This window comes from Paramormyrops kingsleyae, chromosome 6 (genome assembly GCF_048594095.1).
Source record: "Paramormyrops kingsleyae isolate MSU_618 chromosome 6, PKINGS_0.4, whole genome shotgun sequence".
NCBI classification, from domain to species: domain Eukaryota; kingdom Metazoa; phylum Chordata; class Actinopteri; order Osteoglossiformes; family Mormyridae; genus Paramormyrops; species Paramormyrops kingsleyae.
The window spans coordinates 21,153,795-21,396,265 of NC_132802.1; the positions used below are offsets into that span (position 1 = coordinate 21,153,795).

General features: G+C 41.3%; 5 protein-coding genes and 2 long non-coding RNA genes across 11 annotated transcripts; 2 read left to right on the plus strand and 5 right to left on the minus strand.

The window, feature by feature from the left end:
* The first annotated feature begins 52,279 nt into the window (after window positions 1-52,279).
* LOC111842300 (pleckstrin homology domain-containing family G member 4B) lies at window positions 52,280-82,084 on the plus strand. Of its 4 annotated transcripts, none has more exons than XM_023808778.2 (23): window positions 52,280-52,722; window positions 64,281-64,478; window positions 66,482-67,856; window positions 71,456-71,662; window positions 72,395-72,518; window positions 73,229-73,322; window positions 73,988-74,074; window positions 74,182-74,298; window positions 74,414-74,512; window positions 74,706-74,854; window positions 75,048-75,186; window positions 75,552-75,674; window positions 75,765-75,956; window positions 76,061-76,944; window positions 77,565-77,814; window positions 78,098-78,187; window positions 78,526-78,750; window positions 78,851-79,021; window positions 79,118-79,295; window positions 79,389-79,505; window positions 79,687-79,863; window positions 80,000-80,247; window positions 81,288-82,084. In XM_023808778.2, exons 1-23 carry the CDS (start codon window positions 52,720-52,722, stop codon window positions 81,327-81,329), a joined length of 5,289 nt encoding a protein of 1,762 aa, XP_023664546.2. In that variant the 5' UTR covers window positions 52,280-52,719; the 3' UTR covers window positions 81,330-82,084. The 4 variants fall into 4 exon arrangements, with proteins under 4 accessions (XP_023664546.2, XP_023664543.2, XP_023664544.2 ...); XM_023808775.2 differs by having other exon boundaries at window positions 52,281-52,722; window positions 79,633-79,863; XM_023808776.2 differs by having other exon boundaries at window positions 52,281-52,722; window positions 78,529-78,750; window positions 79,633-79,863.
* LOC140591639 (uncharacterized) lies at window positions 68,133-71,460 on the minus strand. Its single transcript, XR_011991904.1, has 2 exons — window positions 69,635-71,460; window positions 68,133-69,000 (listed from the first exon to the last, which is right to left on the minus strand). It is a non-coding gene; the product is annotated as an uncharacterized lncRNA (long non-coding RNA).
* A 4,568-nt stretch (window positions 82,085-86,652) lies between the features above and the next one.
* On the minus strand, window positions 86,653-93,843 carry LOC111842294 (regulation of nuclear pre-mRNA domain-containing protein 1B-like). The gene is made up of 7 exons (XM_023808756.2): window positions 92,897-93,843; window positions 92,561-92,690; window positions 92,195-92,334; window positions 91,368-91,486; window positions 90,947-91,073; window positions 90,479-90,654; window positions 86,653-88,994 (listed from the first exon to the last, which is right to left on the minus strand). Exons 1-7 carry the CDS (start codon window positions 93,045-93,047, stop codon window positions 88,845-88,847), a joined length of 993 nt encoding a protein of 330 aa, XP_023664524.1. The 5' UTR covers window positions 93,048-93,843; the 3' UTR covers window positions 86,653-88,844.
* Window positions 93,844-93,968: 125 nt separating this feature from the next.
* Window positions 93,969-102,878, plus strand: tti1 (TELO2 interacting protein 1). 2 transcript variants are annotated; one of them, XM_023808753.2, is made up of 8 exons: window positions 94,070-94,398; window positions 94,791-97,109; window positions 97,282-97,440; window positions 97,517-97,665; window positions 99,382-99,522; window positions 99,895-100,099; window positions 101,275-101,362; window positions 102,151-102,878. In XM_023808753.2, the coding sequence occupies exons 2-8, from the start codon at window positions 94,799-94,801 to the stop codon at window positions 102,335-102,337; spliced, it is 3,240 nt and encodes a 1,079-aa protein (XP_023664521.2). In that variant the 5' UTR covers window positions 94,070-94,398; window positions 94,791-94,798; the 3' UTR covers window positions 102,338-102,878. The 2 variants fall into 2 exon arrangements, with proteins under 2 accessions (XP_072568963.1, XP_023664521.2); XM_072712862.1 differs by lacking the exon at window positions 99,382-99,522 and having other exon boundaries at window positions 93,969-94,398.
* A 1,848-nt stretch (window positions 102,879-104,726) lies between these two features.
* LOC111842295 (V-set and transmembrane domain-containing protein 2-like protein) lies at window positions 104,727-143,717 on the minus strand. The gene is made up of 4 exons (XM_023808758.2): window positions 143,366-143,717; window positions 107,766-107,935; window positions 106,220-106,264; window positions 104,727-105,619 (listed from the first exon to the last, which is right to left on the minus strand). Exons 1-4 carry the CDS (start codon window positions 143,481-143,483, stop codon window positions 105,305-105,307), a joined length of 648 nt encoding a protein of 215 aa, XP_023664526.1. The 5' UTR covers window positions 143,484-143,717; the 3' UTR covers window positions 104,727-105,304.
* LOC111842296 (uncharacterized) lies at window positions 126,566-132,002 on the minus strand. Its single transcript, XR_002837879.2, has 2 exons — window positions 127,113-132,002; window positions 126,566-126,943 (listed from the first exon to the last, which is right to left on the minus strand). It is a non-coding gene; the product is annotated as an uncharacterized lncRNA (long non-coding RNA).
* A 4,721-nt stretch (window positions 143,718-148,438) lies between the features above and the next one.
* On the minus strand, window positions 148,439-214,296 carry ctnnbl1 (catenin, beta like 1). The gene is made up of 16 exons (XM_072712864.1): window positions 214,106-214,296; window positions 209,059-209,241; window positions 208,655-208,761; window positions 208,400-208,541; window positions 207,834-207,929; window positions 204,449-204,542; window positions 203,024-203,115; window positions 199,880-199,952; window positions 199,282-199,340; window positions 196,074-196,222; window positions 191,272-191,453; window positions 172,748-172,845; window positions 165,606-165,686; window positions 155,067-155,204; window positions 153,298-153,370; window positions 148,439-148,762 (listed from the first exon to the last, which is right to left on the minus strand). Exons 1-16 carry the CDS (start codon window positions 214,133-214,135, stop codon window positions 148,674-148,676), a joined length of 1,686 nt encoding a protein of 561 aa, XP_072568965.1. The 5' UTR covers window positions 214,136-214,296; the 3' UTR covers window positions 148,439-148,673.
* Between the last annotated feature and the right edge of the window lie 28,175 nt (window positions 214,297-242,471).

Consider the following 242,471-nt stretch of genomic DNA (forward strand, 5'->3'; position numbering starts at 1 on the left):
GACTTGTACAGTAGAGAGATGACTAATATAGCAGAGAGAGTACTCATATTGCACAGAGAGTACTCATATGAGTACTACATTAGTCCTCTGCTATATGAGTCATCTCTCTGCTGCAGAGACTGCTATGAGACTTTATGAGTGGAGAGAAGACTTGAACAGCAGAGAGAGGACTCATACAGCAGAGATAGGACTTGTACAGTAGAGAGATGACTAATATAGCAGTGAGTACTCATATTGCAGAGAGAGTACTCATTTAAGTACTATCTTAGTCCTCCCTCTGCTATATGAGTCATCTCTCTGCTGCAGAAACTGCAATGAGACTGTCTGAGCAGAGAGAAGACTTGTACAGCAGAGAGAGGACTCATATAGCAGAGATAGGACTTGTACAGTAGAGAGATGACTAATATAGCAGTGAGTACTCATATTGCAGAGAGAGTACTCATTTAAGTACTATCTTAGTCCTCCCTCTGCTATATGAGTCATCTCTCTGCTGCAGAAACTGCAATGAGACTGTCTGAGCAGAGAGAAGACTTGTACAGCAGAGAGAGGACTCATATAGCAAAGAAAGGACTTGTCCAGCAGAGAGAGGACTCATATAGCAGAGATAGTACTCATATTGCAGAGAGTACTCATATAAGTACTATGAGTCATCTCTCTGCTGTACAAGTCCAATATCTGCTGTACAAGTCCACTCTCTGCTGTTCAAGACAGCTGAGAGACTCTCTGAGCAGAGAGAGGACTTGTACAGCAGAGAGAGGACTCATATAGCAGAAATAGTACTCATATTGCAGAGAGTACTCATATGAGTACTATGTGTCATCTCTCTGCTGTACAAGTCCACTCTTTGCTGTTCAAGACAGCTGAGAGACTCTATGAGCAGAGAGAGGACTTGTACAGCAGAGAGATGACTAATATAGCATAGAGAGTACTCATTTTGCAGAGAGAGTACTGATATCAGTACTATATGAGTCCTCTCTCTGCTATATTAGTCATCTCCCTGCTGCAGAGACTGCTATGAGACTCTTTGAGCAGAGGGAAGACTTGAACTGCAGAGAGAGGACTCATTTAGCAGAGATAGGACTTGTACAGCAAAGAGATGACTAATAGAGCAGAGAGAGTACTCATATTGCACAGAGAGTACTCATATGAGGACTACATTAGTCCTCTGCTATATGTCATCTCTCTGCTGCAGAGACTGCTATGAGACTTTCTGAGTGGAGAGAAGACTTGAACAGCAGAGAGAGGACTCATACAGCAGAGATAGGACTTGTACAGTAGAGAGATGACTAATATAGCAGAGTGAGTACTCATATTGCAGAGAGAGTACTCATTTAAGTACTATCTTAGTCCTCCCTCTGCTATATGAGTCATCTCTCTGCTGCAGAAACTGCAATGAGACTCTCTGAGCAGTGAGAAGACTTGTACAGCAGAGAGAGGACTCATATAGCAGAGAAAGGACTTGTCCAGCAGAGAGAGGACTAATATAGCAGAAATAGTACTCATATTGCAGAGAGTACTCATATGAGTACTATGAGTCATCTCTCTGCTGTACAAGTCCAATAATCTGCTGTACAAGTCCACTCTCTGCTGTTCAAGACAGCTGAGAGACTCTCTGAGCAGAGAGAGGACTTGAACTGCAGAGAGAGGACTCATTTAGCAGAGAGAGGACTTGTACAGCAAAGAGATGACTAATAAAGCAGATATAGTACTCATATTGCACAGAGAGTACTCATATGAGTACTACATTAGTCCTCTGCTATATGAGTCATCTCTCTGCTGCAGAGACTGCTATGAGACTTTCTGAGTGGAGAGAAGACTTGAACAGCAGAGAGTGGACTCATACAGCAGAGATAGGACTTGTACAGTAGAGAGATGACTAATATAGCAGAGAGAGTACTCATATTGCACAGAAAGTACTCATATGAGTACTACATTAGTCCTCTGCTATATGAGTCATCTCTCTGCTGCAGAGACTGCTATGAGACTTTATGAGTGGAGAGAAGACTTGAACAGCAGAGAGAGGACTCATACAGCAGAGATAGGACTTGTACAGTAGAGAGATGACTAATATAGCAGAGTGAGTACTCATATTGCAGAGAGAGTACTCATTTAAGTACTATCTTAGTCCTGCCTCTGCTATATGAGTCATCTCTCTGCTGCAGAAACTGCAATGAGACTCTCTGAGCAGTGAGAAGACTTGTACAGCAGAGAGAGGACTCATATAGCAGAGAAAGGACTTGTCCAGCAGAGAGAGGACTCGTATAGCAGAAATAGTACTCATATTGCAGAGAGTACTCATTTCAGTACTATGTGTCATCTCTCTGCTGTACAAGTCCTATCTCTGCTGTACAAGTCCACTCTCTGTTGTTCAAGAGAGCAGAGAGACTCTCTGAGCAGAGAGAGGACTTGTACAGCAGAGAGATGACTAATATAGCATAGAGAGTACTCATTTTGCAGAGATAGTACTCATATGAGTACTATATTCGTTCTCTCTGCTATATCAGTCATCTCTCTGCTGCAGATACTGCTATGAGACTCTCTGATCAGAGAGAAGACTTCTTCAGCAGAGGACTCATATAGCAAAGAAAGGACTTGTCCAGCAGAGAGAGGACTCATATAGCAGAGATAGTACTCATATTGCAGAGAGTACTCATATGAGTACTATGAGTCATCTCTCTGCTGTACAAGTCCAATATCTGCTGTACAAGTCCACTCTCTGCTGTTCAAGACAGCTGAGAGACTCTCTGAGCAGAGAGAGGACTTGTACAGCAGAGAGAGGACTCATATAGCAGAAATAGTACTCATATTGCAGAGAGTACTCATATGAGTACTATGTGTCATCTCTCTGCTGTACAAGTCCAATATCTGCTGTACAAGTCCACTCTCTGCTGTTCAAGACAGCTGAGAGACTCTCTGAGCAGAGAGAGGACTTGTACAGCAGAGAGAGGACTTGTACAGCAGAGAGAGGACTCATATAGCAGAAATAGTACTCATATTGCAGAGAGTACTCATATGAGTACTATGAGTCATCTCTCTGCTGTACAAGTCCAATATCTGCTGTACAAGTCCACTCTCTGCTGTTCAAGACAGCTGAGAGACTCTCTGAGCAGAGAGAGGACTTGTACAGCAGAGAGAGGACTCATATAGCAGAAATAGTACTCATATTGCAGAGAGTACTCATATGAGTACTATGTGTCATCTCTCTGCTGTACAAGTACAATATCTGCTGTACAAGTCCACTCTCTGCTGTTCAAGACAGCTGAGAGACTCCCTGAGCAGAGAGAGGACTTGTACAGCAGAGAGATGACTAATATATCATAGAGAGTACTGATTTTGCAGAGACAGTACTGATATCAGTACTATATGAGTCCTCTCTCTGCTATATTAGTCATCTCCCTGCTGCAGAGACTGCTATGAGACTCTTTGAGCAGAGGGAAGACTTGAACGGCAGAGAGAGGACTCATTTAGCAGAGATAGGACTTGTACAGCAAAGAGATGACTAATAGAGCAGAGAGAGTACTCATATTGCACAGAGAGTACTCATATGAGTACTACATTAGTCCTCTGCTATATGAGTCATCTCTCTGCTGCAGAGACTGCTATGAGACTTTCTGAGTGGAGAGAAGACTTGAACAGCAGAGAGTGGACTCATACAGCAGAGATAGGACTTGTACAGTAGAGAGATGACTAATATAGCAGAGTGAGTACTCATATTGCAGAGAGAGTACTCATTTAAGTACTATCTTAGTCCTCCCTCTGCTATATGAGTCATCTCTCTGCTGCAGAAACTGCAATGAGACTGTCTGAGCAGTGAGAAGACTTGTACAGCAGAGAGAGGACTCATATAGCAGAGAAAGGACTTGTCCAGCAGAGAGAGGACTCATATAGCAGAAATAGTACTCATATTGCAGAGAGTACTCATATGAGTACTATGTGTCATCTCTCTGCTGTACAAGTCCTATCTCTGCTGTATAAGTCCACTCTGCTGTTCAAGAGAGCAGAGAGACTCTCTGAGCAGAGAGAGGACTTGTACAGCAGAGAGATGACTAATATAGCATAGAGAGTACTCATTTTGCAGAGATAGTACTCATATGAGTACTATATTAGTCCTCTCTGCTATATCAGTCATCTCTCTGCTGCAGATACTGCTATGAGACTCTCTGAGCAGAGAGAAGACTTCTTCAGCAGAGAGAGGACTCATATAGCAAAGAAAGGACTTGTCCAGCAGAGAGAGGACTCATATAGCAGAGATAGTACTCATATTGCAGAGAGTACTCATATGAGTACTATGAGTCATCTCTCTGCTGTACAAGTCCAATATCTGCTGTACAAGTCCACTCTCTGCTGTTCAAGACAGCTGAGAGACTCTCTGAGCAGAGAGGACTTGTACAGCAGAGAGAGGACTCATATAGCAGTATTAGTACTCATATTGCAGAGAGTACTCATATGAGTACTATGTGTCATCTCTCTGCTGTACAAGTCCAATATCTGCTGTACAAGTCCACTCTCTGCTGTTCAAGACAGCTGAGAGACTCCCTGAGCAGAGAGAGGACTTGTACAGCAGAGAGATGACTAATATATCATAGAGAGTACTGATTTTGCAGAGAGAGTACTGATATCAGTACTATATGAGTCCTCTCTCTGCTATATTAGTCATCTCCCTGCTGCAGAGACTGCTATGAGACTCTTTGAGCAGAGGGAAGACTTGAACTGCAGAGAGAGGACTCATTTAGCAGAGATAGGACTTGTACAGCAAAGAGATGACTAATAGAGCAGAGAGAGTACTCATATTGCACAGAGAGTACTCATATGAGTACTACATTAGTCCTCTGCTATATGAGTCATCTCTCTGCTGCAGAGACTGCTATGAGACTTTCTGAGTGGAGAGAAGACTTGAACAGCAGAGAGAGGACTCATACAGCAGAGATAGGACTTGTACAGCAGAGAGAGGACTAATATAGCAGAAATAGTACTCATATTGCAGAGAGTACTCATATGAGTACTATGAGTCATCTCTCTGCTGTACAAGTCCAATAATCTGCTGTACAAGTCCACTCTCTGCTGTTCAAGACAGCTGAGAGACTCTCTGAGCAGAGAGAGGACTTGAACTGCAGAGAGAGGACTCATTTAGCAGAGATAGGACTTGTACAGCAAAGAGATGACTAATAAAGCAGATATAGTACTCATATTGCACAGAGAGTACTCATATGAGTACTACATTAGTCCTCTGCTATATGAGTCATCTCTCTGCTGCAGAGACTGCTATGAGACTTTCTGAGTGGAGAGAAGACTTGAACAGCAGAGAGTGGACTCATACAGCAGAGATAGGACTTGTACAGTAGAGAGATGACTAATATAGCAGAGAGAGTACTCATATTGCACAGAAAGTACTCATATGAGTACTACATTAGTCCTCTGCTATATGAGTCATCTCTCTGCTGCAGAGACTGCTATGAGACTTTATGAGTGGAGAGAAGACTTGAACAGCAGAGAGAGGACTCATACAGCAGAGATAGGACTTGTACAGTAGAGAGATGACTAATATAGCAGAGTGAGTACTCATATTGCAGAGAGAGTACTCATTTAAGTACTATCTTAGTCCTGCCTCTGCTATATGAGTCATCTCTCTGCTGCAGAAACTGCAATGAGACTCTCTGAGCAGTGAGAAGACTTGTACAACAGAGAGTGGACTTGTACAGCAGAGAAAGGACTTGTCCAGCAGAGAGAGGACTCGTATAGCAGAAATAGTACTCATATTGCAGAGAGTACTCATTTCAGTACTATGTGTCATCTCTCTGCTGTACAAGTCCTATCTCTGCTGTACAAGTCCACTCTCTGTTGTTCAAGAGAGCAGAGAGACTCTCTGAGCAGAGAGAGGACTTGTACAGCAGAGAGATGACTAATATAGCATAGAGAGTACTCATTTTGCAGAGATAGTACTCATATGAGTACTATATTCGTTCTCTCTGCTATATCAGTCATCTCTCTGCTGCAGATACTGCTATGAGACTCTCTGAGCAGAGAGAAGACTTCTTCAGCAGAGAGAGGACTCATATAGCAAAGAAAGGACTTGTCCAGCAGAGAGAGGACTCATATAGCAGAGATAGTACTCATATTGCAGAGAGTACTCATATGAGTACTATGAGTCATCTCTCTGCTGTACAAGTCCAATATCTGCTGTACAAGTCCACTCTCTGCTGTTCAAGACAGCTGAGAGACTCTCTGAGCAGAGAGAGGACTTGTACAGCAGAGAGAGGACTCATATAGCAGAAATAGTACTCATATTGCAGAGAGTACTCATATGAGTACTATGTGTCATCTCTCTGCTGTACAAGTCCAATATCTGCTGTACAAGTCCACTCTCTGCTGTTCAAGACAGCTGAGAGACTCTCTGAGCAGAGAGAGGACTTGTACAGCAGAGAGAGGACTTGTACAGCAGAGAGAGGACTCATATAGCAGAAATAGTACTCATATTGCAGAGAGTACTCATATGAGTACTATGTGTCATCTCTCTGCTGTACAAGTCCAATATCTGCTGTACAAGTCCACTCTCTGCTGTTCAAGACAGCTGAGAGACTCCCTGAGCAGAGAGAGGACTTGTACAGCAGAGAGATGACTAATATATCATAGAGAGTACTGATTTTGCAGAGACAGTACTGATATCAGTACTATATGAGTCCTCTCTCTGCTATATTAGTCATCTCCCTGCTGCAGAGACTGCTATGAGACTCTTTGAGCAGAGGGAAGACTTGAACTGCAGAGAGAGGACTCATTTAGCAGAGATAGGACTTGTACAGCAAAGAGATGACTAATAGAGCAGAGAGAGTACTCATATTGCACAGAGAGTACTCATATGAGTACTACATTAGTCCTCTGCTATATGAGTCATCTCTCTGCTGCAGAGACTGCTATGAGACTTTCTGAGTGGAGAGAAGACTTGAACAGCAGAGAGAGGACTCATACAGCAGAGATAGGACTTGTACAGTAGAGAGATGACTAATATAGCAGAGTGAGTACTCATATTGCAGAGAGAGTACTCATTTAAGTACTATCTTAGTCCTCCCTCTGCTATATGAGTCATCTCTCTGCTGCAGAAACTGCAATGAGACTCTCTGAGCAGTGAGAAGACTTGTACAGCAGAGAGAGGACTCATATAGCAGAGAAAGGACTTGTCCAGCAGAGAGAGGACTAATATAGCAGAAATAGTACTCATATTGCAGAGAGTACTCATATGAGTACTATGAGTCATCTCTCTGCTGTACAAGTCCAATAATCTGCTGTACAAGTCCACTCTCTGCTGTTCAAGACAGCTGAGAGACTCTCTGAGCAGAGAGAGGACTTGAACTGCAGAGAGAGGACTCATTTAGCAGAGATAGGACTTGTACAGCAAAGAGATGACTAATAAAGCAGATAGAGTACTCATATTGCACAGAGAGTACTCATATGAGTACTACATTAGTCCTCTGCTATATGAGTCATCTCCCTGCTGCAGAGACTGCTATGAGACTCTTTGAGCAGAGGGAAGACTTGAACTGCAGAGAGAGGACTCATTTAGCAGAGATAGGACTTGTACAGCAAAGAGATGACTAATAGAGCAGAGAGAGTACTCATATTGCACAGAGAGTACTCATATGAGTACTACATTAGTCCTCTGCTATATGAGTCATCTCTCTGCTGCAGAGACTGCTATGAGACTTTCTGAGTGGAGAGAAGACTTGAACAGCAGAGAGAGGACTCATACAGCAGAGATAGGACTTGTACAGTAGAGAGATAACTAATATAGCAGAGTGAGTACTCATATTGCAGAGAGAGTACTCATTTAAGTACTATCTTAGTCCTCCCTCTGCTATATGAGTCATCTCTCTGCTGCAGAAACTGCAATGAGACTCTCTGAGCAGTGAGAAGACTTGTACAGCAGAGAGAGGACTCATATAGCAGAGAAAGGACTTGTCCAGCAGAGAGAGGACTAATATAGCAGAAATAGTACTCATATTGCAGAGAGTACTTATATGAGTACAATGAGTCATCTCTCTGCTGTACAAGTCCAATAATCTGCTGTACAAGTCCACTCTCTGCTGTTCAAGACAGCTGAGAGACTCTCTGAGCAGAGAGAGGACTTGAACTGCAGAGAGAGGACTCATTTAGCAGAGATAGGACTTGTACAGCAAAGAGATGACTAATAAAGCAGATAGAGTACTCATATTGCACAGAGAGTACTCATATGAGTACTACATTAGTCCTCTGCTATATGAGTCATCTCTCTGCTGCAGAGACTGCTATGAGACTTTCTGAGTGGAGAGAAGACTTGAACAGCAGAGAGAGGACTCATACAGCAGAGATAGGACTTGTACAGTAGAGAGATGACTAATATAGCAGAGTGAGTACTCATATTGCAGAGAGAGTACTCATTTAAGTACTATCTTAGTCCTCCCTCTGCTATATGAGTCATCTCTCTGCTGCAGAAACTGCAATGAGACTCTCTGAGCAGTGAGAAGACTTGTACAGCAGAGAGAGGACTCATATAGCAGAGAAAGGACTTGTCCAGCAGAGAGAGGACTAATATAGCAGAAATAGTACTCATATTGCAGAGAGTACTCATATGAGTACTATGAGTCATCTCCCTGCTGTACAAGTCCAATAATCTGCTGTACAAGTCCACTCTCTGCTGTTCAAGACAGCTGAGAGACTCTCTGAGCAGAGAGAGGACTTGAACTGCAGAGAGAGGACTCATTTAGCAGAGATAGGACTTGTACAGCAAAGAGATGACTAATAAAGCAGATAGAGTACTTATATTGCACAGAGAGTACTCATATGAGTAATACATTAGTCCTCTGCTATATGAGTCATCTCTCTGCTGCAGAGACTGCTATGAGACTTTCTGAGTGGAGAGAAGACTTGAACAGCAGAGAGTGGACTCATACAGCAGAGATAGGACTTGTACAGTAGAGAGATGACTAATATAGCAGAGAGAGTACTCATATTGCACAGAGAGTACTCATATGAGTACTACATTAGTCCTCTGCTATATGAGTCATCTCTCTGCTGCAGAGACTGCTATGAGACTTTCTGAGTGGAGAGAAGACTTGAACAGCAGAGAGAGGACTCATACAGCAGAGATAGGACTTGTACAGTAGAGAGATGACTAATATAGCAGAGTGAGTACTCATATTGCAGAGAGAGTACTCATTTAAGTACTATCTTAGTCCTCCCTCTGCTATATGAGTCATCTCTCTGCTGCAGAAACTGCAATGAGACTGTCTGAGCAGTGAGAAGACTTGTACAGCAGAGAGAGGACTCATATAGCAGAGAAAGGACTTGTCCAGCAGAGAGAGGACTCGTATAGCAGAAATAGTACTCATATTGCAGAGAGTACTCATATGAGTACTATGTGTCATCTCTCTGCTGTACAAGTCCTATCTCTGCTGTATAAGTCCACTCTCTGTTCAAGAGAGCAGAGAGACTCTCTGAGCAGAGAGAGGACTTGTACAGCAGAGAGATGACTAATATAGCATAGAGAGTACTCATTTTGCAGAGATAGTACTCATATGAGTACTATATTCGTTCTCTCTGCTATATCAGTCATCTCTCTGCTGCAGATACTGCTATGAGACTCTCTGAGCAGAGAGAAGACTTCTTCAGCAGAGAGAGGACTCATATAGCAAAGAAAGGACTTGTCCAGCAGAGAGAGGACTCATATAGCAGAGATAGTACTCATATTGCAGAGAGTACTCATATGAGTACTATGAGTCATCTCTCTGCTGTACAAGTCCAATATCTGCTGTACAAGTCCACTCTCTGCTGTTCAAGACAGCTGAGAGACTCTCTGAGCAGAGAGAGGACTTGTACAGCAGAGAGAGGACTCATATAGCAGAAATAGTACTCATATTGCAGAGAGTACTCATATGAGTACTATGTGTCATCTCTCTGCTGTACAAGTCCAATATCTGCTGTACAAGTCCACTCTCTGCTGTTCAAGACAGCTGAGAGACTCTCTGAGCAGAGAGAGGACTTGTACAGCAGAGAGATGACTAATATAGCATAGAGAGTACTCATTTTGCAGAGAGAGTACTGATATCAGTACTATATGAGTCCTCTCTCTGCTATATTAGTCATCTCCCTGCTGCAGAGACTGCTATGAGACTCTTTGAGCAGAGGGAAGACTTGAACTGCAGAGAGAGGACTCATTTAGCAGAGATAGGACTTGTACAGCAAAGAGATGACTAATAGAGCAGAGAGAGTACTCATATTGCACAGAGAGTACTCATATGAGTACTACATTAGTCCTCTGCTATATGAGTCATCTCTCTGCTGCAGAGACTGCTTTGAGACTTTCTGAGTGGAGAGAAGACTTGAACAGCAGAGAGAGGACTCATACAGCAGAGATAGGACTTGTACAGTAGAGAGATGACTAATATAGCAGAGTGAGTACTCATATTGCAGAGAGAGTACTCATTTAAGTACTATCTTAGTCCTCCCTCTGCTATATGAGTCATCTCTCTGCTGCAGAAACTGCAATGAGACTCTCTGAGCAGTGAGAAGACTTGTACAGCAGAGAGAGGACTCATATAGCAGAGAAAGGACTTGTCCAGCAGAGAGAGGACTAATATAGCAGAAATAGTACTCATATTGCAGAGAGTACTCATATGAGTACTATGAGTCATCTCTCTGCTGTACAAGTCCTATCTCTGCTGTACAAGTCCACTCTCTGCTGTTCAAGACAGCTGAGAGACTCTCTGAGCAGAGAGAGGACTTGAACTGCAGAGAGAGGACTCATTTAGCAGAGATAGGACTTGTACAGCAAAGAGATGACTAATAAAGCAGATAGAGTACTCATATTGCACAGAGAGTACTCATATGAGTACTACATTAGTCCTCTGCTATATTAGTCATCTCTCTGCTGCAGAGACTGCTATGAGACTTTATGAGTGGAGAGAAGAAGACTTGAACAGCAGAGAGAGGACTCATACAGCAGAGATAGGACTTGTACAGTAGAGAGATGACTAATATAGCAGAGTGAGTACTCATATTGCAGAGAGAGTACTCATTTAAGTACTATCTTAGTCCTCCCTCTGCTATATGAGTCATCTCTCTGCTGCAGAAACTGCAATGAGACTCTCTGAGCAGTGAGAAGACTTGTACAGCAGAGAGAGGACTCATATAGCAGAGAAAGGACTTGTCCAGCAGAGAGAGGACTCGTATAGCAGAAATAGTACTCATATTGCAGAGAGTACTCATATCAGTACTATGTGTCATCTCTCTGCTGTACAAGTCCTATCTCTGCTGTACAAGTCCACTCTCTGTTGTTCAAGAGAGCAGAGAGACTCTCTGAGCAGAGAGAGGACTTGTACAGCAGAGAGATGACTAATATAGCATAGAGAGTACTCATTTTGCAGAGATAGTACTCATATGAGTACTATATTCGTTCTCTCTGCTATATCAGTCATCTCTCTGCTGCAGATACTGCTATGAGACTCTCTGAGCAGAGAGAAGACTTCTTCAGCAGAGAGAGGACTCATATAGCAAAGAAAGGACTTGTCCAGCAGAGAGAGGACTCATATAGCAGAGATAGTACTCATATTGCAGAGAGTACTCATATGAGTACTATGAGTCATCTCTCTGCTGTACAAGTCCAATATCTGCTGTACAAGTCCACTCTCTGCTGTTCAAGACAGCTGAGAGACTCTCTGAGCAGAGAGAGGACTTGTACAGCAGAGAGAGGACTCATATAGCAGAAATAGTACTCATATTGCAGAGAGTACTCATATGAGTACTATGTGTCATCTCTCTGCTGTACAAGTCCAATATCTGCTGTACAAGTCCACTCTCTGCTGTTCAAGACAGCTGAGAGACTCTCTGAGCAGAGAGAGGACTTGTACAGCAGAGAGGACTTTTCCAGCAGAGAGAGGACTCATATAGCAGAAATAGTACTCATATTGCAGAGAGTACTCATATGAGTACTATGTGTCATCTCTCTGCTGTACAAGTCCAATATCTGCTGTACAAGTCCACTCTCTGCTGTTCAAGACAGCTGAGAGACTCCCTGAGCAGAGAGAGGACTTGTACAGCAGAGAGATGACTAATATATCATAGAGAGTACTGATTTTGCAGAGACAGTACTGATATCAGTACTATATGAGTCCTCTCTCTGCTATATTAGTCATCTCCCTGCTGCAGAGACTGCTATGAGACTCTTTGAGCAGAGGGAAGACTTGAACTGCAGAGAGAGGACTCATTTAGCAGAGATAGGACTTGTACAGCAAAGAGATGACTAATAGAGCAGAGAGAGTACTCATATTGCACAGAGAGTACTCATATGAGTACTACATTAGTCCTCTGCTATATGAGTCATCTCTCTGCTGCAGAGACTGCTATGAGACTTTCTGAGTGGAGAGAAGACTTGAACAGCAGAGAGAGGACTCATACAGCAGAGATAGGACTTGTACAGTAGAGAGATGACTAATATAGCAGAGTCAGTACTCATATTGCAGAGAGAGTACTCATTTAAGTACTATCTTAGTCCTCCCTCTGCTATATGAGTCATCTCTCTGCTGCAGAAACTGCAATGAGACTCTCTGAGCAGTGAGAAGACTTGTACAGCAGAGAGAGGACTCATATAGCAGAGAAAGGACTTGTCCAGCAGAGAGAGGACTAATATAGCAGAAATAGTACTCATATTGCAGAGAGTACTCATATGAGTACTATGAGTCATCTCTCTGCTGTACAAGTCCAATAATCTGCTGTACAAGTCCACTCTCTGCTGTTCAAGACAGCTGAGAGACTCTCTGAGCAGAGAGAGGACTTGAACTGCAGAGAGAGGACTCATTTAGCAGAGATAGGACTTGTACAGCAAAGAGATGACTAATAAAGCAGATAGAGTACTCATATTGCACAGAGAGTACTCATATGAGTACTACATTAGTCCTCTGCTATATGAGTCATCTCCCTGCTGCAGAGACTGCTATGAGACTCTTTGAGCAGAGGGAAGACTTGAACTGCAGAGAGAGGACTCATTTAGCAGAGATAGGACTTGTACAGCAAAGAGATGACTAATAGAGCAGAGAGAGTACTCATATTGCACAGAGAGTACTCATATGAGTACTACATTAGTCCTCTGCTATATGAGTCATCTCTCTGCTGCAGAGACTGCTATGAGACTTTCTGAGTGGAGGGAAGACTTGAACTGCAGAGAGAGGACTCATTTAGCAGAGATAGGACTTGTACAGTAGAGAGATGACTAATATAGCAGAGTGAGTACTCATATTGCAGAGAGAGTACTCATTTAAGTACTATCTTAGTCCTCCCTCTGCTATATGAGTCATCTCTCTGCTGCAGAAACTGCAATGAGACTCTCTGAGCAGTGAGAAGACTTGTACAGCAGAGAGAGGACTCATATAGCAGAGAAAGGACTTGTCCAGCAGAGAGAGGACTCGTATAGCAGAAATAGTACTCATATTGCAGAGAGTACTCATATCAGTACTATGTGTCATCTCTCTGCTGTACAAGTCCTATCTCTGCTGTACAAGTCCACTCTCTGTTGTTCAAGAGAGCAGAGAGACTCTCTGAGCAGAGAGAGGACTTGTACAGCAGAGAGATGACTAATATAGCATAGAGAGTACTCATTTTGCAGAGATAGTACTCATATGAGTACTATATTCGTTCTCTCTGCTATATCAGTCATCTCTCTGCTGCAGATACTGCTATGAGACTCTCTGAGCAGAGAGAAGACTTCTTCAGCAGAGAGAGGACTCATATAGCAAAGAAAGGACTTGTCCAGCAGAGAGAGGACTCATATAGCAGAGATAGTACTCATATTGCAGAGAGTACTCATATGAGTACTATGAGTCATCTCTCTGCTGTACAAGTCCAATATCTGCTGTACAAGTCCACTCTCTGCTGTTCAAGACAGCTGAGAGACTCTCTGAGCAGAGAGAGGACTTGTACAGCAGAGAGAGGACTCATATAGCAGAAATAGTACTCATATTGCAGAGAGTACTCATATGAGTACTATGTGTCATCTCTCTGCTGTACAAGTCCAATATCTGCTGTACAAGTCCACTCTCTGCTGTTCAAGACAGCTGAGAGACTCTCTGAGCAGAGAGAGGACTTGTACAGCAGAGAGGACTTTTCCAGCAGAGAGAGGACTCATATAGCAGAAATAGTACTCATATTGCAGAGAGTACTCATATGAGTACTATGTGTCATCTCTCTGCTGTACAAGTCCAATATCTGCTGTACAAGTCCACTCTCTGCTGTTCAAGACAGCTGAGAGACTCCCTGAGCAGAGAGAGGACTTGTACAGCAGAGAGATGACTAATATATCATAGAGAGTACTGATTTTGCAGAGACAGTACTGATATCAGTACTATATGAGTCCTCTCTCTGCTATATTAGTCATCTCCCTGCTGCAGAGACTGCTATGAGACTCTTTGAGCAGAGGGAAGACTTGAACTGCAGAGAGAGGACTCATTTAGCAGAGATAGGACTTGTACAGCAAAGAGATGACTAATAGAGCAGAGAGAGTACTCATATTGCACAGAGAGTACTCATATGAGTACTACATTAGTCCTCTGCTATATGAGTCATCTCTCTGCTGCAGAGACTGCTATGAGACTTTATGAGTGGAGAGAAGACTTGAACAGCAGAGAGAGGACTCATACAGCAGAGATAGGACTTGTACAGTAGAGAGATGACTAATATAGCAGAGTGAGTACTCATATTGCAGAGAGAGTACTCATTTAAGTACTATCTTAGTCCTCCCTCTGCTATATGAGTCATCTCTCTGCTGCAGAAACTGCAATGAGACTCTCTGAGCAGTGAGAAGACTTGTACAGCAGAGAGAGGACTCATATAGCAGAGAAAGGACTTGTCCAGCAGAGAGAGGACTAATATAGCAGAAATAGTACTCATATTGCAGAGAGTACTCATATGAGTACTATGAGTCATCTCTCTGCTGTACAAGTCCAATAATCTGCTGTACAAGTCCACTCTCTGCTGTTCAAGACAGCTGAGAGACTCTCTGAGCAGAGAGAGGACTTGAACTGCAGAGAGAGGACTCATTTAGCAGAGATAGGACTTGTACAGCAAAGAGATGACTAATAAAGCAGATAGAGTACTCATATTGCACAGAGAGTACTCATATGAGTACTACATTAGTCCTCTGCTATATGAGTCATCTCCCTGCTGCAGAGACTGCTATGAGACTCTTTGAGCAGAGGGAAGACTTGAACTGCAGAGAGAGGACTCATTTAGCAGAGATAGGACTTGTACAGCAAAGAGATGACTAATAGAGCAGAGAGAGTACTCATATTGCACAGAGAGTACTCATATGAGTACTACATTAGTCCTCTGCTATATGAGTCATCTCTCTGCTGCAGAGACTGCTATGAGACTTTCTGAGTGGAGGGAAGACTTGAACTGCAGAGAGAGGACTCATTTAGCAGAGATAGGACTTGTACAGTAGAGAGATGACTAATATAGCAGAGTGAGTACTCATATTGCAGAGAGAGTACTCATTTAAGTACTATCTTAGTCCTCCCTCTGCTATATGAGTCATCTCTCTGCTGCAGAAACTGCAATGAGACTCTCTGAGCAGTGAGAAGACTTGTACAGCAGAGAGAGGACTCATATAGCAGAGAAAGGACTTGTCCAGCAGAGAGAGGACTCGTATAGCAGAAATAGTACTCATATTGCAGAGAGTACTCATATCAGTACTATGTGTCATCTCTCTGCTGTACAAGTCCTATCTCTGCTGTACAAGTCCACTCTCTGTTGTTCAAGAGAGCAGAGAGACTCTCTGAGCAGAGAGAGGACTTGTACAGCAGAGAGATGACTAATATAGCATAGAGAGTACTCATTTTGCAGAGATAGTACTCATATGAGTACTATATTCGTTCTCTCTGCTATATCAGTCATCTCTCTGCTGCAGATACTGCTATGAGACTCTCTGAGCAGAGAGAAGACTTCTTCAGCAGAGAGAGGACTCATATAGCAAAGAAAGGACTTGTCCAGCAGAGAGAGGACTCATATAGCAGAGATAGTACTCATATTGCAGAGAGTACTCATATGAGTACTATGAGTCATCTCTCTGCTGTACAAGTCCAATATCTGCTGTACAAGTCCACTCTCTGCTGTTCAAGACAGCTGAGAGACTCTCTGAGCAGAGAGAGGACTTGTACAGCAGAGAGAGGACTCATATAGCAGAAATAGTACTCATATTGCAGAGAGTACTCATATGAGTACTATGTGTCATCTCTCTGCTGTACAAGTCCAATATCTGCTGTACAAGTCCACTCTCTGCTGTTCAAGACAGCTGAGAGACTCTCTGAGCAGAGAGAGGACTTGTACAGCAGAGAGAGGACTCATATAGCAGAAATAGTACTCATATTGCAGAGAGTACTCATATGAGTACTATGTGTCATCTCTCTGCTGTACAAGTCCAATATCTGCTGTACAAGTCCACTCTCTGCTGTTCAAGACAGCTGAGAGACTCCCTGAGCAGAGAGAGGACTTGTACAGCAGAGAGATGACTAATATATCATAGAGAGTACTGATTTTGCAGAGACAGTACTGATATCAGTACTATATGAGTCCTCTCTCTGCTATATTAGTCATCTCCCTGCTGCAGAGACTGCTATGAGACTCTTTGAGCAGAGGGAAGACTTGAACTGCAGAGAGAGGACTCATTTAGCAGAGATAGGACTTGTACAGTAGAGAGATGACTAATAGAGCAGAGAGAGTACTCATATTGCACAGAGAGTACTCATATGAGTACTACATTAGTCCTCTGCTATATGAGTCATCTCTCTGCTGCAGAGACTGCTATGAGACTTTCTGAGTGGAGAGAAGACTTGAACAGCAGAGAGAGGACTCATACAGCAGAGATAGGACTTGTACAGTAGAGAGATGACTAATATAGCAGAGTGAGTACTCATATTGCAGAGAGAGTACTCATTTAAGTACTATCTTAGTCCTCCCTCTGCTATATGAGTCATCTCTCTGCTGCAGAAACTGCAATGAGACTCTCTGAGCAGTGAGAAGACTTGTACAGCAGAGAGAGGACTCATATAGCAGAGAAAGGACTTGTCCAGCAGAGAGAGGACTCGTATAGCAGAAATAGTACTCATATTGCAGAGAGTACTCATATCAGTACTATGTGTCATCTCTCTGCTGTACAAGTCCTATCTCTGCTGTACAAGTCCACTCTCTGTTGTTCAAGAGAGCAGAGAGACTCTCTGAGCAGAGAGAGGACTTGTACAGCAGAGAGATGACTAATATAGCATAGAGAGTACTCATTTTGCAGAGATAGTACTCATATGAGTACTATATTAGTTCTCTCTGCTATATCAGTCATCTCTCTGCTGCAGATACTGCTATGAGACTCTCTGAGCAGAGAGAAGACTTCTTCAGCAGAGAGAGGACTCATATAGCAAAGAAAGGACTTGTCCAGCAGAGAGAGGACTCATATAGCAGAGATAGTACTCATATTGCAGAGAGTACTCATATGAGTACTATGAGTCATCTCTCTGCTGTACAAGTCCAATATCTGCTGTACAAGTTCACTCTCTGCTGTTCAAGACAGCTGAGAGACTCTCTGAGCAGAGAGAGGACTTGTACAGCAAAGAGAGGACTCATATAGCAGAAATAGTACTCATATTGCAGAGAGTACTAATATGAGTACTATGTGTCATCTCTCTGCTGTACAAGTCCAATATCTGCTGTACAAGTCCACTATCTGCTGTTCAAGACAGCTGAGAGACTCTCTGAGCAGAGAGAGGACTTGTACAGCAGAGAGAGGACTTGTACAGCAGAGAGAGGACTCATATAGCAGAAATAGTACTCATATTGCAGAGAGTACTCATATGAGTACTATGTGTCATCTCTCTGCTGTACAAGTCCAATATCTGCTGTACAAGTCCACTCTCTGCTGTTCAAGACAGCTGAGAGACTCCCTGAGCAGAGAGAGGACTTGTACAGCAGAGAGATGACTAATATATCATAGAGAGTACTGATTTTGCAGAGACAGTACTGATATCAGTACTATATGAGTCCTCTCTCTGCTATATTAGTCATCTCCCTGCTGCAGAGACTGCTATGAGACTCTTTGAGCAGAGGGAAGACTTGAACTGCAGAGAGAGGACTCATTTAGCAGAGATAGGACTTGTACAGCAAAGAGATGACTAATAGAGCAGAGAGAGTACTCATATTGCACAGAGAGTACTCATATGAGTACTACATTAGTCCTCTGCTATATGAGTCATCTCTCTGCTGCAGAGACTGCTATGAGACTTTCTGAGTGGAGAGAAGACTTGAACAGCAGAGAGAGGACTCATACAGCAGAGATAGGACTTGTACAGTAGAGAGATGACTAATATAGCAGAGTGAGTACTCATATTGCAGAGAGAGTACTCATTTAAGTACTATCTTAGTCCTCCCTCTGCTATATGAGTCATCTCTCTGCTGCAGAAACTGCAATGAGACTCTCTGAGCAGTGAGAAGACTTGTACAGCAGAGAGAGGACTCATATAGCAGAGAAAGGACTTGTCCAGCAGAGAGAGGACTAATATAGCAGAAATAGTACTCATATTGCAGAGAGTACTCATATGAGTACTATGAGTCATCTCTCTGCTGTACAAGTCCAATAATCTGCTGTACAAGTCCACTCTCTGCTGTTCAAGACAGCTGAGAGACTCTCTGAGCAGAGAGAGGACTTGAACTGCAGAGAGAGGACTCATTTAGCAGAGATAGGACTTGTACAGCAAAGAGATGACTAATAAAGCAGATAGAGTACTCATATTGCACAGAGAGTACTCATATGAGTACTACATTAGTCCTCTGCTATATGAGTCATCTCTCTGCTGCAGAGACTGCTATGAGACTTTATGAGTGGAGAGAAGACTTGAACAGCAGAGAGAGGACTCATACAGCAGAGATAGGACTTGTACAGTAGAGAGATGACTAATATAGCAGAGTGAGTACTCATATTGCAGAGAGAGTACTCATTTAAGTACTATCTTAGTCCTCCCTCTGCTATATGAGTCATCTCTCTGCTGCAGAAACTGCAATGAGACTCTCTGAGCAGTGAGAAGACTTGTACAGCAGAGAGAGGACTCATATAGCAGAGAAAGGACTTGTCCAGCAGAGAGAGGACTCGTATAGCAGAAATAGTACTCATATTGCAGAGAGTACTCATATCAGTACTATGTGTCATCTCTCTGCTGTACAAGTCCTATCTCTGCTGTACAAGTCCACTCTCTGTTGTTCAAGAGAGCAGAGAGACTCTCTGAGCAGAGAGAGGACTTGTACAGCAGAGAGATGACTAATATAGCATAGAGAGTACTCATTTTGCAGAGATAGTACTCATATGAGTACTATATTCGTTCTCTCTGCTATATCAGTCATCTCTCTGCTGCAGATACTGCTATGAGACTCTCTGAGCAGAGAGAAGACTTCTTCAGCAGAGAGAGGACTCATATAGCAAAGAAAGGACTTGTCCAGCAGAGAGAGGACTCATATAGCAGAGATAGTACTCATATTGCAGAGAGTACTCATATAAGTACTATGAGTCATCTCTCTGCTGTACAAGTCCAATATCTGCTGTACAAGTCCACTCTCTGCTGTTCAAGACAGCTGAGAGACTCTCTGAGCAGAGAGAGGACTTGTACAGCAGAGAGAGGACTCATATAGCAGAAATAGTACTCATATTGCAGAGAGTACTCATATGAGTACTATGTGTCATCTCTCTGCTGTACAAGTCCAATATCTGCTGTACAAGTCCACTCTCTGCTGTTCAAGACAGCTGAGAGACTCTCTGAGCAGAGAGAGGACTTGTACAGCAGAGAGATGACTAATATAGCATAGAGAGTACTCATTTTGCAGAGAGAGTACTGATATCAGTACTATATGAGTCCTCTCTCTGCTATATTAGTCATCTCCCTGCTGCAGAGACTGCTATGAGACTCTTTGAGCAGAGGGAAGACTTGAACTGCAGAGAGAGGACTCATTTAGCAGAGAAAGGACTTGTCCAGCAGAGAGAGGACTAATATAGCAGAAATAGTACTCATATTGCAGAGAGTACTCATATGAGTACTATGAGTCATCTCTCTGCTGTACAAGTCCAATAATCTGCTGTACAAGTCCACTCTCTGCTGTTCAAGACAGCTGAGAGACTCTCTGAGCAGAGAGAGGACTTGAACTGCAGAGAGAGGACTCATTTAGCAGAGATAGGACTTGTACAGCAAAGAGAGGACTAATAAAGCAGATAGAGTACTCATATTGCACAGAGAGTACTCATATGAGTACTACATTAGTCCTCTGCTATATGAGTCATCTCTCTGCTGCAGAGACTGCTATGAGACTTTCTGAGTGGAGAGAAGACTTGAACAGCAGAGAGAGGACTCATACAGCAGAGATAGGACTTGTACAGTAGAGAGATGACTAATATACAGATCTGGCCATTCAAATTGCGCGCCGGAAGGAAAGTGATCTCGCGTGACACCGCAGTATTTCCCGTGAACACGGAAAATGCATTGACACAGGAAAGACATGATCAGTAGGGGGCAGTCATGTAACGCACTGAACTGAAGCGGCAGCGAACATCACCGCGAGCTGCCTGAGGACACAGTTGTTCAAACAATTGTAATGTTGCATTCTCTTCTAAAATGTTTTATTTTTTAATCTAATATCATGTCTTGTGTATCGTATTTATTTCCATATAAAAGCAACAGAACTGAAACTATATCTTGTTTATCAGCAACACAGCACGTGAGCGTGAATAACGCGATACTGTATCCGCATTTGATCTCGTAGGTATCTGTTCCGCTTCCAGAGCTCTGTTCCACTTTTTTAACTTGACATAGCAACCTGTTCATTATCAAAAATCGAATATAGTTAAAGGAACAACAAACGGTTGCACTGCTCAATTTAAATAGTCCATACAGTCTGTGCTTTAAGCCTGTAAGTGAAGATGGTGGCGCAGGGGGTAGTGCTATCGTTTGGTAACTGGAAGGTTGCAGGTTCGAGCCCTGGTTCCTCCTGTCGGATTTAAGGTCTACACTGTGATTAGGTCTGTAAGTACTCTTTTACCAGCAGTAATTTAAAATAATACATTTGTCTATGCTAAATATATTTATTTACATCTGCATATTTATGCTGGGTTCATTCGCGAAAGAGCGGTGACTGACAGTGATATCGAAGCAATTGACGGGACAAAAATATTTTCCCCGTTAGTTCAATTTTGTATGTATTGGCAAAGTGATTATATTTAGTCTAATTTAGTTTATTTTTTTTAGTTAATTTAGAAAAACGTTTTGAGCATTTTTTTATCGTTAAATATAAGGGGTATGTTGGGGTGTATTATTTCCTGTTAGAAAACATACATTTTAAAAGCTGAAAACCCGTTAAAACATTCGCTATAAGATGGAGCTTAACCATCAAACATTGTTTATTTTTTTCTGTATATGAAAAAAAAAACACGGGTTAATAAACAAACATAACATAAAGCAAGCCTTTATGGATTCTTTTAATTCCTATATAGCCTATTTCAAGGACAATGTAAGCATTATTTTACAACGAATCAATCAATGAAATGGTATAAAACAGAAAAAAATATATTTCGCGAAATATTTTACAGTTTTGAATTATGTTTAGCTTCTGTCTGTATGACCATAAATTACAGAGTAACCGTCTCTTCTCATAGAAGGCTAAAAAATGCAGTGATCACGCAGGCTCCGGTACACGCAATATATTTTGCTAACTTGACAACCTGTTCATTATCAAAATCAAATATAGTTAAAGGAACACTGCTCAATTTAAATAGTCCATACAGTCTGTGCCATTCAGCATGAGCACCACCTCATTGTGATTAGGCCTGTAAGTAGTATTTTTAACCAGCAGTAATTTAAAATATCTTGAATTACATTTTAACCCCCCCAGAGCCAATGGCGATTTCCATTTGCCTCGGGATCCGATTTTCGGAATCCGAGATTAATACTTCACATCCGGTAAAAACTCGGAAAAACCGAGTCGGATGCGTTCCATTTGCCCCAGAAGTAGCAATACCATGGATCCATATGGAAAAAGCAAGATTTTTTGCTTAGCCGGACAACTTGTCGGATTTAAGGTACCTCAGTTTAAATGGCCTTTATCTTCGTTCACTTACAATTAGCCCGAACTACCTTAAATCCGACAAATAATCCGACTAATCATGAAATCCAATTCTAGAACGGTTAATTTGGTAGCCATTGTTAGCAATATCACTTGATAACACATTACTCGCGGTGCTTCACGTATAAAACTCCGTAGCAACACGTCCACAGATAAATTGGACGATATAGTGTGTGCGACCGATTTAATGAGCCACAAATGAGAAGTAGTGCTTAAACAGGATAAAGCTACAACTTTCCCTTCTATTGAGAAAGAGCGCAGCCATCTTCGATTCTGAACTCGGGATCCTCTGTGTTATCCGAGATCTCCGAGAAACGGGAGCGCGCATGTCATCACTTCCGGCTTCGAAACTCGGAATCCGAGTTCCCAGGGCAAATGGAACGCACCACGAGCCTGCTCTTCTCACCTTTATTCATAGGGTGGGGGAAGGTGAATTGGCACGTTTAAAAGTGACACGAACGACCCCCTCTCATTAACATTTCTGAGGTTAGATCTTGTAATTTGAAGGGTTGTGAAAGCCATAAGGTATTGCTAGGGTGCAAAGTCCAAGAAGCAAGGAATATCTGCGCTGTGTTACTCGTTAGTTGCGCAGTAATAGTTTATGAATCACAAGAATAGGCCAACATGCACTTAGGAAATACAATGCTCTGCAGTTTTTAATTTAACTTCTGAAGGCCATTTTGCGATCTCAATCGTCATACACCAGCATAGACCACCGTTTTGGGGGTCCAGTGCATCGTCGTCGAGTTTTCGCGTCTATTTCAGTTTATATCTCGCTGAAATCTTACATCTGTACAATCATGAAAAAAACGCTGGCTAAATCCGTAATCTGTCTCCTTTTCAAAACGTCCATTGTCGGAAGTATTACAGTTTTTAAAATTGGGTTAAATCGGCATCGGGGGCGTGTAGTACCGCTCTCACCCGAAGATCGCTATTCACATTCTAAATAGCCGCATTAGTGCGTATTCAGATCGTATTCGCATGGTAATTTGATTAACAGCGCAGCGGTGAAACGCGATCCAGATACAGTACGTCCCCATCAGCGCCATAAAAGGGGGGTAGGGACGTGGCCAGGTGACAATGGCTCATTCATACACATGAAAGTTGCTACATATTCAATGAAAGGAGCCAGAAATAGTTACGAGTTAGCTTTTTCTTATTTATTTATCCAAATGAATGTTGTGTCGCAGCGCTGGGCTCAGAGTTTGGGGGAACCACCCCTTAAGACACCAATTACGCCACCCTGGGAATTGCGCCCAGGGAAATAGTTCCTAGGCTAAGTAAAACTCCAAAAAGGCACTCAGGTCCGTTATACAAGGCAGCAAGAGACGTGACTCCACTTACAGTCTTTTATTAACAATCACAATAAAACACCATCCACACGGCAAATTAAAACCTCTGGGCTGGTCCACACAGGGTAGAAGGTTAAGCAGTCAGGCAGAAGATGGCAGCCTGGAACAAAAACACTACAACTCCCCAGTCAGCACAAGTACGTCGGCGCCACGTCGCTGATACGCCGTTCCATAATGCAGACTCTAAAAAACAGAACGGACACAACGGTCACTTACATTGACATTAACCATTTAATAAGGTCTAATCATAAACAGGTTATCCCTTTAGAATTTGATGGTTCAATTTTTACCTGCAGTCTGACAGAAAAGCAACTTTGGGCATTAAAATCAATGAAAACCATGGGAAACGTGCATGGGGAGGTTAAACCCATATTGTGTTCAAACAATAAGGATAAAAATCCCAAAAGGTCGATTTTTAATTTTGGTTAAACATTGGTTTTACTTACGAATAATCACATTGACGATTTTTGTATTTTTCATTGGTGTTTTATCCCCTCTGCCACACCAGTTAAGATGCACAGCCAACTGGGGATCAAACACCTTCCCACAGATCATCCAGACTGTTTTCTTCAGTGTTTGTCCCCCAGCCAGTGACAGTTTGGATACCTGGAGGTGACAACAGATGTTTGGTTATACAAAATTTCACATACTTTTGGGTAGTGTATGTATGTGTATGTATATAAGTATATATTATATTTTAGTATCCATGTATTATCTATGTACAAGGTAGTTTTCTTAAACCATAATCATACCAGTTTGTTCTTAAATTCAACATTTTCCAACTGCATTTCAACGTTGTTCAGTGTCTTGCAGTGGAAATCTCCCATCCTCTGCACACTAAAAAAAATAATAGATTCTTATAGAAAGACCTGGGTAACAGTGTGCACAAAGATCAGTAAATCTAGTAAGCTACATCGCAAAGTATTTAAAAAATCTCTGTAATTGAGTTAATAGTAATTCACTCAAATGTTATTGATATGAAATATAAACTTATACACCTTGAAACTATTATTTATACTAGGAAAAAAAATAAACATTTCCAAAATCAATCTAAAATAATTTGATTAAAATAGATCATAAAGCAATTTGTACAGTGCACTTGCCATTGTTAATGGTGCATTTCCAGGACTGTAACCCAACAAGGTAGGTATCTGGGTGACAATTTCAGTCATGTGTTGGACCTGGCTCTGCAACTCCCCCAACATCTGCAGGAGGATCCTCTCGGTCGCTGTAAGGACAATAGAGAATACAGCATTAAATATTTAGACATACATCGAGACAGATGTGGATGTAGATTTGTTTACAACTTACGTGTGCATTGACTCGGTACAAGCTGCCCCGTGGGTAGCTGAGTCCTCGAAGGACTATCTGTAAGAATAAGACAGTAAAAAATTACTCTAAAACCCTAAGTGATCATAATTACTATCTTGTATCGTATTCTGATTCTTTATGATTGAGTGCAATACTGCACTCTCTAAGTTACCTCTCATTCACACAAATAGCAATTCCATAAAAACAAACAAACACGATTGTTCTGGAATCTTACTTTGTTCTCCTGACAGGTGCAGAGGGTGTGGGACAGCCGGAGAGGATGTTCTTTCTGTAGGCGTATAATTCAGTGTTTAATTCCTGTGCAAGCGCACACATGAAACAGATTACCATATCATTGCACGCATCTTACGTGCACATTTTCTACTGTGTTAATAATAAAAAAAAAAAACTTATAAGTTATGCAGTTTATGTTACTAACTTTGTTCCCTGAATGTTTGCATGTTGGTGTATTCCAGTGATTCTCCCTCAGTCTCTGGGTGACTATTCAGTGTGTTGGATGGTCCCGGAGAAACTAGATCTGCTTTTGTTGAGGATAAAACAGAAACAAAACAGTGGTAAGCATTTGGATTATGTAACCGAGTAATTCAGTAAAATGATGTTCGTCTTTGTACCTTGGAAGTGGTGTGTGAGACAAGGTCGAGGTGGAGGTGTCGGTGGTGGTGGCAGGAACGATAATTTCCTCTTTCTGTTAAAAGTATTCCCGCTCTGAGAGTAAGCCGAGGGACGTTTCCTCAGTGGAGAACTGTCCAACAAGGCAAATTGCCTTTTAGGTCTGGAAGTACATCAACAAAACACAAAAAATTAGTTCTGCAAATTAACCCAATACATCAAAATTGTCATGTGTGACAAACTTCTTTATCCCCATCCTGGCAAATATTTCAATATTAGATGCCCCTTATTCATAAGTAAATGTTTTCAATATTTGAAAAACACACTGCTAAACTGAATTTTCAGTATGCACATGTATTTTGAGAGTGATCTCACGCCATAGTAATACAACTCAAATTAATAGTAACATACAAACGCATCAAACAAAAGGTCGAGTATGGTAACCTTAGCATAGCCATATACATTAAAATGGTTAAAGTGCGATAAAAAGTTTGTAACAATAAATAATCAAAACACGATTGTTAACATTAATTTGTATCATCAAAAAGAAAAAGAAAAAAGATCATTCTGAAACTATTTATTTAAGAAAGAAATGATTTTCAGCCAACCTTTCCAACTAATCGTACGAGACGAAATAGACTTTTTTTTCTGTTTCTCTTTTAAAACAAAATATGTTTTAAAACACGATCCGTTTTCTTCCACACACACACACACACACACACACACACACACACACACACACACACACACACACACACGAAATTAAGAACAATGGTAAAAACTTACCTCACTTATCGGCGACTGGGACAAAGGAAGACTCCGAGCGGGAAAAAACGAAGTCTCCGGCTACAAACACCCACTGAGAGTTTCAGCCACTTACAGGCAGGAAGTCTACTGTGGGCCCGGAAATGACGCTCTCGGAACTCGGACATTCGGATTTGGTGATAATTAAGGACACACATCAGATATCAGAGACACAGCAGCACATTGCCAAGTCTTCACTCACAGTGGGACATCTCTCAATAGATCCTCATGCACACATGCAAGTGCGCACTCTTATTTAAAATACAGTCATATAAACAGGATATCTTTAAACATAATTATCGATAATAAGAAACATTTAATGTCCAGTATATAAAATAGCTATGTAAATCATACCATGCCCTATATGACAAGTAATATTACTACATTAAATAATTTTATTACAGTAATATTACTACTTCCAGGGTCAAACAAACCCTTTTCTAAAAAAGATCCGACGTGATGCGTAGTTTTCCCTACCAAAAAGCGACCTTCGACTTAAAAGCGACGATCCGACGTTTAAGCAAGCAACGCTTTTCAACACCGCGACGATCCGACGTTTTCGCGAGTAAAACGCGATGCTTCGTGATGGAACGCGATCTAATTGCGACCATCCGCCGTTTATGCGACGTATTAATAATAATAATAATAACAGATACTTCATTGATCCCCGTGGGGAAATTGTTTTTACGCCTCCCTCAACTTGCTCTTTGCAGAGTAAGTTGTCTGCGAAGGGCAGCCACCCGTAGCAGCGCCCAGGGAGCTGGGGGTTAAGAGCCTTGCTCAAGGAGCCACTGACGTGCTAAGGCTGGGTTTGAACCGGCGACCTTGTGATTACAGGCACACAGCCTTAGCCCACTGAGCCACATGCTGCCGACGTACTTGTGCTGACAGGGTTCCAGGCACACATACCAGCGCCCTGCTGCTGCACACAATACAAAATGCCACCACAAAGTTCCCTTCCTCCCTAATGGCGTCCCAACCCAAAAACAGTCTTAAAACACACAGAAATAATAAAACCCCTCGCTCTATACAATTAATCCTGGCAGTGAAACAGGGAATGACAATCCACCGATCCCCACATTCATAGTAGAGAGAAAGAGGCAAAGCAGCAGAATCCGTGTATCATTCGTTCATCCGTTTTTAATGTGAAACCAAAACAAGAAAAACGGAAAACCACTCGTATTTATCAGTTTTTGTTTCCAAAACCAAAACGACAAAACGGATAATGGCTCGTTTTCCGATTTCCCATTTTGTTCTTTTGATCAGATTGATCAAAATTTTATTAAAAAATTTAAATTGATCAGAGCTGCTTCGAGACGCAGACGCTTAAGTCAGTCACTCTTGTTCTTTCTATTCGTATCACGAAGCTGTAAAAATATATTTAGTTTCTACCTATATATATTTGGAAAGTAGAAGGTTTCTGAGGGTGTTTTTTTAATGTGTATATGACAAAAACTTGCGGAGTTATTTAAATGGTCTCGCGAGAATTCTGTCAGATCCCGCGCTGGCGCCCCCTAGAGCTGGCCATGGTGTTTGGCTAGAGAATGTTGTTCCTTGCGCCACCTGGTGGATATTATATGAAGCGCAACAACGTTTTAAAAAAATCTGAAAAAGCGCCTGCAGGGTGCCGCGTGATCACGCGTGCCGAATTGCAGGATGCCGCGTGAAAATAGACGCATTTCTAATGGCCAGATCTGTAGCAGAGTGAGTACTCATATTGCAGAGAGAGTACTCATTTAAGTACTATCTTAGTCCTCCCTCTGCTATATGAGTCATCTCTCTGCTGCAGAAACTGCAATGAGACTCTCTGAGCAGTGAGAAGACTTGTACAGCAGAGAGAGGACTCATATAGCAGAGAAAGGACTTGTCCAGCAGAGAGAGGACTCGTATAGCAGAAATAGTACTCATATTGCAGAGAGTACTCATATCAGTACTATGTGTCATCTCTCTGCTGTACAAGTCCTATCTCTGCTGTACAAGTCCACTCTCTGTTGTTCAAGAGAGCAGAGAGACTCTCTGAGCAGAGAGAGGACTTGTACAGCAGAGAGATGACTAATATAGCATAGAGAGTACTCATTTTGCAGAGATAGTACTCATATGAGTACTATATTAGTTCTCTCTGCTATATCAGTCATCTCTCTGCTGCAGATACTGCTATGAGACTCTCTGAGCAGAGAGAAGACTTCTTCAGCAGAGAGAGGACTCATATAGCAAAGAAAGGACTTGTCCAGCAGAGAGAGGACTCATATAGCAGAGATAGTACTCATATTGCAGAGAGTACTCATATGAGTACTATGAGTCATCTCTCTGCTGTACAAGTCCAATATCTGCTGTACAAGTTCACTCTCTGCTGTTCAAGACAGCTGAGAGACTCTCTGAGCAGAGAGAGGACTTGTACAGCAAAGAGAGGACTCATATAGCAGAAATAGTACTCATATTGCAGAGAGTACTAATATGAGTACTATGTGTCATCTCTCTGCTGTACAAGTCCAATATCTGCTGTACAAGTCCACTATCTGCTGTTCAAGACAGCTGAGAGACTCTCTGAGCAGAGAGAGGACTTGTACAGCAGAGAGAGGACTTGTACAGCAGAGAGAGGACTCATATAGCAGAAATAGTACTCATATTGCAGAGAGTACTCATATGAGTACTATGTGTCATCTCTCTGCTGTACAAGTCCAATATCTGCTGTACAAGTCCACTCTCTGCTGTTCAAGACAGCTGAGAGACTCCCTGAGCAGAGAGAGGACTTGTACAGCAGAGAGATGACTAATATATCATAGAGAGTACTGATTTTGCAGAGACAGTACTGATATCAGTACTATATGAGTCCTCTCTCTGCTATATTAGTCATCTCCCTGCTGCAGAGACTGCTATGAGACTCTTTGAGCAGAGGGAAGACTTGAACTGCAGAGAGAGGACTCATTTAGCAGAGATAGGACTTGTACAGCAAAGAGATGACTAATAGAGCAGAGAGAGTACTCATATTGCACAGAGAGTACTCATATGAGTACTACATTAGTCCTCTGCTATATGAGTCATCTCTCTGCTGCAGAGACTGCTATGAGACTTTCTGAGTGGAGAGAAGACTTGAACAGCAGAGAGAGGACTCATACAGCAGAGATAGGACTTGTACAGTAGAGAGATGACTAATATAGCAGAGTGAGTACTCATATTGCAGAGAGAGTACTCATTTAAGTACTATCTTAGTCCTCCCTCTGCTATATGAGTCATCTCTCTGCTGCAGAAACTGCAATGAGACTCTCTGAGCAGTGAGAAGACTTGTACAGCAGAGAGAGGACTCATATAGCAGAGAAAGGACTTGTCCAGCAGAGAGAGGACTAATATAGCAGAAATAGTACTCATATTGCAGAGAGTACTCATATGAGTACTATGAGTCATCTCTCTGCTGTACAAGTCCAATAATCTGCTGTACAAGTCCACTCTCTGCTGTTCAAGACAGCTGAGAGACTCTCTGAGCAGAGAGAGGACTTGAACTGCAGAGAGAGGACTCATTTAGCAGAGATAGGACTTGTACAGCAAAGAGATGACTAATAAAGCAGATAGAGTACTCATATTGCACAGAGAGTACTCATATGAGTACTACATTAGTCCTCTGCTATATGAGTCATCTCTCTGCTGCAGAGACTGCTATGAGACTTTCTGAGTGGAGAGAAGACTTGAACAGCAGAGAGTGGACTCATACAGCAGAGATAGGACTTGTACAGTAGAGAGATGACTAATATAGCAGAGAGAGTACTCATATTGCACAGAGAGTACTCATATGAGTACTACATTAGTCCTCTGCTATATGAGTCATCTCTCTGCTGCAGAGACTGCTATGAGACTTTATGAGTGGAGAGAAGACTTGAACAGCAGAGAGAGGACTCATACAGCAGAGATAGGACTTGTACAGTAGAGAGATGACTAATATAGCAGAGTGAGTACTCATATTGCAGAGAGAGTACTCATTTAAGTACTATCTTAGTCCTCCCTCTGCTATATGAGTCATCTCTCTGCTGCAGAAACTGCAATGAGACTCTCTGAGCAGTGAGAAGACTTGTACAGCAGAGAGAGGACTCATATAGCAGAGAAAGGACTTGTCCAGCAGAGAGAGGACTCGTATAGCAGAAATAGTACTCATATTGCAGAGAGTACTCATATCAGTACTATGTGTCATCTCTCTGCTGTACAAGTCCTATCTCTGCTGTACAAGTCCACTCTCTGTTGTTCAAGAGAGCAGAGAGACTCTCTGAGCAGAGAGAGGACTTGTACAGCAGAGAGATGACTAATATAGCATAGAGAGTACTCATTTTGCAGAGATAGTACTCATATGAGTACTATATTCGTTCTCTCTGCTATATCAGTCATCTCTCTGCTGCAGATACTGCTATGAGACTCTCTGAGCAGAGAGAAGACTTCTTCAGCAGAGAGAGGACTCATATAGCAAAGAAAGGACTTGTCCAGCAGAGAGAGGACTCATATAGCAGAGATAGTACTCATATTGCAGAGAGTACTCATATAAGTACTATGAGTCATCTCTCTGCTGTACAAGTCCAATATCTGCTGTACAAGTCCACTCTCTGCTGTTCAAGACAGCTGAGAGACTCTCTGAGCAGAGAGAGGACTCATATAGCAGAAATAGTACTCATATTGCAGAGAGTACTCATATGAGTACTATGTGTCATCTCTCTGCTGTACAAGTCCAATATCTGCTGTACAAGTCCACTCTCTGCTGTTCAAGACAGCTGAGAGACTCTCTGAGCAGAGAGAGGACTTGTACAGCAGAGAGATGACTAATATAGCATAGAGAGTACTCATTTTGCAGAGAGAGTACTGATATCAGTACTATATGAGTCCTCTCTCTGCTATATTAGTCATCTCCCTGCTGCAGAGACTGCTATGAGACTCTTTGAGCAGAGGGAAGACTTGAACTGCAGAGAGAGGACTCATTTAGCAGAGAAAGGACTTGTCCAGCAGAGAGAGGACTAATATAGCAGAAATAGTACTCATATTGCAGAGAGTACTCATATGAGTACTATGAGTCATCTCCCTGCTGTACAAGTCCAATAATCTGCTGTACAAGTCCACTCTCTGCTGTTCAAGACAGCTGAGAGACTCTCTGAGCAGAGAGAGGACTTGAACTGCAGAGAGAGGACTCATTTAGCAGAGATAGGACTTGTACAGCAAAGAGATGACTAATAAAGCAGATAGAGTACTCATATTGCACAGAGAGTACTCATATGAGTACTACATTAGTCCTCTGCTATATGAGTCATCTCTCTGCTGCAGAGACTGCTATGAGACTTTCTGAGTGGAGAGAAGACTTGAACAGCAGAGAGTGGACTCATACAGCAGAGATAGGACTTGTACAGTAGAGAGATGACTAATATAGCAGAGAGAGTACTCATATTGCACAGAGAGTACTCATATGAGTACTACATTAGTCCTCTGCTATATGAGTCATCTCTCTGCTGCAGAGACTGCTATGAGACTTTATGAGTGGAGAGAAGACTTGAACAGCAGAGAGAGGACTCATACAGCAGAGATAGGACTTGTACAGTAGAGAGATGACTAATATAGCAGAGTGAGTACTCATATTGCAGAGAGAGTACTCATTTAAGTACTATCTTAGTCCTCCCTCTGCTATATGAGTCATCTCTCTGCTGCAGAAACTGCAATGAGACTCTCTGAGCAGTGAGAAGACTTGTACAGCAGAGAGAGGACTCATATAGCAGAGAAAGGACTTGTCCAGCAGAGAGAGGACTCGTATAGCAGAGATAGTACTCATATTGCAGAGAGTACTCATATCAGTACTATGTGTCATCTCTCTGCTGTACAAGTCCTATCTCTGCTGTACAAGTCCACTCTCTGCTGTTCAAGAGAGCAGAGAGACTCTCTGAGCAGAGAGAGGACTTGTACAGCAGAGAGAGGACTCGTATAGCAGAAATAGTACTCATATTGCAGAGAGTACTCATATGAGTACTATGTGTCATCTCTCTGCTGTACAAGTCCAATATCTGCTGTACAAGTCCACTCTCTGCTGTTCAAGACAGCTGAGAGACTCCCTGAGCAGAGAGAGGACTTGTACAGCAGAGAGATGACTAATATATCATAGAGAGTACTGATTTTGCAGAGACAGTACTGATATCAGTACTATATGAGTCCTCTCTCTGCTATATTAGTCATCTCCCTGCTGCAGAGACTGCTATGAGACTCTTTGAGCAGAGGGAAGACTTGAACTGCAGAGAGAGGACTCATTTAGCAGAGATAGGACTTGTACAGCAAAGAGATGACTAATAGAGCAGAGAGAGTACTCATATTGCACAGAGAGTACTCATATGAGTACTACATTAGTCCTCTGCTATATGAGTCATCTCTCTGCTGCAGAGACTGCTATGAGACTTTCTGAGTGGAGAGAAGACTTGAACAGCAGAGAGAGGACTCATACAGCAGAGATAGGACTTGTACAGTAGAGAGATGACTAATATAGCAGAGTGAGTACTCATATTGCAGAGAGAGTACTCATTTAAGTACTATCTTAGTCCTCCCTCTGCTATATGAGTCATCTCTCTGCTGCAGAAACTGCAATGAGACTCTCTGAGCAGTGAGAAGACTTGTACAGCAGAGAGAGGACTCATATAGCAGAGAAAGGACTTGTCCAGCAGAGAGAGGACTAATATAGCAGAAATAGTACTCATATTGCAGAGAGTACTCATATGAGTACTATGAGTCATCTCTCTGCTGTACAAGTCCAATAATCTGCTGTACAAGTCCACTCTCTGCTGTTCAAGACAGCTGAGAGACTCTCTGAGCAGAGAGAGGACTTGAACTGCAGAGAGAGGACTCATTTAGCAGAGATAGGACTTGTACAGCAAAGAGATGACTAATAAAGCAGATAGAGTACTCATATTGCACAGAGAGTACTCATATGAGTACTACATTAGTCCTCTGCTATATGAGTCATCTCTCTGCTGCAGAGACTGCTATGAGACTTTCTGAGTGGAGAGAAGACTTGAACAGCAGAGAGTGGACTCATACAGCAGAGATAGGACTTGTACAGTAGAGAGATGACTAATATAGCAGAGAGAGTACTCATATTGCACAGAGAGTACTCATATGAGTACTACATTAGTCCTCTGCTATATGAGTCATCTCTCTGCTGCAGAGACTGCTATGAGACTTTATGAGTGGAGAGAAGACTTGAACAGCAGAGAGAGGACTCATACAGCAGAGATAGGACTTGTACAGTAGAGAGATGACTAATATAGCAGAGTGAGTACTCATATTGCAGAGAGAGTACTCATTTAAGTACTATCTTAGTCCTCCCTCTGCTATATGAGTCATCTCTCTGCTGCAGAAACTGCAATGAGACTCTCTGAGCAGTGAGAAGACTTGTACAGCAGAGAGAGGACTCATATAGCAGAGAAAGGACTTGTCCAGCAGAGAGAGGACTCGTATAGCAGAAATAGTACTCATATTGCAGAGAGTACTCATATCAGTACTATGTGTCATCTCTCTGCTGTACAAGTCCTATCTCTGCTGTACAAGTCCACTCTCTGTTGTTCAAGAGAGCAGAGAGACTCTCTGAGCAGAGAGAGGACTTGTACAGCAGAGAGATGACTAATATAGCATAGAGAGTACTCATTTTGCAGAGATAGTACTCATATGAGTACTATATTCGTTCTCTCTGCTATATCAGTCATCTCTCTGCTGCAGATACTGCTATGAGACTCTCTGAGCAGAGAGAAGACTTCTTCAGCAGAGAGAGGACTCATATAGCAAAGAAAGGACTTGTCCAGCAGAGAGAGGACTCATATAGCAGAGATAGTACTCATATTGCAGAGAGTACTCATATAAGTACTATGAGTCATCTCTCTGCTGTACAAGTCCAATATCTGCTGTACAAGTCCACTCTCTGCTGTTCAAGACAGCTGAGAGACTCTCTGAGCAGAGAGAGGACTCATATAGCAGAAATAGTACTCATATTGCAGAGAGTACTCATATGAGTACTATGTGTCATCTCTCTGCTGTACAAGTCCAATATCTGCTGTACAAGTCCACTCTCTGCTGTTCAAGACAGCTGAGAGACTCTCTGAGCAGAGAGAGGACTTGTACAGCAGAGAGATGACTAATATAGCATAGAGAGTACTCATTTTGCAGAGAGAGTACTGATATCAGTACTATATGAGTCCTCTCTCTGCTATATTAGTCATCTCCCTGCTGCAGAGACTGCTATGAGACTCTTTGAGCAGAGGGAAGACTTGAACTGCAGAGAGAGGACTCATTTAGCAGAGAAAGGACTTGTCCAGCAGAGAGAGGACTAATATAGCAGAAATAGTACTCATATTGCAGAGAGTACTCATATGAGTACTATGAGTCATCTCCCTGCTGTACAAGTCCAATAATCTGCTGTACAAGTCCACTCTCTGCTGTTCAAGACAGCTGAGAGACTCTCTGAGCAGAGAGAGGACTTGAACTGCAGAGAGAGGACTCATTTAGCAGAGATAGGACTTGTACAGCAAAGAGATGACTAATAAAGCAGATAGAGTACTCATATTGCACAGAGAGTACTCATATGAGTACTACATTAGTCCTCTGCTATATGAGTCATCTCTCTGCTGCAGAGACTGCTATGAGACTTTCTGAGTGGAGAGAAGACTTGAACAGCAGAGAGTGGACTCATACAGCAGAGATAGGACTTGTACAGTAGAGAGATGACTAATATAGCAGAGAGAGTACTCATATTGCACAGAGAGTACTCATATGAGTACTACATTAGTCCTCTGCTATATGAGTCATCTCTCTGCTGCAGAGACTGCTATGAGACTTTATGAGTGGAGAGAAGACTTGAACAGCAGAGAGAGGACTCATACAGCAGAGATAGGACTTGTACAGTAGAGAGATGACTAATATAGCAGAGTGAGTACTCATATTGCAGAGAGAGTACTCATTTAAGTACTATCTTAGTCCTCCCTCTGCTATATGAGTCATCTCTCTGCTGCAGAAACTGCAATGAGACTCTCTGAGCAGTGAGAAGACTTGTACAGCAGAGAGAGGACTCATATAGCAGAGAAAGGACTTGTCCAGCAGAGAGAGGACTCGTATAGCAGAGATAGTACTCATATTGCAGAGAGTACTCATATCAGTACTATGTGTCATCTCTCTGCTGTACAAGTCCTATCTCTGCTGTACAAGTCCACTCTCTGCTGTTCAAGAGAGCAGAGAGACTCTCTGAGCAGAGAGAGGACTTGTACAGCAGAGAGAGGACTCGTATAGCAGAAATAGTACTCATATTGCAGAGAGTACTCATATGAGTACTATGTGTCATCTCTCTGCTGTACAAGTCCAATATCTGCTGTACAAGTCCACTCTCTGCTGTTCAAGACAGCTGAGAGACTCCCTGAGCAGAGAGAGGACTTGTACAGCAGAGAGATGACTAATATATCATAGAGAGTACTGATTTTGCAGAGACAGTACTGATATCAGTACTATATGAGTCCTCTCTCTGCTATATTAGTCATCTCCCTGCTGCAGAGACTGCTATGAGACTCTTTGAGCAGAGGGAAGACTTGAACTGCAGAGAGAGGACTCATTTAGCAGAGATAGGACTTGTACAGCAAAGAGATGACTAATAGAGCAGAGAGAGTACTCATATTGCACAGAGAGTACTCATATGAGTACTACATTAGTCCTCTGCTATATGAGTCATCTCTCTGCTGCAGAGACTGCTATGAGACTTTCTGAGTGGAGAGAAGACTTGAACAGCAGAGAGAGGACTCATACAGCAGAGATAGGACTTGTACAGTAGAGAGATGACTAATATAGCAGAGTGAGTACTCATATTGCAGAGAGAGTACTCATTTAAGTACTATCTTAGTCCTCCCTCTGCTATATGAGTCATCTCTCTGCTGCAGAAACTGCAATGAGACTCTCTGAGCAGTGAGAAGACTTGTACAGCAGAGAGAGGACTCATATAGCAGAGAAAGGACTTGTCCAGCAGAGAGAGGACTAATATAGCAGAAATAGTACTCATATTGCAGAGAGTACTCATATGAGTACTATGAGTCATCTCTCTGCTGTACAAGTCCAATAATCTGCTGTACAAGTCCACTCTCTGCTGTTCAAGACAGCTGAGAGACTCTCTGAGCAGAGAGAGGACTTGAACTGCAGAGAGAGGACTCATTTAGCAGAGATAGGACTTGTACAGCAAAGAGATGACTAATAAAGCAGATAGAGTACTCATATTGCACAGAGAGTACTCATATGAGTACTACATTAGTCCTCTGCTATATGAGCCATCTCTCTGCTGCAGAGACTGCTATGAGACTTTCTGAGTGGAGAGAAGACTTGAACAGCAGAGAGTGGACTCATACAGCAGAGATAGGACTTGTACAGTAGAGAGATGACTAATATAGCAGAGAGAGTACTCATATTGCACAGAGAGTACTCATATGAGTACTACATTAGTCCTCTGCTATATGAGTCATCTCTCTGCTGCAGAGACTGCTATGAGACTTTATGAGTGGAGAGAAGACTTGAACAGCAGAGAGAGGACTCATACAGCAGAGATAGGACTTGTACAGTAGAGAGATGACTAATATAGCAGAGTGAGTACTCATATTGCAGAGAGAGTACTCATTTAAGTACTATCTTAGTCCTCCCTCTGCTATATGAGTCATCTCTCTGCTGCAGAAACTGCAATGAGACTCTCTGAGCATTGAGAAGACTTGTACAGCAGAGAGAGGACTCATATAGCAGAGAAAGGACTTGTCCAGCAGAGAGAGGACTCGTATAGCAGAAATAGTACTCATATTGCAGAGAGTACTCATATCAGTACTATGTGTCATCTCTCTGCTGTACAAGTCCTATCTCTGCTGTACAAGTCCACTCTCTGTTGTTCAAGAGAGCAGAGAGACTCTCTGAGCAGAGAGAGGACTTGTACAGCAGAGAGATGACTAATATAGCATAGAGAGTACTCATTTTGCAGAGATAGTACTCATATGAGTACTATATTAGTTCTCTCTGCTATATCAGTCATCTCTCTGCTGCAGATACTGCTATGAGACTCTCTGAGCAGAGAGAAGACTTCTTCAGCAGAGAGAGGACTCATATAGCAAAGAAAGGACTTGTCCAGCAGAGAGAGGACTCATATAGCAGAGATAGTACTCATATTGCAGAGAGTACTCATATGAGTACTATGAGTCATCTCTCTGCTGTACAAGTCCAATATCTGCTGTACAAGTCCACTCTCTGCTGTTCAAGACAGCTGAGAGACTCTCTGAGCAGAGAGAGGACTTGTACAGCAAAGAGAGGACTCATATAGCAGAAATAGTACTCATATTGCAGAGAGTACTAATATGAGTACTATGTGTCATCTCTCTGCTGTACAAGTCCAATATCTGCTGTACAAGTCCACTATCTGCTGTTCAAGACAGCTGAGAGACTCTCTGAGCAGAGAGAGGACTTGTACAGCAGAGAGATGACTAATATAGCATAGAGAGTACTCATTTTGCAGAGAGTGTACTGATATCAGTACTATATGAGTCCTCTCTCTGCTATATTAGTCATCTCCCTGCTGCAGAGACTGCTATGAGACTCTTTGAGCAGAGGGAAGACTTGAACTGCAGAGAGAGGACTCATTTAGCAGAGATAGGACTTGTACAGCAAAGAGATGACTAATAGAGCAGAGAGAGTACTCATATTGCACAGAGAGTACTCATATGAGTACTACATTAGTCCTCTGCTATATGAGTCATCTCTCTGCTGCAGAGACTGCTATGAGACTTTCTGAGTGGAGAGAAGACTTGAACAGCAGAGAGAGGACTCATACAGCAGAGATAGGACTTGTACAGTAGAGAGATGACTAATATAGCAGAGTGAGTACTCATATTGCAGAGAGAGTACTCATTTAAGTACTATCTTAGTCCTCCCTCTGCTATATGAGTCATCTCTCTGCTGCAGAAACTGCAATGAGACTCTCGGAGCAGTGAGAAGACTTGTACAGCAGAGAGAGGACTCATATAGCAGAGAAAGGACTTGTCCAGCAGAGAGAGAACTAATATAGCAGAAATAGTACTCATATTGCAGAGAGTACTCATATGAGTACTATGAGTCATCTCTCTGCTGTACAAGTCCAATAATCTGCTGTAAAAGTCCACTCTCTGCTGTTCAAGACAGCTGAGAGACTCTCTGAGCAGAGAGAGGACTTGAACTGCAGAGAGAGGACTCATTTAGCAGAGATAGGACTTGTACAGCAAAGAGATGACTAATAAAGCAGATAGAGTACTCATATTGCACAGAGAGTACTCATATGAGTACTACATTAGTCCTCTGCTATATGAGTCATCTCTCTGCTGCAGAGACTGCTATGAGACTTTCTGAGTGGAGAGAAGACTTGAACAGCAGAGAGTGGACTCATACAGCAGAGATAGGACTTGTACAGTAGAGAGATGACTAATATAGCAGAGAGAGTACTCATATTGCACAGAGAGTACTCATATGAGTACTACATTAGTCCTCTGCTATATGAGTCATCTCTCTGCTGCAGAGACTGCTATGAGACTTTCTGAGTGGAGAGAAGACTTGAACAGCAGAGAGAGGACTCATACAGCAGAGATAGGACTTGTACAGTAGAGAGATGACTAATATAGCAGAGTGAGTACTCATATTGCAGAGAGAGTACTCATTTAAGTACTATCTTAGTCCTCCCTCTGCTATATGAGTCATCTCTCTGCTGTAGAAACTGCAATGAGACTGTCTGAGCAGTGAGAAGACTTGTACAGCAGAGAGAGGACTCATATAGCAGAGAAAGGACTTGTCCAGCAGAGAGAGGACTCGTATAGCAGAAATAGTACTCATATTGCAGAGAGTACTCATATGAGTACTATGTGTCATCTCTCTGCTGTACAAGTCCTATCTCTGCTGTATAAGTCCACTCTCTGTTGTTCAAGAGAGCAGAGAGACTTTCTGAGCAGAGAGAGGACTTGTACAGCAGAGAGATGACTAATATAGCATAGAGAGTACTCATTTTGCAGAGATAGTACTCATATGAGTACTATATTCGTTCTCTCTGCTATATCAGTCATCTCTCTGCTGCAGATACTGCTATGAGACTCTCTGAGCAGAGAGAAGACTTCTTCAGCAGAGAGAGGACTCATATAGCAAAGAAAGGACTTGTCCAGCAGAGAGAGGACTTATATAGCAGAGATAGTACTCATATTGCAGAGAGTACTCATATAAGTACTATGAGTCGTCTCTCTGCTGTACAAGTCCAATATCTGCTGTACAAGTCCACTCTCTGCTGTTCAAGACAGCTGAGAGACGAGAGACTCTCTGAGCAGAGAGAGGACTTGTACAGCAGAGAGAGGACTCATATAGCAGAAATAGTACTCATATTGCAGAGAGTACTCATATGAGTACTATGTGTCATCTCTCTGCTGTACAAGTCCAATATCTGCTGTACAAGTCCACTCTCTGCTGTTCAAGACAGCTGAGAGACTCTCTGAGCAGAGAGAGGACTTGTACAGCAGAGAGATGACTAATATAGCATAGAGAGTACTCATTTTGCAGAGAGAGTACTGATATCAGTACTATATGAGTCCTCTCTCTGCTATATTAGTCATCTCCCTGCTGCAGAGACTGCTATGAGACTCTTTGAGCAGAGGGAAGACTTGAACTGCAGAGAGAGGACTCATTTAGCAGAGATAGGACTTGTACAGCAAAGAGATGACTAATAGAGCAGAGAGAGTACTCATATTGCACAGAGAGTACTCATATGAGTACTACATTAGTCCTCTGCTATATGAGTCATCTCTCTGCTGCAGAGACTGCTATGAGACTTTCTGAGTGGAGAGAAGACTTGAACAGCAGAGAGAGGACTCATACAGCAGAGATAGGACTTGTACAGTAGAGAGATGACTAATATAGCAGAGTGAGTACTCATATTGCAGAGAGAGTACTCATTTAAGTACTATCTTAGTCCTCCCTCTGCTATATGAGTCATCTCTCTGCTGCAGAGACTGCTATGAGACTTTATGAGTGGAGAGAAGACTTGAACAGCAGAGAGAGGACTCATACAGCAGAGATAGGACTTGTACAGCAGAGAGATGACTAATATAGCATAGAGAGTACTCATTTTGCAGAGATAGTACTCATATGTACTATATTAGTTCTCTCTGCTATATCAGTCATCTCTCTGCTGCAGATACTGCTATGAGATTCTCTGAGCAGAGAGAAGACTTCTTCAGCAGAGAGAGGACTCATATAGCAAAGAAAGGACTTGTCCAGCAGAGAGAGGACTCATATAGCAGAGATAGTACTCATATTGCAGAGAGTACTCATATGAGTACTATGAGTCATCTCTCTGCTGTACAAGTCCAATATCTGCTGTACAAGTCCACTCTCTGCTGTTCAAGACAGCTGAGAGACTCTCTGAGCAGAGAGAGGACTTGTACAGCAGAGAGAGGACTCATATAGCAGAGAGAGTACTCATATTGTAGAGAGAGTACTCATATTAGTACTATATGAGTCATCTCTCTGCTGCAGATACTGCTATGAGACTCTCTGAGCAGAGAGAAGACTTGTTCAGCAGAGAGAGGACTCATTTAGCAGAGAAAGGACTTGTCCAGCAGAGAGAGGACTCATATAGCAGAGATAGTACTCATATTGCAGATAGAACTCATATTAGTATTATTAGTCATCTCTCTGCTGTACAAGTCCACTGTCTGCTGTTCAAGAGAGCAGACTCTCTGAGCAGAGAGAGGACTTGTACAGCAGAGAGATGACTAATATAGCATAGAGAGTACTCATTTTGCAGAGAGAGTACTGATATCAGTACTATATGAGTCCTCTCTCTGGTATATTAGTCATCTCTCTGCTGCAAAGGCTGCAATGAGACTCTCTGAGCAGAGAGAAGACTTGTTCAGCAGAGAGAGGACTCATTTAGCAGAGATAGGACTTGTACAGCAAAGAGATGACTAATAGAGCAGAGAGAGTACTCAAATTGCACAGAGAGTACTCATATGAGTACTACATTAGTCCTCTGCTATATGAGTCATCTCTCTGCTGCAGAGACTGCTATGAGACTTTCTGAGTGGAGAGAAGACTTGAACAGCAGAGATAGGACTTGTACCGTAGAGAGATGACTAATACAGCAGAGTGAGTACTCATATTGCAGAGAGAGTACTCATTTAAGTACTATCTTAGTCCTCCCTCTGCTATATGAGTCATCTCTCTGCTGCAGAAACTGCAATGAGACTCTCTGAGCAGTGAGAAGACTTGTACAGCAGAGAGAGGACTCATATAGCAGAGAAAGGACTTGTCCAGCAGAGAGAGGACTCATATAGCAGAAATAGTACTCATATTGCAGAGAGTACTCATATCAGTACTTTGTGTCATCTCTCTGCTGTACAAGTCCTATCTCTGCTGTACAAGTCCACTCTCTGTTGTTCAAGAGAGCAGAGAGACTCTGAGCAGAGAGAGGACTTGTACAGCAGAGAGATGACTAATATAGCATAGAGAGTACTCATTTTGCAGAGATAGTACTGATATGAGTACTATATTAGTCCTCTCTGCTATATCAGTCATCTCTCTGCTGCAGATACTGCTATGAGACTCTCTGAGCAGAGAGAAGACTTCTTCAGCAGAGAGAGGACTCATATAGCAAAGAAAGGACTTGTCCAGCAGAGAGAGGACTCATATAGCAGAGATAGTACTCATATTGCAGAGAGTACTCATATGAGTACTATGAGTCATCTCTCTGCTGTACAAGTCCAATATCTGCTGTACAAGTCCACTCTCTGCTGTTCAAGACAGCTGAGAGACTCTCTGAGCAGAGAGAGGACTTGTACAGCAGAGAGAGGACTCATATAGCAGAGAGAGTACTCATATTGTAGTGAGAGTACTCATATTAGTACTATATGAGTCATCTCTCTGCTGCAGATACTGCTATGAGACTCTCTGAGCAGAGAGAAGACTTGTTTAGCAGAGAGAGGACTCATATAGCAGAGAAAGGACTTGTCCAGCAGAGAGAGGACTCATATAGCAGAGATAGTACTCATATTGCAGATAGAACTCATATAAGTACTATTAGTCATCTCTCTGCTGTACAAGTCCTATCTCTGCTGTACAAGTCCACTGTCTGCTGTTCAAGAGAGCAGAGAGACTCTCTGAGCAGAGAGAGGACTTGTACAGCAGAGAGATGACTAATATAGCATAGAGAGTACTCATTTTGCAGATACAGTACTCATATCAGTACTATATTAGTCCTCTGCTATATGAGTCATCTCTCTGCTGCAGAGACTGCAATGAGACTCTCTGAGCAGAGCGAAGATTTGTTCAGCAGAGAGAGGACTCATTTAGCAGAGATAGGACTTGTACAGCAGAGAGATGACTAATATAGCAGAGAGAGTAATAATATTGCACAGAGAGTACTCATATTAGTACTATATGAGTCATCTCTCTGCTGTATGAGTCATCTCTCTGCTGCAGAGACTGCAATGAGACTCTCTGAGCAGAGAGAAGGCTTGATCAGCAAAGAGAGGACTCATGGCAGAGATAGGACTTGTCCAGCAGAGTGAGGACTCATATAGCAGAGATAATACTCATTTTGCAGAGAGAGTACTTATATCAGTACTATATGAGTCATCTCTCTGCTGTACAAGTCCTATCTCTGCTGTACAAGTCCACTCTCTGCTGTTCAAGAGAGCAGAGAGACTCTCTGAGCAGAGAGAGGACTTGTACAGCATAGAGATGACTAATATAGCAGAGACAGTACTCATATTGCAGAGATAGTACTAATATGAGTACTATATAAGTCATCTCTCTGCTGCAGATACTGCTGTGAGACTCTCTGAGCAGATGCAAGACTTGATCAGCAAAGAGAGGACTCATATAGCAGAGATAGGACTTGTCCAGCAGAGAGAGGACTGATATAGCAGAGATAGTACTCATTTTGCAGAGAGAGTACTCATATAAGTACTATATTAGTCATCTCTCTGCTGCAGATACTGCTGTGAGACTCTCTGAGCAGAGAGATGACTTGTTCAGCAGAGAGAGGACTCATATAGCAGAGAAAGGACTTGTCCAGCAGAGAGAGGACTTATATAGCAGAGATAGTACTGAAATTGCAGAGAGTACTGATATGAGTACTATGAGTCATCTCTCTGCTGTACAAGTCCTATCTCTGCTGTACAAGTCCACTCTGCTGTTCAAGAAAGCAGAGAGACTCTCTGAGCAGAGAGAGGACTTGTACAGCAGAGAGATGGCTAATATAGCAGAGAGAGGACTCATATAGTACTCATATGAGTACTCTCTCTGCAATATGAGTACTCTCTCTGCTATATGAGTCATGTCTCTGCTGTTAAAGTCCTATCTCTGCTATATAAGTCCTCACTCTGCTGTACAAGTCTTCTCGTTGCTCAGAGTCTCATAGCAGTATCTGCAGCAAATAACTTATATAGCAGAGAGAGGTCTCATATAGTACTAATATGAGTACTGTCTCTGCAATATGAGTCATCTCTCTGCTGTACAAGTCCTATCTCTGCTATATGGGTCCTCTCTCTGCTGTACAAGTCCTCTCTCTGCTCAGAGAGTCTCTCTGCTCTCTTGAACAGCAGAGAGAGGACTTGTACAGCAGAGCGAGGACTTGTACAGCAGAGATAGGACTTGTACAGCAGAGAGAGGGCTCATACAGCAGAGAGAGGACTTGTACAGCAGAGAGAGTACTTGTACAGCAGAGAGAGGGCTCATATAGCAGAGAGAGTACTCATACAGCAGAGAAAGTACTCATATAGCAGAGAGAAGACTGATATTGTACTCATATGAGTACTCTCTCTGCAATATCAGTACTCTCTCTGCTATATGAGTCATCTCTCTGCTGTAAAAGTCCTATATCTGCTATTTCAGTCTTCTCTCTGCTGTACAAGTCCTCTCTCTGCTGTACAAGAGAGTCTCTCTGCTCTCTTGTACAGCAGAGAGAGGACTTGTACAGCAGAGAGATGGCTCATATAGTACTGATATGAGTACTCTCTGCAATATGAGTACTGTCTGCTATATTAGTCATCTCTCTGCTGTACAAGTCCTATCTCTGCTATATGAGTCCTCTCTCTGCTGGACAATTCCTCTCTCTGCTCAGAAAGTCTATCTGCTCTCTTGTACAGCAGAGAGGACTCCTACAGCAGAGAGTGGACTCGTACAGCAGAGATAGGACTTGTACAGCAGAGAGATGACTCATATAGTACTCATATGAGTACTCTCTCTGCAATTTGAGTACTCTCTCTGCTATATCAGTCATCTCTCTGCTGTACAAGTCGTATCTCTGCTATATTAGTCCTCTCTCTGCTGTACAAGTCTTCTCTCTGCTCACAGTCTCATAGCAGTATCTGCAGCAGAGAGATGACTCATTTTGTACTCATATTAGTACTCTCTCTGCAAAATTAGTACTCTTTCTGCTATATGAGTCATCTCTCTGCTATACAAGTCCTATCTCTGCTATATGAGTCCTCTCTCTGCTCTGAGAGTATCTCTGCTCTCTTGTACAGCAGAGATAGGACTTGTACAGCCGAGAGAGGACTCATATAGCAGAGAGAGGACTCATATAGCAGAGAGAGGACTCACACAGCAGAAAGAGGACTTGTACAGCAGAAAGAGGACTCACACAGCAGAGAAAGTAGTCATACAGCAGAGAGAGGACTTGCACAGCAGAGAGAGGACTCATTTAGCATAGAGAGGACTTGTATAGCAGAGAGAGGACTCATATAGTACTCATATTAGTACTCGCTTTCTTCAATATGAGTACTCTCTCTGCTATATGAGTCATCTCTCTGCTGTACAAGTCTTCTCTCTGCTCAGATAGTCTCATAGCAGTCTCTGCAGCAGAGATGACTCATATAGCAGAGAGAGGACTTGTATAGCAGAGATATGATTGATATAGTACTAATTTAAGTTCTCTCTGCATTATAAGTACTATCTCTGCTATATGAGTCATCTCACTGCTGTACAAGTCCTATCTCTGCTATATGAGTCCTCTCTCTGCTGTACAAGTCCTATCTCTGCTATATGAGTCCTCTCTCTGCTGTACAAGTCCTCTTTCTGCTCAGAGAGTCTCTCTGCTCTCTTGTACAGCAGAGAGAGGACTTGAACAGTTGAGAGAGGACTCATATAGCATAGCGAGGACTCATATAGCAGAGATAGGACTTGTACAGCAGAGAGATGACTCATATTGTACTCATTTTAGTACTGTCTCTGCAATATGAGTAATCTCTCTGCTATTTGAGTAATCTCTCTGCTGTACGAGTCTTCTCTCTGCTCAGAGAGTCACATAGCAGTCTCTGCAGCAGAGAGATGACTCATATAGCAGAGAGGACTCATGTAGTACTCATATGAGTACTATCTCTGCAAAATGAGTACTGTCTCTGCTATATTAGTCATCTCTCTGCTGTACAAGTCCTATCTCTGCTATATGGGTCCTCTCTCTGCTGTACAAGTCCTCTCTCTGCTCAGAGAGTCTCTCTGCTCTCTTGAACAGCAGAGAGAGGACTTGTACAGCAGAGCGAGGACTTGTACAGCAGAGATAGGACTTGTACAGCAGAGAGAGGGCTCATACAGCAGAGAGAGGACTTGTACAGCAGAGAGAGTACTTGTACAGCAGAGAGAGGGCTCATATAGCAGAGAGAGTACTCATACAGCAGAGAGAGGACTCACACAGCAGAAAGAGGACTCACACAGCATAGAGAGGACTCACATGGGAGGCGAGACACTGCCTCACTCACTAAAACCCTACGCTCTGCTTGTACAGCAGAGAGTGGACTCATGCAGCAGAGAGATGACTCATAAAGCAGAGAGAGGACTCATATATCAGAGAGAGGACTTGTGTAGCAGAGAGTGGACTCACACTTCAGAGAGAGGGCTCATATAGCAGAGAGAGGACTCACACAGCAGGGAGAGGACTCATATAGCAGAAAGAGGACTTGTACAGCAGAAAGAGGTCTTGTACAGTAGAAAGAGGACTCTCACAGCAGAGAGAGGACTCATATTGCAGAGAGAGGACTCGAATAGCAGAGAGAGGACTTATACAGCAGAGAGAGGACTCATATAGCAGAGAGAGGACTTGTATAGCAGAGAGAGGACTCATATAGCAGACAGAGGACTCACACAGCAGAGAGAGGGCTCATATAGCAGAGAGAGGACTCACACAGCAGAAAGAGGACTTGTACAGCAGACAGAGGACTCACACAGCAGAAAGAGGACTTCTACAGCAGAAAGAGGACTCACACAGCAGAGAAAGGAGTCATACAGCAGAGAGAGGACTTGTACAGCAGAGAGAGGACTCATACAGCAGAGAGAGGACTCATATAGCAGAGAGAGGACTTGTACAGCAGAGAGAGGACTCATATAGCAGAGAGAGGACTCATCCAGCAGAGAGAGGACTCACACAGCAGAAAGAGGACTTGTACAGCAGAAAGAGGACTCACACAGCAGAAAGAGGACTCACACAGCAGAAAGAGAACTTGTACAGCAGAAAAAGGACTCACACAGCAGAGAAAGGAGTCATACAGCAGAGAGAGGACTCACACAGCAGAAAGAGGACTCATACAGCAGAGAGAGGAGTCACATGGGAGGCGAGACACTGCCTCACTCACTAATACCCAGCGCTCCTGCAGCCCCCTCATTCCACCCCGCAACCGGCTTCCAGGTCTATTTATCTAAATAGGTCTGACCTGCATCTGGGCTGCTTATTCAGCCAAGAGTAGCCAGCGTGCATCTGACCTCCAGCCTAGCTTCTTGTTGACTCTCAGCAGAGGCTGAGTTAACCATGAGATTACCATAAGAGAGACTCAAATGCAGTTTTTCTGCAAAGCTTCAGATTCTTTCATGACAAAAGTGTTTTGACGATTTGTAGTTAAATTTAAGTTTCATCTACTAATTACACTACTTAGATGTGTTTGTGTGGGGTGGCATGGTGGTGCAGTGGTTAGCACCTCTGGGACCAGGGTTTCATGTGATGAGTTTGCATGTTCTTCCTGTGTCATTGAGAGACTTCCTCTGGATGCTCTGCTGCCCCCCCCCACAGTCCAAAGACATCCTGGTGCTTTGTGCCCATCGAGTCTGGACGCCCATGACCCTCAATAGGATAAGTGGTTACAGAAAATGGATGGATAGATGCTTTTTACAATCACAAGACAACACTTGATTTTTCTGAGGAACAATAAAGCCCATCAAGTTTTTTTTTATCTTTAACTCAGGCTTCCATCTGAGATCAGGCTTTTTGTTCAACACTGTCACTATCATTTGCCAATATTGTTAAGCTGTTACATTCAAGCATTTTAATTTTAAAAAGCACAGATGCATTTCAACTGCTTTTTTTTTGCTAAGCTTTTTCCCTATGAGAGCAGCTTTTCATATTGTGTCTTGTAGCTGATTCCAGATCAGTTGACTTCAGACACAGAGGTCCCAGCTTAGCGATTTTTGTTTAGAATAAGCGCAGTTTGATGAGCGGTCTGTTATGCAGCTACATGCTTGATGTGTGTAGGGTGGAAGAAAATTTTACACTTCTGGCTGTCTCCAGTCCTTAGATGGGAAGTAGCCATTCCCTTCCCAAAAATTAGGGTGTGTCTCAAAACGCACTGCTGATGCCTCAGTTTGCTGTGGGCCCAGCATGACCTGCCAAAGCCAGAATTAGTTTTACAGCTTTTTAAACAAACAAGCAGACTGCTGAGCTTCAAGATTTCCACACTGGCAGTTCTGTTATGTATTATTCTCCTCCAGCACAATAGTTTTCACATTTTCTGAACTATGACTGCGACAACTAAGCAATAACATCAATAATAATCGGCAATAAAAATTAACAATGAATTTTGTCATCAAGTGGTCGAATTTTTGTGGTTTGCTGCGCAAATGATGTATAATGACATCAGTACCTAGCAACATTAATGTTAGTGTGTTACGCCTAGTTCATACTTCACTTCTGTGTGCCGTTACGGTCTGTGTCTTCTGTTACGAAATACATTTGTCCGTGGATGAGGATAGTCATGGTTTGCACAAGCTTAGTAAGGCAGAGACAGTACATCTTTGGTTCTATGCCATTTTATCACTTTAAATGGAGATTTTCTACACTGTTATTACAATAGCTTTTATTATAATTACGCAATTACAATTGTGACGTAAAAAATACAGTTTTTTAAAGCATATGTACCTTTCTTTAAACCCTGTTTAGTGTTCAACTAATTCATTAGCTAATCAATCACACAATACACATTTTTTTTCAGCCCTAGTCCGAACAAACATGCTTTAAAAGATGGATACTCAAACTTAATATTATCCACAGATTGAATTTTTTATTTGTCATAATAAATAAAACCACTTTCCTTAACACAGAAGCAGACTTGTGTTTTTGTCTATGGCTGGAGACACTGAGAAAGTTCCTCCTGTAATGGCAAGTCAGCTGTTACGCTTGGGGACAGGATTTGTAAGTGGGGGGTGGGACATTGTACTTTGAATGAGTGCAATATGATAAATAAATAATGCCAAAGCTGAATGTTAAAGCCCCGCTGACCTCCAACCATGTTGAGCAAAAGCCACAAAACGTCGGGGGCCACTGATGTTCAAACAGCCCTGGCCCTGCTTTCCCTGTCGAGGAGCCAGTCTCATGTTTGAAGAAAAGGTTCCTGCCTGTCAGTCAGGCCAGCAAAAATGCAGCCCATGTGGTGTTTCTCAGTAGGAGAGCCACATGCTGTGTGTTGTTGGGGGTGCCAGGGGTGATCAGCACGGCTTGGGGGGGGGGCACTCTTTCATCTTCCAAAGCTCCCTTTACTCATGAGCCAAAAGCACTTTGCGGCACTGTCAACAGTGGAGTTTTCAAAGCGTAAGACTGCATTTCTGGCAGTAAAAGGTAAGACTTTCAATCAGAGCAGTCTTATACGTTTCATATACACTGTTATTTTTATGACGAATTTGTAGATTTTCTGTAGATGTGAAGGATCATAGCGGATAACAGATCAGCCAGCAAAAACATTTCATTATTCCCACTAAATATTAAATAGCATGTTTAATTTCATCACCTGGAGGGCTTTTTGGTTTCCTTCACTTTTCTGGAAAAATAAATACCTTAAGTGATTATTTTCAGTGATTATGTGTCTAAGTGAGGCACTCAAAGTTGATAGCTAGAAGTAACTAATTCATGCGATCTCTCTGCATTTCAGGCTCGCCCCCTTACAGAGAACAATAACCTTTACTGTAAACCAGCTGGCTGCTTTTTCATTTATCAATGAATTGTAATGATTTTATCATCTGAGTATTTAGGACCTTATAAATGCTGTGGGTCTCTGTTGGTCCCTTGTATGAAATATTGCATGATAGGGCTGCACAAAAAGAAACTACATTGTGATGTTTGAAATGCTCACTATTAATATTGCAGTATTTATAAAACAAACGTTGAAACTTACCTGAAATAAAGTTTATTTACCTGAAATAAAGTTTAGCTAAATCAAACGTATCATGTACAAACAGGGTTGGTCAGACTAGTCTGTAGTGTTGCTGTGGGTTGTGTCAACAGACAGAAAGCAGTGCCAACACGCTGATTGGTTTTGTTCAATATCGTCTCTACGGGATACAAAATATTTCCATACAGCAGAAGGTGAATTTCTATTAATGACCAATTGTTCATTTTTCTCCTCACGCATTTTTGTTAAATATCTCACAAATGCGCCAAACTATCTATGAGTGAGTCCAACAGCAAGGATGGAAATGATTACGATTGGCTTAGAGAGTGCTTGCAGAGCTCATGCAAAAGCAGCGGCAGTAGAGTGTTTTGTTAACATATACTCCATAATGGTGAAAAGAAACATAATTAAAAATACATGACTTGTAAAAAAACTCAAATTATTGAGTTAACCCGGCTGCCTATTGCACTTCTTGCTATATGAGAACTGCATGTGTATATCATGCAATGTCCATATTAATAACAGACATTGTGCGGCTCTGTTGTATGTGTAGCAGTTACAGAAAAACAAAAAAGTGATGAAGTAATCCAGCTGCAGTCCTAATAGGTCTGACTGGGGTGACTTCCTGTCTGGGACCTATATTTGCATATTGTGACTGATTCTGCAAATGACCCACCAGATAACTCAGCCAGCAGACTAAACAGGTTGTATCAGAGCAATAGGGGCCCCACGGAATGTCTCATGGAGAGGGCAAGGACCCATAAATGAAAATGGAGAGCTTTGTTACACGTAATTTCCAGAGAATGCGTTATCTCTGCACTTCCTGGGGGGTGTGGGGGGTATTATGTCTTTCTTTTCTTCTAATATGCCGCAAGTGACTGTGTATGATTTACAGACACAATGTCATAAACTGAGGTTATTTGGCCAGGCCAGCATGGAAAATGCTTCATGTTTGTTCAGTAGGACTCATTGTGTAATAGCTAGGAGGGGGACAATGGAAGACAGGTGTCATTTGTCACTCATTTTTGTTTTTCACTTAGCTTTCTGGCACAGGGCTGACTGTCACAAAATTTCCTGTTTTTGGAGTTTTCCAAAGGCAGATTTTACTGTCCTGCATTTTCTTCCACTTGCCTCTCAATAATCTGATGGGACTGATTTTCGTGTTTGCCATCTTAATTCTCACATAACATAGAATTAATTAGGTTAAAAATGGGTGGCCACTTCTCCAGTCAGTTTGGCCAGTGCATGTAGTTGAGCTCCCTCCTGCAGATCCGTCCCATTACTGGGGGCATCACACTGGTGGCCACCCACAGCTATCCCAGAATTCAGTGTTCTTGGAAATCCAGTGACCTCCCTCTGGTCACACAAGCCCCCATCGCCTTATGCAGCTGAGCACTGCTGTAGCTTCTTGTGCTTGCAGAGAGCCAAGATCTATAGCATCTGCCTCTTGTTTTCACTTTGTGGGGGAGAAGGAACATCTGCCTTATGATGCGTAAACTAAAGGCTACATCTGGACACCATGGAGGACACAGGCTGTCCTTTCTGACCAAGTCTCGTGATCAAACTGCAGCAATCGTGTGGTGGGTCAAGAATTGGATAGCACCCCAGTACTGATTTTACAAAACTAGGAAGAAATGGGTACATTAATCTAAGTCTCTCCATCAACCCTGTTTCAATATTCTTGATTTAGGTGACTACTGAGTGAATCTGAGTGGCTTGTTTGGTTGAATAAAAATGATACACAATGCAAAAATAGAAATGTATGAACCATACGGACACCTGAAAACTGAAAGTATTAATATCTTACTGCAAAAGAAGTTGACTGGGAATGGTTGTACTGTAGACCTCTTTTCTATGGTGCTGTGTGTATCTAAAGTCAACATACAGCCTGAAAGAGAGCGGATTCAGCACACAGTTTACATGAATAGCTAAAGAGACAGCGATATAGTCACCAGCCTGAAGCAGATGTATGTATGCGTGTGTGTGTTTTTTTAACTATATTTTAACCATTAATGTTACCGTGCTCCAGTCATCTCTACACTGTCACAACTTTCACCCTTACATGCCACAGCGAATTCCTATATATTTCTTTTAGGGGGGGTCACAAGGGATTAAACGCAGTCAGAACCCTTCCTCACACATTTCTCATCACCACATGCCTCGTAACTAGTGTCTAAATTGTAAACCCCCCCCCCCCCCCCCCCCCGGAGCTCCAAACTTATTTCTCACGAATTTGATGGTCTGGGAAAGAATTGTCTCATTACTCCCTCACACACTCAGAAGTACTGAAGGGCCCTGAGCATGTTTCGATGGACACTGGAGTCACGCACGAAGCTTGTTACTGTGTAGCCAAAGTGGCGTAGGGGCAAGGTGGTGAATGAGCCCCTGGAATGGCGGAGGGCTCCTGTGAGACAGACGCTCCCCACAAAGGAATGGCTGGAGTGGGGGCTGCTGGATGTGGGCGTGGCAGATGGTTTCAGATTTCGCTTCGGCGTCGACACAGTTGGGAATTGGGGAGTGTGTGTGAGAGTGGGAGAGAGCAAGGGAAAGTAGTGAGAGAGAGAGCAAGGGAAAGAGAGAGAGGTCTCGAGTTGCTGCTTGGAAAAGACTAAAAAGGGTTAAGGGGATTTCCTCTGAAAGCCCCCCCTCCGTCTCTCGCTCTCCCCCTCTCTTTCTCTCACTCCCTTCCTCTCCCCCTGTCTCACCCTTCAATATGCACTTGCAGACATGCTCTACTGCTGCTCATTGGCTGAATAACATGGTGTGTAGTAAGAGTGGCGATACAAGTGGTGACCACGCAGTGCTGGTCTGCTCTAAACACAACGGAGTGCTGTAATACCATGGGGGCTCGCCTGGGGAGGGTGTGACACCTCCCTGCTCTACCCTGGAGTTTTCATTATAGTTAAATATGTCTTTGGTCTTGCACAAGATGGACACTGGACTAATAAATCCCCAAGGAACATAACTAAGACAGAGAAGGATGACCACTTTGGACAAGACGGCAGCAACAATTTAGCAAAATGGTAATTTCATTTTTGGTACTATATATGTTTACTATACAAGTTTGTTTGGAACTTTTCTGTGTTTAACAGAATCCTGTGCACATTTTTTTCTATGTTTAACAGGTTCAACACAACGTACTGTAATCATACTGCAGCTACTAGTAAACATTTTGCTTTCAGGTTACACATTTCGGTTGCCATTCCTGCAAGAGTAAACTTTAGTGTATCAGTCACTGCAGGATGTGGAATTGTATTGTCAGATAAAGATCATAGTATCCCTCTAACACCTTAAATATCTATTAGAAATTCCAGTCATTATCAATAAACTGCAGAAAATCTTCATCTTGTACAGAAAATCAATTTCTTCAGCAAAGTTTGACCACATAGTAAAAATATGTAGCCACTATGTATTTATATGTAATTAGCATAATTTCAGTCCTCTGTCATAGTTGGAGGATGATGTGATTGAGGGAGGCTAGTACTCATTTAGGTCACTAAATGCACAGGTTAATTTAGTGAGGTGATGTCTTATCCTGCCTTTTCACTGACGTTGCAGAACAGACCAGTTTGTAACACTCTGTGTCTAAGTTTGTTTTCAGGTGAACACACATAAGTACACAGGTGAGGCAAACTAGTAAGACTGAACACACTGTTTTTAGAGGCTTAACACTGGAACTATATACCTTAATTCAAATTTTATTCAAGCAAACATGGATAAAAGCATATCCCCTTGTAAACGCAGAATTAATTCTGCAAATACAGACCTTTCAATCTTGAAAGTTTATCTCTGTGTTTTTGTATGTACTGTATGGCTGTAGTCGGTTCATTGATGTAACCTCTTTGCCGTTTGTCCAAATAGACTGAAATTGGACATGGAGATCATTGTAATTTTGCACAACGAAGACCCTGACATAAGCTGTTTTACAATGAAAAGCTGTAAATCATGCACTTCACTGGATCTACTCAAACCCAGCAATCTTTTCTTGTTAAACGCAATTTTGATGTACACATCTGCTACCACATCTATTGTCAGATGTCTTTCTGCACTCTTTATTCCATCTCCACATCTTTGCTCTTTGCCGGTTCTTCTTTGTTTTTTTCCATGATGAGACAGATATAATGTTCATTATGTAGCTGGAACACACCCTCTAGTCCCTCCTTTTTAAGTAGAAGCTACCACTGATGTTAAACAGTCTACAGACACTTTACCCACCATTTATGCAGCACTGAAATGCATGTCAGCCATTTCAACCTATTAACATTCAGTGCGTTCAAAAACCCCAAATGGATTTTATCGACTCCTATAGCCTTTTCCCCACCTGGTCCTATGACCGCCATGGCGACTTCAGGTGCAGTGATAGTCTCTTATCCAGCAGAGCTTCAAACACTGCCTCCTGCTGAGGGAGCATATCAAAGCATCTTCTTGACAAGATCACCAGAATTGGATCAAAAGACTAAAACTTCCCACATATCTTTTTAATGCCCAATGCTGGGTGGATGTAACCAATCCCTTTTGCACATTAGACAAATCTGCGTAGAGACAAAACTTCGGCTTTATGTAAATTTGGCTTACGAAAGTCTGTACTTATGTAAAAAAAAAAAATCCCCACCATGGACATTGTTTACGGATCATGCTGATGCCAAGCATCTGAAGTATATGAAGTGCATGCAGGCATAAAAAGACAAGGCAGGTCGCCACATCTTCCCAGTTCTAGTGTGTATTGGGCCAAGAATGCATCTATTCTAATTAGTGTAGTGCTTCATACAGATGTAAAGAATTCATTTCATTTAACCTGTTCTATGTCTTATTACGGTATTTAATATGTGTGACATTTGCTAGAGAATTATAGTAATTGAGTTTTATTTTTAGATTTTTTTTTATACCTGTGTTTGCAAGAATTGCCCAGGCTAGGAACTCTCCATGTCCACCAAGGTCATCTTCAACCAGGTGCCACTTGTGGTGGAGCACATGCATGATGGAGCTCTGACTGAATCCACATTCCTGCGCTTATCGACATGCGTTTCCTTACCATGTTATGCCAGTTCAGCAAGTGCCATGGATGCTCAGTGGGGATTTGAGTCCCATCTCCGCTCTGTAGGTGGAGTTTGCCTGTTCTCTCTGTGTTATGTGGGTTCTTCAGCTTGCCTTGGATAGCTTTGGTCCCTGTGCTGTCTGGGATAGGCTCCAGACCCCTTCATGACCTTGACCAGGATCGGCAATTAGAAGATGTTTATAAGTATCAGATGTTGCACGAACATCTGAAAAGATGTTAGGAGGGTGCAGTTACCTTCAGCAAATTCCTAAGATTACTCTTGGCCTCATATATGGAAGTAAGCCCAACCACTACTTCCTTACTGACATATAAAAATTTCAGCAGCTGTTTCTGGGCAATTTGCCAAGAGAACTTTGAATTTTGTTTAGGTTACATCTCTGTCTATGTCTGAATGTACTTTTAAGGTGAAGCTATATGGGATTTATTGGCAAATTGTCTAAACTTGCTTCAGTGATCTTAAACTTATACGCCAAACAATAAAATGTTACACATTTTATTTGTTTATATCTGGAAGAAGACACTGCAGCCTCAGCATTGAAACACCAATAAATCTGTCCTGATGTCTGCCAGTTCAGCCATCAGGGTCTCCTTTTAGTTAGACCACATTGTTTTTGTTGTGCTAGACATCCACTCCAGAGATAACACCCTAAGTCCGAGATGCATGCATGCGGACCATAATGCAGCCTGACAGACATGCTGAAGTTGACGCATTTCTCTTAAATTCAATTATGGGAAATCTTGTGATCCAGCTCATTATTTGTAATTACAGAATATGATGGAAATTTACAGGTTAAAAGACAATATCTCTCTTGACCTAGACACTTGGCAAAAACTTCTCTGTATTTATCAATGGGAATGACACGTTGCAACTGTTTACTGTATGAGTTGGTTATCAAGCCTTTAATGAAGGTTTCAGCTACTTTTCTTTCACTGTCTGCTTGGAAAACATAATAAATGTTTGCAACAATGCCGTAAATATATGTTGCTTGGGGGTTGGGGCGCACCTGCAGATCTGTTTGGCTGGGGGGAGAAGGGTCGAGTTCAGCAGGAAATAAACAGGGTTTGCATGGTGCCAACAGCAGGTTTGGCATGCAAACTCTCACCATGGAATCTGTCTGGCGTTCCCAATGAAAAACCCCCTTCACACAGACCTGCTGGGTATGCACAGTCCTGAAAGGAGGCACTGTGTCCCTCTGCGACCCGCCCTGGCCCAAGCAGAAAGTGCACCCAGAAGAAATAGTGTGTGCTTTGTGTGTAAGAATACATCACTGTAAGAATGCAGAGGTTACACTTAAAACTACGTCAGTGCTACGGCAGTGGTCCTGTTGAACTTGCATGCAAATGTAAGTGAAAACACAAACCTCTCTGCTCTTGTCTTGGATGCAAAGAAGTGCAGGTTGTACTCTCTGTGCCACTCTTCCATTTGGTGCTCTGCTTTAACGATGCCAGTACAAGTCAGGGTCTACCATCCAATGACTTTTGTATCCAACACTGTTACAGAGTTACACAGTGTTATGTAAATGTTTTTGCATTACATAATAAAAAATTTCATTTGTTTTTTAGTAGTTAGTTGTCTTTTCACAAACTTGAGAAAAAATTTCTTCCATGATTTCAAACTGAGTTTTATAATGGGAAAGGAATGCCCTTCAAATGAGTGCATGGCTTTTGTGTTTAGGAATCTTGTGACATATTTCATCTTAAGCACATGCAGTTTTTTTTTCTTCTGGTTTGTTTGCACAGTTAATATTGCAACTTCCTCTTGCTGTTTTGAATGAGGCTCATCAGTATAATGTGATTATTTCTAAAAAAGATGATTTAAAAAGTTATTTACTGAAAAAGTCAGTGAATGATGCATATATTTGCTCTGTCATATTAGTAGTCTAACAGGCAGATGCCAGGACTGAATAAGTATTGGTAACGACAGATTCAAGACGCCTCCTGTATGGAGAAACTAGACACATGCATTACTCAGGTGTGATTTTGGCCCATTGTTCCACACAAACTATCTTCAAATTTTGAATGTTCCGGTTCAGTTCTTTCCATAAGTTTTTCAATTGGATTCAAATCAGGTGATTGGCTGGGCCATTCTAACAGCTTATTCTCTTTCTCTGAAACCAATTGAGTTTCCTTGACTGTGTGTTTGAGATCATTGTCTTACTGACAATGATTATATTCCAGACTCTATTCTCCCAGTATTCCATTGGCTTGTCCAGCGAACTTTAAACGTGCTTCAACATGTTTTTTCTTCAGCAATGGAGTCTTGCATGGTGAGCATGCATAGAGGCCATGGTGGTCGAGTGCATTAGTTAATGTTTTCTTTGACACTATACCTGCTAATTCCAGGTCTTTCTGAAGCTGCCCGAGAGTGGTCCTTGGCTCCGGAACAGCTCTTCTGATTATTTTGAAATCTCGTGAGGAGCACCTGGTTGTGGCTGGTTTATGGTGAAATGATGTTCTTTCCACTTCTGGATTATAGCTCCAATGGTGCTCACTGGAACATTTAGAAGTTTAGAAATACACCTGTAACCTATGCCATCAGTATGTTTTGCAACAATCATGTTGCGAAGGTCTTGAGTGAGCTCTTTGCTTTTATCCATCACGAGATGCTTCTTGTGTGACACCTTTATAGTGAGAAACCTTTTATAGACTATCAATTGTGACTAAACCAGCTGATATTAATTTGTACTGATGGGGGCAGAATTGCTTTCTAAATACTGACATATTTCTGCTGCTTTCTTGCCTTTTTGCAGCCCCTTTTCTTCATGTGTTTAATACTTCTTCCCTTTGTCATTTCACTATATTACACATAACTTAATTCATGGACTTATTTGTTTTGATTTCTTTGTACATGTGGATTACTTGTGGTAGTTACCGACATCTGGCGTAAATTTCATGTCAATAGCCCCATTAGAAAAATATTTACTGAGAAAAATATTCACATGTTCAATACTTATTTTCCCCACTGTAAGTTAAACATTAGGTTTGAAATTGACCAAAGGAGTTTGTTCCATAACCAGTAAACCTATGTTTATGTTTCATTTATAACCTATAGCTGCTTCCAATAAATAACAAAAAGCTTGAATTTGAGCATGCTGGTATGAAATGTGGAAAAAATTTTAATTAAAATGTTAAGGGTTGAATCTGCACATAATGTTTGTTTTGGTCGGGATGGTATGTGACGGGGGATGGAAGAATGTAACATGGACTTTGTTGGTGTTTTGAGACTTAAAAATCAAGGAGTGAAGTGATCACAAAAGATGGTCATTTTTGCTTTAGCGGCAGATGAGAATTACAGGGATGGAGAGTTTTCGGAAGTGTGATGAAGTCTGGCTGGCAGGACGAGAGACAGACAAAGTGTTTTACAGCATTACTAATGAGCAAGAGTTGAATGATGGGCTTGTTACCTGACTTCAACTCAAGTACTTTCATGGCTTTATACTGCATACAATTATATTGGTTATATTGGTTTCTTAAATTTTAATGGAACTTTTTGGGCTGCTCAGTGGTTACAGTTAGAATGATGGAGAGCATTCCACCAACCCTGAGAACACTCAGCTCTGCAACAAATCAAAAGGAGAATGGCAACTGACAGTAACAGTGGTACTGCAGTATTGTTACTGTTAGCTACAGTAACTGTACAACACTCACTGACTTGCTACAACAGCAAAACTTGAGTACCAGGACCCATGCTGGCCATTTATAACATTCTATAACATAACAGGAGCAGAATGGACTTTACAGTAGGCAGCTATAAGCTTAAAAATGGTCTTTAGGTGCATGTACACGCAATGTTTAGGACAAATCTAGGGATTTCCTTTTTAAATTAAGCGACAGCAAATCTAAAGACAACTTGAGTTTGGTTCACTTGAATTTGGATAGATTTGCCAAGGACTTGAGCTGAGCTTAAAAAACTCTGCAAGACAAAGGCAGCACTGTCCTTCTGACAAACACTTAGCCACCCCCCCCCCCCCCAAGCACGTGTATACACACACACACACACACACACACACACACAAAATCACTCTCTCACCCAAAAAAAAAGAGGGCAAGCATGCTGAGAACATGGGGAAGAGGTGCTACATTTCACCAGCTGCAAACACAGGCTCATCCCCTTATTTGTTTTTAATTATTTAGCTGCAGTGTTGTGATGTGGAATGGTGCATTCATTTGCTTGCCCTTTCTGTTCTCTTGTTGGACACCTACCATTGGCAATTTATAATAGTGAAATTACCAAAATGGCAATAATTTCACCACAGTCCAAAGGTCTTGGTGAAAGTTTCACAGCTACTTAACAAAAGAAATAAACCCGAAAAAAAACACAGGCATTTATAGCAGAGAAATACTCGTATCTGTTTAACAGTTTCTTAGCTTTGTCATCAACAGTTTCTTAGCTTTGTCATTGGAACAGTCTTGGTTTTTTGTGTCTGAGGTCAAGATTAAACCTGCCTCATAAACATGAGTCACTGTCACTCACCTTCTGCTCCAACTTTCACTTTGGATTTGAACCAGTCATTGATGCCAGGGTCAGCCAGATATGCCTACGGAGTGACACCATTTTAATAGCAAGTCACTGACTCTGATGGGAAGGGAATGCTTGGAGTGGAGACAATTTTTTTAAAAGTTGTATCTTTGCTAAGGAACAGAACACATTTTATTTACCGATAATAAATTTGTTTATGAACATAGATTGCCTGTGGTATTTAAGCACATTTGTATCACTGGCTGTTTGTTTCACCACCCAGTTATTATACTCACTACCAAATATACATATGGGAATGAGCATGTCAGTAATTCAGAAAGCAGTCTGTAAGGCTGTCTGTTCTGAGCCGGTTTCCACTGAGAAGCCTCGTGGTTGTTTAAGAGTGACAGGGAGAAAGATTTGTAACTTCAATAGTCAGTTAATTTCATACAAATCTCGAACAAAGCCCCGTGCTCCAGAATCATACAAGCAGCACATGTGCGAATTTTTTTCACAGATCATTATAAAATTCATTTCCGCTTGTGGGGACCCAATAATGTTCAAATTTTTAATCACATTGTCAAGACATTTGGTCCCCACAATAATATATACACATGACGCACATAGACAGAATATGCAAATTTAATAGGGCCTATTTAAGAGCTTTCCTTGCCATCTAGAGCTTCCTGCATTTTCCCAGCAGAATTAGCATTAATAACTTAACAAAACAAAAAAAAAATGCAACTAGGGAACTAAGCAAAAACACAGGGAATAGAACTCGAAAAGAGCCCCAAACACACAGTACAATGGCAGACTGAGGAGCAGGACAAAGGCAGGCACATAAATACACAGATGAGGACTAACAAAAGGCAGGTGTGAATCAAGACAATTAACCAATGAGCACAGTGCAGGGAAACAGGCCACAGGTGGAGAAACTAAACAATTAACAAGCACAGAAAACTAGGGAACTTAATGCCAGAAACTAATAACTACATACCAGGAAATAAACACTAGGAATATTGACACCACTGAGGGCAACACTAGGAGAGACTAGGCTGGCCTCAAACCCATGACTCAGGATTACAGCCTTGGCACCATGTATTCAACCCACTGAGCTATGCAGTGGCCCAGGTAACAGGGAAGACATGCTACGGCCTAGTACAATGACAGAGGGAACAGGCTGACCAGCAACACCAGCTGTCCAAACTGGGACTGAACACATAGGACAGGGTTGGACGGGCCCCCACCTTGACGCTTCAAATCGTTAGAGAACAAGTTAAAATTAAAAAAAAATATATATAAGCCTTGAGTACAGCAAAGGTTGACCTCCATTGTGTCTGCCACGGTGCCCTTTGCTTCCCAGGATGTGCTCCTGACTCCAATATCATCCATCTGCAGAGCTGCAGAACTATGACCTCACCACACTCTTAGGCCAAGAAGTTTACGCCCAGTTTCAGGACGGACCTTGTGTGATCAGGGGGTTGGGGTTAGGGTTAGGGTCGGGGTCAGGGTTAGGGTCACGCTAACAAGATGTAAAGATGGCGGATGGCATGATGAGTATTGTTGTTTAGACCAAGGTTTCTCAACCCAGTCCTCGGGGACCACCAGACGGTCCACGTTTTTGCTCTCTCCCAATTGGCAGGGAATTGGGAGAGAGCAAAAACATGGACCGTCTGGTGGTCCCCGAGGACCGGGTTGAGAAACCCTGGTTTAGACTGTTTAATGTTTTAAATACTTCCTCATAATTTCAGAAACATTAATGTGTTTGTTTTCTTTTATTCTCATGTCAGTGAATTGGGAAAAATAAGGTTTATGTGCTTTTACACAATGAGTTCTGCTTATAAACTCTTAAAGGTACACACAGTGTTTGTAGACATTCTGTTAGACTAGTAAAAACCAAGTTCCTTCAGCTCGATTGCCGTGACGCGACAGTCTAAACAATAACAAACACTCACACCGCTTTATGCCCCATCTTTACACCTTGCAACTCCCCCTGATCACGTAAGTTTCGTTTGTTGTAAAATCCGGTCCCCCCCAATGTCCTTCCGACACCACTGACCACACAACTTATATAACTAATATATCCCGTTTATACCATGACCAATGGACAAAAAAATTAAATTAAATAAAAATATTATTATATAGAATAAACTTCACGGTTAATTTTTCTGAAGAAAATTATTTCACTCAGCACTTACTGATGTTCCAATGTGCTCTTAAAAATATAGTCCCTGTAAGAACAGAATGTTTGGTCTGGCTACTCACTGGAAGTGGCAAGTATTGAAATAAGTATTGAAAGTTACGAAAGAAACTGTTGTGATCAACAGGCATGGAGCTGGGAAAAAGGAGCAGGAGTCCGGGTAATGTAGGATTTATTTGGGTAGAATGCATCCGAGAACACAAAGAACCATGAAAGACTGACGTTAATGGCTTTAACGCGGACTTAAATACACAAGGCTAATTAACAACAACTAGAAACAGCTGATAACACGGGGATTCCACATGAGGTAAATGAGGGGGCATGACAGAAACCAAGGAAAAATATGCATATACAGTAAGAATAACTGCTGATTTATGAGTAAACAGTCACACAGATTTCTGTATTAACATGTTAAATAAAACATTACAACTTTTAATATAAAAGTGTTACTAGGCTGCCAGAACTGCCTGCTATTATTTGAGAATAATCAACACCAACCTGACATTTCTGGACTAATAAGGAAATAGTATTTATTAAAGCTGTGGTATAAATTGACATAATGTTGTTTTTGCTCATATGATTTGTAAAAATTTCCTGCACACGCACTGTAGTAGTCAAGATACTTACACCTACTATGCATTATTATGACAATGTGGCAAAACATGCCTAATCAAATGGTCGAAATTAGCATCAAGGTTTAATCTGACTCCTGCTGCACAGTCTATTGTAAGGGAAACCTCATCTCAAAGTAATGTCTATGGCTGTTGCAACAGGGTTGCTAGGATTTCCAATTTATTAATGCAAACACAGACATGAAAACACAAACACAAAGGGAAACACAAAGCTTTCATAACCATCCTGAGCAGAGCCCTTGCTGACACAAGCACCCATGGCTAAGGGACCAAGAGCTTGCTGGCAAGGAATGAAGTGCAGCCGGATAAAGACAACATTACCCCCCCCCCCCCCATGAACTTCACTTGGAGTACATGGGGCCTGGAGGAGACTGATTCATGCAAGAGGGATATGTGATGTTTATCAAGAGGGTCACCTATGCTGAGAAAGGGCAACCATCCCAGAAGACGTCCGAAATCCCACGACTTCTGCCGGGCCAAGGCTAAATTTCATATGCCCCCCCCCCCCCACACACACACAGCACCCCCAGGGGAGTAGAAAGCAGCGTGACTTAGAGTCCAAGGTACTCCCTCAGACTAGGGTCTCCAGAAGGACAGCAGACAACTTCTCCGCACGCGTACAGCTGGAATACATTAAGGCTTATGGGAAAATCATGGTGGTATTTCTCTATTCAAATAAACTGATTGTACTTTGAAAAGCATGTAGAGTTGCAGTAGAGTAGAAAGGAAGCATACTTTTCCATTGAAACATTTAAACTCTAACACATACATTGGATTTGGGGTTTTTTTGGCACTAAATATGACAGCTATTGTTGGTTCTTCCAACATGAGTGTGTGGCATAGCTTAGTGTAGTGTTACACAATATGGACAACTTAGAGATAACACTTCACCTAGTTGAAGAAAGTACCTCACAGAGAAAATTTATATTTTGGGGTCAGCGAGGATGAGGGGATTTGTGCAGTAGAACTATACATACATTTCCATTCGCCAAAGGAAATTCCATGCATCTGAGAACCATGGTATATATCTGTCTTTGCTGCCCAGTGTTCCCTCAAACAGATCCTGAGCACTGTGCTTTAGATGTCTACTTCTGGACCTCCTTCAGACGAATGCAGAAGTAAGACCAGAAATCAAAGCTCAGTGCTCAATTGCTTGCATGTGTTGTTCCACCTGTCTAGTCCATTGAGCACTGAAATGTGCTGTGATTGGATTTTAAAGGTGCCTCTAGAATTCATGCAAGTTTCTCATTGCAATGCAGTAAAAGAAATAAAGAAAGCAAGCTATGTCCCTATCATCAGGTTCATGGGTTCACGAGACAATCATGTCAATGTGTCCTTCTTCATTCAGTCTCATTCAGTCTCTATACTCCCATGTTCCCTCCCAAGTTCATGGTCATTGAACTGTGACATTGTACCCTCTTGCTTTTATATATCATACTTAACACAATAACACACAATTTTTTATGCATTCACTTCATTTTCAAGCAGTATTCCAGTCAAACTGTGATGTCTTGTTTGTATAATATTGGATTAAAATTTATTTTTAATCTCTCAATACAAATGCTGCATTTGAAGATGAAAATATACTATATTCAACACAAGTACCGTGATAGCTTGCAAATGACTAGCATATATATTACCTTATAGTCTGTATGGTTTGCAAACTACCCCAACACTTTTGATTTAGCTAATTTTAGGTTTATAATGGAATAATATGGACTTGCCATATGATTTATTGCAGAAGCATCAGTGTCACGCCAGATGCATGAGAGTTGGCAACCCTACAGTATTTTTTGTTTTGTTGTAAAATGTATGTGTATATACTCATACTCAAGCCCTTTGGCTGTATAACACTACTGTACTCTAATCAGTCAGGAAGACAGGAAGCTGTTAATCACAGATTTCTGAATGTAAACAAGGACAGTGAGCAAACTGTTTATTCACTTTATAAAAATCACACAAATATGGGATGGATTAGACGGGCATAACACCATACCATTCTCCATGTTATGTCCATACACGTTCTTAAAAAGAAAATATCTCTCCCTTAAAGCTTTACCCTAATTACTTACAGAATTGAAATGATTTCCCTACAATCATTCAGGCATTTGTGGTTATTTTCAAACTGTTTATGACTGGCAAACTCTGGGTTATTCTGGTTACTTAACAGCTTATTAGACTACTTTCCCTACAAGATGTTTTTCTGCTCTTATGGATGATACTTTCTTCCACAGAATCCTGAATCTCTGGAGTCATCTATCCAAGGGGCCCTCTCGGCTCTCTACCCACCCTTTGAGGCGACAGCACCCACAGTCCTCAGCCAGCTCTTCCGGGTCATTGAAGAACGTTACCGCGGTGACTCTCTTCAGTGCCTGCTGGACTTCCTAATCCCCGCAAAGCACATCCTGGAGAGTGTGCAGCAGGCTGCTTGTGTGAGTCCCTTTGCCAGAAGATTTGCCTGAAAAATTAGCATTCTAAGAACTTCTTTTATGTGCTACATTCACAAGAAGAATAGCAAAACTATTAAAATATTGTCTGATTTAATTATTATTGTGGCGTTCTTGAGAGCATTTATTTTACAGGATATCCTTGCTTTCCTGCATTTCAGACAAGTTAAGCCTCGACACCAGAGGCCTTACAAACAAATGCTGAGGTGCAATTAAAACCTTGCATTTCTATGTGAAAATATGCATGCATAATGGCATATATCATATCTCATGTACAAATTTTCAGGTGTCTCTTTAAAGCAGGTCTCAGTGAAATGTGTGAGTCATATTTCATTTCAGTTTGTTGGGAGTTTTGTTAAAACAACATTTCATCAGTTAGAACATTTCCTTCTTTTCCCAGTTTTTCAGTTGCTACAGAATAAAGCACATCCTTTGGTATAAGAAACTTAATTAAATAAAGCAGTCATTGATTTCCTCATATTGGAGCCATGGTTTTCTCTTGAAATTAGGTCTGCCTGATCCAAGACTTGCACTTGAACATAAAACTAAAGTATTTTGCCAAGAAGTAGCTGATTTTGCACAGAAGATGTTTCTGTGCTGTAAATATGAAATGTCTCACATTTCAGTCCCACATAGCATGGAAAGGCGAAGCTGCACAAACATTCATTGTGTCAGTCAGATTATAACTAAAATGATATTCAATAATGTAGACGAACAAAGGGTTTTGTTTATCGCTCATAGAAGAAGAAATAGTCCATTGTGTTTGATCAAAAGGCTCCAATGATGTTACTGTGTCTGTTAGCCGTTCATAGCCAGTGCGAGCTCTGGGCTCACAGCCTAAGTTTGCCCTGAAACACTTAGTTTTATTTTATCTCCTGACAGAGAAAATAGCACATTGCTCGAACATTCCAGGCATTTTTTCAGCATCAGGTTGCCCCTGGGGCATTCTTGTGGCTTGAATTGCAAAGCTTGATTGGAATAGTTTTTAGCACTATTGCTTTCCCATTTAAGCCACATTTTTTTAGTGGTAGTGTAAGAGGATGCCCTTACATTAGTCTGTTTTGGTTACCTGATTTCATTCCAGCTAAGGCAGGCTGTTATATTCTGAGGTATTCGACAGTACTCCCTCCCTGTCAGAAGATTCCAAATGACTTTGGCACTTTGGCAAGTTCAGAATTTTAGCTTTTTCTTCCTGATCTTTACATATAGATGTGTTATGCAACATAGAACATAGCACCTTTTATATAACACCACCCAGTTTTTAGGCAAGCAGTAGTATAGGAACAGGTAGTCTTAAAGACGATGTAAATACCAGGAAGTTAAAGCTAAAATTCTGAACTCTCATATCATACTCATCTTTTGATCTCAAACCCAAATGTCGTCAGTGTTTAGCAAAAACAAATAAACCAGCCATGCCATTCCGAAAGATTTGCTGGGTACTGCATGCACACATACTGTTAGACACAATGGAAGAAAGCTTTCCAGAAAGTAAGTAAAGTAAGAGTCCAGAATTTCAGATTTTACTTCTTACTTTATTTTACTTTATTTACATCTAGATGGAAAAGTATCACAAAAGAAGAAACCAACAACTTAGTGATATCAGGCGAGTTGCAGGTTCATTGTTCACCTAAAAATTGGGTTGTCTGGTATAGAAAAGGCACTATTATCTGTTATTTAACACATCTAGATGCAAATACCAGGAAACAGCTGAAATTCTGAACTCTTGTCTCATATTCATGTTTTGATCTCAAACCCAAAAGTCTTGGATGTTTAGCAAAAGCAAATTAATTGATGTTGCTGTTCCAGTGTTTTCAGAGGGGGGTGTAGAACCATTCAGCTGGGATCTGAAACTGAATCATTGTATTTTCATCTATCAGTCTCTGGGATTATACAGTCTGCTTCTGGGCCTAACAGTGTGTTGCTAAGAAGCCCACAAGTCTAACTGAGTGTGGAGATTCTCTTTTCATGGATGGAATGTCTGCCCCCAGGCGGTGTACTCCGATGTGCTGTTTCGCTGTGAAGGCTGGCCCCTGTGTCTCCGGGAGAAGGTGGTGATCCAGCTGGCAGATCCAAACCCCTTGCTGCTGCGACCGGGTGACTTCTACCTGCAGGTGGAACCTTTTGCTGACCAGGCTGCTCGCATTGTCCTCAAGAGCCTTCTGGAGGACCACCGGCAGGTTGAAGAGACTCCCATCCCGGAGACCTCCTACCCCTGCATCTTCACTGAGGAGTGGCTTAGAGACATTAATGACGGTCGTCATGGCACCCCACTGCGCCACTGCCTCCTGTCCACTGACCAAGGCATTGTGAAAGTACCTTGGGAGCAGGTGGCCAACCCAGAGTTTATAGACAAGCCCAAAGCCATGGCTGCCATTCCTCTCTCTCCAGATGGCCACCCGGAGTCGCCAGGTGGCTCCTCAGCTTTCTCTTTAGAGACCAGGATCCTGCCAGCTAAGGATGACATTGTTATTTCTCTATGCCACATGGATGATGGCAGCCCCCAGCTCATGAAAGTGGACCAAGTTCGGTCGAATGGGAAGCCTGTTGGCTGGGTGTCCCCCAACACCTGGGACAACCACAGCAACCGTGAACTGGAGGGAGATTACGTGGATCTAGTGGAGTTCACTAAAGAAAAGAACGCTCAAGTTCTCAAAAGAGACCAGGTGACACCAGAGCTCCTTGCACTGCAACCTGTACGCCGAGCCCCTCCTATCCCATTTTGTGATCCTATATACCCAGCTCCACCCACCCACCCTCGTGACCCGTCAACTCTACCCAACCCATGCTTGGATGCCATGGTCTGCACCCACACCCGCAAGTTTATGGATGAACCTCGTATGCCATGCATAAGAAGAGTACTGGCTGAGGCTGAAGTGAAAGAGCTTCGTGGTCGGTATCGGGAGTCCTACCTGGAAGCTCAACAGAACCCAGTCAATTTTGAGGGCAGTACTCTGGAAGCTCTTGAAGAGTGTGTAACTACCATGGGTGTAGGAGAGGCAGAGGGAAAAGACGTGGCTCTAGGCATCAAGAAGATAGGAGCAGACTCAGAACAGGCCTTGCCTTGCTGTCATTCCAACCACCACTGCCCACCTACTGCCCAGAGTGAAGATGAATTCCAGTATCAGCAGACCATACAGGACTTACAAAACAGTAGTAGCCATCCAGGTAAAGTCCTCTCCCTCTCCTCTTCATTTTTGTCGGAAACACCCAAAAAATGCCTTGAAGTACCACGGAAAGTCAGCAGGAGCATCAGTGACATTCGCCCTGATATGATTCCAAATATGCATAGACGACAATTTAAAAAGATAAACGCTTTTGGACTCGTGTCCCCAAAAACAGACAAACGAAGAAGCATCAAACAAGGTAAGAGAGCTCCTTTAATCTACATTTTATCTGCCATAAAGGTAGGATTCTGTCTTTCCTTATGTCAAATGTGCCATTTAACAAATAATTAATTGTGATGCTTGCCAGTTTATTGTGACTTTTGCTTGGTGGTTGATTATCTTGACACTGCACATTGATTACATTCCCTCAAGTCTATAAAAATGATTATTTAAAATTTGAATTGAGGTTAACAACAGGTTAAGCAGAGCAGAACATAACATTCATATTACTTAAACTACCATTTTAATGCCAATATTTAATGACAATGATCTTTATTTAAATAACATTTTCAGCAAATACAATCCATACTATTTTAAGATATTTTACAACATGTATTTTGAGAAACTTAATAAGTTAAATAAAATGAATGCTTTGTAGTCTTATACAGTACTTGCAAAAAAGTCTCATAAAGGTAGTGCAAAATTCTAAAAGAATAACCTAGTTGGCAACAGTTTGCATATATTTATGAAGTTTTTACAGTAGCAATCAACAAGTGACATTTGTAATTTATAAAGTGACTACGTATATGAATTTGCAGTTATCCATGAACTGAAGTTGTAATTTTTCCTGAGATGTATTTTTACAGTATTTCCTCAGTGAAAACTCTCTCACATCACATCACTGACTCCAGAGGGTTACGCTTAAGTCATGGTTTTTAGGTACATCTGTAAAGCGGAGTGATACATCTGATGTGAAATGTCCGATTGCAGTTACACTCTGATAACTGCACTCACAGAACACCGTCTGTCCAATCAGATTTCTTGGTCAGATCTGTGAACAAAGGCGGCATGGCGACGCAGTGATTAGCACTGTTGCTTCACACCTCTGGGAACTGGGCCTGAGTCTTTGCCGTGGTCCATGTCTGTGGAGTTTGCATGTTCTCCCCAGTCGTCGTGGGGTTTCCTCCGGGTACTCCGGTTTCCCCGCACAGACAAAAAACACGCTGAGGTTAACTGGAGGGTAATTTACCAAATTGCCTGTAGGTGTGCATGTGTGAATGGAGTGTGAGTGTGAGTGTGAACGGAGTGTGAGTGTGAGTGTGAGTGTGCCCTGCAGTGGGTCAGCACCCCATCCTGGATTGTTCCCTTCCTTGCACCTATAGGCTCCGGATCCCCCCACAGCCCTGAATAGGATACGCAGTTACAGAAAATGGATGGATGGATGGATTTCCATATGCTACACATATTTACATTTATATTAAAACATATATGTGCCATACGAGTACACAATTAAAAGGAATATATTACATATAACTACCATATATTACCACAGACTAATCAAGAAAAATAAAATTATTTTTTTCTGTTTTGAAAAATACAAAATGATTTTCCGTCTATGTCTAATGGTTATGAAATATAGTAACTCAAAACCACGCTATCAAACTTATTTCTTATTTGGCCTTATTTGGTCATTGAACTTTAATCATGAGCTTGAGGTTCAACAAAACAAATAAATGGGTCAAAAGAACAGTCTTGTTTCTTAACTCATTTGTCATCATTGCAAAATCTTGTTATTTATATGTATCAATATATTACTATACAAGGTCTATACATATATTGCAGTACATTGGAAAATATAAGTTATGCCATGGTCTCTTAATTTTTACCATGGCTGTATTATTTAATATGCTGCATTATGTTTTCCAATATATTGCCATATTTTTTTGTTTGATAAGAGATACCCTGGGGGTTCAGTCTGTAGTTTGCTTCACTAAAATGAAACATTTTGGTCAGTAGCCATCACTGGCTGTTTCTTACCTTATAGGAAGTCTTCCATTACAGCAGTCTGCTCAGAATGCTATATATTCCTCCCCTGTCATTATACGGGAAAGGAAAGGGAAAATATTGCTGGTCGTTTAAAGTCGGAGTTCAAAGTTATAAACATCGCCGTGATTCCTCAGCTAAAAAGAATCCCTTGTGATTGAAGACTGAAGTCTGACATCCTTCAACTGTCTACTCTCCCGGTAAAAAGAGTGCATTCAGTTACGCTAAATGGTTTGAATGGACCCTGGGTTTCCCTTTGTAGATTATCCAGACAGAGCTGCCACATTCCATCTCAAGGCAAGATATGTGGTGATCACACAGAAGGCAATGGGCATGACCCCCCGCCCTGAGCAGGGTGTGCTGCATGTCTGAGACATTGGACTGAGGGTGAGCCTAGGGGAGGGAGAGAACGTGGGTGGTACAGTGGCCTCTTTGCTGGGATGGGAGCCAAGGTCTGCATTGAGCCCAAGCAGCCAAGCAGCCACAGTCAGGATGTTACTCATAGGTGGCGGGGCAGTGCTCACATTTGCTTTGACCAAGAGAGAGAAGCTATTAAACTTTACAATGCTGTGAGATAACTGGAAGGCTAAAGTCTTTTGGCACTGAAAGCATCCACAACCTCTATAGATGTACCTGAGGGAAAACTGAAACATTTTACGGGGTGCAAAGAGTGCCTTTAAACTGGGCTCAAGTAGATACAACTATTGAATTTCTCCTGTGGAATTTATTGCAATATTCACGACAAAATAAGTTTCTTCACCTTTTCATCACTTGTGAAAACAGTCATGGTAGAAAGATGGTTTGCTCATCTTATAGAATTCAGTAAGTGTGGTTTAACAGAAGTCCGTGTAGTTGCTGCTGTCCTGATAATGCCATAGTAAATTGAAGCGAGATTTTTAAGGTTTGGAGTGGAACCATTAAATTCAACTAAATTCATTGCCATACAGTGCCTTCCACAACAGAGTCGCCCCAAGGTGGTGTATTGAGATACATTCCTGCATCACGGAAAGAGAAAGAAAGAAAGAAAGAAACTGGCTGCCCCCCGGCATCCTCGCATTATTGAAAAAGAAAGAGTGGACTAGCCTGCTAAAAACAAGGTGTTAACTGTGGTCAAGGGCAAAGCCAAAGTCCACCGATGAGCCTGTTCTCTGTGCTGGCCTGTGCAGGGTGGCAGACTGAAGGCTGCACCCGCGATGTCACGCTTCATAAGTCACACCCACAATGTCACCCCTCCATGGGACTGAAACAGCACTCCATCGCCACCCCAGGCACCCATAAATGACAAATAATAAATAATATAATCATATATTAAATCTAAATGAAATTCTGAATTCCCAGTGACACTGTATTGAATAAGAGGCTGGAAGTTGGTTTCAGTTTCAGACTCTCCAGTTTCCTGTGTGCAATACACTGCCATTGTAGATTGGAACTGGCTATAAGAACACAAAATTCACAATTTGGTACAAACCTTGATTTTGGGTTCACGGTTTGGTGCAATTTAGGTACAGCGGGGAACTACTTTTATCTAGTACTGTCTCTCCAAAATGTTCTTAACCTGCCTATTACGTCTCAGATGTTTTAGCTAGTGTTTTCATTCTTTAAAATCATAATATCGTGACATATAATCACAACTAGACAGAGATTTTTCCATTTTTTTCAATTCTGAAATAGTATAACTTCTAATGAGTAATTACACATCATTACTTATTTTTAAAAACTAATCTCAACTATGAAGTGAAAACCAAATTTCATAAAGTGGACACTACAGAGCATGCTATACGAGAGGATTTTCATGATGTTGACGATTTACCCCAGGTCCTCCCTTATCTGAAGATGCTGTCCAGGCTGGTGTAGCTGAAACAGCATCCTTACATGCTGTGAATGAACACCAAAAGAAGGTCCAGGCTCCTCAGGTTGACAGGACCCAAGAAGTGCTTGCTGATGTCCCATATCTGCTAGCCAGGCCATCTCCAGCAGACACTAGCAATTACCTCCTCCATTTGGGAATTGCATGCCTTCCAGGTAAAGGTCCCCTTTTGTATGAATAGTCAATAAGTTACACATCCCAGGATCTTGTCTTGAATATCTTAAATGAGGGATCAACCTTTCTTTTGCAGTGCTTGAGATTAAAGAGCTAGAAAATTTCCAAACACTGAAGCCAAAGAAGCTTACTGTATGAATGCAGATTGCATTACAGGTTGTTCTGTCCCCAGGCAAATTCAGATTCAAGATTCAAAACTTTATTGTCATTGTACATGTATAACGACATTCTTACTTGCTTTCCTCCCTGCAGAGTTAGGCAGCATCTAACATAGGGCACAATCAATGATAAATGCAATACAATAAATACAATATATATACAATAGGTATAATTGTAGGTACAATGCAATACCCCATGGCTGAGTTGTATATACTCCAGCTTCGCTCTGTGATCCTGTGAAGTATGCAAACTACCCTTGCAAGCACAGTAATTGCAATCATACACAGACAATGTTCCAGATTTTTCCATGTACTTCTTTCTTTTCTTTTGCCGGCTAAAGCATGGAAATCCAGTGCTGGATATTTTCAGCTGAAGGTGTGTGGGGGCAGGTTTGCTACATGATGTCATCCCACTCTGCCCCTGTTAAAAGAGAAAGGGGTCATTCTAGGAAAGTCCCTCATAAAGTTAAAGATGTTCTGTATCTGTGTGTGCGTGTTTGGGTGGAGGGGGGGTTCTGTCTGCCATGGTAACGATACATGAAAATTTTCCTTCAGGCAGCCGAGACCGGACTGGTAGAGCAGTTGTGGAGGTTTATGGGGATCACCAGGGCTGGAAGTCCCAGTCTGCCTCCAGTCAGGAGCTGTGCAAGTTGCTACTCCACTTCTACTTCATCCCAAGGTGGGACACAACTAATCTCTGTCCCTGTTGGTTTTTACAACTCCCTTCTTTTCCCATAGCCAAGGGAATGGTCTACTGGTGTAAAAAGGTTAAGGTGAAATAAATGAGACTGATATTGATAACGACATACCAGGATTGTAGTGGCCCACCAGTTGCATCAAGGAGAATGCTATGTAAAGACTATAGTTGATGCCTGATAGCTGTGAGCAGCACTGAATGAGTGACTCCTGTACTAAAAATATCTGGCAGGCTATACTTCTACTATTGTTTACTCTAAAATTGAATTGTAATGAAATTATATTTTAATAGATTATTAGTTATTGTAAAAAAGCATTTTATCAATTACATGATTGTAATAAGCTCATAAACCATTGTTAACAATACTAACTTTTTATTTATGCCATTCAAAACCTGATATCCGTTGCAATGTTTTCTACTTTAGTGACATATATATATTAAACACACAGTTATTTAGAAATTTAAAGCAGTACTACATGTAATTACTGCTCCTCTGTTTGCTATGCATGATATTTCTTTGCAGCTTATTTACTACATTTGCTATTGGGAAAATCTAGCAATAAATGACTTGTTACATTCTGTAACACACTGACAAAGTGATGTTATAGTGTTGTGGGGTGACATGACTAAGAGGTGGAGAAAACCAAAAGTACTGTTGAACATATGAGACAGTCTCCGGCATGGTTTTCCAGGAAAGAAGTTGCAGACCTGGGAATGACCCTTGTAGTCGATGCAAGAAAGGCCCTCCCACCCCCAGGATTCTATAAGGCCTTGCTAATGGTACAAGTAAGTTGGCTTCCATCTAGTATCTACCGCAGTAAAACTCTATTCACTCCACATTTGCTTTTGAAATGCGAGTATATCAGCAATCGTTTTGTATGTTTTGTCACAATAAACCACATAATACATTTTTCGTTAGTTTTTTCCTATAAGCATCATTACACTTTGTCGATAAGGCAGTTAAGGTAATTGGTGAAGTCCGGTGTGTCATGTTCAGAGAGAGAAACAACCCAAGTGCAGCCATATAAGAGGGATAAAGGGGTTTTTAAGACAAACGAGACAGAATCAGGAACAAAACAGGACCTAACAGGGAACTGGGGGCAGAGGAAGACATGGACCAAACACAAGGAGTTAAATAAGCAGGGATCAAACAGGCACTGATGCATGCAACAACATGGGTAACGACACTGACCAGGCTGGGGCTACCAAGACAGACAGGCACTATACATTAGGGTCACATCTGGGGGGAGATGGGAGGGTCAGGCAGATGGACACAGTGGAACAATTATCATAGCACTATGATGCTTTTGGAAAAGGAAGCATAAATTATATAAAATAAAATATATTTCACAAACAGAAGTTCGGACACTGACTTGTCAAGTATCAAATGATTTTCAGCGTGTCGTTTAATTGTAATACCTTCATGTCCATGCCAATAACTTTTGGCTCAGGAGCAAGCCCTCAATGCTGTGCATTGTATTGTCATGATGGTGGACAAAGACACAAACCCTCGTCCTGAAAAGCACCCTGGACTGCAGGTCAGATATAACTCTAGTCTATGAGAGGGCACTTTCTCAAAGATGTGTATAGTCCGTTGCCTTTGCAGTGTCAGTATTAGGTCTTAATGTTGGATTGGTTAAACCAGATGGAAGTTGCAACATCACTGAAAGCACTACACAAGGTTGTGGATGGACACCAGCTAACAGCCAGCTTGGAAGGCACTTTCCCTTACAGCCATTCTGATTGGCTGAAGCTGAACCAGGTATGAAGGATAATGCAGCAACATCTAAGAAATGCTCTCATGCCAAGATGGTTGAATCAGACAGAGTTTCGACGCAGACTAAACATGTATCTCATTCAAAAACTTCATGTTCCAGAAACTGGATCCCTTTGTGTCTGACCTTCAGGAGGCTTCCAAATTGCTTCAGAGAGCTATTGGGAAATTTGAGGGCAACAAAAAGATCGACACATTGCAGGTACACTTTACGTTACAAGAGAAGTGGTTATATGTGGTATATAGACATGCATATCTACACACGTTCGTTCATTAGTAGCAGATCTGAAATCGTGTCTCAAAATTGTTCATGTTGAGACTGTGGAAATCTAATCTGGGCCATCAACAGTTTGCTATGGATATAAAGTAATGAGTGCTATGTCTGTGTGTGGCAGGATGTGGAGCAGTGTATCCATGAAGAGAAAACACTGATGAAGGAAGTGCTTGAGGACACAAGGCTGGTCACATTACAAAGGGAAGGTGGGGCCATCTTAGCAAGATTGAGGAGGGAGGAGTCTCGATTTCCACATTCCGAAGACTACCGGTCAGTGGCTGTTCCTGGTGGGATTCTCGAAAACCATTTTGTGCTGATAATGACTTTAGAGAAGACAGGACACCACGGCAGTTTAAATCTGTTACATTTCATCCCAACTCCAGTTACCTAAACTACTACCCAGACCATCTGCTGTGGCCTTCCTCTGCTGAAACAGATACTTGTAATCACCCTGTCCCAACAGTGACACCATGGAGCTGGTAACCAGCCTGTACAACCATGTGGAGGAGCAGGTGCACACACTAGTGATGAAGTCCAACTACTCTCTACAACACCTTGACTTTCTGCTCAAACTCAGGGAGCTAGAAAGTAGATTTACCAAGGTAAGCCCATGAACCATAAATTAAAGTGGAAAACTGTAGTAAATAAATATTTGTGTATGTAAAGCCCATTTATTCAAGTAAGGTTACAGAACGGAACAGCATTATTTAGTATGTGTTACCTAAAATGTTTATTTTATTTATATATCCCAACAATCATTTCTCCCATGAATCCCTTACTTTTCAGGTCAGGTCAAATTCTATTCTCTAGGTTTCCAAAGTAAGTCTGGATCTGAACCTGCTAGCTATTATGTCCTAAGTCTTAGTCTACTGCTGACACAGTAATTGTATCAACGGTCATTACTTTCTAAACTTACAAATTTTTTTCATAACAGTGCATGTCTGTTCTGTGCCTGTATTGCATGCAGATCAGGGAGTGGTTCAGTGCTGAGGGTGAACAGCAACTATTGAAGGCAGAGACTGTGGAGGATTCTCTGGAGCAAGTGAAGCAGACAATGCAGAACTTTGATTCCTTCCTGGCTCAGGCCGCTGTAAGGAAGTGCAAACCATGTTAAAAATTCAGTAAGGCGACCCATTGAAAAATTCACAGAATGCCTAATGTCCCTCTTGCTTAATTCTAGGAGCGACAACACCAGGCCGCAACTCTAGTGACAGAGGTTGAGACAATCCTGGAGTCTTCCTATACTGAAGCAGAGATTTTCCAGACAATGCTTTATACTTTCAAGTCTAGTCTTGCCGATTTCAAATCACGGGCAGAACTATGTCATACCGAACTGAAGACTTTGGTAGGTTTGTTTCACTTTTGTGAAAAGGTGAGTCTGAGCCAGGGCTGTAATTTTTTTGTATCTTGAGTTTCGATTTTGGGAACAAGCTTATCACATAAAGTATTTCAAGCCCATTTCAATTTTTTTTCCAGGCCATTGAAGTTTCAAAAGACTGTGCGGAATATCTTGAGCAGATAAAGCCCAGCTGTTGCCTAGCTAAGAACAGTCTTGGAACACTGAAAAAGTACCAGGAAAGGTTTGATGAATTTTCAGTGGAGCGCTTCCAGGATGTTAAAACTCAAGCCTGTGCTCTGAAAGGCTCCCGGGGAATGAAAGTGTGGAATGTTGCCTGGCTCAGATGTCAAGAGGTTCGCAAGCAGCTGGAAGAGAAACTGCAGGATCCTGTTAAAGTCCAACGGCCAGTGGATATAAGTAGAGGGGATGGGGTAAACGAGGAATCTGCTTTGTCAGTACCATTGGCCAATTTAAACCCATCCCTCACCAAACCACTTGGAGTGCCAACATATATAGACTACGGGGCTAATGCAGTCTTAAGCTGCAATGCAACCCTCAAGCTGGATAATGAGGCACGCACAGAACCAAAAACAAGAGCCGCTAACAAAAACGCGACAGGGGAATGTATAATTACAAAAGAGGAAAGAAACCATACAAAAAGTTTGAAAGAGTGCTCTGCAAAATGTGCAGTTGAGATGAATGTGCCATCCATAGACTCCTTGAGTTGCCAATGGTTCGCATGGCATAGAAACCTAGGCAGATCTCTGAGTGAGGGTTCCACTGCCAGGTCAATCTCTCATGGGTTAGAAGCCCCAGACACCTATCCGGGTCATGGCCAGCCATCGCATCACATACTACAGGCTGCACAAAGCTTCCAAATCTCTCGGCATGGCAGCTTCTGCTCTGAGGACTCAAGCTGCCAGTCAGCCACCGCCAGTCTGCAGACTGAGATCCCATGTTCATTCACAACTCAGGCCACCCAAGCATGTGATGGAGAAAAGGACAAAGCCAGCAGAGTTCTGTGAGTCACATCTCTTCATCCCACTTTCAGAATACATAATGAAATACACTAGGGTGGCCCATTTTGATCGGTAAAGTTTTTATACATTTCCTAGTTGATAAAGTCAGATGAGCAAAAAAAAATATATATGTATTCCATTATAGATGGAGACGAACTTGTTTCATGTATGTTGTTTATCTATATTGCAAGAAATGATGATTAACAATCCATATTCCATTAATTAATCCATATTAGCAAATATATTCATAAATTCCAATTAATTAAATAAATAACATTGTAAATTTACTCCATATATCTATCCAATATTGCTAAGCCACTTATTCAGTACAGGTTCGGAGTGTGTCCTAGAATATGATCAGGCAGGCTGTACCTGGATGGTATGCTAATCCCTCAAAACGCGTATAAAATTTAAACAAACATATTGCAGGCATTTTTTAGAAACTTGCGTTTCATAATGAGTATTTTTCTTCAAATTTTTACTGCATGTGTCCTTTACTGAACAAATTGTGAATCTCTTCTGATTGTTGAAGGAAAGCATTTTAGGCCAATTAATCGTTTTGAGGGGACTTGCCATTGAGGACTTTTGGTAGATGTGGTAACCATGAAATCTTTTCTGTCAGGAGGTTCCGGCGGATAATAGAGGAGCTACTACTGACAGAGAGGGAATATGTGCGCTCACTGAGCTATGTTATGACCCATTACTACCCCCTGCTGGAGAGGCCAGATGTGCCTCAGGACCTTCGAGGCCAACGCGGACGCATCTTCAGCAATCTGGAGAAGCTGCATGACTTCCACTGCCACTTTTTTCTCAAGGAACTGGAAAGCTGCCTCCAGGAGCCCCTTCGAGTGGGGCGTTGTTTTCTGAGACATGTGAGCATGCCTACATCCATGACCCAGATTCATGTGTCCCTTGCCCTATAACACTAAACAAGACCTTGTTGCAGATGCTAAGAAATCATAAATTAATACCAATTAATGGTGCATTATAAATGGAAATGGCAAAAATATAATTACAAAAAGTAATGTAGGGCTGGGTATTGCCAAGTAGCCCGTGATACAATACTCACGATACGTATCATTCGTGCTGTATGTTTAATTGTGGTCCCCTCTGCTTAAACAGATTAATTAATTATGTCTTTCTTTCCTAACTCAGAGAGAGAGTTTCAGCCTGTATGCACTCTACAGCAAGAATAAACCTCAATCTGATGCCCTGCTCATTCACCATGCCCATGGCTTCTTTCAGGCAAGCAACCATTGCACCCCCCTGGTCGGCAAATTTAACGAAGGGGGCACACCACCACCCCCTGGTTAGCAGACAGAGACCCTGAGTGATAAGCTGAGTGAGACAATTGTACCTTTTCATTACTGTTAATTCTCTGCACTCTTGAATAAACCTCAAACATTTTGCAGAGGTGGAAATTTCAGGTCTAGAAAGTAAAAACCCTAACCAAGATTTTGTTTCAACCAACCAGAGTACTCTGTGACTGTGCCTCTTTATACTTAACTGGTTGGTTGAAACTAAATCATGGATTTTTACTTTCTGTACCTGAAATTTTCACCTCTGTATTTTTGAAATGATAGCAGAAACAGCAGGAGCTTGGAGACAAGATGGATCTGTCATCTTACCTGCTGAAGCCAGTACAGCGGATCAGCAAGTACAATCTGCTGCTGCAGGACCTGCTGAGGGAGTGTGATGCACTGCCATGCAGTGAGAGAGCTGAAATTCAAGCAGCTCTAGAAGTCGTCTGCTTCCAGTTGCGCCATGGGAATGACCTTCTCACTATGGAAGATATCCAAGGCTGTGATGTGAGTGCCTGTGATTAGGGTGTGAGGGAGCAGACACAAGGCAAGTGAAGCTCCACTTCATTAAATCAATAAGCTTCCGTGGTTCTCTTTCCTGTTCCAGGTAAATTTGAAGGAACAAGGGCCTCTGATCCGTCAGAATGAATTCTTGGTGTCCTTCAAGAAAAAGAAACACTTTCGCCATGTGTTCCTCTTCCAAGAACTCATCCTTTTCAGCAAGACTAAGAGGACAACTATAGGAAATGACATTTATGTTTATAAACAATCTTTCAAGGTAAGTAGCCATAATGAAAGAAATTTTGCTTGAATTTAGTGTAAATTCTGACAGAAGTCATGTGTATGATTCTGATTTTGTGCTTATTTTGACCAGACTTCTGATATTGGGATGACACACAACTCCGGCAACAGTGGACTGTGCTTTGAGATCTGGTTCCGACGTAGGAACTCGCAGGATACCTACATCCTGCAGGCTGAGAAAAAGGAGGTGAAGGAGGGTTGGGCCAATGACTTGGAACAGATCCTTTGGGAGCAGGCAGTGCGCAGCAGGGGTTAGTTAGAGCTCCAGCTCTCCTTCTCCGTTAAATCTGCCCTTGCTGTCAAGCTAACCTCTGTTGTTTAATTGTTATTATGACATGTTGCAGAGCTTAGGATACAGGAGAGGGTATTCATGGGAATGGGGAGCAAACCTTTCATGGATATCCAGCCCAGTGATGAAGCGATCTGTGACAGGGCAATCAAGTGTGTCCCGACTGGAAGAGGTGCACTTACACACGTTCTTTAGAAACCTCTCAGCTATTAAACCTGCTTCCTTCAAGTAAAATATTGAAATGTATTGAAATATGTTTTGTTAACCATGAAGAAAAACTTATTTTCTTCTCATTTCAGACTCTAAGATGTTACCCCATGGACGTGTTCTGTTATCCCATGCTAATTCTACAGGTTCTGGGAGCACTTGTTCAACAACTGGAAGCACCTCATCCTCATCCTCTGGCCGGGGTTCTCTATCTCCTGCCAGCTACCTCTGTGGCCATTCCCAGAGAAGAGAGTCAAGCCAAGAGATTTCTGAAGGAGTTATGGAGGAGGATGACCTAGACAATGAGAGCATACACCTCCTGGGTCAGTCTTTATTATTAATTGCAGAACACAATTGCAGAACTGGCTATGTAGCATTAAATGTTTATGATCCGGTATTATGCACTGTTTGATGGGTGGGGGTTGTTTGACATCTGGGTCTATTTTTGTTATTTTCCAGGGAACAGTTCTGAGTCCTCTGGTGGAAGCACCAGTGGTTTCAGTGGGTCTGACCACAGCTGCCAATCTGCAATTGGTGGAGACACACAGAACACATCCTCATCCTCATTTTCCGTATGCTCCAAGGTGGGGGGACCACATGGAATACCCCCCCTTTTCTGTGACCAGGGTTTTCCTGTGGATTCCAGAAAGCACCCCCCCACTGTGTCAAAACCACTAGCCCTGCCATCTCAGCAAGTACCTGGAAAGGTTGTTTATGATTGACATATATGATTGATACTCTTCACCAGGGGTGTCAGACTCCAGGCCTGGGGGGCCAGAGCCCTACTCATTTTTGCACTATGCATTTTAGACTACAGTCTACTCTGATTCAACTCCTTGCACCTCCTTGTGCTAATTACCATACAGCTCTTGAGATGAATCATTTGTGGTGGAACAGGGAAAGAACTAAGCTACACAGGGCTCCGGCCCCCCAGGACTGGAGTTTGATACCCCTGGTTTACACTGATACTTACACATGTTTAAAACAGATTTTAAAATAACATTTAAGATATTTTAGATCAGTAAAGACTGTAAAATAACTAAAACAAACCTTCATCACGAAGAATTGATATGACATCATATACCCTTGGATATACCGAACTGTGAAAAGTTTTGAGCCATCAGAAAATGTTTAATGCAGTTTATCTGGGTAGTAAGTGAATATTTGCTCAGGAAAAAAAATACACGATTTAACATCGGAACATATGCAAATTAAAAGTGACACAATAACAACTAACAAGAATTTCTTCTGTTCTCCAAAAAGCTACTGATGCCTGGATGACTAGATGAACACCGCTTTGGTTCCCAAACCTCTGTTCAGGGGCACCTCAGCCATTCCATGCATTTATTACATTTCACCAATCTTATTCATCTAATTTATTTATTCAATTAGACAACAAAAGTCAATGAGGTTTTTTATTCGCCATAGGAGGTGTGTTAGTGGTCAAGTCAAAAAATACGTGGGTGTATTGGAGGTTTGCTGCAAATACTATGGTGACTTTATCAGAGGTTTTGAAATGACTAAGCTGGCAGACATAATATTAGACATAATATTAGAGTTCTATAGCAACAAGAAGATCATCTGAACATCATTTTCTTTGATGGCCCAAGACTTTAGTGCAGTACTGCATGTCAGTCAAAAATGCTATTAGACTAGTTAATAAATGCACATGTTCCAACAGGTCTTGCTTTTTAGTAATGCATCATCATAATTAGATGGATGTTCATAATTCTTTTTTTTCCTGCAGGTTAAAGCAGTGGCTGTTTGCAGAAAGTCCACAGAAGTTTAAGTTAACTATATGTGATTTGTTAATTCTCTGAAATGATTTTGGCATTTTAGTGCACTCTGAATTTGGCACTCTCTAAATTTCACTAATAAGTGGTTGTCCTGGCTGGGGGATTTTTATCTTCCAGACTTTATGAAAGAGATGTAATACAGAAAAATAGCTTAAAAAGAACATTGAAAAGGAATTATTTTAAGCAAAGCACCTTAAAATAAAATTTACCTCCAAAGGAGGTTGTAAAATTTTTGTGTAGTTCACATTTAGCACAATTTTTATAACTAGCACTGCAACCAGTCAGTAAACTTTGAATGGTTCAGTGCCTCATATCAGGTTACATACCACAAATGGTTTAACTGTATTCCACTGAGGCTATGGACTGGATGCCCAACTGCAACACAAAATTGTATTAAAGTCATGCAGCGTTGTAACCCAGTGTACATTTAGCACTATCCCCTAAATAGGGGCCTGCTTCTGATACAATTATATCCAAACATGACAGTATACCTTTAAAAGTATTACACTACAAGTATTTACTTTTATTTTTCATCATGTCTGAGTTCAGTAATGCAGTACATAGGAAGTTTTCTTATTTTATAACCTTCTGGCAAATCAGGCATTCCTAAGCATTGTTTGACGTGTTTTTATACAATGACAACATATATTCATGGACCACAGAGACAAACATATGGTGTTTAATTTTGGACAAAATCTTGCTGTGTTGGTAATGAGTTGGAAACACAAATAAAGTCAACTGTGTTCAACTAGGACCTACAGTGTACTCTTTTAAGTTTTCTAGCCATAAATAGTGATCGGTTTTACTCTTTGGGTGGATATAGGATGTCCATCCATCTATCCCTCCATTTTCCATACCCACTTGTTTTATGCATTGTCACAGGGATCCAGTGCTGATCCCTGAAGCTATGGGTGCAAGGCAGGGATGGGGTGCCACCCGGGTCTAAGATGTCTTAGAGAATCCATGGAGAGAGATTATTAGGTAGCTCTAGAGAAGTTTTGGGAAGCTGTTTGATTCTTCAGGAGGGTGAGTTTGTGTTCAGCTGACATGTAGATATTGTCAGGTAGTGGAAAATCGCTTTGAGGAGCTCCTCAACCTAGTGGACACAGTGTTGGAAACTGAAGTTAGTGTAGCTGAAGTTACTACAGAGATAACAGACCTCCATGGCAGAAAGGCTGCAGGGACAGATTAAATCTACTGAGATGTTTAAAGGACTAGATGTTGACGTTGCATGGAAGGCAGGTAAAGTACCTCAGGACTGGAAAACATGGGTGGTCTGTATTTAAAAAAAATGGACCAATGTGTGTGTTCCAGCTATGGGGGGGATTATCCTGCTTCACCTTCCTGGGAAAGCCCATGCCAACGTCCTAAGAAGGAGACTCTTTGATGGTCGAATCTACAATTCCAGAGGAACAATGTGGAAATACTCTTCTTCCTCATCCAGCTGTAAGAAGGTGCAAAGAAATATGCAAAAATGTTGTACATATGCTTTATGGATTTGGAAAAGTCATATGAACACTTGCCATTGCACATACTGTGGCTTTTGTGACAGAATATGGAGCACCAGGGCTACTACTGAATGTTATTCCATTTCCGTAAGACTGTGTCCACATCCATGGCATGTCATTGCCATGCTAAGTAGAGCGTGTGATGGCTTCTAACACAGATGTGTCTTCTCACCACTTTTTGAGGTTTTCATGAATAGGATACGAAGGCACAACTTTAGCTAGGAGGGCATCTAGTAAAGGGTCCAGAAGTGACATTCCTGCTATTTGCAGATGATGTTGATCTTTGTAGGACTTACATGTGCTCTCCTAAATTTGAATTTATATTGGCAAGTCAGAGAAGTCAATATCCCACACCATCTCACCTGCCTTGTCCTTCACTACAATTTGTAAATGGGTACTCTGTCCAGCAGTGACATCCTGATTTTCCTGAGTTCAGTGCGTTATGGGCTCGCATTTCACTTAATTAACCAATCTTCATGGTACAGCATCACCACATGGGGGTAACTCAGCAGGGCTCCATACCTGTGGAGGAAAGGTTGCTGGTTTTAGTCCAGCCTCAGCAGAATAACATAATGGGTACTTAAGGAATCTGTGCACTTTGCCACTTAACACCAAGACGTTCCATGATAGACTGGCTGTGAAAAAGCCAATTTAGGCACGGTAGCCCATTTTTATTTTATTTGGTGAAAATTTCTCTGCTCACCTAAAATAATAGTTTGATAAAATAACAAAAAAACCTATTTGAGCAATATTTAGTTTTCCCCACTGCCGCAAACATATCAGCCAGTCAGCTGATTCCTGCCCGCTCCTGAATTCAGAACTGAAAATTTGTCTCATGCTGCACTCAGTTACCATAGGACATGCAGTGGAAATGCAAACCTCTACTTTGGTGGAATCCTGTTGTTGCTGTACATGGTCTGCTCATGCACTTTCACTTCACGCACAAGCGGATCCATTTCCTCTGCACTGAAGTGTTCTTTTCTACTACCTGGCAAACCCGCTATTATAATAGCAATCCACCAAGGTGCAAGGACACCTGGCTCTTGAATGGAATGGGAGATAACACTTCATAGTGGTTTATAGCATGTTACGTCCCAAACATACCCATGAATAATTATGAGACTTAGTATAACCCTTTTGGACTACGCGCCTGTCACAGCCACTATTTTGCCCCAGTTAAACTAGCAAAAGTGGGTTGGCCACTCCCTAAAAGAACCTGCATGGTGTGCTTCAGATGGTTAAAATATATGCTTCAGACCGTGTGCTTCAGATGGTTAAAATATGTGCTTCAGACCATGTGCTTCAGATGGTTAAAATATGTGCTTCAGACCGTGTGCTTCAGATGGTTAAAATATGTGCTTCAGACCGTGTGCTTCAGATGGTTAAAATATGTGCTTCAGACCGTGTGCTTCAGATGGTTAAAATATGTGCTTCAGACCGTGTGCTTCAGATGGTTAAAATATGTGCTTCAGACCGTGTGCTTCAGATGGTTAAAATATGGCACTAAGTGTTTGGAATGGCCTTCCCAACGTCCTGACCTCAACCCCATCGAAAATATTTGTAGACTATGCCTAAAGGTCCTGTCTGTGCCACGCACCCAACGAATCTGGTTGTAGTCTGTCAATTCTGCCAAGAAGAGTGGTCAAATATCCAACCAGAAGCTTCTGCCAGAAGCTTGTTGATGACTACCAAAGGAATCTGATGGAGGTGAAACATGCTGAGTGACATTAACCCAATATTAGGTGTGATGTACAGGTATGTACATTTTTGACCCTCTATGTATAATTTTGACCTTGTGTTGGTTTCAGAAAACTGACAACAAATTACACCTTGTGCATGAAATTTATGATTTTTTTAAGTTGTGTGTTGTATAATCATTCTGCCACAGAAAAAGAACAATTGTAGAAATCATTGTAACCCCAAAACTGCCATAACCAACATATTTCTGATAAGTATATGTAAACTTTTGTCCACAACTGAACGTGATTAAGAATTTCATTGTCCATTGTGCACATGACAATAAAACACTGAAATCTGAAACTTGTAAACACACGATAATGACAAGACACAAAAGGTGTGGTGAGCGGAGAACCCAAGGAAAGAGCTATAAACACAACGGCAGGAAGCCTGACAAGGAAAAACCACTGCAAAATTATTCAAAACCACACTGAAATGTTTTCAAATATAATATTTTAATATTAAATAATGAAAATAAAAATATTCACTATTAAATATTGAAATATCATCATCGATAGCATATAATTAAATATGCTAAGTATTGTTTCAACTTCTCTATTTTGCTAGTTTACCTGAGGGTGGCAAATGTTCAGTGGGATATAAAAACTAAAATGTTAAGGATTGCAAAACACGACAGACAGTCAACTGATCATTATAAACTGCAGATATGGATCAAGGTATGAGAATAACAGTGGGCCTACAGAACATTCCAGTATAATAAAATGGCACGCAGTAATAGTGACTAATAGTGTGTATGATTACTGAAGTTCGTAAACTATTCTGGTTTGCGTAAGTATGGCATCTCAGATTTTGATGTGTTTGCAGTTGTTACCAATAGAACCCCCACATCCAGCATGTGCAAAATCAGGTTTTATGCCCGGACTGTGTCCTACAATGGCAACTTAGCTGGTATTGTTGGAAAAACTGAGGCCCTCAATTTTTTTTTTGTTCTAGTGAAGGTCAGTAAGTCTTGTGCACAGGCTCAAAGCAAAACATGCAAGCCTTCTGTTAACTTCTATAGTCTTTTTCTGCAATCTTAGAGAAGTGGATTCACCTCAAGCCAAACTGCAACCAATATTGTAAAGCTGTAAGTCAGGATAACCTAATCCAACTGGTTGGCATCATCACTGATATAAAGACTGGGGAGTTTGATGGATCATCAAGGACCATCGTTGTGGAGAACCCAGAGATCATCATAAGGGTATGATCAATGCAGATTGAATATTGCAGATACTGCAAATGGGCCTGTAGAACAAACAGCCTCATTACAGATCTATTGAATTAAAATAGTATTTAATACAAACATTTGGTCATGGTTACTCTCAACATGCTCTGTAATCAACCAAAAATAGAGTGATTATGGCAAAATTAACATATTTTTCATTTTGTTGGGTGGCCCCAATATAATTTTGTTTTAAATTGAGTCCCCTGACTGATGTAAAAAAAAAAAAATCACAAATGATTAGTTTGACTGGTTTGTCCTCCTGCAGAATAAGAGGATCCCCAACAACTAACCAGCCAATGGCTGCAGAGATCATCTTGCAAAACCCACTTCCTGAACCCTTTGAGAACTGCTCCTTCTGCGTGGACGGAACCAACCTCACACACATGCAGATCATTGCTAAGTATGACAGAAAAGAAACAATACAGGAACATAACTAGATTTCTTTGATGAATGCTAATTACTTTATGAATTTGATAGGAAAATGCTCTCCTTAAAGTGACTAATATAACTTACACCTAGGAATGAACCATTCATGTAAAACACATGACCACGTGTAAGGTTTTATAATGTAGTGTAACAAGCCACCTGTAACCCTGTATTGGATAAATGTTTGGAAGTTGTATAACTACATGAGCGTCAAAATGCCTAGACAATCAAAATGTCAGTGTATACTCTTGATCTGATTCTGAATGAGAGTAGTTTCCCATTTTCTCTGTTACTGACTGATCATTTTTTTTGTTAAAAAAAAAAACTGATTTTTATTCATGTCAATGACACCAGTTTCAAAACTGCAAGGCTCCTCATTACAGTATGTAAAGTTCAATGGCAAAAGATACCACTCATGTGTACGAGTAACATCCTCAGATCTTTAGTGAATTGGTCTGAAGATACAGTACAATATCAAACAAGTGACACACAGCACTGTAAAACACAAAAAACAGCAGAATAACAAATCACTGTGGGAACCAAAAATGTAGCAATGCAGTACCACTGCAATTTATGGAATATATTCTTGAATAATTCTGAATGATTCGTGACTTGCTTTGCATCTGGTGGCATACATGATGAATACTTACCTATAGGTGCCAGAGCAACAGAAAAACTAGTATACCTATCTGCTGTCGCCATGTTTTACATTTGAATAACGATGTTACACACATGTGAACAGATATACATGTCCTAAAAGGGACGTAACTGTTCTCTGCTTCAGAGAGGAAAAAAAACTATTTTCAAAGAGAACAGGGAACCTTCAACATAAATACAAAAACATCAACAAAAAAAACTTGCAGAAACCTCCCTGTGTTACAAAATAAACAGCATTAGCCAACAGCCTGCAGGGTATCACAAGAAACCGGTTACGTTTCTTCATCAAGAAACCATAGCAGGTACAGTTCTGTGCCACTGGCACAAAAGATGAAGCAAAAGATGAAGGAAAGTTTGTGGTCCCTTAAGATACTGACCAGAATGAGCTAAGTCTACAGAAAGCAACAAAATGATAATCTGAGGTGATTATCATCAATACTTTTGACCATGAAAATGTTAGACTAGCATTTTTTGATGTTAAAAAAAGTAAAAATGTCTCAAAATATATCAGCGTGTGTAGAGTATGGAATAGTCTTCCTGCTAGTGTAGCGGAAGCTAAAACCCTGGGTTCCTTTAAATCAGAGCTAGATAAGATTTTAACAACTCTGAGCTATTATTTAAGTTCTCCCCAAACGAGTTTGATGGGCCGAATGGCCCCCTCTCGTTTGTAAATTTCTTATGTTCTTATGGCAACATTTCCAAAACTACGTAATCTGTCGTATTTTGGTCCCCCTCCCTCTCTCCAACGGATTTTCTGACACCTACACCAAGCTACATTTTTCCAGCTCATTACAAGGTCTGGGAGCAATGACTTCTAGGACCTGATTATGCACCAGTGGTCACCATTCACCAACACTAAATCATAACAAGGATAAAAGCAGTAGGAGTATTAGGAACAAAAAAATACATACTTTCTAGCTTGTTTGTATAATCCTACATGGTTTATTTCTGACATTTTCCCTTCGTAGTACATCATGTTTTGGATTCCATTGTGCTATTAGCTATTGTTATTTTCACAGCATATGCCATGCACTTAGTGAACCAATGTTTCACACCACCACTCCCTAAACACAAAGAACATTCTCTTTCCTACTCTTTATAAAGCTGGCCATTGGAAAACAGCAGATCAATCAACATTACACAATGCTTCGACCTAATTAAAGAGGGCAACAGGACTATTTCCTGTTTCGCTAATTACTCCGAAAGAAGGCCATTTCAGAATATAGTGAGAAAACATACTAGGACAACTTAAAATATTGGCAAACCTCATCTATTGTACCATGACAACTGAAACTCGTAAGAGTCTGAACAAACTACAACCTCAATCATTACAAAGATCTGAAAGGAAATCTGAAACATTACTTGGTTCTTAACTTAATTTTCGTACATTAAAATAAACTATACAGAGTGCTTAGATTATCTGGGACCTGGAAGATATCAAATGCCATTTTGTAACAAAGTATAGATAGTTGGCCTTATTTGAGTTTCTAGAAGCATGTTTTTGTACTGATGCACAGGAAAGGGGGGGGGAGCAGGAATAGGCCCTTGTAGGTCATGCCCGAAGGTATAAATATACCTGCTAAATTCAAAGAGTGTCTTTTAGTAGCAGCAGTAGAAAATAATTTTTCACATGGGTCTTTTAACACACCCAACATGGTTAGATTAATCACTAAACCCAACACAGGTGCTATTTAGTGAACATCACCACTAAGAATTCTTTACAGAATTAATAATTTACTAGTTGAAACCAACTGCCTCTACATTTTTCACAAGTAAGATGATTTCATGTTCATATCATAAAAATGTATTTTAAAAAATCACCACCACAAAATGCACATGTGGTTTTGGTTGTGGAGCTGGAGAAGGCTGGAGTTCTGATCCCACGCTGCCCTCTATGCAAAGCCTTGATCTGCTCTCTCCAGGAGTCCCTTCAGCAGGTCAGGGTACTGGGCTGCTTAGTCAGTAGAGAACAGGTCCCCAGCAGAGGGCAATGGTGCGAGACCCCCGGTTACATTAGGCAGCAGGGAGAGGTCCGGCAGGCTCTGGATGTGGGACTTCAGTTCCTTGCGCACTTGGGTCACCTGGGCCAGCTTCTGCTTGTACTCCTACCAAAAAGTGCCTCGTAAGCATAAAAACAGTCCACTGTCTTGGGGTGATCAATTATCAGGGGGATTCTTAGGAGGGTATTTTGCTTGCTACAAATGTTTTAATTTAATTCACTGCCAACCACCGCTGTTCCACTAAACTTTATAAAAGGTGGAACCTGAAGCAGATTGTCAGCATAAAATAAGACACCAAGATTCCCACCACGCAACACTTTAACCCTCTGGGGACTAGGGATGGGGAACACACTGTCACTGACTGGGGCATGGTCACACATTTTTCATTCAATGTCATAAACTTAATTCATAGCAAATAAATTATTTCATATATTTGTTTTGGCATTACACTCATCTTAATTTTAATGTATATTGCAAATATATCAGATTTATGTTTACTTTGATGTCAAATTACAAACTTTAGACATTGCAAAATGTAGCTTGGAACACTAGCAGAAATATTATATAAGTACATAGCAAGCAATGGTGGAAGCTTGTTTTGATCCCAGACATCTGATCACCAAAGTCTTGGCTACATGAAGATGACTAAATGGTGTAGTTGCAACATTTAGTTGGATAAAATAAATAAGAAAAACCTAACTCATGTCACTATTTCTGGTCTTCTTCCATTGAATATGTAGGAGCTCTCATGTGTATGAATAAGCCATTCACACCTGGCCACAACCCCCCCCCCCCGCTTTAATGGCGCTGATGGGGGTGTATCTGGATCGCGTTTCACTGTTGCGTTGTCTATCAAATTACCATGCGAATGCGATTTGAATACGTGGTAATGCAGCTATTTAGAATATGAATAACGATCTTCACGTGAGAGCGGTACTACACGCCCCCGATGCAGGTAAAACAAAGTAAGATGACATGGTTTACTTTTTTGCCTATTTAACCTAATTTTAAAAATTTTAATACTTCCAACAATAGACATTTTGAAAAGAAGACAGATTACAGATTTAGTCAGCGTTTTTCTTATGACTCTACATAAAGATTTCAGCGAGATATAAACTGAAACACACGAGAAAGATACACGTTATCGCCAACAATGCCCTTGTCCCCAGAGGGTTAAAGCCATAGCTGAATCACCCATCGCAACATTGACTATCAAAAGATTAAAGAATCACTGTTCATTTTTCAAAAGAACTTTCCACTGTAATTCAGCTGTTTGGTTTTTGGATTCCTTACTCCCCAAGAGGTAACATGCTCCCTTTCTTACGTGGACAGACATGGGCTCGAAATCATTCAGCTACTGCAGATCGTGGCAAATTTGATCTGCTTTTCCCCCCCTTGTTTACCCAATAAATCATTTTGTTATTCTACAATGGCACTTGCACAGATGAAAACCAACCCATTAATCAGCCAGCATCGTCACTTGATTCACAGCAGCAGTGATTTATTTCAAAATGAACACAGGACCCATGCGAGAGTTGTGAAAACAGATGGACAGAAAAACACAAAAGCTAGGAAACCCGGAGACTTGCCTCCAGCTTCTTCTCCCTCTCTGTGAGCGCTTCCTTTTGGCTATGGATGTACTCTGTTAGCATGCGGGCTAGCTGCCTTCGGTCCTCCAGCTCTGCAGCAAGGCGCCCGTTATACTCTGCCAAGAGTAAGCAGGCCTCATCCACTGTCTTGGACAGTTTCTCTGCAGCTTCTTTGTCTGGGAAGGGAAGAAGTGGAGATTCAGAAATGGATGTGCTACTTAAAAATGCCTAAGATACAAAAGAACCTGTGGAAATCAGTGGTGGATTGATACTGATCTTTCAAGGACAAGTGTTGATGTTTAGAGGGTAGGGCCGATATTGTATTGTACTTAAATACAAGCCATCATGAAATGAAAACATTACGGAACTTCACAACACTGGTAAACACTGTATTAAACAAAACTGCTGTATATTTCATCTTTTAATTACGTGAAGTGCATTTCATTAACGCACTGAAGACAACCTCACCTACAATCTTCTCCAGCAAGGACACATCCTGCACTTCTTGGGGCAGTGAGGCTATTTTCTGGCGGACAGCAGCATCCCCAGACGCAGCATTCTCTAGGTCCTGCAGGGCCTTGACCAGCTCTTCAGTCTACAACAGGCAAGGAGGGCAAGATCCAAAACCCCCAACAGCAATTAACATGGTGACTCAGACACACTGGCTCCTCAATTCTGTTCAGACAGTCGTTTCTGTTCCAATTGAAAGAACTATTTCAGGCCCAGATTTTACTCAAAGCTTAAATATCACTCTTCTAGGTCTTTGCATGGATAGAGGTCATAACCAAACCAGAAAGCACAAGTTGGTGCCACAGTTTTGCTAACATGCAACACTGGACTTATGCTGACACCTACTGCTGAAAGAGAGCACTATAAAATGTGGCAGTACCAGCTGTGGACCTGTGGAATCACAGGTGTGTGGTGAGAAGTGAGCTCTGTAGTCATCATCCTCTTCCTCCTCCTCCTCTTCCTGGACCTTCCTGTAAGGGCGCTTGGTGGCTTTCTTTTCTGCAAGGGGGAAAAACCAACATAATGGAATTCCAAGTGCTATTTGTATTTACCATAAGGTCCCATAATAAACTGCCAATGATTTACGATTGAATTACTATAATTTATTTGCTTAACGTCCCATTTATTCAAAGCTAATGTTTCTACTCACGCTTACTTTGGGACATTTTAACTGAGTAAATAAAGTCTAAAGCAAAAAATCCAAGGGACATAAAATGGTAAATGAGTAATGCCGCAAATGTTTAGTGTGTTTCAGCATCCTGAAACAGACAACTGTTTAAATAATTCATGCACTTAACTGCTGCCACCATTCCTTAAATGTATAATATAATAATGAAAAATTGCCAATATTTCTAGATCTGAAATGGCTAAAACAGTAAGGGCTTAATGTGGGCAAAATTCCCACAACTGTATGCTCCTGCTATCTAACATGCCACTCTATATTCATCGTCCATGAGTAGAACAGCAACCACTTACAATCAAAACGGAAAATGGAAATGCGCCAGTTCAGCATTTTCAGCAGCCAACTAGGGATGGACTCAGAAGATGATTTTTGTAAAAGATTTCCCCCCCACCCAACATAATTGGTGACACAAATTTCAAATCCAAAGTAGTTACACCTTTATTTGCTCCTAAATGAAGAAACACAATTGTACAGCCTATACAATAAGGAAGATGGTTGGCCTCAGGTGATTCCTGCTTTCTTACCCAGAACCTTGTGTTTGGGGCTATTGGAGTCTTCAATTGCCAGTCTCAGTTGCTGGATGAAGTCTGGACGGTACAGACTGCGTTCCTGCCAGATGTTCAATAACCTCTCCAGGTGCTTCTTACAGCTGTCATCTACCTCCCTGCAGGGAAAGAGGGGTCAAGCACTCAAAACAAGGCAAGCACAGATCAAACTATGCAAAATAAATAATAAAAAAGGCACTGGGCAGCAAACAACAAACCATTAAAGTAGGCATGTGAGATAAATAAACGTGTTTAAACGTGGCATGATACAACATTCATTCATACTCTATGTACAAAGCTAGAAACTTTTAGGTATTAATTTCATGCAAGTGATGAAGCATGTACCTCGCCACGTGAGAGCAGGCATCAAGGAGGACAGTCTCAAAATCTCGCGTAAATTCGGGTCCTTTTTTCTTGCTGTTTTGGATTACGTCATTGGCAAGATACAGGAAAGTCAATTTTCTGCTGATTTTTGCTGAAAGAATAAAAAAGCACAAAAAAGTATTGTAGCATTACAAGTGCCTACATCTTATTTCCCCTTACCACTATTATTTATTTTAAAAACTATTTATATTAAGTTAAATATTACATCAAACACGCGTCACTATAATTTTCTTAAATAATTGTTTACACATATTCTCATATAAAATAAGAAAAGGTTCCAATAGTTTGGAGCTTTACCTTTCTTCATCTCTCTATGCCATACGCGCACGATGAATGGTGAATGTTTTCTGTGATGTATGATCCATAAGGATAATGTCTGAACGCTCTGCTGGGAATTACTAAGCTCAGACAATTTTTTCTCCAGCGCAGATTCAGAGAAAGACGACATGTTTCCCCAGCCACACCAAACTGACCTCTTAATCGATATTTAACACTAATAATCTTCGTGCACCTGCAGGCACCGTCACTACCAGTGATACCTGGCAACTTAACGAACGAATGGTTCAGTTAGTCCTGTAACCAAACGACTAACTTAAGCAAGTTTCAGGTATGAGCACAAAATACATATTTGGAAGTAAACCTATAAACATATTTTAATTCAGGAAGCAACAGTGTCAGATTATACTTGAGCAAAACAACTTGACTCTTAAGTACAACAGAAACTCGGCGAAGAGAAAAAAACAGCTCAGGACTCACATCTAGTTCAAAATGCACAAGCCACCAAATATAATAATAATAAGCAAAATATAGTTATTCGGATAGAAGACGAGCCTCACAACCCTGAATAAATTATTTTCTGTTACTTAACATGCCTACCAAACCCCGGAACACAGTACAGATTCGCTGAAATCCCGCACGAGTACCAGAAGCCGCTAACATGCTAACGCGGCTACAGTATATGCTGTGACCTGTTAGCCTAAACTATCCGGCCAGCCTCGGTGAAACTAGTTGACATTAATGTACTTCAGTCGCTACCGAGACTAACTAAATGGTTTGCCATTTTATTAATACTATAGGACAGGACTCCGGTGCTAAGCAGCTAGCTGGTAAAAACAATCATGTCTAGTATTGCAAGCAAGATGGCAGAGTGACGTTTTAGTCAAAGGTCAAGAAGCAAGAGTCACGTGATCCATCCGCGTGCACGTATATCATCTTAAATTACCAAATTTACTAGAAATTAAAGTAGGCATATTCAGTTGAAAACGTTCATGCTTATTCTTTAACACAAAATAACCGTTTCAAAACAAATTGCACGATTCTTTTAATGGCTGCCGTAAACTGAAATGTCAGCATGGTAGAAATAAGATAGTATGTTGCTTTGCTAACAATTTTTGACTGCAGCTTTATTTTAGAAGTGCGTGCAGGTCATGCCTGCCTGTTACCCAGTTTGCAGTCCCTGTCCGATTTGCAGCTCGCGTGTTAATGGATTCTCAGTATGTGTTGTATTTGTGTTCTGTAGTGTAATTGTGATTTGTATTTGTTCTGTGACAGTTGTGAATGTAAACTGTGTCGTAAGAATGTTAATAACAAAAAACGTCGTACTACTACTACTGAACAGCATGTGTACACCATCCTGCACTGCCAGATCTGCAGCTCTTGGACGTCACAGGCCGCGCGCGCACACTGTCGCTCCACGATTTGCTGCTCCTCATTTTCGGCGCAGCTTGATGACGTGTATCCAGGATCGGTATGTACGAAGTCCACGCTACGACACGCATCGTAAATATGACAGAAAAAAGGTAAAGCTAGTAGACGTTTTCCGTTTTGAGTATGGTTTTGGTTTAAAGTTTTGGTTTAAAAGCATTGTCTTTGGGTTTGTATTATGTGAACAGCGTACAAACTCCCATTGTAGTTACGTGAATGTGTTAACTGTGGCTCCTTATAAATTGTCACTGGAACGTTTAAAGGAGGTGAGCTGTACAGTAGAAAAAATATTAATTGTAATTATTAATTGCCAGTATGCAAGTTTGCACACTGAACCATGAGATCAAGATGAAATGTACATTGAGGTTGCTATGTGACATTTAGTTTTTTGTATAGATTCTTTTCTCAAAATATTTTTAGATCTGTATTTAATGTTGATAAATGACAATCTGTAGTAAAAGTCATATATGTGTCTTCTGCTCAACAGAAAATTGTATGTCTTCTGCTGACTGTTGCAACTCCAGAATGCGGCAGATCGATGAACCCAGTTTGGCATTTGCCTTTCTGCGGCCAACATGTGTGAAGTTGACCAAAGAGCAAACTGTACGGAATGTGCAGCAGCTCAATTTACAGCTCAAGGAAGTCAGCGACACTGCGCTGCAGCAGCTTCAGGAATACGTTCTCTTCCCTTTGCGCTTTGTGCTCAAGACGCCTAGTATCAAGAAGGAGAGCCTCATCCAGGTGGTGGTGGAGGGTATTGGATACGTCTTAGGCACCACCTGTGTGCTGAGCTGGGAGCTGTTACGAGAGCTCTTCTCGGAGTTGTGCCTCTGCCTCAGCTCCCCTCTGGATCCTGGGAAGCCGGCACTCATTTCGGAAGAGCTAAAAGCAGCAGTGCTCTGTGGTTTAGATGCACTTCTGCATGCAGCCAGTGGAGACATTATTTTTGAGCTGTATAAGCCAGCAATGTTGCCGGGCTTGGGTGCTGCTGTGTCCTTGCTTTTGGCTTTGGGTGAGCAGGAGAAATCCCGGAAGATCCAGGCAGCTGCCTTGAAGGTTCTGCTCATGATGCTCTTTAAGTGTGACTGCCCAGAGTTACATCTCACAACAGACCAGGAGAAGAGCCGCACTCTTGGAAGTACTTTTGCTTGTTTCTTACCAGGAATTGCTCGTGCTGTGACTCGGGTGATCACCGGCGATGTCAGACAGGGGCATGTTGTCACCATTAGAGCCATAAGGGTCTGGTACCAGACTGTAGGACTGGTCATGGCTGATGAGCAGCTGTCCAACAGCAAGGCCGTAGAGCAACCAGAAACGGATCTGGGGAAGGCTGGGGAGTTGCTGGTGAAGAGGACACTGACCTGGAAAAAGGATACTTCAGAGAAGTTAGCTATTCTTTTAAAGAAGATTATTTCCTGCACCTCAGCTCACCAGCACTGGAAAGTAAGGCTAGAAATGGTCATCCTTTCGGAACACCTCCTGTCTACCTGTAAAGAATCCCTTGGGGATTGTGTTAGCCCCCTTTTGGAGGCCCTAGTTGGCATGGTGAATGACGAGACCCCCACTGTCCGTGATAAGTGCTGTGCTGTTTTGGAAAATATGGCCCTGAACAGACAGGAAGACGGCAACCAGACTTTTACTAATGTCCTCTCAGAGAACCTGCACTCCCTTGCCACATCCCTACCACGCCTCATGAGGACTTCTGATGACCAGCACAAGCTGTTCATTCTCAGTGTTTTTCATGGTTATCTGAAGATCCTTGGACTGCAGGTGTCTGTGGTGCTGAACTCTGCTACCCACTTACAGCGCATAAGTAAAGCCTTGGTGCAAGTGTTGGAGCTTGATGTTACCGATGTGCACATTGTAGAAGAGAGAAGCTCCTCCTCTCTCGCAGACACTGAGGCTGTCCCTCATGAGACGCACACCCAAAGGAAGCACTTCCTGTACTTTACGGATGCGAAAATATTTTTGTCACTGCAGCAAATCTGCAGATTGTTGGGCTACTACGGTAATCTCTATCTGTTAGTGGATCACTTCATGGATCTCTACAGAGAATCCTTAGCATACAGAAAGCAGTGTGCTATGATCCTTAATGAGATTATCTGTGGTGCAGCTGGGGTTGGTGTTGCGGTGACCCTGGAGCGTGACCCTGTAAGTCGTGATGATCTGAAATCAGCAGTAATGTCCATCATTGAAGAGTACATTAGCTTGAACAACTGGCATCTGACAACCAACAGTGAGGGGGTGGACCGAGATGAAGATAGACATTTTGAGCAGTCAAGAGTTCTCCCTATAGCAAACAATGCCCAAAGCACCAATATTCATTTCCTCCAAGTAACTAAACACTCCACCATTTCCCAACTGAACAGCAATATCTGGCAGATTTGCATACAGTTGGAAGGAATAGGATCCTTTGCATTGGCCCTGGGAAGAGATTTTCAGTTGTTCCTGATGACAGTATTGTACCCCATACTGGAGAAAGTTGGTGATAAAACAATGCTTATTAGCCAGTCAGCCCTCTGCTCCATGTGGGACGTTTGCCATGCTTGTGGCTACAGCTCCTTGAAGGAGCTCATCAATTTTAACTCGGATTACCTGCTGAATGATATCTCCTTGAATCTGCAGAGACTGAGCCTGCATCCCCATGCTCCTCAAGTACTTGCTGTAATGTTCTGCTACTCTGACTCCAGTCTCCTGCCCCTGGTGGATGATGTTGTCCAAGATGTGCTTGCATCCTTGGATCAGAGCTATGATGAGAGGGCACCAGTGTTCTGTGCAGTGTTACATTCCCTAATGAAGGCTTTAGGTGTGCATTTCCTGATCTTACCTTATAAACCTATGGTTCCCATTGAATTCACCAGTAGTCTCATAGTTACAGTACTGTTTATAATTGACGCATTCAGAATTTGCACCTAAGAATCCGCAGTTCTCACGCCTCACATTTCTTAGTTTTGAGATTTTTTTTTTCTACTCTGCAGTGCGATGGTTCCCTGCAAAGATAAAGGAACCCTCAAGTCTAACAGGGGCCAAGTCACAGAACAGTCTTGATATAAGGCAGTTTCTCCTGGACTACTACAGGCTGAAGAAGCAAGCTGAGGGCTGCCTGGAAGAAGAAGAAGATGAAAAACTGGACACAGGTAGGAGCATCTGCCATATTCAGTATTCATGACAGGGCTAAGTTCAATATGACGTCATGTGCTCTCTCTGTTGTAGAAGTGCCCTCTTTTGCTCCAGAGTGTGACATGGATGAAGAGGATGTCAACATGAAGCCTGCACTCCCTGTTAATATTTCCATGGCTAAAGCAGTGATGGAGCGATGCATCCACCTACTTTCTCACCCCAGCCTGCTCCTTAGACTGAAGGTAGAGTTTTCAGTGGAACACATGAAACCATAAGACTGAAAAGTCATCAGGCGCTTTCCTGCTGAAGTTCAGGAACCAAGTTCATGGTTCCAAGTTCCTGGACCGTCTCAACCGGGAGCTCTTCTAGTTCCTGGTCACTTTTGCTTTCGCACTGCACAACAAGAACTGTGTTTTTTATGCTAAATAAGAATGGGAGACTCACATGTGTTTTCAGGCGAAACTTCACCGTCATTCCAAAACTATGGCGGATGATTTAATCATTTTGTTAGTTATTGGGGGGACTGATCCCATGTTTTTATTTATATGGCCTGCAGCATGTTTTTAAATCTGGCCAGCAGATTGATCTTTCATTTTCCACAGAATAAAAAATGATGCAGCGTTACTCCACTGATAAGTGCTGGAAAGTTTCACTGAGAGCACCGGCAATATTAGACAAGTTTGTTGGTTATCAGTCAAATTTTCCAATGCAGAACTATGGAGACACAAACAAAAAGGTATTCATTAATATTCATTTAATATAAAGAGACTTCCATGTAACTTCCAAGTTATCGCTGGTGCTTGTAGTCAACCAATCAGTGAAGTTTATTGCTCTAAGCCCCACCCAGTAGTTCTTGTTGAGCGAAAAGTACCTAGTCTGGGAACTACCTCTGAGGAACTACAGTTTTGGCCCATCAAGCTCGTTTAGGGAGAATAATAGCTAATAGCTATTAGCTCAGAGTTCTTATCTAGCTCTGATTTAAAGGAACCCAGGGTTTTAGCTTGCACTACACTAACAGGAAAATTATTCCATACTCTAACCACACGCTGTGTAAAGAAGTGCTTTCTCAAATTCATTTTAAAATGTTCCCCCGCTAATTTCCACTTATGGCCACGAGACTAATACTGAAATATCCATTTGGCTGAACCAGCATCCAGACCTGTTAGAATCTTATATACCTGGATCATGTCCCCCCTTAGTCTCCTTTGCTCGAGGCTAAACAGATTCAGCTCAGCTAACCTCTCCTCATAAGACATTCCTCTAAGACCAGGAATCATCGTCGTAGCCCTCCGTTGCACCTTTTTCTAAGGCAGCAATGTCCTTTTTAAGGTTTGGTGACCAAACCTGCACACAATATTCTAGGTGGGGTCTTACCAAGGAATTGTATAATCGTAGCATCACCTCCCTTGACTTAAACTCCACACACCTAGAGAAGTAACCCAATATCCTATTGACCTTTTTTATTGCTTCCCCACACTGGCGAGAGTGGGACATGGAAGCATCAACATACACACCGAGGTCTTTCTCATAATCAGCTACCTTTATTTCAGTCAAACCCATTAAATATCTGTACTTTATGTTTCTGCTCCCTGCATGGATTACCTTACATTTATCTATATTAAATTTCATCTGCCAAGTATCAGCCCAGTCGCTAATTAAATCAAGATCCCGTTGTAGCCTCTGTGCTGCTAGATCAGTATCTACTACACCACCACCCTTGGTGTCGTCTGCAAATGTAACCAGTTTACTGTATGTATTGGTGTCAATATCATTAATGTAAATTTTCACTTTTTGCAAAACAACATTAACATGACTTCTAATCTTGTAGTAGTAAAGGATGTGTTTGTGTATTATATGTTAGTTGTCTTTCAAAACTTATCTCAGGTAACAGAGTGGTTTGTGTTTGCCTAACCAGAAAGGGTGACCGTGCATGACCTGTGTGTGTTCTGAGATGGCAGGTCCTGGACGTGCTGGAGTTGTGTGTGTGTGTGCTGACTGCTGATGAGGACGTGCTGCTTCCACTGTCCCACCGATGCTGGCCCGCTCTACTGAACCGGCTCACCAATGACGACCCACTGGCTGTGCTGCGTGCCTTCCGGGTACGCCCTCACCTCGGAAATGGCTTAAGTGTGTTTTTATGTATTGAAGTGGCTCTGCAGTTTGCGACTGCCTGTCTGCGGAAGGTGGCCGGTTCAAACCCCACGGTCAACACCGTAATCATCTCTGTTAGTCCCTAGAACAAGGACCTTAAGCCTGAAAACTGTTTCAGGTTGCCAGAAAATGGCTGGCCCTGCACTCTGGCCCTAAACTTCAGTCTCAGATGTGTCTGTGTGTCTCATAGGCTCGTAAAATGGGTTATGTGGAACTAAAGAATTGCTGTGTAGCTGTACTCGTACAAATACAGTTTCATTAACAGTAAGGAACAGATGCTTAATGTTGTGACGCTTGGGGTCTTGTCATGTGTTCTGTAGGTGCTGTGTACTTTGGGAGAGACCTGCGGAGATTTCCTCAGGAGGAGAGTCTCCAAAGATGTGCTGCCAAGGCTCACGGCCATGCTGCTGAAACAGGCGCCAGTGAGCGCCAGATCCGGGCCCGTCTACAGCCACACGTTGGCCTACAAACTGCAGCTGGCAGTGCTGCAGGGCCTGGGCTCTCTCAGCCTCAGGCTGGACCTCGGTAAGCCTCTTCTGGTCCAGTGCAACGGCTTCCATGGCCTTGTCACTGCAGGTGGCATCAGTGACAAGAAGTTATGAAATTACCATTAATTGTGTGTCATGTTTAATTTTTAGATATTAAATAATATAATAACATATATTGGACGGCTTGCTTTTTTGTGTATTGTTATATTTGCATTGCATATATTGAATAATTTGAGTCATAGATTTTTTTTCTTGTTAGAAAGCGTATTGTTTAAGCCGTTCTTTTCTTTGACAAGCTGTCTTTATCTATAATATGTTAATTTATCTTACTTCTTCCCAGTGACAGATGAAACCTTCAACCTCAATATACCTGTTTGTTATGAATAGACCCAAGCATCTATTTAATCCAAATTAATTATACCACTAGATGTCAGGCTTGAGGCACTGGAAAAGTGAGAAGCTTGAGGCACTGGAAAAATGAGAAGCTTAATAAGGGCAATTTTAACTGCATTGAACAGTGTTTGTGCATTTCAAGTCTCAGACCAGCCTAACCTTGAATAGATACATCACAGCTAGGGCAATCAAGTCACCAGGCAGGAAGTATTATTAAACCCATTTTTCACATTTTCGGTACTGGGTTGTGTCACATGCACTGTGCAATTGAGCAAAGAAATTGATTGCTACTACTGTAAGACCCCAATGGATTGTAGGGGGATAGGATGTAGGGAAGAGGAACACGGCAGGATGAATTTAATAACTCATGGATTTAGTTAGCGAAAGGTAGCACAGAACCTCTTTGTTGGTTTCAATCAGTTTGTTGTTCAAATGACACAGGATGCACATGATAGGCAGATAATATAAGCAGAACATTGTTACTGTGTTGCCTAAATGTCAGCAGAATGAAAAGTCTTTGAAACCTTTTGAAATTAATGTTCAAATTGGCTTACAGTCCAGGGCTGTGGGGATGCATTTATCTCTGGAAAGAAAACAGAGTGAAGGAGTTACCATGGCTATAAATGGCTCTGTGACAGAGGGGCTGAGTGTGAAATCCAGGGATGGAAAGAGGCCATTTCGGCAGTTTGACTCCGTCTCCCTTTAGGGCCACATGATTCTCACCTAATCTGTAACACAGACTGCCATCTCTCCATGCTTAAGCCAATTGCTTAAGCCGTTGCTGTCCCCACTCAACCCATCCTCTTTCCGTCTCTGCAGTCGATGGTGATCTTGACTTGGTGTCGGAGGCCTGCCTGCCCTACCTCAGCTGCAGACAGCCGCTCCAGCTTCAGGAGGCCTGCCTAAGGTAGCTTCAGTTTGTCTGAATAATCTGCAATCTTCTTAATTATTCACTATCATTCGTAAGGACAATTCAAATGGTTAGTGGTTTCCATTCTGGCTACAACTATTAACCACATGGCACTTTTCCACTGCCACCAAGAACCGAGCTGTAGCCAAGCCAAACCGCGAAGAGACACATTTTCATTGTAAATTATATGAGCCGTACCCGAGCCATACCCAAGCCGTACCTGCGCTGACACGGCCCTGCATACTAACAGGGCTGAAAGCATGACTAAGCTGAGCTGGTTGCGACAGCACTATCGGATTGGTTGAAATGCACAGAGAAAAGAACCAGTTATCCGTGTCGAAATGCATGGAGCACTCATGCATCCATCCATCCATCCATTTTCTGTAACCTTCATGGATTATCTGAAGGAAAAAAAGAATATATTCTATATATTATTCATTATTAGTAGTATCACACACATATTGATGCCTTAGTTATAACTTAGAACTTGAACATTTCCAACCTACTGCTTGAAAAAGTACTACAGAACCAAGCTTGAACCACACTATAGCTAGTCTCCCTTTGCAGTAGGGGTTGGATACAGCCTGGTTCCCATTTGCCAATGGAAAAGCTCCATTAGTCAGAATAGGCTGTACTGTGGAAGGTTCTGTTATTTTGGGTTCTGAAATGTAATTATTATTATTCATTAAATACTAATGAGCTAGTTAATACACGATAAACCTAAAATCTTTATTGATGTTTGCCTATGATTGTCATTGATTTCCTGTACGTTCTGTGCACTGCAGTGTTTTTCGTCACCTTGTCCAAGTGGATCCTGACCGGGTCTGGTTCTTGCTGAATGAGGTCTATTGCCCCCACTCGTACCAGCCCCCGCATGAGGACCTGCCCAAAGTGTGGCTGAGCGGAATGGGCCAGGAGAAAAATGAGCACACACACAACGTGCTGAAGCTCCTGGAAGCGATCGCTGACTGAAAGGCAGCCGGGAGCTGTGCCAGCGACGGTGAAAGCAGTATACAAAGGGATGCCAGCGGGACACCAGCGGGATGCCAGCGGGACGCCAGTGGGATGCCGTTTTGGCCCAGTCACATCGAGTGTCCCATGTGTACTGTCCCTCTGTTGTGCCTCAAACCTTTTACCTGTTATCGTATAGCAATACATGGAGTTAAAGTACTGTTTCAGTTAAGAATGGGGGGGGGGGCATCCCGGCAGAGCTGAAATTAGATTTTTCGAATGTTTAAATGCATAAATGCCCACAATGACTGGTGACACGACTCCACTGTGCAGCCACCGGGGGAGATGCTGTCTGGCCTCAAAACAGCAATTAATAGGTTTTAAGGCAGAGAGGCTGCTCACAGTTGCACCTAGAGGGGAACTTAAAACAGCTTTGAAGGGCTGTTAAGTTCGTGTATCTACTGTCCTGTATGTTAACTTTTGTGAGTTAATGTGGCCTATCTTCCTGTAAAAGCTTAGTGCTGGTGTCTTTCATAGTGCAAAAACATACACTTAATCAGTACATGGTGGGCCTCGAGTTTATTTCATTTTTTATTTCAAAGCATTGGGGAAAATGCAGAGATCATTTTATACAGTAAACCCATCCATCAAAGGGCACCCACTCACACATTCTGGGACATTTACAGTCTGGATCATTCCTTTTTAATTCAACAAATGGCCTTTGCATTGCCGTTTGTGATTTTGATTAAATGTGGCGTGTGAACGTGTGAATTCCACATATCTTCCTGAGCTTAAAGAAAAAAACAAACAAACTATTTTTTGTGGTAACTCAAGTGGGTAACTTCAGTCGGGCATAAAATTTTTTAACAGCTATGATAGGACCAGTCAGATTTGTTGAATGATTAGCCACTCTGATGGTCTTGTGCATGCAAGCTATATATAATAACCCTGCAACCATTTTAAATTGTATTTATTTTGTAATGTAATATATTTGTATTTGAATCCTACAGCTTTCTGTAGTTAGGTGGCAGAACATTGTACCTTCATAAAATAAGTGAAATATATAGGCACATATATGTGCCTATATATTTCAGTGTGCCTGTATGTTAAGAAAATCAACATTTGAAAATACTGCCTAAATACTGCATACTGCGTTATAGTGTAAAAGGCACACGGGAGAAAAAGTAAGAACGTGAACCATGGAAAGTACATGAGCTGTCTAAGTAGGCTTGGCTGGTGTCTAATTTCGCTACCATAATGGTGCCCAAGCCTACGTCTAACCAAGAGATTTTAAAAATGCAGATAACATAATGCATGACAGAAAACGCGAAGAAGCACTGAAGACAGACATGGATATTGGTCAATAATTATCGAATGGTAGTCGACTATGGAAAGAACTTATTCATGTTGAATTCTCGTTTCTACCAGATAGTCCACTCACCCCCAGTTTTACATTTCTCCCGGTAACTGTTTCTGGCTCCTCCTAGTGGACAGATAGCATGATGCATTATTTCATCTCGATGTAGTACAGAAAATCCTCTACATATGAACCGTCAAGATGCAAACTTTCAAAGATGTGAACGTACATGTCCAGTAAATTAAAAATTGTTCCAGAATTTCAAATTTAGCAACAGCGGGCAAGTTAGGCTGACGCTTGTTTTCAATGGGGGTTGGGGTTGTTGGGAGGAGAGAGAGGTGGGTGTGCAGAGTAGGCTGAGTAGTAACAGTAAGGTAGGCTCACTGGCTAGCATTCTTCCTTTAGTGGGATTGGGAGGCCCTCTTTCTGGAGCACTAGTTAGCCAAGTCCAAAAATTTAGGGCAGTACTGTAAGTGTTTTTGGGCCAACTCTGTTATTTATTCTGCCGTGAGGCCCAACGACAGTGCCACTACCTCAGAGTCAAGGATCCATGAGGGTATTCCCACTTTATGATTAAATTACAATTTGCATGTATTTAAGCCCCATAGTAATGCAGGTGCAGTGGTTTGAGGTCGTTAGCATGACACTGCACCTTCCATCCATTATAACGAGCAGAGGGTGTGAAAGCATCTGTCTGCCCTGTTGCAGAGCTGTACTCAGTGATATGGAGCTCAGGGGTGCCCATGCCATACAGTCGCTTGTCAACAGTGAGGAAACTGACTGCTCTCAAAATACCTCAATTACCAAGGATCATGCTGTTTTTTTCCCAAAACATAGGATGATACCTGTACCCTTTGGCACTGCTAGAATTTTAATAGTGAAATCTAATGTTTATGTGCTTTAAAATTTCAAACAAAATCCTTTTCATGCTTTTGAGTTGTACTCAAAGACTCACTCAACAGCCGCATATTACACTTTGATATTTCATGCAAATTTAAATACAAAGACAGGATTCTACAGTTTCATGGAAATAAGTCAAATTATTACTTTGGGTTCATTTACAATTTATTTAATTTGATAAAGGCATACAACATCCTAGAGATCAACATCCTAGAATAAGTTGTAAAATATACCATATTTTTTATTCATATCTTACAAAACATCAAAGCAAAACGTAAGAATGGAAATAAACCCTTCAAACAATCATTCACAAAGCTTCATAAATAATAGCCGAGTCCATAAAAAGTCAACATGAAAATACCATTTTTTAAAATCCACGTCTACTTTTAGTTCAGTACTAATGAGAAACACAGCACTTAGAAAACAGAATGTCTGCACTAACAGGCCTTCCTTGATGCACTGTACAGAATTATCAGGCCTGTCTGGATACAGTCAGCGCACAACACGGTGAGGGTCACCTGACCTCTTTACACGCATCCAAACCAGAAAAGATAAATGTGAAACAACCAAAAAGCGCTAAGAGAGCAACGCTGACCAGGGTAAGCTGGTCAACTATACCTCATAGACTAAAGAACTTACAAACTTATTAGACATGCACTCCTAGTTTTTTTCTCATTATGTTACACAATGTACACAAAACGGTCTTTGCTTTGTCATGGGGGGTCAGCCCCCTACAGGACGCAGCCATCACTGCAGCGAGTGAGATTCTCTTCAGAGTGCTTCTTCAGTTGCCGGGCCCCTTTGTGGGCAGTGTGCGCTGGCTGGGTGTCCAGTGTTTCCTGGATGCCGGAGTGGACCACGGGCTGATGGCGGTGCAGAACAGCAGCGTGATCCGACTCCACCTGCAGATAGGCACGCACCCGGTGGTGACTGGACGAACCGTCACTGAAGTCGATGACCCGGCACTCATAGGTACCTTCATCAGCAGGTCTCACGTTGGACAGCCGCAGCTTGTGGGAGATGTTGCTCCCAGCTACCTTCACCACCTGCATCCAGGGGAGAGAGTGCCATGTTGCACGATACTAACGATTTCTCCATAAAGGCAGATCTTGGAGGTATTTTAATGGTTGACGATATAATTTCATGAACTCAAACGCCACTAGTCTAAAGCACACTTTCTGGTCATACTTTTCCAAGAATTGGTGTAGAACTAGAGCCAGAGTTCAGACTTAAACCAGGACTATAACTCAGTTGTAAAGAAGCACATACACAAATGGGAAATAATCATCCTAAATTCCTTGAGCTAATCTTTACACCATGCAAACTCAATTCCGATGGCAGAAGGTTTTGACTCTAGTTTTGGTTGTTCCAGTGTGGGTACTATTACAGGTGGGTAGTATTAGTACATTATCTCTGGGTCAGAACCCACTAATGCGAATCACTCCAGGCGGACAGGGAAAGGTTCTCGATCTCACATTAGGAGAACAAGGGTGGAGAACAGAGGTGGAGGTAGGAAGCAGTAACTTTGATGCTGGAGTGAAATGGATGTTGACCTTAAAGCTCTCCAGTTGGCACCTACAGTGGTCTACAAGCTGCCCTCCCAACTCTTACACATAATTATAACAATAATATTTTTAATAACTCACACTTATTTTGGTAGCATCCTTTGAGAACTGTTCCTGGGGTACCACCTGCATTGAGGAAAATACTGAAGTCAGCAAGACTAAAAAAGTCAGTCACTGCAAAATAGCGAACATGTGATTATAATTATAATTATACACCTTGACAACATGCTGAAATTGCCCCTCTTCAGTGAGTCCCTCTTTCAGAATTCCGGGGGTGAACAACATATTTTATTTCTTGCACAGGTATGTTAAATGTCAGTAGATGAGTATTGTTAGCCTAATGCTGTTTTTGTCATTGATCCTGGGAGGCCTATTCATTAAAAACACATTTTCATTTTTACTGTGTGTTTTAAACGTTATAGACTGTAGCTTTTAAATATAAAGTGCAGCAAATAATTTTTCCTGTATTATATCAAACATGTAGATCCACAGATTGATTGATCTGAAGGGGTACCTCTCACTGTTGGAAACCCCTGCTTTATGTCATTGGTGGAAATAACTTTTTCCCTCTGTTTTCCTCGTAATATGCAATTACACTAGCCCAGGCAGAAATTTGATTTTGACCAGATACATCTGTGGAATGCTGACATCATATCTATATGTAAACATTTAAATGTTTTCATAATATCCATGGTTAAAAATGACATTGATCCTGTATGTCTTTCGGGTCATTTTAAAGAAGGCTGAGACCTCAGTTTTCAGATAATAATGGCTTTCTTTGTGAACCAATTTGTAAAAGCAGGGGAGGTTAAGGGTGTCCTCTGCTTGACGTTAATTAATACTGCTTAACTCAAATGAAGGGCCCCGTAATGGGTTTTGCTATGGAGTAAAAAAAAAATAAAGCTAGCTACTACAATGAAAAACAGACAAGGTCATGAATAATACAAGACAGAAGTGAGTGGATTTCGATTGACATTTTCCCCTTCCTTCAAAGTGCCGCAAAACACAGTGTGGGGTTGAAACTTTAACTGGAAATATACCCCATATTGTTGCTATCAGCAATGAGATCATACATTGTTAATATGCTTTTTCTGTACTTTCCAAGAAATAGCATCTGCTGTATACCAGCTATGCATTATTCATTTTAAGACTGCACTCCCAGAGCACCGACATAAGAAAATGTATCAACAGTACAATATGATCTAGTACAACTATAGGTTATGCTTGCAAGCTATACTTTTTTTTACTTATAATTTTCCAACTTTATATACTAAGTAAAACATTCATTAGTAGCAGTTTGGAAATGCTAGTCAATACTTCTGCATTATAAAATCTTACGTCTACATTATAATGTCATTTTGTTTGTACATTAGGGAATTTTGAGGGGTTGGTGTTACATTAATTTAGCCACTACTTTTAGAGGCTGCATATTCTCATAATTTGTGTGTATAATTGCAAGTGCAATGCAATGCAATATTTAAAGAGACAGCTGCATTGCACTAGAGGAGGTCCAGAAATTCAAGATATGTGTGCCTGTCTGACATAACAGGTCCAATTGTAGAGCACGCAACCAGCAGTTACAACTAGATTTTCAACCAATCGATCCTACATCCCAGTTTGGCCATACCTGATTGGTATTCCAGGCCTGGTTGTCTGTCCAGTCTCTGTAGTTCCTGATGTACCACCACTGGATTTCCAGGGAGTATGAGGGTGAGCCTGCTCCCCGGAAGGAGCAGGCCATCTCCACGTCCTGTCCACTCTGTGCTGTGATGTCATGGGGCACCTCCGTGAAAAATGCTAACCGAGAAGAAGGGCACAAAGCATGTGAGACCATGAATTAGCATTTTGACTTGACTGCTAGAGGAGGTGATTTAACCTTAGAGAATCATGCATATGTCTTTGAGGGAAATTTAGTAGTTTCAGAAATTGTGTGCTTGAACTTTGGATATTGTCAGTTAACAGGGTTTACTCTGACCACTATACTACCAAAGCAGACTATCCTGACCTGAGGCTCTATGCAAGGTTTGCATGAAGAAGGCAACTGTTACCAAATGCAAAATTACGGCAGGACAACACAAGAAAGTGCAACAAACAAACCAGGATGCTTAAATAGCCTTTAGACTAGTTCATATTTCACTTTTCCATGTGTACTTTCAGGTTGCAGACAGTTCAACACACAGGAGCTTGTGTCCATACTACATTTGGCCGCGGAAGCAAACGGTTGCAGTCAGCACCTGCATACAGCAGTGATGTTCCAGTAGACCAGGAGAGGGGTGTATTGCAAAAAACACAACTGTGGAATATTGTCTGGACATCAAAAATTAGACATGTGGATATCTTGGTACCTCCTGCAACAATTCTTCTTCTACTAAATCGTGGGTGACCTCTGCTCTGTGAAAGTCACTGTTGCCACCTTCAGCAAACACAATTTCCTTCCACATACACAGATGACGTACACAGACGTGTAAGATCTCAGCCGGACAACAAAATCTTGGCTACACACAGTCTGCAGCTGTCCGGTGCAGACCCCTGATGATAAAAAAAGTGAAAAATGAAGAATGAATTGGCCTTCAGGTGACTAACTCATATTTAACTGAATGTGATTAGCAATAAGATACAGCTGAATGTGTTTAATTCTCTAGGGAGCAAGAGTGCCAGTCTGTGAGGCTCTGGTGCCCCTCTATGGCCAGACATGACAATTTCACAATTTTTCATATTTCATACTGAAACTAATACTGAAATGCAGAGCCGTTGTTAGGGTGGTGCAACCAGCGCAAATGGACAGGCCCCGCCCTCTAGGGGCTCCCACTCAAACGGGAAACTTGTCAAGATAATGATAGGCTAAATAATAATGTTATTAAATCTTTTTTTTTCATTGCTTGTATGCAACCACATTTCACCTGAACACACGATTTTGGCTAAATATGTAATGGTCAAGTTTTACCAGGGACACAAATTTCTATATGTTTCGCAAACATTGCTGCTTTAGCATTTTTAAATTATTTTTTACATGTTTCTAGGGTATACTGAAAAACAATTATAAATACTTTTCAAAGGATTTGGATAAGAATGCTAAAAGAGTTAGCATTTACAGTGTTGACCCTTCTTCTTCATAACTTCTGCTGGATTTTAGCTTCTTATCCAAATCCTGACTACTGGCCATCTACGAATCCTGGCGATCATGAGAGTTTGAGGCTTGTTAGTGCTCGGAGCTGGTCACAGTTTGTGGGCTTCTGCTTGTTCACCTGCTTTTTGAGAAGTGACCACAGGTTTTCATTGGGATTAAAATTTGGGGAATTTCCTGGCCAGGGATCCAATTTTCAGTGTTATCTCTGAGCCACTACGGTCTCACTTTTGCCTTGTGACATGGTGCTCCATCATCCTGGAAAATACACAGATCATCACCAAATTGCACCTGGATCGTTTCAATCTGAAGAAATGTGGGATGCCACGCCCCTCCCCCTCCCTGTCACATAAAAAAAACGGCAACAGTCAGCTGGGTTAAGGCACCATAAACCATAGCAAGCTCTACAATTTTAATAATGATTCCTTGACATTATCTAAACAATAATCAGTCTAAAGTTTACTGCTACTGCTTTTCTATGATCTCTGCATGAGCTCTCCAATCCAATTATAATCATTTTTGTCCTTGATGCCCCTGGCATGGCTTAACAAGCCTGAGGCTCATTTACCTTCCCTCTTGTTCCTTCCTTCTTCCTGGCCCTCTTCTTCCTGCCCTCTTGTTACGCGGTCCCAGCTGCCTCCTGTTTGCTGCCTCGTTAGTCTTGTATTTAAGTCCTTCCCAGTACTGTGCTCCCCAGATCTGTCATTAATCTTACATTCTCATGTCACCTGTGCTTTACCTCTCTCTGTTTGGATCCCTTGTGATTCTGTTCACTTGCTATTTCTCCTTTTTTTTTTAAAGTCCCTTTCATTTGCAATTCAAGTGTGTTCCTGCATCCTTCTTCCCGCCCCACACAACATATGGCACCTTTAATAAGGAACCCCCTTTAATAAATGTTCTGAAGGGAGGCTTCAAGAACTCTTCCTTCTCTTATAAAGCAGATCCTATTACTCTGAGATACTGACAGTTTAGAATAATCTCTCAGCTCTGTCTTCTGTTGTGTATGCTCGTAACACTGTCTTTAATTTTTAGCTCCACCATCCTCTTTTCTGATATAATTGCCATATTACATCTGTACACCAATAATGCATCAGACATGTGAGTGTAAAGCATGCTCCACCAAGTCATCCATTGTTAGGAACTGATTGGATACCATTTTATTTCTCATTTGTAGAGCATAAAATGCACTTTTGATTTGACATTACATGGTGGTTTGTGATCATGAGTAATATAGTTACTAGGAGGAAAAATTTTATTTTTGATTCAAGAAGGAATAAAATAAGCTGCTAACATTTTAAGTGAAGATTAAGATAGTTCTCATACTTAATTTTACTGCCATTCAATATAATAAGTAAATACAGTCCTTCTCATGCTGAGATTTGTATTTGGCAACAAAATAACGTAGCTGTGTCATCACAACAGATGTACCCATGCAGTCACGCTTTTGCTAGAAGAAGCACAATGGCAAAAGACATTGTCGAACTGAAAAGCTTGGCAGGTACTGTCCCCAAGGAAGTAATTCTTGGATGTTTGTGGAGATGTGAAAATGTTGTAAAAATTAACAAAGTTTCTTTTAGCTATATGGTTAAAAGGTAAACTGAGAGGAAATAAATCCTTTTTTAGTTGATCCTTTGGTAAGATTTCCATTAGGGTAATATAGGTAATATACTATGATTAGACAAGTTAGATTTACAGCTCATGATTCCAGTCACCTAGAATGAGACTCAGTCAGTTAGGCTCTTTTCAGTGAAACTTTTTTCAATCCACACATCGTTCAGGTAAAAGTCTTGGATTTTAAGATATCAGATCTCAGATCTAAATTTATTTTTCAAACTAACATAAAAACACACAGCAACCTTTAAATTCATTTACATATGCTTTTCGTAGATGGCCAGTAGTCATGTTGCCTTCAGTCCAATAATACCTTGTATTTCTGCTGTGTGCATCCCCGGCCACACGGTGGCGTGTCTCACTAACTCCCTGCCAGCTCATACTGACTCCATTGGTCACTGACTCTCTGTAGGAGTAGTTCTGCAATTGGTAAGTTGCCAATTTTGGCACATTCGGTTCAAAAGGTTAGACTTACTTCCTTAAAGGAAGTTCTTTTTTCCAGAACCAAAATTCACTGAGTGATTCCACACAATTCTGACTGTGCTGAAAGTCTACTCAAGAATTAAGTGCTAAAATGATAAGTAAATGTGTCGATTACAAGAGACCTTGCCAACACGTTTAATAAGAATTTCAAACTATATACTGAAGGCAACATATTCTATGTTAATTAATGAACGATACACTATATGGTCATGGCTTTAGTATTTTTTAAATCCCTTTATTAAAGCATATTTAGGCCAGGAGTTCTTAAGATACTTTAGCATTTTATCTGGCTATTGGAGAGTGACTGTTCATTTATATTTAAAAGCTAAAGCCTGCCTATGTGATTATTTTGCATTTTAATTAGACCTGAAGTGCATTGTGATCAATATGCATTTGCAAGACTCTGAAATTAGTGAACAATATTTTAATAAAAACAAGAAAGCAACATACAGTTCCAGTTAAAGTAACTGAACAAAGTGTAGCAACATACCTGTATTAACAAATTAAGGAAACTAGAGATGTAAATAAATGAAATCTTCATGGCATCTTTTAGTCCCTCTTGTATCATTGCCATACTTTCCACCAGACCATTGGATTCTTAGATCCTGGGATAAAGTGTTCTGCCAAAAAGCCCTTCATTTCTGCCACTGCATTAGCTGTCGGGTTCATCACATTCACTACTTCAGCCACTTTCTCATCAAAGTCTTCCCAGAATGACGCTTGTTTAGATGGAAGGGATGGGCTGCCATCACTCTCAGAAGCATGAAATGGCTCTGCTTGGCTGTTAAACCTGACTCTCGCAACTGCAGCCTCATCTGCCGTAGCTGCACCATGAAAAGCATAATGCTTAAACCTGGGCTCTAAGAGGGTTGCCTCTGCCAAAAGCTGAAGTATTCCTCTGGGAGGAAATGGCTTTGCATATCAGCAGCCAGTGACCTCATCATTGCTGTAACTGGGCCATGACCAGACAGGCCGTGCTGTCAATGAAGGACTCTTCGCAGTTCCCTCACCATCAAAATGACTTTTGATGTCATCACATATCTGTTAAGCAGGACACTGCAGATTATTATTTAAAAATCATATTCATATTCAAAAGTCCAACTAATAATTTTCACTGTTGTCTAAGAAACAAGTCAATAAACAGATCTCATTTCTTATGTTTTCAACTACACCTTATCAATAGCATTACCTTTTATGACAGAACAAATTAATAACAATGATAACCAAATTATATGCTGAAAATATAGCAGCAACATTTCCACTTTTTCAAAGTGATGGGATCAACCTGTGCATGCCTGGCAATTTATGGCATCTTTCTCCTGCAGAAATTGTTGGAACAAAAGAAATTTGTTGCTGTGTTGCTCTCAGTCATCTTGTTGCAACAGTGCTCCGGTGTGTGTACTCAACAATGTTTTTCACCTGAGTCATACTTTGTTGAATGTGCTTCAAGCTTTCCCTTATAACATCGCTAGCATTATCTGGGACACAAGCCCCCACATTCCCTGTGAAATTCTTAGCAATTCAGCTACTAAGCTGTGTACCTGTCCATGAATAAGAAGCAGTCCAGTACAGAGGATGAGAGTTTGAAATTTTCATCAGTGGAACGGTGAGTTACAGGCATAAAACTAGTTGTTATCATAGAGGTCCAGCAGTCTGTGGTCAGTAGAGGCACTGCCTACTTTCATCATCAGGTCTGCTCTGATTTTATTGAACACCTGTGGCAGCAGTGTTCCTGAAAGTGCCTCTCTGTTAGGTACATAGGTCAAAAGCCTTTGTGAAAGCTCAAAATCCTCCAGTAACTAATTGTCAACTACGCCACTCCCAACCATGAGGGTGGGACATCCCTATGATAGCATATCCTGTGTAAGTCCTCCAGCAGATTTGGTATACACAAGACACATACAGCTGATGTACTATACAAGTGATTTTATTCCACAAATATTAAAAACAAATGCACTTTTAATGGTTAAGGTTAAATCACACTATGAAAAATATGCCGCACATCAGTACACATCATAGGGTTGTACACTTATACCACAGCATCATCAACGCACACGGAGAGTGCAATCAACGCAAATATTAAAAACAAAAACAAACCACCCCATCCAAAAAAGAAAATTTATAAACCCAATGAAATGGTGTATGCAGTCACTCTTTCAATGTACAACACTACACTCAAGCTGAACTAACCCCGCAGTAGGCACACAGGGTAGACCTTACACCCACTGTAAACCTAACATATGTGTGAAAGTTTAAAAAAACCCCACCAATTATCACTTACCATTAAATATTGCACATACATGCAGAACAATCCACATCAGAGCTCCCTTTAACAATACAAATAATCCTCAACTAGGAAAAACAGTGGCACCCTGACCGCCCTTCCAGGACATTGCCATTGAAATCAAGTGACACTGTCACAGCCTACAATAGAGTAAACATGAATCAATCATACCTACAATAATCATAGACTGATTAAACACACAGTAAATATAATACTTGCAACATATCATCCAGTACTGCTCTTCTCCAGCATAGCTCTTGATTTCTGGGTACATGCTCTTGCCCCTTAGTCCTAGCTGCTTAAGCCTGATGCTAAAGGTAGATGCCGACTTGTATACTCAGTTACCACTAGTGCGTCCAGTTACCCAGAGCATCTTCTGCCAACAACACTGGGACCGAAGAGAGCAACAAGGAGAGAGCAATTCAATTCATGGTCCCAGGTTGATACTTGATCTCAGAATCAAACAGCACAAGCTGAGATGTCCAATGCTGCTCCACTGCCCCCAATTTTGCTGTCAACAGATAGCTGGGGGGTCACTATCTATGTATATGGTAAATTTGACCCCCAACAGATACTCCCGTAATTATTCCATTACCACCCATTGAAACTCAAGTTTCATCAAACTATAGTTTGACAGATTGTGCTCTGATGAAAGCAGCTCTCGACTAGCAAACACCGCAGACCTTCTCATCCCCTAATGGTCCTTGGAGACCACCATCCAGTCTGACAATCAGTTTCACGAAAAAAATATCTGCATATGTCAGTATTAGCATGCTCACCATTCTTGCTGTTCAAGCTCTAAAAAGGAGTCTCACAGGCCTCATCCCAAAGTCAAACCCATAACCTCCTCCAAGAGCTCTGCAATACTCCCATCAGCTTCTGCAAAGGCACAGGACACTAGGAAAAAATGGCAGTAAGTAGTAGAAGGCAAAGCCCAAAATGGACTATAGTTCGGTTAACATCTGTGGATATTTACAGTCTGCTACTACTTTAATCTTGTCTGGGTCCATTGCCACCTGTCGAGAATACATGGCCTAAATACTCAAAGTCAGATTGAAAGAAATTACACTTTGAGTTTCAGTTTAAGATAATTCTGCATTAATCATCTGAACTCCAAATGCTGTGAATGTGTTTCAAAGCTATTAGAAAATATCACAATGTCATTCAAATGAAGCAACAATGAACAGAATGGCTCATCCCCAAAAATCAAGTGTTAAAAGGTTCCGGGAACATTACATAACCCAAACAGCATCTGCCTGAACTTGAACAGGCTAAATGGCGTACAAAAGGCAGTCTTGGTATTATCTTTCTCTGCTACAGGACCTGATTATAACCACTGGCAGGATCAAGCATGGAAAATAAAGTCACAACAGTCAAAGCCATCTAGAGACTCCTCTATAAAGAGGGAAAATGTCCTTGCGAGTACACGCATTTAACTGCCGATAGTCAACACATAACCGTATAGGGGCTACAGCTGACCCTGATGAAGACACGGGGAGAACATGCAAACATACATGGAGCCACAGCAGAGGCTTGAACCCTAGCCACAGAGCTGTGAAGCAACAGTATACTGTATACTAACCACTGCTATGTTCCTTGCTTGGTGTTTTCAAATTGGTAATATAATATAAATGTTGACATTTCAGGGCTTTATCCTGATCGTCCAATATAGAGGACAGTATAATTAGGGTCACCACCTAATCCATGCCAGGGGGGAAACTATTAGCTACTTTACAAGCTACTTTAAATTGAAAGGCTCCTGTGCTCAGCTAAATTGTTTGGTTTGTCTTGTACATTTACTGTTATTTTTCCTTAATTGAAAGATTCATCTAGCTGTTTCACACTAACATTAGTCACACATGCATCATTGTAGGAGACCGACCAACCAGCACACAGCAAAACTCAGTGCTAAAATGGAATCCGGGTCCTTTTAATTGAGATGGGTTGAAATGGTAGTTTACAAACCCTGTCCTAGCTCATATTGTCATCCTAAGTATAAAGGAAGGAGCCATTAAACAAAATTGTGCTGTTTTATACATAAGGTTCACACAATACTCAGTTTCTTTGTCTTTTACGAGATGTGGCTCATGTGCACCGTTACTGCAGGCCCACTTACGGTGGCTGCCATGACTAATGGCTCCCAGCAAATCGTCAAATGAGTACTTATGCGGAAGATTGCTCTTTGAAGTTGCTTGGGTGGTTTGACAAAAAAATGAAAAGGAAATAGCATTAAATCAAATGCAATAACTGTTCAGTTAGGCCAAACCATTTCGTTTTCATATCTTCTGCACAAATGCAGAGTTTGTGATTTACGAACAAATTAATGAATACAGAGTAATAATAAAAATAAACAATGGACCGCATGGCATAATCTAGTGTTGGGGCATGGCTTGGGGTAGTGTTGGGGTACATTCTTCATCATTTTGGAAGCCATTAAGAAAAAAATGTTACGCACGGCGTACAGTGTTGGCACAATGTTCGTGAGAAATTGCGAAAATGTGTTTAGTATATGCTCTTTTTCATTTATCCTGTTCATCTTGTGTTTAAAAGCTAGAAAAACATATTTAGGTGTAATTTTTTATGGCCGGGAACCAATTAATTGGTTTTCCATTATTTCCTTTGGGGAAAATTCGATCAGAACTCAAACTTTTTAGGATTCAAACCCGAGTTCTGAACGGATTAAGTTAGAGTTCTGAAGTACCACTGTACTAATTTGTTCCTAACTCTCTTTGTAGTTTGAGGGTTTGCCGTAGCCTTTGTTGCAGTGGTGAGTATCCTACAAATACCCATTTTTATATAGTATACATATTCAGTTAGTATGTTTTAGCACAGTTTTTCTTTTTCTCTGCAGTAAATGTGGCAGTGTTAAGGGGTGTTCAGCATCTGTTTCAAGCAAGTTTGAACTTCTAAATCATTATAAACTAAAACATCCTCACTTTAGACATACCACCCATTACCCCTGTATGTATCTGAACTGCCACTAGAGAATCTGAAAAGCCTGGATAAGGTCAGTGAATAACTTGTCTCAGATGTCAAGAGAAAGAATAGCAGAGAGGTGGTAAAGATGAAAAAAGAGAAAACATTTGCATATGGAAGACAAGAAGTGGTTTCCAAGGCTCCCATAGTAGAGGCAATCAGGCAATCCCCCAGTTACAAAGGAGATGAATAATAATTCATAATAATAATAATAATAATAATAATAATAATAATAAAAGTAACTACATAGAGAACTGTACTGTACCTCAAACGGACAAACCACTAAAGCAACACAATGCTTTCGCAAGTGTTATAAAGTAGTGCTTGCATTGTTATTTTGAACCATAATATTTAACCTGGATTTTTAATACAATAACTTCATAGGTACAACTGGTCCATAAATCAGATGTTTATAAACCAGGGACTACCTGTATTGTATTGCCTTGTCATGTATGGTAGCTGTACAATATACTGTAACTGACTTTGTGCTTTCAGATAAATGCAAAGATTAACCAGATTACAACAATGCCTCTCCAATCAGGATTCCTGTCCCGGCTTGACATATACACTTTTTGACTTTTTAAGCTGTTTGAAAAAGAGAAGTGATAATGAATAGACTGAAGACCAACCTGGAAACCACTTATGATGTAAGAATTGGAAGGATGTGAGACTGCAGGCCTGCTGGGTGAGGGAGTTCCAGGCATACTTATCCCAGGGCAGATTGTTGGCCCAATCTGTTGGACTGGTGGTGCACAGCAGCTGTAGGATCTTTATGCCCACCTGGTTGACTCACTCCGGGAGACCATTGGTCTGCAGATGGTAACTAGAACAGAGGCTCAGAGAGATGGCAGGTGCAGAAGGCTTGGAAGACCCTCATGGCGAGCTGTTGGCCCCTTAGGTATCCCATATTACAGGAACACCCAGTTCATGAGGAGGTCTGCTAGATACTTGGCTGACGGGAACCTGGGGAGTGGCACAAGCCAGCACATCCGCAAGAACTGATCAATGATAGTGAGAATCATAGTGCGGCCTTGACATGGGGGAAGGTCAGTGATGAAATCCAGAACCAAGTGTGACCAAGGATGGTTAGGTGTGGGGAGCAAATGGAGCAGACCTTCGGATTTCTGGTAGAATCCATTTTCTGAGCACAGACTGGACAGATGGCCACAAATTCCTCCACCTCCAATCTCCAACTGGGCCAGCAGTTTCGTCTGGTGAGCAGGCGCATGGTAGTGGTGACTCTTGAGTAGCTGGAGCTGAGGGACGTGTGGACCTACTACAGCACGTTGGACTGAAGAGAAGAGGACACACATAGCTTCCCTGGAGGGAAATTAGCTGGAGAGTGTTCCTGCTGATGGGTGTCGCAGTGGGCTCCTTCCAGGTCCCAAGTCACCAGGCCTACAAAACACGATTCTGACAAGTTGAGAAGGGGTTCCTCTCGCACCTCAGGTGGATTGGTATGACAGGGCATCTGCCTGCACATTCTTCACTCTCAGCACATGGGAAACCCTGAAATCAAAGTGGGTAAAGAGCATCCACCAGGCTTGACAAGAGTTGAGTTGTTTGTTGACCTGAGGTATTCCAGGTTCCAGTGATCTTTCTGAACATACAATAGTAGATGTGTGTGGCTCCTTCCAGATAATACTACCAGTCCTCCAGATAATACTGCCAGCAGCTTTTGGATACCGATGTCATAATTTTTCTCAAACGGTGTCAACTTTTCCAAGAAGAAGGCATACAAGTGCATCTTCCGGGAGTTCCCCTGGTGCTGGGAAGGATAGCCTTCAGCCCAAGCTTCAAGACATCCACCTCCACAATGAAGGGTATCAACAGGTTGGACTGTTAGAAAAAGGGGTGCCAAACAGAAGAGGCCCTTGAGGTGCTGGAGGGTTTCTTCGACTTTGTGGGTCTAGCTGAGATTGGTTCACCAGGTGGCCAGCAGGGTGTTAAGGAGGGCCGCGATGTAGCTGAACCCTCAGATGAAGCATGATGTCAATGTACATAATGACTAAGAGATACAGTATGTTGGCCAGCAGATCAGTCATGAATGCCTGGAAGATGGATGGGTTGTTGGCTAAACCATATGGCATCATGAGGTACTGATACTGACCAGTCATTGTGATGAAGGCCGTCTTCTACTAGTCCCTGGCTCAGATGCCACAGAGTTTGTAAGAGCTGTGTTTCATGAGTTTCATGAAGATGCAGGCAGACTGAAGCTGATCCAAAGCCAAGGGGATGCAGGGCAGTGGTGGCGTTCAGGGCTCAATAATTGATGCAGGCTCCCATTCTTCTTCACGAAGAAGAAGCCTGGGATGAGGGGGTAGGTCGATGGCCAGATGATGCCTGGGCTAGCACCTCCTAAACATAGGTTTCCATTGCCTCCTCCTCCAGCCTGTACAGGGAGAACTGGCACCACCACCAGAGAGAGAGCATTCCTACCAGGGATGAAGCTGGGGGATCTCAGAAGGGTCAGATCAGGCAATTTTCAAATTAGCAAATATATGTCAGACCTTTTTGCACCATTTATCTCACCCCATTACCTACCCTGAATAACTTTTTTTGACCACAATCTGACACTAACACTACACTTTCAGCTCTTTACTCTCCATACAAACACTGAGAACTGAGGATGCATTATTTTACGGTGAAAATAGCTGTGTCATGAAGGAAATGTACCTACTTGTCCTAAAGAGATCCAAATTTAACATTAAAAACACAATTATTTTCAAATGGCATATTTTTGGTGCTCAAAAAAACTGCTTCCACTGTGGGTGTTTGGGGTCAAATATGACCCCCACATTCATTTGAATAGGATTTCTCTGCATTTAGGGAAGTGTTCGTTCATAATCAATAAAAATACCTTAAATTTTAAGCTGTCAAGCAGAAAATGTGCTGAATTGTCCTAAAAAGAATTTGATTTTAGAAAAAGATGCAGCATGCTTTTGTACCTTTCATTGCCTTTGGAGTCAGATTTGACTACACATTTGCTGCAACTAATCTTGGCCAGCTGTGAAGCAAATTTTAGTATAATTCTGCCTATTCTCACGGGAACTCAGACAGATTTTAGATCTCTGACCAATTAGGGCATGGCTGTCTTACTTAGGCCACCTCTAATCGAAATGTTTACATAACATGGTATGCATTAAATAACAAATGGTAGACCACACAGTCCAAACCCATCTAAGTCTCAGGTGAGTTTGACTTTAAGACAAGGAATGACACATTGCTGCTGTAGAAGCTGACCTGCTGACCACTGACACCATGGAGTCAGCAAGTGAAGAAGAAGAGGTGATATACATAGAAAGAAAAGAATTTGAGGATGATAAAGAGGAATGCACTTTTTTATCAAAAAATTGACAAATCACTTGGTCCTCAAGACCAGTGCGGGTGCTGGTTGTCTGCAGAGTGTATCCTGAGGAGCACTCCTGGAACCACAAAGAGAAGTAGGGCTCACACTAGACATTTTATCAGTTTTTCCAACATTTATACCGACCTCTATAAAGAACATCTTAATAAGTATGATGAACCTGTAGGGGAGAGTAGGTATGGCAGGAACTGGAAGGAGCTTTTGGTCTCCTTCTTCTGGCAGAAGTTTCTAAGTACAAGGGAGAAGCCACACACAGTACTTCAGACTCAGATACTGGCAGACCTGTTTCTCTTCACACTGATTTCGCAACTTACATATACTCTCTGTTTTGACAATCACAAAACAAGTATTGCTAAAAGGAAGACGAACAAGCTGGCACCAATCAGGGAGGTGTGGGACATCTGGACTGACAGAATTCTGTGAATGTACAATCTCGGTTATGATGAAGTCAATCATTCTTTTCAAAGGTAAGTAATGTATGTTCACTATTACTGCTCTGGATATACACTGTTATAACAGTTTACAATTTTTTTATTACAGGAAAACAAATTATAAATAATTTTGGACTTATATATTGATATCATGTTTATCATAACGGATAATTTATTTCAGTCAGTTACTGTATTTGTTACTGTATCTTTAAATTTTAGAAACCTTTTTGAACTACTGAAGGAACAAATGACAAATAACATAAAACAGTGAAATACTGATAGGAGGGTGAACCCAGATCTTTTGCAGCAACCCCCCGTTTCCTCCCGTGTACCCCCTAGCACGCCTCCTCTAATTCAGACAGCAGCTTCATTTTAGTCCTGATTGCTGATACTATAAGAGTGGGTGAACCGGTTTAGTCAGCGAAAGGTTTCGTCCGATTATGCTCAAATGCCGAGCGTTACATTGCCCCTTTTCCCTGGTTGCATGTTTTCTCCCGTGTGCTTCCGTGTGCCTGCTCCCCCAGACCCTGCCACCCGAACGATTATTGATTCCGACCCCCGTCTGGGTGTGCCTGAGCGTCCTGCTTTCCCTGCATAATCACAAGTGTTTGCCCGTTCCCTCTTACCTCTGGCTAGATTACTCGGTTTTATGATCTCTGCTAACTACCTTGACTTTAATTCACGTCCTGTGATTTTGCTTCTTGATTGTTACATGTTTTGGTCCCCTGTTCCAGTTCTGCCCTGTGACAACTTATCTCATGTTTGCTCATCATAAATGAAATATAGTGCAACCTTTCTCTCAATTAGCTACTATATTTGTTTATAATTTTTACTTAAGTAGTAATTTAAGTAACTTAAGTTTCTAAGAAACCATATTGTAAAGTCTTAGCAAAAATGTTTATTTGTCTAAAATATGTAGCTGATTGATTTACGTGACAACAAATAAGTATTCTCATTATGTGTTCTTGCAGGTCGATGTCAATTTCGACAATACATGCCAAAAAAACGCAGTAAATATGGAATCAAATTGTGGGTGGCACGTGACGCTTCTTTAAGCTATGCTTGGGAGATTCAAGTTTACCTGGGGAAGCCCCAAAGAAAAAAGCTGGCCACAAGGGTCATGCTTGACCTTACTAAGGGGCTCAGGGGTTACTACATGCGATAATATTTACACATTGTGTGAGCTAGGGCAGGAGCTCCTCACTAGAAAACTGGACACAGTGAGGCAGACCAGACCAGAGATGCCATTTGCCTTTGTGCCATAAAAGGACTACACTCCTCTAAATTTGCATTTACTGCAAATACAGTGGTGTTGCCCTATATGGCAAGAAAAAAAATGTGCTCCTCGTGAGCACATCACACAAGAGCACTGCAATCAGTGCCCAGCCTGATAGAAAGCCACAAATGGTATTAAACTACAACAAAACAAAATCAGGGGTTGGCAACCTTGATAAGATAACTGCCACCTAATGGTGCAAGACAAATGCATGTCGCTGGCCCCTTGCCCTGTTCTTTAATGTTCTGGACATTTCTGTGTACAGTGCTTTTTCTTGTCAGGAAAGAGCTGTTCCCCGCATGAAACGAGGGCAAAAAAGAGGAGGCTATTCTTAGTGAAACTTGGAAAAGTCCTGGTGGCTCCTCTCATTGAACAGATTCCCAGGTTCCCTGAGCACCCACTTTGGCCACCATTGTGAGGGCTGATAAGGGACTTGCTACTTGAGCAGTTTCCTCACAGTCAACACTTAGACCTAGGGTTACCATACGTCAAGGCTTCCCCGGACAGGTCCTCTTTTTGGGCCCCTTTCCAGCCATCTGGGCGGTGTTTCAAAAATCAGCAGTTTTGCTGGGTTTAGCGCTGTGACCCGTATGACCCAATACTGAAAGTTACAGTGCAGTACCAAGTGAAAGAAAACGAACCAATTCTCAATATTCAGCAGCCACTCAGTATCATCACACAGCGTTTGCAAGGCTTGTCCACATGTTTAAAAATTAAATAATATGCACATCCTTATGTGTCACGCTGCATAGTATTATGAGAAATAACGGTTAAACAGCGAATTATGAAACAACACTCTTCACTTAAGGACATATGTTGTCCACCACCCCACATCAAATGTATGACTGAAAAAATGGCGGCTTACAGTCAAAACTTGTTGACATTCACAGCACTCCCAGTGAAATTGCAGTTACGATTTTGAGATGTGTTAAGGACAGTTTGGACAAGCCATCAGTTATTTCATAAATTCATGTCTTTGCAGGAGATAACTGCAATATTAATTTTGGTGGTGTCCAGCATGGTGTTGATGGTAATAATGTCTTTGCTAATTTAAAGAAGATGAAAAGCAGTGGAACGCTAGTTGGCATTGGCTGTCCAGCACACATGCTAAGTAATTGCGTTTCATCATAGTTGACATAGTTCATCTTAACATTAAGTTGATACCTTTGAAAATGTACAGGTACTTCTTGATTTACACCATTCGAACTGAACAACTAAAAGACTATTGTGACTTTGTTGAGGTTGAATACCATCAGCTGCTTTTTTCACAGCAAACCTTGATGGTTGTCATTATTTCCAGGCATTCACCGGCTGTCGCAGATGTTTCCAGCTTTTTCTTCTATCAAGAAAGTAATTTTTATGCACGTGCATTCACTGGTGAATGTGCTACATTTGCAGACTGCAGTAATAGAACATGAAAACAACTCATTGTTGGAGGTTATAAGCTTTTCAGACTGTTCTCAGATGTCATGCACAAGATGGTTTCATGTCACTGAATGTGTAGGAAATGCTAACGAAGTTGCATCAAGATGGACTGGATGACAGTTGTGATGCTTTCTGTTCACAAGTGGCCACACTGTAGTATGTGTCTGGAATATCTGGACGCTGGAGGAGTTCAGCAGATTTGTGTGAATCGTGAATTAATCAAAGGAATTCTATTTGTTCAGCATAATTTCAAGCATATGTCATACAGAGACTTTCACGCATACCTCTGCACACATTCATTCTTAAGAAAAATACACCTGGGCTCAGCCCACATGCTCACAGTGTCGTGTTTAATTGTTTCAGAGAACTCACTGCTAATTAAGTATTTATGCTTACTTTATTCTTCACCCCAAATGGTTGTTTGTGTAGTTAAATTTTTGCTGTTTGTATGTTGTTAAAAACAATGATTTCGTATTTTATTTTTTCAAGAAATGCTTTTTTATGTATTACCTTTAGAAAAATACAATTGTATTTTTTTGTTTAAAAGCCATTGGTGACTACAGGGAAACCCCAATTTACAAATGAGTTCCATTCTTGACTTTTGTTCGTTAATTTGTGCCTTATACTGTATGTTTTCTATCCATCACCATAACCGCTTAATCCCAAATGGGGTTGCGGGGGGGACCAAAGCCTATCCTGGGAACAAGGGGCACAGGTGGGAACCAACCCTGTGCAGTCGCCAACACAGCGCAGGCTGCACACATTCACAGGGCCAATTTAGACTCACCAATCAACCTATCCTGCACGCTTTTGGACCGTGGGAGAAAACCGGAGCCCCAGCAGAAACCCACACGAACATGGGGAGAGCGTGCAAACTCCACACAGAGAGGACCCGGGACCGAACCCAGGACCAACTTGCTGTGAGGCAGCAGCGCTAACCACTGCGCCACCATGCCACCCTATATGTTTTCCATTGTTTACATATTTTTATTATGAACTACTATAATTAATTGAAGGCTTAATTCAATCAAAAAACCTAGTACTTTATTGAACAGATTTTGTATTTATATTTGTTGTTTCACATTATGTATATCACAGTGGACGGTCGTGAAAAGGAGGCCCCTGGTGCGGGTCAGTTACTGTAAGTTAAACAATTTATTTCCTTCTTTTAAATTTGTGACATTTTGTGAATGACAGAGTGCCCTGTTTTTCTTACCAAATTTGCTAACCCTACTAAATCGACAGTTGACTGTAAGATTGCCATATATCTAGGTTTCTCTGAATGCAAATTTTGGTTTTATAGGGTGGTTAGGGAAAACTCATTAAAATTAAATTACAGTCTATGCGATTTTTAAAATTCTGTTGGCGTGGACAATGTCTCAATTCATAGCTCTTCAGAAATTTTTACTCCCAAGTGTTTTCTTCAGACCTCTCTAATATAATTAATGAAATAATTAACAAATCAAGTAATTCATTTATTAGAATCTGGGAAATTTGGGAGAAAAAAAAAAACGGAATATGGATGTGATTATGAGACCATATGTTTTTTTTTCCACATAATTAGGTATTTCACTGTTACAGTTAAGATGTCCTGCAACAATGTCCTTAGGTGTACACTTGTGTGTATGTTGATTGGTTGTTTGCAGTCAGGGACGGGCCCCCATTGGGCCATACCCCCCAAATTGCCTACTGTTAAGTACTCTTCATATCTGTAAAATGTAATAATGTAAGTCATGTAATTATAAGCAGTTAAGATTCTTCTCAAAATGATAATGGCAGTGAAACTGCCGATTAACATTCTTCTGAAAATAAAATCTATATGAGTATCCATGTGGGGGCATTTTCCCCCTCAAGATGCTAAGTGTGCCCTGGAGGCCATAGTATCTACAAACCTTTGGGCTATGCTGGACTTCAACACTGGAGAGAGAGACCACCAAGAAGCCTTGCTCCCCTCACACCTGCCAGTTTGCTCTAAGGCAGGATACAAATTGAGTGATACCTTTTCAAACTCCATCACATTTGTGAAAATAAATGCTAAATAAATATACATGTACAGTACCAGTCCAAAATCTGGGCATACCTGATTTTAAAGTATTTTTCTCTATTTCAGCTATGTGTATTCACCTTATAGTAAAAGATCACGAGACAATGAGGTAATACATATCATATACTGTAATGACTGAGAGAAGTGTTCAAGTGAAAATTTTCTCAGATTTTAGACTCTTCAAAATAGCCCCCTTTCGCTTTGATGACAATTGGCATTCTCTCAACCAGCTCCCAGATGTAGCCACTTGGAATGCTTCTTCAACGATCCTGAAGAAATTTACACATGTTCTGGCCACAAGTTGACCCAATTCATCCCAAACCAGCTGTACAGGGTATAGCTGGGGGCAGGTCATAGGTCATAGCATTCCATCTGTTTCCTTGTTCACAAGGTAATTGTATGTTGAAAAACAAATGATTTTCAGTGTCCAGACTTTTCACTGAAACTGTGAACGAATATATAAGTTGAAATACATCTGTTCTACCCTTTAATACTGCATATACATGATGACACATGCCTGAGAGGAAAAAGGGTTTATAATACTGAGTTCTGAATATAAAAATGCATCACAGAGATTCAGATAAGGCAGGTGCCTCAGGAAACATCACACACTTTTTGCCCTTGGCCAATTCGACCTCCCTGCCAAGACTCATGCATCAAAGCAGTAAACGTGCTTCCCTGACAGCATGGTAATCAGCAGTGTGATGGCAGTGACACGCTATATTAAAAAGAACAGCAGCAATCAAAAGTGTCACATCTAATAAGTGGCGGCACCATCAGAAAGTCACTGAACTGTCTCTGGCGACCTTGGCTATTACAATGCAATGTATGTCTCTAGCAAATGTTGCTCCAAGGGACGGGACCCAGGAATCAGCAGAACATAACGGCTCACCAAATTTACCTCTGGTGCTATACACCGTCAAACGGGAAAATCAGAAATTGTGTTCAACCTACGTGAAAGATGGAAGGATTTCCCAAAAAAACTTCAACAATAAATACGTCCATGCAGCCATCAGCTTATCCTGCGTAGGGTCACATGAAATGATACATTGTTTCAGCATCGTCATCACAATACACAATAATCACATTGCATGTGTCGGCACTGCTTTGTGTCTGTCCACACAACTCACAACTCCAGCAACTTATTTCACACACTCTACCAGTAGATTGTAAGTTTTATTTGGCTATCATTTGTTTTGGGTAATTTCATCTCCTCTCCTCCTGTTTTATAAGAATCACAATATTACTTGCGGGTATTTCACATATCAGAATGTGATATCATGCAGCCCTACTTGAAACCTACCCCGGACAGGCCAGAAGGGGGAAGTACAATCTCAGTGGGACTCCAGTCCATCAGAAAACACACAAATGCACATACTGCAGCAAGGCAACACAAACACAGGAGCTTAACCAAAGAAATAAAGCTTTATTGACCCCCAAAATACAAACAGTAACAAGCTCAAGATCTTAATAACTGGGCCCATGAAAGAGGTCAACAGAAATGAACAAAACTTAACATTACAAAGCAAAGTATTAACTGAAACAAACTGACCTTTCAATAAGGAGACATGAAGGAACATATATAGTGGTTTGGCCAAACCAATTAACACACAAAAGGGGTAAACCAAATAAACACTACATATAATTAAACAGAGCAAAACACAACTAAACCCCAACTCCCCCCTCTTGCCATGGCAGCACATGGTTCACTCCTGCTCCAGGGGTTGTCCTCAGCCACACCTTTATAGCGACTAAGAAAAGACCATCCCCCACAACCGAAGTAACTGCAAAACCAAGAGATTAATTAGGCAAACACTGCACATAACCCTAAGATATCAATACATGTCCACTACACACAAGCACATCAACTAAGAACTATAAATTGTGACTGTAAATGAAGCAAAAAGCATACAAAGTAATCAACTAAGCATGTAAGAATGTTTAAGGTCTTACTGTGTGGCTGTAGCCATCACAACCCCTGATGCTACAGATGTGACACAACAGTAACCCACGCTGAGCAAACATGCCTCCCTGTGTTAAACAACATTAAAACAAGACGCCATTACATAGATACTTATGTTGAGGTAAATAAACCAGCAATAAAAAAAAATATGCCACCAATTCATGTGACATAATTTTCAGTATTATTGGACCAGTACTGAATATAGCAAAACAAACCTGGTTCTATAAATAGATTATTATTTACTAATTTCCTCCACATACACCTAGTTGCTAGACAGAACAAAAGCACTCTGCATATTCTAAATCAATAATAAACGATAGTTTAAGAAATAACACTGACTGAGACTTCATCACTGTGGAATGAGAGACAGCATCCTAAGTTTGCACAAGAGTTACATTTTGGCTGTATCCACGCCTGCGCTCATCATTGTGAAAGGATTCCAACAAAGGCCATCGGCTTCACAGTCTGGCTGAAAGACCTTGGAACCCATTTGTGGCAGGCAGCAGGAGGCATGCATGGATGAAACAACCAAAAATCTGTAAAATTGCTATAGTCATTTCAGATCTCAGACAGGCACTGGAGCCCCTGGGAAATACCCAGGAGGCCTGGAGGGTCCTGGAAGACTGATTTGAAGCAGAAAAACAAAAGAGAGAGATTATTCAGGATGTTACAACCTAGACAGAGGCATAAAGCAGGGTCTTGAAATGGCATCTGCTACCATGTGTCACTTTGCAAAAGAGTTTTAAGCCTTGATACCAGACCACACAGCACTGCCCACTCATGGCTGTCCAGCCCGAGAAATATGCCAGCAGGCTTGCAAGAAATTCCAGGTGTTAAAAAAAATACCACATTAAAAATAAAGGTGGTGGAGTTGGTGGGGGAGGCAAAGCAAAATTAATCTGAGGAAGCATGGACTGATAAAATGACCCCTACTGATGGACACCCCTAATTACTTCTCTGAATTCCTGCTGCCTCTGATTTCCAGGGGTGGGGGGGGAGTTTTATAAGTGATACCATGGCAACGCATATTCAGTATCACTCGAAGCCCATGTGGCGCCTCTAGGGCAGCTTCACTGCTGCCACCCCCCCTCCAAGACAAGAAATCGGCTTCCTGAGTCGGTGCCCAGTCAGAAGATGGCACCTAATGAGTTGACCAACACTGCCCATCTCGACAGAGCACTCTCACCCTAGTGTATGTGACTGGGATGAAGCAGGGGGTGCTGAGGATTGTTGCTGGTTTGTATGGTCTCCCTGCACTGGCCGGGCTGCCTGCTTCTGAGCAGGTGGCTTTAAACATGTCCGCCTATTTTTATCCTTGCCACTGCCTTCCTCTCACACATCCTCTCTGTGTTCATCAGAATCGACTCCACACTGGGCATCCCACCAGTTCTAGCTGTTCCGTGTGTCTATATCCAGAAACCTGGACAGCTAAAATGCGCTGTCAGAACTTCTTTTTTTCTCAGTGTGTCACCCTGGTGCTTCATTGCCTTAAAAATAACTAATAATAACTATAACTAATCCATGCTAATAAGGATAATAATAGTTTTAACAGCTGCCTCAGAAAGGGAATCATTTTGAATGAACATTTAAATGTCATTTCCTCCATTTTTGCACGTTTCTTTCTCAGTGATGAATCTACGCAGGCTCATCATGATAAATCAGAATATAAGACGCATCCAACAAGTCACTGGCTGCCGCAGCACTAGCGTGTGCTAGCGTACCTCGCCATAATTGAGTCATATGCTGTCAGAAAAGAGGTCAACGAACCGCATGTGCTTTGCTGCATTTTAATCAGGCCCTTACAACACAGAGTGGTGTGATTACACTTATTCAGGCCAAACCATCATTTCCAGCTAAGCTAAAGCCTTTCTTCTCGATCAAAAGTGTCTGATCACAGCAGAAAGTAATGATACAAAAACACCACTGGGGAAGGAGAAAACAGCTTAGATGAAGTTTCTGGCAATCCATGTTCAACAACCAACAGACTCTCAACAATTAGACCCCCTCTGAAATGCTTTCTTCTCCCCTACAGTAAACCATCACAGGATTTTTACTCATATTCCCACACATCGTCCACTGATGAGCTGATAATATTTGTTCACAAGGGCCAAAGGTCACTGATGTCATTCTTATTCATTTTTAAAGGAGATTTTGTTTTTAAATGGAATCAAGAGAGGCATATTCATTTCAAAAGATCGGTAGTCCTTGACCTTTATTATTTCTATCCATCCATCCGTCTATCCATCTGCCACTTATCTGGGGCTCATTCTCAGGGACAGAACGCTAAGCAGGGATGCCCAGACCTCCCTCTCCCCAGCCACCTCCTCCAGCTCCTCCGGGGGAATACCATGGCGTTCCCTGGCCAGCAGAGAGATATAATCTCTCTAGAGTGTCCTGGGTCTGCCCTGGGGTCTCCTCCAAGTTGGATACGGTTCTCTGTTTTTCTTTTGGATAAAATGTACCTGCTGTCATAATGCCTTAAGCATCGAAGACATTGGGAGGATATTCACTGAGGAGTCAGTGCTTAGTCATGATTTCAGACTATTGGCAACATGGAAGACCAAAGGACAGTGAGGACAGACAATTTCTCAACAGCCAGTGATAAAGGAAGCTGCCCCCCCCCCCAACACACACACACACAGACACTAATTGACTTTGGGTAATGTCAATCACAGAATGCAGGACACAGTTTTCACAAACATTTGAGGTGAGTTTTTAAATGGCTTGAATATGCATAAATCCAAACGTTTTCAAGTGTCTAGACTTGGTGGATCCATAAATATAAATATAGGTAGATATAGGCTTAGTGCCTTGCAAAAGTATGGAACCCCCTTAAGTAATCAGATTCGTCTGAATTACAAAAGACACATACATATTCTTCCTGTATTTATTTATTGCTTGCTTTTCAAAATGTCTGTGCTATTCCACTGGTAGTTATATCTCAGTAATATTTTCATTATTCTGATAATGTCAGAATTTGAACTTTTCAATTAAATGATTGCTTTGAAGAAAACCTAAATGTGCTGTAAGCTTTGCACAATCACAGTGACTCTTGTCATTTCTATTCTGTGGAAAAGAGAAAGATAAATATGACGTGACATGGAGTGCCTCACATATGAAGGAGTTCAATAGGCTACTTAGTAGCTGATACAGAAACTATAGAATGGTGATTATTGGGATTTACACACAATAACAGAACAGTACAGTGTATTTGAAATTTGTAATAAAATGAAGAGGTCATAACCGTCCGATTTGCATTTAGTGAAAAATTAGAAGAAACAAGAAGAATATATTTTCCTTTTCTGCATAAACACAACAATATACATAAAATCATAACTACTGGGGGTGGTGTGTGGTTCAGCAGTTAAGGATACTATCCCTCTGACTGGAAGGTTGCCAGTTTGAATCCCGTGGGTAACAGAGTAATGTCACCACTGGGCCCCTGAGCGAGGCCCTTAACCCCCAATTGTTGCTTTGGATAAAAAGAATTTGCTAAGTAAATATAGCAATAACTATTCATATTATGTCTCTCTATTGCGTGCACCAGTGACAGTCTTAGATTTTCCTCTTTTGATCCCACCACCCCCATTTTACTGTTGCCCCTTCCTGCCCCTCCCCTGAAAATAATCTAGAGCTTCCACTGAAATAATTAGCTCAATTTTACTTCACTGTGCCCCATGGGCAACAAAAAATGCCACTAAGGGTGTACCTTCTATTTTTTAAGATCTTCTAATCAATACTGCCACCAAACTTCCACTTCAGGAAGCTGGGAGGCGGGGGGTGTAGTAAACACATCTCGGCAAATATCACCTCTCCCCATTTACTGTTTTTTGGCATCCGTAATCTTTATTTATCTGTATATCAATAAGACAGTCGGACTGCCTTTTGTTATTATACAGACATTATAAGACAAACTCAATTCACAACATGTAATTAATCAGCATCCAATGGCGATTAATTGCGACTGCAATTTTTTGCTATACCACTCTTGCGTGAAGAGCTATATAAAAAGAAGGCTGTATTCTTCAGATGGCAGCAATCATTGGATAGTTGTTTACCATGTCATACAAACAACTCAAAAGCCAATTGTCAATCACCACCAGGGTTTTGTGAATGGGGGGCTTGCAAGAGTGTCCATGTCTGAAAAGTGCCTAATAAGAAAAAGCTCATATTGGCAAAGGGATCTCATGTGATCTTGTACTGATCACACTCAGGATGGGAACAAGTCATTACTTGGCAAGTCTGAGTCAAGTCTCAAGTCATTTGCCCTCAAGTCCAAATCGAGTCCAAGTCTTTCCATCATTTTTGCTGTTAAGCCACAAGTCTTCAAATTTGGACCATTTCGAGGTGTGAGTCATGTAACTTGAAACCCTACCTGTCAGTTTTTTACCTTTATTGATTTAAGCTTACGGCAGCAAAAACCAGTCACAGTTTGTCATAGGATACATTCCTTATAGGCAGAGATAGGTTGAAATGAGAATGTCCACTCACGGTTGTCCTCATACAGATTTTATGTCCGTGTATATGAATAGAGTGATGCATCTTTCCATTAAATTCTCTCTGGAGACTTTGCATTCAGCCAACCAAAAATGCAGGCAGCAGAGAATTAATATACATAGAAATGATAAAATTAAAGTTATGGTATCTAGAGGGGAACTATAATCTCAAGTCTTCTCAAATCACAGGGTCCAAGACAGGTCCAAGTCTGGAGTATATGCCATCAAGTCCAAGTCTTTCTATCAGTTTTGCTGAGTCGAGTCACAAGTGTTCTAATTCGTGACTTGAGTCTGTGTCGAGTCACGAATCAATGACTCAAGTCCCTCCTTCTTGATCACAGTCTATAGACCAGGGGTCTCCAACTCCGGTCCTGGAGAGCTACTATCCAGTAGGTTTTCTATCCTACCTGGCTTCTGATGAGTCACACCTGCTCCTTGTATTTACCTGAGAACAGGTGTGGCTTATCAGAAGTCGGGTAGGATAGAAAACCTACTGGACGGTAGCTCTCCAGGACCAGAGTTGGAGACCCCTGCTATAGACTCTTAGCAACACCAATACATCAGTTACATTGACTCTACAGTACCCTATATTGACTTCTTCATTTAGCTTCCAGTTTTCACCTGATTGGAATGTGACAGCAGACATTACAAAACTTGCTCATCCATTCTATTCCCCTTTCTCTGTAATTCTGCATTAAAGATTGAAAAAAACGTGTTGAACCGAGCAGCTTTAAATGTGTTTTCTTTTATTTTTTTTTATTTTATATTTTATAAAATATATTTTATATTTTATACTTTAAGACACATTTCAGCAGATCTTCGGCTTAGATGTGTCCTGCCAGAGGAGAGATTAGGCAAGTGGACTCCTTAAGTTAATGTGCTCCAAATCTCAGGACCCCAGTGGAATGTGCTATGGATTGGCTATCATCTCTGGCCAAAATGGGTCGGCGTGCATCACCCATAATTACCCATGGCTCACAGGATAGCTGCTACACTTCACTACAAAGACCTGCTGACACATCTCATCCACAGCATGAAAAACTATGGTTGTTAAGAGAGCATCTTGTGAACATATTAAAGTAACAACATTTATGAATCAACATTAGGCATAGTGTGATTTGATCAATAACACAATTAATGCAAGTGACATAGTATAAGAGAAAAAAACTATTTAAATAAACACAGTGAGAGAATGTTATGGAAGAAATCTAATACAATCCAAGAATCACCTTTTCAAATAAATGTTTACAGACCACAATGCATGCCAAATTCATGAAAAAAATGTTACTATCTTGAACTAGATGTTATTGCTAAAATAAAATCTTGCGAGGAGTGTAATAAAAACCAAGATTTTGCAGTCACTGTAAAGTTCATTTAAAAAGGTAAGTCGTCAACTGATTTGAAAAAATACAAGCAAGGTGTCATTGTTTAACCTCTGTGTTTGTGTCTACTTCTATTTATTTATTTATTTTTAATTTACTGCCTTTTACTACTGTGATGTTTAACTGTCATATATGGTGACGGTCAGGCTCAGTGACTGAAGCATCTAGCCTAGAAGCTTCCAGTACGGCCCCTGCTTTGTATATAGACAGGGTGTCCTTTAAGAGAGCCTGGATTCCTCCCTCAGCATGTAAGCACAGTCATATTCGCTGAGGATTCATTCCAAGATCTACCGCGGATAATAGTGAACAATCCACTCATCCCATATATAACATGATTTTTGTGTACATACGTATGGTAAAGGTTAATTGATCAATTATGTACAATAAGACATTACCAACATCATATACAGTAATAATATAGTACATTGTACATAATTTTACAGTACTGTACAGTAATATATTGTCTTTCTCGAATGAAAGGGATTTTGACATGTTAGCCTAATTCTCATGAGGCAATAGAGCAATTAAAAATATATATATCAAGGGATGATGGAGCAATGAAAATCATGCTTTTGTAGATTTTATAACACATACACTGTGATAATGTGGCAAGAAATACAATCAGCAACAATGCTAGAGGCTAGAGGCAGTTCTGCAGGGAAGCGCGGGTATGGGGACAAGAGAAGAATCAAGTACTGAGCGTAATTGGGCCGATGGGTTTCACCGTATTACGGTCTGTACTTGCTTGGTGCCCAATTTGAAAGTTATGAACCGTTTATTTCTGGAATTACCAAATTTTATTTTCAGACCACGGTAAGCCGCGGATCACTGCAACAGCGGATACGGTGTTCCCACTGTACTCCAAGATATGGTTCTGATCATCGTAATCTTAATAAAAAATGCTGTACACAGATACAAGAATATTAACAAAAGCAGGCCCTCAAGCATTTGATGTAAGTAAATCAGGCATCCAACCCCGGATATTGAGTAACTGAGAGCCTCACCATCCATCGCAAATCCACCTGCATCATCAGCACCGCTGCCAAGGTTGCCAGGCCCAATCCACCCACTATCTCAGCATGGTCTCATGTCTCAGCTGTTGCCAGATGTTGACAAGCCACAGATGGCCATGCTGGCCACCTAAGCAACTCCCCTATACACTTTTTACTGTTCCTGATGGTTGCCCCACCACTGGCAACCCACACGGCAAATTTCTCATCTCAAAAAATAGCTCCAGTGGCCTGCTCGGAGGGCTGCAGAAACTCATAATGTAAAAGATATGCATCATGTAATAAAAACTCATTATGAAGTGGCAACGGGACATGGTAGGTCCCATCCTACATGGGGGTGCTTTGTCATTTCAAGAAACCAGAACCTGTTAATACACGAGCCTTGAAGACACACTTAAAAACAGGGAATACTATTTAAATATTTTACTCCCTCCTGTTTATTAAAATTCCTAAATTCTGTTTCTTGTTTTCATTTTCTTGTTATTGTATTTTTGCTTTCATCATTTCCTCGGGCAGAAAGGGCACATACTAGAATGAGTGCTAAGTGGAAAATCATCATTTTAATTAACTTCTTCTCATCCCTATAGGGATTATCTGCTAATTGATTATATTCACACAGGAAAGTCAATTTATATTATCACTTCAGCTTATGTACACCATATCTACCAGGTTTTAGTTGGCAACAACCACAAATACCTACTGCATCATCACCAATAACAAATGCAGGACGTGATGTCCCAATCAGTTTCTCATTCCTATTCTTGGCATGGACAATCTGGGAGCTTTTACACTGAACAAACAAAAAAAAAAAAAACGCAATAGATTTTTAAAACATACATGGATTTGCAGTATCAGAAAAATCCTTTCACTCAGCCTACATTTACCATGTGCTAGCTGGCAATTTATTGTACATGAGAAATAACCAATAACAATAACCCAATGTTGTTAACACACAACTCCCATAAATGAAACAGCACTCAGCTGCTTGCCTCAGGTATTTCAATCATTATCTCTGCAGTTGGTTAATGTATCCGCTTCATTCAAAGCTTTCCAGAAAGTTGTAACCTTCATCATGTCTGCATCATAAACTGTTTCATCGGTTCATTATTAGTCTTCATCCTATACCAAATGAAGCACTTAAAGCAGTTCTTTACTGTATCCAAAATCACAAAGCAGGAATTTCAGGTGTCCTCTGATTATTTAATCTGTGGGCGCTCCCTGTGGTTCTATGTGACTCATGCTAGTTGTGGTTCTATGTGACACATGATGAGGAAAAAGAGTCAGTAAGATTTTTACTGTCTAAATAAAAAAAACATCTTCGTGACAGTTCAAAATCATAAGTAAAGCATATGAACAACATCTACTATCAAACTATGTATGGCTCAGTATCATTTTAAGGATACTAAGTATCATTTTAAAAAGCTCCTAAACATTAATTTTATTATTCTGATTCAATCTCCTGATAAAACAATACTCCAATCCAGGTAAGCTTAATGCCCCTAAGGTTGCATTACCATTTTTAATTATTGAATTATAACCATTCCGCAGATGGAATGGGGGCTCAGTGATTAGCACTGGTGTCTCATACCTGCTGGTTTTGTGATGTGGAGTTTCCATGTCCTCTGTGTGTTGTACAGGTATAATGCAGTTGAAAGACTTGGGGTTAGGCTAAAGTTGCTCATTATGTGTGTGTGTGCCTTGCAGTGGACTGGCACCCCATCTAGGGTGGTGGCCTACCCCAGACTTCTACACTGTGCTGTCTGAGAAAGGCTCAACCCCCCATGACTCTGACCAGGATAAGTGGTAGGAAGAGGGATGAATAATTATTCAATACATACTATATGGGCAAAAGTATTGGGACACCTGGCCATTATATCTACAGGAACTTTTATGACATCCTATTCTAAATCCATAGGCATCAATACAGAGTTGGTCCTCCCTTTGCAGCTATAACAGGTGACATTCTTCTGGGAAAGCTTTCCATAAGATTTTGGAGCATGTCTGTGTGAATTTTTGCCCATTTATCCAGAAGAGCATTTGTGAGGTCAGCAACTAATGTTAGACGTGAAGACCTGGTTCGCAATCTGAGGTCAGGGCTCTGTGCAGGCCAGTCAAGTTCTTCCACACCAAACTCACCCAACCATATCTTTATGGACCTTGCTTTGTGCACTGGGGCACAAAAGGGCCTTCCCCAAACTGTTCCCGCAACACTGGAAGCCTAAAATTGCCCAAAATGTCTTGGTATGCTGAAGCATTAAGATTTACCTTCACTGGACCTAAGGGGCCTAGACCAACCCCTGAAAAACAACCCCATAACATTATCCCTCCTCCACCACGCTTTACAGTTGGCACAATGCAGTCAGGCAGGTAACGTTCTCCTGGCATCCACCAAAGCCAGACACACCCATCAGACTGAAGCATGATTTGTCACTCCACAGAACACGTTTCCACTGCGCCAGAGTCTAGTGGCAGTGTGCATTACACCACTCCATCTGACACTAAACATTGGATTTAGTGATGTAAGGCTTACTTGCAGCTGCTCGACCAACTAAGCCCATTCCATGAAGCTCCCAGCACACAGTTTTATGCTGGGGTTAATGCCAGAGGAAGTTTGGAACTCTACAGTTATTGAGTCAACAGAGCGTTGGTGATTTTGACACACTATGCACCTCAACATTCGGCAACCCCGCTCTGTTATTTTAAGTGGTCTGTCAATTCATGGCTGAGTTTCTGTTGTACCTAAATACTTCCACTTTGCAATCTCAAAGCATTGCCAATGATCAGATACATTAAAGATACATATGTAGCAACTATTGTGATACGATACGATGCATCGCTGAACATGCCTCCAACTTGCGAGAGACTTGCAGAGAATCCTCTTGTGCCTCTAGTGGTCTGGAAGCAAAATGAAATAACACCAGTTGTGAGCTAAATAGAAAACACAAAATTAATAAAGCAAAATGATTTAACTCACTATTTTGCATCAATAAATCAGATTTTACCGATGCAAAGATGTTAGAAACAAAGTATCCTAAGTTCATCCCAAATTGTATCCAGTGCACACTTTTTTTAATCGGGGCAGTTGTATCGTGAACTTCTACATCAGGGCACCGATGCGAATTGGTGAAATGAGTATTACTCTGCGATAATACCACTTACAGTTGAGTATGGAACATCTAGCAGGGAAGAAATTTCACAAACCTAATGCAATGGTGGCATCCTATGACAGTGCCACACTTGAATTCACTGAGCTCTTCAGAACGACCCATTTTTTCGCAAATGTTTGTAAGCCTGACTGCATGGCTAGGTGCTTGATATTATGCACCTGTGGCAATGGGTCTGAATGAATGAGTTTCACAGGTAAAGAACTCAGCACAGAAGCTGTGTATGTCACGAGACAGTAATAGCCAATAGAAGATCTTCCTGGCATGTTACTGCATACGTTTGGCAGGTAAATGTCCACTAAACTCATTACCAGGCTGGGCTTTCAATGCTATACAGTGTTTCCCCTAGGTTTACAGCTTGGGCTGGGGGGGTAACTATCCACAAAGTGTGCAGCTTTTGCTACTGCAATGTATCTTTCTGGGCTTCTGGAAGAACATTTCTAGAGCCTCTTGATATGGGAAGTCAAAAACGTCTGGCCCATTTATTGGGATCCGCATGCAGGCTGCTATAGATGGTCCCCTTGCAGCCTATTGCGGATGTTTGTCTTGACCTGCAAATACATTAACTGTTAGGTTTAAAAGTGATGCTTGATAGCTTAAAATAGTGACAGTTTAAAGCAGAAAATCCCATTGTGAAATGTATTTATTACCGTGTTCATGGTTGAGAAGCCCCTCTCACAGTTTACACTGCAGACCGGGTGGTTGACACGACATATTTTCCGACGCGCGCTCTCTGTCCGCTGGTGGGTGTGCGCTCACCTGTGTATGTGCGCACGTGTCTGTGCGCGCACATTGGGGTGGAACAGAGAGCAGAAGAGAATTGTATACGCACGACCGTGTCAAAAATGACAAGCTGTTGTGTGAATAAGATACATAACATAAGGCTATTTAGTTTGTTTAACAAAAGGACAATGTATACACCTGTTCTTTAAGAAAGGTAACCTTAAATGACTTCTGTTGTGATCTGGCGCAATATAGAAAATAAAATTAACTTGACCTTCAAGGGGAGGCGGGAGGTGCCGTTGGGGGGGGGCGTTGTGGTGTCCCCCTAATATAATGGTAGGGGAAACACTGCTATAGGTATAACATCCTCAGGGAGAACAACTTGGTTGTGTGAGATGAGTGCTTAAAAGTTCTGCAGAGTATTCCAATTTGAATATTCAGCCTGAGGAATACATGCTGGTGTATTCTCACTGGTGCTGATGAATTTTTTTCCTAGGGGTGGCCTGTATTTACTGTCCTTTATCCAATCGTGACCATGCAGAGGGCACTGTTGCATTTGCTGTGATGCAGTGAGTACATGACTTGCATAAGCTATAACTCACTCATTCTGCTCTTGAATTTGGTGAAGTGTAGACCACATGTGTTACCAAATTGTGCATAGGTGTGCATGTGTGAATGAATGTTGTGTTGTAGGGCTGCAAAATTTTAGGAATTTTCAAAGTTGGAAACATTCCATGGAAATTAATAGTAATATATGGGAATTAATGGGAATACAGTGGTACCTTGGAACATTAACTTGATTCATTCCATAAGACTAGACGAATTACATTTTGGTCGAAGGTCTAAGGTGAAATTACCCATAAGCAATAATATAAATGAATTTGATCCGTTCCAGGCACCCAAATGATTGCCTATTTAAACCTATCAACCTACCTAACTAATGATACAAAGCATTAAAAATCTATATAAATCTACTATACATGAAAAAGCACATGTACAAAAGCAGTAAACATGAAATAAATGACAATTTATGAGCACTTTACCTGTATCGAGGTGAGCTGATGGCATAATGGAAGAGGCAGGTGGAGAGGAGGAGGAATGGAGGCATTTAAGTTTGGCAGGGGATACGTGTCTCGATCAGAGCATGTGAGCAGAGCGGCGTGATGACAATTTCCGCTCATCACTCATGGAGCAGTATGCTCCCCCCGCTTCCCTGCTCAGAGCAGCTCCAGTCAATTTTAACCCCGCTCCAATGAAATCACTTACTGCTCACTCTACAAAAGAAACAATCTGAATTGTATTTTAATTTTAGTTTAAACTGTAGCCTTGCTAACGGAGCAGCCAAATCCATATTCAAGCAGAAATGATTTCAAGATGTGAGCTGGTGATGCTCAAGTTTATTTTTCCAAACATGATGCTCCACGCTTGTTCCCGCTCTGGCCGAAAACCTTCCTCTCCCACTCCACTCACATGCTTTGGTCTTGATCCGTACAAGTTTTAGTAGGTCTGCTTTGTTTTGTCGTGTTCCAAGATTTCGGTTGAGTTGTGGCTAGATTTTTTTCTACCAAATTGGTAGAGTTTAATGTGTTTTGACCAATACAAGTTTAATCAAGAACAATTGACTTCCAAGATTTTGGTCAAGGTACAAGTAACAGACTCCATTGATGTCCGAGTTGGTCGAGTTAAGAAAAAAAACATCTTGATGGCACTAATAGTGATATCACTGTGTAACCAAGTGCTTGTGAGTATGTATGCGTAGAAACACCCCAAAATAATAATCTGCATCAAAATGCACTGCTTATAAGCCATATTCTATATTGTATTATTTATACAGTTGCATTTCTTTGCTGTACCTAACAGCTTTTGCGGAGTTCCACAGAATTCAATATTTCCAAAGTTCCCCAGCTTAACTTCCCATGGAAAGTTTCTGTAAATTTTCCACCACTTTGCAACCTTACTTCCCATGGAAAGTCTCTGAAAAGTTTGCAGAAATATACCGGAAATTTTCCAGCTCTTTGCAACCCTGCTTTCCATGGAAAGTGTCTGGAAATTTTCCATCCCTTTGCAACTGTAGTGTGAGTGTGACCTGCAATGAGTTGGCACCCCATTCTAGGTAGTTTCCTGCCTTGATCCCATAGCCTCTGGGACAGGCCCCAGACCCCTTGTGACCCTAAATGGGACTAGCAAGAACAGAAAATGGACTGATGAATGGATAGCCCTTATGCAATTTTGTGAGGGCTCCAAATATAGCAAAAGAGGCTGTGAAAAGATGGGGTGTGCTACAACAGGAAGAATGGTGAAGGTAGGCTTTAATGACTGAAAGCATCCTCACATTCAGCGGTCCAGAGAAACAGGACACCCTGTTGTGTGAAGGCATGAAGGAGGCCTCACTTATGCAGTGTATCCCAGGGTAGGCTAATCACAGACCTAGGTACTACAAATTCTTTGCATTGGGTTGGTACCCTTGGCTGGAAACATCATGTCCCAAAAGGATTACCTGTCTACAAGCAAAATGGCTTTGAGCTTGAAGCCAGTGGAACATAAATGATTGAAGAACTCTTTAAGGCTTTCCAAATGATTAGAAAAAGTCTAAATACAAGCACATTATCAAGGTAAATTAAGCCATTCCAATGGAGGCCATGGAGAACCAGCTCCATCAATCTCTGAAAGGTTGGTGGAGCATTTGTTAGCCCCATTGGTAAGACTTTAAAGTAGCATAAGACAGACTCAATCATAAAAGCAATCTTTGCTTTGTCCTAGATGGATCTAGCTCAACCTTCCAATACCAGCTTGATAGATCCATGGGTCTGAACCAGCAACGGTCATTTGTAGGGTTCATCACATGCACACATGCTACACCTTTCTTGACAAGAGTCAAGGTGCATGCTACCAAGGGACCCAATATCCGATATATTGTGAGTCTTAGGCTCTATGACACAAGTGCAATTAGAGGTATGATCTGGCTCACCTACAGCCACTGGATTTTGACTAATAAAGAAACAATCACTAGAGTCACAGCAATGCAATTCAAAGGGCCGGTCTGTGAGCTGAACAGCATCAGAACTGTCCATTTTCAAAGTTTCAAGTGCTTTTCTCCTAGGTCAATAACTGTTTGATGTTTCAAAAGTCCAGGAGACTGGTCTGTGGGAGAAGTATGGTGCATCGTAGATACCATGGCAGAAACTGCCTCCTGAGTACCTTCCCATGGACAATAGGGTGGGACCCTGTTCATGGAACTTAGTTTGAAAGACAGGATCCAAACCAGGAATGAATCACCAAAAACATTCCATGGCAAAAACAGGTTCACCATAACTTGGAAAAGCTTCTAGCACCAGTCGCATGATCTCAGCAACAAAAATTTCTAATGGCTCTTTAGGCATACACAATCTTGCATTAACAGAAATTTGAAAATGCATCAAAAACGGTTTCCTCCCAAAAACATCATTGAATTTGTTATACTCAGCTCATATTTCTGTTGTACAGCTGGTGGTAAAAACAACTAATATGCCAGAGTATCCATGCTTAGACTTGTGGGAAGAATAGTGGCTACATTTTCAGGCTGAGTACCCTTACAGGGCCTTAACATCAAGTTCCAATCTAGCTTTCCACAATGAAAAACTTTCTTCATCTTTTCCATCGTCATGAAAGCTAAGGTAGTTTTACTTTGTTATGAATCACTCTCAGAGCATTAGTATGGTCAGTGGAGGTTTCTGCACCGACTGACAATGGGAAACTGGGAGGGAGGATGGTCTTATCGAATTCAAATGGGGGGGGGGGGGGGGGGGGAATCACCACCTGACACAGAGTCCAACATATTTGTTAACTTGCTAACACCATTCCATGTGGAAATAGCAACAGAAATGGTACCAGTTGTTTCAGTTAATCAGTCCAGCGGTGACAAAAATATTTTACACCAGTCAACTCACCATGTTACCTTCTTCATGAGGCACTGGGACAACTGCTATTGTAGTGAGACATTAGCTGTTTGAAACTTCAAGAAACTTGGTAAAAAATAAATGCCAGGAAAAATTTAACTTGCTACCACCCCTCTGTAACCCTAAGTTTTAGGTCTTATTATTAGGTTTTACAAGGCTTGGCCCAGTTTCCAGAGCTATGGATGAAGACGATGAGCTACGGTCATAGCTGTGGATGAAGAAGAGGAGCTACAGTCATAGTAAATAATCTTTATTTAGTTTCCAACTAAAAAGTGGCTTTGGACATTTATCTCCACTCCAGTCAAACTCACTCCCAACTCAGCCCAATCTCCCCTGTCTCTATACCTTTGCAAATGCAAACGCAAATGCTCATTGTATAGCAAAATATATAACTAAAATTAAAACAACAGCATTACAGATATGACCGCATGCATTACAATACAAAACAGCATTTAACACGAAAACAGTATATGGCAACTGATAACTTTTTAATGAAATGTATGATGCGTAGCAATAAAATAAAATGCAATCGGGGAGTTTAATTATTGATTTCCGATTTTCAATTATTTCTGTATTAGCATGCCAAACATACCATTCCGAATTAATATTCTCTGGTGTGTCGTTACGAGAACAATCTCACGATGATTAACTCGTAATAAGCAATTAATCCCAAGTTTATATACGTTCTTCATTCAGCCCTATGCCAGCTGGATTCGACTTTACATGAACGCCTGCGGCTTTTAAAGAAAGTTTGAGATCCTCATAGAACAAGCCTTTTAAACGTTATACACTGCATTGTCAAAACACCAGTGTCTACTCCGTCATCAGTGTGCCGGCTGCATCCGTTCACAGAAACTAAGAAGTGATGTCACGTCATTTCACGAGTTTTACCGTCTGGGCGACTGCAGACAACGGAGTAGCTTACTGAAAACCCAAATTATCTTAACGAGATAAAGTTTAAATAGTTTATCATGATCTACTGCATTTTGGAAGACATTCATAGCCGAAAAAAAGCAAAGACTTATACAAGTTAAAACAATGGGACACCGATACTGAAACCAACTTTGCATTATGTTTCAGGGGTTATGTCGGAAAATAAAATTAAAGTCAATAACCGTCTTTAGTACATTAAAAGTAATATATCGTTTTAAAAGTGCCACTATATCACAATTGTACAATTTATTTAAATGTGGTACTAACAAAAAGGTAACGCTTTATCGCAGTTTTTAATTGCCATATAAAACTGGAGTCAATATTATAAGGTAACGAACTTATTGGTGAGGGACATACTAAAAATAATCAGCATCTGGACTGAGCTTCATTAGGATGCTGGGCAACCGTGTTCTCTTTCCATTGCTGCTAATTTCCAGGTGAGGATGCAGCATACGCACCCCGCACCTTTGCAATACAAATAATAACGGAGCAGCCAGCCTCTGCGCCTCTCTTCGCAGTTTCTATCACTCCACCACCCTCTGCGCAACTACATATATATTTTGTTCGTGTTAATTTGGAGGGAAACAGCATCCAACCTACCGTTTCCAGAGACACGGTTCTCTATCTCGCCGCGTCCACCTTGTCTCGAGGAAGCACTAAATTGGACGTAGAGTCCCATATAATGTAAAATTCCTATTATCACCCCAAAGGATCCCATGGTTTCTGTTTAAAATTCCAGTATTCTTTGCCACTCTCTCACATGGGGCGGAGGAGGTATTTAAAAATCCAGTTGACTTCCTCGGTACTTTCCTTTTCCCCTCAGATTTACAGCAGAATCACTCCAGACGCAGGTTATACATAAGAAGCGCCTGGTTGGAGGCAGCGCGCTGCGGCCGCTTTGGGCTTCCTAACTGCGGCGGAAGGAGATCCCTTCTGAAAGAGGAAAAGGGGGAGCGCCCCGGCTGGCGAATGGGAATATCAATTAGGCGGAGGGATCTAAGCGACTGATTTATTCATTAAAGTTTTACAAGGCAGTAATTCTTAAAGCTGTAACTGTATATTTAAACAAGGATTATTAAGAACGATCATCGTTAAATGACTGGAAACATCAGATAAAGCAGGAGACAACATTAACCCTTGAAACACCTGAAATACTTGATTTACATGTGTAAATATAGCCTGTATTCATTCTCAATAGTGCCTGTTCTGCTGTTGTGATTGCCCTCCGTCGCGAATTATAACTGATAACTGATAAACTAGAAGCACATTAGTTGCTCCGTATTGTTTGTCTGTTGAAAAAAAAAATCCTTAAAATAATTTTGAAAGTACTACCAGATCATTTCAGAACACCGAATAATTTCACATTCGGATTATATTAGATTTACTAACATAGAACATACTTAAGTGACCAACTGTGTATTCAACTTTACACTCCAGTAACGATCCTGTATATTTGAAATAGGTGAAGAAAAAAATGCAATTAATCAAAATAACTGTTAATAATAGGCAGTCTTAAGAACAATGTCTTGATAGCCTCCGTATTCTGGTATTCTGAAAGTGTTCAGTGGTTGACCTGAGAAATATTTTCAAAGCACCGAAAAATTAACAGATTATACATCGCTTGTCAACTAATAAGTATGCCAAAGCGCATACAGAGACATCATGCATAGTTAATGCAGACGCCAGAATGAGTTGTACTATTAAGGCAGAGAAGGAAAGAGAGGGCAAATAAAAGAAATGCGAGGATGCTTCCAACCGAATGCACCATAAAACGATGCGTATTGTGAGGGGTTAAAGATTGAGTGTGCTTGTATAACTACTAATACCTAATAAAAGACATATGTGCAGACATGCAGCCAATAATATCTAACCGAAGCTTATCTATCATTAATCATAATAGAAAAAGAGGAATTGATACTGGCCCTGCAATATGGAAAGAGCTTACCGATGCAGGTGCAGGCCAGTAGGAACAGAATGTGCATAAAAACAGGAACTTAACATTTGACTAATGTTTATATTAATCAGGTGCCAGACAAGAGACGCGGACAGGCACCTACTGGCTCAAGGGTTTGCGGGGAGATCATACCATAACGTCAGAACATTATATTAAGATAGATTATCTATCGAAAGCTTGCTGGCCAATCAGACTATAATGTCAGAACAATTATTTTTGGAGATGTACCAGACAGGGTTGAAGAAAGGTTGGAATGTGTTGTTGTCATGAGCAGGGGAAAGTACCGAAGAGAAGAAGGGGGGTTGTCACCCAAAAGGCCTATAAAGGGGCAGACTCGATACCTGTGGATCGAGCTCACTCCTCTTGCTGTACATTCCGTACGTGTGTGAGATGTGTGCTCCCTGATTGCAATCAGATTTTAAGATAATAAACTGGTAACTTGCAACGACTCCTCTGGTGTGTAGTGAGTCTCTTCTCATCAACGGACCCGGCGGGGTTTTGACTCCAACAATTGCTTCAAGAAAAATAAAACCAGCTACAGAATAACCGATCGCACTAAAGGTATAACATTTTCTTTATGCGACACAAACTCAGTTTCACTACAAAAGACGCGTTTGGGAAACTTCTCAGGCAAATATTAACTGAGGGGCTACGAGACGATTTGTACTTTCAGCTGCACGGTACTGAACAGCTGTCGGATAATCGGCCTGATTTAATCGATAGTGATAAATTATAGCGGTTTGACAGATTGTGGTTGCACTTCATTGGGGGTGGGGGGTAGGAACTGTTGTCTTAGGTTATGAATAGAACATTAGTTGAAAAGAACGTTATAGATCGACAGCATATTCGTTCTGTAAGCTAAAATTTTATAAAACAATATAAAAAACAATCCCACAAATGACTCAAGAAAAACTCATTCATTTGTAGCAAGATCCATTATTGTTTTTTTTCCATCATTACATAGCAATTAGACAAACAACCGCAGAACAACTCTGACCAGGATGAGTGGTTAGATGGTGGATGGATGAAGATAAACAAAACTAAAGGTACTGTGTCCAATTCATTCATGTGGAAAGAAAATTATTCCGTGACCTTTCAGCTGTTTAATTGCTGTACAAGCACCACTAATATGCAGGTGCCATGATCAGTGATTACAGTTGTGTACTGCGCCCTCCAGAACGGCGCCAACTGGGCTGGCAAATCGGGCCACACATTCCTAGAATTAAGACAAAGGAGCTCAGGGGTTCCTTGCAGCAGATGTTAGACTGCAGGTGGCTATGGGCCACCAGGCCGTGAGCACGCTGAAGTGACCAACAACCATGATTACCGCTTGGATAACTCGAGCACTCTTGACAGGGTCGCTATGGAGAAGTTGTCCTTGAACCTACGTATTCACCCTCCATGTAGAAGTATGACAGTACGCCAGAGTGTCCACATCACGACAGCAATTTCACAGCTGTTACAATCACAATAGGAACTCTTAAAACCGTTAGAATAAATTCAGCTCTGATTTAATCAGTATTTTGGTAGAATCTGGTCTCCTTGGTAACTAGAATAAAAGCATACCTGTTAAGATCCCAGAAATCAATGGTCTGTTGTACTTGAAGAGTATTACTATAGAATAACTGTTAAGGTCCAAGCATTATAAGCAATCTCTCTAAAAATGAATTAACATATAGTCAAAATCTGCAATATAAAAAAATAACAGCATCAGTTCATAGAGATTTGTGCTGAATGACACTACAAAGGCAGCTGGAATGCTGTCTTTTCATACCCATCATGCATTGCAAGACAGTCATTATCAAGGTTTTATCTGTGGTAATGGGGTGTATATTATTTTTACAATTTGATGCAAGTTATTTCATAAGTGAGAACAATTCTGTATGGGTAGTGAGTGGCAGGCACCACAGTTCAGAGTCCTTGTCATGTGTTCTGTCTCTTTGCCTTGCAGTGTACAACTACTACTGAGGAACTGTCAAATTAATGGGGGGGTGAACTTAGGAACATAATACCAAGCTGATTTCCAGCTGTGATATAAACACACAGCAGATATCTGAAGGATTCCTTTAAAAATGATTCATAATGTTCCTTACGCAGGTCTGAGGATACATTACTGCACAAACAAAAACCAGTTCATGACAATTTGCATCAGGGGTGTCAAACTCGGTCACTGAAATGGCCACATTAAAAACAACCAATGAATCTGAAGACTGAAGTGTCCTGTACACCTTCTCAAAAAACATCTAAAAACTTCTAAAAACATCCATGACGAATTTGTATTGTTCAGTGACTTGTGTTTTTTAGATGTTAGCCTATGCTACTTTGGGTTTAATCAGAAGACCAATATGGCAGCATGTTTAGACAGGAGACCACAAAAACTGACTCTATGTAATGAATTGTGCTATGTTAGCAAGGCAGCATGTTTTGAAATGTTTTTATATATAACCCCGTTGCCCGCCAGCATATATAGATGGCAAGAAGTCATATACAAGCCAAAAATTCCAACTAACAGCAAGTGAAGTCATTTGTCTGTGTAAATTTGTTGAGACAGCAGCTAGGCAAAAGCGCAGGTCTCCTTGGAGTGCATAATTTTCCTGGGTACCGCATTTCTCATAATCTTACCACAACAGAACACATTAGTGAGGGAGCTCAACCCTCAGACTCATTTGCCTTGTATCAGTATTCAATTAAAGGTGATTAAAAAGGAGAGGAGCTGTGTCTTCAGAAATCCACTTAGAGAGGGTGCCTGACACCAAGCTGGTAGAACTTAATCTTGCACTTATACAGTGATCCAGCGGAAATGCTTAACAGAGTGAAGCCAGCTATTACAGGAACTAACCGATGCTGGCCCATATTGATGACTGTGCAAAAAACTACCCACAATACATTTCCAATATTGCGATTATGTAACAGGCCTAGGCCAACAGAGGCATACGAAATCTACTAAAGCCCGAATTTCCCCACTGTGGTTGGTGCAGCCGTCTCCCTAGTCTTCTATGCAAAAACTTGGACCAGCGGAAAACTAAATACTCCTTTCATTTTCAGAAGTCTTCACTTTCTCCCAGGTATCAGCTCTGGGCCTCGGGAGCTACCAAGAGGGTCAGCCCAAATTGAATCTGATGTGCTGATGCCCACGTGGAGAGGGCGGGGTTATGAGAAGTCTGGCAATCCACCTTTCATGAGGTAAGTGTCTGAGACAGCCTGTTCGAGAAAGAAACCCAGTGATCTCAACTTGCAGACTTGGCTAATGGAGGAGGTGCTGACAGCACTTGAGCGTTCTAATAGTAACAGCTGAACCTGAGGGGAATTCAAAAGCAGGACCCAGTCATTTTGCAGCATAGGGAGATGGATGTGTTAGAGTTCACGGATAGCAACAGACAACTGTACCTTCTCAACTTTTCCATTCTAAGACATTTCCATGACTGTCAATTATGAAATAGTGAAAAATAATGAAAAACATCACTTGACTAGTTTGTTTTGCTAAATCCGGACAATACATTGTAGTAAGACGTTGCTTTACCACTGAAAATGAGAACCTTTAATGTAACTTAATAACAGCATTCCAATATTGCCTTTCACTTGGGAAAAACAAACTAAAGATAAATCTGGTCCTACTTAGTTATTGAAAATTCTCAGATTTAAACTCAGGTTAAAAACAACTGGCTCATTGTGGTGCAGATTTTGAGTGAAGTTGGCACAATGCAATACAAATAAAGAAGTTATTTTAAATGTTCTTTAATTCTGAAATTGAAAAAAAAAACTGATCATTTCAACTGTGAACAAATCTTAAAACAAAAGAGGAAGAAAAAAATGTCATGGGTTCTTTCGAGCTGGATGTAGTTATTTTTCAATAACTAACCAACTGTGCTTGCCTCCCATAGGTCCCCAGCCCCACAGTCTTGTATGTGCATTAGCTCCTGCAACTTGTGGGCACAGACGAAAGCCTGGGAACGGTTAGAAGTTCTCCAGTAGAGCCATGATCCTCTTCTGCTCGCTCTCCTTGAACTCCTCAGTCTTCCCATCACCAAGGTTCTCCACATATTCTACAATGGAGGAGACAGGGTTACAGCAGACTTTAATCAGATATTTCTGATAGTTGGGGACTGCATGGGGTAGCGGGGTAACTTTTCTAATCTACAAAAAAGAGGTGGAATTCACCAGAATCCTTTCCTAAATGTCGATGATGCATATGAGACTATTTTGTGTGCATCTTTCTGCAGGGATCTCAGCTTTGCAGTAACCAACCCACAAAGAATGAGGACAGTATAAAAAATGCAAGGGGGAAGAAATAAATTATAGAGGGTAAAAAGCTCTGCTCTGTAAGCACAAATCCGATGTACGGTCGTAGTGATACAATTTCCCTCTTTGATAAATTACAAATTCACTGTGAAAAAAAGGAAAAAAAAAAAGTACACGCAGTAACACCTCCTAGAGTTTTCGGTGAATTTTTTTTGAAATGTTACAAATTTCAGGGACTACATATTTTTAAGAGAAGTACAGGAAAGCAGATAACCATCTTAAAACAGTAAATGTTTTAAAGGGCACCCATCAGGATCTGTTTTGGCTGTGTATCCAAGCTCACAGAAATCCTCGTTCCTGTGATGGTTATAAAAACACAGGCCACACATTTGCTTGCAAGTCCAGCACTAAGGAACCATTTGTTAAGACAATTCAAGTCACAGGTCTCAGATCTGAAAGCAGCCTGTTTGTATGTAAAATGCAAGGTGGTACACAGGAGTCAGACCCAGGTAACAATTACCAGAGATGACATTTGCATAGCAGGCAAGGTGTGACAGAAAATAAATGCATACAATCAGATAAAACAGAAATAAACAGGCGAGAACTGGAAAACCTGCAGGCTGCATCTATTTAAAAAAAAGACTAGACTTGGATACTGTTAACTTGACACTTGACTTAGACTTATTATAAATAACTTGTTAAGCTGCACATTCTGGAGACCTCCTTTACTTCCAAGTGCGGGGGCAGCCAGGCTTTGCAATCTTCCTGGTGGACAGTCAGGACTGCTCCTCCTGTAATCCGGCTGACTTCACTGAAAGGAACTGCAATAAAAGTGTGCCACAGCGCTTCATTTCTATAGCCATCTCACAGGCCCCAGGGTGTTCCAGCCCTCCTGCACCAACAGGAAGGTAGCTTCCACAAAGCACCATGCTTCCTACAAGTTTGCTCTTATTCACCCTATTCTTATTCATCGTCTGATAGTTATTACAAAGAGCAGTGCATACCTCTGTGGAGGCAGCTGCAAGCTGACACTATGATATCGCGCTAAAAGCGTCTCTTGAAAAAAACTCAGTACCTAAAAACATGGGTTTTCACCCACCAATGCTAAGCTTTGTTACAATGCTGCTGTAACAACTTTAGTGTAGACCCAACGTGCAAAAAAAAAAAAATAATCCCTGATCCTCTGAAGGGAACAGAACACTCCTTCAAGAAAATAAATGTGCACAGGTGCATATGTTACAGGTCACAAACACAACTATGAATTAAATATGGGTGCCTTTTGACAGTGGATGATAAATATGGAACTATCATTAGAGCGCTTGGTTCAAAGATCCAGCGTAAAAAAAAAAAAAGAGAGAGAGAATCAGATTTCCCCCAACTGAGCCTATTTGGCTAGTAAGACATTTGTTTTAATTATGCATGTTCTACTTGCAAACCTTAGCACCCGTAAGCTCACAGGAGGGGTTGGGGGCTGTGTGCCCACTGCTTCCATTAGGCTGATGACAGTGAGAAACTGATGGACTCTGGGATGAAAAGCAGACCCCCTTAATATGGTTTCTTGAGAAATTCAGCCCACCTGTAGCGGTGCCCTATGGCATAGCTGCATGGGCGCAGCAGTCAAACTCCGCTTTTCTACCCTGAGGCTTCACCCGACTCACCCGGCATGCGACAGGCACCAGCTGCTCAAGAAAGAGCTTTTAATTTACTTCTAATTTCCATGAAGTCCCTCCTGAATTCTGCCAAATTCAACCACCCTCCAACCACCCGCCTCCCCTCCCCCGCACTATGGCTGCCCTCCCCCTCATGAGACACCATCTGCTGGGTGCACAAGGGCGGACGTGTGGTGTTGCCTGTTTGCTCTGCGGTACAACATACCCCTTGCCCTGAGGGACAAAACAGCGGCGTCCACAGGCCATTTAACATTGTGGCGGTTTCTCAGTTCCGTTCTTATACTCCAGCCCAGACTTAGTAACACATCAAACTAACCAGCTAGAGCCCCCCCCCCCCCCCGGTCACTGAGGAACGGCAACTATTGCTAAGGGTTGTTTTTTTCACCTTGGGGCAGTGCTCAATAAATAAGTAATCAATAATGCAATTAAGTATACGGCACTCATGTAGACTAACTATGAAGACCCCATAATTTTGATGTGATATTAATAAATCTGCTAGAGCCTTGCTGATAATATACAACCTCAAAGCCCCAGGAAATAAACCCACAGTTGAAGCTAGACTAAGTTTTTTTGGTTTTTTTTTATAACACTACATTGATGTCTTTGAACTCCTGTTGGTGTTTGATCCTGCAAGCTGCTAAAAGCCTCAGCCATTAGTGCCCAACATTTGCTTCACCCCGGTGCTTTGAGCAAAGGGGGGGGCTGCACTAAAACACATCAGAGATGTGCCACATGTAGAACAGACAAAGGCAAGACACTTCTGGCTTAGCCTAAGTACTCTTCTTGACAGTATTTATCAACAGAGTGTGAAAATCACTGTCTAATAAATTCAATGTTTCCTACTTTAAAAAAAGGTGAAAATTCCCAAGGGATATCAGGAAAATGAGGAAGCTGGGGGGGATGGGGGATTAGACAGCCTTCTGTCTGCTGATAAAGACGTTACAGGCCTGAGGAAGGATGAAGTGTTTTCAGAGCATGAGCGTGATCGAGGGTTTGTCTCTGAGAGGGAAGGTGCAGACGGCGCGCAGGAGGTACCCCTACCGCTGCTTCTGACAGACCTCCCCAGGAGGGGGGAGGGGGGGCAGAGTGAATGTCTGCCACCTCCAACAAGGTACAAAGGAGGCTCCTGCCCCTTTTCTATAAAAGGGCCAGAAATGGGAACAGCAACTTTAAAGGAGCTGGCAAAAAAGGCTGCATTTTTAGTCTTTGGGTGTGATTCAGGCCAAAGGAGCCATGGAACAGGCATGCTGGACATGTTACCAAGGTGACCTTCATTCCCACAGTGCATAGATTAATGTAAAAAATGAAATGAAACAAAATCACAAGCCGGTTTTGGGTTCACAATACTATGCGTGAATAAATGCAGGGCACAAGTCCTAAAATCCCCTAACGTCGATTTTATGCAGTTTCATTCTCCAGCAAAAGCATTTCTGTTTTTTTCCTAATCCCAAAAACTCATTTATGTGAAAGTGGGTGGTACCATATGAGAAGGTATAGGTGTAGAAAAATAGGTGGAGGAAGCAGAACTCCCACAGCCTGCAAATCACATTATCTTAGCTGATTTCCCTGCTCCTTCCTCGGTGAAAATGACACTGAATCACAGGAGACATACACCACAAATGCAAAATAAGTTTGGCGTGACGGAGACGCTCTACAGGAGTCGGAGACCAATGCAAGCAAGGCCTTTAAAAGGGTTAACCCTTGAAAAACCGCCAAACCCCGACAGCATCTCATCATGCATCCTGAAGGCATGTGCTATGTGGTTGTCTTGAGTGAACGCCGACATCTTCAGCCAGTCCCCATCTTTATGCACAGTGCCTTTGTGCTTTAAGAAAACCACAATCATGACTGTGAAAGAAAGCTAGTGTTTCCAGCCTAAATGACTACCGTTCCCTTTAACCTCCATAGTCATGAAGTGTATGGGAACCTTGGTTATGTGGCACATCAACCACAACTCAACCATGGACTACCTCCAGTTTGGACTCTGTCTAACAGATCTGTGGACAATGCCATCTCCCTCGCCCTGCAGACTGCTCTGGGACATTTAGAAAAGAAGAATATGTGCATCAAGATGCTGTTCAGCAACTTCAGCTCTGCTTTAATACCATCATAACATGCAAACTGGTGTTAAAGCTGAGAGAGCGGCCATGAAACTGGGTGTCTGGCATTAATTAATAGACCACAGACTGTGAGAAATGGCAGCAGAAGATGATCCACACTGACAGTCAGGACAGCTTCAAAGATTGGCACGGACTTTTCACATCCCAAATCGATCTACCTCTCTCTCTGCCAGAAGAAGGCTGAGTCTAACATTATGGATGCCAGTCACCCAGCTCACACCCTCTGGCAAGCGCTACTGGTGCATCACCTCCCAGTTCACAGACAATTTCTTTCCAGATGCCATAGGGTCTCTTACAAACCTATGACGAGTATCTGTCCATCCCACAACCACTGTATTGCAGTTTTATTTTTGTCATTGTACTTCCTACACCTTCCAGCACTCCATATTTTATTTATCTCAATTAGCACAGCTCACAGAACAACCTCATCCTCAACATTCCACTACCGATTATTATATTATTTATTGTTACCCGCTTTCATTCTTATATTTCACTGTCCTGTCCAGTTTTTCACTGCAGTTTTTTGGCACTGAATGTATGAATACTTACCTCTCATGATGTGTCGCACCACTTTGATGGAGCCTCCTCTTAGGTTGAGGATCTGATGAACTCTCTGCTGCAGCTGAGAGTAAGAGAGATGATGGGGGGAGTCACACCATGCAACAGACGATGACCAGCTGTCCACATTTTCACTGGACAAAAGGCGTGTTGCCATGACACATATTGGACTTTGATACACTAATAACATATTGCTGAAATACTTCTGTGTTTTTATTTAAAAAAAAAAAATCGGTAGCAGATGGTAGCATAACTACACGATATGTTGACAGCAATGTATTCCCCAGACAGCCCCATCAAATCCTTACTCCTCCTGCACAATTTAGTTTCAAGTTCCCACAAAATACCTATTTGAGCTCACAAAATCCCTAAAATGTGAACACGATTTACTTTTTTGCTCTCAATTTACTACTGATTTTTTAAAATTAAATTTTTAATTTCAATTATGATTAAATGTAACATTTTGGTGGTCTGCATTTTTTCCTAAAGAAACACAACTGCAAAGTCAGAAGCTAGAGTGCAGTGAGTGAATAGTATGGATTTTATGATAGTAATTTTTTTTTTGCTTAGTTCTTTATAAAATGCATAATATACCTCCCGATTTAACATAATCTTATTATGCTAGACCAGGCACAAAAATTCAACCAATGCCATAGCGGAAATTAGGCATTACGTTCATCTAATTCTTAATACTATGTAGTTAATAAACACTCTATGAATACATCTCTCAGCCCATATCTTCCTAATAATGCATAATATCTCTCTCATTTCAAACTGATTCTCCTGTCCTTTTTTTAAATGGACAAAAACTTCCATTTACATATCTATGAATCAGGTTTTTTTTTTTTTAAATGAATTTGCCATTTATTTTAACAAGTAGGCTACACAGCTTTACATTACTGTTTTGCTCTACATTATATTGTAACGCAAACATACCAACAAGACAGAACATCACTGTAGAGCAAAAACACATCTACAGTGCCCTTTGCTGTCAGAGTGTTCACTCTCATTGTGTCCCCTAAATGGCAGCTCCTACTAACTCAAGCATTAAACCACACCAATCAGCCTTGCCCTCACCGCATTGCTGCGTTTACCTAACTGGCGACGCACACCTTCGTCGATCAAACTATCAATCCTCAATAGGGATGCCATTTTCTTAATAAAAAAGGAAGGCCAGCCCCCCATCAACCAAAATTACAGGTATTCAACAGGTATTCAGTCATAAAAGTGAAAATATAAATGTCTAAGTCCCAGAAATGACTAGGGCTTTTTCCTCTCCCTGTAACTGCAGTCGTGCATCTCATTTGCTGTTGGCCAGAAGCATGTGACCAGAAGCTGAAGTCCAGTTAGATTAATAAAAAAAACTGTGCCTAGATAGTTCAGATTGGTGGCAAGTAGCCACCGTGATTTTAGCAATTCATAAGAAATTATCCCCCCCCCCCCCCCCCCCCAACTTTTGCCAACAAATATAATTAACCGAAATAGAATTGAAAAATACCAATTGAGGACCAGAGACCTACTTTGAGAGACAGCTCCAGGTCTGACATGCCTTAATTTCATATACAATCCCATGTGATTTTGAAGCTCCATTCTGCCTTTAACATGCTACTCAGTCAGCACTATGCTGTGCCCCCTCCCTGCACAGGCCTGGAGATGCTGCAGCTCAGCACAGGTACGCGCCCACAATCGGCTAAGAGCTGAGCTGCACCCCTCCCACAGCCAATATCGCAGGCGTGCTGCAGCGCCGCCGACCCCTTCACCTGGGGAATGCCAGCGTTACTGATCTCCACCATGATGTAGCAGATCAGCTGCAGGACAAAGAGGCCGGCATCCAGCCGTCGCAGGTAGAACTCGTCTTCCGTGGCGTCGTCGATAATCTCCCCACGTCGCACCATGTCCTGAAAGAGGAGGGGGAAGAAAAAAAAAATAAATAAAATAAAGCCTGTTAACATTATTCTGCCCCACCGCTTCAGGTATTCAAACTTCTATCTGAATTAGAAGCCATTACGTCATACAATCATCAAATTATTAACTCCATTTTATTGAGGGTTTTGTTCTACTCCAGAGATCCTGTAGACAAATCTATCAAGCTGCTACAAACTGTTTAGCATTTTCCCTTATAAGGTTAGTATCTACACTACTTTTTAGTCTTGTAAGTGAAATCGGCGCTGCCATCCACATGCGGGGAGTGTGTTACAGGCCTGTAGCTATGATGCCTAGGATGAGTTATTTAATGCTCGATATAAATAGCGCTCCATTAGATTCAATCAGCGGTATAAGTACACATGGGATGTACGCTTTCTTCACCATATAGAATAAACCATTAAAAAAAACTGATGCTAACAAGTGGACCAAATGCAGCTGTTGTGGTCTGCATCACTACGGCGTGTGGTTTAATTTCTGTGGAGGCGCGTGTCAGACGGTGGCATAGGCAGTGCTATAAGGTACATGGGTATAGGGTACATGGGTATGTCGTACCTATGCCGTCGATTCTACGCACAACTGTACATTAGGCTTAACCCCTACTCCTCCGAGATCCCCCAACCTGTATCTAGCCCTTCTCCCCCTGGGTCCATATACGGGTACAACAGCTTCGTTACTGCAGGAGACGACTGGGAAACACACATACTTTCAAGAGAAGGTTCAAGATATTTAAGACTCCTAACACTGGGTAGGGAGGAGGTGAGCGGATGGATGGATGCTTGTTTCTGGGTTCTGGTGATCGGCGTTTAAAATATGGCAGCAGCAACTGGCTGTTTTCCTCTAGTTGGATGTGGAGAAGCTTAATTAATTTGGCTTTTTGTCCCATGTTGTTCAGTATGTTCCAATCCATCTATGGGAGGACCAAAAAATTCTCATTATAGGCTATAACTAGTGCTGTCACGATTACTCCTGTAAACTTGATTAAGGAAAAACTTTGGCTTCTCGCTTACTCAGCAATTTGGTGGATGAGGTCCATATAAAGAGCAAAAGTCAAACTTGTGTAGCAAATTGTGCTGATGGACAGAGCTGAAAAATCACTTGTTTTTACTCAGTATCATTTCTATGGAATCCAAAATATTATGGCTACCAGTTACTTTTCTCCCCCTCACTCATTTTTGTTAATCACTCACAAACACACAACACTGTGTATGAGTGGGTCGATAACCCTTCCTTTTACAGTCCCCTAATTACTTAGTAATTACCTGGTATTTAAATGGTAAATCCAAATATATTATTGGTTAATTATCACAAGTAATAAGTAAGAAAACACAGAGAAACTACAGCAAAAAATACTAAGAAACATCCCATAATAATTTAATGCCCCAAAAAGGCCCGGACACTCAAAAAGGTTAAGAGCCCTGATTTAACAGTTCAAATACAGATGGACTGAATTATTCAGAGAAAACAAAAATGTCCCCAAACACAGATTTGAAACTACCTCACAAGGTGAGCAAAATCCCAACTCAATTTAAAAAAAATAAGTAAAAAATCTAAAGCTTCCATACATTTTTATTCAGAATGCCTTCATCGTACGAATACAAAAATAAATTACTTTGGCTACTAAGCTTGGAATGCCTGATAACAACTCAGTCATCCTGCAAAGCTATTTTAAAAAAAAAACCATGATAAAGAAAGGCTTTCTGAACAGTCTTTCATAAACACACGTCCCACTGTGTGACTGGTGCACACAGCAGGCCAGCCAGGCTGAAGCGTAACAGGGAAGTGAGAGAGGGATGCTGTGGAAAGACTGAAGAGGTTCCAGGTCTGATCCATACACACTACCTATCAATCCCTCAGCATACAGAGGGGAAAACCCTTCTGCACACACGACTCAAGCTGTTAGAGAGGAGTCTGATGTAGGCAAGATGTGAGCACTGCTGCAGAGTGGGGGGGGGGGAGGAGAAAAGCCCAAAAGGGAAAAGCAAACATCACACATATGTCAAAATGCTAGGAAGAAGTGTCTTATCACCTGAGAAAGGAAAACATATCCAATCATTTACAAACAGTTTAAATGAAAGTTGTTCTGGTGTGTTGATGGATTCAAAAGCATGGGAGCAGAAACCGGCTTGAGGCATCCTTGCAAAGGCAAGCGACTCAGAGAAAGCCTCTTGAAAACGTCATTTCACAGAGCCTCACATAAGATCCCTTTATGTGACGATCTGCACTCAAGTCCCCACATTCAAGGATGTACGGTGATTCTGGATTTATGGCCAAGCCACAAAACCCTCAGAATTATGGATACCTCCTTCCCATTGTTCGCATTCAGAATGGCCCAGCGCCAGTGAAAGCGCCATACCCATGCCAATGCTATTAGAAAACGGCCGCTACACAAACTGCCAATTGTGCTTAGCCTATGCCTGCATATTACTGGAACCCAGATGAGCCTGACAAGGCTGCAGCTGGTAATTACTCATCAGTGAGGGGTTGGTGAAGGGGGAGCTAATCAATTTCATGGCCAACTCCACACTCTTAGAGATCTTTTCTTATCCCTATGTGTGTGTGTGTTTTTTTTTTTTTTTTTTAAATGCCACTGCAAACAATCCTACCCAGTCAGTTTATATTCACCTACATTTACTCTACAGCCAGTGTTTGCCTAACATTCAATAACTGTAGTTCCACAAAGTGCAAGAAGAATAAATAACAAAAGTAAAGAAATAAAGGTTCATAGTCTGTAAAACAGCTGTAGATTGTGCTTGCCAAAGGCGTAGATTTAGGGGGGGGGGGGACAGTTTTTACTTGCAGAAGCCCTATTTTATGTGTGTTTTTTTCTGGAAAGTAGGGTGGTTTCGAGAGGGTGCAGGAGAGTGACAGGGGCATCATAGTGGACCCAGAAGGGAGGTGATTTTTCCCACAATAAATGGCCTAACATTTGTGGTGGAATCTCGCAAATTGTGCATAATTTTTATAATTCAGCATACACGATGCAGGACTTAACGCACTTAAACTACAATATTAGTGAAGATGAATAACAGCAAAATGAAAAGAAATTTCACTTTATATATTGTGACTATATCAGCAATAGTTTAAGAAAAAAAACAAACTGTATACAGTTCAACTACAGAATCACCTTATTAGGCAACGTGATGTCACAAGTCTGACCCTGATATAACCGTCCCCTCCATGGTTAATATGAAACCGACACCCCTGGAGCTTACATACCTACAAATGCTACTTCCATGATAGTGAAGAGCCAATTTAATGTTCCACTGAGGGATCTTGTTTAAATCCATAATGATTGCAGCTGAAATGTCTTCCCACTGGATATCAGGACCAGTTGTTCTCACCTTGAGCTGGTGAAAATCTTATTCTTCACTGACCAGCACAGTTGCACCAGGTCCAAAATACATCACTTAGTTTCCACTACACGGCAAATGACTGTGAGAGACACCGCCTTACCTTAAGAAGAGGAATAAGCTACATTCCGAAAATGTAGCAAAATTATCATCAAGTGTTCTCTGCCCAAAAATTGTAAATGCAGAGCGTGGGGTGTGACAGCACCCCCCACACACACACTCCTGTCAGCCAACGTAGCCAGTTGTGTGTGAGAGCCTGAGCGCCTTCGGAGGCACTCGGAAGTCAGGCATCATTAGGGAACTGCAATTCAGGTACTGGTCATAATGTGGCCGACTGCACACACAAAAAGAAGTTTTACTATACCTACTACCCTTCATCGGAATGAGCAGAGTCTGCTGCTGTATTACTGTAGTTAACTATAGTTAACTTTCAGACACATTCATAAACTGCAGTGACTGTTGTACAATTATTAATTCCTAAAATAATGCAGAATTACCATGTCCTTTAAATATTTAATTTCGAGCACATTAAATGACTAGAGTGAACTTTTAAAATAAGGAAAGGTTTCTGCATTTTTTTGGGCCAAGAAAAGAACACTGTATTGCACATTACCTCGCTGACAGCAAACAGACAATAAAAATATTAACCTTATGTGCTACTAATCCTCCCAGACTGGAGGAGTAAGCATACGTTGAAATGCTAGTCAGTTCAGTTTCTTGGTCCTTTATTGAATGACCAAAGTCCCTCATGCTGATCACTGTCTCAATAAGACCATTGGCCTCATTTACCATACTCTTCAATCACAACCCAGGGGATCCTTTATGAAATTATTCCTCCATTATGTCTGTCACCTTTTTTTTTTCCTGCCCTGCCATTTCAGTACAGGCCATTATCACAGTCCTTCAATCTGCCAGATAGAAAATATTCAGCATTTAAGCCATTCCACACGGGCATGGTATACATAATGTTTAAAGTCTGTGTCTGAAATGAATTTAATGGCATGTTTATTCATCCAGATATTTTTATTTTTATTTATATATATATATAAATACCTGGATGAATAAACATGCCATTAAATTCATATATATATATATATATATATATATATATATATATATATATATATATATATATATATAATAAATAAAAATAAAAAAAAGCCTGGGCTCCCCCCCAGGCTTTCAGTTTCGTCCACAGAGGGTTACATACACCATGGAGGCCACGACCAGACACGGCTTCAAAGGTCAGAAATTGTGACCCCACATTGTACACAATCCCAGAGGGACCCAGGCCCCCACCACATCGGCCCAGCCGCTTATCTTTGGTTGTCTGAAAATATTACACCATTTTCTGTTTAACGTCCAGTCATACACAGCTCTGGAAAAAATTAAGACACCACATCACAATTTTGTGTCTATGAATAATGTATTTTTTTTTTTTTGCAAACTGCAGCCTGGCTCTTCCCTGCTTCTCATTGATGAAGGGCTTCTTCTTTGCTTTATGGGTCTTCAGTCCTGCTTCTAGAAGCATGTTATGAACTCTCCCAGCAGTGCACTTCACACCTGCACTGAAAGATTCCCATTCTTTTTGAAGGTCACTTGATGTCATCCTCACATTCACAAGAAAATGTCAGATAAGGTAATGTTTATCTCTAGCATTAGAAAGACTTTTCTGCCCTCTACCTAGTCATTCCCAGTGTCTCCTGTTCCACACTGTTCTTTTGTTCTGCAGTATTAGAAAGGTTGAGCCTGGAAGCATCCTGCTGCTCAGTGTAGCTTCTGCCAGCAGAAACAAGATTAAACCAGGATTTAACAATGCAGTTTCTTAAAAAAATATGTAGTGGTCTCAACTTTTTCCAGAGCTGTATATTCTTATTCTGTTGAGATCTAGCAGGGTTGCCACACAGGAACTAAGTGGACAATGACATTGCACTGTGACCTCCCGCTCAACCATATGCTCTCCTGGAAGTCAAAGCGACCACCCTGGCCATGATGAGCTCAACTGGGTCAGTCCGCTACATCCACAATGGATATTTGTTTTGGCACCAAACCTGAGGTTTTAGCCATGATAAAATTCCATAAAAATCTCAGCTGATGCTAAAGGTAGCAGGTAGCACAGAGACTAGAGACCGAAATGTCGCAGGTTCATTTCCAAGACAGGGTTCTGCATTCAAACTGCTACATCTGGATCTGAAGCCGCTCCGTTATTAGAAGTCATTTCTTACACAAGTGTTTTCCAAACAATATACTTAAAGATAAAAAAAAAAAAACATGAGGTCTTACACAGTAAGCTTACTGAGCAAATTAAGCATTGTGTAGCTTGTGAAGTGCAAACCTTTCAGCGGCCTTTAAAACTAGTTTTCCAGATAAATGCTGCTGCATTACCAATTACACTCTGGATCTGCAAAGACAGACAGATCACTGGAAACAACAGAACAGGGTCGGCTTGTTATATAGACTCCATTGTCATTTTCTTCTAAGATAAAATGTTACTGCTTCATAGACTGTTTTTGACTGTACACACGCAATCTTCAGTTAGCTGGCAAAAACTGCCCGACAGGCATAGTGGGTGTATAGAAAATCTGCACAATGTACCAGATCTGAAACCTTTGAAAAGTAAGCACTAGCAAACAAATATACAATTGTTATATTAGCATTTTAACTATGGAAATCGCAGCAAGCATCGGAGTCATGTTCAAGAAATGGGTAATACCGCTTTAAAAAAGGAAGTTCTGCTTTCATTGACAGCTCACTGCCAGGGAAAACTAGCTGTGGCACAGACAATGGAGTCAACAATTTATGTGTGACTCACATTCAGGGTTAGATGCGAATGAACACACACACTCCACATAAAAATATTGCATAGGTATAACACTCTTTAAAACACACAGAGCTGAATACATGCATTATGCATCAGATGGACCAACGGTGCCTCATAGGGTAGTCCAAATAAGTCCTTGACAGGCAGCCCTGCAGCATCACAGCATATTCATTATAAAGCTATAGTAATTAAGATGAGCATGCATACATCGCTGTCATTTTTTGTATTCCCTGGATGACCCTGTCACCCCCTTTCCCTCCTCTAATCACTACTCCTTCTCCCTCTCCAGCCCCACTGTAATAGACTTGGGCAGTATCTATTTTTTCATACCGTAGTCCCATCCAAACTTGTATGACTCATCTTAATGTAATGAGCTTCACCAGATCACCCAAGACACATTTTGAACTAAAACACCACAGTATAACAAAAATACATCCATGGTACTGCTCAAACCTACCCTACGCACACTCTTACTAAAAGCCCAAATTCAGTTTTGGGGCTCAGGACTCAGGTCTGTCAGGTACAGATTTTCATCCATGTGTTTTTGTTAAGTGGTAAAACGATCTATCAAAGATCAAGTAGAGTAAACAGAGCAATAATATCATATAGAGTTACACTTCTCTTTGCTGCCACCAGTGGCGTGCACAGACATTTTGGGGGGCAAGTGCTCCAGGGGGAAAAAAGGGCACTTTTTGCATATGTGGAAAACCTTTTCTTTTTATAATAAAAAAAACGCACAGGTTAAATGCAATTTGACATTTATTTCAAAACATTCTCTAAAAATCAAAAATCACACCTACTAAAGACAGTCAAAGACATTAATTTCAATCTTACCAAAGTAGGACAGTAGTTGACGTTAGTTATGGAAAGGCTAATCCACAAAAACGGAGAAACGTCCATAATTCTATTATTCATAATCATGTCAAGGTTTTAGGTTTTTCTGCAGTTCCATCTCTAAAAAGTGTGATGTCTTCCCGTCACTGACTTCAGTTTGAAAACTTTGTATTTATTCACAGATTTCCGTGAGATCATCCTAAAATTTGTAACGAAAAATGGGCTCAAAAGAGCCCTCTGCCTAACGGCATGTAGCCTATAGCATAACGTGATATTTTCAATAGTGTATGCAGAAAGGTCGGAATTGATGGAGAGTGGGGTTGCCTAAATGGTTTAGGTTACATTTTAAATGTGTCGTTTTTTTGTTTATCCATATGGATGGATGGAGGGGGCAAGCTGGCAAAGTTTGTCATGTGCAGTTTCTGACAGGCTACTTCACAACAAAACAATTGCAGGTTGGTCTTAGAGGGCAAACAGAATAATTTCACTCGATTCATGGGTTACCTGACTGGTTGGGAAGGGAAAGAGCTGCCGTGTTGTCCGCCGTGGCTCCCAGTCGCTATAGTTAGCCTACTATGCCTACTCCAAGTAGTCCTATGTCATGCCGCTGCTACACGCCTCACAACAAATGAACTGCAAGCGTGTTCACGTGACACGGTGACAGTGAAAAAGCGACAGGGTTCGGGTGTCTTTGAAGAAGGGGCACAAATCAAGCCATTATTTTCACACCTTTTTAAATCGCGCAGCTTTAAAAAAAAAAATAAAAATCACGTCTTTCAAAAGGGCACTTTTTTGGACTGAGGGCAAAAGGGCAAGTGCTTCAGCACCACCTCGTCTCTATCTGTGCACGCCAGTGGCTGCCACTATTCCCTTTTGCTTCAGTTTTGGTGATTTGTCTACAAAATTGATCAGATCTTCACCCACACAAATGTGCCTGCAAATTTTAGAACAGATTTTGAGTTCTGCTGGCAAGATCAAGTGTCTGAAGCTGCTCTTCTCTCTGCTATCATCATGGGGTGCTGTACCAATTTTGGTGCAATTTGACTCTAAATTTGATCAGGTGCAGATTTCCAGCCTTACAATATGTCTGCAAAGCTTGAAAAAGATCTGTCAAATATTTTTTGAGTTATCATACTAACGAAAAAGTGTCTGCAGCAACGATAGGTAGGTCGCAAATCATATGAGCTCCCCGTCCAGGGAATACAAGAACTAGAAAATTCCTGGTCATTCCTTAATAATTACACAAAACTAAGACGCAAAGCAAAGTTTAGAGAATTTTCATTCAGCAATGAATTTATATGGAGGTCAATTTAAATGTGTGGTAGAGGTAACACTCCAGTCACAGCGTGCAGTACTGATGGGGACGAGACCACCTATATTGAATCCGACTCAAGACCCTTTAAGGGTAGAATCCAAGTCAAGACCAAGACTTTGAGGGGGCTGAGATCGAGGCAAGACAAGAGACCAGAACAAATAAAGTCCATTTTCAAGACCATGGTTTTATTACACTTCTTTACTATTATCATAACCCATACTAATATTTAAAAGGAGAATTGTATTATTTAAACATGTCAGTCCCTTGATCTCAAACATTAGTTTTTAATTACAAATATCCAACATTACACCACTGCTAACCTGATCAAATTTTTATGTGAGCCACTCATCAGGGTGAGAGATATGCAAAAAGCTGTATGCAAGAGTTCTAGTTAAAAATAAATCAAAGTGAGTATTCATTGGTTGTACTGGGTGTTTATTTGAAAGATAAAACACCACATCTAGCACACACTAACTGAGGTTCCATGGTGCTTAAGCATGCACACGCTCAGTTGCTGCAGCAGATATCTGAATAGAAATTTAAGTGCAATGCAGTTTGCCATTTTTCAAAAATCAAATCAAATTAATACATTTTATTTTATTAGTTGTATTCTATTTTATTAACATGTATTGTTATTTCAAGAGGACTGGAGAAATGAGAAAGTTTATCACTGTGGTAGGGCTAGATGATATGGTGATATTTTTATTGCAATTTTTCCACATGATAATTATCATATAATTCAAGTAATTATTTCTTTACTTCAAGGCTTCATTATTGCTTTAAATTCCATTGGGATTCACCTTAAACAGATTCAGAACATGAAAAAGACAGATTGGACTGCAAAGTGAAATCCAATTTTAATAAATCATACAAAAAATATTTTTGTCATAAGGCATAACACTAGTAATACGCCGAGGGTCTGACATTGCTGGTGTAGTTTCCACCCATCCTGTATTGAAGGATAGGGCGCTGTGTCCTGTTTTGATCCACTGTGGCACGCGATTTATCCTGCGTCTTCAGATTGAAAGTGGAAACACTAATTGATGGTGCTTGTAGCTGTAAGTGCCGACATTCTCTATGTTCTACTCAATGGCATGCTTTGAGTGGTGAATAAATTCTTGGTATTTCCAGTATTAGCTGCTGCAAGGTTTCAGTAGCGTTTCAGCACAAGTTTGTTGCGTGTCATACTTTAAACTGCTGAAGTACTGCCACACCTCCGATATCTTTTTTTTTTCTTGTTTATTCACAATAACTCCTTTTTAAAAAGGTGTTGTGGCTGCTGAGCTTTTCTCCAGCGACAGCGGTGCCCGGAGGGAGCAGTTATTTCTCCCAGGACTCATGTGTGTTACACAAACAGCAGAATGTGATGTGCATCTCTAACTCAATCACTCTTACTGTTTGTTTGTTGTGCCTATATTGTCCATACTAAAGATTACCATATGTTTGGCTGGGCTCGTGTTATTTTCTACGGTGTGATAGGCTAATGTGTGCTATCAAACAAATGTTCCCCACTGACAGTTTATCGAAATATTTCATCTTCGTATTGTTTAATTTTTGTATACTCATCACTGTGGTATAAAAAATAAGATTAAGAAAATTCTTCTTACGTGTCTCACTCTAAAGAGTTTTTTCTTATGCTTTGGTGAACATTTGCAAGTCAGAAACACAGACGCTACCGATTCAAGACCAAGTAGAATTTGCTTTCAATTCTGAGACAAGACCAAGTAACTGAAAAGGAGGCATCGAGACCAAGACCAGACTTGAGTACTATGACACTTGTGTGCAGCATTGAGTGTGAGGTGGAAGCTCAGGCTGTAACCTAATGAACCCAGACGGCATCACCATGCTCCAAGAACAGCTGACAGGCCACATTCATGTCCAGGATTGGGCTTTTTAACAGGCCAGCAGATAAGACGACTATATTATTTCTATTGCTGGGCCCCACTTCTGTTGATGGTCCAATAAAACCATATTATAGTGATCCTGACAGTCAAGGTTAGAGCACAGTTTGTACTGAGAGGCAGAGAGCGGAGGGAGGAGGGGAGTCTCTTACGTGCTTTTCTCCTTCGATCCTCTTGTCAGCCTGCTGTACCGCTTCCAGGTACTTAAAATGCAGCTCCATCAGTCTGTCGACCTGCAAGGAAGACGGAATGGGCATGAGGCACAGGCACAGTGAGAAAGAGCTAGAGGGGAGAGAGGGAGAGACACAAACGGAGCAAGAAGTCGAAACGAACCAAATCCCCAATCGCAGGCAAACGGCACACGCAAAGAAAACTCCTTCTCACAGATGGGCAAAACCCTAAGACACAGTCACTGCACCGAGCTCAGAGGCAGACGTGTGTCAGTACCTGCACCGCAGTCTCTGTGACAGTGAGTGAGATGAACATGGCCGTTGCATCAGTCAGGCATGTATTATGCACAGACCTAACCGGAGACAGCGAGATAGTGGACAAAATGTTTCACAGAAAAAAAGAAGCACCAACCAGCTGGAGGGGAAACTGGAGGCGCTGATGTTCTCAGCTGCAGTAGTAAGATGCAGCCCCCCCCCCCCTCCCCCGGGTAAATTTTATCCCTGGCTGTCATTTGGAATAACCTGCATTGGTGAAAAGAGGTAAGGTCCCCTGGACATTCCACCCACCCACTTGTGCGAGAGAGGAATCACACCTTGGGGTAAACAGTAAATGAGACTTCCCCGTGGGATCAATAAAAAACCCATTACTTCATGATCGATGCATGTGCTGATATGCTCTATAGAGACTTCAGCAGGGGCCTCAGCAAACCAGATTTCCAAAGGGCAAACTGGGGGATGCATGCAAGGTCCCTGGGTGTATCAGACTGTTCAAAACAAGTGGGCGGGATCTGGTCAAAACATGTGCCAAATGAAAGAATTTCTAGAAGTACTGGATGGATCAACTGGAAATGTGCAACACAATAAATGTGATTTTACCTGAAGGTTTTTTGCCATAGTTGTGACATGTATGCCTGAAACTACACCTATTCATTTATTGCACCTTTCTTTTACATGCCAAATTGCACAATTCCTGTGTTTCCTACTAATTGGTTACTTGTGTTTTTACGTATTAATGTCCAAGTTTTAAAATGTCATTTACATTCTACTTATTTGTCTTTTGCACCATGACCAACATTTTCTGTGACATAACAGTAATAACTGTAAGAGGTAATCTAACGTTATAGACACAGTGCCCTGGAAGACCCACGGACAGGGACACATTGTATCAAATCGTGTGCACAAAATCCCTAAAACGTGGCACGCAATGAATTTGTTTTGTGCTCTCAATTGGCTATTACAAGCTCTCAAATTTTTTAATCCAATAAAGTTTTATGTTTTGATTTGTTGTGTTCTTGTTTAAAGAAAACATAACCACAAAGCCAGAATTTGGAGTTAAGTCCACAAATACTGTGTTTTACTGTAGTTAATTTATTCACTCAAATCCTTATAATAATGCACGTCTCCGAAATACAACTTGGTCTTCTTCTTCCTCTGCTATACAGTCAATCTTGCATGTTATCACACCGCGAATTTGTGCAATACAAAGCGGAATTGCATTTGTATTTGTGTAATTTTCAGTCAGAGAGAAAAATACTACATGAACTACAACGCGACATGCTCTTAGAGAGAAACACTACTTGCACGCAAAAACAGCTTTCCAAGTGAACGATTCATTCTTTCAAACTGGTTCTTTTCAGCGAAATGCTTAAACTGGTTTTCAAATATAAAAGTATCGAATTTTTTGTACATCCGTGCATTGGATAGGTCAAAGTATTAGATTCTAAAACTGTAAAAATATTTCACTAAATCATCATATAAAAATCCTTGCAACTGTAGCCTCCACGATAAAAAGGACAATGGATGGATCATATAAAAACACAGCAACATTTTTTTAACCTACATTTGCTTTTCGTAGATTGTAGAATGACATGTTATCCCGTCCCCATACTGTAATCCATTGTGTTTGTGCTGTGCGCATGCCCGGCCGCATGGTGCCCCCCCCCGCATACTGTAATCCATTGTGTTTGTGCTGTGTGCATGCCCGGCCGCATGGTGCCCCCCCTCCGCATACTGTAATCCATTGTGTTTGTGCTGTGTGCATGCCCGGCCGCATGGTGCCCCCCCCCGCATACTGTAATCCATTGTGTTTGTGCTGTCTGCATGCCCGGCCGCATGGTGCCCCCCCCCGCATACTGTAATCCATTGTGTTTGTGCTGTGTGCATGCCCGGCCGCATGGTGCCCCCCCCGCATACTGTAATCCAGTGTGTTTGTGCTGTGTGCATGCCTGGCCGCATGGTGCCCCCCCCGCATACTGTAATCCACTGTGTTTGTGCTGTGTGCATGCCCGGCTGCATGGTACCCCCCCGCATACTGTAATCCATTGTGTTTGTGCTGTGTGCATGCCCGGCCGCAAGGTGCCCCCCCCCGCATACTGTAATCCATTGTGTTTGTGGTGTGTGCATGCCCGGCCGCATGGTGCCCCCCCCCCCCGCATACTGTAATCCATTGTGTTTGTGGTGTGTGCATGCCCGGCCGCATGGTGCCCCCCCCCCCCCGCATACTGTAATCCATTGTGTTTGTGGTATGTGCATGCCCGGCTGCATGGTGCCCCCCCCGCACACTGTAATCCATTGTGTTTGTGGTGTGTGCATGCCTGGCCGCATGGTGCCCCCCCCCCCCCCGCATACTGTAATCCATTGTGTTTGTGCTGTGTGCATGCCCGGCCGCATGGTGCCCACTCCGCATACTGTAATCCATTGTGTTTGTGGTGTGTGCATGCCCGGCCGCATGGTGCCCCCCCCCCCCGCATACTGTAATCCATTGTGTTTGTGCTGTGTGCATGCCCGGCCGCATGGTGCCCCCCCCCCCGCACACTGTAATCCATTGTGTTTGTGCTGTGTGCATGCCCGGCCGCATGGTGCCCCCCCCCCGCACACTGTAATCCATTGTGTTTGTGGTGTGTGCATGCCTGGCCGCATGGTGCCCCCCCCACATACTGTAATCCATTGTGTTTGTGCTGTGTGCATGCCCGGCCGCATGGTGCCCACTCCGCATACTGTAATCCATTGTGTTTGTGGTGTGTGCATGCCCGGCCGCATGGTGCCCCCCCCCCCCCCCCCCGCATACTGTAATCCATTGTGTTTGTGCTGTGTGCATGCCCGGCTGCATGGTACCCCCCCGCATACTGTAATCCATTGTGTTTGTGCTGTGTGCATGCCCGGCCGCATGGTGCCCCCCCCGCATACTGTAATCCATTGTGTTTGTGCTGTGTGCATGCCTGGCCGCATGGTGCCCCCCCCGCATACTGTAATCCACTGTGTTTGTGCTGTGTGCATGCCCGGCTGCATGGTACCCCCCCGCATACTGTAATCCATTGTGTTTGTGCTGTGTGCATGCCCGGCCGCATGGTGCCCCCCCCCGCATACTGTAATCCATTGTGTTTGTGCTGTGTGCATGCCCGGCAGCATGGTGCCCCCCCCCGCATACTGGAATCCATTGTGTTTGTGGTGTGTGCATGCCTGGCCGCATGGTGCCCCCCCCCCGCATACTGTAATCCATTGTGTTTGTGGTGTGTGCATGCCCGGCCGCATGGTGCCCCCCCCCCCCGCACACTGTAATCCATTGTGTTTGTGCTGTGTGCATGCCCGGCCGCATGGTGCCCCCCCCCCGCATACTGTAATCCATTGTGTTTGTGCTGTGTGCATGCCCGGCCGCATGGTGCCCCCCCCCCCCCCCCGCATACTGTAATCCATTGTGTTTGTGCTGTGTGCATGCCCGGCCGCATGGTGCCCCCCCCCACATACTGTAATCCACTGTGTTTGTGCTGTGTGCATGCCTGGCTGCATGGTGCCCCCCCCCACATACTGTAATCCATTGTGTTTGTGCTGTGTGCATGCCCGGCCGCATGGTGCCCCCCCTCGCATACTGTAATCCATTGTGTTTGTGCTGTGTGCATGCCCGGCCGCATGTGCTGTGTGCATGACCCCACCACATAATGGTCTCTTTTCAAAGAAGGGCTCAAAGCATGTCCCAAAGCAAAGCAAGAGCACCATCTAATGGGCTCAGGAAATACAGCAAATGGTTCAAGAAGTGTCATTTGGGCCCTTACTACTCCTGACTGTCGGCAATCCACAAGTTAGCGAGATCGGCACATTGAGTTGAAAGTGTTCACCTGGCAAATCTCATGAGACTCATAGGACCTACAGGAGATGTTTATGATATAATTTATTAATGTACCATTATTATTTCTGATTTAAATTGCATATAATTATATTAATGGAAACTGGTATCACTGTTTTTATTTATTTATTTATTTCATTTGATTCTCTGGTGTTTGGGTTATTGGTAATGGTCCTCACATGCCCCTCGTCGAGACCTCGTTCTCTGTGTATATGTGTATGCCCATGCCCTGTTCCTCTGTCAACTATTGTATATGTTGAATGTGTTACCGCTTAAATGTTTCCTGTGAAAACCCTGGTCCAAATCACTATGTACTTTGCATTTCCTTGTGTTTCCTTTAAGTCTTCGGTAGTTCTAGGATCATTTGCCTGCCTATGTTTAACTCATTTTGGTCCCTTTTGTTTCTTGTTCTTTCAAGTTCTACAGCTATTATTTCCGTCCTTTGCTGCCACACAGCGCTGCCGCTTCATTTTTGAGTCAGTTTGTCTGATATCAAAACCAGGGGTAGATTTTCATCCACATAATGTTTTTCTGAAGCAGTAATAAGATCCATCCTTGTCACATTCACAAGGTCAAATGTCTGCTTTGACCCATGCCTTTGCTGCCACTAAGTGGTATTGTTTTGGTTTTGGGGTGATGCGTCTCAAAATTTTATCAGCTCCAATTCAGCACACACACATTTCCCTGAAAAGTTTTTAAATGATCAGTCAAAAACTTTTGAGTTATAGACTTAACAGGATCAAGTGTCAAAACCTTGCTATCAGCTTAGCAACCTTGGCTTAGACACTTCACTTAGATGATGAATTTTCGATTTCCTCACCAGCAGACCACAAAATGTCAGAAGGGGAAATCATACCTAGTCAGTCCTCAAACAAAAATCAGTATTCGGCGAGCGATGAAAAAAAGACTTAATTTTTTAGGCTTAAAAGTTTGTGTTCTATGTTGAGAAGGGATACTTCATAAGACATCTGACAAGGCAGCTGCAATTTTGTTTTATATTTGTTTTGTTTCATATTCGTATTTGTATGCATATTTGTGTGACTAATTCGTAGGTGGGAAATGCACAAAACAGCAGTGATCATTGTTCTGCTTCCATTATTTCCAAACATAGACAGTCCCATAAAAAGTGTGCCTTAATAATGTAATATAAATTGCTTTGTGACTGAACTTTATGTTAAGATTAGGTTTGATTAGCTGCTAAACCGGCATAATGGAACACTAAATTGGCATTTCAAAGACTGTTTTATAACATTAATATCTTTGAAGGCAGTGTTCTGTAACATAACATTTTTTAAGCAGCTATGGGTTATTTCTTTATGCAGTGATTTTGTGTACTTGTTTCTTGTTCCTAGTTTAATTCCTGTTCTGCATTTGAAAGGTTTTTTTCCCCCCACACTTGCTGTCCAGTCATGTTTTTTTTTTGTGTGTGAAATATTATTTTCCAGAACGGACATTTACGTGATGTTGTTAATATGACACTAGACTAAATTGGTTTTATTTTATTATTGGTTATTTATTTTTAAGCATAGTTAAAATTATTTGAGAACGCAAACTAGAAAAATCAATTGTAATGAATTGTCATAGGGTTGTCATTTCAAAATAAAAACAGCCAGGTATGAATTTTCACATATAAATAAATTTCAGTATTTTACTGTAAAATTCATTTTGACTGGGATTTTTTTTGTTTACAGTATTGTACTGTATCTTAGATAGTATAATCGGTATACTCACAGTAAGTTACTGTGCATGCTATTCTGCATATTTGCATGTTGTCTATGAAAATAGAACAAACAGTAGGTAGAGTTGCATGATATAATCGATTACCATACCGACACTGCCCACCAATATTTAAATTTTATTGTTATTAAGTGTTAGAAGCACCAGAGCTAGCTACAGTACTACAGAAATAATGGAGAGGGAAATATCCACTTTGTGATGCACTGTAACTTACAATGCTACACAGGCAGTCCCCAGATTATAAACGAGATCCGTTCCCTATGTCAGTCTTTAAGTCAAATTTGTAGGTGTCGGAACAGGTACAAGTGGTTCTTTATTAGCGTCAGTTATTCAGTGTGTGTGTGTGTGTGTGTGTGTGTGTGTGTGTGATGTCCATTTAGTAAGAGTGACATAATAACAGAGCTCCCATTAAATACTTCACGGAGTCCTCACTACTATAACGGGGCCCACAAACTGCTGAAGCCAGGCAACGTTTACACGAGTGACACAAATTCCATACATATTATGAACATTGTATTTAATTCAATTTTTTTATAAAATAGATTTCATGGCATTATGGTTTGCAAGTACAAGTTATCCGTACGTCGGATGTTCTTTACTAGGGCACTGCCTGTATTCAAACCTGCCCTAAGTGAATTTAAAAGGATAGGTTGCTTTTTGCAAGATCAATAAATTTGAATGCATAGTACATTTTGCTTTTGATACTTAAGTACTTTTAAAACCATGTTTTATCTGAGTAGTATTTTATTGGATGACTTGGATTTGAGTAACGTTTAGGTGTGGTATCTGGAATTGTACTTTTTCCACCACTGTGATTAATGAAATGCTTCAGTATTCATTAATGATAATAATCTTGGCCAAATGGAGTGCCGAATCCTTTTGGTGTTTTAGTATACGAGAAGCTGTAACAATCAAGATCACTGGATCCGCTTCTAATATATTACAAATTACATTTTTTTCTTTTTTTTTATATTTTTAATAAAGAGCGGCATAATGTTGGTTAAGGATATGAACTTTCCCCCCCCAAAGAAGAGAACATATTTTTTCAGCTGCATTGCTGCACTTAACCAAAATTCTGCAACAAAACAACCAGCTGTATTAATGAATAAAGCTGTAACTCTTAATGACCAAAAACATAAAAGTAAAAACACACCGTCTCACCCTGTCCGAGAACCCCACCGCAGCTAAATCAAGACTAATCATTTTGTTTTTGTCTCAGACAAAGAGGCTCAAAACTGGAAACTGCAGTGTCAACTGGAGGACTCACCTTCTCGCAGTCGTTCTCCGTGAATTTGCTGAGGAGCCGAGATCTCTGTGGTGCTTTCAGATTCCGCAGCATTGAAGCAATTATGGAGCATACGTGCTCTGTTAAAAAGAAGGAGGCATAATTAACAATGTTGGTGCTAATGGCAACATGGCAGGTCACACAAACTTGGACCGGACAGAGATGGGGGAAAAAAATACTGACCCAGACTGAAAATTTGGAAGTTTATTTACTGGACAGTCACAGTGGATGCTGATGGTGTTTTTCTTAAAATCAATGAAATAGTCATTCATCTCCAGAAATATAAATGTTACCCCAAAATAGAAAAGACTATCAGAAAACACAGGCCCCCCATGCTATAAACTCTAAAGACAGGACAGCTCAATCAGGCTTTCACAGGCAGCAACCTATGCTGATGAGCCTGTGAAAATGAGCTCAATATAATTCATAACCACTTAATTAAAATTTGATTTATTTTAAAGGCAGTGTATATTTAGCACATCTGTCATGTAAAGGACAACGAGTTATAAAGCTTTCAATTAAGACAGAAAGATTACAAGAGCTGCTGTATGGGGTCAGATTGATACACTGACACATTACCCTCCTCCCCAGTTTCTGAGGGCTTGAGGAGTATGAGACACAAAAAACAGCAAATTGTTATGGTCACATGGGTGTCTAAAAGGATGAGTGAAGGCTAGTGGTGTACGCCAGGGAGCACATACCACTTAAGCTTCAACTGAACTTTACACATGATGCCAAGGGTCACAACAAAGGGAGTTTGAGGTTACACATTACCATTCTGATTGATCACAATCAATTCTGAAATCTGGGGGGAGGGAACCTGTATCCTGACTCCCGTGGGTATACCAGTATACCCTGCCTGCATCTCTCAGAATGACCATATACCAGTATACCCTGCCTGCATCTCTCAGAATGACCATATACCAGTATACCCTGCCTGCATCTCTCAGAATGACCATATACCAGTATACTCTGATTGCATCTCTCAGAATGACCATGGATGCTGTTGAAATAACAACGTACCCCGTGAACAGCCTGACACCCCCCCCCCCCAATTCTTACTCTTCCCACAGCCCCCAAACTCTACAATCTCTAGCGCCTACACATTCTCTTTACCTTAACAAAAAAATCTTTATTAAAAGACCAACTTATCTCAATGAAATCAGGTTCATCAGATCTGTGTCCGTGGCTGTCCATATAACATTTTTGTTCCGTGAGAATAAGATCCATTTAAAAAAAATAAAAAAAAGAACTTTTTGAGTTATCACATTCACAAGGTCATGTCTTCTGCATTCACCCATCCTTGCTGTCCCTGAAGCGTTACTTCAATTCAATTTATTTCTATGTAGCGCCGTTCACAACAGTGTTGCCCAAAGGTGCTTTACATAGAGGTCTTGTGATACACTGCAACATCATTAAGACAGAATAATACAAAACTTTGGTGCAATCGGTCTCAAAATTTTTAAATCTTCACCCATACAGCGTGTATCTGCAAATTTTCAAAAAGATCCATCAAATACTTTTTGAATTATTGCACTAAAGATATAATTGTTTGAGGCAGTGACATACTGGTGTGACAACCATATGCATATATAGTTAGATTTAGCCAATAATAATAGTTAAGGGAATTTTTAGCTCCTTAAAATCTGTATTGGAAACAAGGTTTTTGGGAGAGATATTACTGCTAAAGAACATCAAAGTCTTCAAATTTCATAAAACAAAGCACACTGAAGAAACAACAGGTAGAGAAAATAAAACATATGTAACTTGAAAAAAGGTGTTACAGGTTTATTTACTGCATACCAACTGACAACCTTTTAGGCATAGCCAGACATGTGCCACGTGATCAGAAAAAGGGCTGAAAATATAGTGTTTGAAATATATGTAAAAATATCCTGTTTTAGAAGGAACCACAAGCCACTGAGTAACACCAGCAGTTATTTGTCTCTTCTGTTTAATAAGCTTTAAATTCTAATGCTAGTGAACTGATACTGCTGCTCATGCGGTACTAGTAGCTATTTATTCAATTCTTTGATGGCAAAAGCCTAAAGACCATCTGTCATTTTGACAAAGGGAAACTTCATAAACAATTTCATATGCCAGGTGTAAAACAGATGCAGGTCGCAAACTTCCTAGAACAGAACCGAACAGACAATTAATCTTACCCACATACTAAGAGTGTTTTTCACCTGAAGCATTCACTTTTAAAGAAATGGATAATTAGCTGCCAGCCAGTGAATATTATATAAACTAAACGCAAGAAAGAAGTGATTTTATTTAATTCATACCATGGTTCATAATTCTTTTCTGAACTTTTAATGGTTTATACTATTGAGAGAGACTTTCAACGAATAAAATCATTTTCACATTCAACTTCTAAAATATGATTAAAAAAGAAAATGAGCTATGATCCATTACAGGTGTACACTCAAATTCAGCTTCATTTAACATTTCAATTAGCATTTCAAACAATTCAATGAGGGGGGAAAAACATTTAACTAAAACATTGATCAATATGAAATGCATGCAAATGGTAACTTCGGTTGTATGAATTGTATAGGTACGTTCACACCGCGGGCAGCGAGAGCGTCAAAGTGAACGGAAGTCATTCATTCTCTATGACGGCGATTCGCTTAGCGATTTGGCCAGCGAGAGCGTCAAAATGAAGTTGAAGCTTGTCAGCCTTATGGTAATGAGCTATGATGCAGGTCAGCAGCAACCAATCGGATGCTCTGCTAAAGAAAGTTCCACAGAACACAAGCGTGTAAACTTCTGTTCTTACCAAATGGTTTCCAGGCACTGCCGGGGTATCACCTGTGAGACTGAACACGTCTCCACATGGTATTTTTAAGCACCTCCCAAAGCAAACAAACTTGTAGCTTATATTTCTGTCGACTGACGATAGGAGATAATTACATGTGCTTCGACAAATTATGTTAAGACAAACAATACTGCCATAATAAGATCAGAAATTCAGTCCCACTCCGGTCATGATTATGCTCCTTTTACTTCTCCTGCTCCAAGTCAGACATATTCAGCGTATCAGACAAAACAATGAACCTCTTACTTGAAATTTTCACTAAATTTTATTTCAGTGGTTATGATTAAAAGTCCAAATATTATCTTACAGCAAGCAATATAATACATTACAGACTGAAACCTTTGCTCTTGAATAGATAAGTATTAACCTAGGTATATCTCAGCACTGAAAGATCTTTTTAACACGTACATTTATATCGTGTTGATGCGGTATAAAAATGTATGTCTTCATGGGTTTTTTAAACACGTAGTTTTATGCCACGGTAATTTTTACTGTGTTTAGAGGGTTAATAAGTTTGCGAGACCTAGCATTGTGAACAACCTTGTCCCCCTTACTCCATCTATGTCAGAGAGCATCCGCAACATTCACTAGTGTCGCAGACAGGGAGGTCAGAGCGATCGCTGACGCTCTCACCGCCCACGGTGTGTACGTACGGTTAGAAGATGAGCTCATCTGGGACTCCTCTGAATGACACCGCAGGCCGGTTTAGGAGCGCAGAATCATAAACCACAAAACAAACAAAAGATCCCATTCCCCGCAAGATTTCGTTAACTGGCTCAGGCAAAAAAGGCCTTAGAGCCTTATCCTGACATATCAACTGTTTTTTTTTCTTGTCTCAAATGCTGTGTAAAGAAAGTAGGCAGATTAGATCTGTATATTTCTGGCTTTCATCTCTTAGAAGATACCTAAAAGGCATCACATTTTTTAACCTACACATATGTATAATGCTGAACTGGTATAACTAATGATGAATCACCATGAGCACAATCACAGCTGTTTCGCTATTTCCTAACAGCCTGGGAACAGTAAGAATGTGACGTATCTCTGAGAATACAGAGAAATGCATAGGTTTCTATATACGCATAATGTGACAAAACACAGAGCTCTCGCAGGACATGCATTGCACCTTTGTAATATTTCAAACATGGACAGCACTTTAAGAGCTTTCAAATATGAGTTTAAATGAATCAAAGTTGAGTATTCTGCTCTGCTTACTAAATTCCAAAATGTTGCATTTAATACATTTGTGAATGTGAAATTCTGTGTGGGAGAAGTATGAACGGAATTCAGACGAGCATCACAAACACATCTCCAGAATGACCATCAGTGGAAATAAAAATGCGGCATGACCGCCACTTCACACCCCAATCTCTCTCTCCTGCATTATGACGTCCAGTCTCAGTCTGATTAAGATTTCACGAATGATGCACACTTGACTGGAATCATATTTATTTAACACAAAACACTAAAATTGACATGAGAGGTCTACTGACTGAAGCCCTTACACTGGAAACCTTAATAAACAATGAAAATTATATCATTAAAACTTCCAATGATTTCTGAGGTTACTAAGTAACCAGAGGAGTGTTTTCTGTTTTTCTTTTTTATCATATAAAAAGGTGGTTTTTGCATTGTTTTATGCTTACATGAGGAAATTGAAAAGAGATGCACTGTAAAGACAGTTAAGCACACTGATATTAACTATGACAACCATGATAAGAAATGAATCACACACTGATAAGAGAATAAAATCAGTAACGAGTACCTGAATTATGAATGTACTTCTCAGACAGAATTACTAGTCGATTTTTACCAGTCATTATGTGATTAAGATTTGATTAATCATACCACCACCCCACACATAGCAAAATGTATGTGGAGTATGGATTAAAATATTTTTTTCCGATACAAAATGGGATATTACTTGATGCTAGTAAAATATAATGTAAAACTTTAAAAAGTAGCTTGAATGAATTAAGATTACAAATTAAGAGGAGACAGCTAGACAGTGCAGTAGCATACAATAACGCCCATGATAAATTTTGTCGAATTAAAATATTGCAGCAAATCGAAGACATTACCAAAATATCTCCCAAGCCTACCCTACACACTATCCCCACCTCTACAAAGCTTAAAAGCTCAACCTTGTGAGGATTGTCTCAATGTATACAGGTTTGACAGATCTGCACCTTCCCTCATGTGCCACCACTGACTAGGACTTCAGTTAAATGAGACGATTCATTTCCCATCAAAACTTTAAAGTTCACGGTTCCATTTAATTAAAGCACCTTACAAATTAACTGTATTCTACAGCAGTGTATTGCTGCCACTCTAATAAAACAGTATTTGAACAGTTTCTTGTTATAACGAGATACGTATCTCGTAATAACGAGAAGTGTCAGATTATAATGAGAAAAATGTCTCAGGGCGGCTTAGTGGTATATACATGTATTTGCCATTACAGTATACAGGTTTGAATGACCAGAAGATTCGACTTTATTGTCAGTGTGCTGAGGACAGGTACAAAGCCAGGGAAATGCAGTTAGCAAATTAAAATACTATAAATAGAATAAATGATTACAAATTAGAGATATTAATACCAGTGTATTATGTATGGTTTTGTGCAAAATATATGAGGTAGTTCATGGCTTAAGGTACAGACCGGAAGTACAGTGAGAATGATTGTGCTGGGAAATAAGATGCAATGATACAAGTGCAAACAGGAGATATGCAATGTGCAAAAGGAGCAGCTGGTGCAAACAAATGAGCAGATAAAATTTGATGCAAACAAAAATAGTGTTCAGTCGAGATACCAAGGGAGAGGGGATGGCGAATCAAAGCTGTAAGGTACTTCTGAGAACATTGACAGTTGTGGGGAAGAAACTGTTCCTCAGCTTAACCCCTATATTCCACCACAAAATTGGACTTAGCTTTGTGTGGCTACTTGTTGGATATAGAAAAATATTCTGAAGTTGGAATGGGAGACATATTATGCGTTACTACAAAGATTTGAGCAAATAAATGTACTATTGCAAAACTTAGAGTATTTACGCACGTACACACTATGTGTGGTGGCTTGACCACGGTCTCGTCCCCAGCATGAAGTAAAATATCATCAAATAATGTTAATGAATTAACATAACATACCCATTACATTATATAGAAAGCCATTTCTCATTTTAACCAGATAAATTGGTATTATAATGCTGCCTTTCATGTTTTGACAAGATAATTTCGTATCTCGTCATAATGAGATGTGAAAATATCACGTTATAATGAGATAATCTCATGTGTCATATTAACAAGATAATTTTGAATCTCATTATAACGAGTAACATATCTCGTTATGACCAGGTAGTTTTCACGTTTTTTTTTAAATATATTTACTATATATTTCATTTTTCTTGTATATTTAGATGTATTATACTTAGTGTAATATATGATATATAACCTTGTTGGCGAATCTGCCAGAACTAGCATTTAGTACAACTGCATGTGACAAAGAACTTTGAAATGGGCAACCAGAACAAGATGTTCTCGGAACACCAACAATGAATCCCCCCCCCCCCCGATCGAATTCCTACTCTTCCCACATTCCGCAACCTCCACAATTTCTAACCCCGCTACAAACTCCCCACCTCTTCATTATAAAAGCCCAACTAGGTGTGACTTGTCTCAGTGTTACCAGGTTCATTACATCAGTGCCTGTGAGTGTCTTTTCATGGACCATGACTAAGTAACACTACTTTGGGGTAGTTTATCTCAAAATGAAACAGGCCCCAGATCGTCACCAACAGTCCCCTCTGAAAATGTTGTAACAGCAAGGCTAAATAACTAATTGTTGCTATATACTGAAGATGTTCAGGTTTGAGATTAATAAATGAATATGAGATGAGAGTACAGAATTTCTGCTTTTACTTCCTGGTATTTTCATCTAGAATACAGCACCTTTTGTATCACACCAACCAATTTTTAGACAAGCAAAATACTGAAACATGTGACTGACAGGTGTTTCTTGTTATCCAGAAGTATCCTGATAGACTACATGCTTAAACAATAAATAGCTCTGAATTTATGCACGTTTTTAGCCTTTGGTTTTACCTGTGAAGGCTGTACTTGTGGTTTAAAAGGATAAGCTATTATGAAGACCAGGAAGCTGTCTATGAGAGAAAAGCAAGCCATTATGAAGTTGAGAAAAGATGAAAAATCAGAGGCACTGCACAAAAATTGGGCATATTGGAAAAAGAAGGAAATCACTGGTGTATTGAGCAAGAGACACTGAATGAGTCACTCAAAAAACAGATGACAAAAACATTGTGAGAACTCAAGAAAAACCAAAATACAACTTTCAGTGACACCACCAACGATATCCATGGATCAGGGTGAAGTGTATAGTAACTGCATTATCTGATGCAGTTATTGCAAGCAAGGAATATGCAACCAAAAAAATGTTATTTACTATCAGACTGTCTGTAATCTTGTCTTATATTCATCTTTTGATCTCAAAGTCAAATATCTTCAATGTATAGCAGAACCAAATAAATTGGTCTTGCCATTCCAATACTTTTGCAGGAGACTGTATACAATGTTCCTGGGAAGAAGAAGAAAACTTCTCATAAACTTTTACAATTTTTGCTGAAGATAAATTGTCTTCTGCAGCCATCATGTCCTTTCCTTCCTTTGATGCCACTTAGCACTTTTGCTTCAATTTTTAGGCTATTATTCTTCCTACAATATCACGTGTAGATCTTCATTGATATATTGTTTTTCAGAAGTAGTAATAAGATCCATCATATATTCTTTGAGTTATCACATTCATAAGGTCATGGGTCTTCTACAGCCACCCTACTTTTTGCTGTTACTAAGTGGCATTGGTTCAGTTTTCATACAAGTTTCCTGCGATGGCCACAGACTGGTTCCTAAACCATATGTATTTCGGGAATACAAGTAACACAATGTCACCAATTGAACAGCTTGGGAGGTCAGAGTCAGAGCACGACTGGAGTTCAGTTCAGTCTATGAGCTTTATTAGGTATGGGCTTAATGAGGAATGAAGAAATTTGTCTCCGTAGTGTGTTATGTACGTCTACAGCTAGAACTCTTTCCATGAAGGCACCTCTTGATTTAGATGCTCAAGTTGAGAGTCTCTTTGTAGAGCAGCCTGTTACAGCAAACTCCTCAACTTCTCACACTCTCCTGCAAACTCTGAGCTTGAGTCTTTTGTAACTCACTGATCAAGACCAGAAGCCCCCAGGTGTGAAATCAACTTCATTCTTTTCTCCAAAGAGAGGGGCAGATGGAGAGGCTGAGACATTCCTTGGCAGATTCAGGGATTTGGCAAGTCTGATACTTGAAAGTCACAGGTTTCCATTGCTGAGGGAAACATCTCCCCTCCAATCGCTATTCACTACAGGGTGTCAGCTGATTGGGAGCATGCAGGGAGTGAACGAGGCTCACATGGGACGCCTTCTGTCAGCAGCAGCACACAAGGATGATGTCTCCATCCACAAATACTGATTATGCTAAAAAATCCCAAAAAAGTGGGTTACCCCTGTTACTATTTTTGTGGAGTGCTGCTCCATCATTTTTTTCCAGTGTATTTTGCTGGCATGTGCTATTTACTAGTGATGACTCAAACACTGGCTAAAAATTATGAATAGCATAATGCACACTATGCATTTCGGACAACATTCTGCAAATGAATTATCTGCGTACCTCCCATACCCCCCTCAAACCAGCCAACCCCCTGGGCACAAGATCCTCAAACAGCTGAGTCAGATGCTGTCTTTCAGTTTCAGAAATAAACAAAGCCGAAAAAATAAATAAATCTGTCATTATGATTATATACTCCTTTGCAGGGGGCAAACGGATAAAGCACAGATGAATCACACAATGGGAACAGCAGCAATTTTAGTACTGGGCTGTCAGCAGGGCCTGGGGTGGGGGCGAAAGGGAGTTATAATTTCATCTGTTCCTCAGATAAACACCATCTTTAATGAAGGCCCAGAGGCTGAGAGCTTCGGTCTTGGTCACAAGGTGTGGGGCACATTCTGAAGATGATATGGGTGATATCTGCTAGGTTTGCCCAGAGCTTCCAAATTCATCATCCAGATGCAGGGGGGGAGGGGGGGCAAAAGCCAATTTACATGGCTCCCTACTGCCTGAAATCCATAACTGTAAGGAAGTCACGATCAGCAGGGACCAATGGTGGTAAAGTGATCTTCACAGAAATCCATTAAAATTGCTAAAAGTGCTTCTGAAGGGTTGGAACAGTCAGGTAACTACACATATCTTGTACACACTGAGCTACTACTGCTGTCACAATGAAATCAGTGTTAGAGCCAGGTGGTACAGGTGAGCATGAGCACATCCCTTGAGACCCAATTCCAGACAAGCTTGGTGTCCATCCATCCATCCATCCATCCATCCATCCATCCATCCAGCTACTTATCCTGCTCAGAGTTGGGGGGAGGGGGGCACAAGACGCTGGAAGGGATGCCACTGCAGGTGCAGGGCACATGATCTATGGGCCAGATTTAGTAATGAATTGTAATCATATCACAGGCCGGTACTTTGAGAATTGTAATATGTGGTGAATGACCCAAAGAAACCCCTTGTCCTCCATGCACTATGGAAAATAGCTGACTGTTCCATGCAATCATCTTCATTATTTAAGTAGTTGTGTCTGTGTCGATTTAGGGGGGGGGGGACAGATTTGGTGCTATTGTGCATCGTATTCCATGAACAGGCCTGTAATTTGGTCGAGCCGTCTAATCTATACTCGTCCAAAATGCAATAACTTGTGCAATTTCTAGAAGTACTGGATGGATCAACGGGAAATGTAAAAGTTTTTACCTGAATGCTGTGAATCCTTGTTGTGATATTTAGGTATGAAAGTATAGGTAAATTGACTGCAAATTCCACTTATATGACAATTTGCTAAATCTTGGGGGGGAGGGATTTGAGGAGGCGGGCAGGTCTATTTCAAAATTGCAACCTTCAGAAATATTAAAAATAATACAATCACATTATACGCCTGTATACATTATGCGATGCTAACAAATTTAAATGTTTAAAATAGGTGCCACATATTGAATACAACAAAATTAAATACTAGAGATATATACAGAGGTCTGGAGGGGCCAACGTGAATTTTGTTTTGTGCAAAAGATTTACATGCAACTTATTTACATTTAACTGACACTAATTCAAAACGGCTTGCAGAAAGGAATGAGGTACAATTTGTGTGGATCATGAGATTTGAATCCACAAGCTCTGCATTATGAGAGCAATGCCTTTACCTGTTGAGCTACAAGAGAGCGGTTCACAGGATACTAAATTGTGCTTTGGCATTTTATTTTTAATACGGGGCAATCTTGAAATACATTGAACGGAAGCAAAAAAACAAAAAACAAAAAGGGAACAAAAAAAGAACACTCATTTACAGTATACATATGGAATTAGCTACAATCAATAATAATAGTATTTAGAAATGAAAGTTTTAATTCTTGACTCATTGAATTACAGTAGACCAATTCCTTGCCTACAGAATCAGGAATACTGGCGAACAAGTGACTATCTTGCCTGATGGTTGAACTCACGTTTTGAATGAGTGAACATGGTTAATCACTCTCCTTTACACACACACACACACACACACACACACACACACACACACACACACACACACACACACACACACACACACACACACACACACACACACACACCACTGAGAATGAAGCTTAGGGTGAAATATAAGACAGAGATAAAAACAGAGTAAATAATGACAAATAGATTGATCCTGTTAACAAGGATAAGCCTTTAATCATATAATCCTTCTCTTTGCTGTAGTTAAGTGCCGTTGCTTCAGTCTTGGGGCAATCTGTCTCAAAACTGGATCACCACCAGTTTGTCATTCCTACAATATGTCTGCAAAGTCTGACAAAGATACTTTTGTAGTAACTGTATTTTTTCCTCAAGACCAAGTATCTTTTACACATGCAGTTTCCTTCCTTTGCTGCCACACAGTGCTGCAGCTTCATTTTTGGGGCAATTTGTCTAAAAATGAAACCAAGTGTTGATCTTCATCCATATAATGTTTTAATGGAATAATAAGACAGTAATAAGTTCCATCAAATACTTCTTGATTTGTCAAATGTCATCTGCTTTCACCCTTCCCCTAACTACCACTAAGTTGTTTCAATTTTGGGATGATCCGTCTCAAAATTTAAACAGCTCTACTTTGGCAAGCTTGAAAAAGATCTAGGGGAAACTAAGTTATTTTAATGGTGTCAAAACTGCCCTTTTTTACATTCAAGGCAAAAGCTGTATGCCCAGAAGTCTCAGATCACATCTCCCTGAGCCTGACTCCCAACGAGGAAGCCACAGATCTGCAGGACAACATCAGCCTTAAAATCCGTGCAGATATGGCCTGAGGAAGCCACCACAATGTCTCAGTACTGTTTTGCTAGCACAGACTGAGACTTGTTCGTGCATGAAGCAGACCTGGGTAATATACATCAGCAGTGCTGGGATACATACATTTTTGCACCTAAAATGTACTTATACAAAAGACATTGAAAGCTGCATAAGGGAACCTTAAGAGAGCAATCAAAGACGCTAAGCACAAACACAAACAGTGCTTTGAGGAACACTTTGTGAACAACAGCGCATGCAGCATCTATAATGGAATTATAAGGCAATGATGGACCACAGGACCAACATTCTGCAGCCCATCAACAAAACAAGTCTTCCTGACACTCTGAACCAGTTCTCTTACTCACTTTTGGTGCTTTTCCACTGGCATACAGAAACCAAGCTATACCTATCCTACACCACAAGGACATTACTTTCAAGTTGGATCCAGCTGGCTTTGATTTTCCACTGAGAAGGGTCGGTTTGTTAAAGGAGTTGCTGGGTTTGAAGAGCAACAGTGATGTAAAACCAATGAGATGCTTATTTGCTGTTCACATGGTGTACATCATGATTTTTTGTGTAAATTTCAACTAGCACATCTGTGAGAATCACTGCATTATGTTAGCATCAAATGCCAGTGGAATTAGCATTAGCTTGCGGAAATTTGCATTACAAATCCATTGTGTTCATGCTTTCTGTAGTAATTTTTCAAGTAGAAAGTTGGAAATTTTCAAGGCCAACAACGGCTACACTTTCTAAGGCCATCCTCAAACTTGGCCTGGATAGTTCCACATTCAACCAAACATCTCAAAGTTTGTGCAGACTACTGTTGCACGACATACTGGCTCTGAAAAGGTACCGTGGTACCACATTTTTTAAAGCTGTTCGATATTACATTTCTTTAGTACTGGTACAAATTACACTATTACAGACATCGCTAATGCTAACCACAGAATCAGAACCATGGACTCAATATATCTGAACCACTGCCGAAACTCAATTATATCTAATGTCAGAATTGCACACATCATGCTATATAAAGTACTAAAATGTCAGCTAGTTAAATATGATCGTCCAATCTGCAAGTCAGTGATTTATGTAAGGGATCTTATAATACAGTAAGATCTTATAAAATAGCAAACAGGCTACGTTAACATAATCAAACTAGCATTTTTACCTACAGGTTATCATGCTACGCTGTTTTAAGCAGTTAGATAATCAAGTTTAAATTGCTGAGTGAGAAGTTTTGTTTATGTTGGAGCAGATGAACAGAAGAAAGCAGAAGTAACTGATGCCAGTACAGGCGATTATATTATCTGTTCGCTACTTGAAGAGAGACGGTGAGGAACTTGATCATGGAAGGAATACGGTCTACAGTTTTGGGTTCTTGCATGTATTTTTTTGCACTTACCAGCGTAGCTTCCTATCAAAATTTATTTAACAGACTGTATCCATGCTGATCCCCCCTCGCCCCCAGCCCCCTATACACTCACAAGTACTTTTAACAGACAGAAACAACTCCCCACCAGAACTGCAGCTTTTGGTACCCCTTCCAAGTCAAGCACTCTTCCCAACCCTTAAGGTCTGTTGCATGCAAAGTGAGCCCCTCTAGAACTTCTTTCCCACAAATACAGGCTGTACACACACACACACACACACACACACACACACACACACACACACAATGTGCCAGTCACCATATATATATATATATATATATATATATATATATATATATATATATATATATATATATAAAATATTTACTTGTTTTTACTTATCATACGATGTTATTACTCTCTGTATTATTTGCACTTTAATTTGGTAATGCTAGATGACCAGCTGTCTTTAGTTGAGCACATAACAGCAGTCTCCCAATCTTGCAGATTTACTCTGTATAACATGAGGAATATCAGGCCTTTCTGCCTCAGTATGCAGCTCAGCCTCTGAACCAGGCACTTGTTATCCCATGACTTATTACTCTGTCGCTTTGAGCAGAAGCATTGGCTAAATATGTCGTCAGCAACATTTCATTGTACTGCAGTGTGTCTTATAATCTTATAGTCTTATCTTTTCTCACACACACTCATAAAGGTTTGTAATTACATCTTTGTGGGGACTCTCCATTCATTTCTATGGGGAATACTCTAATCCCAACATGATGACCTTAACCCTTAACAAGGCCTAACATTAACCATAAGTGACCAAGCAAAATACAAGACTTTTGGCGTTTTGAGTTTTTTGATTGCATTCACAAATCTTTGCGAGGACCTGAAAAATAGTCCCCACATCATCAAAATATCAGGTTCCTAAAACTGTGGGGAACATTTAGTCACCACAATGTAATAGAAACATAATCTACACACAAACACACAAAATATTAGAAAACTGACACTGGAAAAAGCAGCTAATATTTAGTCACCACCCACAGAAAGAGAGGAAGCACTGGATTAATCGTCTAACAAAAAGCAGCAGTATAGTCAGTGCACCATTCAAGCCCAGCATAGAAATAAACAGGGAAGTGACCAGAGCGCCTAAAAATCTCAGTTGCAACATGTATGCCTCTCTCCTGTTGAATGAAGTTAATTTAACTGCCCTCTCCTCTGAGTGGAGAGCGAGATGGCCAACAGCATGCAGAGCCAGCTCCAGCTGTCAGCAGATCTCATCCACGTCATTCAAGGGGCATCCTTCTTCATGCACTGCTTCTAAGGTAACAGATGCCACGTCCGAATCCATTTTGCCAAGAGCAAATCTATTCACTCATTCACTTACATTTATTTCACTATGTTTATCCCTACTGAAGAATATAATTCCCCATATGGCTACCCTGCTCAGTGAACACTAATTTTATGTTAGTTGTGCTTCTCCACCCAAAATATTTTGGTAGGCTACATATTATTTGCCCATAAATAGAATGACCTTATTTTGGAAATACAATACAATAAGCCAATGGCATTCATACAAACAGACACAACTCATACATAGGAGCAGAAACGTGTACTCATTATTTAAAGAGTTGCTTGTCCATGATTCTGTTTCATATTCCTTTTTGGGGAAACAGACATTTTGTCCATTAATATTATAATGTAAAGGGTGCACAAACGTATCATGATAACTTGCTTATTAAGGTGGCGATTCAACTGCGTCGATCTGTAACTTCAGAATTGGTTGCAACTGATTTCTGGGTTCAAAGTCTGCCTTAAAGGTTGTGTGCTCTTGCGTTCACATTGTGCAGGTAGATGTGAAAAGCAGCTGCAACCGGCATGCAAATTTCTGGAAAGTAGGATGGGAGGAGAAGGTTCATTAATGTTCATAAGGAAGTGCTACCTGATCTTTGCACTACAAAGATTTTGAGAAGTTAACAGGACCACAGCTAAAGACTGTGCTACTAAACTAATGTAGATCATTGGAATAGACAAGAGCCATTTTCCATCTTGGGAGATTAAAGATTTCAGCAACTCATTCACCGCTTATAAGAGGTCTCAAAGTACCACCTAGCAACATATTCATAATTCATTATTAAATCTAGCCCACAGATCATTCTTGTGCTTCCCACAGAATTAAAAAAACAAAAAAAAAATGATGCAAGATTCCGCTAAATTAGGCTGGCAGGTTTGGCAAGGTTCACCACAAGCGAATTTCCACACCAGTGCACCACTAGTTAGCCTAGGTAAAAGCAGCCAATTGCATAATGCTGCCTTTAGTTTTATGTTCATTTTTTCCCAGTGTACTGCAGAGTTCAGCCTTTTTAAAATTTACTCTGGCTTGTGGGGCTGCCAGAAACAGATCTGTCACCTGCTCTGTCCATCTAATCTGTATTTGTCGCACTCGCCAACCTGTACAATTCTAGAAGTTCTAGATGGGTCGCCATGAAATGTGAAAGTTAATAAATGTGTTTACCTGAATACTTGAGTCCCTATTGCGATATGTAGGTCTGAAAATATACTTAGTCATTGATTGTACATTCCACTTACGACAAGTTTTAGAATCTTTCCCCACCAATTAGTTGGTTACTTGTATTCCTTTGATAAACAATATAAATGACATTTTTAAATACAGTGGTACCTCAGTTCTCAAACTCACTAGAATTCGAATTTCTTGAAAGTCGAACAAACCAGTTTGACCTAGAACTCGATCTGAATAACAGAAGAAGTCGAACCGTGTACACTGACCTAATATAAATTGTACGCGCCAGGAAATGAGTCATACTACAATGCAATTCTTACTTGAATGCCTTCTTCACAGACTGGACGATCAAACAAATAAAGCAGCGCAACATTACAGTAACTAACAATAAATAAACCACTAACTTACGTGTACTATTGGAGCATTTATGTAATTTATTTAAACTTTATTTTACCAGGTAAATTAACTGAAAAACAGTTCTCACTGCTTTATGTGATATTCGGGAGAAATAGCAGATTGCGCATCAGAACTGCCTGGGATACAAATGTCATGCATGTAACTAAACTCTTCAGCCAATAAGGGCAAAGGTGTGTCGTCACGGAGGCGGTTCCAGTTTGTGCAGCCGGGTGAGAGGTCGCAATGCATCGAACCGTAATGCATTGCGTCAGGATCAGAATGCGTTGCTTTAAGCCAGCGCTGTAAGCAAGTCGAACGCACCCAATGACTGGACTGGGGAAACAAACTGAAACGCGGACTTAATACAGAGGACTAATTACAACAACCAGAAACAGCTGATCACATGGGGATCCCACACGAGGTTAATGAGAGGGCGTGGCACACGGAAGGAGCAGATGATCGGGCAGGACAGGGGTAATGTTGGGATAAGATCTTTATCGTTTTGGAAGCCATTAAGAAAAAAATGCTCTTCTAGTTTTATCCTGTTCATTTTGTGTTTAAATGCTAAAAAAAAAAAAAAAAAAAAAAAAAAAAAAAAAAAACATATTTAGGTGTAATTTTGGGGGGCCGGGAACCAATTAATTGGTTTTCCATTATTTCTTATGGGAAAAATTCGAACAGAACTCGAACTTTTTAGGATTCGATCCGGAGTCCGGAACGGATTAAGTTCGAGAACCGAGGTACCACTGTATTAATATTCTATTTCTCTTTTGCACTATGACCAACGTTTTCGGTGACATAACAGTAAGAACTGTAACAGACAGACTAATAGCTGTAGAGTCATGATGACTATGGCAGAGCCTGGTGTTGCAGGCATTGCTGCGCCTGAATGCTACCCAATGCCACCTCCATTAAGCAGTGAAAGGTTTCTGTGCTTTAAAGCAGGACTGGCAGCATTTTACAAACACTAATTACATTGTTGGTTTCCAAAGTAAGGGGAGGGAACACAGACTGAAAGCCTTTATGGCAGAGGATCCATGATAAGCGAAGGCCTGCGGCACGGAGAATGACCTCAGGAGAACGGGAGGCTGAGACACACAAGCTCACTCCTAGGTAGATGTATCACAATGATCATTCTAATTCTAGCTGAACATACTGCAAAAGGTCCTCTCTTCTGGATGGGGGAGGGGGAGATGGGGAGATTGGGGGGGGGTGCCATTTACTTTGTGTAAATTACCCTTACGGTCACTATCTGCCTGCAAGCCAACAGCAGCGTGACGTGTAGGGTGACGAATCCTCATGATTCCCCAACACCCACTGTAAGACGCCATGCCAGGCAGCAAAGCGCAGCCCAGAAATAACTCCTGCTCTACTCAGGAGTGTTTTGGCCTACATCCGAGAGCCACTAAGCCTTTCACATCATGTCAGGGCAGCTCCTTCTCCATGGGCTCAACATCTTCACCTTACACTGAACTGCCAGCTGGATTAATTGGTAGCGTGACACTATGCATTAGTAGCAGAGGGTCTCACTGACAGGAACAGACAACTGGGCCAGTGAGACAAACCGCTGCAGCACTGCATCATGCGCCATTTGGAAGTAATTCAGAAGGTAGCGTTTGATCAACTGGGTCACACTTGCAGAACAGCCTCTGATAATATTCATGGATTATTATGATTGTGATAATCGGTAAAGAACAAAAACCTGCCTGTCATAAATGACCATATTATATCTAGACATCGGGAGTTAATTTTTTTAAACGCATAAGGGTTTTGCTGCCGAAAGCAAATTTACAGAAAAAAAAAGTACTGGAACACATTTATATGTGAAATACAAGTGAAATAAACTGAAACAGGATTACACTGTTCTGCAGAAGATACGTTTTGGCTTAGATGCACTACAGCAAAATAAAGTGAAAAACATCTCAGCTTAGAGCACCAGATTTATTGCGCACAGCAGTTGGTTAACTTTTCATGAACAGTTCTAAAGTTGTTACGAGGCTTGGGTGTTATTAAGATAATACAACACACCACAGCATTTTCAAATCCTTGCAACAAAATTAGCCGAAACCCCCTTGGGGCCACAGCATCTCAAATGGGATTTTGCAGGGATAAGATTTACCACATAAAAGTGGGCAAAAGGGGCTTGCTTCATAATTAATTTATCAGACCCTACAAACAAGAAATTATTTGAGCACAAAGCTCTCTTTTGAAGATCTCCACCAGTCTTTCAATTATCATGCAAACAAGGAATTATTGTACACTGGTTCCAGAACTCACATTTTTTTAGAAATCTGTAATAGATCAGGAAGATTTTCAGTGATATTGTCATAAATTAGATTCCACAGGAGAAAAAATTGCACATCTAAATTGGAAATCACACCCCCACAAAAGCAGTGATGGTCTGGATACCATAAGACTGTAGAGAACCATGCTGATGATTAGTATGCAAACACACATCTCCACGCTGGCAGCTGCAGGCACACGCTCCAGCAGCCCAACGTCAACCTGGCCACTGCTCACATCCTTAGGAAAGGCAGGTCTATCAGTAAGCAGCTATCTGGGCCTGGTAACTGCTCTTCCTGTTTGCCTGTTTTCACATGCTCTGGGGTTAATTAATTTTGTTCTACAGACAGGAGAGGAGACAGGATAAACCGATCTGTTCACCGGAGGTGAAAAATAAGGCAGCAAGATGATGTCAAGAGGATAACCTCCCAACAAGACTAATATTTAAGAATAACCGAAATTAGTCATTTTTCCGTTCTGTTGACTGATGAAATAAAACTCCAGGCTGAAGGATATCACTTACAAATCTAATGACACATTTAGTTGCAGACTGCTTCAAGCATTCAGATGGATGGAAAACTAATAAATATCTAAAACATAAACCTTAGCTTACTGTTTGGCTGAAGAATAACTGCAGAAGTTGTTCTAGCATAGCATATAAATGGATTTTGACCAAACGTACCTTCGTGTTCTTTATCCGAGATGCCAGCTTTCCTCATCTTCTTTGGCGTCTTCATAAAAAGGGGGAATATGGTCCTCAGGCCCAGGATGTCCACAAACTTGTGGCAGTTATCAGAACCCTCAGGTCCAACCATACCATGATCTAAGACCTTTAATGCGCTGGTACGGGACATCTTCTTCTCCCTTTAAGAACATGTGCGGGGGGGGGGGGGGGGGGGCAGAAATTGCTGGGCATCATTAAACCAGTGGACAAAGCTTGATGGTGGAAGAAATAAGGGAGAATCTGAAAAGGGCACAGTGCTTGATGACAAGGCTTTCAGATACACAAACCCAGATAGCAGATATACAAGTTCACAAAAAATCTATGCAAGTGCAGTGCTAATAATAAAATACAAAAGGCGCTAATGAGAGGGGAAAAAAAAAACTTATTGCAATTACAGTAGACAACTATACAGCGACCAGAAAAACCCTTTAGAATGACTAGCATTAATGTATACATTTCTCTTACAATATGGTCTGATCTTCAACTAAGTAACAACGAGCTTTGGTGCTGTCGATAAGGACGGCATTGCCATTTGGTCTGCGCTGAGACAATGACCAAAAACATCAATGTAAACCCGCTACAGAATAGCTTAAAAAATACATTAAAGAATCCAAATTTAGAGTAGCCCATTCAGAATGCAGACCTTAACCAAAAAGATTTTGTGGAATGAGGTGAAGACATCCTATACTTGTGAGTTAGAATACTCCGTGTTTCTGCAGTGTGCAAATGAATAAAGTAATGATTTCTGTTATAAAATCAATAAATCTGCAATATCATTTACTGGATTAAGAAATCCTCCTAAGACTTTCCCTGACCACTGTGTATGTAAATATTCACTCTCACACACACACACACACACTCACGCACACACACACTCACGCACACACACACGTGTATTATATACACAACACAATCCTATGGCAAAAAAAAATGGCAGCTTCTTATTTTGAGTATATTCCAAAGGACTGGCCTCTACCAAGTCAGACAAAAGCCCACAACAGAAAGAGGTGACAGAAATGACCAGGGGCAGTAGAATTATGTTTGTCCGGCACCTGTATGGAGTCAAACAATTGCCATAAATCTCTAAAAGAACAACAAAATAAATGCTGAGTAACAAAACAAAATAAATACAAATAAAAATAAAAGAATAAGAAAATGCATTTCTCTATTGTTTTTCCTTTTTTCCCCTATTGCTTCCCCCCCCCCACAAAGGGCTGTCAATCGACTGGCTCAGGGTGGGCTTTCCTGACCGAGCAGAGTAGTCGCATAATCCCACAGAAGGCAGAACACACTGCCGTTACACCCACTGAGTGGCAAGAAGAATGAACAGCAGCATTAACATTCAGCTTGAATGCTGTGGAAAAAATAGCTAAAATGGGAAAAAGATGCTGTGCGATTGATTGTACAAAACAATTTAACAAGAAATCTGACCCATCTTCTTAGACTGCTGATAACTAAAGACAAGAAGCAAATGTATCGCTGCAATCCACAGCAACGACTGGAGTCTAAGCTCCAAAATGTGGATTTGGTTGTCATTTTGTGTCAATTATGTTGGATTTCAGGTAAATCATACCTTAAATTATATACTATACTGACTATTCATCAATTAAATATTTAACATCATTTATATCCTGTGTCACTGTATAGTTTTTATAAGGGGCTACTCCACAAAACTAGTTTAGACAGTCAGATAACTTTAAAAGTTTCTTAAAAAAAAATGTTGTCAGGAAACCCGATTGCTGGCCATATATCAATGTCCATGGTCCACTGGTCCTTTGGGAAGTTGGACAGTATCCCTGTAGAGTCCAATTGCTTTTAATCTAAACAAATATTTTTTGTTTCACAGTTTCCAGCTGATCGACAGCTTGGCCCTTCAAGGATAAACAAAGCGATGCAGAAGAAGCCAAAGCAAAAGGGTAAAAGTAATAAAGAAAAGTATTTTCTTATTCTTTTATTTGTATTTATTTTACTTTCTTACTGAACAATTTTCTTATTGTTTTACAGATTCATTTTTTATGGCATGACTGACGACTCCACATAACCTAGCCCTCGAAAAGTTTCTGCACGGCTTTGTTCTACCAGTCACCACAATCAATACCAAAGCTATGAAGAAGTCGTCCCATTTACAGAGCAAGTCAGAAATAATGTTTTGGGGGGGACAACAGAAGAACGGACACAAGTAGGACTCGCTATCAATTATATTCATTATCGAGTAATCTACATGATTAGTAATGTACTAAATCTATTCATTTCATGATTTGAAATTACATGCTAAGCGACAGGACTGGCCTTCACTTCAGTGCTAATCATCGTGACATACAAAGTAAATTTAAGTCAAACTGTAAAAGATACGCTAGGCTATGCGTATTTTAGAGCAATCGAGACAGCTCTAGATCACAGGGAATATATACGCACACACTGACAATCATATGCTATGGGTGATTTAGTGGCATCAGTTAGCCTAATCACACATTGTTGGACTGAAGGGGGAAAGTGGAACACCTTGAAGAACCTTGCACAAGGGGAGAACATGCAAAGCTTCATCAACAGACAATGTAGGGTTAGACCCTCAACCCTGGAGGTGTGAGGCAACAAAGCTACTCTTTTCATGGCATCAGACTTTTTCCTAAGATGAATAAATCATATAATAAGCACAATTCAATCAACAGCTTTCACTGTCTACATTGTGGGCACACAATGCAGAAACACTACTTCTGGATTTCTACTACACCTCCAGAACCTCCGAAGGCTTCTCTGTGCTCTGCTACACCTACAGGCATGTGAAAGCAAAGATCACAGGTGTGGAAATGAAACAGAGTGACTTTTTAAATTTCATTTTCAAATTGGGGGTGGGGGGGCTGCACTGACTTCATACGAGAGACCATAAATTATTTTCCAAAAATAACCTCAGCTCTGCTTTTGTTTTGGGTGTAAAAAGAAGAGAGAGAACTTTAACAAAGACATCTCTCTTTTAAATAAATGCCTTAACTGTTAAGGAGATAAAAACCAAGACCGTGCATTAATAATTCATGTACCCTTATTTTAAAATGTGAGCAAAATTGCTTGTGAAGGTCCTTTAAGATAAACCATCAGTTTAATGATAAAATTTAGCGACAATCATTCCAGACCATAAAATATACAAGACATTCAGTTCTAATTCTCATTTTCAACATATCAAAAACTGAGACTGAAACAAGAACTCTTCTAGGTTTTCTGAAATGGAGCTTGAGACTCATGCTATCTGGGTTAGCTGTACAGTGGTCTGACAGCAGGGAAATGGAGCTGTCGGTCAAAGCAACACTGATTCATTCTGCCTGTGAAGAACTACATGCTTCAGTACCATCGCAGGAGAACGTTTCACATGCACAGCTGGTGGCATGTGGAACTCGATATTGTACTAACTTGCATCAAATCACTGACTGCCCCCCACAAACACACCTACAGGGACATTGTGTGGTAACGTCACAGTCCCTCCCTCCACATTAGTTATAACAAACATGCGTCTGTCTACATGCTAAGAAATTACGCTCGTCACTCCAAGACAAGGCTTGTTATCTTGACAGCAAACAGAAACTCTGAAAACTGTCAGACACCTCCTTATCATTGTAATTAGGGGCTAGATGAGAAGGCTGCGGCAGGCTTCTTATGTCAGATGCCGCACAAATCATGCAAGAGGCTCCCAAGAGCCATTCCCTGATGTCTAATTAAGCCAAAGTATAGACAAGGGAGCTTCTTTGTTTTTCACTACACTGTTAATTTTATAAACCTACTGACTCCACGACAAGAATAGCAACAGAGGTTCGCGCCACAAAAAACTCCACGGAATTCTACCAGACGCGTTTCTCTGCTTTAAGGTTGGGCTGTGTTGGCCAGCCCAGTTACTTAACAACAAAAAAAATGGATGTTTCCTCAAATTCTACTCTGCAATCTGTCAACAACTGATCTCTGTTCATACACTAAAATGTACTACATTCAACGTTGAGATTATTCTCAAACATACTGTTATATAACTTAAAACATTCTCAAAAAAATTCCAGCAATTTACAAGTTAATTCATACTGATGAACTACTGATGTGCTTAGAAAAAAAGGGCCACTGTATTACGGTTAGAATGGAAACCCCTTATTGGGCCCTATTTTCCAACGGCAGAAGGCGCAATACAAAGTGGTTTTGCTATTATCATACCAGCGCATTCCTCATTTTCATGCCATGCACACACATAGTCAAGATAGCAAATGATTTTGTGCCCGTTTCCTGCTCGCAGGAGTGGTGTTTCTTTTTTTTAAACGAGGCGTGGCTGGGTGCCTTGCTAGTTTAAGGCAGCGAAATGACATTACGCTTTTGACCAACAAAAACCACGTCATAAGTTAGTAGTACATTATTAAACTGTATTTAACCGCCTTGTTTTAGAAACGTGTGGGTACAGCACGCTTGTTACAAACACAAGTATGCGCTCAAAGTGCCCTAATGGTGTTTTGTTTTATTTAATTTATATACCTTTTATTATGGAGCACAACTGGGTCACGTAATCATACTATTCAATGAAACGCCATAGAAAAAAAAGAATAAAAAATTAAAAGCACATCTTTTAACATCATTATATCAGGTCATGCTGGCACAAAATCCTGTTTTTCCTCCGTCAAAATAGCAAAATGGTTTTTGGACATTAGATCGTCATAATAGAGCCCATTGTCACACTAAGCACTGTGCCCATTAGGGGACTGAGCTTGCGCCTCCACTCCCTCACCCCCGGGACTGACCTGAGCATGAGGTTCATGAGCTGCAGACCCTCTCCTTTGAGGAAGCGGTCTCGGTTGGCCGCCAGCATCAGACAAGAACAGAGCGAATCAAAAAGGTTCTCCATCATCTCCTGCTCCTCCGCCATGGCAGGGTTATGCCGCTTGAATACCTGTGGAGGGTCACAGGTGTCTTCAGTTCCCACTGGATTTTAAGAGCTGTACGGCCAGCTGTAAAGGTCATCAGCACGCAGAGCGTCTCCTAGGTGGTAAATTACATGACCTGCTTGCAGTCGTAAAACAGCTAAATTACACTGCACACTCAGACTCTGGATGGATGGATGGACTAAAATACATTTGCATTATTTCATTGTTTTCATGCACATCCATTCTACAAAGGCTTTTTCAGCAATGCACTTTTCATAATTGTGTTAGCTTCATAAATTATACTCAATTTTGGCAACAAGCAAAACGTGGAACATGGCCTGTTTCTATTACACTGTTAACCTAATTTAACACCACAAAAACCATTTTATTTTGAAAATGAAACAATGGCAGTATCCTACTATGCCAATATTTGATCATTCTCACAAAGATGAAAATCCTTCTACAAAACACAAAATATAACAGTGAAATACAATGTTTGAATTTTGCAAGGAGCAACTGGCAACAGAATTAGAATTTAGTGATTGTCATTGTTGAAAAACCACAGCGCACAACAACGAAATGTGTTCTCTGCATGTAACCCATATATGACAATGTGACATAGCAGTGGGCAGCTAATTCAGCACCCAGGGAGCAGTGCTTGGGGGCAGTACCTTACTCAGGGTACCTCAATGGTACCTTGCTGGTCAGGGATTTGAACCTGCAATCTTTCAATTATGAGTGCGCTTCCCTAACCATTAAGCCACCATTGCCCACAACCATACCTTTTTAGGATATAATTTATATCTCTGACTTAATGATCCCTCAACCATTCCCCCCTACAGTTGCAGTTTTAAAATTAAATAAAACAAAACTAGATGAAATGTTTTTAAATCTTTCAACTTCACTTCAAGTAACCCAGAGCAGACAATCAAATAGTGTAATAAGATGTAAATTCATTTTTTTTTTTTTAAATGATTTGTACTGTATTGTCAATTGATTTACTCCGTAGCCTATTAAATCCTCATTATAGACAAAATAATGAGAGTCTGTGGTGAAACGAATTTTAAAATTTAGAAAACACTGGTGTTACATAAGAATGACCCATACTGTGTTTAGGAATGAATCTATATACTTCAGCTTCTTCCACTCTTCATTCAGAAAAATTTCATAAACAATCAAATGCTCTTAACCAATAGATATGGTCTAAATCAGGGGTTGGCAACCTTTTTAAAGCAAAGAGCCCTTTTTTCTTAAATATCTAAACCAAAATTTACATTGAGCTGCAATGGGTAGAGAAGGGGGTTTGGGGTAAGACTTTTTAATATGATATGGGCATAAATGCATTTAACACGAAAACAAAAGTTAAAGTACTTACAAAAAATAAAGAAAACCAATTTCAGCTGGCTATAATATGCAAATCGGAGAAAATATAATAATTTTTACGAAGACCTGGGAAGGTGTGGTGATGATTTACTAAAAAAAGTATATGAAAGAGTTAGGAATCCCAATAAATATTGAAGCGTACATCCAATCTCAGGTACAGCATACCATTTGACCGGAGACATACTCTGGTCGCAGAGAATGACTTTGCGGAAGATGTAAATAATGCCGTTAAAACATCACAGAAGCGTGCGATGCACTGCCTCATTCACATATAGCTAAAGAAATATCTAAATGAAAAATATTAACCTATAAATAAATAATTCATCTTTACGAAAGTATTATGATTATGTTAAGACATGAAAATGTGAATGCGGCTAACGTTCTGAGAAGAGCCGCAGTCACGTGGTCAAAGAGCCACATGTGGCTCGTGAGCCGCAGGTTGTCGACTCCTGGTCTAAATGTTAGCTTTTATTAGTAGCATGGACTGAAAGTTTAAAATGTATTATTGATAAAATAATAATGCAATCAACTGCATAGTTTAAACAAGCTTATACGCTATAGCATAGGCTGTGATGTAATATTTCATACCAATAAGCTCAACCTGTATCTTTTTTCTGTCCTGAGTAATGGAATGAATATTACCATTACACCAAATTTCATGACTCTCAGTCCTGTACAAGGGTGAAGTGAAATAGGTCATCCAGTGCAAACAACCTGTAGCATCAGAACAATTTGCCTGATCAAAATCTTATGGAAAACTTTTTGTCTAGATGATCTCAAGATACTGCAGTTCAAATTTTGTGTGAATCAGGTGAATGGTCTGAGAAGAGTTAGAAAAAGTAGATTGTTAACATTATGCAAATTAGCTAAAAATCTAAGTAGGCAAAGCTTCATAGTCCCAACTGGAATGAGTCAGAGAATGCCGGGAAAAAAATTTTTATGACTCATGGTTCCGGAGAGACCAAAGAGTAAAACACTACACTACAGCGCCACCATCAGGCAATGGGTTTGATTTTGCTTGCGTCAGTAATGGTGGGAATTCTGTACCACTCCACCAAATTTGACGTCTCTAGACCATCTTTGCTCCCTATAATGTTTTAGTGAAGAAGAAGAAGAAGAAGAAGAAGAACAACAACAACAACAACAACAAACAACAATAAGGTTCCAGCACTGCATGGTTGCACCTCTGATAATTCCTCCAATGTCCATCCATTGTAGAAGAGCTACCCTACTGGGCAGGTTTAAAAAAATCCCAAAGGATCTCCTTTTGAACTACCAATCCCATAATATACATCAACACTTCTCTCAAACCCCAGCCACCAACAACCAGTCACACAAACATGATCACTGCACCATTATGATGGTAATACATTTGTCCTAATTTCCAGCTCCATGTTTATTTTCCACTGTAAAGATCTCAATGCCAACATGTCAATTTTTCGTTCTAATTATGTGGCATTTATAATATACCACATTAATTTATGGGAAAACAGTTGAATAGGCAGCCCTGCAGATACTTGCAAGACATTTAAAATTAGGTAATGAAATGAGAGCGTAATCAGATAAATATCGAGTATAAGACTCTATTGAAACCAATAGTGTGCGCACGCACATGTTTGTGTGTGCGTGCGTGAGAGAGAGAGTAAAAGAGAGAGAGCAAGAGAAAATGATAAAGACTCACGTCCTGTGCTTAGGTACTTACAGAGAGCTGCTGCAGCAGCACATCAATTCCATCTAGTTCACCCAAGAGCTCCCTGTTGCCTGGGAGAAAAGTGTTTGTGTGTGTGTGTGTGTGTGTGTGTGTGTGTGTGTGGGGGGGGGGGGGGGGGGGGGGGGGGGGGGGGACAGAGAGTGGGGATGAGATAGGCAGGGGGAATAAAAGCTGACATAATGCAGGCAAAATATCAGCACCGTTCCTTCACTCCCAAACATCTAAAGCTTGTTTATCCATTTCAAAACTAACAGCGCCCGTGTCTGGCAGTTCCAGATATTAACAAAACTGTATTGCAGCCATCTTTCAGACAGACCCCTTTTTCTTGGCAGCTGCAATTGCAGTGAGAGAAGTGAGCAGCGATTACCACTCCAACAATGTTTATACACCCAAGAACATGCTCCCAGGGCTGTCATTCAAACGGATTGCTTACAAGTGATATTACTTTGCCAATTAGCCTGGTAGCAGTGTAGCACAAGACAGAGAGATGGGTAAGAAAAAGGCTGGAACCATGTCACTGCCAATATTTTGTTTTAAGAAGGTCAAATTATTTAAACATTTGCCTGTTTCTTTAAAAAAAATCACTTACTGTCATTGTTCTGGAGTAAGATGGCCAGGATTTCACTGCAATACAACTTGTTGGCATCAAACGGCATTTTTGCCTAAAATTGAAGATATAAAATTTACAGTTCTTATAACATTTAAATTTTACTTAAAAATTTACTTTAAAAAAACACGTAAACAAAATTTTATTGAAAACCTGTATTCTTATGAAACCTACCATTCAGTTTCACAAGCCAGTAGAGAGTAGGGTTGTGCAATTCAAAATTTATGGATACAACACAGGATCTTGAAATGGAATTTGAATCAGAATGACAGGAATTTCATTTCAATTCAAAGACATTCAACGCAAATACACAACATAGGAAAGTCATTTAATCTAGTAAAATCAATGATATAACAGACTTACTTTATCCATTTTATGGAGGTGGTAATTAATGTAAGTAATGTAATTTAAGCATTTTCTGTTTAATGATGCCCCTGCTAATAAAAGTCTCGAACTAGACAGCATCATCTGCAAACTTACCACAGATAAGTGTTGGCACGGCTGGTACTCTAATGCAGTGTTTCCCAACCCAGTCCTCAGGAAACCCCGGACGGTCCACGTTTTTGCTCCCTCCCAGCCAATCAGGAACACAGAATACCTGGTACAGGTACACTGGGAGCTCAGAGGAAGCAAAAACGTGGACCGTCTGGGGTTCCCTGAGGACTGAGTTGGAAAACACTGATCTAATGATTGGTCTCGTTTTATTCAAACATTCTATAAAGCGTTACAAATCTTGGGTAAATGTCATGGAAAAACACCACTACTCAGGTTTAAATCACATTTGAATGTCATCCAAATGAATATTAGGTTTTCATGACCCCCCCCCCCTCCCCCGCCCCCACCCTCCCATGTTTCCATGTGAAAAAGTAATCAGTTTCTTACACTCAGTAACTGGTTATGCTACCTTTAGCAGCAAGGACTGAAGTCAGTTCCATCCTGTAGTTATTGATCAGCCTCACTCTTGAGAAATTTTGGCCCAATCCTCTAGGTCCACTACTCTACCTCAGCTCTGACGTTTGTGGATTGATGAGCATAGACTGACCATTTAATCTCAGTGGACTTCAGGTCTGTATTTTTGAAGCTTAGGTTGACCACTGCAGCTTTTTCACGAGCTCTGCATGCGCAGAATCATAATCAATTCTAGTCCTTGCTGTTAGTACGTTTGTGAGAAGCAAAACTGAGTGAAGAACATAAGAACTATACAAACGAGAGGAGGCCATTCGGCCCATCGAGCTCGCTTGGGGAGAACTTAACTAATAGCTCAGAGTTGTTAAAATATTATCTAGCTCTGATTTAAAGGAACCCAAGGATTCAGCTTGCACTACGTTATCAGGAAGACTATTCCATACTCTGACTACACGCTGTGTAAAGAAGTGCTTCCTTAAATCCAGTTTGAAATGTTCTCCCGCTAATTTCCACCAATGGCCACAGGTTCTTGTATTTGAACTAATGCTGAAGTAACTATTTGGATGAACAGCATCCAGACCTGTTAGAACCTTATAGAACTGGATCATGTCCCCCCTCAGTCTCCTTTGCTTGAGGCTGAACAGATTTAGCTCAACTAACCTTTAGTAACATTCCTCTAAGACCAGGAATCATTCTTGTGGCCCTACGCTGCACCTTTTCTAAGGCCGCAATGTCCTTTTTAAGATATGGTGACCAAACCTGCACACAATATTCTAGGTGAGGTCTCACCAAGGAATTGTATAATCTTAGCATTACCTCCCTTGACTTAAACTCCACACACCTGGAGATATACCCCAACATCCTATTGGCCTTTTTTATTGCTTCCCCGCACTGGTGAGAATGAGACGTGGAAGCATCAACATACACACCAAGGTCTTTCTCATAATCAGCTACCTTTATTTCAGTAGGTCCCATAAAATACCTGTACTTTATATTTCTGCTCCCTACATGGAGTACCTTACATTTGTCTATGTTAAATTTCATCTGCCAGATATCGGCCCTGTCACTGATTAAATCAAGATCCCACTGTAGCTGCTGAGCCGCTAGTTCAGTATCTGCTACACCACCCACCTTGGTGTCATCTGCAAATTTCACCAGTTTACTGTATATATTGGTGTCTATATCATTTATGTAAATTAGGAACAATAGTGGTCTTAAAATTGAACCCTGCGGTACCCCACTATGAACGCAGGCCCACTGTGACATTGTGCCTGAAGAGGGGAGAAGCAAACAGGGACTGGTAACGAATAGACATTCATCTCCCACCGTATGGAAATATTTTATTCAAAATTAAAGAGACAATACTGAGCAAAAGTAGGTGATTTGTAGGAATTGTTTCCTATCTGTTGGCACAACTCATGGCAACACCACCAACGTATTTGACAGGCTCCATTGGTTCTATTTGGCTATATAGTTCATTTTCAATTCCTAAATATCGAAAAACTTACAATAATTGCAATGTGAACTTTCCCCAATATCGTTCAGCCATAAAACACATAATATGGTATCAAATAATAAAAGAATAAATAATATATATTTATTATGTACTGCATAATATAAGATGAAGCAGCTAAAGTGATGGGACTAACCATTTTAGCAGTGATTATTTTGACATACAGGAATCGTAGAACGTAAATTAAGCAAAATTATTTAAGTAAACCTGATGACAAAGACAGGCTAGGTTACTCTGAGAGGCTAAATAGCACATCACCCATAATACATACTCCCAAAGAATAATTCCAAATAAGTTCTCCTTTTCTAAAAAGTCTTATTTTTCATAATCAAGTAGCTGTCCTGCCATTGAGTCATTAAATATATGTTTAAATGTTTCATCCAACTAATACTGTAGGTTTTCATAAAATTTGGAAGATTTTGGTGATCGAGGGTAAAATCCTTCTCACCAGATTTATTGCAATCGCCTGGTTGCAGTTGCAGTGACAGTAACAATACAACTTAGATTTTATTTTTTTTTTATTAATATCTCATATGAATAAAAACTGATTTCTTGTGACCCACACTTTGGAAACCCCTGCCATAGGCAACTAGCATTCTTCAGTTTCATACACAGCACCAGCAAGCAAACGCCTAACGCATTACATCCAGTACTCCAGCCTTTTTGTCACTCTCCCCCCCCCAAACCCCCAGAGCACCCCCACTTACTTTTATCCTCTTCAGAAGCCACTGCATCAGGCCCTGCTGTGCTGCCTCAGTGCACAAGCCTGGACGGAACTCTGCCATGTTCTCGATGATGGCTGAAATCACAGGCACACCTCATGCAGCCTTACAATCCCGTGTTCTCACATGCATGAATTCCACCATGCTGTCGACAACTAGATTTACAGGGCTAACATGACAATACAGAGATTACTATGCTTTATGTGCTGAATTAGCTGCCCCCTGCTATGTCGCAATGTCACATATGGGTTAACGCAGAGGATACATTTCGTTGTTGTGCACTGTGGTCAACAATGACCACCGATCTCAAAATTCAAAATGAAACAATATTAGCCAAAGGACAATCTTTATTCCTTCACTATTATCATTTGCACATTTATTGTGGCATTGACTGTAAGAGTCATGGGGGGGTTGTGGGGCACCGGCATTGATGTTCACCAAGGGTGCCACATAGGTTTGGACCAGCCCTGAATGTCAGTGTGTGTGTGTGTGTCAGCTTGAGAACGTGCAGGTTTAGGGTCTTTCCATGCGAGGACGTTCTCCATGAAGAGTGCCACTGAAAGCAGGATGCCACCATACTCCAGGCACAAAGGGCAGCTAGCAAAGCACCATTGCTACAATGTCAGTGTGTAGATTAATGACTGCAGAGCAAAACAATTTATAAGGTGAGAAAGTTTAGATCAAGCGTGACAGATTCTGAAAGTTTCCCTTTTATGCATACTACAGAGGCACTATGCAGTCACTATCTGAACGAACAATCGGGGATTTACCAACAGGGAAATGACAGGCTTGCTTATTCAAGATGCGAATCAGATTTGGATTCAAGTTTTTCCTAGAGTCAACTGATTTTAGCCTCAACCAAAAATCTGACACTTATAAACTCTCCTAAAAATTTTGATCAATGTGTTTGATTTCACCTCATACAAGGTGCATGATTGATAAGCGCGGTCAGGAGAATGACCGAGGCAGTCAAATTTCTTTTGAGCTTCGCTGATTAAAAGCAGGAAAGGAAAATACTAGCAAAATATAATCTCAGATTACAGACTATAAAATATTAGTCATATTGCTAATTATTCCAGCCATTTCATGCCTTCGATTAAGAAGTTCAAACGATTCTGTAACACTTTGTATACCACATTCCATTTCCAAAACATTTACTGTTCTTTCTTTGAAACCTAATAAGATGCATTATCCATAACACCACTGACCTATTTTCCCTCTAAAAGGACTTTACACAGATTCAAGACATCCTTGGGCTGAGATGTGACACTGATAGACCTCCAGCTCCCTGCTGGATGACTGAATGACATTTCAAACGAAATTATGTCTGCAGAAAATCTGAGCCAAGTTACCACTCTAGAGGCTATAGAACAGCATGCCTCACCCATCAGAGTGCGGCGCAGCCCTTACCCAGCGTGTTGTACACCCCATCTGCCTCCTCCTTCACCAGTTCATCGAGCCTCTCCATGTTCTGCACCAGCAGGGCCACCACTTGTCCTTCCAACTGGAACCAACAGGGGAAACCACCATGAAACAGGCCTGGCTGTGAACCTGCTATCAGCAGTGGCCAGTGGGGTTACCACAAGGGCACGATCTATGCAACAGTAACGGAGAGCAAGTGGTGGGAGATCAGTTCAAAATGTAAAGATGGAGCATTTGGTACGCAGATGAATATCAAGTGATGCATAGACATTTAAATAGCACCCATTCAGTTGACAATTTTCACACTAATTTTTGATTATCAAAGCAGACAATTCTGTACAATAATCATTAGAAAGGGGGTAGTTGGAACTACAGCAATGTACTGCCGGGACAATTCCATCACCCGCTGCCCTCAGCTGATCCTTACTCCTCCCACACTCATAACGGCCTCTTCTAGCTGCTGTGGTCTGGGAGGCACTACCATAGCTACAAGGCCAAACTTGAGAGACTAAGAAAGAGCTACTAACCTCAGGTCGTTCGTATACTAAATAAGGACTCAATGAATTCCCTGGACAGCCTGATAATACCCCCCCACCACTGTCTAATCCTTACCTACTCCTCCCATACCTTCAAACTCTACAATATGTAAGAGTACTAGATGGATCAACTGGAAATGTGAAAGCCAACAATGTTTTTTTAAAACCAAAAGCTCCTAGTAGGTCTGAAACTACAGCCGTTGATACACTATGTGGACAAAAGTATTGGGACACCTAGCTATTACAACTACAGGAACTTTTATGACATCCCACTCTAAATCCATGGGCATCAATATGGAGTTGGTCCCCACTTGGCAGCTATAACAGCTGCCACTCTTCTGGGAAGGCTTTCCACAAGATGTTGAAGTGCATCTGTGGGAATTTTTGCCCATTCATCCAGAAGAGCATTTGCGAGGTCAGACACTGATGTTGAATGTGAAGGCTTTGCTCACAATCTCTGTCCTAATTCACCCCTAAGGTGTTCGATGGGGTTGAGGTCAGGGCTCTGTGTGGGCCAGAGTCAAGTTCTTACACACAAAACTCACCCAACAATGTCTTTACGGACCTTGCTTTGTGCACTGGGGCACAGTCACGTTGGTACAGAAAACGACCTTCCCCAATCTGTTCCCACAAAGCTGGAAGAACAGAATTGTTCAAAATGTCTTGCTATGCTGTTGGCACAATGCAGTGAGGCAGGTAACGTTCTCCTGGCATCCGGCAAACAGACTTATCCATCAGACTGCCAGACAGAGAAGTGTGATTCGTCACTGCACAGAACATGTTTCCACTGCTCCAGGGTCCAGTGGCAGGGTCCTTTACACCACTCCATCCGACACCTGGCATTGCGCTTGGTGATATGGGGCCTTGCATGCAGCTGCTCAGCCATGGAAGCCCATTTCTTAAAGCTTCCGGCACACGGCTTTTTGGCTGGAGTTAATGCCAGAGGATGTTTGGAACTCTGCAGTTACTGAGCAAACAGGACACTGGAGACTTTTACGAACCTCAGTTCCCGGCAGCCCTGCTGTTACTTTACATGATCTGCCACTTTGTAGCCGCGTTCCTGTTGTTCCTATAGGCTGCCACTTAAAGATACCACTTACAGTTGACCGTGGAATATCTAGCAGGGAAGACATTTCAGGGGATGACTTGTTGCAAAAGGTGACATCCTATGACAGCACCACACTCAAATTCACTGAGCTCTTCAGAACGACCTGGTCGCATGGCTAGCTGCTTGAATTTATACACCTGTGGCAATGGGTCTGAATGAATGAAACACCTGAATTCAATGACTGAGTTGTGTCCCAATTCTTTTGTGCATATAGCGTATATTGAACATTTCACATACATATCAATTTCCACAATCTTTCCTAACCAATTAGGTAGTTCCCAAGTGAGTCAACAAGGCGTTGGATTAGATGACTGATTGATTGGATGTTTTTTGCTGTGGTGACCACCATGGAGAAATGTTGCTAGTGGAAACTCTTAATAGCATTCTGATCAACATCCATGACATAATAGTAATGACTAACAGATACATCATTGGTATATGTGGAGCCCCAAAGGGCCACTGATTTTTTATTTTTTTTTGCAGGCAAGATGTACAAAACATGCCCATGAAATGCTAAACTGAACTCATGGAATCCTTAAAATGTGCGTGGAATTTACTTTTTCATGCTCTCAATTTGATATTGTTATTGAATGAATTAATCAATCAAATCAATGCATTTCCCATCCCCATCAGCAGTCTTTCTTAAATCCTGACAGATAATCGGGCCAATTGAAGAACAAAATGTCTTCTGAATTCTGAGGAGCACCTATAATCGCCCATGATTCTAAAATTAAATATACTGTGTGGGCAGGAGAATATGACTCAGGCAGCACAGCAGAGGTAGTACAGCTCCCTGTAATTCACTTCAAGTAAGCTGCTGGGAGCCTCTGAGCAGATAATGGAGAACAGCCTAAGGTAAAGCAGACAGCCTACAGAGACAGAAGAGTCAAAACCTGACTTTTAATCCTCCCATCCAAGTAAACAGGAACACACACACACATTTATTTATTTATTTATTTATATATATATAAATAAATAAATAAATAAATTAATAAATAAATAAAATAAAATAAAATAAAATAAAAGCCAGCAAGCATGCACACACAAAAATACTTATATTAAAAAATACAGGATTCTCCTCTAAGTAAATGGGCATGGCTGATTGTGCCGTAACCTTAACAGTCTGACTGGAAGTAAAACGAACATGAACACGGCCTTGCAAGCAGCAGTTATAGAAGATGAAGAGCCCAGTTCAACCAAACTGCGAGCCTGGAGAATGTGAAATAGGGAATGGAGACTGCAGGCTGCAGGATCAGTGCTCCATTCCTGTTTATGGTGAAGGTGGCCAAAACACAGCTGAATATTGTCATTTATATGACAATGCAGCCCATGTCGGACAAGACTGAAGCCACAATGGGTGACTGCTGAGACAGTGGCTATTATTTAGCCATTCAAATTATGATGACTAACACTTTATGAACAAATAATAAATACCTTTTAATGTAAATTAAAAATCCTAAAAGGTAAAACTAATCTGAAACAATACCAAAACTATTACTCCAAAGAGCTCATCTATGTTTCTGCTTCACCACCCTCAAATCGTGTTAGGCACCCGAGTTCAAAGACGGCAGGCCTGCTAGCACACATGCAGCGGCAGCCGCAGTGCTCCACCGCAGTGCTCCACCGCAGGCCAAGGCAGAACCAGCAGCCGGAGAACCACAAGTAATCAATCTGGAAGCATCCAATGTGTGCGGAGCAGATAAAAGATGACAGCGGCGGCAGGGCTCACCAAGGCGTCCACAAGCACCTCAGCGCCTTCCTCGCTCTCATGGAGCGTGTCGATGTCAGTCAGCTCCTGCAGCAGATCTACCACTGCGATGGCTACATGTAAGGGGAGGTTAAGGATGTGTCGCTACGGAAACAAGGGGTCTTCAAGAGAACACAGTGGACGTGATGTGGCACTGCATGGTACTATTACTTCTGAAAAAGCTCTCTGAAACCCTTACACACCAGCATGGGGCTAAACACATACAAAAGCTATACAACTAAACACGGCCTGGAACTCGCAAGAGGCTATAAGTGCATGTAAAATAAACGACTGAACTTCAGAAAGTACAGCTTCCTAAATTTTTTATGCCTCTTTCTAAAATGCACGGGATAACATTCCAACAATTGCAGTTAAATATGTTAAATTATGCAGCATACAATAAAAGTGCAAGAGAGTACATTTGTGATAGAATGGCTGCCTCTTGGTAAATTCATATTAATTTCATAAGAGCAAGAATCTGAAATTTAATTTCAGACTGATAAATGGACAGCATGGACTCGGAAACTGCGCCATCTTGTGAAGTGGATATCTGTGTTCTCGTGGCTAAGTAACCCAAGCAAGGAATGGACTGCATTCAACTCCACAAGCAAGTGGTAGAGGTCCGGCATGGTGGCGATGACATGCATCTCCTGAATGATGTCATTGAGATCCAACTCGCTCTCCATAAACCTAGTGGAGGGTATTGATGAAGACACATTTTATACCAAACATGCACAGATGTACTAATGATTGAATTAGAAAATGGATAAAGAGAGAGAGAGAGGATTTCAGTCTAGACTTACTTCTCAGCGCTATCGGGGAACTTGATCCTCAGTTCCTGGTTTTTGTAGGACCTTTTTTCAAAGGTCAGAATCATTTTTTTCACAGAACTCTCATCTACTGGCTCACCCTGTTCAACCAAGAAAGAAGAAAACTCTTTGTGCAGCTCTTTTCATTCAGTGATACTGCATACAGCAAATCATTTGCATTGCATTTAAACGATTTCAGAGAAATACCACATTATGTATGTGCTCTGTCACATACCTTAATTGGTTATTAGTTGAGGCAATTTGTGGTAAGAAGGAAATCAGACAGCTTTTGTAACTTCAAGTAATGCATCTAACCTCACAAGATTTAGCTGAGCAAATATTTATTAAGAACATGCAAAGTAAATGCAAAGAATAAGAGGCATCTGCCTCTTTCCCACCTCTGGGTCTTCATCGGTGTCCAGTTTGTCTAGAAGTTTTTTTCTGTCTGTACCATGGTCATCGGGATCAGAATCCTCCATCTCCAAGTGTCTGCTGTGGTCTCGGGTCACCAGAGCCTTCTGCCTGCCTCGGGGTTCTTCATCACCCTCTTCCTCACGTGGCCGCTTAGCACCCCTGTCCGGCTACCATGGGGGAGGGTCGTAGGAGTAAGAGTGCAGATTTTTCACTACACCACACACATCCAAAGCTACTGCTAGCAGGTCTTACCACACAATAAACCACACACTGCAAGGAGTAAAACAAAAGCTCACAATTGAAAGGAACACATAGAAAGCTGCTTAACTATACATTCAAACCCAACTCTGAGCGGCTCCCATGTGATTCATCTTTTTTTTATTTTATGTATACTGAAGTATGCGTTTTTCTTCAAAACATTTTACTGACTTTTTTCCACCCCAGAAGGAGAAGAATTTCTCTTTTCTGGCTGTATTTATGTCATTTTCATCCACAGACAGCAGGACCGGGGAGGAGGAACTGGAGTGCGCCTACATTAAACGAAAGCTGCTGAACAGATCCACAGATGATGCAATAGTTCTCATCCTGCATACTGCTCTCAACCACTAGAATGACGATAAGGAAAACTACGCAGGAGGGGGCAGCGTGTTCCTCAGAGGGTTAAGCCTCTGTGCCCGTGATCGCTGTTGGGTCCTTGAGCAAGACTCATAAGCCCCCAAAATTCACCAGGGGTGCAGGATAAATGGCCTGACCCAGCACTCTCAACTGTACATACAGTATTCTGCAAAAGTCAGATGTTTTTAAAAACAAAAGTATGTGTTGAAGTACACAGGATCTATTGTTTTTTAATTATTTTGACCATACTATTGAACTGGGTATTGAGAATTGTGACTATCACTGATATTGGTACCAGCTACTACATTTCTGATATCTTATCCTACCAGTAACTACTAGACAGCATATCAGAGTGAATGTAAAAACAAACATGAGAATAAATTTTAATAAATGTTATAAATCAAATTCTTTCTTCTATGTCCGTTGGTTGGATTGTCACTGATTAAAAAGCACCCAATGAAACTGCTTGTAAATATTTTTTTTTTTATCCAGAACAGCTCTTTTAGAATTATAATTTGAGTTTCAATTTGTTAGTACTTGAAATAAACAAGTGTGTGTGTGTGTGTCTATATATATAAAAAAGATATACACACACACAGCTCTGGAAAGGATTAAGAGACCACTCTATATTTCAAACATTCCAAGAGAGCGGTGCACACTGAAGCAGGGGACACTGGCAATAACCAAAAACCAGCCAGGCAGAAGCAACTTTTGGCTGCTCTTTATGAATATTACACCTGTTTACTTATATATTAAATATTTTATGCACAGAATAGATATTTATTCATACATCATGCATCTCACATATCTTTACAAACTGATCAGTACAAATATCAATATACTAAACCTGTCAAACTACCTGCAATTCAGATTCCATATATTTATATTCTTATTTGTATGCTGCCTTATTGCATGCTGTCTATTGCACTTTGATGTACTATTTGCACCCACTGTCTATTGCACCTCTCTATCATCAACATCCTTTGTCAATGAGGAACAGGGAGGATCCAGGCTGGAGTCTGCAAAAAACTTTATATTTTACACAGGCACATACTGAAAATTTTGCTGTGGTCTCAATTTTTTCCAGATCTATCTATCTATCTATCTATCTATATATAAATAAAAAAGGGGTGTAAATCACAGCTTTCCTCACGATAAGATACAATATCTATTCCTTAAGCCAACGGTTCGATTTTTTTGATACCTCAGAAATTCCCACGATTCGATTCAGTTCGATACTGGGGATAGTAGTCAAAATTATGAAATTTCACACAATCCTTTACATTTCAAATCGATTAAAAAAGGCAAATTAGCATTTTATCATATTTTATTGGGAACTGTAAACAAAATCTAGTGTAGTCAAGTATGTCCCTTAAATCAAGCAAAATAAAGTGCAATAAGGTAAAAATAAAAACTTCGGATGGATGTAGATTAATATGGTGACTAATTTTTATTTTGAATCAAGTCTTCTCCAGATAAATACAAAAGTGTAACAAAAAGTATAAAAGTATGTCCATAACTGTCATGAGCTGCTCGTATGACCCTCTCGTGTGCTACACACCTCATTAACTTCACGGTTGTCATACATCCTCTATTTTTTATGTCAACCGATCTACCCACACTACCTTTGCAATCCACCAGTAGATCGCGATCGAGCTATTGGGCACCCCTGGTGTAGACCATGTATACGTCAGAGTGGATCATTAAAACAATACTGGAACAGGCGAGAAAATAAAAACGCATGTATCGATATTTATGCAGTCACATCTATGCATCGGATCGTCTGCCGTTGAATCGATATATCGATACAAATTGATGTATTGTTACACCCCTAATATATACACTTACCTAAAGGATTATTAGGAACACCATACTAATACGGTGTTTGACCCCCTTTCGCCTTCAGAACTGCCTTAATTCTACGTGGCATTGATTCAACAAGGTGCTGAAAGCATTCTTTAGAAATGTTGGCCCATATTCATAAGATAGCATCTTAAAGTTGATGGAGATTTGTGGGATGCACATCCAGGGCACTAAGCTCCCGTTCCACCACATCCCAAAGATGCTCTATTGGGTTGAGATCTGGTGACTGGGGGGGCCATTTTAGTACAGTGAACTCATTGTCATGTTCAAGAAACCAATTTGAAATGATTCGAGCTTTGTGACATGGTGCATTATCCTGCTGGAAGTAGCCATCAGAGGATGGGTACATGGTGGTCATAAAGGGATGGACATGGTCAGAAACAATGCTCAGGTAGGCCGTGGCATTTAAACGATGCCCAATTGGCACTAAGGGGCCTAAAGTGTGCCAAGAAAACATCCCCCACACCATTACACCACCACCACCAGCCGGCACAGTGGTAACAAGGCATGATGGATCCATGTTCTCATTCTGTTTACGCCAAATTCTGACTCTACCATTTGAATGTCTCAACAGAAATCATCAGACACTCATCAGACCAGGCAACATTTTTCCAGTCTTCAACTGTCCAATTTTGGTGAGCTCGTGCAAATTGTAGCCTCTTTTTCCTATTTGTAGTGGAGATGAGTGGTACCCGGTGGGGTCTTCTGCTGTTGTAGCCCATCCGCCTCAAGGTTGTGCGTGTTGTGGCTTCACAAATGCTTTGCTGCATACCTCGGTTGTAACGAGTGGTTATTTCAGCCAAAGTTGCTCTTCTATCAGCTTGAATCAGTCGGCCCATTCTCCTCTGACCTCTAGCATCAACAAGGCATTTTCGCCCACAGGACTGCCGCATACTGGATGTTTTTCCCTTTGCACACCATTCTTTGTAAACCCTAGAAATGGTTGTGCGTGAAAATCCCAGTAACTGAGCAGATTGTGAAATACTCAGACCGGCCCATCTGGCACCAACAACCATGCCACGCTCAAAATTGCTTAAATCACCTTTCTTTCCCATTCTGACATTCAGTTTGGAGTTCAGGAGATTGTCTTGACCAGGACCACACCCCTAAATGCATTGAAGCAACTGCCATGTGATTGGTTGATTAGATAATTGCATTAATGAGAAATTGAACAGGTGTTCCTAATAATCCTTTAGGTGAGTGTATATATATATTCTTGTAAACTAATAAATAGAATGATGATTTTTGCTATAAAACCAAAGTCATGGTTTGGATCATACCACATATTTTTGAGATCAGCAAAAAATACAAAACAATATCTTTGCTTTTCATTCTAATTATAATTCTCTTCTAATTTCCATTAGAAGAACAATTAAAGCAATTAACGTTTTTCCATGCCCCTTTCATGCGAACACAGAACTACTTTGTCAGTATTTTAACTGCAAATCTAAAAAATTCACAGATGACATCCATCACTCTTTTTCTGTTTTATGTCGAGATCATGACTTATGATTCTTGTCATCTCAACATAGCCAAAGTTATTTTTTTGAGATAACAAAATAAGTTAACTCATGAAAACAAAAGCTGTAGTCATGCAAACAGCATTCGTCAAGAGAAAGAGAAGCCGATTCCGCCAAAAATGCCATGCCTAATGCAATTGATTCCATGCAGTTTATTTAACTGCATTCCCACTGAATATCTAACCTCACGTCCCACATGCTATACATAAGGGGGTAATCCTCTCCCACTGTGAGAAAGGAATTTCAAGCCCTGAACACATGTCTTTGATGGACTTCCATGGCATCAAGATTTAGATAATTTTTACTATAATAAGTAACAGTGGCAGTAAAATTGTATTTCACATTATTATGGTTAAGTGTGTGTGTGTTAATTGTTAATCAGAAGAAGAATGTTGTGATACAGCAACTCCTGAAAGGCTCAGTCTAGAAATTGTTTGGGTTTCGCTAGCAGTTTTTATTGTGGGATAACCAGCCAGCCCCCCCAGCTACCAGCAGACCAGCTAAAATGCGGTGGTAATTTGTTTTATTTTAGTGATAAACACCTTACACACCTTCTCGGGGTATCCTGTATTCCTATTTATGCAGCTGTACAGGTTTGCTATCTGATTTTAGAAAGTGACGTGTTACAAAAGGAAATGTTTAAGACACCAAGGAAAATACATCAAAATATAAAGACATATTAGCTTAAGATACGGCAACGAGACGTTACAAGATTTAATTGTTTTTTAAAGGAAACTAGCTGACACACAGTTCTAGGATAATGAGGTACTGGTAAAATTACAGTGAACACTTGGAATCAGTCCTACACAAAGAGACAGTGAAAACCACAAAATACACACGGAAGTATACTGACAATTCTTGAATGTCAAAACTGAAAAATGTAATTTGCACGAAAATACGTACAAGGCTAGACAGCTAAACAGAAACCCATGCTTTTAGGCCTGAGCTGCTGTTGCTGTTGCTAGGAAGCGAATTAGCATGGTACCAATAAAAGTAAAAATTATGAAGTTTTTATAATGAAAACAAAAATTACCTGATATCTCAATAGCTCGCCGACATCCATGACCGCTCATAAAACAATTAACGTGAATGTGTCGTTTTTGCTTTGTATACAAAATTTGAAAAAGACAACTCCCGCCGGTTAATTAAATCCAGAATAACTACCACCGTAAAGCGGTTCGCTGCCGTAAAATCGCTGTTGCAAAAAATCTTGAGGGCATGTATTGACGTCACTTCCCTGCCGGAACCCTCTCCCCCTCCCAGCCCCACCGACTGTTTGGCTAAACGCGCTGGTACATCCTTCTAGTCGGGGAAACTGCGAGACAATTATCTGGCTAAATTAGGCTGAACGAGGCTGAATTAAGTTAGTTAAATAGACATAATGCGTGTTTTGCCGTGATGAGATCAATTTATCTTGACAATGTCATAAATACTGTCTGCTATTATATTATTATAACTATTATACTTCCTATATCCTGAGTATGAAGGCATTTTACTGTATAGACAATCCTCACTTAACGACCGAGTTCTGTTGCTATGACCATGTCGTTAAGCGAATCGGTCGATAAGCGAGGAGCCGCCCCTTACCGATAGTTCTGGCAGACTGTACTGGTAGTGGGTTTGTGTCAATCATCTTTAGATATTTTTTTAATGCCACTTTTGCACCATTTATACCATTTTAGTGCATTTATAAATGTTTATACAGTAGTGTACTGTATACTGTAATAAAAAGTGTGTTGACCCGCTACATGTTTTCTCCATATGTAACAGGTGAAAATCTGTGAGTGAGACTGTATATTAACTAAACACAGGAAAGACTTAAGAGATCTCTTAACATGCATAGCAAACTTACAACAAGCTGGTCGATAAGTGCTGACGTTAATCATCAACGGAATCAAAAATGATACGCTAACATGTAGACATGTATCGCGAATCAGGATCACTGCAATCCGATTAATCACTGTTAGCGTCCTTTTGCACATCACGCAACTAAAACAGCGCATAGAGAATAAATGCCACTGCTGTTTCCAGGACCAAAGTTCCCGTACAGCGTCCAAAGCCGACTGGTCCTAAGTCAGGGCGGTAGGTAGACAGGCAGGCAGTGAGGAGTATCTGTATAGTTATAAATAATGGCCTATGAAATTGGTACTTTTTCCACAGCTCCCCCTGCAGGGCAGTGGTAGGACACTCGGTGGTAGGGCTGCACAAATCAGATCGTGATTATATGGCACGTGTGCAATAATTCCCAGGGCTAGGTTACAAAGCATCTTACAAAGACTTAAAACTCTTAGCATCTTACAAAGACTTAAAAGGTATGCCTTATTAAAGTTGTTTACTTTTTTATACGTGGTCCCCAAACAATCCCATAAGATATTTCTTAAGGGAGAGCATCTTAAGTACAATGCTACCAAGCGCTGTCCATGCTGATGGCGCAGGTTTGGTTGACATCAATGCCTCGAGAACAGATCATTCCCTCCATGCCGTGACTGCCTGAATGCATCATGAGAGAAAGTGCTCATGCCCTCACACCAGGTCACCCTTGTCCCCCAATCTCCCACCTCTGCAGCCTCCTCCCATGCCAGTAGTGGCACAGCTTCTCCGATACCTCCAGCACCACCGACATCTCACCCCTCCACAAGGTCACTAGGCTCCACTGCAGTCTCATGGCGCTGACTAGCTAGGCGTCGAGGCTGGAGCAGCTGATGATCCGTCCAGTGCGATTGCAGTGAGGAGCTGGTGAGGGTGCAGAAAGAGAAACTGCTGGTGCTGCAGGGGATCGAGAGAGAAGTATAAGAGGCCAACAACCTAGCGCAGACCACGCTGGAGGTGAAAAGGGCAAAGCTGCATATCATGGAGCGACAACATGCACTAACTGAGGCTGAATTCCAGAGGCCTCACATTACAGTGCTCAGCATACTGCCATGTCAGCTTAAGCCTAATCATGGTGGTAAACGCACTCCAAACATGTATATAACCATTGATTTCCAGCCTGATTCTGATCATGTTACAGATACTGAGCAGTCACAGGACCCTTGACATGGAAGTGTCTCATTTCCATGGCAACACATCGGCAAAATTTCTGTTAAGTTTCAAGTGAGCAGTATGTTTAATTTGTTGCAATAAAGACTTGTGTGTATCAATAGCTCTGTATGTAGTTGACCTTGGGATGACCAATGTCAATGGAAGTTGCTAAACCCCTTTTACTGGGACACATGCCCCAGTGCAATCTCACAGTCGATATTTGGCAGTTGGGTAATTTAGATTGATAATATTAGGAAATTAATGAATGCTGTCTAATTCACAATGTGAAAGCAACAGTATAACCCAAAATACAAGGTAAGGCATAGACTTTGCAGTGTGGATTCCTACGCCCTGCCTGCACATTACTGTCCGTGCACAGCAGTGGTAATATCACTGGGTTAAGCAAATGAAGTTTACATAGCACATGTCATACACGCAGCAGGCATTCAAGGACAAAATGTGATTTGAGTAATGGGGGCCCCATGCCCCAGTAAAGCTGTATGTCTAGCAACACCCCTGTCAATGGCACCCAGAAGAAATGTCACTTTATTATCTTAACATAAGAGAATGTCCACTGTGCTACACTGACCACTAGGGACTATTCCGGCGTTTTTTAGTGGGCAGATATAATTGACTTGTCAATGTCAGTGAGCCTGCAGTGTGGACTCTTCTCAACCTCACAAACCCAAATGTTTACTGTATATACTTTGACTTTGGCACATTTGATGTGTGTGTGTGTATTCTGACACTGTTTTGCTATCAACTGCTTGGACATTTGTTTGGAAATAATTGAGTTAGGAATAAGAACGTCCCAGTGGGGTGTATGAGCTATCAAGCAACTGGAAAAGGTCATGAAGAAGGTCGAGTCTAGAGAAATCGTGGGCATGAAGTGGAAATGTAGTTGAAAGATGAACACAGGCATTGGCAAGATGCAAAAAACCAACGTGGGACTGAATTACTGGCAGGGATTTAATGTGTAGGGGATGGAAGAGTCCAAGAAAAGGCTAAGGTTGTGTGATTGGTGTCTAAGCAGGAGAGAAAGGAGAAGAAATTCATCATCCAAAAACTGCTTGAATGACTTGGCACCTTGCTTCAGTGCTGGCAGTGTGAAGGGCGGCTCGCTCTGCGGGGGGGTTGTGAGCACCGCTGTCTCTCTCATCCTGCTCCCCTGGCAAAGCCAGCTGCGCCAGCTGCAGGATTGTGCAGTACGGCCATAACAACTGTTACTGTACAGCACCTGCTTGGTCTACATCACAACCCTCCTGCCAATTTATGCAGGCACCCAAAATGCAGTTTCCACTGGTTAATCACCCATTCAATTATGTTGCGGGTGCAGGAGTGAGTGGTGTTATAGTCCTGTTCAGCCTATGTCACAGGATTGGCAACTGGAGTGAGTAGAGTAGCTACCATTGGAAGGGGTGGCCGCTGTCTCCGAGAGACACAATCTGGCCGAAGATCCCTCGTCCGGCATCTGCATCCACTTCTGAATTGGCCCGTCCATCGCTTGGAGTCCTAGGTGCACCTCCATGATTTCATGTCTTGTTAAGAGCAGACGGATGTGATCTCTCACATGATATAGAAGGATGAAGGATGTTGGTCACCTTGCTCAGCCCATACCCATCTCCAACTACCTCCAAGAAGCTCCTTGCCACAAAGAAGCACAGAGAAGATGGATTTCAGACTGAGAGCATGGTTACATCCAGTTGTACTGGTAAGACTCAGGGCCACAAAAGCAAAGAGTTACTTTATATGCTGTCATGGGAGGCAAAACTGCTTGAGCAGTGCTGCATCGGACATAGTGTCCAGAGGCAGAAGTTTTGCAGATGAAATGATTTATAGCTGAAAAAATGGCTGTTTTTTGTTTAGCCCCATTACATATGTGGCTGCCATGACCTGGTCCCATGACAGTTCGCTACTGTATATATTGCCTCCTGCCAATTAGCCTCTGATTGTTTGCCAGCTTTTACCATTTTGGCAAATATATTTTAAAAGGCAATTACAAGTTCAATAAAGTGTTTTGATAGTCCTTATATAGAGCCCTTTGTCTGTCTGCCTTTTGCTTTCCTTTAACAAACCTCAATGCATCCTTGCTTTTGTCCTAGTCCCGTCTGCTCTGTGAGCTTACCTGTTGCTTTCTGTGAGTTTGTATTATGCTCTTTGTTCTGGGCCCCTGTGGTTTGCTTCTCTTTTAAAGCTTCCCTTTCGCACTTGCACACTGTCTCTTCAGATTCCTGCTACTCAGTCCGTGCACATCATGACAAAACCGTCCCTTTATTGAAACTCTTTACTGCTTCCCCATCAATCAGCACTGTTTAGCAAAATTATTAACTTGTTCTGCAATCCCAGAAGGGGCCTCATTTTACAAGAGCCTGATATTCCCTTAATGACATTTTCTCCCCCATTGTGCTGAAATTATGTGTGAAATTATTTTAATTTAATTCCATCTACTCCTCTTTAGACAGAACAATATGATTTCACACAAGCTTTGAGTTCTGATTAAGGTAATCCACAGAGGTCGCTCCACTATGCTTTCTGGCCTGCAAATTCCCATTTCTCCAGTCACTGCAGTCAGAGGATTTCAGCTTTCCTTTTAGTTGTATTAGCATATCTAGACTGAAGTAACATCAACAACCCAGTAGCTGAAATCACTTGTTCAGCCTGACCAGCAGGCAGATTTATACCCAGGACTGAAATTTTAATCCTCAGAGGGGTTTGTGTCTTTTTTTGAGCCTTTTATATTTAAATTTTTTTAATTTACAGTTACTAACTTTCATTCTGATATTACCTTAGCTATTTTGTGCACAAAAAGAATGAATAACAGACAAAGTGCAAACACATGCTCTCATCACACGGCCCAGGTAAAGGGGAAAAATGCTGAAGCTTCAAGGGACAATGTACGTAATGGTTTTCTTCTGTGCGATGTATCTTAATTATTTTCTGACTGGAAAGAGGGAAAGCAAGGTGTTTGTAGGAATAAAGTTAGGAGAGGCGAATGAATCTCATTTATGAACATGTCTGGAAAAGTACAAGTCTTTGTGTGCAGATTTTTAAATCGATGAATGAAGTGACAATGGGGGATTTTACCAGTAATTTTTAACCAGTTGTTTAATATTTGCTTATATTGTATCGCATTGGCAGGTGTGCATTTTTAATTAAGCTTGTTTTGCCATTGACTTAAGTCTGGGGTTTACATGTGCCTGGGCCAGACAGACACTCTGAGCAAAGAAACACCAAAATATGGCTGTGTTGAATGGAAATGACCTTTATGCGTCTTCTTCCACTGGCATAAATGCTTTTAATTGCATTTTTCACTATGTGCTCTGGAGGGCTGTGTTAAGTCTCTACATGGCCAAAAGCAATATTGCACTGCTCAGAAAGCCAAACATGTAACAAAATAAAACTTTTTTCCATTTATCATACATTTATAAAAAAAGTTACAATCCTAAACGCCTGTGAATAATTATATAACAATTATATAACACAATAGTATATAGAAATATATCAGTATATACAAATATATTACCATTAGGCTAGATTCAAGTGACATCTGCCTTGTCAACATGCCTCATAGGGGAATCAATTAGGCCAATGGGTGGGCAATCTTATCCGCAAAGGGCTGGTGTTTATGCAGGTTTTCGCTGCAACTCCCTAATTAGGTCAAAAATTAGAGGACTGATTGGCTGAAGAGTCCTCACACCTGGGTTTGAACCTAAAGGTTATCCCAAAAACCTGCATACACACTGGCCCTTTGCAGATAAGATTGCCTACCCCTGAATTAGGCTAAACAACTCATCAATTAAAAAATAATTGCTACATTTAAAATGTGTAAAAATAGGTTTGACAGAAGTACATGTAGTGTGTCCTCGCAGTTCTCAGCCGCAGTGCATGTGCACTGTGCAAAGACAGAGATGACCAAGAATTTTCTGCCCTCGTCTTGATGTACATGGTCCCAAGAGTCCCACTGATGGACACTGAATGTATTGCATGTTTCCGGGTGGACTGTGAAACGCTCCATTTTTGAAGCAATATAGGAAGTGATTTATCCAGTATTTTCCTACACCTTGTTTCATACATACACTTGGTTGATGGTACCCAATGGAAATACTTCACTAGGACACTTGCTTACTTGGTAACCATTCTATGCAAAATGGGGTAGGTGGGGTTTTTAGTGACTGTGTCACACCCACCTTGGACTAACCACAACCATGCCCAGCCTAATCAGAACAGCTCCCCCTACTGGATTGTCATCCCTGGAGTTCTGACCAGAGGCAACACATACCTCTTTATTGTCTTACTGTTATATTCCAGCTACTTTACTATCTCAGTGTGAAGTATCGAGTGCCTTCACCATACTGAGCATTTCTAATGATATCCATTGTCGTACCGTGCAGGACTCATGTTTTCTGGACCACCAATTCATACCTGTGCGCTTCTGTAGATTTGGCTTGCCTTGCTGATTGCCTTCCCATTCATTTTGCCTGTACCAGTGCTCTGTCTCCTGGATCCTGTTGGGATTGTTACTGTCTTCTGACTCCACAGTTACAACTTAGCCTGCTATTTTTTGGACCCTCTGTGTGTAATCATTACACAGTGACTAGTAAATGATTTGGAATAATACCTAAGCTGTAGTGTATAAGCTTGTTGGGACTAAGCAGTTGTTTGCATTATTGCTTTCCCCAGACTTCGGGATTTTAGCACTGGTCCACTGCCACCGCAGATGCTTTGGTATGCAAGGTGAGGCGTTGTGTGGGTGACAAACTGGACGTGATTGCATTTTGAGACAGGCCCCAAAACTGAAGCAGCACTGCATAGTGATAGCAAAAAAAGTGGGCAGTTCTAAAACTTGATACTGTTAAGAAGATAATTCAAAACATTTTGGATGGAACTTGTTCAAACTTTGTAGAGGCATTTTTGGGTGCCAAACTGGAAATACTTCAATTTTGAAACATACTGGCCCAAAGTTGAAGCAACAGCACTTATTGGCAGCAAAGGGAAGAGTGAAAGCAGATGACTTTTGACCTTATGATTGTGATTACAAAAGTATTTGATGGATATTATTATTTGCATTTTCCACCTGTGTAGCACTCCCCCTTTATCTAGCGATTAATGTTAGTCTCCCTTTTGTGTGAGGGTGTATTTTTAGTGTAAATTCCCTGCTGCATACTTACATGCTGTTTTCCTGTCATTCGTGTGCCTTTTCATGTCCGAGTACTCTCTCACTGCGTGTTAATATGATGTTAGAATGTGTGACCACCTCCTTAATTCCCTCGGTTTAGTTGGCATACAGCAAGATTTATTCTTGCTTATTGGATGAGCTGCATCCTTTTAGGATCATTTTATAAAAGAGCTCTTGTTTATCTGAGCATCCCGGTGCATCACTATGCCTTTGTCACTCACTTGCCATAGTATTGTAGTAGCTGGGGACTAGGGGTGTGGTCCAGGTGTTTATTAGGGAACAGTCCCCCTCACCCCTTTTGGCAAATCTCTGGGGAGATAGCAGGTATGGGGGTACCTGGCGGGTGGGTCAAAGGAGAGGTGGCGGGCTCTGCACGACCCTTTATAAACTGGAAATACTGGGGTGAGGTGTGGGTAGACATAGGGGCAGCATGCAGTCAGCTTACAGTGTTAGTGTACTGATATTCTTTTTTTGTTGTTTCAGCGTGGGCCCAATAAAGTTCCTTATTTGCACATCCTGTCATGTGATTGTTACACTAGGTACATTTTATGATTTTCTTTCTACACGTTTTCCCCAGCACTTGCTTTGTTGGAAATGTTTCGACTGGGGGTCACTAAAGTTAAGGCGGAACCAGACACAGCAGACTGAGCTGCATGCAGTACTGGTGACATCAGGACAGCACGATGTAAACAAACATTCCGGCACCTATGCATCTGTGACTCTTGGCACCCCCATGAAGACACCAAAGTATTTGGGAAAGGTGGAATGGGAGGCATTTCACACTCAGTTTGAACTACTTGTGCTTAGCGGTTCCTTGATAGCCCACCTGTTCCTTCTGTGGGGACCTTGACTCCTCCTGGCCCCCATACTGGCTCTACACCCCCAGCCCAGCTTAGCGGTCCTTGATAGCCCACCTGTTCCTTCTGTGGGGACCTTGACTCCTTCTGGCCCCCATACTGGCTCTACACCTCCAGCCCAGCTTAGCGGTCCTTGATAGCCCACCTGTTCCTTCTGTGGGGACCTTGATTCCTCCTGGCCCCCATGCTGGCTCTATACCCCCAGCCCAGCTTAGCGGTCCTTGATAGCCCACCTGTTCCTTCTGTGGGGACCTTGATTCCTCCTGGCCCCCATGCTGGCTCTACACCCCCAGCCCAGCTTAGCGGCCCTTTATAGCCCACCTGTTCCTTCTGTGGGGACCTTGATTCCTCCTGGCCCCCATGCTGGCTCTACACCCCCAGCCCAGCTTAGTGGCCCTTGATAGCCCACCTGTTCCTTCTGTGGGGACCTTGATTCCTCCTGGCCCCCATGCTGGCTCTATACCCCCAGCCCAGCACCCACCCCCATGGAGCCAGTTACACCCTAACTTGGTTACTGTCCACACCCTGACGCTGCCTAACTGGGACCTCCCTGTGGACCCTGGCCAGCCCACCCAGGCTCAGGACCAGTCCACTGGCACTGGCAAATCACTTTCTGTGGTCAGTGACATCTGGCAGTATAACTGTGATGGCCTGGATTAGATCTAATATATATAGCTCATGGCTCTATTACTATGGCAAACAGTAGAGGTGACACGGGGCACCCTTGATGTGTGCCCCTATGTATCTCAAACAAAGGAGAGATAAAGCCATTTATTCGTATTGTGGTGTTAGGTGCCTTCTACAACAACTTAACCCTCTTAATAAAATCCTCATTCACATTAAACCTCTTCATAACTTCAAATATATAGTCCCACTCTACCCTATTAAAGGCTTTCCCTGCATCCATCAAAACAAGAAGCCCTGAAGTATGTAGCTATTCAAGGTGGTGTATTATGTTAAATAGCCTCCTGGTATTATTAAATGAGTTCCTTCCCTTAATAATATGTTTATTTTTATCTGCTTCTAAGCTATAATTTTCAAGTGCTCACTTGCCATTCTTGTCTTTGATTGCTGAAATGAAATTCTTGGATGGTGCTATTTTAATCAGTCATGCAAGGTGACAATTGGGTTTATTGCCCTTTTCAAAGAAGCACTGTCTTGCATATAAATACATCCCTTTCAGCATTTTTGCCATTTAATTATTAAGCTGGGAACTTTTCCTCAAGTACTATGTTTGGAGATTCCTCCTAACTTATATGTGAAATTATCATGCTTCTGTATGCTTTATAGGCCTCCCATACTGTTCTAGAGTCAATTTCATCAGTATCATTACACTACAAATACAGTTTGGTTTGTTCATTAAGGAAGTTTTTCAAGTCATCATCCATGAAATTAAGTGGGTTGAGTCTCCTAACCACAGAGCATTCTATGATTGCGGAGGGGACATATACATTGTCACTGCATGCAGCATTATCTGATATAGTAATTGGGTCAATACCTAAGTTTATTATTATTATTATTATTATCAGATGTACCATGTGGCTAGGCATGAAAATGTGGTCAACGCAAGATGCTGTTTGGTAAGGCGAGGAGTACAAGGTATAGGCCTCGGTAGAGTTTGAGTTCAAGAATCCCCAGACATTGACGAGATCTGATTCCCTGCATAATTTAGTCATTGTCTTTGAGATTTTAGATGGTAATATATTGATAGCTGGCAACTTATCCATTATGGGGGAGAAGAAAAAATTTAAATCCCTTCCGAGAATAACATTTCTACCACCCATAACAGTCAGCTGTCCAAACACATCAGTAAACAACTGCTCACTTTGTTAAGCATATACACATCCCATATGCATGTCTTCTCCATATAACCCTTTAATCATCACTACCTTTCCCTCCTTGTCTTTATACTGTATGTTGAGTTAAGTTGAGCTGAGTTGACTCCAATGGGAGATTCTTATGAACAAGAATAGCCACTCCACACTTTTTGGTGGAGAATGATGAGTAATAAATTTGACCTACCCACTCTCTTTTAAGTTTTTCATGCTCCAAATCATTCTGGTGAGTTTCTTCTTTCTCTTTTCAGGACATTTACAGTCTTTTTCATTTTAATCACACCATTCACGCCCTTACCATTCCAAGTACATATGTGAACACAACCCATGGCTGTTTGGTATTTCCAATATAGTGGGACGGTGTCACGAGGAAGGAAAATGCAGGCGGACAGATCAAACGAGGGATTTTATGTGAACTGGGGCAGGGAAAACAAAACAGACCACGAGGGGTCAAAACAGAGAAGCTGGAACTGGGGAAAACACAGGCATACACAGGGACTGATGTTAATGACAGGACTAGGGAGCACAGGACCGGGAAGCACTTTATACAGAGACTAACAAGGGAGCAAAATGAGAGGCAGCTGAAGGGAATCAGTGAAGGGCAGGAATAAGACGTTAGACTAATATGAAACAGGCATGGCTTGTTTGGGCCACACTGGAGAAGGAAACAGAAGGATCAGGTGGTCAGGGCACGACAGACAGTAGCTGAGTCTGAGCAAAATGTATCAAGCAGCTGCACGTATCCAACAAAAAAATGTTAAAAAAGCCAAAGATAATCACATATACTGTATGAACAGCTCAGCAATGTTAGGCAGCAATAAAGTGAAGTTAGCTGAGTAACTGAATCTACTGAACGGCCAGGTTATCCGATCAATTTTCAATGGATTTTTCTTTCCTAATAACCCTAATGGCATGGGCATATTCCAGGATGATAATGCCAAGATTCATCGGGCTTGAACTGTCACATGGTTCAGGAACTTGAAGAATCATTTTCACACATGAATTGGCCACCACAGAGTCTTGACCTTGACCCCACTGAAAGTCTTTGAGATGAGCTAAAGGAGACTTCACAAAGTGGTTCGACTCACCTATCATTAATACAAGTTTTCAATGAGAAATGAAAGCAAATTTGGATGAAGAAAAATGCTGAGATGCTCCATAAGTATGGGGAAACCATGCATTGATGAAGGTGCACCATAATCAAAACTATAAGCAGTCCAGCAAAATATTAAAGGGGCAGTTCACCCCAAAACTGAATATATATATATATTAGAGGGGCTTTAGAGGGATAAGATAATCCACAGACTTTGTTGTAAGCAGTTTAATGTAGGAACTATTTTCTTCTACTGAACTCCACACAGCAAAATCGTATCACTGCACCGAAGATACATGCACATGCACCATTTGCGTCATTTTGATCTTAACACTTACTTTAAATGGTCAGTAAAATACATATACGTTCATAACTTATTAATCTTTCAGAGATATATCATTGCACATTTATGTGGTAAAGAAAGTGTCTGCAAGCTTGAAATGTTTAATAATCATCTCTGGCTCTTTGCTGGATAAAATGAAAGAAAGATGAGTTTGAAAAGTCACAAAGGCACAGTAAATAAAAAATGGAATGCGACAGTTAATTCAATGCTTGCTAGATTTGTTTATTCCAGATCTTGCCTTCATCATTCCTCAGGGTACAAATACAAATAGGAGGAGTACACATCATGAGCAGATTGTGACCACTCTACATAAACGCTTTCAGCGAAATGAGGTCTGAACAAGCCATAATAGCTTGCTCTAATGGGGGATGTGTATGATTGTTTTTCCCCCCAAGAAATATTAATACCATGATTTGTTTAACATAGAAGTCTATGATCTAATGATAGCTATTCATGTCTATAGTTTATGACATTTTACACTTCCTAGAGAGTAGAGCCAGTAAAATTTTCTATGCTATAAAATTATAAAATTGGTTACATTTTGAACATAATCACTTTGACTTCAAGCTCTGCTCAATTTATTGTCTCTGACAATTCATGAATGTACTTTCATGATATTTAAACTTTAAATCATTAGTGACAGTGTAAGAACTGGAACTTTCATTTTTTTGGGAAATCCATACGTGCAGTATACCAGGTATTCCATGTCGTGTCCAGATAGTACTTGTCTTTGGGTTTCAAAGCAAGTTCACCCAGAGGCTAGTTAGCTATGAGAGTAAATCACAACTGTGGGTTTCTGGAAGGAAGACTGTTCAAGAGACAGTTTTCTTTAGCACACCACTCAATGTAATGCAGAAAAATGAATGTGAAATAGTCTGTGGTAGGGAGTGGGGGTGTTAATTCAACCTATGCCTTCTGTCATTTCTGTCAATCATTTTATTTATTTCCCTCCAATCTTCCTATTACCGCTTATAACAATTTCTGTAGGGACGACTTCATTTCACAGGTCGATTAATTTTAATTATCATGTGTCAAGCTCATCTTCATTTTTAAATGGCGAGACTGACACTTTATAAAAATCTCATTAACCCTCTGATATTCAATCTGCACATTTCATCAGGGTTCACCAGTGAGTCATTTTGTGGTGCACAATCAGCAAACAAACTAGATGAACCCCTGGAGGAGGCAGAAATGAGGGGAGTACTGTAAATGTAAAGAAGTAATTCCATTATGCCACAATTCATCAGACTTTTACCTGACTGCTTGTTTGTACTTAGATGTACTGTATAAAAAACCAAGAAGGCCAAGTGTTATGTGTAAATATTCAATGGAATATTGTCATTTGTGGGGAATAACAGATAAACTTGCAATTTCGGTAACACTTTCTATGAATGCCAAGTCTGTAATAATCTATGAACACATTCATAGCACATTATAATGCATTCATAAAGAATTATAAACATGGCTATGAATATTTATAAAAAGGCGTAACACACTACAGCCATGTTTTTTATGTGTTATGAATGCTTTATGAAACTCTCATGTATGATGCACTATATTTACCTTTAAAAAGCAGTAAAGTAGAATAACCTTCATATGCCTTTATAATGCACAGTTTTAATATCCTCCTGAGACCTAAGGAAAAAAGTGTCCTTCAATTTTAGGTTACTTGTCTTGGGAGGAAATAAGACATCTTACAATTTAGATTTTTTTCAATTTCATTTCACAGCATGACCTCTTTAGTGTACAACAGGAATAAATATGTTTCCTTACATCAGTGAAAAGATAGATGCAAAAACAACATGTCCACTACAATGGACATAAATGAATGGGTGGGGTCTCAGGAGGATATACATTAATAATGAACATTATATCATGATAAACTTTATAGTGGTGTAATGGTATAATGTTTGTCATTAATATATACTGAAGTTGTTGAGGATAAGTTATACTTACATGCTGCCTATGCATGTTCCGTGAATGCATTATAAATGCATTATGAAGGTGCAGTTAATTTAAAGCATTACCAAATAAAGTGAATAGAAGTCAAATAAATATAGTAACGTATGAAGTTAACATTTGTCTTAGAGCGACCATGTTACAATATCAGCCTGTTCAAATAAGCAATAAATCTGTCAGCTGTGCCTTAATTTTTCAAGAGGAAGGATGTGATTTCTTGTAACCATTATCTAAAGTTGATGTGTTCTTGGCCTTCCAGTTTCTAAGAATTATGTGACATGAAACAAGACTCCCAAAGGCAAATGCCTTTCCCTGTGCCTTAGTGATCTTGTATCCATGGGGCAAGAGTTGAATAAAGGCTTTCCCATCCAACATGTTTGAACATCCAACATATGTACAACTCATACCTAAGAATGGATTTATTATTATTATTATTATTATTATTATTATTATTATGTACTGTATTATTATCGTTACGACTTATTTACAAAGATCAGCTTAAAGACAGACTTAGGGAATGAATATCATTTGTAAACTGGGGATTGCTTGTATAGGAGGTCAGAAACTGACAAGATGATGGAATGACCAAAACATACAGCCCAGTCAAAAGTTTTAAACACACCTACCTATAGAAAAAGTTTATTTTTCTGTGGATTACCTTGGTCTGGATTTTCATTCTCTGGACCTGAACTACCCACCTCTGGTAATATTTTCTATTGCAACGTAGGGTCAGGGGAAAGGTTTTCCCCTCACGTATGTGATCGAGTATATATTGTAAAACTACTTGGCATAAGTCATACCCTTTTTCTCAAAGAAAAGAAATAGAAACCACTTTATTTAAATAACGAGAGGCTAGTTCATTAGTTCATTGCTACTTTCTATAAGGCCACTGTCTTTAAAGCATGGATATGCATATGTGTGCCATTTTGGAGGGCAGATGCATTTACATTACAGTTTGAAACAGGTGACTTGTAATTATGAATGTGAACAATCAAGACAGGCACAAGGCTTGTAATGTGAATGTAGCCATAATGACCTCAAACATAGAAGCAAATCTACAAAGAAGTGTCTAAAGCTTCTCAGCTTCAAGATAGCGATGCATACAGTTGCAGCATTTTTGTTTACAGGTCTGCTTGCCAGGTTGAAGATTAGTTGAGGAAATCCATCCTACAGTCACCAAAATCTTTTTTAAATAGGATTACAGTGCAACCAGGCCATTACAAAGGAATTTCTGCATCTACATAACATGCCAGGTGACATTGGTAGGACCTCGGGTTCTCCATGGATCGTTGTCAGCCCTGGCAGTGTCACACCCCGATCGTGCTGGTCAGGCCTACTTGCTAAGCTAACAAGGCAACCACACAAACCACCACTTCCAAGAATTTCTCTCACTAACACCAGATCTGTAACCAACAAAATGCACAAATTAAAACTGCAGATCTCCTCAACTGAGACATGGCTATACGCCCTCAAACCCGAGATAGCCATAGAGGTGACAGGACACACAGCATTTCGCTGGGACAGGAACAAAGACTCCGGTAAGAGAATAGGAGGGGGGCTATGTATTTATGTACATAGCACCTGGTGTACAAAAACAAAGATTATAAACCGTCACCGTTCACCTTATTTGGAGTATATGACAATCAAATGCAGACCTTTTTACCTTCCTTGGGAGCTAATCGCCATTATAGTCACAGCTGTTTGCATCCCACCAGATGCCAACGGCAGCACAGCTCTAGGATTCCTTCTCAGTGCCATAAACTCACTGCAAAACAGCTGCCCCAATGCCGCACATGTCAAATTGGTGATTTTAACCAATCTGATTTAAAGACAGTCCTCCCAGAATTTATGAACATAGCACAACACATCAATTGTGCCACTAGGGGGTAGGATACATTAGACAAAGCCTTTACGTTAGACAACATCAAGAGTTTTAGGTTAACACTACTACCACACTTAGGCCAATTAGATCACCTATCCGTACTCTTAATCCCGGTATACACTCACCTAAAGGATTATTAGGAACACCTGTTCAATTTCTCATTAATGCAATTATCTAATCAACCAATCACATGGCAGTTGCTTCAATGCATTTAGGGGTGTGGTCCTGGTCAAGACAATCTCCTGAACTCCAAACTGAATGTCAGAATGGGAAAGAAAGGTGATTTAAGCAATTTTGAGCGTGGCATGGTTGTTGGTGCCAGACGGGCCGGTCTGAGTATTTCACAATCTGCTCAGTTACTGGGATTTTCATGCACAACCATTTCTAGGGTTTACAAAGAATGGTGTGCAAAGGGAAAAACATCCAGTATGCGGCAGTCCTGTGGGTGAAAATGCCTTGTTGATGCTAGAGGTCAGAGGAGAATGGGCCGACTGATTCAAGCTGATAAGAAGAGCAACTTTGACTGAAATAACCACTCGTTACAACCGAGGTATGCAGCAAAGCATTTGTGAAGCCACAACATGCACAACCTTGAGGCGGATGAGCTACAACAGCAGAAGACCCCACCGGGTACCACTCATCTCCACTACAAATAGGAAAAAGAGGCTACAATTTGCACGAGCTCACCAAAATTGGACAGTTGAAGACTGGAAAAATGTTGCCTGGTCTGATGAGTCTCAATTTCTGTTGAGTCAGAATTTGGCATAAACAGAATGAGAACATGGATCCATCATGCATTGTTACCATTGTGCAGGCTGGTGGTGGTGGTTTAATGGTGTGGAGGATGTTTTCTTGGCACACTTTAGGCCCCTTAGTGCCAATTGGGCATCATTTAAATGCCACGGCCTACCTGAGCATTGTTTCTGTCCATGTCCATCCCTTTATGACCACCATGTACCCATCCTCTGATGGCTACCTCCAGCAGGATAATGCACCATGTCACAAAGCTCGAATCATTTCAAATTGGTTTCTTGAACATGACAATGAGTTCACTGTACTAAAATGGCCCCCACAGTCACCAGATCTCAACCCAATAGAGCATCTTTGGGATGTGGTGGAACGGGAGCTTCGTGCCCTGGATGTGCATCCCACAAATCTCCATCAACTGCAAGATGCTATCCTATCAATATGGGCCAACATTTCTAAAGAATGCTTTCAGCACCTTGTTGAATCAATGCCACGTAGAATTAAAGCAGTTCTGAAGGCGAAAGGGGGTCAAACACCGTATTAGTATGGTGTTCCTAATAATCCTTTAGGTGAGTGTATATCCTCCTCAGAAGAAAAGCTCAACCCACCACAAAGACTGTCAAAATATGGCCTGTTTATATCAGTTCAAATCCACCCCCTTGCCAGAGTTTGGGATATGCCTCCAAAGTAAAGTCTCAAAACTCATTTGGATTTGTTTGACTAGATCAGGTCACTGGAAAACACCAGCTTAGTGCTGATCAGTCAGATTATGGGTGATGGTCCAGTTCATAGACAGAACAGAAATCAATTCTTAAGTAATTTTTTTTATTTGTGTTATGCATTGATTCTTCATTGTCTGAATCAATGCTCTGTGCCCAATTAAATTCAATATTTTACCAAGACGGTTAACAAAACTAAGACAAATGTGCATCATATTTTACGTACCATGATACATAAGATGTTTCTTGCCTGAACCTGCAGCAGCAAGTTTCTCTTTAGCTGACTGGTTGGGGAAAACTGGGCATTTTTCTCCTCAAGACGGCACAATGACCGACTTTAAGAAGAGAATCTGGACACAGGAGCGCACCGTCACCACCTTCTACCAGAGGAGTGTGGACCAAACCGTCATGACACCTCAGCTATAAGAACGAGAAAAATTGTTTCTAGACATGTGTCAGTAAGATAACAATTGAAACTAGAAACTGCAAGCAGTTACGAAAGGGTCCAAAGCGGAGGACGATCGGACTGGTAGGACAGTAGAGGAATAACAGCAGAGAACCGGTGGCCAGGGTAGTAGAAAGTCAGACAGAATTAGACTGCCATAACAGGATAGGCGATGTAGGACAGAGCTGGACGGTCTCAGTAGTTGGCAGACATTAGGATGTAGATGCTTTTTGTGCAGGTGTAACAGGCCAGTCAACATCAGAGAGTACACTGTGCACATCAGGATACCTAGCTGAAATAGCATCCTAAGCTGGGTTCGAACCGGTGACCCTCTGATTACAGGCACACAGGATTAGCACACTGAGCCATCCGCTCCTGTGGGTAAGATGAGTGAGATCAGTAGACACCTTCCTACCTGATCTGGTAACTCATTATAGCTGAATTAGACTAGGTGAGGTTTAGACATATATGGACAGTGGCTATAGCGCTCCCGTTTCACCTATTGACACGAAAATTGGAAGGTCTCTCTGCGGTACAGCCTTTCATCCGAGATAGATATTTGGAAATGATTGGCTGAAGAGTGCATGATATATAGCTGTCTGATTGAAATGGACGTGGCACCAGTAGAGTCAGGGTGTGGCTGGTGGCCATACCTTACCAAAAGTTTCATTTTTTTCTCTAAATCTTTAAAAGGACTATCTTCTGATTTGAAGGACAACAGATGTAAGTAGGTTTGTTGAAAATCAAAGGAGGTTAACAAGAAAAGCTGTTTTCAGACAAATATAATTTATGTAAAAACAGAAAGAGGTAGAACCAAGTTATATATGTTGTTAGATTAGTCATGACATAGTTAATTGTAGTCGCAATAAATTTCAACTGTAGGCTTGACAGTTCTGTAGATATAGGCATAAATGCAAATCAGGGTGCTGTAGCGCCCCCATCTGACTGACTGTGATGGGTCAATGGGACTGAGTAGTGGGTAGGAATAGGAATCTTGTTGCCAAATTTGGTCAGCCTAGGACTTACTGGTTAGGCTGGGCATTAAGTTTTAGGGAAGAAAAATAATTATTGTTTAACCATCTGAAGTAGTGCCTTAGCACGTCTAAATTAACAATAATATAAGCTTCACTGATCCTCGTGAGGAAAACGCCTTCACGTCTCCCCAGCTCACTTCACGGAGGATATGCTGTGCACATCGGGCTGCCTAGCTCGAGTACCTACCAAAGCTGGGTTCGAACCTGTGACCCTCTGATTACAAGCATACAAGTTTAGCCCACTGAGCCACCCGCTGCTGTGAGTAAAACGGGTGGGATCAGTAGACACCTTCCTACCTGATCTGGAAACTGATTTTACCTCAATGAGCCTAGGTGGGTCTTAGATGTATATAGACAGTGGCGTAGCGCTCCTGATTGACCGATTGACACGAAATTTGGACGGTCTCTCTGTGGTACAGTCCTACATCAGTGAGCCAACTGTTGTAATGATTGGCTGAAGCATCCCTAAGATATAGCTGTCTGATTGAAATGGGCAAGACACCAGTACAGTCAGGGTGTGGCTGGTGGCTGTATCTTACCGAAAGTTTAAGATTTTTCTGTAAATCTTTAAAAGGACTGTCTCCTGATTTGAATGACACCAGATTTATGGATGTTAGTCGAAAATCCTAGGAGGTTAACAAAAAAACCTGTTTTCAAAACATCTGTAAATCATGCAAGAAGGCAAAGATGTAGAACCAAGATCTATATGCAGTTTGATTTGTCAGGACATAGTGAATTGGACTGGCAATAAATTTCAACTGTAGGCTTGACAGGTCTGGAGATATAGGCAGAAATGCAAATCGGGGTGCTGTAGCGCCCCCATCTGACTGACTGGGACGGGTCAGTGGGACTGAGTAGTGGGTAGGAATAGGAATCTTGTTGCCAAATTTGGTCAGTCTAGGACTTACGGTTTAGGCTGGGCATTCAGTTTTAGGGAAGAAAAATAATTATTGTTCAACCCTCTGGAGTAGTGCCTGAGCACGTCTAAATTAACAATAATATAAGCTTCATTGATCATCATGGGGAAAATGCCTTCACGTATCCCCAGCTCACTTCACGGAGGGTATGCTGTGCACATCGGGCTGCCTAGCTCGAGGACCCACCTAAGCTGGGTTCGAACCTGCGACCCTCTGATTACAAGCATACAAGTTTAGCCCACTGAGCCACCCGTTGCTGTGGTTAAAACGGGTGAGATTGGTAGACACCTTCCTACCTGATCTGGTTACTCATTTTAGCTCAATGAGCATAGGTGAGTCTTAGACACATATAGACAGTGAAAGTAGCACAACCATTTGACCGATCGACACGAAATTTGGAGGGTATCTCTGCGGTACAGCCCTTTATTAATGAGAGATATTTGGTAATGATTGGCTGAAGCATCCCTAAGATATAGCTGTCTGATCGAAATGGGAAAGGCAGCAGTACAGTCAGGGTGTGCCTGGTGGCCGTAACTTACTGAAAGTTTATGTTTTTTCCCTAAGTCTTTAAAAGGACTGTCTCTTGATTTAAATGACAACAGACTTATGTAGGTGTGGTGAAAATCCTAGCAGGTGAACGAAATGACCTGTTTTCAGAGAAATATAAATCATGTAAAAACGCAAAGATGGAGAACCAAGTTCTATATGCAGTTGGATTCGTCAGGACATACTGAATTGGACTGGCAATAAAGTTTAAGTGTAGGCTTGGCAGTTCTGGAGAAACAGGTAGAAATGCAGATAGGGGCGCTCTCACGCCCCCATCTGGCCTAATAAGATGTCCTTTACAGGGTGGGCTAAGGGTCAGAGGACAAATGTACCAGCTAAATTTGATTTGGATTGGTCATCATTAAGCCAGTCAAATTGCTGCTTGATTTTGATTGGCCGATGGCGGCCACTGTTTCAGGACTTATGACTGCCATTGTAGGTGACTGACCTCAGGCTGGGACCTAGTACATACCTGCCAAATATCAGTTGGATTGGCCAAGGCAGTCAGGAGATATTGGCAGTTTTTAGTTGTAGCGCCCCCTATAGACGAAATGCGGCCCGCCTTGGACCGTGTCCCCAGAGTGGTGTCGGGAGGTAGGATTTCAAATTTGGTCGAGGTAGGCCAAGGCACGGCCAAGTTATAGCAGTCAGACCAAAACGGGCCAAATTTGGGCATTGTTTGGGCATTGCTAATGGCCGTACGATACACAAATGTCTGAATTTTTTTAATAATTCTTGATCAACTTAGAGTTCTAATTCGATTGACACCACATTTGTCTGATTTGGTAGGACAAGCTTGGACTTTAAGGCTTAATTAGGATTTGCAAATTATGCAAAATTACCGAAAAATCTTCCCAGGCGTAGTTTCATAGTCTGAATGGCAAGTTGGTAGAACATACCTGTCTGTATCTGTGGAAAAAAGAATTTTGACTGTAGGACCAACAGGTCAGGAGATATCCACCAAAACGCTTAGGGGGGCGCTACAGCGCCCCCATCTGACTGACAGGGATGGGTCGGAGGGCCTGAGTAGTGGGTAGGAATTGACATCTTGCTGCCAAATTTGGTAAGCCTAGGTCTTACGGTGTAGGCTGGGCATTCAGTTTTAGGGAAGAAAAAAAAAAGAAGAAAATCCTAACAAAAACAATAAGGTTCCATAGCACTACGTGCTTGGACCCTTAATTATGGGATATAACTAAATGAGACCTACCATCAGCTGGGTGTCTGGGTGCTAATGCAGTGTCATTGGAAGTCAAAGGGGAAGCTGAACTTGAACTTGAGTTTATGGCTTCTGCCAAAGATCCTGAGGTCTGTTCTGATAAACAAAAATGAACGTGTCTGTGCAACGTCTGTTGCTAGTTTAGCCAACATGTCCGTCTACAAAACTGCAATTTTAGCACAACAATAACTACATTATTTAGGCTCTTGTTATACCAAACCAATAAGTATGCAAAGAAACTTGCAGTGTTCAAGCTGCTCAGTCACCTCCCTGAGCATTGCTGTTATTGACTTCCTTGTAGAAGCCATTGTGCTACCGAGTGGATTAAGGCAAGGTTACAGCTTTTGGTTTACCCCGTCATCATTATTCAGACTGTGCCATAGCACTAGTGGAGGGTGCTATGCTCCCCAAAGACATTGGTTACTGAGCCTTTAATGTCATGACTGTCAAGAGACAGGAGCCATTTCCCCTTATCCCATCGACCCTGGAACAGCTCACGTGTAGCGCTTAAAATGTGATCCCGATGTTGAATCGCTTTGTCATTGTGTACATCAATGACATCTTGATTGTCTCCGATGCCTTGCACCAGCACATTCTTTATGTACAATAGGTCCTTCGGTGACTCAGTGATCATCAACTGTTTGTTAAGAGGAAAAGTACATACTGTACAACTTTTCCAACATACTGTAGCAGTGTAGGGACACAGCTACAGGAGAGGACACTGCATAGCCAGAGTCATCTCCTCGGTCCCACAACCCACAGTTGCCTGACTCTGAGGTTGGCTCTAGACCGAATTGTCTAGCCAAAGGTGGAACACCTTGATCTGAAATTAACAAAAAGTAACAAATTCCAATTGTATAATTATTTAAATATATGGTACAAATATACTACATATCAACATTCTTTTTTTCCCAAATTTATGACAAGGAGAAAGGTGCTACAAACAGCTACACAGCCATCTCCTCGAAACAACGAAGTGTAGGTCCAAGGAAACCATGATTTGGTAAACCATCTATCGTGATATCGAAAGGGAGGTCTTCAGGTATGCTCCTTGCATCAGTCAAAAGAGTCCCCTTAGGTATTTTAGCTTGACTTCAGCTTTTGTTCAATGCAGAAGAACCTTTCTTTTACTTTTCAGGACATGATTAATTGTAAAAGTCGCCCTGCTTTGTGGCTGGGATGTTTGCCAAGCAAATTCATTACTAGGGCATCTCATTAGCAATCATTCGTGTCCAAATTTGTGTTATTTAAATTAGGAAGTATCTGAAAAATGGGAGAGAATCAATCAAGGAGCTACACATTTGACACCTCTGTGATTTGTAATGAATCTAATTTTGTAAGTCTGAAATTCATCACTTGAAACAATGATTTAGATTTAATAGCGGTAATAACAGCAGAGTCATCGAATTAGATGCATGTCTGCTGAGGTTGGATTGTGCATCAGAACACTGGACCTTGGTATCATTTTAAGGTCTTTGGTAAAACTTGTTATTGCGAGTGATCATGCATGACACTTTAACCTCTACTAAGGTTGAACTGAAAGACAAAACTCAGGATACAGGATAAACAGGAGCAGGTACATGAAATAAAGTAATTATTTTCATCTTGTATACTTTCATTTGCTTTCATTTGCTTGTAAAAAAAATTAACTGTTAATAAACAGTTCAAAAGTTTGGGGTTACATAGAAATGTCCTTGCTTTTGGGGAAAAAAAAACAAGTTTTCTGCCTATAAGGCCAAAACTAAAATAACACCAGATTAGTCAGAAATACCGTGTAGACATTGTTAATGTTGTATCATAGCTGGAAACAGCTGTTTTTTAGTGGAAAAACTATATAAATCTACAGAAGCCCATATCAGAAACAATTAGTCCTGCGTTCCAGTGGAATGTTGTTTGGTAATGCAAGTTTATCATTTTAAAAGGTCAATTGATCATTAGAAAACCCTTTTGCAATAATGCTAGCACAGATGAAAACTGCTGTGCTGATTAAAGACGCAATAAAACTGGCCTTCTTTGGACTACTTGAGTATCTGAAGCATCAGCAATTGTGGGTTCAATTACAAGCTCAAAATGATCAGAAACAAAGAACTTTTTTCTGCAACTCATCAATCTATACTTGTTCTGAGAAATGAAGGCTATTCCATGCGAGAAATTGCCAGGAAACTGAAGATCTCGTACAATTCTGTGTACTACTCCCTTCACAGAGCAGTGCAAACTAGCTCTAACCACAACAGAAAGAGGAGAGGCAGGCCCCAGTGCACAAGTGAGCGAGAGGATATATTAGATATAGTATATATTAGAGTGTGGAGTTTGAGAAACAGACGCCTCATAGGTCTCAACTGGCAGCTTTAAATAGTTCCCCCAAAAGACCAGCCCCAACGTCAACAGTGAAGAGGCAACTCCAGGATGCCGGCCTTCTAGGCAGAATTGCAAAGAAAAAGCCGTATCTCAGAATGACCAATAAAAAGAAAAGACTGAGACGGGCAAATGAACACAGACATTGGACAGAGGAAGACTGGAAAAAAGTGCTATGCATAGACGAATCTAAGTTTGAGTTGTTCAGATTAGAAAGAGGCACATTTGTGAGACACAGATCAAATGGAGAGACGCTGGAGGAGGGCTTGACACCATCTGTCAAGCATGGTGGAGGCAATGTGATGGTCTGGGGCTGCTGGTGATGGTAAAGTGGGAGATTGGTACAGGGTAAAGGGATCTTGAAGAAGAAAGGCTATCGATTCATTTTGCAACTCAATGCCATACCCTGTGGACGGCGCTTAATTGGAGCCAGTTTCATCCTACAACAGGACAATGACCCAAACACAGCTGCAAACTACGCAGGAACTATTTAGGAAGAAGCAGTCAGCTGGTATTCTGTGTATGATGGAGTGGCCAGAGCAGTCACCGGATCTCAACGCTTTTCAGCTGTTATGGGAGAAGCTTCACCGAATGGTATGTAAGAAGAGTACATCCAACTTGTGGGAAATGCTTCAGGAAGCATCAAATGAAATCTCGTCAGATTACCTCAACAAATTGACATCTAGAATGCCCAAGGTCTACATAGCTGTAGTTGCTTTGGTAAAAGCAAAGTTTGAAGAACACAATTTTAATTTAAAAAATGACTATTTCCTATTTATTTTGCTCTATTACCTATTCAAACTCATTTCATGTATGTTATTTAATTCATGTTATTTCTATGTGACCCCAAACTTTAAAAGGGTAGTGTATATTTGACACTTGACTCAAACCCTGCATGTATTACTGGCTTAAAAATGCTGGGTCATTCCATTATAATTCAAGAAATGGCCTTTGCATCACTGTTTTTGATTTTGATTAAATTTCGAAGGTGAATTACCCATACCTTCCTGAAACTAAAAAAAAATTCCCTTTGAGATACTTTTCAGGAACATAATAATAAATAATAATTACACAGATAACGAGGGCTTCAACAAGGGACAGGTGAGGACTATTACTAATCAAACAAGCACTAGCAACTAGGATTAACAGGAAACGGGTGGGGGTATGAGCGCTTAATTGACTCCAGAGCGATTAATAAGTGCTCTGGAGTCACATCCAGAGATATTAGGAACAAGGAAAACAAGACATCACAACAGAACTGGGGAGGAGGGGGGTATTCTTTGTATGTGGATTAAAAAATCCAGGATCAGAGGACTCTCGGATCGTCTAATCGTGGATATGGATATGTGGATTAAAACATGGATACGTGGATTAAAACATCCAGGATCAGAGGACTTCCGGATCGTCTAATCGTGGATATGGGCATCTGGATTAAAACATGGATACGTGGATTAAAACATCCAGGATCAGAGGATTCCCGGATCGTCTAATCGTGGATATGGATATGTGGATTAAAACATGGATACGTGGATTAAAACATCCAGGATCAGAGGATTCCCGGATCGTCTAATCGTGGATATGGATATGTGGATTAAAACATGGATATGTGGATTAAAACATCCAGGATCAGAGGACTTCCGGATCGTCTAATCGTGGATATGGGCATCTGGATTAAAACATGGATATGTGGATTAAAACATCCAGGATCAGAGGACTCCCAGATAGTCTAATCGTGGATATGGGTATCTGGATTAAAAGATGGATATGTGGATTAAAACATCCAGGATCAGAGGACTCCCGGATCGTCTAATCGTGGATATGGGTATCTGGATTAAAACATGGATACATGGATTAAAACATCCAGGATCAGAGGACTCCCGGATCGTCTAATCGTGGATATGGGCATTTGGATTAAAACATGGATACGTGGATTAAAACATCCAGGATAAGAGGACTCCCGGATCGTCTAATCGTGGATATGGATATCTGGATTAAAACATGGATACGTGGATTAAAACATCGAGGATAAGAGGACTCCCGGATCATCTAATCGTGGCTTTGGATATCTGGATTAAAACATCGAGGATAAGAGGACTCCCGGATCATCTAATCGTGGATATGGATATCTGGATTAAAACACGGATATGTGGATTAAAACATCGAGGATAAGAGGACTCCCGGATCATCTAATCGTGGATATGGATATCTGGATTAAAACATGGATATGTGGATTAAAACATCCAGGATGAGAGGACTCCCGGATCGTCTAATCGTGGATATGGATATCTGGATTAAAACATGGATATGTGGATTAAAACATCCAGGATGAGAGGACTCCCGGATCGTCTAATCGTGGATATGGATATCTGGATTAAAACATGGATATGTGGATTAAAACATCGAGGAAAAGAGGACTCCCGGATCATCTAATCGTGGAACATAAGGTCAGTCTTTATGCGGATGATGTGTTACTCTTTCTCCAACATTCACAAACCTCTCTCTCTGACGTAATTACATTAATTAACTCTTTCTCAAGAGTCTCAGATTATTCGATAAACTGGTTAAAATCCACAGCTCTTCCAATTAACTGCTCCTTTCAGAATTCTTCCTCCACTCCACTGCAATCTGGAGATATCAAATATTTAGGTATTAGTGTTTCACCTAGGCTGGCAGATTTAACTAAATTAAACCACATCCCACTTTTAAAGAAGGTAGAGGATGATCTGGCTAGATGGAAGTCCCTACCCATATCACTCATGGGACGGGTCGCCTCTATAAAAATGATGGTGCTGCCAAGAATTAATTATTTATTTGCAATGATCCCGAGCAAACCATCACCTGACTGGTTTAGATCTCTGGACTCCGCCATCTCTAAATTCCTTTGGAAAGATAAACCACCGCGTATTAGCTTAAAAACGCTGCAAAGGACCAAGGACAAAGGAGGACTAGATCTGCCTAACTTTCACCACTACTTCTTAGCTAACAGGCTTCAAAACATCTCAGGGTGGCTAAAACATACCCTCTTAGATGAACCTTGGCTAGACGTAGAACAGGCACTATGCAATAACATAGAGATATCGGATCTACCATTCATTAGCTCAAACATTAAACGACACGAATGCTTCAAAAGCATCAGTATCAGCTCTTCTCTGACAGCATGGTGGGAGTTTCTAAAAACGACTGAGTCTTCATTAATCCCATGCAAACGTACTCCCATCTGGAACAACCCTGACCTACTACTAAACAACAATATGATAAATTTCCCGGATTGGAGTTGTAAAGGTATTAAATACTTGGAACATATATTCGAAGAAATAGACTTTATCCCCTTTGACTTATTAGTTAAAAGACATGGGATTAACAAGAATAGATTTTTAGAATATCAACAAGTTAAATCTATAGCAAAAAGGAAATTCAAGTCTAATCAAATCAAATTACAAATACCACCAAGTGTGGCAGAATTCCTTAATCTCAAAACCCCCAAATTATTGTCTAAAATATACAGGACACTTTCCAAAATGGATGGATCTATATCCCTTCCTATAGCAAAATGGGAGGCAGATCTATCAATCAGCTGGGACCACAATTTCTGGTCTAAGACATGTTTAAAAACCTTTGAACTGATTAGAAGTCCCAATTTACAATTAATACAATACAAAATCCTGCATAGAGTGCACTATACAGGGCATCGGATGTTCAGGATGGGTTTTACGTCTTCTAACAACTGCTCACACTGTCAAGGGGATACACCTGACAATTACATCCACGCTCTTTGGTTTTGTCCACCTGCTCAGATGTTCTGGCGCAGGATTTGTGAGGACTTATCAAAGTGTCTGAAATGTACCATTCCAGCCTCTCCTTCAGTCTGCTTGTTGGGCGACCTAGATGGTGTCACTACTGAGATTAACACAATCCACATGGCTTTCACCGCTTTATGCATTGCTAAGAAGACTGTCCTCATGAACTGGAAAAATAAAAATAACCTTAATATCAACCAATATAGAGAGAGTTTGCTGGACCATATTAGTCTTGATACAGCTTCTGCCGCCACATTAGACCAATCTCTCTGGGCTCCTTTGATCAGCTCCATTACCTAGTGGCGGTGGGGGGTCGCAGGTTTGTCCTGCTTCGGTTTTTGTGGTTGGTGTGGGGGGGGGCATGTGGGCTTGGGGCGTCTGGGGGTTCCCTTGGGGGGGGGGTTTCTGGGGGGGTTCGGCGCTGGGACTGCGGTCATGGCCTGGTTGGGGCTTTGGTGGCTCTTGGGTGGCGTCTTTCTGGCGGCTGCATGCAGCGCTGCTGGGGTAGCCTGTGCCGGCGGACGTAGGTTGCCGGCCTGGCGGCCGTGCTGCTCCTGGGTGGGTCCGGGGCGGGCTTGGGGTTCTGGGGGCGCTCTGCCTCCGGGCTGGGGTTCCGGCTGGGCTGGGGGGGCTTGGGTCCTGGTGGGTGTATCGCCGGGGTGTGGGTTGGCGCATGCACTGGGGCCCAGCCCCGGCGCGGGGGCCTTCGGCGTGTCGGAGGGGCTGGGGGCCTCGTTAGCTGGCGGGGAGGTTGTTACCATCTGTCCGCAGGTGGTCCCTGCCTTAGGGGTATCCTCTCTGCGGGGGTGGGGGGGAATCCAATAGAGTAGGAGAATGGACCCAACCTGGGTGTCTATTGTCTTATGTAGTTTGGGAGTTGACTGAATGGTGGGGTGGGTGTAGTTTTTCCTCTGTGATGGGGTCTGGTTGGCTGCCCCGGGCTCTATGGTGCCCGGCGGTGCCGCTGCTCTGGGCCCCGGATTGGATAGGCCTGGGCCCTCCCGCCCTGGGTGAATTTCAGGAGAGCGGAGGTGCTTATGGGGGTCAGCGGGGGAGCTGGCTCCAGAGGGGGGGTCCTCTGCCCCCCCCGATCCTTTCCTCCCCATCCCTAAATGCTTCCCTCCTCCCGCTCTGTCACCCCAACACACACGTAGGGCTCTGAGGTGCAGGTGCGTCGCTGGGATGCAGGGGAGGCATTCCTCCTCTGTCCCCCCGTGACCACCTGTATCTCAATCACACATCACAACTTAGACACTCTCATTACTTACTCTCTCATGACACATACATTTAGGGCCTTGGGGGTGGGCACACGGAATGGCGTCCAGAGGTCGGTCTGTTCATTCAGCCTTACCTCTGGTGCCAGTGCCCACTTCTCAATTTTAAGTTGCAAATAGACATTGAGGGTTCTGGGGAGGGGCCGAGCTGACACCAGCTGCTGATTGGCAGAGGGTGGTTAG

Coding starts and splice junctions, on each gene's coding strand:
- LOC111842300 (XM_023808775.2), top strand. Junction 78,188..78,525: donor ATGCCCATGGCTTCTTTCAG/GCAAGCAACCAT, acceptor TTGAAATGATAG/CAGAAACAGCAGGAGCTTGG. Junction 80,248..81,287: donor CTCAGCAAGTACCTGGAAAG/GTTGTTTATGAT, acceptor TTTTTCCTGCAG/GTTAAAGCAGTGGCTGTTTG.
- LOC111842294 (XM_023808756.2), bottom strand. CDS start 93,047: ATGTCGTCTTTCTCTGAATCTGCGCTGGAGAAAAAATTGTCTGAGCTT. Junction 92,335..92,560: donor GCCTGCTCTCACGTGGCGAG/GTACATGCTTCA, acceptor CTTTCCCTGCAG/GGAGGTAGATGACAGCTGTA. Junction 91,074..91,367: donor ATTCCACAGGTCCACAGCTG/GTACTGCCACAT, acceptor TGCCTGTTGTAG/ACTGAAGAGCTGGTCAAGGC.
- tti1 (XM_023808753.2), top strand. CDS start 94,799: ATGTCTTCTGCTGACTGTTGCAACTCCAGAATGCGGCAGATCGATGAA. Junction 99,523..99,894: donor CTGTGCTGCGTGCCTTCCGG/GTACGCCCTCAC, acceptor TGTGTTCTGTAG/GTGCTGTGTACTTTGGGAGA. Junction 101,363..102,150: donor CTTCAGGAGGCCTGCCTAAG/GTAGCTTCAGTT, acceptor TGTGCACTGCAG/TGTTTTTCGTCACCTTGTCC.
- LOC111842295 (XM_023808758.2), bottom strand. CDS start 143,483: ATGGGATCCTTTGGGGTGATAATAGGAATTTTACATTATATGGGACTC. Junction 107,936..143,365: donor GAACCGTGTCTCTGGAAACG/GTAGGTTGGATG, acceptor CTTCTCGGTTAG/CATTTTTCACGGAGGTGCCC. Junction 106,265..107,765: donor AGGCCTGGAATACCAATCAG/GTATGGCCAAAC, acceptor TCCTCAATGCAG/GTGGTACCCCAGGAACAGTT.
- ctnnbl1 (XM_072712864.1), bottom strand. CDS start 214,135: ATGGATGTCGGCGAGCTATTGAGATATCAG. Junction 209,242..214,105: donor GCGAGCTATTGAGATATCAG/GTAATTTTTGTT, acceptor CCCCCATGGTAG/CCGGACAGGGGTGCTAAGCG. Junction 208,762..209,058: donor ACACCGATGAAGACCCAGAG/GTGGGAAAGAGG, acceptor TTGGTTGAACAG/GGTGAGCCAGTAGATGAGAG.